This window comes from Triturus cristatus, chromosome 11 (assembly GCF_964204655.1).
Source record: "Triturus cristatus chromosome 11, aTriCri1.1, whole genome shotgun sequence".
NCBI lineage: Eukaryota > Metazoa > Chordata > Amphibia > Caudata > Salamandridae > Triturus > Triturus cristatus.
Window position 1 is genome coordinate 159,352,133 of NC_140594.1, and position 239,316 is coordinate 159,591,448.

The following is a 239,316-nucleotide window of genomic DNA, read 5'->3' on the forward strand; positions in this document are numbered from 1 at the left end:
ATGATCATTTGTACACGACGTTGTACAGAAAACCAGCAGAACGCAACACATTGCTGAGATATTCCAGCCACCACACAAGAGGCCTCCGTGACAACTTGCCGTTTGGGCAATTTCTTCGCATCCGGAGAAATTGCTCGCTTAAAGAGGACTTCTTGAGAGAATCGGAAGACCTAATCAACCGCCTCATGGAGTGAGGATACCCTAAATGGTTGGTCAAGCGGGCGAGGAAGAGAGCCTGGAATTACAACAGAGATGCGCTCCTTACTCCCAAACAACGCCCAATGGATACACAATGGATGATATGTGTGACCCCATATTGCACCAGGAGCAATGAAATCAAGAGGGTCACTGATGGACACTGGAAACATGTATCTGACGACCTTGGGATTCCGGACACGCCGATGCACTCTTTCCAAAAAAGCACAATGTATTACAGATCATGTGGTTCGATCTCTTCTCAACACACCCCCACAGCCCACCATCCAAACACTTTGGAATCTGCCAGAAATATTGGGACACTTTAAATGCTCTAAATGTAAAGCATGCAAACTGACCATTGAAACCAGGAAATGTTGCTACAAACAACATACCATAGATCTAAAAGCCCACGCCAATTGCAACTCAACAGATGTGATCCATGCCATTTTTTGTCCCTGTAATGAGTTGTACATAGGCCAGACGAGACCAAGAGTGAAAACGAGGATATTACAACACTGTAGCAGGATTAGGAGCGGCACAGTGGGCGCACCTCTTGTTGAACATTTCACCATGAAAGCACACAAACCAAAATCAATAAGATGGTTAGTTCTGGAAAAGGTGTCTCTGGGAAGTAGGTGTGGTGACATTAGTTCTATTTTATATGTGCGAGAATGCAAATGGATGCATACTATGGACACAGTGAACAATGGCCTCAACGAACTTGATGGCATGAATGCACAACTTTCAATTCTTAACCCCGAATAATGTGCAGGACAACTGTACTATTGCCCTCTCATCTGTTAAGATACTGTGGCCTACAGTGTAATATGGCCTCCACGCTCTTGATGGTACGAATACCCAACGTTTCATTCCTAACATTGAATGACGTGCATAACCATGGTACCATTGCACGCTCACCTGCAAAAATGCTGTGGCCCATTAGATAGCATGCTATGTCTGTCTTCGAATAGTTTACCATGCTCTGCAGATTTTGATCATTTGTATTGTGACGCTTAGTAAAGTACTCCACCTGTTTAAAGCTTCTACGCATCCGCCACACTATTGTGAAGTAAATGATACATAAGGAGCACACACAACGTGCATCCTACTGTTACTGTATACTATACTGTCTTACTCTTTGTAATATTGAGTAATGTAAGTTGTTGTGTTCTTTCCTACAGTTTTGTTCCAAGAGTCTTTCTCTCCTAATGCTGTCCGGAGCAATATGCTTGTAAGGGTACATCATCCAGGATTTTACATTTGAAATTTTATTAAAAATATGAAATATGATATATACATCCCTGGACTTTTTTGGCCCATTAGATCTCTTTGGATACTTCCCTTACACGTCATTTGACATCCCGGAGTCTACCAGGGACAGGCTGCCGGGAGTTACATTCAGATACATGTAGGCAGTGAGCGGCTGCACTCTACGTGCACGCCAATGCCCGTAATGCTAAATACTGGAGGCTAGAGCCGCAGCCCATTCTCTCCTACGAGTAGGAGACACAAGGTCGTATTTCAAGGTACGTGACATCGCCAAACACAGGCCATGCGCAATCCGCCCCAGTTTCTAATAGCTTTTGAGAAAACCTTAGTTAGGCAAAGATAGGGAGCTCATCATACATGGCATTTTTTTTTTTTTTAAGCTAAATCGATTGCCATCAAGAGGTCATTTTAACTACTTTACAGCAGATGTAAGGTAAATTGGTTTGGTTTTGTATTAACACCCGCTCGTGCTCACGTCACCACAACATTGCCCGGCCTCTGAACCGGGCATGAGTGTGGTAGCCGTTTCATTTATTTATTTTATGTGTTGATTGATTTCCTTAAGGATTGCGTGCACTGTGTAATTTATTATGCAATAACAATATGCACAACTCCAGTAAATAGAGATACATGTGCTGAGTGCAGATTGTCGGTACCCTAATCTGAATAGCAAGTTATTTGACAGAGCTCATTTTCATTCAGCTATCCCTTGGTATGCCATGCCTTCTGAATAGATTTTAAACAGATTTTCTTACATGTTGAGAACCACCCTAATTCCAGAGTTGTCCTCTTTTGGTAGATTCATCTTGTCACTGCGAGGGATCTTTTGACCCATAGTTGAACACTTAGGCTCATATGTGCACGTCTGGCCGTACTTCTCACTCCAGTCAGTAAGTGCTATGCTAGTAGTTAAATAGAAAGTTATTACCCCGGCCTTTTTGAACAGTTCTAAATATGATTCTGTGTTTTCTCTGCATTTAGGAGCTCAACGGGGCCCATTTTCATTAACCGCCCAGCTGAAATTCATGCGCTGGTGGAATGCTTAGGTAATCTCTTCCCTTACTTGTAAAGCATTCGATACCTACCTTTTAAATCACACCCACCCTAACACGGAGAATCCAATTACCTCTAGGTGCTCCCTGTTCACACGGTCCTGATGAAGACCCCATGCTAAGGCTTAATTTACCTTGAACTTTTGAGGGGGTCCAAACGTTGACTACTACTGCACAAGCCCCGACGACTGAAATTCATGATCAGTGTCTATGCAATGCTATGTGGTATAACTGGAACAATTGACCTGTGTTAGGCCGGATTGGTCTCACTATGTGAATCGGATGTATATATGTCACATCACCTTTCCCTTGTCCACCACCCTCACTTATTCACTTTTACCTCAAACACCCCATCCTTTCCTTTCCCAACACTAGTTCACCTAGAAATACTTGAATTGACTTTAGATGAAAGAGAAACTGTGGTGCCAAAACTGAAGTGAATATTTGCTTTGAAAATAAATGAACATTCACAGCACAATATGCTACATTGGTATTGTGAATGCTGCCTTCTATTTCTTTTGTTTTGAAAAAATGTTGCTACTGTGACCAATTGTTCATTATACCGCATGCTTCCTCAGCAAGCACAATCCGTGGAAGGAGAATGGAGGTTGTACAGTGGAGTGGTATAAAAAAAAAAGCATCCATGTCACTGTAGCAGCAGGTCTTTGATCAGTTTCCAAGGGACCTTGGGATGCCTAATGAACACGCTGTGGACAATTAGAGCTCCCACGTGTGGTTGTTGTGCTCCAACCTTCCATAGGGCATGATGCAGTCCGTTCTCCTCCATACCCAATCTCCGGCTTTCAGGTCAAGCGTCTTCTAATCACCTCTCTGGTTTATACCTCGTGGACTGCCAGTTTTCATCTAACACTTGCATTAGCCTGGGTCTATTTGCTCCCAGTTCCCCTGCCTGCAAAACCTGATGTTCTGCCTTTACCCAGTCGCATCACACTCACCTGATGGACCCAGCCTCTCCAATTAAAGACCACTCCATGAATTACTCTTCTCCGAGTACCTCTAAATAGAACATCCTAATGGGATACACTCACTACGAATTGGATGGAAATTACATGCCATGCTCAACCAAAAATCCAAATAAAAAATAAATAAAACAGCCAGCTCCTCTTGGGGCAGCGAGGTGGCCATGCTATATCGTGAGGCATGTAAAACTGACGTGAGATGTCTGTATCTGTAAATTTTGGTCCATTGGTAAAGCATGGTCCTAAACAAAGAAAGGGCTTTCTAGGATCACTCAATATCCAATAAGTGACGTTGAAGAGATAATGAATGTAATCCTTTCAATCTGGCTGAAACATGCGAATCTTAAAAGTCATCTAACTGGGCAGGGTCTCTCTACTCCCACCAGATGCTAGCCTCTTGTTTAGTACATACCGGATTAGGAATTCCTGGATGACACAGACAATTTAGAATTTAATAGCAACAAAAACACACAAATCACACAATTCCATCTTTATGCACACACACACACCTGCTCCTGTGTCTGTTTCATCCGTGGTAAAAAATAACGCTTTTGAAACTGGTTTTAAAACAAGGTCCAGGAGCAAGTGTAGAGCCAATGGATCATCTGCAATTCCAAAAATCTGCCCAATAAGACTGAACACTCATTGTTCCCATCTTCTATCTTCAGCCAGTATTTTTTTGCATATACAGACTGTCTCACTTACAATCCCTTTGTTGTTCTTACACCAAAGAACAAGCTAGTGAATTTCTAAACGTTCCTTCTGATGGAGACTATAGCTGAAGTTCTCACCTTTAGGATAATTTCAGGCACCAGACGGATCTGGATTGTCCACAGGAATTCCTCCTGCGTGCCTGTATGCAACACTGTTCGACTCCCTATTGCAATGCACCACCCCAGAAGTGACAGAACAAAGCTGCATATTAACACCACCACTGTGCTCTAGAGGCTCTTTTGTCCTGCACCTTATGGCACCCTTAACTGTATCATGACGAATCGGAGGTAACCGTGAGCCAAAACTAACTTGGGACCCTTTAAACAGACAGAGGAATCCACTCCACGGAGTGAAGGAGAGCGGATGGTGAGTAATGTGCAGGTTATCCACCAGAAAGAGCATTAACTTGTTCTTCTGGTGGATACTTCTAACCGCAGATTCCACAAAACAGATACCGAAGCAATGCCTCCCAAAAGGCAGAGGGTCTGAGGAGAGGCTTTATATCAAAAAGTACCAGCTGTAGAACATAGTTGGCAAAATTATTCTCTGTGGTCTTGACCTTTGACCAAGTAGATCTTGGTGAATGTATGCACGGGCACCCATGTAGAAGTTCAGGACAAGAATACCCCTTTCAAACGGCATTGAGGTTCCTTTGGCTCTGGTAGAATGAGCTTGTGGGCCCCTCAGAAGGCTCCTTTTTAGACAGAACACAGCAGGTCTTTATGCCCAGGACAATCAACCTCGACAGGGTCCATTCCTGAAACCCTCTTCCTCTTCTTGGAACGAGCAAAGCCCACGAAGAGTTGGTCATAAAGGCTGCATTTCTTTGGGAGCTCAGTATAAAACAGAGGGCTCTCCTTGGATCAAGCCAGTAGAGCCTCTCCTCTTTCGAGGAATGTAGCAGAGAGAAAAAAAAAAAAAAAAAGCAGGAAAGTGGACTGACCCATGGGGGAATGACCATACAAACTTCAACAGAAAACAAGCCTAGAAGTGTAAAGAGGCTGCAGTGGGAGTGACTTCAGCTCACTGACACAATGTATAAACAGGAGAAAGACTTTCAGTGTCAACCGGACGGCACGCAGCTCCAGGAAACTAATGTGGTGCAGTCATTCCACTGGCGACCTTAGATTCCTGATCCCCACCCCTCCCAGGTGACGGTTCCAACCCACAGATGATGCATTTATAGCTGCTGAGCTCTGGATGGAGTAAGGGGAGAATGGTGTGCCACAATACAAGTTGGTGTATACCCATCTGGGCTGTCTCCTTCGATATGCAGCTGTTGTCTATAGACATCCCTGTTGTATGGATTGGGAACAGAGGCTCCAGTGTAAGACCCACAGGTGCCAACGAGCACACAGAAACAGGAGAATGCATGAGGCCAGCAGTCCAACAATCCTCAGAACTGACCTTACAGAGACCGAAGATTGATCCCGAAACATTGGAATCACATCCTTGTCTTTGGCTTGTACAGTAGACGGAAGGCTTTGATTGTCACGGTGTCCAGGATGGTCCTTTTAAACAAAATCCTCTGCGTAGATATCAAATGGAACTTCGGTTTGCTGATGGAAAACCTCAAGGATAAAAAAAGGATGGCAGTCATATGAAGATGGCATGTGACGACTGTGCAAGCCTGCTTAGAGCAGCTATTTATTGAGATACAGAAATACATGTATCCACCAACTAGCAAAGGTGGGCCATGACCATCACCTTTATAAACACCCAAGGGGGAGAGAAGAGGCCAAAGGAAAGAACAGCAAATTAGTAATGCTCCAAACTAAAGCTAGCATCTGTGGGACTGCAGGAGGGGGTACATGAAAGTGCACATCCTACAAGTCCAATGATATCATCCAAACCCCTGGGTCCAGGGTGGGAAGAACCTGGGCAGGATGACAATTTTGAATTTGTAGAAAGGCATTAATGGGGCGAAATCAGTCTGAGACTTGAGACCTTCTCTGGTACCAGGAAGTAGCAGGAGTAACAACTCTTGCTCGATTACAGCACCCTCTCAGAGACCCCGTCTTAACCAATAGGGACGTGACTTCATGTAAAAGGATGGTGTTATGCTCTACTCACACCTGTGTAGGAATAGGTAGAATTTAGGGGGTGGGAGGAATGGCCAAGCATAAACCCTTTCAACAACTAGCATGACCCACTGATCTGAAGTGATAGGTTTCCAGTTGGGTCTGAAATATCCAATTGTGCCCCCTACCAACTGTGTATGGACTTGCAAGGTGAAATCAAAGCGCCTTGAAACGGTTGCAGCAGTAAAGGAGGAGGTGGAAGATTGCTGCTCTTGGTTGTCTTTGCAACCTCATGCATCACTACCCTCTGGAGCTATGAAAAGTCTGGGCTGGCTCTTCACCTGGTTGTTAGGGCTTACGCTGTCCATAGACCAGACTCGCTAGTAACCTCTGGATTGTCTATTGAGGATGAAACTGGTGTGCCAGTAAGAGCCCAGGGCCATAACTCTGATGTATGTGAAGCCTTCTAGCATAGAATCAGCCTTTCCTTTAAAGAGTCTGAAGACATCAAAGTACATGTCCATCAAGAACACCTGCGTATCCCTCGAAAACCCAATAGCTCCCACCCAGGCATGTCAGCTGATCACGACATTGGTGTCAATTGCACAGCTCACAGTCTGCTGTGCCAAGACTGTATCGTAACCCATATTTGGCAGTGTCTTGTCCATCTGTAATTATTTGGTAAAAGGCTGTTCTGAATTAATCGGAAACAGCAGATAGGATCTCACTGGCCAAGTACCTGAGAGTGTGTGGATAACATCCTAGAAGATAGTGACCTCAGGGCCAAACCGCTGGAGGGAAATACTTCTTACTAAAGTGCCAATGCACTTCAACTCCCTATCTGGTGGAGCAGAAGGGAAGACGTTGGAGTGGACTGTGCTTGTGGATGCCTGGACCACCAAGATTTTTGGAGTCAGATGCTGGGAGTGAAAAGCTGGATCACACTGGGCTGGTCTGTGTGATCTAGCCACTGATCACAGCACAACTTTGTCCAAGTAGCGATTAAAGTATCTGTCAGTTCCTCATTGAAAGGAAGCAAGGGCACCGATGTGGCAGAAACACGGTTTAAAATTTTAACCAACAAATTTGCCTTTGTTTCAACCCAGGGTAAGTTGCAAATCAAAAACTTCACCTACCCTTTCAGACAACCACTGCAAGAGACACTTTGTGGATGGACCTGGTGGAGAATACAATCCAGTCTCAAAAGAATTGGCCAGCCAACTAACATTATGTAGGTCCAGACACAATCCATCATCACTGTGGTGAGGCGTAGCAAATTGTTTGCCTCCTCATTGTCACGCTGTATATTCTGAAGCCCCTGAACTATGTTTGAATCGAAGCCAAACAGGGCCTCTGGCCTCCTTTATTACTGGCTCAAGAGAGAGGCTGGGAATCACCCAACATTAGAGGCTATGCTTTGGTGATTTCATATCATGACACAGGTCTACTGCACATCAACATTGCAGTTGGGACCATAAACGGCACAGGTACCATTGGAGTCAGGGCTGCCACCACTGGAGCAGCGTGGACTCAGAGGCCGGGGTGGAACGGTGGGTTGGCACATCAAGGAGACCCAGCGAGTCAGTTGGTGGCCGGGAGGTGCCCACTAGTAAAAGTGCGAATGGGTGGCTCCATGGCAGCCCAAAGAATCTTAAGAAGAAGCTGGCATTGCCTTCAAGATCTGCAGCATGGCTTCCCTGAAGGCCTCCATTTGCTTCAGCGTCAACAGCCTAGGAGTGCCAAGTCCAGGTCCGTAAAGGGCTTGGAGTCAGAAGACGCCTCCGAGCAGGGCTCTTCGAGTACCAACCGAGCAGCTCCAGAGAGCGAGAGGGAAGATTCCCCTTCACCTTAGTGCTCTTTCTTAGGGCGCAATTCAGACTTGAACTTACATGAAGGCTTTGACAAAGATTTGATGCGCGTGACGCCAAGATCTGAAGTGCTCTCTGGATCGCCATTTAAACTCATCACTTATGTTGCATGATATAGAGTTTCGCTTCCCACTCCCTAATCGCCATAGGATGCATATGTCACACAACTGAGTCATGACTGAAAAACAAGCACCACAAACGTAATTTGTGCAGGTATGTGACAGACATCTGGTTCCTGCAGTCACAGTATAGTTTAAAACCAGACATTGTTTGGGGGACATTTTCCCTGGCACACAATCTATGTGGAATTAGGTGCTGCCAGAACCTACGAAGTTGGGAGCAGAGCTCCAAATCCACGTTGACAAACATGAAAAGAAAAGGAACTGACGTAAACGTGCATGGGTAGGGCCTACATCAAGTTCCGTGTTGTCACTTCTTGGGCTGAAGACCATTGCGGAGTGCAACGGCGCCACCTACTGGTGTATGGGAGCACTTGCTGTTGAAAATATTAATCTAGTTAGTGTTTGGGATTATTCTAAAGGTGAGGAATCTGCGATTAGAAGTATGAATCAGAAATGCAATATTTCCATTATATTCACCAAGACATGACTAGGTCTTATAAGTCCCCCAAGAACCAATGAATTTTCTATAACTCATATCCATCATTGGTTGTCTTTGATATTGAATAAATACGGTTATGTGACCAATGGCCATCGAGCACTTTGTATTGGTCCTCCGGTTATTCTTCTACAGTATTGGTCACCTTTTATATATAATTTATCTTAAATAAAGGGCTACAACCTTAAAGGGGAACAGCCATTAGATAATGTCACAGTGGATAAAGTCATGAAACGCTGCAAACCTCGAGCAGACAATGTCAAACAAAAGAACACTCTGGACTGCTTTTTGTTGGTGATGGGTATATAAGCAAGACTGACGCCCAACAAAGAAACACTCGGGAATATTTAGTGTTGGTCATTGTTATATATGCAAGACTGACGTCTAACAAAGGAACACTCTGGAATGCTTATTGTCGATTGTTGTAAATGCAAGACTGGCGTCTTACAAAGGAACACTCTGGAATGCTTATTGTTGTTGATTATTGTATATGCAAGACTGACGTCTAACAAAGGAACACTCTGGAATGCTTATTGCTGTTGATTATTGTATATGCAAGACTGACGTCTAACAAAGGAACACTCTGGAATGCTTATTGCTGTTGATTATTGTATATGCAAGACTGACGTCTAACAAAGGAACACTCTGGAATGCTTATTGTTGGCGATTATTGTATATGCAAGACTGACGTCTTACAAAGGAACACTCTGGAATGCTTACTATTGGCGATTGTTATATATGCAAAACTGGCTGAAAAAAACTATTTTTCCCTCAAAACTGGATGGCGTCTTTAAGCACGTGCTCCTTGTATGCATGTCTTCACTGGGACCCAGCTCCCTATTATATAGCAACGCGATGCTTCAATAAAAGAGCAAATAAACTATTTTCAAGTAACAACCATCATACACGAATCACAATTTCTTGACACTTGCTGCATCGAAATGTTAACCGATTCCAATGAGAAACAGGGCATCGCTACCTACTTCTGTCCGTCTTTTTGTGTGCTGTGCTTCCCCTGCCTTATCCACATCTGCAGGACACTTTTTCCTATTAAAGCGCCTAGAAACGTTAACAACTAGCACACACTACAAATTCTAAATAATACTTTAAACGAAAATGCAGTGTGTCCGGAGAATAAACACTTCATTATTTTTAAGACAACAGCATTACTTGAAATATAAGCCAACAGGAACATTTAACGCCCGGGTGGGGGGGGGGGGGGGGTCGGGGGGGGGGCAATGGAGGGGGGACGGAGTCTGAAGAATCTAAAATGTCTACCTTTCCTATTTGGAGGATACAGAGCACACATTGTGAAGTAGGGGAAATACATAATGGGCTGGTTTTCCAAAAGGAGACTGCTCCACTGAAGAATGTTCTTAATTAAATTCCAAGCAAAGTTCAAAGTCACCTGAGACAAAGTTATTTTTTTTCAACAATCTGAGCAATAAAATGAACTGACACTCGATACTAGAATTATGACTTTATTTTGTGCAGTAAAAAATATTTTCTTAACAGTATTAACAATTTTCAGCACATTCTTGCCATGTTTATCGAGGTTCACATTCTTCAAAACTGATACAGTACCAGTAAACGTAGAAAAATGAATGTTTCACAACACAGACATAAATAAACAGGTCTAGTTTGAAATGGCTGGACTGCATTAGATCTTGTGCCGGATGACTTATCTCGGTAGCAAAGAATGACGGGCAGTTTAATTTCCTACAGTGTTAGTACGCTGCTGGTAAATTTGGTTCCAAAGCGCAACTTTTAATACATAACTGCCTTTCACAGGATTGTATACAAAAAAATCTTTAATTCGACCTCAAAACACTTTACCCCCATTTCCCATTTTATTTTTAAAATCACTCGCCACTAGAAAAGTGCTATAGTTCTACCTTTTTAATGAGAGGAAATGCTCTCTACTTAGGTGCCTCAGGACACACAGTACCTAAAAGCAACAATGGAAAGAAAAAAACTACATTTTCTAAGCGAATTTCAAGAACCTTTTTTGTTTTAAAGATTAGCATGTTTTTTTTTAAATTATGCCAATGTTTTTGAGAGAGGACCTCAAAAAAGAAGATATGTTTCTTGCAAAGTGCAGACAGACACCAAATTTGAATAATAAAATGGTACCATACCAGATCTGACGCACTATTTATTTTGAGGTACCAGTGCGGCAGATACTGAAACAGACCATCTGCGGCAAGAAAAGCTTCAGAGTAAGTGAGGGTGCTTTACCAAGTGTGCTTTGGGAAAGCATCACTTCGTAAAGGAGTCCAACATTAAGAAAATGCTTCATAATTCGGTCCATACTTGGGTGCAAACTTGGTCAGTAATCTTAAAAAACAAAACAAAATAAACAAACAAAAAAACCACATCTGTCGAGTTGCAAGTTAGGGTACTATTGAGGGCTTGTACCCAGCATATTCTACGGAATTCACATTGGCATTGTACTAAAAGTATAACAGGAAACTAACGTTTTTCCACCTTTAAAGCACAATTTTATGTTGCTGGTTGAATGTATTCTCCTTTCTAAAATAGTGCTAATGTTTGGAAAATGCTTTTGATTTGGAAACGGTCTTCCCTAAGAAAAACACACACACACACACACACACACACACACTTTGAACTTTCACCACTCGTTCCTCTTCGGCTTCACTGGAACATTACATAACCAGCATCTAGTAAGTCAGAGAGGTGAAACCAAACAAGAGAGATATCCCCAATAAAGAAAATATAGAAAGCATAGGTGAGCAAAATAGATATCTTTTAAAGTAAGTATTAAAAAACATCCAAGGATGAAAGAAACAATTACACATATTATACTTTCGTTAAATCCTACTTCAGATAAAATAAATACACACAAGAAAACAATAGTAGCACACCACTTTCAGTAGGTGAACAGGTTGACTTCCCACTGGCTTACATCATTCTGAATCATGACACATTACCTGAAAAAACACAGGACACAGATTCTGGTTTGTAGGCCCGATTAGCCGAGGCGGGAGTGGTTTGTACACGTCACCACTTTCACAAAGTAGCACACAAGAACGTGGTCATGTAGGCACTGGTAAAGACATAACTTGGCACTTGCAACAGAAGAATTTCAACACATAGCACAGCACTGCAATGGAAAATGGTCTGATATTTAGTTTAAGCATGGTGCCTTATGGTAAGTAGGTCACCATGGCCTAACTTAGCCTACAATCGCATCCAACATATTTTTTTGGCCAGGCTTTGGCTAGGCGTTCTTGAGATAACCAATATACTTCAACAAACAATGTTTGAACCAACGACTGCCTCAACACAATGATCTGTTGACGGTCAGGGAAGGTCAAGGGATTCAATAATAGTGTTTGCCGCTGCCATTGTGGGAAACAATGCAATAACTTAAACAATTAAGAGAAAACAATGCAAAATTCTTCAATGAATGGAAAAAGTTCCAGATCATATGAAAGTTTCTCCCATCTTGCTCAAAGTACTTGCTGCATTCTCAAACAAATATCGTCCTTGTCGATTTCTCCCAAACTCTCCATCGGGAGTTTTACTTTCCTCATCCACATTAAACAGGAGTCCCAAACCTTTTTTCTGGCTAGGGAGTTCTCGATCTAGCACACCGAATGCCATTATCTTTTACCAAACTCCACATAATCCACATCTCAGTAGGGTTGAGTTTGTGAACTACCATCAGCTCTTTGTACAAGCAAGGGTCGAAGGGATTAAAAGGTCTTTGGATGCCAAATGTTTTGAAACCAGCATGATTTACAGGCGTTACATCCAGTTTCTGCAGGCACATCCCGACAAACACATCATCAATTGGGAAGAGCTCTGTGTTTTCAGCCGCAACTTGCAGACGTTGCAAAGTGCTTCTGGACATGAGGTACCCACCACCCCCGGCGTATGGAGGGTAGTGCTGCCCACTATACATCGAATCGGGCACAAAATATTTGACCTTTTTGTTTCTAATAGGACGGGCTTTGGTGATTAGATCGCCCACAAAAAGATCCTTTTCTGGGTTATTCGTTCCGAGAAACTCAATAATATTGACAATGTTAATAAAAACATCATCATCCCCTTTTAACACAAACTTGGCATTAAAGCAATCTTCTGAAAACCAGCGGAGAAAGTGCATTTCTTTTAATGTTAAATTGAAAAAATTGTCCACAAATTCCCACTGGATGAGATCTCCAAATTCTCGGCTTTCGTAGGCTATCAGTTTGTACAAAGAATGTGCCTGAACTCTGACATCTGTCTGTCCTAATAAAAACACTAGTTTTATGTGCTGGCCATTGATGTTTCGGTACTTTCCCCATGTGTTCCTTATGGTGATGCGACGGTCAATGTTAACCGGTGAGGATTTAATAGCCAATAACAAAAATGTGTCTTCTTCACATTTTTGGGGCTTCCAGAGAACTGAAAAGCTTCTGCAGTGCCTGTAAGTAAGGAAGAGGCGATGTGGCTCTGGGAGGCCCAATGAGGAATTTGCGGCTGTTGTATTTGGAAAACATCTTAGGGGTTTTTTGGGATGAGTTCCCCAAAACGTTACAGTGGGTCTTTGTCTTGCTGGTGACCGTGAGACTAAGGGTGTCACAAATGGCTTCGCTTCTTTTCTTACAAATACAACGCAGGCGAAGAGAGAAATAAACAGAACATACAGCAACCATCCTCTTCTCCAAGTATTCATCTCTGCTGCAGATGGAAGGAGGGGTTTCAGGCCTGGGTGGTGTATAAAAGTTAGATTGTTAGAAGAATTTCCACTTTTCAGCTAATGCACAAACATTTATTTTGGTGCTATTAGTAAGGGTTTCATCAGAAAACAGCAATATTTCAGTCAATTAACTGTCTTTATTCAATTTTTGATTAAAACATAAATGATAACACAATTTCATCTTAATAAAATACATCATAAATGACAATCATCAGTAAACCAATCATTTTTCATAAAATGTAGAATTATATACATAAATGAAATCTACAGTTAGTAATAGCAAATCTTTCGAGTTCCTCAATTTAACAGCACCAACTAAAAACATGACACATGGAAGCAGGTGGGTTGTGATCCTGGTAAGGAAGGGAGCAGGGGTGGAGGTCACTTTTTCAAAAAGGAGATATACCTGCAAGGGACCACCTACAAGAGTTGAGATGTGGCAGGTTTGAGTTTGTGCGTTGAGGGTTCTATGGTCTGAATTCAGATTATCCCCAATACACATCTAACCTTGAGTGAAATCTGTTTGAGCTGATGGCCCCGTTGATTCTCGGGGGCAAATTTATCATCTTACTGGACACCACTCTAGATAGGTCGTCCCAGAGAGACAGCACTCAAACACCTAGGTCTAGCCAGGCTCCTAGAAACATGTTGCAAGTCCTGGGGTTGGTGGATGTATGCAGCCACCTAAAGGGCCCGACGAGAGGGTATACTTTCCACAGCAAAAATATGGTCACTACTCAAGGCTCGGTTACTTTTTTGGCGATTGAGAGTTAGCTGATTTAGAGAAGTCATTCATTTGCCTGGGCACATTTTAGATCCTTCTGCTGTCGCTATCCTCCTCCAATGCCCAGGTAACATACTGGATTGAAGGTGGACAGTAAATCGAGCTCTGTTGGATGTAGGGGTGGCATTTGCCTAAAAAAAAAAAAAAAGCTCAGTCCCTCCTGGAATAATCTGGGATCTTTTTAAATCCTTCATTAAAGGGGTTTTGCAAAGCCAGGTGCATTTTAAAAACAAGTCAAAGCGAGCAGCGCTTGCTAGATTAGAGCAGGAAATGGGGTACTGGAGGCAGTTTTGCAGGCGCAAAATACTGTTCTAGACAGGGAAAGAGGATTGAAGCAGCTGGAAGAGGTGCCGTTATAGTTTAAACTCAAACTGGGTATGAAGTATAGGGAAAGATGGCAGGCTAGGTGTATGAGACAGTTTGAGTATGGGGAGCGAGCCTATGCATTACTGGTGTGGAAGGCGAAGGTCGAGAGATCCAGACATATTATCAAGGAACTGGTTGTTAATTCCCAGGGAGATGTTGAAAACCGGGCTGAGGAAATGCAGGGGCATCTGGTCACTTTATTCTTCACACTGTATACAGAACAGGTATTCCCAAATCTGGACAGGCTCAGGGAATGGTTGAGGGGTAGTGATCTTCTTCCCAGGCTTGCGGCGGGGGTAGAGAGTGCTTGGAGACACAGATCACCCAAGAGGAAATCAGGGAGCATTTGTCACGCATCAAGAATGGGAGGTGGTGGGTCCCAACGCCATTCCCTCCCAGAGCTTTATAAACTCTTAAAGGATGAGATTTTTCCAATGTGGGAGGTATTGTTCAACTTAATATATCATGGGAATGTGCAGATCCCCAACTCGTGGAAGCAAGCCATGATCGTCTAGATTTTAAATCCTGCTAAAGACCCTATGAAAAGCAGATTCTTACTGGCCAATTTCTTAATTGAATACATATTCTATGGGTTTTATGACTAATTTGGCTGGTAGGTTGGCCAGATTAGCCCCCCCCCCTCCCAGTTAATACATCCAGACCAAAAGAGCTTTGTCCCCAAGAGACAGATACACAAGCTTACCCAGCAGTTGTTTGGGTCCCCTGATCTGGCCACTAGGCATGAGATTCCCTTGGCAGTGTTCACAATAGACAGCCAAAGCATTTGATCAAGTATGCTGGGCTTACTTGTGAGAGGTTTTGGCAGTGATGGTTTTTAGTTCTTGTTTTATCACGATCTTTCAGAAGCTACAGGGCAATTCGTAGCCCAAATTTTGTTTAATGGTCACTGACTTGGAGTTGTGATATCCAAAGAGGCATGCAGCACGGCTGCCCTCTATCCCTCCTCCTCTTTGACATCTATATTAAGCTGTTGCTCAGTTATTAAAAGGGACGCTCAGGTAATTCCCTTCTATGCTCTGCATTATAACAATAAGACTGCGCTATATGCCGACGATCTTGTATATATAGCGGACACTGTCCGGACAATTCCTATGGTGGAAAGGTTTGCAGAAGAGTTTGAGGCCTTATTGGGTTATCTAATGAACCACTTCAAGCCACAGGTTATGTGGTGGAATGTGGCAGATTGGACCAGGGAGGTAAGGGCCAAGATTCAGTATTTGGGGATAGCTAATGTCAATCCCTTGGAGGTAGTTCTGTTGCATAACGTAGGAAAGGTGGCAAAGGAGGTTGATGTCCTACTCGCTAGATAGAGGCACTTGCCATTAACAATCTATGGGCGAGTAAACTTGATAAAATGTCGATCTTCCTCAAGCTGAAGTATCTCTAACAGCATCCCGCTTGGGTTTCCAAAACCGGTTACAGATAACATTCAGGGCAAAATAAGCTTTGTATGGGCTTCAGGGGAGGAGGGCAATGCTGGCGTGAAAAAATTGAGGCGTAGGTTGGTGAAGGGGTGCCTTGCCCCTTCACACCAGAGTCTGTATTGTATGGTCTTTCAGTATAAAAACTGTAGGATGCTTCTGGGAGTTCCAGACAGTTCAACTTGGGGGGTGATTTTAGCAGAGATGGCTAGGGAGCCAGGACCTACAGGTTTCTTATATACGTTTGGTGCCCCAATATTTTTTTTTAAAGTACGATGAAAAGTTTTAAAGGCTGTGTGGACTATGGTTTAGAGTTAGGAAGATCCTGACATTGGCTATTACTCGGACTTCTCTCCCATTTGGGACTCCCCAGGTACCCCACAGTGTCTGCAGGATGGGTTGAGCCTTCCCTTGAGGGTTGGAATTGCTACCTGGGTGTCTTCAGTGCAGGGGGTGTTAATCTGGGAAGTATATTGCAGAATGTGAGGCCTAAGAATAAGGAGGTAGTCACCTGGTATTGGAAGTTTCTAGAGGCGAAGAATAGAAAAATTGTGGCACCCCAGCTAGTATGGGAGTGGACTCTTCAGCACATGGAGTTACAGCGTATGTGGCATGAGTCTCTCATGATGATCTACTCGGTGGTTAAGCCAGCCAATCTGAAGCAAAATCATTTTGACACCCTCAACAGACTGTACTGGACCCCACAAAAGGTTGCAAAGTTTGTGGAAGATCAGATTCCAAGATGTAGGCAGTGTGGTCGTCTAAAAACTAATAATGAACATTTGTTCTTCACCTGCTCTGTGATCAGAGGATGTCGCTAAAGTTGTCAAGGAAATATTGGGGGCCAGTGTAAATCCAACTCTTGAGCTTATCCTGTTGTGTGGACATGATGTCGTGCAAACCTTTAAAGTAGTCCACAGAGGGGTCTTTTGTTTTATCTTGTACTCCTAGCCAAAAGGGAGATCTGCAAGCATTGGACGGATCCACTACCCTACTCTGCAACAGACTGGCTAAAAACAGTGCACTGGGCCAGCCGGTAGGATACAGAGGGTCTATCTGGAGGGCTGAATAGGATATAGTCCAAATAGGATATGGGGCAATTTCTTCCGAAGCCAGCAGAACCGAGGTGCCACTATGTGAGAAGGGTCACTTGGCTCAGGTCTGTGCGGTAGGGCCAATGCAAATGCAGCAGGTTGGGGCCAGATGACAAGTATGTGACAGCCTGAGTTTGCAGGTGCCATGATGATATGAGAACAAAAAACAAACAAAAAATGAAAGCGGGTGCGCTGAATAAAGTGTTGCTCTTTTGAAAATAGAATAATATTTTTTCTGCCGATTCATATGAAAACGGCAAAACATTATAAAAAGCATGGCATCCTGTTTCAAATCCAGATCGTAATTACAGGTTTCCAGAGAGCAATCCTTATACCAGCCCTTAGGGACCGCCAACAAGTGATGAATCATGTTAAGTCCAAACCTGGTCAATAAAAAACAAACCGCAATATTTTATTATTACCAAACGTGAAAAAGTGCATGCTGGATTGGCCATTGAAAATGCTCCAATTAAGGCTTCTAACCGGTATTAGAAGATACAAATTTTGTAAGCTCCAGTGGAGAGAACTAAGTGGCAGATGATCCACAATGGATAGTATAGACCAGGGTTCTCCAAGACGGTCCTGGAGGGCCGGATCCATGCCAGATTGTTAAGATAACTACATTTAACTAAATGGGGACCAGCCACCCAAGCAATGGGCAAATTCTCCTGCACCCCCCAGGCCCAAAAGACTTTCTATCCCCCCCCAGGGACAGATAGGTTGTTACCTGCGGTGGTATTTTTTTTCTCAGAGAAATGGGCGATGTTGTGCGCCACACATTGGGCTAGCCGTATCTCTCAATTGACCAGCAAAAGTTTTTCTGCCTCCTACACTTCAAAGGGGGAGGGCAGATAAGAGGTCTTTAACTCCATTCTGCCATAGTCAGAGGGGCAGAAAGTATTGCTACAAGGTGTGAGGTGGACTGCTTCCCCGCCCACACATCATGCCTAGCCTCCACCTCCAATATGGCCCGATCATTCTTTCTGCTGCCCCTAGGGACTAACGCACCCCATCTTTTTGTCAAGGGAAATTTTGATTTTCAATGCTTTGGTTTTTATTTTTTTACATACGGGTAGGAAAGTTGGGTTAAGTCCCAATATCATCCTACTTCTATGCTGAATGGCTGCACCTTTCGGGCTCGGGCCAGCTGCCACCTGGAGAAACCTGCCAAAGTCAGGCATTTCTGAAAACTAATCATCTGGAGCGGTCTAAGATGGTGTGCTCAGTCTGGATCTCATGAAATTTTCTTCCACACAATGCCCTGCAGATCTCAAACTTAAATTGCAAATTTTCCTTGTATTTCTACAATGTAAATGTCCGTAAACCTCAGGGATCCACAAAATTCCTACCACCTAGCGTTCCCCCACTTGTCCCGATAAAAATGCTGCTTGTGTGACTTGGCTTAGTGTCCCCGGCAGGCACAATTCAAAGCAGGGTCAATGAAAGCCGTTCCCCAAGACTGAATTGACCTTGGTTTATAATAATTCCTATTTGTAAAGTGCAAACATATCAACCCCTTAAGGGTTTCAAGGCTGTGGGTGCCGTCGGGGCGATTAAGTGAGCTATTGCCCAGTCACATGATGCAGAGTTGAGCAGGCGTCTGCGATCAAACAGTAAGCCCTGTGTGCCAGAGTAAGCTGCTCTGTCCGCTGTGCCACTGCAGGGCATTGTGGGTAAGAAAACTTTGTGGGATCCATGCGGGGTATACCACCTTGGACTCTCCTGGGAGTCTTGTTTTCTGAAATTCTGGATTTGGCAGGTTTCCCTGGGTGGCCAGTGATCCCCGGCCAGAAAATCACTGCTACCCTATTACCAAATCAGATACTTTTTGTGACAGGAAATGTTGAGGTCTCCACATTGTAGTTTAGCGACTTTTCTGTTGCGGGCACTAAGCCTACTGTTTTACTAGTTCCCTAAATCTTTTGCTTTTCATCCTAGTTGTTGCAGACTCTCGTTTCATGGCCCCAGGACGCTGGGCACTTCCCACTGTACTGCAGCGTGAAAGTGCACATCTCCTTCCTACACATGCCAGGAAGGGGTGCTTTCCCGATTTCATTACAAGACCGGAGGTTACCATTATGCATATCACTTTTAATGCAGACCCAAGCAGCCGGATACATCATAAAGCAAAGGTTCCACAATAGAACATTAGCAAACAGATAAAAAGCATGAGCACATAACAATAAGCCTCTTTTAAATGCGTCTCCAAGCAGATAAGTTCCTCATTTTATTGCTTTAATTGTCCTCAATGATTGTTTAAAAATATCTTACTCTGTCATTGCCTGTTAATTAATAGCCTTGCTGTATATCTATCTTTTTACTGTATTTTTTATTATGCTTAATTATATGTTTTATTCTAATCCTTAACTCGGTCACCCGACCTCCAATTTATGGAGGGCGGCTCCCGACCGTGCAGATTTGTTCACCCATGCCACCCAGTTTATATCTCCCCTTTGAACTCTCCGTTTCACTGTTTTTGATTTAAAGCCCGTCTCGGCTTACATCACACGGAGCGCGTCATTCACCTCGCCCCTCACCGCAATTGATTTATTTACGGACAGCCTTATCTACCCTTACTACCCCCCTACACTACGCGGTAGTTCCCAGGGTCGTCTCTGACGAGATCCTTCTTCCCTCAGCGCTTCCCTGATCGAGCGCCGTTAAAGGAATGGACCTTGGCAAAGCGCGCGCAGCGTCGCCTCATTGCTAAGGCTCCTTTCTCTCTCCCAGCCAGCGCCCTCGCCGTACACTAGCAACAGCTGATCGCGCTCAAGCCTAAAGGCAGTTGCTCCATGCGCAGATCAACTCTTTCTTCGTGTGAAGACGATTTGTTGTACCGCTACTTATATCCAATACCTAATTAACCCTTTTTATTGACCTGACCTTAATTGACAAAAAAAAAAAGACATACATATATTGTGATGGTCTCCAATTTGGACATGACGACAACTTTCATGCCGATGACCATGATAATGCCTCTGAATTTCCGGATGAATATATCCTCGACCTAAATGAGGACGAGCAAGATCTTGATTCCCACCTCTTTGAGGATAACCTACCTTCCTCAAAAGACATTATCATTGACCCCCTGGGAGAGGAGATGTTTTCTCCCTTTAATATCAAACATCCCAGGAGTTCAGAGTGGATTCCCCATGATCACGTTTGCAAATTTATTGCAAAATGGCTAAGGAATCCTTTGGAGAGGGAGACCCTCAATCTTTTAAGAGCAGAATGCTCTAGACCTTCGATCGAGGGTAGGGTTTGCCTCGACCCCGAACTAATAACATATCTTTTCAAACTTGTTAGGGATCCCAGAAAGCGTTGAGAGATTCCTTAAAATCTACCAAGACCGGGTCCTGGATATTCTAGGTCCTTTAGCTAAAATCATCGATGCTGCTGAAGACAGCTATCTTAATGGCTCTCCACTGAACATCCATATGATTCGAGGTTGGAGTCAAAGGGCCCTAGTTTTGCTGGGCAACGCAAATGCAGGTCTTAACTGAGAGAGGAGAAGAGTAGTCTTAACTACGATTAGTCCCAAACTAAGTGACTTAGCTGACAAGGAACCCTCTCTCAACCCTAAGGGTTTGCTTTTTGGTGAGGACCTAATTAAAAGCCTAGGTAAATACGTTTCTACCTTCACGGCATTGGACAAAGCCCATCAGAATATGAAAAGGGTCTTCAATTCCAACAACCTTTTTGGCAGGGCCGGAAGAAGGGGTCAATCTTCCAGCCGCTTCAACCGCAGGCCCTATTCGAGATCTAGAGGTTACGGTGGAAGAGGATACCAACCCTCTAATCAGCCTTAATTCTACCTGCCAAGAGGAAGGGGCTTCCGTTCAAGAAGCTTCAGAGCGAGAGAAGCGTCTACCGACACCAACCCTCAGAGGGAGTACTACAATCCTTTATCCTTCCCCTTCTTCTTCACCAAAAGGTGGGAGGCAGACAAATTCTTTTTTCAGAACTGGAAACTCATCACTCAAGACCCTTGGGTTTTAAATATCGTGTTCGGATTTGCTATAGATTTCACAGAAACTCCAGTTCAAAATTCACTTCAAGGAAATTCCCCTCACTTTAGCTCAAGAGAAAATAATAGAGGAGGAGATCTCCTCAATGCTTCAGAATGGTGCAATTATAGAAGTCCCTATGGATTTGCGGAGGTTTATAAGCACACTCTTCCTTGTAGAAAAAAAGGACAAAGGTTGGAGACCTGTCATAAACCTGAGGGAACTCAACAAATACCTTGTTTACAGACACTTCAAGATGGAAGGCATCCATCTTCTCAGAGACCTTTTGTTGGAAGGGGACTGGTTAGTCAAATTAGATCTGAAGGATGCCTACTTTACCATTCCAATGGCCGAGGAACATCAACCCTTCCTTCAGTTTATTTGGAAGAACCGTCTTTTTCAATTACAAGCTCTTCCCTTCGGCCTCTCCTCAGCACTTTGGTGTTTCACCAAGGTAATGAGAGCAGTCGCCTCATCTTTAAGAGAAAAGGGTATTCGTTTTATCGTATACCTAGACGACATCCTTATCCTGTCTCAAGATCACTCTCAAATTATTCAAGACCTGAAAACTGTAGTAGACCTTTTAGAGAACCTGGGATTTATCATCAACAAGGAGAAAATCGATACTATCCCCCTCAAAGACTATGGAATTCCTGGGTTTCACCGTAGACACCACAAATTGCCTTCTTCCACCAAAGAAGATTTCCAAAATCAAGAAAGAGAAGACATGTCTTAAAGCAACCAAATCTATCCTTAAGAGAACTAGCCAGGCTCCTGGGTCTTCACTCTTCTATTCAAGCTATCTTTCCGGGCCCCCTAAATTATCGAGCCCTTCAAAGGATAAAAGCAAGGGCTCTGAGATCAGGCCTCTGGTACGGAGATAGTGTTTGCTTAAACCAGGAGGCCATTTTGGAGCTGACCTAGTGGCTAGACAATTTGGACGCCTAGAACGGCAGAGCGATCTTTTGTTCGGCGCCAGATTTTGTTTTGCAATCAACTTCGAGCCTTCATGGCTGGGGTGCCCGTCTCCTGGATCAGAACACTGGAGGGGTTTGGTCTCAGGAAGAATCTTCTCACCACATCAATTACCTGGAGTTAACCGCAGGTCTTTATGCTCTGATGAGTTTCAAACACTCTTCAAGGCAGATCAGTTATTCTGAAAATGGACATGTCCGCTGTCACCTACATAAACCGCTTGGGAGGTACCAAATCGGAAGACCTCTCGAACTTATCCAAGAAACTTTGGATGTTCTGCCTGGAACACAAGATCTCATTGAGAGCGGAATATCTTCAGGGGAAATCCAACCTTTGTGCGGATTGGAACTCGAGGTTCCTCTTAGACTACAGCGACTGGAAGCTCAACACGTCTGTATTCGATTCCCTCAACAATTTGGCGTCCTTTCCAAATCGATCTCTTCGCGAGCAGACTAACATTCCAATTGGAGAATTATTACAGCTGGATGCCCGACCCGGGTGCTCTAGCGGTAAACACATTTCTCCAACCTTGGGAAGGGATCAACGCTTATGCCTTCCCTCCATTTGCCATGATCCAGAGAGTCCTGCAGAAAGTGAGACATCAACGCTCTTCCATTGTCCTGATAACTCCCTTATGGCCATCCCAAGCCTGGTTACCAACTGCCCTAGAACTGACCTAAGATCTTCCCTTCCTAATTCCTTCCCTCGCGGACCTTCTCACAGACATAGACGGTCAAGTTCACCCTCTTGTTCAAACAGGGAGTTTGAGCCTTCTTGCCTGGAGAGTGTCAGGAGATACAATGATCTCGCAGGACTTTCGTCGACAGCTTCAACACTTCTCGGTGAATCATGGGCCCTTGGTACACTCTACCGGTACAATAACATTTGGAAAGTCTGGTTTTGTTGGTGCCTGGAAAGGAACCTGGATTCCGTGGAAGCACCTATCGCTGATATAAATAACTTTCTGGTGGAACAATTTGAAAGGGGCCTTAGTTACAGATTATCAATTGTTATAGATCGGCTATTTCCGCAGGCCATGCTCTGATCAACGGTAAGTAAAAATCCCATTATTTGTAGAGTTCTTAAAAGTATTAGATTAAGGAGACCTCCTAAACCAAGTACTAATCTCTCTGGGACATCAAATTAATTCTTGGTCTTTTCTCTAGTTGGCCTGATAACTCTCTCTTGAACAGAAAGAAACTTTCCATTAAACTCGCTACACTACTTTGTTTAATATGGTGCCGTAGGGTCTCTGATGTTAAAGCTCTTGATATCTTATAGATCCTATGACATGTTTGGAGTCAAATTTGAAGTGTATAGAAGAACCAAGACTATGTCTGATTCTATCTTCTACCCACGTTTTGATCTAAACAAAGCGCTTTGTGTTGTAGACTGTATGAAAGAATATGATTTCAGAATGAATGCTCTTCGCCCCTCTGGTGTGAATCAGTTACTTATCTCTTTCGTTAAGCCTCACAAAGGTATTTCCTCTGCCTCTATTGCTAGATGGGTTAAGATTGTTATGAACCTAGTAGGTATCGATCTGAATATTTTTAAACCACATTCTATCAGAGGTGCAATGGCCAGTAAGTCCTTCTGGTACGGAGGAAAGTTGGATTATATTCTTAAAGCAGCTGATTGGTCTAATTCTAGAACTTTTGCTCATTACGATTGCAAACCAATCGCTCATATGTCTGATGTGGCCTTACAAGGCTACCAACATGCATAATGGTAGCCTGCAGGCTTGTAATGAAATTGCGATTCTATTACCATGACTAGAGAATCTGGATTTCATTAAAGACTCGGAGGCTAACCTTATCCCTCCCACCCTCCCCTTTGGTCTTTGTTTACATATTCAATATACATTTCTTTATGTACTCATGTTTTGCTTATTGCTATGTTTATCATAAATGCTTAAGTTTTTTCTCTTACATGTACTTCATCACCAATTTTTACCCTCCTTGGATTATTCATATTTTTTATCTCCTTTTTTCAAATAACCTTTGATAACTTCTTGGTTTTGTACTTCGAACCAGTTCATTCAACGTTCATCTTTTCTTCTTCGTGATGGCTTAAAGAATGATTATTGTCTCTCCTTAAAGTTTATGGGACTTCTCTTTCCATTCTCCACATTTAAAAGAGGCTTATTGTTATGTGCTCATGCCTTTTATCAGCTTGCTAATGTTCTATTGTGGAACCTTTGCTTTACGATGTATGTGGCTGCTTGGGTCTGCATTAAAAGTGATATGCATAATGTTAGCCTCCGAGTCTTTAATTAAATCCAGATTCTCTAGTCATAATAGGAGAGTCGCAATTGGTTTAGGTCTTATATAGACAAGTGCCCTGTAAAAAGGTACTCCACATGCCCGGGGCAGGTACTGCACTGGCTAGTAGAGGAACGCAACACGGATTGTGCCATCTACCAGAAGAGCCTTTCAAACATCTATAATTCTAAGGTTGACTTTTCTCACTCAGCCAACCCACCAGAGCAGCCTCAGGTTACGCCCTGAGGGGTGGAGCTTGTGGTAGGTGGGCAGCTGGGTAGGTACACGTGTGTTCTCTGCCCGGGTAGGGAAGAACCCCCATGTGGGTTTTCCCTACCTAGGGTGTCGGCCCTTTCCAGGGGGCACCACCTGGATCATGCTGTTTCTCCTGCCGTAAAGGCAGTGGGGAGGTGTGCGCACCCCTCCTACCCAAGTTAGGAAATGATGCTTACCTGACATTTGTAAAACATGTCACCAGCCTGCCATTGCAGGCCGATGGGTGTGCACTTGCACCTATGGTTATTGGTGAGCACTTGCACCTATGGTTATTTTAACCCAGTGCACAACCTGCCCTTTTAGGCAACTGTAGGCCATACTTGCACCTAGGTTGGTCTTAAAATATGTGTCAAGCCTGCGCTTGTGGGCCGGTGGCTGCACAATGGCACCGATGGGGGTCTTTAAATGTGTCTGGCCTGCCATTGAAGGCCGGTCTGCGCACTGGCGCCTATGGTGTTTGTAAACATGAATCCAGCCTGCCAATGCAGGACAGTGTGTGCACAATGGCATGTAAGATCAGGCTTGTTGCCAAATCACTAGACCCCCCGGAGGGGACCTCTTACTACCATTACAGTTCCCCTAGGGAATGTCCCGAGGGATGAAGCAAGTAGTAGGTGAAAGGCAGGAATACTTGTGTGTTTTCACTAGCCAAAGGTTAACATGGAAAAATGGTAGAAATTGCTTCAGGCTGCAATAGTGAATTGCAGTAGAGCAGTGTCATAATATTTCCTATCATTAGATTCCCAATGATAAACCCTTTGCTGTGGTAAAGGTGGTTTTGTCATTATTAGCTTAGAAATGCTACTCCTAGCAAGTGAGCATTTCTCTGTTCTAAAACTCTTAGTGTGCCTTTTGCCTCAATCCCACGCGGGAGGCTGTTGGAGTACATCTGGGTATTCCGGAGCAACAGCTATAAAACACTGGACATGCAACTGGAACTACAAACCACTGCCATTTGAGGGCCGGGTGGGATAAACTGGATGAAGCAAGAGTTGGCCCGTGCTGCGGAGCTAGACAACTCTACAGGGGGTTCAACATCATTTGTTCCAGGAGATACTGTGGCAGCGCAGGTTCTAGGCGTACCAGCGGAAATAACTCTGCTTTATTTTTTTAATAAAGCGCTATTTTGGTGCTTGTGTAAGCAGGTAGTGTTTTCATCAGAGACAAGCAGGTCACACATTTTCATTACAGTACTGATACTTTATAGTTCCCACTACTAGGGTATGGGGAGAAAGTGGCCTCTCCACTCAGAGCTTTCAGGACTAGAACAGGAGTGTATAGTATGATGCAAGGAGAGACTGGCCTCTTCCCGGACACCTCTCCTCAGGGTGACCAGTATACATAGTAGTGTGTAAGAGGGACTGGCTTGTTTCCCGACACTTCTCTCATAGATGCTAGGCGACCATAATAGGGTGTGTGGAGGGAATGGCCTTGTTCTATTCCATAAAGGTACCGTATATAGGAGCAGGCAACATCGCAACCTTTCAGCTATATCCTTCCCTATATTACATACATAACGGTTCATAGGGACTGACCTTTTACCTAGATACAACGCTGCATTCAGAACGTGGGTTTTTCCCCTAGTTCGAATCTCATACATTATGCACGAGGCTTCTTGGAAGCACAGCAGTACTAACATCTCCTGTATAATATCTCTGTATAAAGTTCAGGCCCGATGTCATCCTTTAGGCAGACACAGTAACACAGCAAGGTAGGACCCCTGGGGAGACCTAGGAGTATAAATACATCATGTCTTGCTTAGAAAGACGGAGGAGACCGTGACTTCCCGCCTGACACACTGACCAGAGCCGCTGAGGTCTCTGCATGCAGACACTACAGCTCGCAGTCGTCTAACATCCCTCGCGGGGTGTCCAACTCGAGACCAGGACGGGGTCCCATATTCTCATTCTTAGGTAATGGGGTAGACTAGATCCTATAGGGATTCTTGGCATAACACCTACATAGATGCTAGGTAAATTTAGGTACATCTAGTTAGGGAGGAATTATAGGAGTACGCACTTATTATCATGTATTTTATGTACTTGTATATATTCATGATTACTGCAAAATGGCAGAACTGTACCATCCCTTTACTTTCGTAGTACTGCTAATCATATATCTCTGCTACTGTCTAATGGTTGTTGCAGCTCAACTATTCTACACTAGAATAACAACTGTTCAATAAATTCTTATTGGAACGCCCAGACTGTTTATTCTGTGTATCTCAGACAACTGAGTGAGCACGAGTGACTGAGCGAAAAGGAGTATATTGTTTCCATGATCCTGAGGGTTCACGGTTGTCATGTTCCGAGGTTGCCAGAAACTATTCTCTCCCCAAAAAGTGGAGATTCTAGTGGCACTGTGAGCTAGCTGATACAGACAGGCCAACGTATCCGGTGGGGGTGCACAGAATCTGCCACCAAACCCACAGTTTATGTTATCCGAAACGTGCAGATCCTGTATAGGTAATATAGGAACTACACAACAGCCTCTCTGCTGAGACCTCTCTCTGTAATGTTGGCTGTGAGTAGGAGGGTTTGGGGCGGGACTGGACTCTCCTTTCAAACCCCTCCCTCAGATGACAGGAGTATATAGTAGGGTGTGTGAAGGGAGTGGCCTCTCTGCTGTGACCTCTCTTTGTAATGATGGATGCTGGTAGTTCTGTTTGGGGAGGGACTGGTATCTCCTCCGACACCGCTTTCACATGATGGCTGTGCCTCGTAGGGTGTGTGGATGGACTGGCCTTTCCTTTCAGACCTCTCTCTCTCGAATGACAGCTGTGCATAGTAGTGAGTGTAGAGGAACTAGCTTGTCCTTTCCGACCTCTCTCTGATGATGGGTGAACGTAGTAGAGTATGTGGAGGAACTGGTCTATCCGCTGAGAGCTCTCTCTCAGATTAGGGTGCGCATGGTAGGGTGTGTGGAGTCACTGACCTCTCCTTTCAGACCTTTCACTCACATGACTGGTCTGCGTTGTAGGGTGTGTGGAGAGAGACTGGCCTCTCCGCTGAGACCTCTCACTCAGGTTATGGGTGTGTGGATGGACTGGCCTCTCTTTCAGATGGCAAGTGTGTGTAGTAGAGTGCAGAGAAGGACTTGCCTGTCTGCTGAGACCTCTCTCTAGGATGACGGCTGTGTTTAGTAGGGTGTGGAAAGGGACTGTGTAGTAGGTTTGAGGAGGGACTAGGCTCTTCTTTAAGACCTCTCTCTCAGATGACAGGTGTGCGTACTATAATGCGGGGAAAGACTAGCCTCTGCTTTTAGACCTCCATCGCAGATGACAGGTGTGAATATTAGGGTGTGTGGATCAGCCTCAACTCACAACTCTTCCCACGCCAATGAGCATAACTAGTAGACTAAAAAAAAAAAAACATCTCCAGTAAAATTCCTTTCTATCAAGAGTGTATAGCAGAGTGCATTCAAACATCACCTACTCCTTCCTACCATTTGCAATCCCGGGAGTCTTGCAAAAATCAAATAAAATTGGGAAAATAAGGAATAACTATTTCATAATCACAGTACTTATCTGTTACTTCTCAAAAACAAGGACCACAATAAGCATTCCTACCAATAGAGTGTATTGTGAGTTCATCTATACCTTTTTACTATTCACAATCCCAAGAGAGTCCAGCAAGATAGTAAAACTGAGTTAAACACAAAATACATTTATTTTACTCACAGTAATCATCCCTTAGACACCTTCTCTCTAAATCTAGGGGGACAGCATGCCTTTCTGCTGCCCCTTATATAACTTTTTACTTAATTTCCACAACATCTCTAACCTGGTCACAGTAAACAGTTATGGCGGCTATTTTATTTCTAACATTCGGCCAATCAGAGCACTTGCTTGACTCACAGGAGCCTTCAAGCTTCCCCGAAAGCATGAAGGCTCTCAAGAAAACAGGCCTGTTGACAAATCACAGGGCTCCATTTTTAGGTCTCGTGAGCCAAAGGCTCTAAGAGACATTTTATATCTGGGCTTTTCAAAGTGCTGCGGTGGCCTAAAGCTACAGTGCACGTGAACGTGCACGCGCGCAGCGCCATGTGTCTTTCCTCCGTAGCGATCGTAATCACGATCACTTTCACTTTCGCGGGCTCCTCTGTTGCTGGCATTCCCCCCTCCCTTCTCGCCCAGCCCTTCTTGTTTTTTTTTTACAAACTAAGCACTGGCGCTGTACCAAAGGTTCTTCACTTTGTAAATGAATAATACTTTGCTCGTTGAGTGGCACAGGTCAAAAACCACAAGACTCACAACACGCAACGCATTAATGATCCCTCAAAAGAGTCTTTGCTCTCATTCGTATGATAAATATTTTTGTTAAATCACCTAGCAACGTTTAACTCAACGTGCAGTGGGTTTCCTTGCCTGCACGTACGACGCAAGACTACCTTTAAATTGTAGACGTGGCCTGCACATCAGCACTTGCATTATGTTACATCAATTTAACAACCGATTCAACTCTAAATGGTTCACATGCAGCAGCCGGAGTTAACCATTGGAGGGCCGCAAAAAGAGAAACAACTGTATCAGTGCCCCTTTTTGCAACATTATCTGTCAGATGATATACGGACCAAAGTGCCTGTTGCTTCGCCTCTGCTATCATTGAAATACCAGATAGTAGATAACAGGGGCGCACTCAGTAACACATCAGTCATTCGTGGTTAACAGCATTTCTTATCAATAGAACTCTTAGCAGCAACACTCAGCATGAATGTATTACAGTGACGTGTCCCAGCAACATGTACATTGGACTATATGAACGATGATCGAAAGAATGCCTGCCCTACCCAAAAACATTTTCTGGCTTCCGGTTTCCAGCAGACTAAAAGTTCATGTTCCTGTGCTGCTGGTAAACCAAATTATGTTTGGCCACACACTGCAAGACACGTAAAATCTAAACGCTCTGGCATGGTTTCCAAGGGGATGGTTAATTTATCCAGTGGTTAATTGGTAAAAAAAAAAAGCATAAGTGCTGGGGCCCTCGTCAGGAGGCAGCTTGCACCAGCCCATTTCTCCTGTTAGCGCCGCCAGTTAACTAATTTACTCTGTTTGAGGACATACGTTGCCTTGCGTTGCATCTTTTCTTAGTTTGCAACTTGCAATAAAGGCGCTGGCCTCACTTTTCTCTTGTGTATTAGGGATGGTCCCACATCAGACAAAAAGTCATCTTGCCCCTGCACTCTTAGTACACCATTGCACACATGCCCAGTCATAATTTGCTCTGTTGCTTTACTTGTCATGTCAGTGACGCTCTTCCATGTTAAACTGTCATTACCCCAGGTTGCATTTGTCATATTTAGAAAATACCTCTTGTTCTGAGAATCCTACAGGAAAATGAGGCATGACACGGGAATCGTTTTTTGACTCGCCGAATTCTGAATGTTTTGCCTTGTTCCAGGCCTTTTTCAGTGATAAATTTGGACCGGCACGGCCTGCCAGAATTTATCAATGAAATAAACACGAGGAGGGTAATTCCGATACCTGTGAAAACATGTTTGAAGTGCTATCAGAATTCAACCCTTAACTCGCAATGAGGACCTTAGACTGTGCATTCATTCAAGCACTGGCTTTGTCCCTGTGTTTGCTCTTCTCATTTATTTCATAGCCCTGTGCAAACATGAGAGGAGATGTGGACTTTTGACGCGTGGCCTGTTTGAAAATGGTGCTTGCATGACTTGATTTCAAACGAGTAGTGAGTGGGGAGTCTCTGGAAGTAGTTGTGTTTGGGCAGAGCAGGCGTGGGAGGGTGTGTGTGTGTGTGTGTGGGGTGGGCAGGAGGGGATTACACTATTTTCAGTCAATCAGAATGACAATCCTGAAACGGGTAGTCGAAAACACAACACTACAACTCACCTCGCCGTATGCACAAACACATAACTTTTTTTAACCACTCTGCACGTTCTATCATTATTTTCCTAAATTTGCAGAGGATGTTTTTGCCATTCTCAAGTTCTTATTAGGGAATCGCACACAATGATTGGGATGCTGATTGGGATGCATCATTCTTATTAACTGGCCACAGCCTCGATGCTTTATCTGTTCATCAGCCTGCATGTGCATGTACTCTCAGTACAACAGGCTCGTGGTAGGTCTAGTTCAATTATAATCGGCCATTATCATTGATTTGCAATTGATTTGTTGACCCCTAGCAGACCTTTCATTTGAATTACACCTGCATGTGGTTTCTCGCCTAATGAGTGATCATTGTGGATTTTTTTGGGTTTTTTGTTTTGCTATTTGTGTTAAGTAGAGCATAGCTGTCAACAGAACAGATACAAGAGGCCAATAAAATCCAAAGCAACAAAAATACTCTACCCTATTAGGGATCAAAAATACACACCAAGTTGAAATGCGCTGAAATGATTAATGATGATTCAAACAAGAAAAACATATCAAGTGAATCTTCATCCTAGTTGTGTATCTCTAAATGTTGACGTTTATTAATTTATTTATGTGTGAGGAGTTTTGTAGGTCTCTAAATGCCACAGAGACTATCACAGAGTGCTGCAGCAGCAAAAAAGACATATCTCTCACTACTCTTCCTCCGTTTACATGTCTAGGTGCAGAGACCTAAGTCAAGTTAAGAGCACCACTCTGGTTACTATCTCTGGTCACCAGTTCAACCTCTCATGTTCAGGCAGGGCTCTCTCTCTCTACCTCTCTTTCTCTACCTCTCTTGCCCTCTCTATCTCTCTACCTCTCTCTCACTCTACCACTCTACCTCTCTCTCCCTCTACTTCTCTCTCTCTCCCTCTACTTCTCTCTCTCTACCTCTCCCTCTCTCCCTCTCTCTCTTCCTCTACCTCTCTTCCTCTACCTCTCTTCCTCTACCGCTCTTCCTCTACCGCTCTTCCTCTACCGCTCTTCCTCTACCTCTCTTCCTCTACCTCTCTTCCTCTACCTCTCTTCCTCTACCTCTCTTCCTCTACCTCTCTTCCTCTACCTCTCTTCCTCTACCCCTCTCTCTCTCTACCCCTCTCTCTCTCTACCCCTCTCTCTCTACCCCTCTCTCTCTCTACCCCTCTCTCTCTCTACCCCTCTCTCTCTCTACCCCTCTCTCTCTCTACCCCTCTCTCTACCCCTCTCTCTCTCTACCCCTCTCTCTCTCTACCCCTCTCTCTCTCTACCCCTCTCTCTCTCTACCCCTCGCTCTCTCTACCCCTCGCTCTCTCTACCCCTCGCTCTCTCTACCCCTCGCTCTCTCTACCCCTCTCTCTCTCTACCCCTCTCTCTCTCTACCCCTCTCTCTCTCTACCCCTCTCTCTCTCTACCCCTCTCTCTCTCTACCCCTCTCTCTCTCTACCCCTCTCTCTACCTCTCTACCATTCTACCTCTCTACCATTCTACCTCTCTACCATTCTACCTCTCTACCATTCTACCTCTCTACCTCTCTACCATTCTACCTCTCTACCATTCTACCTCTCTACCATTCTACCTCTCTACCATTCTACCTCTCTACCATTCTACCTCTCTACCATTCTACCTCTCTACCATTCTACCTCTCTACCTCTCTATCTATCTATCTCTCTATCTCTACATCTCTCTCTACACACCCCTCTCTCTACCCCTCTCTACACCGCTTTCTATACCCCTCTCTCTATACCCCTCTCTCTACCCACTTCTCTCTACCCACCTCTCTCTACCCACCTCTCTCTCTCTCTCTACACACCCCTCTGTCTCTCTACACACCTCTCTCTCTCTACCTCTAAGTGGCAGCCGGAGGCTGATAACACTGCTTGTCCTTTTATTAAAAAAAACAAGCATTGGCATAGCCAATAGGTCTCGCCTTTGGGGCCTTCTAAGTGTTTAACCATGCAACAGTTAATGTTGTTGCACCAAGGATATTGTGCTGCATAACTAAATACTTATAAGGTCCAACAAGCGAGACCTATTGGCAATGCCAATGCTTGTTGATTTTGCGCTCTCGCAGGAGGCTCACAGTGCTTCATTTGGGAAAAAAAAAACAAGTAGCGGGACCCTTGTCAGGTGGCCAACCCAGCTTGCACTACCCATTGCCACTTCCGTCGCTGCAAATGACGTTATACAACTACTAGCCATAACACTACTGCAATGTGACAAATTAGACTGTTCGAGGCCCCCAAAGCTATAAGAAAGACTTGGGAGGCAGGTATTAGTTGCTTTAATGTCTATTTGCTTAATGAACTACTGTTGTTGTGGTCATCTCTATATTACACCAACAGCGCCACCATGTGGTAGCGGTCATAAGTCCTGGTGTTGTCAATTAAGTGATGTGCCGAGCACCAGAAACCACCGGCTCAAATTAAGCACTGGGTTCAAGGGACTCTCCTGAGCCCAACTGCCAAAATAAACATTTATTTTTTACCTTTAATTTTTCAAAAACTACTGAACGGATTTACACCAAATCACAAAATACACTCTGCTGACCAAGATATAGCTTCATGCCAAATTTGGTATAATTCCGTTCAGCAGTTTGTGCTGTAGCCTTGCCTAAAGAAGTCTATGGAAAATACATGGAGGTTTTACAGTTTGGGACCCTCTTTTTTGCCGCCCCCCCAATTCTCGGTTCACCCCAAAACTTTCCAGGAAGGAGCGGAGTTAGATGAACTTTTTCTTGAAACGTTTTGTGAAGATTCGTCAAACATGGCCAAAGTTATGCTCTTTCTATGGACCAGCAGACCCAACTATAACTACATAGTATGTATTTATGCATGCATACATGTATATATACACACACTCACACACACATGTATATAATAAATTACGCTTTGGGGTGACTAGTGGTATAGGGTGATAAGGGTATGTTATGTCTAGGTTTAGGGGTGTGTAACGGTATAGGGAACGCTATTTTTAGTTTGTGGTGGGTAAGGGTATATGGTGGTAAAAGTATTTCTAGGGATTAGGGGTGGGCAGGAGGGGATTACACTATTTTCAGTCAATCAGAATGACAATCCTGAAACGGGTAGTCGAAAACACAACACTACAACTCACCTCGATGGTAAGAGTATTTCTATGTTTTAAGGGTGGGTGAGGGTATAGGTGGTAAGAGTATTATTAGGGTGTATGGGTGGGTAAAGTTATAGGGTGGCAAGGGTATTTTTAGGGTACGTACGGGTATAGGGTGGTAAAAGTAATTTAATTTTTGTTAAAAGAGGGCACTCCTCCAATAAAGAAAAACAATTAATTTAAAAAGAGGGAGCTTCCCTCCAAAAAGAAAAGGAAAACAAAACCAAAAAATACAACAAAAAACACAATACATATATGCATGTATTAATTCACTGAAAAAAAACAAAGGTTGCAGGGACGGTATAGTTGGGCTCAGATTTCACTCGTACAAAGTCAGTGAAATTCAGCAGTTATAGTTACCTGAACTAACTAGAACTTACACCCCCGCAATGCACTGCATATATCCTCATATATTACATTACTCATAACAGTCAGCGACATCACTGATGAAATCATCAAGTGAGTGTTTTTAAGAGTTTATGGGTGTTAAACATATATACTAACCTACTACAAAAGTTAAATTAGTACAATATTTGCACTACTACTGTGGGATTCTACTTCTAACATATTTTGTGAGTGGCTGTGTGACTGTATATATCCTTGTGTGTAGCTGTATGGGTGTAAAAGTGGGTGTGAGATGCTGTGTGAATGGCTGTGTGTGTGAGTGATATGCTGGGTGAAAGGCTGTATTGGTGAGTGAGTAGGTGTGCCAGTGGCTGTATGGGTAAGCAAGTGGAGGTGTGAGTAGCTCTATGGTTGGGTAACTGGGTGTGTAATGACTGTATGGATGAGTGAGTGGGTGTCTAAATAGTTATATGAGTGAGTGACTGGGTTTGTAAGTCGCTGTATGGGTGAGTGAGTTGCTGTTTGAGTGGATGGGGAGTTCGGGTAAGTGAGTTGCTGTGTCACTGACTGTATTGGAGAGGAAGTGTGTTTGAATGGCTATACGGAGGAGCAAGCAGATGTGTGAGTGCTTGTATGGATGTACAAATGGGTATGCAAGTGAATGTGTGTGTGTGTGTGAGTGCTTGCATGGGTGAGGGAGTGGCTGTGCTGAAGGGCTATATGGGCGAGTCGGTGTGGGAGTGACTGTGGAGGTGAATAAGTGGGTGTGTGAGTAGCTGTACGGCTGAGTGTGGCTGTATAGGTGAGAGACTGGTTGTATTAGTAGCTGTATGGGTGAGTGAATGGTTGTGCGAGTGGCTGTACGAGCGGGTATGTGGGTGGCTCTAACAGAGGAGTAAGTGGGTGTTCTAGTACTGGTATGGGTCTGTAAATGGGTAGGAGTGATTGTGTGGCTGTGTGAGTGGGCATACTAGAGTTTATTTTGGGTGTGTACGTGGTTCTGTAGGTGATGTCATCAGTGATGTCATTTGAGATGTCATCAGTGAGGTCACTAACCAGGTCATGAGTGATAATATGTGAGGTCATAAGTAGTGCATTGTGGGCACACAAGTTATAGTTTAGTTATAGTGTGGCTTTGCACGAGTGAAATCTAATCCTAACTAGAACGTCCCTGTAACTTTTTTTTGGGATGAACAGATCTGTAAGGTTATTCATATTCTATTTCCTAACTATAACGTCCCTGTAACCTTTTGTGTTTTAAGTGAATTTCTATGGGTTTTTTTTTTAACTAGTACTTGCGTTTGCAGAGTGGTGGAGAAAGGGGGAGGGCCTCCGACCTGCTATCAGGAATCCTGCTTTGTCGTACTTACTAGAGGGTTTCTGGACACCCCCCCCCCCCCCCAAGAACTCTCAGCATCAAAGAGGACTTTGTCCCCCGACCAGCAGTGTGCCTAGAGGCTAGTTTGCAGAGTTGTGGAGAAAGGGGGCATGGCCTCTGAAGTCCTCTCAGCAATCCTGCTGTTTGGGACTTACTGGAGGCAACAGGAGGGTTTGCTGGCCCCCCAATGACCCTCAGCATCCAAGAGGACTTCATCCCACCAACTAGTAGTTCATCAGGAGGCACCTTTGCAGAGTGGACGTGAAAAGGGGCAGGGGCACGGACCCCCACCCAGGCAAATTTCAGACCTGGGGACCAGCCTCTTTTCTGGGTTTCAGCAGGTAACCCATTCATTTCTATTGGCTGCAGCCACTCTGACAGTTTGAAATAATTGATACCCAAAAGCCATTTTTAACTGTCGAACTCTTCATGACGGGTGCCTCCTTCGTGCAAGTGGCCTGCATGCCTTAATCTTTCACACCAATAGCTCCTTACAGGAACATACTGGAGCCATCACTGGGTTGACAAATCCAGTTTAGGTTATCCAGCATGACTCGTTTCTGCTTCAGTGCTTTATTCAAATGCTGATCATGAGAAATACATATGTGTGTGAGTCTTTAAATAGACTGTGCTGCACTTATCTCATAGATTACTCAGTTTGGTGCGCTGCCATCATTACGTGTATCATCAAAGTTAGTTGGCTCATACAGATCTATTATTTATTTTTAATTTTTTTACACACATACTTACCTTAACTATACTTACCTTCCTTGCAGGGTAAAGGCATGCATGCTAAAGTCATAAAACCACCTCACCTGTGTTACTTTCAGCATGGTTAAATCTATGTGCTACTTGCAAATCACATTTGGTTGAATTACTTGACTATTGCTTCTGGAGCCATCTCACAGGTTTGTGCATGAAAAGCATGCAACTCCAAGTGTGATTTCTAAAAATACACCCCCACATAACCACAAATCACCTCAAAACTCCAGTTTTGCAAACAAACTTACCATCAATGGCTCACTAAATCCTCTGTACACTTGCATCAAATCTTGTTTTCTGTCCTATCTAAATCAAATCTTGGTTGAACTCCAATATATTCTTGGCAAGGATTTGATCCTGACACTATGTACATCTGTAGATGGTCCTCTCAAATACCTCCTCGAAAAGAGATCACCCCAATTCCTTATACATTGCATCCGGCTTTACAGCCCTCGATTAGCTTCTCACAGCTATCAATGATTATCAACATTTTTTCAAGTCAAGTGCTACAAACTGTTTACTAAACCCTGATCCCATGAGAAGAGCATCCCTTTGAACTTGTAGAAATTCTGCAGGCCTTCAACCTTTAAAAGCCAGGCGCATGTGACCTGGTCCTGACCTCTTTGGTGTAGAGGGGAGGAATTTTATCAGGTACCTCCTTGCCTAAGGAAAATAATGATTCATAAATCTACTTGTCCTGTGGAATAGAATACCCTTGTCCCAACTGATGGCATGCAGTGACGGGACAAACTGTGCAAAGCTTTCTCATCTCAGAGCTCTGATAATATACTCACTGTTTATGGCTCACTTTAATCAGCGTTAAGATTGGATTATAATGTTGCTGAACATACCAGTATTCAAGTTCTCTCAAATACTTGGATATTTACATGTTCTGCATATAAATGGCCAATGTCAAAGGCAGCTGTTTGGTCACAGTAGGGCTCTGAAAATGACCGGGCTTTTGTAATACTGTAGTTTTGAGTATAGAAGGGTTCAAGACGTATTCTTACCCTGTACATTTTCTCCCTTCTTAATCTAGTTTTAGAGGAAGCGTCTTGTAAAATGGTTTGGCAAACTGACTTTTAAGCATTCATTCAATTCCACAAAATGTTACTGTCAATTTTTTTTAAACCGATTACATTTGCAGTCCAGTGTGCAGGTTGCCAATAAAGGATCAACAAGACCACTTACTGTTCGAACTTCTCCAATTGAGCACATTGTGTAATTCTTGGGCACATCATTCAATTCCACTGTGTCCCAGATCCTTTGTTTGACATAATTGCGAGTGTGTGCCAAGCACCAAATCAAGGAGTGCCTTACATTTTACAACTAGAGGAGCTCTCCAAAGCTTGTTAGAGTCAAAATATTACAAGCTTGATTTGCAAAGCCTTCAACCCATGTAAGTGTGGCATAGACAAGCTAAAGTCAGTTTTGTACTCAACCCGATTTACTCACGTTAACATTTTATTTGTGTGTGTGAGCAAATCTACTCAAAAGGGCTGGAATCAGGTGAGAAGTGATAATTCCAATACTGGAATCCCTAGCGAGTTTGTTACCACTCACAAACTTTCCTGTTTAAGGGCATTGACCAACTCCTCTCCAACCTATTCCCAGATGGGAAAATAGTAAATGCTTTGCATTAGTGAACCATATAGACAATTGGGAACATCTTATACATGTGGATGCAAATCTTGCCTTAGCTGCAAACAATTCTTGCCCCCACAATCACATTATAAACTGTACATTGCCAGCCAAAATTTTTATGACGTAAGGGTTTGGGTCCACTTGGCCAACTATAAACTTGTCCAAACCGTCTTTCTAATAACAATTTTTATTTTTCCTTATGCATGAATACTTCTCCTTAATCTGCCTCTGAAATGTTGGTAGAGCTGGAGAGCAAGCTGACATATATAGTATCAGGGGTCCCATGTGAAGTGATAAGCCCATAACCAGTTCTGGGTTATAAAGCGAACAGCACTTTACTGTGACATGTGGAAGCCCACAATTCTACGTTTCCGAAGGAAGTGTGGTACAGACATAAAACCCAGAACTTAATGGGGGGGGGGTAAACAAAAGAGGAGATAAAAACACAGGCATTTTTTGTAGGCAATGTATTCCCAATGTGGGGCTTCTTGGTGCTATTGACAGATGATGGAGGTTTGTTACTAAACTATTGGTACTCATTTATTCAACCTCAGAAAGTTGAAAGGCTGAGTGACCCACAAGGACTGGAAAATGGGACTCTGGAATAACACTCCGATTCCTCCAGTAGATGTATTAGCCCACTGAGCTACCATACTATTTAAATGCAATAGTTTTGACCAATTACAACATCTGTACCAAACTATACTTAACTCCCAAAGAAATCAAGTGTTCACCTGCTGAGTCAGTCTGTGTACTCTTCGTTATGGTGTGCCAGAAAATCAGTCATTTCATTTAACACTTATGCTTGATATTTGTACTTTTCCTCACAATGAAATTATGGACTTCATATTGTTTTAGAATTACTTTTATTACTCTTCCCAGATAAGCAGCAACATTTTTTTCTCCGAGACTGACAGATATCTTTGAAAATAACATTTTTATCACAAAAACGGAATGCTCCAGAACTAACTGAAAAGTTTTCTAATTTTAAATGCACATAGCAATTTGTGGGGATAAAGTTGCCATATGCATTTGCTTCAAAGCACACAATTCTTTCTACTTTACTTCTTAACTGATATGGAACCAGTACGCTTACTTTTTCACACAAGGCTAACAAGTGGTGGATGATTCTTTTTTAATAAATTATGACAAAGTAAAATGTGTGTGTTTTATTTATCACAAAAGAGTAGCGAACTCTACTATTGAAACATTGGGGTCAATTCACAAAGGGAAAGGATGTGGTCTAACGGCTAGGGCGGTCGACCTCGAATCTGGGGAACCGAGTTCCAGTTTCGACAACGAAGCTCAACTGCCTGTGATTCTGGAAAAGTCACTTATTCTCCCTGTGCCTAACAAAAAAAATTAATACGTCCCTCTGTAACGCAACTGGTGCTCATGTAAAGCACTCCGATACCCGATACCTTCAGGTCAAGTTTGCGATATATAAAACTCTGCGTCTCCGTAGTCGTGGCGGAGGCCACGCAGCAGGGTGGCAGCACTTGTGGCGGAGGCGTTGCAATGGGTAACTGCAGTACGGAGGTCCCGCCAAGACTGCGGGTCATCTGCCACAAGTGCGGAGCCCCTTTGTGAATTGGGCCATTAGGGAGGACCAGTTAGGTTTCAATGTGTAGAATAATGGACGAGGGTGTACTTTATTTATATTTTAGGACGTGAATTAATCTCGACAACATAATTAATTAACAAGAACACCTTAATTTAATTTCAAGTATGGAATAGCAGAACTCTATGATAAGGCATTTTAGCCCACTGTAGTGGCGTACACTGGCCATTAAAGGCCTGCTCCAGGGTTGTAGGCCCAAGCAGAAGGTGAGGAGCTATAATAAAAGAGTACAGCTTTTTTTTCCAAATGATTTTTATTAAGATTTAAATTTCATAACAGTACAGAACTTTCTAATAAACAAGCATGTGCAAAAGTCCGCTGACTGGCATCCGCAATAAGTGCAGGCTTAGTTAGCAGATGGGATAAGGTGATTGATTTTTAATGGGATAGAAATGCCCTATGGCGTATAAAGAATTGGATCCGCTTGAAGCGGGCTTTTCGTGACACCTTGTAGGGGTACTCGAGATCCCATTCTTTTTTGTAGAGTTCTCTCTGGAACTCGAGATCCCAGACATTACGAATAGATTTTAGTGAAGTGTGTTTATGAATAAGGATAGCCTTGTAGAGCCAGCTGACCAGTCTATTGCCATTCCCCATGGTATAGATGGCCTGTAATGCTGCATGGAGCTTAGGCTCACTCGTAGTAACAGCCCATGGCTAGAGGTGAGCGGAATATTTCGTTCCGCCTGCGGAATTCTGGTGACTCCACGTTTCTAGATTTCCAGCCAAATTCCGCCAATCGCCATGTGGTGGAATTTTTGTGTGTGTGGCTCCCAAAAAGGGAGTTGGCAAGCGAGATTTGGAGTCTCCTAGACAGATTTCCAGTCGTTAGGACATCCGACTATATATTTCCAACTCTGGCGGTCGCAACCATTCGTGGTCTGAAAGCTACCATTCAAGCAGAAAATCTATGCAAGCGGCATTAAATCAACTCAAGTAGCTGTACCCTCTGGAGCACCACGTGCTGCCATTCATGCTGATTTTTTTAGAGCAGGGTGTTACCGGCGCTAAATCACAGCGCAACTGTCCTATTTCCGCCTGTTGGCAGAACTCCGCTGAATCTCGCTGGGTTTTAATGCAACACTGGGGAGTCAAATTCCACGAGTTCCGCCTACCCCAACCAGAGCCCATTCAGTATTGAGCTCATGATGCAGGGTGCCACATATCAGGGAGCAGCTCGTGCGAAACCCCTTATTGGTCGATAAGTGAGGGGAAAAGCAGGAGCTGTCCCTCTCGGGAAATGACCCCCAGCATTGTTTTGCCAGCCATTTCCATATGGTGTGGTATTAATGCATAAAAAGTCCCAATTAAAAAAAAAGCACTGGCAGAGCCAATAGGTCTCGCCTATGCAGCGCTATTGACTTTTGCAATGTGTTTTAGCCATGCTGTACACCAGTGTGGCTGCTGTTTAGCATGGCTAATGGTCAGTGGCGGCTGGTGACATTTGAAAGTGGTGGCCGTAAAACAATTGCCTCACTTCACTGTGGCGAGCGAGCCTGAATCACCTACGGGGGGGGGGGGGGGGAGAGGATCGGGGGGTTGAAAAGTTTGAAAAAAGTGGGGGCAAATGGTGCATTTTCAAGCAAACCAGAAGGTGTGAAGAACAGCCCTGGAATGCTTTTGACCCAGAACTCAGGATCCACCCCACCTGGCAGTGCCAAAGGAAAAAATGAAAACCTGCCTCTTCAAGGAGGCTTTTCTAGCCCTCTACAGAACTCACAGGATGCCTCTCATCCCATGCAAGGAAAAAGTCCCTGAAAAATGTTTAAGTGCAGCAGAGGAGCTCTGTGAACGGAGTAAAGAACAAGTGACCTGAGCCAGTCATATTTTGCTCATCCTGTGCGTATGTAGGGGTTTGGTTACACATGAAATACACCTAGACTCAATATCCAAAACAGCATTACAAAGTTGCCACCAGCCAAAAGTCAGCGCACAACAATTCAATTAAATACATAATTAAATGAAGCGAGAGAGATCCCGCTTAAGCGCAGCGACTGATGTAAGGATAAGAACACCACTCTGATCATCTGCCCTCAGTACCCCTCTTCCATCTCATGTGCACAGGGATCTCTGCCCTCAGTACCCCTCTTCTATCTCATGTGCACAGGGCTCTCTGCCCTCAGTACCCCTCTTCCATCCCTCCTGTGCACATTGCTCGCTGCCCTCAGTACCTCTCTTCCATCTCTCCCGTGCATACTGCTCGCTGCCCCAGTACCCCTCTTCCATCTCTCCCGTGCACATTGCTCGCTGCCCTCAGTACCCCTCTTCAATCTCTCCCGTGCACATTGCTCGCTGCCCTCAGTACCTCTCTTCCATCTCTCCCGTGCACATTGCTCGCTGCCCTCAGTACCCCTCTTCCATCTCTCCCGTGCACATTGCTCTCTGCCCTCAGTACCCCTCTTCCATCTCTCTCGTGCACAGGGCTGTCTGCCCTCAGTACCCCTCTTCCATCCCTCCTGTGCACAGGTCTCTCTTCCCTCAGTACCCCTCTTCCATCTCTCTCCTGTAAGGGTGACTACATGACTCCCGGTCAACGGGACACCAGTTTTCCAGTCCTGGGATTTAATTTAAAGAAATAGGTATGTTCTGGAAAGGAGAAGACCGTGCTATTGGCTTAATGGAGTCAAACCTAACACCCGATTAAATTAATTACGGATTAAAGGACAGCAGAAGATTTGAAAACGTGACATGGAGTCATATGTACATTCTAACTGGAGGGATGCAAAAACATAGAAGGGTCTTCGTCTCAGCTCACTTTCTATTCGGTATGTGTCAAACGCGTACTATGTTATCAACAAGTGCACAGCGCTTTTTAAATTTATTGCGAGTGTATATTCTGCTAGCTGCGCTGCAAAGTCTCCAGAGAATCGAGCGGATTCAAGTGTATATTTATAACAGCTGCAGGCTGTGTGTACGGGACGGAATAAAGAAGCGATATTTGTGTAATAAATGGCATGAAATCCATAATATGGCTGCACGTGAGCAACGCACAAAGAGTCCTCACTTACAAGGAAAGAGCAGAGACAATGCACGGAACAGCATAAAAAACAGGGACCGGCACAGCTGAAAACAGAAGTTTGAAAATGCTTCCCTGGAAATCGAAAGAGTTCTTATTTTCCACTCCTCACAGACCACTCAACTCACCCAGCAGCAGGACCCACCCAGGAGTTATGTAACAGTGCACAGAAGCCTGCCACTAAACCATGAGGCTACAGGGAAGAAAATGCATAAAGGCACGGATAGGCACATTTATCTTAAGCCCAAACACGTTTAAAGTGCTCAGCTCCTAGGACTGCATGGGATACAGCGCTTTATGAAGTATAATTGACTATGTTATTGTTTCCGTGGACTTGTGGCCATATACAAAAGACCTGATGGTCAAAGCAAGATCTGATAGTGATCACCATTCCCTCGAAATTAGTTTTGTAAAGAGCTTAATAATGGGGCTGGAAGCTAAAGAGTGAGGATATCAACCAGCCCCAGATAATGTTACATTAAAGCAATAATCGTCGGTCTGTTAAATGGGCATATATCCTGGAACAAGAAGACTTAGTGGTAAATATTTATAACTGCCTTACTAATATATTTGATACCTATAATCCCTCTAAAAGTGAACCTGGTCAATTTCTTAAATTACATAAAGAGTTCTTTAAAGAATTATTAGAACTCATGACTAAAAGACCAAAAAAAGGAACGGGTGCTGTGAATTTACAGCCTATAGGTAAACCATGGTTTAACAAAGAATGCCGAACAGCAAAATCAGCTCTGATTGATTCGGTCAAAACCAAAAATTCTCAGGCAGTTAAAGAAAGTAGGAAATTATACAACAATGTCCTGGCCAACGCAAAGTGTTTATGGGACGAGGAATTATGGTCCTGTATGCTGACGGCAGCTAAAATAAAGGACCAAAAGTTATTCTGGGAAACAGTGGCCAAGGGTAACCAGAGGGAGAAAGGCTCAAGAGAGGTTTTCCTTGATGAAGCAACTTGGATAGACCATTTTACGAATTTGTATGCCGCTCAAGGGGCTGATAGTGCAGTGCAGGAAGAGCATGCTTTGTTGCCCGTAGAGGCCGAACTCACACATATAGTTTTTGACCTAGAGGAAACAAAACTAGCTATTAACTCTGTCAAATACGGGAAAGCTCCTGGGCTGGACAAAGTACCAGGTGACCTATTCAAGCATGAATTAGATGTCTGGGTACCATACCTTAATCATTTGTGCAACACTGTTGCTGCAGGGGGAAGCAATTCCGGACACATGGAACGGAGCGGAAATTATTACTATTTTTAAAAAGGGTGATAGAAGCAATCCTGCTAACTATCGCCCTATAAGCCTTTTAGACATTACCCAAAAAATCTATGCTAGGCATATATTAAATCGTATTAATACATGGTTGGAAGAAGAATTAATTTTAACGAAATATCAAGCTGGGTTCAGAGTAAAAACAGGAACCACTGATCAAGTCCTAAGGCTCTGTTGCTTGTATTGGAAATATGTCACCCTCCGCAAAGGCCACTTGTATGTGGCATTTGTAGATTTACGGGCCGCATTTGACCTTATACCGCGAGAACTTTTGTGGGAATCACTGAAATCTCAGGGACTCCCACTAGACCTATTAAAATTGGTTATTGGATTACATATGGATAACTATGCCAAGGTTAGGTGGGGTCCTACTGGGGAACTTACAAAAGCTATTCCAATAAAAAGAGGAGTACGCCAGGGGTGTGTATTGGCACCGACCTTATTCTCCCTGTTTGTTAATGATATTCCATCTTATATGGAGTGCAGTGACAATGATTCACCAAGACTAGGGGGCGAACGAGTTTCGTCCCTTCTGTTCGCAGATGACACCATTCTCATTTCCCAAACACCACGGGGCCTTCAAAATTTATTAAATAGGTTTCAGTCGTATTGTTCCTCGTAGGGCTTAGAAATTAATACTAAAAAAACGAAATATATGGCACTGAGCCCACATAGGAATTTTAAGAAAAATCTAATGTTAAATGGACAGAAGCTTGATTATGTGCAGAATTTTATTTATTTAGGTGTCTCTATAGACTCTTCTTTAGCATGGAGATCACAGCTAGAAAAGAATAAGATAGTCTTCAAACAAAACTGTCTCCCAATTCTCAAGAGACACAAAGAATGCTTGAACAAGGCAGTGACCCCTGCCCTAGAGATTTTCAAGTATACAGTTCAACTAGCGGTATTATATGGGGCAGAACTATGGGGACCCGCATGTAGAAATACATTTGAAAGCCTTGAGAACAAGTTCCTTAGGGGGTTGATAAAAATATCTACTAATACCCCATTGACACCCCTCCTTCTGGATCTAAACTTGAAACGAACAGATCAACATGCAATATTAAGACCATTATTGCTGTGGGTTAGACTGTGGACGACTCCAGAATTACTTGACTACAAGAAAGGCCTGAAAGAAGTTATGGATCTCGATAGTTGTAACAAAGTTTATTGGTTCAAGCATGTTAGAAATTGGTTAGGCATGATCGGATTAGCCCATTTTTGGAATGATCCTGAGGCTATGAACTCGTGCTCTAGGAAAATTGTTAAACTATCCTTTTGGTCATATGTGAGCTACGAGTCAGTGTATATAAGAACCCATGGACCACTAACTGAAAACTTTTTATTGTTTAAGGATGTAGCATCTTTCGAACCCTTTTTAGACGAGATTCATCCGCCATTATCAAAAACGTTGTACCTAAAATTCAGATATGGTACACTTAGAACGAAGGCGCTTGAAAAAAGCTGGGCGAAATCAGGAAGTGATCTTTGTATTTCATGTACTCATGGTACTAAGGAAGATGATCTACATATACTTCTATTTTGCTCCAGCTATGCAATACCAAGGAAAAAGTGGATAGTGCCGCTTTGTCTTAAAATTGGTTCAAGATCCTACAAGGAGGCTGGCAGAATTTTAAAAACTGATACTAGCCAGGTGATAGTTTTTGGAGTTAGTAGATTTCTTCTCGCTGCTAATTTTATTAGAACAAAGTTGGGCCTACATTTAAAAAAAAAAAAAAAAAAAAAAGGGAAAACATATATAAAAATGTACAACTATTGTTCACTAGATATCTCCAAAATGACCACGACAATCAAATATTCAAATCGTATGTTTAATTACCCAACCAGGAGGATGTTGTTGTTGTTTTTATGAACTTTTCACAAAAATGTCCTAGCGGTTAGTGATTTAATACTATTTTAATAGTTTTTAAATTATATTTATTATTAACTGTATTTTTAACTATTGTAAAAGTTTCGCCCGGGCTAAATGTGTTTGATAAAGAATTATGTAATTAGATATTGTGTACTCGGATGCAATGGATATATATGAATAGGTTAGCTTAATTGACCCTCTTACTTTTTTTTTTATTTTGAGCTAGCAAATGTTAAATTGTTAGAATAACAAATGTTTTTTATTGTATCTTTTATGATGCTAATGCGTCGAAATAAAGATTTAAATGAAAAAAAAAAAGACCTTCACTGATGTCTTAACGGCGCTTCTGTGAAACGAGAACTCTCGTAACTTAAAGCGCCTACGGCTGCACAGATTGTTAATTAAACCATCCCAGCCAGTCTGGGCTATTAGCAATTAAAATGTTTAATTAAGCACTGCCTCTTCATTCTGCCGTCTCTTGCCGCCGTCTGCCAGGGCGGCATGCTGAAAAGCACCTCTCCTGCCGAACTCTAAAGGCACAAATCCACAAAAACTTAAACTTCTCTATCTCCAGTAACAGACACCCCCAGCCCCCTTCATCTCCAGTAACAGACACGCCATGCCTCTCTTTACCTCAACCAGCATACACCCCCAGCTCTTCTCTATCTCCAGTAACAGACACCCCGTGCCTATCTTTACCTCGTGCTGCGGACACCCCCAGCCCCCTCTATCTCCAGTAACAGACACGCCCAGCTCTTCTCTATTTCCAGTAACAGACACCCCGTGCCTCTCTCTACCTTGAGCAGCAGACACCCCCAGCCCCCTCTATCTCCAGTAACAGACACCCCGTGCCTCTCTCTACCTCGAGCAGCAGACACCACAACCCCCTCTATGTCCTGTACCAGAGACCCTGTGTCAATCAATCAATCATAACATTTGTAAAGCACGCTACATACCCGTGAGGGTCTCAAGGCGCTGGGGGGGGGGGGGCTGCTACTGATCGAAGAGCCAGGTCTTGAGAAGTCTTCTGAAGGCAAGCGGGTCCTGGGTCTGTCGTAGGTCGGTGGGGAGAGTGTTCCAGGTCTTGGCGGCAAGGTGGGAGAAGGATCTGCCGTCGGCGGTGGTTTTCCAGATGCGTGGGACTGTGGCGAGGGCAAGGTTGACAGAGCGGAGGCTGCGGGTGGGGGTGTAGAAGCAGAGTCGGTCGTTGAGGTATGCTGGTCCGGCGTTGTGTAGGGCTTTGTGTGAGTGGATGAGGAGTTTGAAGGTGATCCTCTTGTTGATGGGGAGCCAGTGCAGGCCTCTCAGGTGGGGTGTGATGTGACTGTGTCGGGGGACGTCAAGGATCAGTCGTGCTGAGGCGTTCTGGATGCGTTGCAGCCGTCTCATGAGCTTGGTTGTTGTTCCTGCGTAGAGGGCATTCCCATAGTCCAGTCTGCTGGTGACGAGGGCCTGGGTGACAGTTTCTTGTGTCGGAGGGGATCCATTTGAAGATCCTGCGGAGCATTCGGAGGGTGTTGAAGCAGGACGCGGACACGGCGTTGACTTGCTTGGCCATGGAGAGGGTGGAGTCGAAGATGACCCCCAGGTTGCGTGCGTGGTCGCTGGGTTCTGGGGCTGTTCCTAGCGATGTTGGCCACCAGGAGTCGTCCCAGGCTGAGCGGGTGCGGCCGAGGAGGAGGACCTCCGTCTTGTCAGAGTTCAGCTTCAGCCTGCTGTGCTTCATCCATTCTGCGACGGCCTTCATTCCTGTGTAGGTTGGCTTTGGCGGTGAGGGGGTCTTCGGTGAGGGATATGATCAGCTGGGTGATGTTGAGGCAGTGTTGTCGTGCGACGTGGGCGAGTGGTGCCATGTAGATATTGAACAGCGTCGAGCTGAGGGAAGATCCCTGAGGAACGCCGCAGATGATCTCGGTGGTCTTGGAGTGGAAGGGTGGGAGGCGGACGCTCTGGGTTCTGCCGGAGAGGAAAGATGTAGTCCATGCCAGGGCCTTCTCTTGGATTGCGGCATCATGGAGGCGTGCTGTTAGGGTGCGGTGGCAGACCGTGTCGAAAGCTGCTGATAGGTCCAGGAGGACGAGGGCGGCTGTTTCTCCTTTGTCTATGAGGATCCGGATGTCGTCGGTGGTGGCGATGAGGGCAGTCTCTGTGCTGTGGTTGCTGCGGAAGCCAGACTGAGGATGTCGTCTTCGCGGTAGCAGGTCAGCTGTCTGTTGACGATCTTCTCAGTAACTTTCGCCGGTCACTCTTTTTCTCCAGTAACAGACACCCCCGGCCCCACTCTTTCACCGGTAATAGACACCCCGTGCTTCTATTAATTTCGAGAAACAGACACACTGTGCCCCTCTCTATCTCCAGTAACGGACACTCCCAGCCCCCTCTATCTCCAGTAACAGACACCTCTTTACCTCCAGTAACAGACACCCATGCCCTTTTCTACCTAGAGCAGCAAACACCCGGTGCCTCCCTTATCTCCAGTAACAGACACCCCACTGTGAGACCGGCCTCACAGCGTATGCCCTCCCGATCATCCAGCCAACCTACAACCACCCCCAAGACACGGCATCTCCGACTCCGGCCGCCCCAGCCACACAGACCCGAGGGCCGGCCAGAGCCCCCGACAGACTCGACACCCTACCACGCATGTCCGACCGAGGGAGCGGGAACCCCCGAGCCAGACCAAGAGGCGCCAGCCCAGTCACACCTCGGGTCGCCTTCCCCCGGGAGGACTCGATCGGCCACCAGGCCCCTGGGGAGCAGGCGCCTCGCCTGCCGAGCGTCTGGGGTCCCTCCCAGACCCACCTGAAAAGACCAAAGAAACGAGCGGCAGGAAATCCCGCCGAACCCGCTCAGTCACCAAAGGCCCCTCTCTGCGAGGACTCCGGACTTCAAAGGGCAGGGGGAGTATAATAAGGGGTGCCGGAGGAACGAATGGCAGAGAAGACCTGGAACCATCGAAGCCTGCTGACGCGTATCCCGAATACCGAACCACCTGGGCCTGCTGAGTGACTCGCGGCCCCGACCCTCGAACCACCTGAGCCCTGCTGACGAGGTCGCGGCTCCCGAACTCCGACTACCTGTGCCTGCTGAGTGACTCGCGGCTCTCCCCTCGAGGACGAATTGGCAAGAGATCGCCCAGAGAAACAACACCCTCCAGCTCGAGGATTGTGAGCTATCCGCAGGGTACTTTGCAGAGACACTACCTTCAAAGACTGTCCCGCTACCCCCATTCCCCTACCACCGATTTGTAGTCTCTTGTGCCGCTGATGTACTACTTACACCTTGGATCATAAAGATCCCTTGAAACCTTCGATAAAAGAACCTATCGTCCTACAAAGAATACGTGTGGTGTCACTCTGTTCGTAGTGTAAGCTCAGGGTGTGCGCGCCTGGTTCGGCCTACTTGGGAGAGGTGGGTCAAAGGGGTGGGCAAGACGTGTATCGAACCCCCCTCCGGCGAACGCCTTTCCAACATTTGGTGGCAGACGACGGGATCCGAGCCGACACCGAAAGAGAGTGTGCAGTGAACGACTGACGCACTACCAAACAGAGATGGAAGGAGAAACCTCCCTGAGTGCCGCAGGTACCGAAATGAGCTCGACGTTCCGAGAGGATCAATTGGACTATTATACGCATAGAGAATTAAAACAATTTTGCAAAGACCTTGGAATCGCTACCACCGGATTAAGCACAAAGGAAGACTTCCAGAAAGTATTGAAGACCAGGGTCGAGACGGGGGCGCCCCCGACCCAAACGGAAGGAGACTCCGCCCATGAACCACAAAGCATCCCGGTGAGAAACAGCGGGCCAGAGGGGAACCTGTCCCCCGAGGAACTAGCAGACCGAGAGAGAGGCCGCTACCACGAACTTGAACTGGCCAAGCTGAAAATCGAGGGAGAAATAAAACTGGCCGAGAAAAAGTTAGCCGTCGAGCAGTTACGGCTACAAGGGGAACTCGAGGAAAAGAGACGCCAAAGAGAGCACGATGAAAAGAAACTCCAGCTGGAACATGAACGGAGCCTGAAAGAGATCGAGTTGAGGGCTAAAAGCGAAGAGTCACGACTTTCTGGGAATCTACCATCCGCTCCCTCCGTGGAGGCCAAGGTCCACATCCCCAAGGATGTGGTAAAGGAGTATTACAAAAATGACGATATCCAGCAGTGGTTTAAGGCCTACGAAGTCGCCATGACCTCTCACCGAGTTCCACAGAAGGATTGGGGGGGCTGGGCTATGGGGCCGGTTCTTAAGCGAAGGAAGAGATACCCTGCTGGATCTGCCCTCCACGGTCATGAACTCCTACAGCCACATGAAAGAAGCCCTCGTGGGCCGGTACGGACTCACCCCCGAGATGTACCGGCAACGGTTCAGAGATTGCAAAAAGATACCGGGCACCACATGGGTAGAATACGTGAACTTTTACAGCCGGGCCTTGGACGGGTGGATCAAGGGCAGCAAGGTCTCCACCTTCGAAGAGCTGTTTGATCTGATCGCCTGGGAACATTTAGCGGCCAATTGCTTTGTAGAACTGCGCCAACATCTCCTGGACAGTAAACTCACCGACCCTCGAAAGCTGGCCGCCGAGGCTGACCGTTGGGTGAACACCCGGGCCACCCGAGGCTCCGTGGGAGACTACGGTCGCCACAGTCAAGGACCCCCCCGCCAGAGGGGCGGAGGAAACCACGGCCGACCAAGAGACTTCCCAGGGGGGCCCCCGCACAGCCCTCCCAGCAGCCCACCAGCGGCAGGTCCAGCCCCGTCCCCAGCCAGCACCGGAGCCCCGGGGCGGCTAGGGCCACGAACCAGGATCACCTGCTTCCGCTGCCAACAGCCCGGACACTACGCAAATGACCCCCAGTGTCCCCAGTATCAACGAACCGCAACGACCAACCCCCCGGCAGATGGCCTCCGTGGCCCTAGGGGAAGAGATAGAGGACTCCGAAGAGTGGGAACCAGCTGCCATGGCCCTGGTCTCCCTTGGTGATCGAGAAATGGTCCCCGGGACACCCTTGCCCGCCAGCACGAAGAAGTACCGACAGCAGGTGACCATCAACGGCCACCGAGTCGAGGGCCTCCGCGATACCGGGGCAAGTGTCACCGCGGTCCACCGCAACCTAATCTCTGAAGACCAGATCCTACCCGGTGCCCTCTGTCCGGTCATATCCTCCGACAATTCCGAGAGCCTCTGCCAGATGGCTCTGGTGCCTTTCGAGTGGGGAGGAGTCTCCGGAGAATTGAAGGTAGCCGTCCGAACATCACAGCCCGTAGACTGCCTCCTGGGCAACGACCTTGAGAGTTCCCCGTGGGGGCAAGTGGAACGAAGAGCCCATCTCGAGATGATGGGCCTACCCGAATGGGTCTGCGCCACCACGCACTCCATGACCGCGCGATTGCCCCTCTCCGAGGGCGGGGAGGCCCTCCCACCGAACACTGTCCCCGAGAACCGGGACACCCTACCAGAAACGGACAACCCTCCTTCGGAAGGAGAAGAAGACATTAACCCGGGAGAAGGGCTGGAACCTTCCGCCCCTGAGGCACTGACTGAGCTCGGAGAACTGCCCGAGATGGCCCAGTGGCGCTGTGAGGGAGGTCCCTCCCGTGAAGAGTTCTGCCAGGAACAGGCCACCTGCCCTTCCCTCGTGGGACTCCGACAACAAGCCGAAGCACAGACCGCCGGTGACCGGACGGGAACCCACTGGGTCTATTGGGACAATGACCTCCTATACAGCGAACAAAAGTCAGCCGAGCTAGGCGCAGCCCGAGTACTGGTAGTACCCCTGCGCTTCCGAAGCCTCCTCCTGGGCCTGGCCCACGATGTACCCTTGGCAGGACACTTAGGCCAAGACAAAACATATCAGCGATTAGTTACCCACTTCTATTGGCCCAAGATGCGAGCAAATGTAGAAGTCCACTGTAAATCCTGCCTCACGTGCCAGGGCAGTGGGAAAAGTGGCGGAAAGCGCAAGGCTCCATTACAACCCCTTCCCGTTATGAGTACCCCGTTTGAGCGGGTCGACATCGACATCGTGGGACCCTTGGATCCGAAGACCGCCCAGGGCCACAGATTCATCCTCGTCCTGATGGACCATGCCACCCGCTACCCCGAGGCCATTCCCCTCCGCACCGTGACGGCTCCCGTGGTGGGCCGGGCTCTCATGGGGATCTTCTCCCGTGTCGGATTCCCTCGCGAGGTTGTGAGTGATCGCGGCACGAACTTCATATCCCGCTACATGAAGTCCCTGTGGCAGCAGTGCGGAGTAACATAAGTTCACGACCCCCTACCACCCCCAGGGCAACGGCCTGGTGGAACGCTTCAACCGAACCCTGAAGGGGATGATCCTGGGCCTCGAGGAGCCCATGCGCCGAAGATGGGACGTCCTCCTCCCTTGCCTCCTGTTCGCGTACCGGGAAGTTCCCCAAAAGTCCCTGGGGTTCAGCCCATTCGAACTACTATACGGACACCCTGTCCGGGGGCCCCTGAGCCTGGTCAAAGAGGGCTGGGAGACAAGCCCCCGGGGGACCCCCCCTGATGTGTTCCGCTACATCCTGGCGCTCCGCAACCAGACCCGGAAGTTCAGAGAACTCGCAGAGGCTAACCTCGAGGCCAGCCAAGAAGAAATGAAGCGCTGGTATGACCAGAACGCAACTCTGGTCGAGTTCCAGCCGGGCCAGCAGGTTTGGGTCATGGCCCCGGTGACACCCTGCGCCCTACAGGACAAATGGACTGGCCCCTTCAAGGTGATCAAGCGGAAGAGTCAGGTCACGTACCTGATCGATGTACAGTCCCCACGGAACCCCCTCCGGGTTCTCCACGTGAACCGTCTCAAGCCCCACTTTGTGAGAACGGAGTTGAGTTTGCTACTGGCCACCGATGATGGGGCGGAAGAAGACACTGAACCCCTGCCCGACCCCCTGTGCACTAAAGAACTGGATGGTTCCGTGGAGGGAGTGAAACTGTCGACCACCCTCACTCCCCAACAGTCCGACGACTGTCACCAGCTGCTCAGACAATTCGCAGACCTCTTCTCCCTCATCCCAAGAGTCACCGACTGGTGTGTCCACGACGTGGACACCGGCGACAGCCCACCTGTGAGACACCGAGCCTACCGGGTGCCTGACCGGGTCCGCACCTGCATCAAGACCGAAGTACAGAAGATGTTAACCCTTGGAGTGATCGAACCCTCCGATAGCCCCTGGGCCAGCCCGGTAGTCCTGGTCCCGAAAGCGGCCGCCCCTGGGGTCGCCCCCGAACTAAGATTCTGTGTGGACTACCGGGGGCTCAATGCGGTCACCCGAGCGGACGCTCATCCTATCCCCCGCGCCGACGAGCTCATCGACCGCCTTGGGGCCGCTCGTTTCCTCAGCACCTTCGACCTAACCTGCGGTTACTGGCAGATTGCGCTCACGGAGGGAGCAAAAGAACGCTCCGCCTTCTCCACACCCGATGGACACTACCGCTTCAGGGTCATGCCGTTCGGGATGAAAAACGCCCCGGCCACCTTCCAGCGGTTGGTAAACAAGGTCCTGGCCAGACTCGAGGAGTTCAGCGCAGCGTACCTTGACGACGTAGCCGTATTCAGCTCTCAATGGCACGAGCATCTCCAGCACCTCCGGCAAGTACTGCTGGCCCTGCGCCAAGCCGGCCTAACAGTGAAGGCCAGCAAATGCCAGCTCGGGCAAGGCTCCGTGGTCTACCTGGGGCATCAGGTGGGCAGGTCGCCCCCCTCCAACCAAAGATCGACGCCATCAAGTCCTGGGAGCCCCCCACCACTCAGACGGAAGTCCGGGCCTTCCTGGGCCTCACAGGATACTACCGGAGGTTCATTAAAAACTATGGTAGCCTCGCAGGGCCTCTCACGGAGTTGACCTCCAAAAAGCTCCCGAAGAAGGTGCAGTGGACCCCCAGTGCCAGCAGGCGTTCGACGCCTTGAAAACCGCCATGTGCACCGCCCCAGTACTCAAGGCCCCCGACTACTCCCAAGAGTTTGTGGTCCAGACCGACGCATCCGAACACGGCATCGGAGCCGTCCTCTCGCAGTTCAACGACAAGGGCATAGATCAACCCATAGCCTTCATCAGCCGAAGGCTGCTGCCTCGAGAACAGCGTTGGAGTACCATAGAACGAGAGACCTTCGCCGTAGTCTGGGCCCTCAAGAAACTACGGCCCTACTTGTTCGGAACCCACTCCCGAGTGCAGACGGACCACCGGCCCTTGCGGTGGCTGATGCAGATGAGGGGAGAGAACCCCAAGCTATTACGATGGTCAATCTCCCTCCAAGGGATGGACTTCACTGTCGAGCATCGCCCCGGGACGGATCATGCCAACGCCGACGGCCTGTCCCGGTTCTTCCGCTTCGGCGAGGAGAGCCCCCCAGTGGATGGGTAGTTCTCCACGCCTTTCAGCTGGGGGGGGGGGGGGGGGGGGGACGACGCGTGTGAGACCGGCCTCACGGCGTATGCCCTCCCGATCATCCAGCCAACCTACAACCACCCCCAAGACACGGCATCTCCGACTCCGTCTGCCCCAGCCACACAGACCCGAGGGCCGGCCAGAGCCCCCGACAGACTCGACACCCTACCACGCATGTCCGACCGAGGGAGCGGGAACCCCCGAGCCAGACCAAGAGGCGCCAGCCCAGTCACACCTCGGGTCGCCTTCCCCCGGGAGGACTCGATCGGCCACCAGGCCCCTGGGGAGCAGGCGCCTCGCGTGCCGAGCGTCTGGGGTCCCTCCCAGACCCACCTGAAAAGACCAAAGAAACGAGCGGCAGGAAATTCCGCCGAACCCGCTCAGTCACCCAAGGCCCCTCTCTGCGAGGACTCCGGACTTCAAAGGGCAGGGGGGAGTATAATAAGGGGTGCCGGAGGAACGAATGGCAGAGAAGACCTGGAACCATCGAAGCCTGCTGACGCTGTCGCGGCTCCCGAATACCGAACCACCTGGGCCTGCTGAGTGACTCGCGGCCCCCAGCCATTGAACCATCTGAGCCCTGCTGACGAGATCGCGGCTCCCGAACTCCAAACCACCTGGACCTGCTGAGTGACTCGCGGCCCCGACCCTCGAACCACCTGAGCCCTGCTGACGAGGTCACGGCTCCCGAACTCCGACTACCTGTGCCTGCTGAGTGACTCGCGGCTCTCCCCTCGAGGACGAATTGGCAAGAGATCGCCCAGAGAAACAACACCCTCCAGCTCGAGGATTGTGAGCTATCCGCAGGGTACTTTGCAGAGACACTACCTTCAAAGACTGTCCCGCTACCCCCATTCCCCTACCACCGATTTGTAGTCTCTTGTGCCGCTGATGTACTACTTACACCTTGGATCATAAAGATCCCTTGAAACCTTCGATAAAAGAACCTATCGTCCTACAAAGAATACGTGTGGTGTCACTGTTCGTAGTGTAAGCTCAGGGTGTGCGCGCCTGGTTCGGCCTACTTGGGAGAGGTGGGTCAAAGGGGTGGGCAAGACGTGTATCGAACCCCCCTCCAGCGAACGCCTTTCCAACATTTCCCACGCTTCTCTCCGTCTCCAGTAACACACACCCCGTGCCTCTCTGTCTCCAGTAACAGAAACCCAGTGCCTCTGTCTCCAGTAACAGACACATACCACCCCTCTCTATCTCCAGTAACAGTCTCGAGTAACAGACACCCCGTGCATAGTTTTTGAGTGCATTATGTTATAGCCTGTAAGGGCAAGGATTGTGAAGGTGTCACGCATGACATAGGGCCCCTGGAGTGCCAGTGAGCCTGGGCAGTGGCCCCTGTCTGCCCACATGTGTGACCAGCAGGCAGCGGTGCTTGGCTCGGTCAAGGAGCCCTCTCGGCCCCTCCGAGTGACAAGTTCAGTGCCGCCAGAAGTGGGACTTGTGCGCCGAGTACCAGTCGCGGCTCGCACTCCAATACTCGCGGGGAGGGGTGTTGGGGGTTTGTGCGTGCGGGGGTGTTGGGGGTTTGTGCGTGCGGGGAAGTTTAAAATAAAGCAGCATTATTAAGCAAACTAAACTTACCGGGTCCGCGCCGCCTCTGCGAGTCCTCCTGGGCCGGGGTCCGACTCCCACGTTGGCACTTGGCAAGTACCGCCTGCGCCTCTGGCTTTAGCAGTAGTGCGCATGTTCTGTTTAGGGCTTAACATTTTTTGTGAGCAGCCCAAACATGCGCACTAGGCTGCTCATTTGAAGAGCGGCATGGAACAACCCTCACTCTTCTAATGAGCAGCGCCTAGTGCGCATGTTCGGGCTGGTCACAAATCTTTTAAGCCCTAAACAGAGCATGCGCACTCTTGGTGTGCGCTCCGCCGACCCACTGTGATACATGTTATGATGGATGTCAATCAGACACTTGCAGCTGAACTCCTGTAGTGCTGCCCCGCCCCCTTCTGAGCCGACTGCCTCCGGCTCTGGCAGCCTGGGATAGATTGCATTATGTGAGTGAGAGAGTCAGAGAGAGTGACGACAACGTTCAGTGGGGCAACGCCCAAGCGCCCTAATTGGCGCACTGCCCCTGCTAATAGAGGCGTGGAGTAGACTGGAGTAGAGTGGGGTTGATTGAAGTGAAGTGGGGTAGATTGGAATTGAGTGAGGTAGAGTGGAGTGTGTTAGATTGGGGTGGGTTAGATTGGAGTGGAGTGGAGTAGAGTAGACTGGGGTAGAGTGAAGTGGAGTAGCTTGCGGTAGACTGGAGTGATGTGGATCGGGATAGAGTGGGTTGGGGTGGAGTGGAGTTGATTGGAGTAGATTTTATAAAATTGAGCTTACTGGAGTAGAGTGGGGCAGATTGGAGTAGTGTAGATTGGAGTGGGGATATTGGGGAAGATTGGTTGAGTGGGGTAGATCGCAGTGGAGTGGATTGGGGTAGACTGGAGTGGGGTAAGTGATGTGGAGTGGAAAGGTCTAGAGTGGCAGAGTGGCTCGTCGTGGAGTGGCATACACTGGAGAGGGGATGAGTGGCCTGTCCTGGGGTGGAGTGGAGAGGAATAACAGAGTGGAGTGCAGTACAGTGTTGTGGTGTAAAGTGCAGTGGCATAGTGTGGAATATGCACGGTGTGGTAGGGCACTGCGATTACAGATAACACACTATCAATTGAAATGACCATTATACTTGCACACCCATACAGTTTTACTGCACACGAACGATAATATCATCAACTAGTGTATTGATCGTATTTAAATATTTGTTTTCACCACACTTAGAATTACAAAAAAAATTGCTTCATTTATACTTTTCTTAATTCGGATATATTTTGAAATATCAACACAGTTCATTTTTGTTATGTCCTAGAAAAAAATAACATCCTACAGCCTCTCCTCTCACATGGATACCCGGCAGGATTGTCACAAATTCTCTCACTTTGAAGTCAGAGAGAGAAAAGTAAACACCAAGCTCCCTCTGAAGACAGAGCCTGACATTTGATCTCGGTCTTTGAATGCATAGCAAATGCGACATGACAAGAACAACATTTAAATTAAAGGCCTGTTTACAGAAAGCAAATACTCGGAAGGATAAAGTAAACAAGGGGATGCTCCACAGGAGGTACGAACTCAAGCTGGACAGCACGCAACTGAGTTTCAAACCACAAAGCCAATAGTAAGCAATGGGCAAAGTGCATTCTCAGGGCAGCTATCAGAACGTCCACAAGGCATTATTTGCAAACCAGACAGCTGTGCTTTCTGATAGGCTTCAACCTAAAAAGGTAGCCTCCAGGGAGGGGGTTTACAACCCCTCACACCTCCGAAGGATGAGTACCCTTCACAGTTCTTGCTGTGTGAGACTGCCAGTTTCTAGCCCTCTGCCCCGTTTCTTCCCACAGCCTCCTTCTCCCATCATCTTTTTCCACTCTTCTGCTAGCAAACACAGGATACTCCCCAAGATGAGTCATCGGCTCTTCAGTTTTCATTCCTGGATCCTTCTCATTATTGACAGATTTTCACTTATGTCTCTGTTACATATCGGATGTTCTTATGCTTTGACCCAACATGTGTTATCAATGCTGACTCATTCATACATCACCCCTTTCCAATGGTACCCCTCCCTAGTGGAACCTTGCTTGGGGGATCACCCAAGGAGGGCGATCCCGAAGCAGGGATCCACCCACAAGACATCAGTGAGGGGGGAGCGGCCCCTTGGGCAAGGGCATTTGCTCCCCCCAATTTGTTTTGGGCACAACAGCATTCTGTGAGGAAAATGTGTATTATTTTCTTTTTGTACAAAGTTTGAAGTTTTCAAGGGATTCTGGGTAACAGAACCTGGTGACAGCCAGACAAGTCAACCCATCTTGGATTACCCTGGGTGTCTAGTTTTCAAAAATGTAAAGGTTTGCTAGGTATCCCCAAGTGCCGGCAGAGCTAGGTTCAATATCTATAGTTAGGTACTTTACAAAAAGGGGTCCGTTTTCACTGTAAAAATGAAGTGTGTTCACGTTGCGTTTTGAGCCGTTTCCGGTCGCGGGCACTAGGTCTACCCACACAAGTGAGGTACTATTTTTATTGGGAGACTTAGGGTAACACAGAATTGGAGAACAACTGTTATTACCTATTTACCTTCGATGCATTTCTGCCTTCCAAATGAAAGACAATGTGTAAAAAAGAAATCACTTTGAAAAATGGCGTATAATTCTCATGCTAGTATGGGTTCTCACAATTTCGGAAATGTGCAAATAGCTACTGTTACTAAACTATATTTTGTTCCAATTTCAGAAATACATAGGTGTCTTTTCACTGTATATATTTTCGGAAACGAATTGCTATATATCCGGTACATATCAAAAAACCATTGCAAGATGCTTCTCAGTTATTGGCTCAGGGTTCGCCGGGTTCTTGGTGAATCTACTATATATGCCCACAACCAGAAAGGTGCAGCAGATGTAACGGTATATTTATTTCAAACATCTGTCATGATAATAAGAAGTTACAGGTGAAAAAGTTAGCACAAATGGCTGGGTTTTTTTTCAACTCATTTTCAATTTTTCCTATTTTCAACTGTTAGTTTCTATGAAGAAACCTTGAAGGATCTACACATGACCCCTTGCTGAAATCAGATTTGTGTCTAATTTTCTAAAAATGTATAGCTTTCCAGGATCCATTATTGCTTTCATACCCATTTCTACCATTAACTGGAAGAAGGTAGAAAGCACACAAAAAAAACCCAGCAAAAATAGGCTAAGTCCCAGTAAAATTCCAAAACTGTATAGAATTTTTTTTTAGTTTTCTGACAAAATTCTGTCAGTCCCTGAAAGCTGGGAAATGGTGATTTCAGCCCCACGACCCTTTGTTGATACCATTTGCAGGGTTAAAAGCAGACGCTTTCATTTGCAGCACTTTTTTCTCATTCCCCCCCCAAAAAAAAATTTCGCTGTATTTTAGCTACTTTCTGGGTCCCCTCTAGGGGAATCCACAAACCCTGGGTACCTTTAGAATCCCCATGATGTTGAAAGAAAAGGATGCAAATTTGGCAAGGATACCTTATGTGGTCAAAAAGTTACAGGGGCCTAAGCGCGAACTACCCCAAATAGCCCAATAAACTGCTTTGCACGTGGGGGAGGGGGAGGAGAAGGCCTAACAGCGAAGGGGTTAATGAGGTCTAGATACTTTTAATATTTTATTGTTCCGAAATTGAACGATTTGCCTGAGTTAGTCAATTAATGACCTCATCTACCTCTTGGTTCACTCTACAGTTTTTAACATCTAAAAAAAAACAACTGTTGTAACATTGTCACAGTTACTTTCCCTTTCATTCAAACTCCCTACAGATTAAATGATTTTCAGTTTACCCTTCAAGGATGCATTATGAGTGTTTATCACCAAGCCTGGTTGATCTCACCTTGGAAAGAAGACTTTTTGGGGACCACCCATCTTACCGTCACAGTGCCTATAGTTTTGAATATCAACTGTTCATTTCCACTGGGGCAATGCAGAATGAGTTCTTAATCACTATTCCTTGTTCATCTCGCCATGAAATATATAATTCTTGGGGGCATCGCATCTTATCTGACACCATAGGTAAAGTTTCCATTTTAATATTGCTCTTTAATTCCCAAGTTATCCTGGATTCTCCAACTGAATTATACCGTGGGTCCCAATCTTCATTACCATTCTTTTAATCTTCAATTAGTTGGTCATTGCTCTATGTCTCTTTCTAATCTGCCTCTGTATCGGATGTCAACCTCAATTGCTGCTGGTGGGAAACCCTATTCTATTATTATTATTATTATTATTATTAGTAGTAAGTAATCTTTTGTAAAGCGCAACGAATGCAGAGGCGTCTTAGCGCCGAGTGTAGTGTGTGCTTCACCTGAGAAGGCCAGGGGGATAATTGCTGTTTACTTGGGCAGAAAAGCCAAGTCTTATGCATCTTCCTAAACAGGAATCCGTTTGATTCTAATCTTGTTGCAACCGGCAGCGTATTCCAAAGTTTGGCAGCCCGATAGGAAAGACTTCTCCTACCCCACCTGACCCTTCGGATTCTAAAGACCTGAACTAGCCCCACATTTGCTGAGCCTAAGTCCCGCCGAGGGACATGCCAGGAAAAGTTTGTGGGTCACACAGCCCTCCGTCATACAGTGCTTTGTGCACCAAACAGAAAGCCTTAAATTGAATTATTTGCTGGACTGGTAGCCAGTGGAGGTCCCTAATGCTGTTGGAAATGGAATGAAATTTGGGGGTGTTTAATTGCACCCGAGCTGCAGCATTCTGCAAAGACTGGAGTTTCGATAGTGGACGTTTATCAATGGCAAGGAAAAGGGAATTGCAATAGTCCAATCTGGAAAGGATTAATGCAACTATCACAGTTTTTCTAAATTCTTGTGGCATGAAAGGGAGGATCTTTAGCAGGATTTTTAGGAGAAAGAAACATGGAGGAGGCAAGAAGATTAATCTGTTCCGAAAAACTGAGCTGGTTTTCGAACAGAACTCCTACATTTCAGGATTTGTTGATCGGATCAGTATGATGGCCAGCCGGACAAACAAGTCGGTTCAGGTATCACGGAGGTTGAGTTACCTTGATAAAAGTGTGACTACAGGGTTCACTCCCTGCGGCCGATTCCCAGGTGGCAATTAGCTACCATCGCTGAAATAATGAAAGCGACACAGTGAAGTTCCAGTGGATTGTAAGTACAATACACATAATAGCTGTACGACTTGGAGTGCATACTAGCTCCTATTTTGGTCCGTACGAAAGCCATTTGACCCTGTTGGGCACAAGAGAATATGGCTGACACATGTAGACCTTTCACAGGATAAGAAGGATCAAATTTAAGTTCTTCACATATCCCTCACCTTTTTAACATTGACCAATACTCTCTTCAATAATGACCAGTTCAAAATGTTTGAGTGTATTTGAGCCACTTTTAGAAGCACTACATTTGAGCACTTTCACTCACTATCACCACCTCACCCTCAAAAACAACCAATCCGCTGTAATCAGGCATCGCAGCACACCCTGGAAGCATTCGGTGAACACAGCGGGAACCCTATGATGAAGCATGTCACCTACCAGGTGGGTGAGTGGGGGTTCTTTTACAAAACCTTTGGGTTTCTTAGGCAGTTCAGACACCGGATACATCCACCCTTAATGAGGTGAGAGATATATGTGTGTGTTAAATTAAAGAAAAGACCTGTTCTCTCTGTTTTTGGGAAACAGGAAGAGGAACGGGCTGGTTCCAGACTTCTCACTCTCATGTTTGTTGTTGATACAGCTTCTGCTGGCCATCAAAGGGGATTCCAGAGTGATGGTCCCTTTCCAAACTCAACCACCTCATTTTTATCAGTGTTTAATTTAAGGAAATTTTGATGCATCCACCCAATGATGTGCAACAGACAGTTGTGGAACTGACCATTCTCTGTGTACGCACCTGAAGATATAGATACGACTATCTGTGTATCGTCAGCGTAGGATACTAGCGAGAAACCATGTGCTTGAATCAGCTTAGCCAGAGGGTTGCATAGATGTTAAACAGAGTAGGTGACAGTGCTGAACCTTGAGGGACTCCACAGGGGAGTGAAAAGACCTCAGATGTGAGATTTCCCCAGCACAGTCTCTGTTCCCCCGTCTTCAGGGAAGAAATGAGCAGGGTTAGAACTGTTCCTTTTATTCTCACCGACTCCAGCCTCTGCGTTAGTACCAGATGATTAACGGTATCAAATGAAATGCTGCTGTGAGGTCAAGCTGCATGAGGACAGCCCTCCCACCACTGTCAAGATGTTCGCGTATTCCCTCAGTGGCGATGACTAGAGCTGATTCAGTTGAGTGATTTGGTCTGAAGCCCTGTTGGGAGGTGTCAAGAAGATTGTTTGACTCTAGGTAGCTCATCAGATCTTGATTCATGGATTTTTCCAAGATTTTAGCAGGGAGGGCTAGAAAAGATATGGGCGGGTAGTTTTTAACCTCAGAGGGCCCAAGAGGGAGTTTTTTTTTTAGTATAGGCCGGATACAGGCATTCTTCCAGGAAGTAGGGAAAATTCCTGACATGTGAATATTGTTTAAGGGGGGGCCAAGTGTGTACTAACCGTGTCTGAGGCCATATGAAGTATTGAGGGAGGACATGGATCAGACGGGGAACCAGACTTGGTGGATAATAGTAGTTCATTTACTCTCTTAGGAGATAGAGAGGAGAAACTTAGCAGCTCAGAGGTAGTTGTACACCAGGAGGCATGGTCCTCAATTAACACATCTTTGGTCATGTCGGATACGTGCCCTGAGAGCTCCTTGAAAACTGCTTGCACTATGAACTGAAAGAAGTTAGCGGCTTTGTTGCAAAAAGTTTGATCAGGCGAAAATTGATTCACCTGTTGGAGTTTGGACAGAGTGGTAATAGTTGTGAAAAGCTCTCTAGTCTTATTTTTTTGCTGCCTCTATTTTCGTAAAAAAGTAACTGATTTTTGCAGCTTTAATTGCCGCTTTGAATTCTACTAGGGCTAATCTGTAATTGTGTTTGCCCGGTTCACCATGTACGTTCTAAGTGTCTGCACTTGGCCTTTATGCTTCTAAGTTCGGCGAAGTACCATAGGCCTGAAAGTGGATTCCTGTTGGGTTTGATCAATTTCTCTGGGGCCAGGAGGTTAATTGGCGACTTGACCCAGCAGCCAAAATTGTCAGCGGACTTATTGTCTCGATCTAATAAAGGTGGATGTCTGTGTAGGGCCTCTTCTAAGTTAGATTTATTGATTTTGTGCTACATTCGGGTCTTAGTGGCAGGCAATATGTCGTGGGAGGACACTGCTGTCTCAGGAAGTAGGAGTTTAAAAAAGATGGCCCTGTGATCAGTCCAAGTTAGCAACAGTACTTTTTCCAGAGTGATTTTAGACTTGTTCATGAAAATTCCATTTAAAGTATGGCAGGCCTTGTATCTGGGCTCTGTAATAAAGGTGTGTAGTCCAAAGCAGGCCATGCTATGCACCAGAAGGGTGCTGTCGGCATTATTCTTACATTCAAGATGAAAATTAAAATCTCCAAGGAGAGTAAAAGTGGGGAAATCTACACATGATTCCAAGAAAGTTTGCAGAGATTGTGTAAATGAAGCCCTAGGCCATGGCAGCCGATAGAGTTGTATTCCTGGGAAGGTAATTGTGTTGCTGAATTTGAAGTTAAACATCAGCGCATCTACTCCTAAATGCTGAGTAGGGTCAAAGGTGGCCTTATGGTTGATACAGTAGATTATCGCGATACCTCCTCCCTGTTTACCTTCACCATCTACGGTTGCTAGCTCGTATCCAGCTGGTATGACTGCAATCCAATTTAGGATCGAATGTTTTATTGGCCCAGGTGTCGGTTAGAAAGACCAGATCCGGACTAGATGTTTGCATAAAATTCTCAAATTCATATTTATGTTTGATCAGGGATATGGTGTTCACTAAAATGCAGGTCAAAGGGCTATTTATGACTTTAGGACAGTTGTTGGCCCAATGTGAGGTTCTTACCGATGGAGCTACTGAGGGGTTAACAGTGGAGAAGAATTGACATAGCGTACAGCTAAGAGGGACGATATCCTTCTCACAATCCCATAGAGGTGTATTTCAACACTTACCTTTGTTAAGTGCTAGTAGCTGTTCCCTAGAATAACAGTGAGGTGGAAAGGACCAGGAGTACTGGCACCTAGCGTTTTCCGGGCACTGACAGGCTTGTCTCTGGCGCGGTCCACTGCACGGTCACGTCAGCATTGGAATTCCTAACACCTGGGAGAGAACAACTAGCACACAGACGTTGCAATGGCGGACCCGCTCTTAGTTACGGGCACCACAGTCGACGAGCAATGCAGTGTTAGAGCTTAAAAGTAAGTAAAAAGCATGTAACAAAGACAATTCCGTCGAAAAATATCCTGTGGTATTATCAGGCAACAACGCTGCGCGGTCGTATCAGCATGGGGAGATATACCTCCTGCATGAGAACAACCAGCACGCGGACCTTGAAATGGCAGACCCGCTCTAGTTCAAGCTAAAAATATCCTCTGGCGTTATCAGGCAACTAGCCTGGCATCTTTCTACTAGTAAATATTGGAGCTACAACACCCGATTGCTTCCGCTGAAGGCAAACGCTACCAGGACCCACTTTGATATTAAAGTTGTTGATCCTACATTGCCAGCATCTCTGATTTCTTATCGTGTCTGCCTAATTTAGGGCGTTTTTCCTTTTTTAGCAAATCCATTTTAGTTCATAGTTGGAATCAGAAGAGTTTATTTCTGAGTTTTACTTTACTTTTTCGTTGACCCTCAAACCTTCAGGGCACTGGATAAAAAATTAAAAAAATGTTCGCTGCTTTCATTTACTTTTTCTTAAATTTATTTTTTTTAGCTTTTTATAATGCCTCCTTGTGTTCAACAAGGTCAGAATAGGTGTGCTTTTCACTAGACGTATTCAACATTACCAATAGTGTTCCTTTCTTATTGCCCAAGTAAGTAAATCTCTTGCTAGTATTCTTCGGGGTACTTACTTTTTGATCACAAGATTCCTTTAGATTTTCCCCCTCAAACTTAAATTTGACTTTTGCTCTTTCTAGAACCAGTGCTAATTTATCAAAAATTGGAATACAAGTGCATTTGCTCACACTCTTTTGTTGTAGAGGCACTTAGAATACTCGTTTTTTCCTGTCAGTTTGCCTACCTTGTTGTCCGCTTTCACAACATACCTGGCTAAAGAATGGTGAATATCATTTTGAACTTCCAATTTGTCATGCTGTTGATTTATGCCCTTTACTGCGGCATTAAGCGAACAGAGAATTGCTTCAATTAACGCAGTCACAGAGGCAGTACCTATGTCAAAGTCTAAAGAGTGTGAATAAGATTATATTTAATTGGAGATAAATTGATTAATGATTCTGGACCGTTCTGTCCTAGAAAACGTGCTTGCACATATTCCCAGAGTAAAAAAAAAATAATAAAGAAGAGAATATCACGGATTGCACTGCATAAGAGAAATTCTATTTGCTAATGGGATTTCGTGGACACTTCAAGATGGACAGAGGGTGTGGATTATAGCACTGGAAAGTAAATTGTGTCTGCACTATCAATAGCAACTAAAGGTTCAACTTTTGTGTCCGTCTTCCTGGTACTATATTAATCCCACCTGAAAGACCCAGAGTACACCCACCAACCATACACTTTGGTTCACTGTAGGAGGTTGAAATGATTGCTCAAACTGGTTAAATATGATCCTACCTTCAACTTCTATTATGTTCCTAAAGAGTAAATCTTGCATTTCGTAACCTTGCGGATAATTGTGCTAGTGTTAAAAAAAAATTAATTACCTACAGTTTGTGCTAATGAGAGCTATTGCTGTTGCATCACTTTATCAATAGCTATGGGGATTTAAATCCCATTGTGCCTGTTAGTCGCGTCACTCCCTTGGCTTCCGCTTCTCTGCACCTCTTCCTTCACTCATTGTGGGAGACTCATTTACAATAAGGGCACAAGAAGCGGCCCCCAAACACACCTCACACATTTAGCCATGGAAACGTAACCCTCAACGTAAAGTGCGCTTGTACCAGTAAATTGTAAAAACGTAACCCTTCCCAATTCCCTTAAAACTGAAAAGTACGACCCATCACCTCCTCACTTCAGGAACCACACTGGCTCACCCTGAAAGCCAGAATCGTACCCAAGATCTGCTAAATCATATTCAGAGTCCTCAACTGCAACCTCTCCCGAGGTACACACAACCTGTGCAGCAACAGCATTGCGAAGATTGAAACTGAGAAATGGCGATGGAAAAAACGCAGAAACCAGGCCTTCTTATGCTATGCATTATGAGCCTAGAATCCCATTCCAACATAAATCTGATAAACACAATCTCTCCTCCACTTCAGGAAAAAATGTAACATCTTCCACTTTTGTGGGGGAAGGGGAGATGAGGGGCGTGGATATCTGGAAGTGAATACATTAACGAGCTACCACTCACAGAGGCATAGAAAGCAAACATCTGCAGGTCTTGTGTAACCTTGCTTCCCAACAAGGATCACACTATCTAAATAACCATACACTCAAGAGATCTTGATTCCTTTAGTGGACAGTGGAAGCCCTATTGTTTCATCAGAATCAACTACTAGTGTTTAGTGCAGGAGCCCAATGCTACAAATGCGTGCACCAAGACTGCCTAGAGTCCCCCTGTCATTGCTGTTTTAGTGATATGAGGCTGAAAAATACTTAAATATTACAGAGCAAAGACTGGAATATTCCTGTAGACAAAGCAAGCTTCTCACCAATAATCTAAGTGAGCGCTGGGTATTTGAACTCACCATACACAACGCTGTTCCTCAGGATGACAATGAAATTCTGGGATAAAATGCCTTGCCACCGTCCCATGACTACATGCTCCTATAACGTTTGTAGTGTTGAACATTTTGACTAAAATAAATTGAAGCATTGCCAGGTAGGAATTGATGGGGTGGGGTAAAAATCCAGAAATACAAACATGCTGCCATCAGAAGAAAGTGAAGAACATGGGCGGCAGCAGACAGTGCGGCAGAATCATGACAACTTAACTTCCCTACGAACAGCATACCCCTGACCAGTTGTTCCGAAATGTATCTGAAAAACTGTGAAGGCATTTTGAAAAAGGGGTGGGTCTATTTGGTAAGTAATGATAAAGGTGAGCAAATGTTATAAATCTCTCCCAGCCCTCTAATAATTATCACAACACTTTGTGAGTCTGGAGGGGAAATGCTCCCTCTGCCCTCACACGGCTCCTGTTTTTAGGTCTCGCCTAGCGACGCAGCGCACGCGCTGCTCGCCTTGGAGAGATCTATTGTTGTCGGTTTCTCTTGGCCGAAGTGGGACAGAAGATGTGCACGCGTACGGACAGGAGATGTGAACGCGTGCACATCGCCAGTCCCTCCCTGTCTCCTGCTCGCTGTGCAAGCGCGGACAGGAGATGTGCACGCGCACTGCTGTCAATTTTGCTCTCGCTGTTTCGGGCATTCTGTGAGGCACAACGCGCGCATGTGGCTTTCAGTCTCGCTTTTCTTTGTTAATGTCGGAAAAAAAAGATTTCTTTACATATATAAGCATTTGCTGTAACAATGGTGCTTTACCCTGTGTGCCCATCCCTCCCCTCCCACTACGCCCCTCCCTGCTCCTTCTCCCTATCATGGTCCGCCATCACAGCAGCTTCAGGAGGGACCGTCCCGGACTCTCTTCCAGCTCAAAGACCGGGTTAAGTTGCAAAATGGTCCTACAAACCGTGGGGAAGGTCTTGAGGTAAGCCGCTTCATCTGCGGGAAGGTTTTTCTTCTGTCTGACTGAACTAGCGAGCTGTTCTGCAATGTTGTGAAGCGCCACAGAAAGGGCTTCAGGGTGCTAAGGGATGGCGTATGTTGGCCGGGGCAGCTGCAGTGGGATGGGACGGTAAACAACTTTTTCAAGGTTTGCTGGGGGGACGTCATTAATGACTGCGGCATTCAGACTAGTGGTCGCCCATTCGTGCACTTTGAAAGTATGCAGGGTGCCATGGCGGACTGTGTGTTTCTTGGGAGGGGCAGTGGTTCACGCCCCCTCCCCAAAAGATAAAACCTTGCGGAGCAGCATAACGCTGAAGAGGGGCGTGCCTGTGCGAGATAACAGCGGGAGCGTACTTCGATGTATCCTAGCTTTTTGAGAACATCCTTGGACACTTTGGGACTCTAATGGTCAAAAAGGTAGTGGATGAACAATCCTCCGTGCTGTTAAAAAAGTAATGACATATTAGAACAGTCGCCACCTTTTTTCCTCCTACCCATAACAAATAGTATTCCTGCCTGGAAGCACCATGGTTGGGTCTTAAAAGTAGACTTTTGAACAAACGCTGCAGAGTGGTTAATGCAGGTATACATCCGCATGTGTACCCAAAACATTACTTCTGTTCCAGCAAAGCACTCCACGGGAGGCCAGGGAACCACCCCTCTCAATATAATTATATTACGTGAATCAGGCATAATGTGTACGTTATCGTTACGGGGGAATTGCTGCAGCCATGCTGGTAATATGGTTGGCGATCCAGGGGGCGCTGTAAAGGAGCTTCTGAGAGGGTGCTGTGTAGAATGGACAGTGGAAATGTACAACACCAGCAGGTACTGGCTGCACACTTCGATGGGGACTGTAGAGGGGAGAGGCTGTTTACCTTCTCAAAACTCTCACGGCTTCCCAGAGGACTCCTCTAGGGGAGTCTTTCCATGGCGTGACAGGCATTCTCACACGGAAACTGCAAGCTATCTTCCTTTTTCACCTCCTTACACAAAACACCCATCTCCTTAGCACTCACACATCTACAAACCGCCCCTACAGCGCTTCACATCTTGCTAACAATACCTGCCACCAAGCCACAGCATAGCCCGCCGGCACCTCCTCTACTATTACACCCACACTGCGAGCTCCACCCTCCGCAAATGCATCACAAGCCATTGCTCACCCACCTCCCTGAACATAACTGGCACGGACAGCTCTTCTCTCACACATTGTGCCAGCCTCCTTCTGCACACTGCGCATACGCAACTTGTGCGCATACTTAAACAACGCATCTTCCTCAAGCCACAACCTCTCTTCGCACCTACCTAGCCCTTCCACTTTTATTCCACACCACTGTCTTTTCCAGCCCCTTTGTACCCTCTAACCTTGCATCCTATAGTGCAGGGGTACTCACAAACTTTCTCTCGGGGGCCAAATTTACAGTGTGGCTTCTGGCTGAGGGCCGCACCGGTGGGGGCGGGGCCAGTGGGGGAGGGGGCGGGGCTAGACCAAAAATAAAAAAATAAAATTATGACCATGAGGTTGAACACAGGCCCCTGAAGCGGACGCCTTTGTCCACTGAGCCACCAGACCAGGCATTCACACATATCTATCTATCTATCACTCTGTCTCCCTCCCTCTCTCTGTCTCCCTCCCTCCCTCCCTCTGTCTCCCTCCCTCTCTCTCACTCTCTCCTTCTCTTTATCACTCTCCCTCTCTCTCCCTCCGTCTTCTTCCTTCCCTCTCTCTATCTCTCTCCCTCTGTCTCCATCGGGAGCTTCGCGGGTGTTTCTGGGGGACTGCTGGCATTGGGGGGGCTGGTCCTTGCACCTTTCACAGGGGAGGCATCCCTCGGGGCAGCTGCTGTAGGACTCGGCCTCTCCACCGCAGGGGGAGTCACCTCTGCAGGGGCAAGTGTGGTGGATGCGATCAACAGCAAAATAGACAAAGACGAAGTGGAGGGGCTCTTGAAGGAGTGTGAAAGGGGGCTGGAGAGAATCAAAGAACACATGATGGCTGCCAACCAGCTGGCGGAGAAAATCGGAGATTTGGCCGAGACTGTAAACCCGGATTTTGGGAACATGTGCTTCGGAGTCAGCCAGGCCGGCCTCCATCTCTCCAAATTAGTTAAAACCCTCCAGGTATTGAACAGTGGCCGCCTTCTAGCCAGAATAGCCGGGAGCACAACCGTAGTGTTCAGTGCTTTCTTCGTGGTGTTTGATCTGCTCAGCCTCATACACAGCGACAAGGAGCTCAGCAGGTGGGCCCCAAGTGACCTCGCAACAGCCATCCGCAAGGCAGAGGGTGAGCTAAGGGCTCTGCTCACAGAGTTGGAGGTACCTGCCCTTGAACGCACTATGCGAGAGCTGAGAAACCCTCAACCAACAAACAACTAGGGCCCTCTGCCCCCCACACTCCCTCCCCGGCACCCCGTTTCAGAACAGACAAGGGGCGAATCACACAAGTACTTACGAGTGAGAGAAGAGGTACTACAGGGCGACTCTTGCCCACCCGACAAGTCGTTGAGCATGCACCGCTGTCAGTGCAAGAGCACCGACAGCTCAGTCCTTCCTGTTTCTGCCGTGTGTGAATATTCACATGTTTGATGTTTTCAGGCCCTGTCACACAGACATGTAACAGTATGTAAAGGGGCACTAGGGGGGCTCTTTCACTTGACTCTGAGACCTGTGCGCTTGGGGTTGGATCTAGAGTCTTCATTTGACAAGCTGATGCCTTCTGGGTGTTGTAGTCTTTACTTCACTTCAGACGACATTCATTCCCAGGCAGAGCCAGGCGCGATGAGAGGGGAGGCGGGGCGGGACACAGAGTGGACAGAGCGCACACAGCCGCCGCACCCAAGTACTTCACGGGTCTTTTAAAGACCATTCACTTGGTAATGAGGCTTTGTTGTATTTCACCTCTTCTTAGTGCCCCTGCATCTCCACTCAATCAGAGTGGAGATGCAGGGGCTCTAAGAAGAGGTGAAGTACAACAAAGCCTCATTAACAAGTGAATGTTATTTAAAAGAATCGCCCGGCCCCATAGCTCGCAACCGGCGATATAGAAAACGCAAAGGCATATGATGTCGGCAAGGTCCGCGGGCCACCAAGGAAGGCTTGCTGGGCCGCTGGCGGCCCGCGGGCCGTACTAGGAGTACCCCTGCTATAGTGCAACACCCACAGAACTACACGGCAACCTCGTTTGCACTCATCAAGGAGTAACCCATGGTGAACATTTCTTTTCTACACTTCATCTTAGTTGCGGCTTTCTATACATATATTGGTCTGTGGTTTAGGAAAATAAATGAGCAAGAGTTACACTGGTGTGAGTGAATGTATGACACAATTCATAAAACTGAGCTCCTTTTGGCGCACAGACGATTTATTAATGGTCCAGAGTAAACTGGGTTTTCGTTTTTCCGTAACGCACAATATATCGCTGCACTTTAAAAAAAAATATTTTGCTGCAGATAAGGGCAAGAAGCCAAATGGGTCAAATTTGTTGAAAGAAAATTCTCTATTAGGGACATCAAACATATGTATTGGGGTGCTGGGTGCTTACCATTGCAAGCACGAATCCGTCTGTCCTGCTCTTTTCTTGAGACCACGAATAAACTGGGATGATAAATGTGTTTTATTTGTCTAATTTGGCCCTATTCCTGCTGATAAGGAAGACACTTGCTCAGAAATTATGCACACAAAATATAGACTATAGCGATAGCAAACTATGCTGCTGTATGAAGAAGCAGTTAACGTAGTAAAGAACCTTCATCACCTGCAGGATGCCAGGGGTCGTTTGCATTTGCAGTTCACAATAGTAATAACTTTTGTTTTTACATTGTAGGGCCATGTTTTGGGATTTTGTGTATATTTGAAAGTCAGCACAAGGACCTTGGAGCATTTGCAATGCAATAGGTCTCGTATTTGAGAGACTTTTTATGGCATTGTAAATGACAATGCCTTTTTTAGGTCGAGGACTACCGGTCTGCCGAAGGCAGAACCGGAAGTCGGAGATTTAATGTTTTCTAGAGTGGCTATTTAGCCCGCCTCTCTTTTAGCTTCTCCTCCATTGGCTGGCTTCCTAAACGGAGGCCAGCCAATGGAGGAGAGAGCCGTCCCTCCAAATAGGCTCCGTCTTTTTCAGATTCGGGGGCGTGTTCCTTGCTGGTCTTTCCACTTTTTAGCCACGCCCTTTTAGAACAGCAGGAACACGCCCCCGAATCCGAAAAAGTTTCGAAGCTTCCATCTGCCATTTTTTTGCTAGATCCATCCGTCCGGCGCCGTGTTGTTGTGCTGGTGGCGACGAGCAGGGAACCGCACCGTGCTTTGCATGCCTTTCCCCCTTGTGCCTCCGGAGCTAATTGTAGCAGAGATTCACGCGTGGACGAGGCAAGCAAAGGTGTGGTGTTTACTCTTCACAGTTCTTTTCGAAACGTGTGTCCCCCTTTTCTTGCATTTCCGAAAATACGTGCATTGCATTTCAAAGTTGTGTTGCTTGCTGAAATTGACCAAAAGTGGCTTTGTTTTAATCCCTTCTCTGTGCCCGAGGTCGATCTGTGTTTAAGAATGCGCGCGCAGCATCTGGCTGGATAGATGGTGGCGAGAAATGTGTTGAGTCATATGTCTGAGCGCGAGTCGTGACTCCTACGTCTGACACTTCACTGCCTGAGACTGGGATTCTGGTATCTGTGATTTGTCCTTATTAAAGAGACATTGTGCGTGTTTGTGTTATTGAGAAATGCCACTTCTGCATTTAATCTGTCTGTCGCAGAATGCATGCTGATAGCACAAATCCAGACCTGTATTAAAGTGTCCAATCTAACATGGGACTTCTGCACTTTACATTTATTTTCCATGTGAAATAAACTGTCAGAGTTGAAATGGAGAGACCACTTAGAGGTATTCTAAGGTGAATCAGATTTGTGGGGAGATGACGGAGACGGCCTTTCAAGTGCAGGCACAGGCCTTTAATTTGCTAATGACAACACATTTACATTCACCCGGAACAAAGGGGCTTCTTAACATACATTAGTTCTGACCACAATTAGAGTTCCTTGGGCCATAGGAAGAGCCACTGGAATTATGCAGCATGGCGGTGCAAATCAGAAGGCAGAGTTGACAAAATTGTAAAGCAAGAAAAGACAAACTCTAGAATGTAATGTGGCATCTTTTTTTAGAGTATTGCTTCATTATTTTGCCACGTATACACACTATTACTTTCTGGGCAAAGATTTGGCCCCATTAGCACCAGTTTCACTACCAAATACAACAATAAACAACTGAAAGATGACGAGTGAACCTTTGTGAAGGACCCTCCATTATTCTGGAACATGTCACCCAACTTAAAGTAACTTTTGATCCGATTGAGCAACACAGTTTTTCCTCTCGTTAAAATCAGGAGCCTATGCATCAGATGATGTGTGCAGTAGAGGCAGAGTGTGTCTAAAGAGACATGATCCTCTGTCCTGGATCCTCTTTTCCTTGCCGAGCACAGACTATGCAGGAATTTATAATCATCATCTCCCAGTATGCTGCTGTTCGAGAACATTTGTTTATCGAAAAGCTTATAAATGTATTAGCATTAAAGAACAAGCATTGGCGTAGCCGTTATGTCTCACATTCAGCAGACCTATTGGCTTTTGCCAATGCTGTTCCTCTTCAGCAAAAAGATGGGAAAAAAACTGAAAATGACACAGTGTGGTAGTGCTGTCCCGTCAAAAGTTTTAGAATCTTGCTGAGAAGTGCCAGTGCTGAGCAGTGTGGTACTGTTGGCCCATCGAATGTGTTAGAATCTTTCCGAGAAATGCCATGCTGAGCAGTGTGTTACTGCTGGCCCATTAAAAGTGTTAGAATCTTGCTAAGAAGTGTCACTGCTGAGCAGCATGATACTACTGTCCCATTATAAGTGCTAGAATCTTGCTGAGTAGTGTCATGTTTAGCAGTGTGGTACGGCTGTCCCATGAAAAGTGTTTGGATTTTGCTGAGAAGTGCCAGCGCCGAGTAGTGTGGCAGTGATGTCACTTTAAAAGTAACAGAATAATTTTGAGATGTGCCATGATTTCATTTGATAAGTGCCAGTGCCATCACACAACAGGAATCCTGTAAAGAAGCGCCACCACTGTAGAGTTCATTTGATACCTGCTGATAAAAATCTGCACAGTCCCTTAAAACTATTAGAAAAAAGCTGAGAATTGCAGCGGCTGTCCAATGAAAAGTATTCAAATGATCCATAGGCGTGCGTACACTGTCCGACAGAAAGTGTTCGATTACAGCTGATACAGGCCAGTCCCTCTCATCTGACACACAGGAGTCCTTTTGAGAACCGCCAGTACTACTTCATTGTGCAGAGAAGTTCCTGTAGCTGTCCCAATTCAAGTACGGAAGCCTTAAAGACCATGCTAACAATATCCTACCATAGTTAACTATTTTATGAGATGAGTCAGTTGTGTCCCGTGAACGTCATGATATATTCACGAGAAGTGACACTACTTTTTCTTTCAAAACCTGTCTCTGAAGCCCTGTTACATCACAGCTCCCTATGTGGGCTACAATCCAGCCACCAACGGACCCCTCAAGAATGAAGGCCAGTATCAGCCAGTCATTACTTATCTCAACCACCGACCATCTCACTTCCTCACAATATCCCTCTCCCTCACTACATCACTGTTTCACTACCTCACTCTTTCTCACTACATAACTCTCTCTACCTCACTACTCCACTCTCTAGCTCACAACTTCTCTCTCTCAAAACATCACTACCTCACTCTCTAGCTCACAACCTCACAACTTCACTCTCTCTCACTCACTACCTCAATCACTCTCTATCTCACTACCTCACTCTTTCTATCTCACTAACTCACTTTCACTACCTCTCTCTCTCACTACATCACAACATCACTCTATGCTTATATATCACTACCTCACAACATCCCTCTCCCTCACTCTCTCACTACCTCACTCTCTCACTACCTCACTCTCTCACTACCTCACTCTCTCACTACCTCACTCTCTATCTACCTCACTCTCTATCTACCTCACTCTCTCTCTCACTACCTCACTCTCTCTATCTCACTACCTCACTCTCTCTATCTCACTACCTCACTCTCTATCTACCTCACTCTCTCTATCTCACTACCTCACTCTCTATCTACCTCACTCTCTATCTACCTCACTCTCTCTCACTACCTCACTCTCTATTTCAATACCTCACTCTCTCTCTCTCTATCTCACTACCTCACTCTCTCTCTGCTAATGCAATAGGTATCACATATGCAAAAAAAAGCTAATGCCAATAGAAATGACATTGCCATTTATTTAGGGATACAAAAATAATAAAAAAATGAGCAATACCAATAGCTCTACCTATAATGTTGCCGAGACCATTGCATTGTAAATGCTTGTTATGTTGTGTTTTGAAAAACCTGCAAGTGGTGCATAGTCTTTGCCTGCCAGTAACTGCACCTCTTTTGCTGCCAGCCTTGCTTCTCGTAAGCAATGGCTAGAAGTACAAAGTGCGTGTTTACGCACCGCTTGCAGGTTTTCAAAACACAAATACAATACATTGCCATTTACAATGCCAATAGCTCAAACTCTGGCAAACGCGAGACCTATTGCATTGCAAATGCTTGTTATATTTAAGAAAGCGGAGACAAAGTCCCCACGCCCAGCATTGGCTGCCGTCCTGTATTGGCCAGCCTTTCTCTGGACTGCGGGTATACAGACTCAAAATACATTTGAAAAAAACTTCTTCCTCCACTCGGATTTGAGAAATTTATAAAATGTGGGTCAATAAACTCAGGTTTGCCGACCACCTGCGGACGAACGATCTAGGGACCTAACTTGATTGAAAGGTCAAATGAATTTCAAGCGCTCCCGAGGCACTTTTCCAAAGCTAATTTCCCACTCACTTCCCAGTTTAATCAACAATGAAAACTCACACCTTCGTTAAAAAAAAAAAAAACACGTGTCTAGAATTTTAGAAGACAGAAGGGAATTGAGATTTCGGACCTTCTCTCTTGCCAGTGTCACAAGAACTTTCGATAACTCATAACACCTTCCCGATAGTTTCAGCGCGCTCAACACCAGAAAGAGAAAGTGCATCACGATCTATACAGACGCCTCCATTCATCCACCAAACCTTCAAGACGAAGGGCATCCAAACATCAAGGAACACGAAGGAACTGCGGCTTGTGCCGGCCTCAAAACTTCATTAAAGAGGTATTTCAACTAAGTGCGCTTTTGGAGGAGGGTGTATAATGAAATGCAGTTTAAGCCAAAACCGTGTACAACCGGCATTGGAATCATACATTTTTTCGGGGGGGGGGGGGGGGGGGGGGGGGGGTCTATCAATCAATCAATTATGAAGATTCCTTTGTACAATCTCCGCTCCGCTTCCATTCAGCTTCTCCCCCTTCAACAGGTGGAAAATGCGTCAACGTTGTGGAACCAAGTGCCTACCCCGAATTTTGAGTAACAATTATTTTGTAAGAAAATTTTTTTACCATTTGCCGACATTAACACGAGGTACGGTTTTACGACGCAGGAGGCTAGCACGCCATTTGAAGTAAATAAAACATGGGGGACAGGAGTAGAGCCAAATAAACATACATTTCCTTCTTTGTTTAATTTAGTCTCAAACGGCGGAAAAATTTATATGGCGTGGAGGGGAAAGGCGGTATTTTTACACTGACCTAGGGGTGTGTGGCTGAAGGTACTGTTTGAAAAGGCAGGGGGCGTACACAAATGATTTGAAGTCACGAAAGGTGTGCTAATGAACGAGAGGGGGTGGGGATGACGGAAGGGATGCACCGATGGGAGAACCGTTATTACCATGCCCGTGAGAGATGCGTTTCGATATTCGGGTACATTTAAACGGGTCAGTCTGGAATAGGAAGTCGGGTTGAATGTCCTAAATTACCATACCATAGAGTTTATTCCACAACACCCCCTCCTCTCAGCCTAGAGCTTACCTTGCCGTGCTCGAGGCTCAGGTGAAAGGGCCTCGCATCAGGGGCAGATTTGTAAAAAAAAAAAAAAAAACTGCGAGACCGCGCTCTGACTCTTCGAAACGTCTAAGGAAGGTGCGGCGGCGTCTCCATGCAGCGCTGCCTCAGGGCGCCTCATCCCAGCTGCTGACCCCTCCAGGATCCAGCAGCACGGGCCCCGGGCAGAGCCAGACAATGAGCGCGCGCGGCGGCGGCCGGGGTCGCCATGGGTACGGCGCGCTCCCAGGCGAGGATGCTGCAAACCTCCAGCAGTCGTGGCGGCGCGCGGGGCATGCGCGGCTGCACCACATGCCCAGCTGACGGAAACGGTCTTTTAGATGGCGTGATAATAGTCGACGTTTCACCGACAAAAAGACGTAGCTGGGGGAGATTCTTAAGTGCGAGTCAATAATATGATACGCATAAACCATGCTGAGCTCCAGGACACAACACTCTCACCCAATTAGTGAAAATGTGCTCCAACGACTTATCATACCAGATAGTGCGAGGACACAACACTCTCACCCAATTAGTGAAAATGTGTTCCAGTGACTTATCATACCAGATAGTGCGAGGACACAACACTCTCACCCAATTAGTGAGAATGTGCCCCAGTGACTTATAGTACCAGCTAGTGCTCCGACAACGTGAGATTCATTGGGTTTGGTTAAACTCTTTACTGCCAGGACTTTCCCACGGGGGGGCTAAGCCCTTTTTAGGTCTCGCCTGACCCAGCGCATGCGCTGGTCTGGAGAGACTTGTTGAGAGGGCTCCAAAAAGTGCTACCAGGCCAGCCTAGAGCTATAGTGCGGGCGCGCGCGCCGCTTTTACCACGATTACTTTCACTTTTGCAGCCGCAGGGCCGCTTTGATGTTTGATCGTGATCACTTTCGTGGCCGCTTGGCCGCTTGGCATAGCCAATAGGTCTCGCTTTTGGGACCTTATAAGTATTTAGTTATGCAACTGTTGCATGGCTACACACTTATAAGGTCCCAAAGGCGAGACCTATTGGCTATGCCAATGCTTGTTATGGATGTTTGGAAGTTAGGAGTAGCTCACGTTTATACCTTCATAACCTTTTCCCCCCACAGAAGGTATCCACACCAAATTTGAGTCCTTCTTTAGGTCTGGCTTGACAGCGCAGCTGTCGTGTAATCAATCTAAAAAAGGGAATTAAGAAGCACTGCCTGGAGGGGGGCTAGCGGCGTAGCTTGGTCAGTAAAATTGGGGGGGGGGCTTCAGATTTTCTTACAATCACGCTGTCATATAATCTTAAAATACTTTATATGACAAGTAGGGTACATAAGAGGGCCCAAGGGACAGTGAAAAGGAATAGGAATGCAGTTTGGAACCTAAGGAGTATAAAGTGCTAGAAAATGCTATATTTTGTAAAATAACCACATTTTTTGAGGACTTTCAATACAGACGGGGAGAGAATGTGTGTGCGTTTTTGTATGTGGTATGTAAAAATTCCTGGCGAAATCCGACAGTTACCTCACGATACCCGACTGATAGCACCTGTTGATAGGAGTGTATGTTTTGATTGGGAGGTTTTGTGCGTTCACAAATAAAGTCCCTGCCCTCCACAAAGCTGTAATAATGTTATTTATCAGGCTGCTTGAGCTTGAACTTTCCGGAGCACGCACAACATTTTGATGCTATAATGCTATGAAAGGATCTTAGATAACTAGATAAGTTAGGGTATTTCTTTTCTGGCAGCAGGACAGATGAGAGGGAGGGAGTCATTAACTTTAGACTTTAGGGTGCAGTTTTGTGTTTGAGAACCCCAGGTTACATTAATCAACACATTTTTAGGTCTGGCTTGACAGTGCGACTGTTGCCTTAACTTTTGTGATCATCAAAAAAGAGCTTTTAGAGTCGTTCTGAAAAAGAAGCGTCGCTCCACCCACACATTGGTTTCTTCTGAGTACAGGATTAGATTAGAGGTGGGTGTCGTGTCCTTCCCAGTCCGTTAGCATGCAAAATTAACACAGAGCTTGTAACCAACATATTTATTCCTTAGCGTACAACATTCAATGGAACTTCTCATTATCTCCTAACCATTAATTACCACACCTTAACACCTCCCCAAATGGTTACGTAATTAACATAACATGTATGTTTGTAAAGCGCACATTCTCCACAACAGGTATTAAGTTGTTGAATAACAGATGTTTATTGCTATCCAACTCAATGGTACTCATTTTATCGACTTCAGAAGGATAAAAGGCTGAGTGGACCCTTTGGGATTTGAACCTGTGACAATGAGGTTGCACGCAGGCCTCTAAAGTGGACAAATTAGTCCTCTAAGCCACCAGACCCAGCTTTTGGCTTTCTACATTCTTTCATTGAGTCTGCCCAGAACCATGGGGTCCTGGCGCTCACAGTCTTATGATACTACCTCTCCCCCCTTGTTAAATAAAAATGTGTGAACAACAACAGCATTATATTTGTTTGATAGGTCATCTAGGTGCTCACACTGTTCTGCAAGATCGTGTGGTATAAGGTAGTTGAGAGGCATCTTGAGTGGAGATCAAGGGTAAAGGAGTTGATGTTTGATCTAGGCTGTCAGGTGGGTCAGCCCCATCTGGGATTACAGATGCTGATGAATGTCGAGATAGATGTCTGAAATGTGACGAATCCCTTGTGATGGATTTTCCATTACATTTCGCCGTTATCATGCGTCCCTTGCAATTCACAACTCTCAGAAGCTCAGCAGCAAATGGAGGATGTAGTTTCCGTTTCCATTTTTGTTTTTGTTTGACAAGAACCCAGTCGCCTTTGTTGAAGATGATCTCCTGAGTTCTCCAATAATAATCAGCATACATCTTCATTTGACGTTTCCGAGCAGTGTTAGTGGCACGAACTTCATCAGTGTTCCAAGTTCATGCAGTTTCCCACTGTGGTAGTTTGGTTCTTACAGCTCTCCCAAACATCAAGGTGGCAGTACTCTCACCAGTGGTGGAGTGAGGAGTCGAACAATAGGCATGGAGGGCTTAACATAAGGCCTGACCCCGCTTGATTCCCTCCATCGAGGTGCGTTGGGTCACTCTCGTTAGGGTGCCCATAATTGTTACACACCGTTAGGGTGTACTTTTTTAAAGCTTGACATTAAGCCTGGTTAGAAACTCCTTAAACTCCTCGTTGTTGAACAGTGGACCATTGTCAGATATAAGGATGTCTGGGATACCCCATGCTGCAAAAATGTTATCCAGCCACTCAATGACCTTGTCATGTGCTGCTGATGACATTTCCTCCACCAGAGGAAAACGGGTATACTCGTCAATGACTTCTATGAGATGATGCCCATTCGCAAAGGGCTCAAAGAAATCAATGGGCTCTCTTTCCAACACACGTGCAGGAAGATCAGCCATGGTTAGTGGATGCTGTGTCACTGTAGGGGAAAGGCAATTACATAAGTGGCACTCCCTTAGTTCCCTCTCAACTCTCTCGTCCAAGTGCGGGAACCACACACGATCCCACACAACTCTATCGGTTTTGACAATGCCACAATGTCCTTCATGAGCGAGTTCAATGACTTGCTGTCTGAGACTCTCGGCTATGACGATTCTAGAGCTTCTTAACACAATGCTTTCTTTAGTGACTGATAGTTCATCCTGCACATTTTTTGAAATTCAACATCGTCACTCAGAGATCGAACACTTTGGGCCCACTTCACAAAAGTAAACTGAGACGAAAGTCTAAGGACTTTTTGTCTCAGTTAAACTTAAAACCATTACGTAAGTTTAACTGAGACAAAAGTCTAACTTTACTACTCGTAAATGCCCTTTGTAAATACCGAAAGTCATAAAGTTAGATTTCGTCTCATTTTACCTTTGTGAATCGGGCACAACGTCTCCATGACTGCGCTGAAATGCTATCTTTAAGGGCGAGCATGTCTTTATCTGCATTTGTAGCAACAACAATCTGTTCCATGGATAAGGCCACTGGCTTGCTGGACCTTACAATGAAGTTAATATACTCTTCAGCTGTTTTCGATTTTGAGCTGTGCAGATGTAATGGTACTTGTGAGAAGTAATTTTCAGGTTTTTGGTTTTTCCTGCCTTATGCACAATTGTGTAGTCATACTCCTGTAAACACACCCCCACCTCTCAGTGTGAGGGGGCATCTTAGCTTTTGAGATTCCTAATATTGGGAGCAGTGCTTGGTGGTCTGTAACACTTGTGAAATATTTTTTGTAAAGAAACACATGAAAGTGTTCGCAGGCCCACACCACAGCCAGACTCTCCTTCTCTGGCTGGAAATAGGCATGTTCTGTGTCAGACAGACTTCTGCTGGCATACTCCACAATGTGTCTCTGACCTGTTGGATGTCCATTATGCTGAGCAAGGATTGCTCCCAGCCGGCTCACATCAACAGTAATCTCAGTATGTAATGTTAGATCAAAGTAAGCCATGTCAGTGGCGTTTTCAATGGCATGCTTTATCCTTTTGAAGCTTTGGTCACAGTCAGAGGACCATTGGAACTGGGAATTTCTCAATGGTGCACTCACTGTTGCAAAGTAATGAATGTACTTTGAACAAGGATGTACGAAGGATCGTAGCATGGTGACATCTTGTGGGGGTTTGGTGGTTGACAGTGGTTGTACTTTATCTGAGTCAGAAGTCATTCCACCATTCAGAGAATATGTGCCCAGAGAACTTTAGTTTGGTTTTGTGAAATTCACACTTTTCAGCAAATAGAGTGAGACCTGCATTTGTAAGTAACTGGCATACTTGTTTGAGAGCCTTATTATGCTCCTTCCGTGTTGTCCCATATACTAGTATGTCATCGTTTTAATTGAAAGCATGCGTAACAGTTTGAATTATTCTGCGTATGACATCTTGAAATATTTCTGCAGCAGATGACATTCCAAAACTCAACCTTTTGTATCCGGCCAAACCAACATGAGTCAAAAACAGTGGTAATGTACCTAGAGTTTTCTTCCAATTCGAGATGATGATATCCCTTGTTTAGGTCCAGACAGGAGAAGACTTTGGATGTCTTTCTCTCTCAATTGCTTTGTTGGCCTGGCACATATCCACGCAAATGCATGCTGTACTTCCACTGTTCTTTTTTGGCACTACCACTATGGGCAATACCCATGGCGTGGCACCAGTAAAGCGATCAATGATGTAGTGCTTCAACAGCGTTTCTAGTTCTTTATCAACTGCTTTTTGCAGGTGAAATGCTATTCTGTGGTGTTGCTGTGCAACAGGCCGAATGTGAAGTTGCATTGATGTGAAGTTGCACCTTCATTGTCTTGAGCTTTCCAAGGCCATGAAATAACGATGGGAACTAACCCACAATTTCAGATTGCGTATGTAGGTTATAAATGATAGATATTAGTCTCATGCCAGAAGCAGTTCCAAAACTAAGTAGATATGCACTGAACTAAGTACCTTGAAGAACGTGAATTGGGGCTTGCAAAGACGTCTTTTTATGTGGTAAGGTCGCCGTGAATGATCGTTGACTCTGCAATGGTTTCAAAGCAGCCCATGTGAAAACTTTCATGTTTGACACGTTGAGTCACGGTTCAGGTGACAAATTGTTAAATTGTTCGACTGGCATAATATTGATTGATGCACCGCTATCAATTACGAAGGTTGTGGGGCAACCATTGAACTTTAGTGTGATCTTGGGGCATTGTTCATATGATTTTTTTTGTTTCTTTGACTCACTTGTTTTTGTCATTCGTTCGTCTTCTTTGCAAGCAGCAAGACCTACATGTGCATTTCGCTCTTTGGCAGATATGACCATTACACATTCACCCTCTTCACTGTCGCTCGATTGTGACGTCAAATAACTTTTGTTAGATGAACTTGATGACGATTGACTTTGTTTAGTTTCCACCTTTCGCAATTAAGGTTGCTTTCTGTCTTTGTAGGCATGGCAAGAATGCTTCTGGAACTTTCTGGCTTGCATTTTCTCGTCTCGCCGTGACACACTTGGTTTCTCTTTTGCTTTGCAAACCGTTGTGAAGTGGTTTTCCTTTCTGCAACCTATGCACATCTGTGCTATGGCTGGGCATTTGATTTAATATGGAAAGGAAAATCCATTTTGGAATCCATTTTGGAGAATCCCAGTTCTCCTTTCTTTGAGAATGTTTACTTATGTATATCTATTTTGTGCTGGTGTTTGCTCTTCATGATTAGTGCCGATTCACTCTTTGCTGTTCCATCTTCCATGTTGACAGCTTTCCAATCTGCTGGTTCCTGAGCTCTTGCAGCCATTAGTAGTTTTTCTAAACTGAGCGTCTCTGTCAATATGCGTCTTCTGAACAAGTCTGAAAGACAGCCATCAATGACTCTGAGGTGCATGGCTTTTTCATCATTAAATTCACTAAAAGTTCAATGTTTGATAAGCGCATCATGTCTCTCAACAAACTCATCCATCATTTCAACAATTTCTTGTGTCGCTTGATTGAAAATGTACCTTTCATAGTCGATGTTTGGCATGGGATTGAACTTGGCTCCTAATGCTTCTTTTATTTGATGGTACAAGATTGTCTCAGTCTGTGAGACTTAATTTATCACTTCTTTTACTCTATCACCAGCAAGATTCTTTTAATATTTAATGATTTTCTTGTCATTTACTTCTCCCAGAGCATCTATTAAGTCATTGAAGGTCTCAGTTCATGTGGCCTACCTGGCGCCATTATTCTGTTTTTTGGTGGAATCGAATGGTGGCGAAAGTTTAAAAAACGCTGCAGCACCGTACTCCATGTTTCTTGTGGCAGCTACTGGAAGCCTTCGCTATCTTGAAAAAGTTATTTTTTTTAGTTGTGCCACTGGCTGCCAAATCCCCCTGCCTTCAGCAGCTTTTCCTGGGACCAACAACCTTGCAAGCACAACCCCAGTGTTCGCTCTTGAGTCACCTCACCCACCTTTGAGGTCGTCTGGCCGGTGAATACATTTTACTGCTTGTACCTGGTTGTTGCTGCCTTTTGGCGTTACATCTAGCTCTTGCTGCCTTTTATGCTGTACCTCGTCATCACTGCCTTTAGCGTCATACCTGGTTGTCACTGCCTTTTGCATTCATACCTGTTGTTGCTTCCTTTAGTGTTCGCTTTGTATGAATGATAGGGTGGTGTTATGGCACTGCACAGTATTTCTTCTTCAGCTTGGCCAGCAAGTCTTGACAGGCTTTTCCAACTGTGCTTTTCTGCTAGGCCTTCAACTTCTTCATGAGGCCTTGTCAAGGCTGGAGTGGGGCTTGAATTCAACTTACGCCAGTTGTAGACTCCTTTTAACCTGCTTGGGATGCACGTGGCACACACAAAAAGTTTGTTGTATCCTTGCAGCCTCTCAGGGAGAGCAGTCTTGCTTCTTCAGGACACATATTCCCTCTTCTTCGCCAGTTGTCTCGTCCTCCCCTGCCCGAGAGAATGCAAAATGAACATGCAATATACGTAGCTCGTAAACAACAGCTTAATTCCTCAGTGTACAACATTCAATGGAACTTCTCGTTATCGCCTAACCGTTAATATTCACACCTTAATACCCACTCTAACAAACTCTGGGGGTTTTCACTATGATAATCTTTGTCAGGTCCTGTTGGGAGCGGTGGGACTCTTTTTTTAAAGCTGTATTTTTCTACATATGCGTAATTTTATAACTATGTATGACGTTTGCCAGATCATGTGCACTTGAATTGGACAGTGTTTGGTAAAGCGAAAAGCCACTGTTAAAGGGTAAAGGCTTCATTGGTTCATTGCGAAAAGTTATGCCAGATTTCATAGGTTCGATCTGTTGATTATGAAACGTTATAACACAGCCAGTAGCACTGACCTACTTTTTGTGAAAAGTATGTTAAAGACAATGGGATTTTAAGGAAGCATTATTATCACACTGTGCTGAAGCTCATAGGCAGATATTCTGTTCTATGAAATTTCACAGATTACCATAGTGCATAAAGGTTTTTGTGTTGATGATCCACCCAAACAAACTGTGGGGATAGAAGATATGCACTACAATAATCCTTGTTATGCTGTTTTAGGAGAAATAGTACTTTGCTTCAACTGTAGTTTTGTATACATTTGTTCTTTTATGACTGCATGCCTGATTGGCCGCCTTTTGTAAAGATTACACTCAACTATAATAAGCTTGATTTGGTTATGGTGACAAGCCAATGATAAAAAGGCTATATGCTTGATTGTTTATTATGAACAGTTCTGATGAAGACAACAAGCCTGACATATTGATTGTGACAAGCATATGTTAAAGCCAATATGAATTTAGGGGGGGCTGTTATTACTCTGAATTAAAGCCTTCAGACCGTTTTATCCTTACATGGAATCTCATAGAGTACCTTAGTAGGCATTGGTTTTGGTATTCGTTATCCCATATAAAAAAACAAGAGTATAGTAGATTTGCAGTGTGAGAATCCATGTGCAAAGCTCTTTTAGTAAAGAAAGTGTTTTGCCAAATATATATTGTATACATTTGTAATTTTATGACTGATGGTTACCTTGTGGGAAAGCTTACATTCAGTACAGTAGGCGTGAGTTGGTTATGGTGACCAGTCAATTAAAACATTGGTAAGCTTTATTGGTGTGCGTGGAAATGTTATGCCCAATGCCATAGATCTTGCCTGTTTATTATGAAAAATGACTGCAATGGCAGCAGACCTTACTTATTCATTATGAAAAGTATATGATAAAGCCAGTAGGCCTCAAACAGTGAATTGTTATCGCATTATGTTGCAGGCCATAGAAGGGTATATTTCTTTACAGGTAATCACACAGTTTACCATTAAAGGCAAGGGGGTTGGTGTTGGGAGTACATTGTCACTGGAATGATTCTTGTTAGACCCCATTGAGAGGGGCTGTATATTGTTTTTTCAACTGTAATTTTGTACATATTTGTAATTTTTAATATGTATGCCTGATGGTTGCCAGTTTATGTACACTTCAGTAGGCCTGTGTTGTTAATAGTGTTAAGACACTGGTGAAGACTCGAGGCCTTATTGGTTTACTGGGAAACGTTATGTCAGATTCCTTAGGTGTGATCTGTTTATAATGACAAGTTATGACAAAGCAAGTAGACCGTACCTACTTATAGTGAAAAGCATTTGCTAAAGCTAATAATCTTTTGACGGTAGATTGTTATTACACTGTGCTAAAGACTTTAGGTGAGTATTTTGTTACATGGAATCTTACAAATTACTGTAGTAGGCAATGGTTTTGGTGTTGGTGACCTACCTGAAGAAACAATGGGGACACATGATTTGCACTATGGTGATACATATTAGGTTCGATTAGTAGGGAATTATATTGATTTAACAATGGTTCTTTGTACAAATTTGTAATTTTATTGCTGCATACCTGATGGTAGCCTTATGGGAAGGCTTAAGAACCAATCAGTATATCGGAGTTGGTTATGGTGTCAAGTCAACGATAAAGGTTATAGATCGGATTGTTCATAATGAAAACTTATGATAAAGGCAGTATGCCTGACATATTGTTAAAGTCAATAGACATTTAAAGGTAGATTGTTATTACTCTGCACTAAAGACTACTGATACATATTTTGTTAAATGGAATCTCACATATTAACATCAGAGGCAAGGGTTTGGTGCGGATTACCCCGTTTAACAAACCGTGCATTTAGAAGATTTGTACTTTCAGAATCCTTGTTAGGCCCTCCTAGTAGAGATAGTTTTTTGCTTTGTCACATGTAATTTTGTACACTATGCTATTTTACAAATGTATGCTTGATGGTTACCTTGTGGAAAAACATATGCTCAGTACAAGAGGCCTGAGTTAGTTATGTGATAAGTCATTTATAGCAGCTACAGGTCTGATTGGTTCCCTATTAAAAATGTAGTTACTATAGGTCTGATCTGTTTATTATGAAAAGTTATGATAAGCGTATTAGACCTGACATATTGACTGTGAAAAATATGTTCAAATTAATAGGCATTCAAAGGAGGATTGTTGTTTCTCTTTATCAAAGCCTACAAATAAGTATTTTCTTACATGAAATATCACAGATTACCTTTGTTGGGAATGCTTTTGGTGTCGGTTACTGTCTGTGACAAATCGTAGAGGGAGACATTTTTAACTGTAATCTTTTCTTAGTGGTCTGCCAGTAGCTTTTAATTAAAAAAATAAATAAATAATACATGCCAGCATATACATAAATATATATCCATTTAGATACATCAACTCTATTCTGCCGTGTTCTGTCTGCGTGTCATTTACACTCTGCTTCCATCCATGACAGTGAACTACATGGGATAATGGTTCAGTCCTCATCAGTCATTGTCTCTCTTGCCCTGTGAATAACTTAATTTTCTGATCACATGTGTACATCCACCAGACAATCAGTACGCTTTAGTGTCATGGTTAGTTGCCCATTCCTTTAGTTTTTAATGTTCTTCCTTTTTAGTTCTCCTTTCATTTCTTTGATTCTCCTCTCTTTATTTTAATGTTTCTCAAGAGGGCATTGCAGCTGTACAGGCAGTGCTAACTGATCTCTTGCTTGCCAATCATTTCATCTGTAGTGCGCCACATCCCACATGACCACTTCCTCTAAATCAGGAGACTAATATAGAATGCTGTTGTCCATAGTGTATAATTGTTTTACTATTCCACGATGGCCAGCATGTTGGTTCTGAATGTGACGGCCATACTTAAACTTTAAAATACCAATAGACTATTTACAATACCTTTGCAAAACGGACACCGACTTCTATCAATAGTTTTGTTTTTGCAAGCATATGCCTGCTGTGTTTAGACATATGCATGTCTTCTTTTTTCTATTTGAAGTTATCTTTCATCTGTTGTTTAGTTTGTGTGTGTTTTATTTTGGTTGTGGCGCACGGTGAATGCAGGAATGAGTAAATGGATTGATGAAAGGATGCATGAGTGCAAAGATGAATAATGATTTATTGAGCGCCTATACCCATCAATGACACAAAAGGCACTTGGGGATTCTAAAGGTGCCCAATGTTTGTAGATTCCCCTGGAGGGAACCAAGAAAATCACAAAAATATAGCTACTTTTTAATGTTTTTGTGGATTAAAATTGCTGTGCAAGAAAGATTTTGTTTTTGTTCTCAAGAATGAGCAAAAGGTTTGCTATTTTATGAACACTATCTTCCCAGTTTTCAGCAAGAGATGATCAGTTTACCTAATGTTTGTGGTTTTAGCCTACTTGCAGTTTGTTGTAGAAACAGGTGAAAAAAAATTTGGTGATCTCAAAAAGCTATATATTTCTGAAAAGTAGACAAAATTCTGAATTCAGCAAGGGGTCATTCATTTGCTTAGATCCCTTAAGGTTTTCCCAAATACATTTTTTTTTTTTTTTTTAATTTATAAATTTTGCACATAAACAAAAAAACATAAACAGCGCCTGTTGATTCTTGGTATCATAATGCAGAACACATAGCATGAAGTTGTTACAATATCAACAATGTCAAGTACATCGCAGCAGTGGACGGCAGAGGAATAAATCACATATCAAATTCAGTAGTCACCCAGTGAACACTATTCATCAGTGGAATGAGCTAATAGGTAAGCAGTGAAAGGTCCCCAGATATCTCGTGGCCTCGAAGCTTGTGGCAGCTCCTCCCAATAACATAGAAGTTGGTCCCGACAATACGCTATATCTCTGAGCCAATGCGCCACTAGTGGCGCCGGCCTACCATCCCAATGAATCGAGACCCTACGTTTAGCCAGCAGTAGCGCCAAGGCCGCTAGTTTACGATTGCTAGGTTTAAGCTTCAACACATTCCCCAGAAGGCAGAGGGTCATAGTACATGCAAGAGGCTCACCCACCATTTCCGCCATCGCCCCTGTAACTTTACCCCAGAAATCAGATACCTTCGGACAGGTCCACGACAAGTGGCAAAAGTCAGCCGTATCTGCACCACATCGTCTACAACAAGGCGAGTCCCTGAGTCCATATTTATGAAGTTGTACTGGTGTATAATACATCTGATGAATGTATTTATAATGGATCAGCCGCAGGTTACCATTGGCTGTAAGCGGTCCTGTAAGCCTACAACATGCTACCCATTCATCGTCAGTAAGCTTCTGCGGCAGGATATCATTCCACCTATTCATGGGACCCAGAGTAACAGCAGCCTCATCAGTCTGCGAGGCACTTTACAGTCAAGTAACTAATTTAGTTCTAAGTTGCGAGGTATAAAGCAACTGCAAAGCCGTTAGAGTAGGAGGCTCCTCAGGGAAGCAAGTGTGCAGTGCCACAAGCGCAGCTCTCAGTCTGCTGTATACAAACGTCGCCATAGCAGGCCTGTCCTCACCCCCGACAAATGCGTTAAGGGCAATAAATTTACCATTAGGATATATATCCCCCATGGTGCGCGCTCCCACCTTCTGCAAAACTTTCAATGAGCCCGCTTCAGTTGTCACCGAGATTTTCCCGTGATGCAGAAGTGGCACCGCCGGAGCATATAGCGGCAGCTTCCGGGCACGCTTCCCGAGTTCCCTCCAAGCATGTGCTGTACATTGTACTGTATCAACTTCATCTTTTTCAAACACTGTAGTGTCGTTGACAATCATCGCTTGCAGTGGTATTGGTTTCACCGCCCCCGCCTCAACAGCTACATGCGGTGTGTACGGTAGTGCGTTTAGCCAATAAAAGGCATACTGCGCTTGGGTGCACAGGTAGTATAGGTGCATATCCGGCACCTTGAATCCTCCCGACTCATAGGGCAGTGTCAGAACGTCCCACTTAACACGCGACTTTTTCCCCCCCCAGACTAGCGTAATCAGTAAGCCACGGAGCGTATTAAAGAAATGCGATCTTAATATGATGGGAATGGTGCCAAACAGGTATAAGAATTTTGGGAGAACCACCATCTTAAGGAGAGCCACCCTGTCAGCAAATGACAACGGTAGGCGTATCCATCTATTGATCTGTTCCTCAAGTCGGATGACCACAGTGCCATAGTTTGCACTAATAATCCTCTGCGGGTCCCTGTGAACCCACACACCTAGGTATTTAACCGGTTCCTCCCTCCATTCCAATGGGAACCCCAGTTCAAATTGCGTTGTGCACTCTGTCAAAGAGACCACTACCGATTTATTCCAGTTTATCCCTAAACCAGAGTACCATTCAAATCGTATGTATTCCCTAATGAGTTGTTCCAAATACAGCACTGGCTCACGCACATACAAAACCATATCGTCTGCATACATGGGCACAGCCAATGGCCTCTGATGAAAGCGTAGCGCTGACGCGCATGGCGTTGCCGCAATATACAGGCCAGCGGCTCCAACACCACCGCAAAAAGTAGTGGCGATAGAGGGCAGCCCTGCCTCGTCCCACGCTGAATCGGGAACGTATCAGAGGTCCTACCATTCACCCGCACTAGTGCCACCGGTTCTGTGTACAACAGCTTGACCCAGTTGGTAAAAATAAAAGGCACCCCCATACGATGTAATACCGCCAGCATGTATCGCCAAGATATGGAATCGAATGCATTTGCGGCGTCCAACAGGACCGCCACTGCAGGCAGAGTAGGCTCCAGAAGGTGTAGGACTGCAAACAGGGTCCGTAAATTATGAGCTGTGGAGCGGGCAGGGACGAAACCGGATTGATCTGGGAGTACCATAACAGGTAATAGCAGTTGCAACCTGGTCGCCAGGACTTTTGCTAATATTTTCACATTCGTATTCATTAGAGACAACGGTCGATATGATTCACATTTATCGGGCTCCTTTCCTGGCTTCAGTAACGTTACAATCAGAGCCTCTCGGAGCGTGGCCGGCAGCTTCTGCTGTTCATACGCATCTTCAAACATCGTATGAAGCCGTGGCACCAGTAAATCAATATATTCCTTATAAAACTCCGCTGGGAGTCCATCGGTGCCCGTAGCTTTACCATTGGGCAATGCATGAATCGCATCTCGTATTTCGCCCGGCGTGAGCGGGTGCAGTAAAAAATTCTGCTGTCTTTTTGATAGCCAGACCAGCGCAATGTCCTCCAGGTACTGCGCTATGTCATCCTCGTCCGCTGTTTGTCTATGTTCATACATAGCTGTATAGTAGCGTACGAAGGCGTCAAGGACACCTGTGCTATCGCAATGTCGATTATCCCCCTCCACCACAGATTGCACAACAGTAGTTTTCGCCCCTGGCACTTTCAGTTTACCTGCTAGGGCCCTACCCGGTCTTCCACCCTCCCCATAATACCTGGCTGTCCAGCGCCGGGACAGATGCTTAACCTCTGAACCCGCCAGATCATTATACTCGGTTACCTTAGTTCTAATTGACGCTAGGGTATGGACATCTGACGTGCTCTCATATTGGCGTTCAAGATCCATCAGCTCACGCTCCAATCGTGTCATAGACCCCCTAAGTGACTTCAGCACCCCTGCCTGCAACCCTATGCATACACCTCGTATCGTTACTTTAAATGCTTCCCATAAAGTTCCCGTACTATCTACTGAGCCATCGTTCTCATCAATGTAATTAATAATGGCATCCCGTACCCCCTCTCGGAACACCTGGTCCTGCAAGGCCGAGGCTTGCAGTCGCCATTGGAATTGTGGCGGCGTATACGTGGGTATGATCATTTGGAACAGCGATGGGGAGTGGTCAGGCAGCGTACCCGGCAGGTGACACACCTTAGTGATGAGCGAGTTTACCTCAGTGGTAGTCAGCCAATAGTCTAGCCGAGACCAAGAGTGATGCGCATAAGAGTGACACGTGCCTTCCCGCACCCCAGGGTGTCTCAATCTCCAGATATCTATAAGAGATAATTCTTGCATACCATCTTTAACAACTTGCGCTGCTTTTTTAATCGTGGGACCCACACTAGAGTGGCGGTCCATGGACAGGTCCAGAACCACATTCAAATCACCCCCACAAATTATGAGAGCCGATTGCAGCCGATAGACCTTGTTCCACACTTCTTCATAAAAAATAGGGTCGTCGATGTTGGGACCATATATGTTAATGAGAGTCATCATCATCCCACATAACTTCCCTTGCACAATAATATATCTGCCATTATCGTCAATATCCACGTGCACCAGCGTAAAGGGTAGACCCTTTTTTATCAAAATCATAACGCCCCTCGCATAAGAGGAGTAGGACGATGCCCATGTCACCTCGGCCCACCTAGTGGCCACTTTAGCCGCTGCCTGCTTGGTCAGGTGAGTCTCCTGTAGGAACGCCACTTGCACATTGTGCCTATCCAAATAGGCCAGCACCTCCCTAGTTTTTTTTGGGTTGTTCAGGCCTCTGACATTCCATGTTAGCCACGTGACGTTGCCACCCTCAGCTGCCATCTATTCCTCTCTCTAGCAGGGTAATAACCGTGTCTACCGTAGGCATACTGTACGTTACATTCTGTTTGCTATCATGTATTCTGCTATGCATAATACCACATGCGAACACCCCCCAACCAACCCCCCCTCCCACTGTAGCATCCCAATTATGCTAAGAATCCCCATTGCAACAAACCCAATGAACAAACCAACCCCCTCTACCCACCGTGAGCAGATAAGCTGCTCACACCCAACTCTCATATCCATAACTGCGTGGGGCGCACCCTTAGTGGAGGACACCAGCCGCCCAAATACCCCCTCGTTGGTATGAGGGGTGGTCAGGGCCAGACCTATTTGCTCCTTGTCACATCTCATTCCAACATATCTAACCAGAACTGTGATGCATCGACGCAAAGAGGGCCCCCGTCCCAGATATGCGACATCTAACAGATATTGCTCCCAGGTCTATCACAGCACCGCACAGTATATCCAAACATAACAGTTATGCAATTATACAGAGAGGAACTCATTTCCAAGATTCAGCATCTACTCAGTGCTGCTAGCAAACTGGTCACCAACAGACGGCCCAGCTAGAGACGCAGCATAGGCAGGAGACAGTTCATCCATGCCGAAGTACAGAATCAATGCCGCAATGCCACACCAATCCCGCACATCGGCAGGGTGACCCTGTAGCACCATGTACCACCAACCTCCCAGCTCAGCCGCAGGCGCACCTCCATGTACACCTACACATTGTCCACCGAGTGAGCCCCACACATCCATGAAAGGCCCAGCCAGAGGCGCTCCCAACAACATGGCACTCCCAGGGCAGCCCTTAATAACAGTAGTAGTTGCACAGTACAGCCTCGGGCCAGCAGCACATTACGAATCCTTAGTGCACCAGCCGGCGTACCTGGACTGGGTGTGTACGCCCATACACGAAGAAACTTTACACATAGTCACCAACGGCACTTAGCCGACAAGCTACAGTCCCCTAGTCCTCGTTATCCGCGTCCTCTCCGTCCGCACCAGATGTTCCGCGCCGTTCGGGCTGCTTAATGTACTGCAGCGCGTCTTTAGGAGCCATGAAAATGCGATGTTTGCTACCGTGTAGGATTTTAAGACGCGCCGGGTAGAGCATGGCATATTGTATTTTCATGGTTTGTAACTTCTTCTTAACCTGCTGAAACTCCCGTCGAGCCTGCTGCACCGCTGCCGTGAAGTCAGGGAATAACGCCACCTCCATTCCCTGGTGCCCATCTCCCTAGCAAGCCGCAGGGCCACATCCCTGTCTCGATAATTCAGGAGTCTTGCGATTATCGGGCGCGGAGGTGCCCCCGGGACAGGCCGTGGCGCCAGGGAGCGATGGGCTCTTTCTACTACCAGGATGCTTGAAAAGTGTTCGGCGCCCAGCATACCCTTGAGCATTTCCTCGACATAGAGTTCCAACTTGCCCGTGTTGGTGGATTCGGACACTGTGATGCGTAAATTATTGCGACGTGACCTCGCTTCTAAATCCTTGCTCTTTGCCCTTATTACCTCCAAGAGCTTTTCCATCTGGGTGCATGACTCTGTAATATTCTCCACTTTGTCTTCTGCATGTGATATGCGTTGCTCTGCTTCTGTTATGCGGACGCCATGTTTATCTAGCTTCGCCGTCATGGTATCCATGCGAAGATTCAAATTGTCTATTTTACTGTCAATTGTATGTAGACTTTGCTGCATGGCCAGCATCATTTTCTCCAACTTGCTACTGCTGCCTGCCTCCAGGTCCATCTCAGAGTCCGAGGCCACCTGCATTTGCGTTTTTTTGAGGCGCTTGGATTCAAACGAAAGTTTAGGCTGCAAGTGTTTGTCTGGTTTACCCATCGTTCCACAGGTCGCCGGGCACTCGAGCGCGCTTCAACTGTTAGGACCCAATCTAGGCGGCGCCAGTGCAGATTCAGGGGAATGGAGACCAGCAGTCCCAGGACAGAGTTACACCAACCAGAAGACCAACAGGGCACCCCAGTAGTCCAACAGTCCACAGGATGCAGTGCCACTAGGCTCAGAAGCCAGGCACCATATAGCAGCACTGTAATGGCGGGACCTATCTCCTCACACCAGAGAGCATGCCCACAGATCATCTCCCTGAATAACTTTCCAGCTGATTCTCCAAGAGGCACCAGCCCCCGACTCCACAGGCCGTCCCACCGCCCTCAGCCCACGCACTACTGATTCCACAGGGCAAGAGCAACATGCAGCATGCATATATCCAGAGCGCTATCAGGGGTCCACAATATAGCACACGAGTGCACTGACTAAGAGGACAGCCAGCGAAATAGTAGGCGTCGCCCCCACCTCAAATGCAGACGATATCCCAGGGATCGGGGGGCCAGAGGCCAACATACAGTTCTTTCCCCCGCGGCTGCTCGCTCCTCCGTGCTTCTTCCCTGCAGGATTCCTCAGTGTGCGCTACACGCACCAGCGGTTAATCCGCGCTGCGAACGTAGGTGCCGGAGCGGCTTGTTACACTCTCCCGCCTTCGCCCGGCCCACGCTCTCAACCGGCAGATATCGCCAGCCGCGCCCCCACCACAGAGCCGAAGCCGACTGGCAATCGGGGACAGCGAGGCTCCGCCGCAGTCGTCCACGCGCACTCCACCGAGCCGCAGTGCATTCACGCCGCAGCGCACATCGGGGACTCCGACCGGCTCCGCAGCAGCTGCCGGCCCGCTTACCAGCACATGGCGACGATCTCCGCCTGGGCACTCCGTCCCCGGTCCCACCGTGGCTCCCAGCAGACAGGGCCTCCGCGCCCACAGCCGAGTCCCGGATCAGAGCGGCAGCCCAATCAAAGGTGCGCGGCAGCTTCAGCACCCAGGTAGGCACAGCACCACAGCTCGCAGTCACGAATTACACCAAGGCGCCCGCCATTTTGTCATCCGGCCTGGATCGACGTTCTCAGCCAAAATTGCAGGACTGCGCGGCCAATAAATACCGCAATCTGTGCAGCGCACTCAGCGGATATCGATGCTCCGTCCCTCAGGCAAAGATGTGAAGGAGGTGTGTAGGATTATTAACGGATTGTCGCCGAGACCAGCAGAGCTGCACTAAGGTGCGGCCATCTTGCTTCGGGCTCGCTAGCGCCCCCCCATTTTCCCAAATAAATTAACGTTGAAATGAAAGTAAAAAAAACAGCCACGTATGATGTTTTCATATGTAATTTCTTGTCACTATGACTGATTTACAAATGCAATATACCGCTAAGTCCAACATACCCATCTGGGGTTCCACAAATGTCCTATCACCCAGCACTCCCACATGTCGCCCAATAAAAATGATAACACACTTGTGAGAGTAGGCATAGTGCCAGAGACAGGAAAGGGCCCAAAATGCAACATGGACAGATCATATTTTTGTAATCAAAATGGACCCCCTTTTGCAATGTGGGTAGTTGCATACTATGGGATCCAGCTCAGCAGGCACCCAGTAAAAATCTACCAAACACGGACAATTGTGAAAACTAGACTCCAAGGGGAGTCTAGCGTTAGTGACTTGCACAAATCTCACAAGGGGTTTTACTTTGCAACCCTTGCAAACTTCAACATTTGGAAAAATACACACTTTTTTCTCACATTTGAGTGAGGGAAAGTTCTGATATCTGAGGGGCCTTCACAAATATCCTACCTCCCAGGGTCCCTACATGTCTCCCAATAAAAGTGATATGCCACTTGTGTTGGGGGGCTTAGCACCCACAGGAGGAAATGGCCAAGAAGCAACATGGATGGATCACATTTTTATACTCAAACCCAACCCTTTTTTTGCAGTGTGGGTACCTTTACATTTTGGGCCCCAGCTCAGCACTCACTCAGGGAACCCCACCAAACCCAGAACATTCAGAAAACTAAAGACCCCAAGGGTTTCAGGGTGCTGTGATTTCTGCGGATAACAGAAGGTTTTCTTATCCAAAAGCCCTTGCAAACTTCAAACACTGGCTGAAAACCCACATTTTCCTCACATTTCTGAGGGAAAGTTCCGGAATCTGCAGGGATCCACAAGTTTCCTACCACCTAGTGTTCCCACATGTGTCCAATACAAAATGGTACCGAACTTCTGTATATGGACTGAGCACCCGCAATAGTAAAGGGCACCCACAGCAACATGGACATTTCAAAAATTTTCACTCAAAAACAACCCTTTTTTTGCTATATGTGGTGGATTTTGCACCCTAGCTCAGCCGGCACCCAGTTAATCGTAACAAACCCAGACATTACTGAAAACTCGACACTCAATGGGATGGAGTCCAAGCTGGTGTAACTTGCTTGGATTTTTTTTTACCCATAAGCCATTGCAAACCACACACTATGGCTAAAAACACAAATTTCCCCCACATTTCTGTCAGGGAAAGTTCTGGAACCTGTAGTTTTACACACATTTCCTATCACTCAGCATTCGCAGACATCTCCCAATAAAAACACTGCCCAGTTAAGTGGGTTGGGACTAGCGCCCACAGTAGCAAAAGGCCCCAAAATGCAATGCGGAGACATCAGCAATGGAGGTAGTGGCTCTAATTGGGCCCAGGCTCGGTCTCCACCTAGAGAAATGTACCAAATCCAGACATTTCTGAAATTTAGACACCCACTGGAATTGAGGATGGTGGGACTTGCATGATCCCACAATGTTTTCTTACCCACAATGCCCTGCAAAACCAAACTTTGCCTAAAATCATGCATATTCCTTATATTTCTGTTATGTAAACTTAAGGAATCTGCAAGGATCCATAAAAGAGCCAACATTTCCTTTTACTTGCCATGGGGTGGAGATGCCTTAGTCCTCAGGGGAGCAGAAATACTGTGAAGCTTTAGGGGTGGGCCTAATGTCTGGCTGGGCCGGACACCACCCCTTTATTTTATAAAACATGTTCCTGGCGTCCAGTGAGTTTAATGCCACCAAAGCAAATTGGAGGCAAGCCTTCTCTCCCCCCCCCCCCATAGAGGGCAGATAGACTGACTTGCCCCTCTTGGGGTGGGGTATGCTCAATACCTGGTTGGGACATCTGCACCCCTTTGCTTTGCCCAAATGTAAAATCATTTGTGTCTAGTGGGCTTTCTACCCCCCCCCCCCACCCCCCACAGTCACAGGGGACACATTAGGGCAACCTGTCCAACTCGGACAAACCTCCTATCTGAGAAAAGCTTTATTATCCCTTCTGGTGTGGGGATAAGGCACAGTGATAGGTAGACTGCCCCATCATTTTGTTTGTTTTTGCACCACAGTGAAATCTCTAGTGTCTAGTGGGCTTTCTGGCCCCCGGGCGCAAATTAGTGGCAAACCTCCTATCTGTCCCCAGGGTTGCAGAAAGATTGGTTTGCCCCATATGGGGTGGGAATATGGTGCAATGCCAGGGTGGGGCATCGGCAGACCTTGTTTATAACAAATGTAAAATCCTTGGTGTGTAGTGGGCTGTCTACTCTCAGGGGGGTAGATTATGGAAACTCCCAAATCGGGACAAGACTATCTGCCCCCCCCCCCCCCCCAGGGGAGAATAAAGACTGTAATTCCCCATATTGGGGCTAGTGCATGGCACTGAGCAAAGTGAGCTGCCCTCAGAATTATGTTTTTTCTCCGGTGTCTAGTAATTGGTGTTTCTGCCCTCCTGGGGGGAGGGAAGATTGGAGACAAACCCCCCCCAAACTGGCACCCGGGAAAGAAAGAGTGTTGTGCCCTTTATGGGGTGGGGACATGGTCCTGCAGATGGTGGCCCTCCCCTCTTTTTTAGGTCTCGCCTGACCCAGCGCATGCGCTGGTCTGGCGAGACTTATTGAGAGGGCTCCAAAAAGTGCTACCAGGCCAGCCTAGAGCTACAGTGCATGTGCGCGGGCGCTGCGCTTTACCGCAATTACTTTCACTTTCGAGGCCGCACGGCTGCTTTGATGTTTGATCGCGATCGCGATCACTTTAGCCAATAGGTCTCGCTTTTGGGACCTTATAAGTATTTAGTTATGCAACTGTTGCATGGCTAAACACTTATAAGGTCCCAAAGGCGAGACCTATTGGCTATGCCAATGCTTGTTTTACTTATCTCTGGGGCCTTGTGGGTTTTCTGCCCGCGGGGGGCTGGTAGGGGGTTAATGGTAAAACAAAACCAGACTGTTCTGCTCTTTTGTGGGGAAGGACCCCATGGTGCCTGCCACACTATGCATGCATGGGAAGGGGAGACCCATGGGTACCCCCACTTGACTGATTTGGAGGGTCCTGGGTAAAGGGGGCCTTCTATGGTCCCCCAAAGTCCAATTCCCACAGCCATTACGTCTCGGCCAAACCGATTCGGAACGTCTGTCAGAATTGGTCATCGTACTCGCTCGTTAGTTAACCATCTCCATTGGGCTGTATGATTTGGCTCCGGACGACTTGTGCTGCCTAAATCCTGTTCGGAACTGATTCGGACAGCCCGGACGGCTCCCTTGCATCGTACTTGGTTGTCAGGAAAGGTGACGGATTTGGTCAGAAACAAGGCTTCCGAATCGAATTAGTCCGAATCAAATGCCGTTCGGAGCCTTTCCTGACATCATCGTAATCGGCCTCTAAGTGTTTTAAGGTTTCGGTCTCATGTGCACTGGATGGGACCATGCTCGTAGACCGCAGACTCAGATCCTGATTTATTATTTCACATAAAAATGCCTGATTCCTCAAGGGCCTAAAGAGTACAGCAATGTTTACATGTATATGTTGTTATGTTGCACATGGACACTACCCACTGCGTAAACAGATTGTGTTAAGTGCCCTTTTTTCGTTTTTTGTCCTTTTGGTGTGAAAATCAGCTTGTTACAGTCATTAATATACAGGGAGGAGAGGGTGGTTCTACAGTAAGAGAGTTACATTATTAGCGTGAATGCACTTTCCCTTTATCAGCAGCTATAATGACTTTTTAAAATTTCTAAGCATGTACCAAATTCCTGAGGGTCTAGAGGATAATTTTATTACAAGACTGGAAGCGAATATTCTGCTTTCTCAACCTACTACTTTTGATATAGCAGCCACAAATCACAAAAGAATTAAACTTCACAGGAAACCCTGGGTCACAAACTGCAAGTGAAGAAGTGAAGCCACCAGTCATGAGATTCAGCTATTTATAGCAGGAAATAACAGGAAATAACAGTCTCATTTCAGACTCCTCAGCCACAAGGCAAGTACTCCACGTCACTACTTTCTGTGTTCTGTTGCTAGGAATGTGTTTGAGATGTGTTTATTATTGCAAATCTGATAGTGTGTTGGGCTTGATTGGGCTGTTTCACACAGTTTTGCTTCTCATTTGCTTTGTTTCTATACACTTAGGTCGATTTTTGGACATTGTTTTCTCTTTCCTGCTATTTGGGCACCCACCACTGGCATGCTATATTCATGCAGTGATATTTTGTTTAAAAACATGACATGGACACTGCAATGACCAGCATGCATTATTATTGTAGAGCAGTTTTGACACTGGAGCAATTGACTAATTATAGGTCCTGTGACAGTCCAAATGCATTTAGTGCTTGCATCTGGACGCTTGTTCATGTCTTTCTGAGGAAGCATGGACGAAGAAATGTGTAGGGAAAATGGTTCAATGTTTTGCACATTTAGAAAATGCAGATTACAGTTTACTTGAGGGTGGCTCTTCTGATTTCTAAACCTTGGAAATATATATTTCTGTGAACACTGTTTCAGGTGGTTTTCATATTAGTTTGAGACTATGATATGACTAGTTATGGGCTTGGTATCTTTCATGTGATTATTAATTTGAAGAAGAAGAACTCGTAAAATAAATAACCCATATTCTTCCCTTGTTATTTCTGTTTTAAAGTTCATGGCTTAAGATCATGGCTCCCGGCCTGTGCAATTACTGAAAACCTTGCCCTCACCTGCTGGTAGTAGCAGACTGCACACATCCCATTCTGAAGATGAGCTCTCTTTGTGAATCTGTCGCTTTAGCCAAGAAATGTAGACTTCAACCAAAAGAGGTAAATGTAAAATCTAAACATGTGCATTCTTATATAGTCCAGAAGCCTTCCATACAGCGGATTTCCCACTGTCTGTATTGTGATTAGCTGTTCTCAACCAGGCAATATACTGACACTAAGTCAATCCTTTGACCCTCATGTCTGAAGGATGCATGCTAAAGAAATTACCTTGTTATGTTTTAGCAAGTTCTCAAAAGGGTGATAAAGATAATTAGGATACCACTGATTCCGACCATTATAACTGGGGTGATCCAGTACTTTTGATACTGTGATTGGCAGTTCTTAATTGTATCTGGAGATAGAATGCAAGACAAGGAAATAATCTAAAGTTGTCCTGGTGAATGTATACATGTTTGAATATGATAATTATAATACCACTGATTCAGACAATCCAATACTTTCTGCTTTGGACCTGGCCCATCAAAAAGAGACAAGATGTTATTTTCCCCTATCTCTAAAGAGGAGAGTATCCCAGATCAGTTGTTCTATATTCCAATGTTAATCCTATGTTTACCCATCTGTTATTCAGCACCATGAGTTCACAGTTGCCCCTGTATTAGTAGTTCCTAGAATGGTTTCACCACAAATGGAAATGTCACTTGTGGCTTAAAGATTAAAGTGTAAGACTGTCAGTCTAAAGGTTAATTATTCAATCTCTGCCGTCTCCATGACTGTGTTTGTTCCATTACAAAGAGTTTCAAAGTTCAATGAAACAAGTAAGAGGTTACTTGTTACTGTGATCTAAGGAATGGTAGTGAGAGTGCCTGGGTCTCCTTCTCCTGCCAAGACAAGTTTTTAGATGTGGTGGATCCAGCTAGTAAGATTTTAGAACTCGCATAACAAGCCAAAGAGTTTTGGGATTCCATAGACCTAACTGGGCCAACAAGCTTTGTACTTTGTTGATAATGTCAATATCAGTATTGTACTGGAAAGACACTAAGGGCCTAATGACGAGTCTGGCGGTCCGAGGACCACCAGACTCGCGGTGGCGGTCTTGCGACTGCCACATTACGACCCAGTGGTCTGCCGGCCTGGGGCCGCTGACTCCGCTGCAGAACCATCGTTCACTTGCGGTTGCGTGGCAGTCAAGCGGCATCTATATGGCAGTCCCGCCAAGAATCTTACGACTTTAATCTCCGCCACTGATTTTATGGAGGTCTTTCCTCCATGAAAACAGTGGCGGAGATGAAAGAAAGGAGGCCCTGCAGGGCCACGTTGTGCCTCACGCCTTGTGGATGCACACATGGGGGCACAACATGTGCTCCCTGTGTGAAAGCACAGAAGTTCCGGCATGGCATGGACTCCATGCCGTGCTGGAACTTCCTTTGACGGTCCCATTGCGGTGCCTATTACATCGGCACTGCCGTGGGAACGGTAATGGAATTGGCCGCTAATGACAAAAAAAAGTCAGAATTTGGCAGGTGTTTCTCATGCGGGTTTTGAGGTGCGGCGGTAGAACGGTCCCTCTACCGCACTGTCAAACTCGTAATCGGCCCAAAGTGTTGTTGCTTTAGAATGATTACAAATTGTGTGAACCTGAAAGCTCAGACTGGTTCAACAGCTCAGGGTTTCCTTTTTCAGTGACCACTGTACAAGCTTTTCCTCACTATTCAGAGTACAGTACTCTCTGAAGAGAGAGGGTGTTTAGGAAACATATATTTGAGGAGCCATTAAGCCTAGCCACTTTTTAACCAACTATTTTCACTTAAGTAACTTGTTACAGCAGTACCTATGTGGTGGCCAGTTTCAACAATACCAATAACCCTCCTTCTTTCCATAATGGAACAATATGCAATAGAGACTAAGGGGAGTGCTTTTTAGGTCTCGCTGGCGTTGCAGCGCGAAGCGCTGCCGCCAACGAGAACTATTGTTACTGTGATGCCTCTCAAGGGAGACAGACCGGGGCACGCGCAGCGATCGGGGTCTGTGGACGCGCTTCTGAGAAGCGCAGACGCACACGCCCCCAAGCGCGCGCGCTCCGCCGACCGCCGGGCTTGTTTAGTTTGGGTATGTTTTTCACCATACACATTATTTTTATTTTATCATTCATTTCGCTTTCCATTTGGTCACTTTTTTTTATATTATTCCACTTTTTAGGTTCTCGTTATGTTGCGTGACTGCATTGTTTGAGATTGTTAACTTAACTTCGATTGTTAACTTAACTTCATTTGATGCACGATTTCAATATACATTGATCGGTGGTTGACCGACTTCACTTTTCCTATCTTGTTACTTTGCCGTCGGGCGTTGCTGATCCCATCATGGTTTTTCCTCTTTGAGTCCGAGTTTCATGTTCTTGGTTCCACTGGGGGTGCAAAGTACTTTTGCTGGTGCGTAATGACGTCCGTTTGCATTCTCTACCCGTGTAGTCGGAAGAGGACATCACCGCGAGGAGGTTTTACGTGAAGCAGTGAGTTATTTTTCTTTTTTCGACACACTTCACTGTGGCACTACAGCGTTTATTATCTCGTGTTGACTTCTATTATAGGCGCTTTCCATTTCGCATTTAGTTTAAGGAGATAACAGTGATACCTCTCGACTTTCGGTTATCGGTAAGCAGGTCTGTTTGATTTTCTTAGCCTTTGGCACCTTCACGGGTTGGCACATTTTTAATCTTATTGCCATGTGATTACTTTGGCAGCATTCGTGTTGAAACTGCTGGGTTACAACTTTCAGGCACCGTTTTTTTGATATTTTCATTTACAGGTACGTTTGTTTTATTGAGTACCTACAGTCTTTAACCACACTGGGCATTCTCCTTTTGTGTTTTTGTGTTTTGGTGCAAGTTGATTTTACTTCACGGGTGTACTCACGCTGTGTTTCACTACACACTCTATTGAGCATGGTTTTGCAAAGGCAGTGCTTTTATCTATTCTTTTTCCGTTATCTCATTGAGTTACATTTGTCCGACTATTTGAGCCTATGTGTCAGTCTTTACTTTATTTGTGACAGGCATCAGATATCGATTGTAAAAATCATATATTTACATGTTACAGATTCCCCTGATGAAGGCCTCACTTTAAGCCCGAAATGCATTGGGATTTATGAAGTTCATTATCGCATGCTGCATACAAGCCATTTCTGTTGTGCACCTTTGGATTTCACACATGAGGATTTTGAATTAAAACAGATCCTAAAGTATTCCTGTTTCTGGAGAATTTTTGAGGAAGTTTTGGACTCATTGATACACCGTTTTATTTACTGTTGCGACATTGTAGCAAATTGAATATTGTTCCAATAATTTTGTGATTACTTTTGGTACACTATTATTGTGATACCACTGTAGTGCACTGGGTTAACCTGGATTCACCTCCAGGTATCTTGTTCTCATTATTTGAATTAGGTGGCCTGCAGAGCTCCTTGTCCGGTGCACACACAATTTTTATACAATTTTTTCAAGCTTGTTGATTATTAATAAGTGTTTGAATTAGTATCTTAAGTGCATCCTTGCTGCGTTCTGCGTTCTTTCATTGTTACTTTAAAAAAGTTGGCATTTTCAAGCCCTAACCATTTGCTGCCTGCAGGCTGTTCCAAGGTCGCATCACTAGGTGTAGCTGGCAGTTGGTCTTTGTGTATTGCTTCCAGATAGTGAGACAAAGGGAGACTAGGTGTTAGGAGGATTGGCCACTTAAAGTTAATGAAGGGGTGGGAGCGGTCACCTACCACACTTGCACATCACAAAGACTGCCTGAGCACTCTCAGAAATGGTTTGTCACTAGTCTTTTGTTTCCACAGACAAGCTGGGGCTAGGGCAAGGAGGGAAGAGAGGCAAGAGAGGCCTGACACCTCAGTGGGGGGGACCTCTGGAATCTTCTCCTAATTCAAAGTGGGCACCAGTTATAAATATTGGATTCTCAGACCCAACTCTTCAGTACACATCTGGACCTGCGGAAGACTCAGCCGCACTGCTTTGCTCCTTTGCCGGCAGAAGGACTTTTACTGTGCTGCCTTGCTGTGCTGCCCTCCTGCCTGAGTGAGAAGGCCTGGACTGCATCTTGAATACAGGACCACAAGAGTGAATCCAAGGGCTAGTTGGCTGGCCTCCTGATCAGAGCGTCAAGGACAGAACAGGTCCCAGCAGAACCGGCACAGCGTGATGCATCACCTCGCAAAACTCTGCCTCAGGACCTCTGACCGACGCATCCCCAGCACAGGATTTAACATTGCTGCCCTCAGAAACATCTGTGCTTGATGCATCTTGAAGACAGGACTTCACATTACAAGTCCCTCGTCAACAGCATCCTTGATGATGACACCAGAATCCGCATCGCAAGCCTCACAACTTCCTAGGAACTGCGCTGCACAATGCATCTTTGAAATGGCGACTCAGAATCACTCTGCAACCAGGATTTAAAGTACTTTTTTCAGTGGGCCTAACTGGCTCCCTGTAGCCGGCCCGCGCTACATGGTGTTCGCCTGAACTGGTGATTTTTTGCCAGTCTAGCAATACCAGATAACCACAGATGGCCCTTTTTAGGTCGAGCCTAGCGGCAGCACGCATGCACTGCTCGCTGTGTGAGACTGCTGTAGTAGAGTATGGGAGAGAAGCCACACCCACTCTCCTTCCATATTTTTCATTGGCTTGTGTCATTGTCTTTCATAATTGCTGCCTTCGGATTCGTTAATAGGCTTGTTAGTCCCTCCTTAGAACGACCTTGTCTTAATTTGTACCCTCCCATGGCGCCTGGTCCTTTTACTTCAGTTGTTACACGGGACCTGTTATTTAGTGTGTAAGCACTATTTACTTTGAGTTTCTCTTACTGCAGGCCGGAAATGCGCTGCTTCAGCTGAAACTGCTTGTGTTTTTTTAAGCAGCAAGGCCGCCCCCGTAACACGGGCGCCTGCTTTCAATCACTTTAACCCAGAAATATCTTATGTCTGTTTCGCCACCCAAGTAAAATGGATTTAGAAACGATTAGCGAATTATGTCATGTGAATTCCAGGTAGCACATCTGTGTTACATGTCATCTGTACTAAAGCCACCTGACGAGTTGTTTTCAAAAGCCTGTTTTATTAACAACACCTGTGGTACACAAAATAAGCGGGAAAAACTTTTCCGCTTGGTAAGGGGGCAAGAGAAACTCGAGGGGGAGTACACCCTCCCGTGTTACAACACTATTTCACAACAAGTACTCCCCTGGTTGTCTAACCGCTGTCAAGTGGTTAGGTTTCATGGAACAATCCCTGAGTTAACAATAGGTGGTACACCCTATGTGAAGCTATGAATATAACACCACTACAGGGTGGGAAAGGAGGCACATCCTTTTGTTTTATATTCCCTAACACATCCTAGTGGTGTCATGCTTCATCATCGGGACACCCTGATGCCTAGAAGTCAGGGTGGGTTCAACCATCTTTCAGGGAGCACTTAATGAGATGTTTTTGGCCAGGGGGATAAAGACAGTGGAAGCATGACACCACTAGGGTGTGTGAGGGAATATAAAACAAAAGGACGTGCCTCCTTTCCCACCCTTTAGTGGTGTTATATTCATAGTTTCACATAGGGTGTACCACCTATTGATAGCTCAGGGATTGTTCCAGGAAACGTAACCACTTGACAGCGGTTAGACATTCAGGGGAGTACTTGTTGTGAAATAATATTATTAACACCACCACCACCACCAATACCACTAATACCATCACCACCAATACCACCACCACCAATATCGCCAATACCACCACCACTACTGCCAATACCACCGTCAATACCACCGCCAATACCACCACCAACACCACCACTACCAATACCACAACCAACACCACCACAACCACTACCACCACCACCAATACCAATACCACCACTACCAATAGCACCACCACCACCACCATCAATCCCACTACCACCAATACCACTACCACCACCAATACCAACCCCACCAATACCAACACCACCAATACCAATGCCAATACCAATGCCACCACCACTACCGATACCACCACTGATACCAACACCACCAATATCACCACTACCAATGCCACCAATACCACCACCACCAATATTACCACAACTTCCACCACCACCACCAATAGCACCACCAATACCACTACCACCAATACCACCACCAGTACCACCACCAATGCTACCACCAATACCACCACCACCAGCTCCACCAATACCACCACCACCACCAATACCACCAACACCACCACCACCTATACCAAAACCACCACCACCAATACCACCATCACCAATACCACCACCACCACCAATACGACCACCACCAATCCAATACCACCACTAATACCAATACCGCTGCCAATACCATCACTACCAATATCATCACCACAAATAACGCCATCAATACCATGAATACCACCACTAATACCACCACCAATACCGCCACCACCAATACTACCACCAATCCAATACCAACAGTCCAATACCACCACCACCAATACCAACACCACTGCCAATACTACCACCACTAATACCACTACCACCGACACCACAAATACCAATACCACCACCACCAATCCCACCAATACCTCCAATACCCCCACAAATACCCCCACCACCAATACCACCACCACCATTACCACCATCAATACCACCTCCAATAATACCACCACCAACGCCATCAATACCATGAATACCACCACCACTAATACCACCACCACCAATACCACTAACACCACCAATACCACTACCACCACCAATACCGCCACCAATCCAATACCTCCAATACCACCACCACCAATGCCAATACCCCCGCCGCCAATACCCCCGCCACCAATACCCCCGCCACCACCATTACCACCACCACCATCAATACCACCACCACCAAAATTACCACCAACACCAATACTACTACCACCACCAATACCACCACCACCAATAACATTACCACCACCAATACCACCACCACCAATACCACCACCTCCACCAACAATCCATTACCACCACCACCAATACCACCACCAATACTGCCACCACCACTAATACCACGACCACCACCAATTCCACTACCACCAATACCAACACCAATACCACCACCAATACCCCCAGCACCACCAATATCACCATCCCCATCAATAGCATCACCAATACCACCACTATTACCACCACCAGTACCACCACCACCACCAATATCACTTCCACCACCACTACCACCACCCCAATACCACCAATAATACCACCACCACCAATACCACCACCACCAATACCACCACCACCAATACGATCACCAATACCAATACCACCACCACCAATACCACCACCAATACCAGTACCATCACCAATACCACCATCAATATGGATATCACCACCACCACTGCCAACACCACCACTGCCAACACCACCACTGCCACCACCACCAATACCACCACCAATACCACCACCTCAGTGCCTCTCGCTCACTAGTAATAGCAGGGGTACTGTACGAGGTTGGAGCTGCTGCTGAGACCATCCCTCCCTCCATGCCCACCATAAAGCACACCCTGCCCTGCACCAGGAGGTGAAGCCAGGGGCTTACTACAGCTGGAGTGTTTTTTATTAGGCCAAAGCTAGCAATGATGTTATGCAATGCCATACTGCACACTCAAATCACGGAGAGGGTAGTATATAGCCCCCCTCCCGCTCTTCCTCCTGAGCCGCGACAGTGTAATCACAGAATGAAAGGTGTTGCAGCGCTTTCTTACTATTTATAGCTCGGATCATATGTAACTCTCACTTCACACTTTGTGTCTGTGTAATTTACAACACTTACACATCTTCTTCACTGCACTATTTATCACTACTTTGAAGACGTTGCAGGCCGGGCTCTTCCTCTGATATTTACAATCTAACAAGCAGTCGAGAAAGCCCTTTATTTCAATGTAATAGGTCTCGCATTTGCGAGAGTTTAGGCTATTAGTATTGTAAATGACAATGCCTTTTGTTTATGTTTTAAAACCCAAAACATAAATAAAAGGCATTGTGATTTACAATATCAATAGCTCAAACTCGCGTGAATGCGAGACCTATTGCATTGCAAATGCTTGTTCTCAAGGTCAGCATCTCATTTTCTTCCCCTCTGTTAACTGGTTGGAAAATATGTGTTTCTTAAAATTTAGAAAGCAAGTCAGAGACTCCATGGGTTCTTCAAACTTTACAGGTTTTTCTAAATAGCGTTGTTCTCTCCTTTGTGTTGAAGAATCAGAATATACAACAGGTTCTTTCTAGGAAAGTCATAGAAGAGTGTTCACTCCATCCTAAGAGCTGTTGTGACAAAGCGTAACCAAGAAAATGGAAAAGAAAAAAAGTCTGTTTAAAATGGAGGTCATTGTTCATCCCAGGGATGTTTTATTTTTTTAAGGAGAATGATCAGTAAAGTTAGATTGTAAGGACTTTTACCATTCGGTTTCAATGTGTCAGAAACCCAGGAGGTTCCTTTAATTTTACTTGTACACCAGCATTTACCAATGTATGTCTCACCCTTTTGAGTCTGTCACCTGCTCCATGTTTCACCAAGTTTCTCTGTAGAATCCAAACAGAAAATGTTACAACTTACAGAGTCCAAGATCCCTCTTTCCAAAATTAGATAAGGATGATGTCATACTCTCACACATCACTCAGGAAATTGGCTAGAATAGTAGAGCTATTTGTTTAAGCCATATTTCCATAATACCTTTATTGGCATGCACACTAATGTCTCAAGCAGCCTTTACGTAAGGGTCGTTCTATAGTGACAGAGTACCCTTAGATAATGAAACTCGAGCAACGATGACATGGTGGCAAGACCATTTACTTGCTTGGAACGGCCATACCATGTTCTCCAGGTCCCCATATCTAGTTGCAGTCACATGCCAGTCTATAGACAAGACGTTCTTGAAGTGTTCAGTACTTAGTTGGGGGACATTAGCTGTAAAGAAATTGTCAATGCATATAAACTGTTAGGATCTTTTGCAAACTTCTTTACCATTCAATTTCACTGTTGACCAAACTTTTGAGCATAGACTAGGCCTGTCTTAGTCTTAGATCACTGCACCCATATTTCAGCCATTAACTGGTTTTTATTAATAACAAGAGGACTTCCACACTAAATATACCCTTAGTACCTCTTAGCTATTTTGAAAACCACTTAATACCAATTTACATATAGAGCACCTCAACCCACAATTCCCATCAGCATCTTATTTAAAAAGACCTCCGGCAAAGAGCCCCCTCGAGGGGCCTGTTTGCGTTGCAGCACCAGCCCAATGAGGAGCTGCCCGAAGATGAAGCATGAAACCCATCTGAGTGTGTGGGGGCTCTTGCTTCTGAGCAATCGGATCCCTTGGATCAGCTTGCTCAGTTCCCAATCGACCAACTTTTTCTCCTTCCCCTTATCCTAATAGGTACTGCATACTCCTTGCGTTTACGTAAATTTTGTGGGAGCGTGTATGCTGCATGTAAAATACAGGCAGTATTGTGCCTGTATTTAAAGTACTTTTATATGTATATGTATATGTATATATATATATATCATTTGCACTTATTGCGTATTTTGCACAGCTTATTTCGTTGTTGCATATGCAGGAGTTCAGTTCCTTTATATAAAACATTTAAAACTTGTTTTAAACTGCCACTGCCCGTTGGTTTTTACCTTGAATTTAGATCACACCCTATACTTGTGCTTTCTTTGATTTTAAGGATTATTTTACCAACTATTTATTAATGTTCGTGACTTTTATGTATTTTACTAAAAGTGAACTACGAATTATCATGTACAGTATTTCTAATGTATTTTTTCTATGTCTATTACGCCACTTATGCGTTAGCCAATCATGGTTGTCACATGGTTTGCATTTGCACTTTAAATTGTCCCTGCTTAGCCTCGGCGTCATGTGATCAAGGCCTTTTGTGGGCTGAAACGCGTCATGCAGGCAACGCTGAAAATAAAATAAACTAAATCTCTCACTTGCATCCTGGGTCAGTCTTCGTCTGTTCCTGTTTTCCTTCGGATATCTGGTGCACAGGAGCTCCTTTGACGAAATACTCTATTATAATATATATATATATATATATATATATATATATATATATATATATATATATATATATATATATATATATATATATTCACTGAAAAAACCATAGGTTTCACACATGTTATAGTTAGCTGGAAATTTTACTGATAAAAAACCAATGAAATTCCCCCGTTATAGTTACTGTAGGCAACTATAACTCACGTGACCGTAATCCTCTGCTGATGCTAATACTGTATTTAGACACTTATTTGCCCATGTCTTCTTCCATTAAATTTTAGCTATACATATATTACAAATTTTTTTTTTTCATATAGACACATATGTCATCAGCAGAGGATTACGGTCGCGTGAGTTATAGTTGCCTACAGTAACTATAACGGGGGAATTTCATTGGTTTTTTATCAGTAAAATTTCCAGCTAACTATAACATGTGTGAAACCTATGGTTTTTTCAGTGAATTAGCAAGGTTTTTTAAATGCTAAGTTACTTTACGCCATTCGTGGCGTGCGCACCCACTTAACGCAGTTCGTTCCGTGCGCGCACGGTGCGACAGTGAGCACGCGGTGCGCTTCGCGCACCGCGCGCCCACTTTACGCAGTTAGTGCCGTACACGCAAGGTGGGCACGTTACGCACCGTGCGCACATGGAGGACATATTATGCGCTTCCTTGTGATAGGTAATCTGTTAAATTTAATTTGTAAGTGATGACAATAATATGCCATGCACAGAGAGTGTTTTTTTTTTTTGTTTTTTTTATATTTTTTAGCGTAAGCGCACGGTACGCGTACGGTAAGCGTAATCGGCGAAATTTTAAAAAAATAAAAATTTACCGTTTTTGGCCTTGGGGGATCTTTGAGGACTCAACTAACATGGCTATATGCATGGGCGCTGTCTAAACAGCCCCTTTATATGTTTTTTGCCTTTGTTTACAGCCCCTCCCTCACAGTGCGAGAGAGAAAATGGCGGCCGCCGCTTCCTGGTTTCGACCGATTCGAATGTTTACTTAGATGTAACAGCCAATCAGAATCGCGCTCGCGCACGTCACCGTACGCGTACGGTAAGCGTACCGTAAGCGCACCGTAAGCTGGCTCAGATATATATATTGATTTAAAGGCTATTTTCTCAGAATCTACTGAACAGATTTACACCAAACCAACAAAAGGCACTTCCTTGACCTGAGGACTACCTCTCTGCCAAATTTCAAGTAATTCTGTTCAGCCGTTCGGGCTGTAGCTGTGTCTAAAGGTCCTATGGAAAAATGCATGGGAAAAACGTGTTTTGGGACCCCCCTTTTATCTCAGCCCCCGCTTGACGAATCCCCCCGAGACTTTCAGGGTAGGAGCGGAGCGTAGCGCCCCACCTATTTTGAAAAATTTGCGAGGATTGGTCAACCAGCGCCAAAGTTATTCAAAATAGAATGTTGAGGATTTCCTATGGAAACGTGGCCCTAACTATAACTACCTACTGGCGACCGCCAGTAGGTAATATATATGTATATATATATATATATATATATATATATATATATATATATATATATATATATATATATGTATTCCAAAGGCTCTTGCAACAGAAAAAGCACTCACAGCAGGTAGGTAATTCACTTTATTAATGCACATCAGAGGGTGATACAGCATCCGTTCTTTTTATCTGCAAGCCAACGCGTTTCAATGCTGTCCGCATCTTCTTCCTGGGCTAAAGCGAAAAAAGCGGCATGGTGATACGATCACTTCCAGACTGCCTCCATCTTTAGTAGTTTTTGGATGCAGGGCATCTGCCGAAATGAAAGGATTAAAACGGAACTCACTGTGAGTAATTAAGATAAATACAATCACTACAAGTCCCAGAAATCACTACGATGTAGTCACATGCTACTAAGCTGACACACCTGCATCCAAAAACTACTAAAGATGGAGGCAGTCTGGAAGTGATCGTATCGCCATGCCGCTTTTTTCGCTTTAGCCCAGGAAGAAGATGCGGACAGCATTGAAACGCGTTGGCTTGCAGATAAAAAGAACGGATGCTGTATCACCCTCTGATGTGCATTAATAAAGGGAATTACCTACCTGCTGTGAGTACTTTTTCTGATGAAAGAGCCTTTGGAATACATAATTTGAACACAACAGCTTCGTTGTGAGAAGAAGCACCACCTAAGAAAAGAGGAAGGAGCCGTCGGAGATAGGGGCCGCCTAAACAAAGCATTTCTGTTTGGAAGTCAGCACAGCAGTTTGCCTTAATGACGGAGGGGACACTTCATACCGGAGCACACTGGAGTGCTTGAAATGTCTCAGTGAACTTGTAATTACCGCTGGGACTCTGCCGAAATGAAAGGATTAAAGCGGAACTCACAGTGAGTAATTAAGATAAATACAATCACTACAAGTCCCAGAAATCACTACGATGTAGTCACATGCTACTAAGCTGACACACCTGCATCCAAAAACTACTAAAGATGGAGGCAGTCTGGAAGTGATCGTATCGCCATGCCGCTTTTTTCGCTTTAGCCCAGGAAGAAGATGCGGACAGCATTGAAACGCGTTGGCTTGCAGATAAAAAGAACGGATGCTGTATCACCCTCTGATGTGCATTAATAAAGTGAATTACCTACCTGCTGTGAGTGCTTTTTCTGTTGAAAGAGCCTATGGAATACATAATTTGAACACAACAGCTTCGTTGTGAGAAGAAGCACCACCTGAGAAAAGAGGAAGGAGCCATCGGAGATAGGGGCCGCCTAAACAAAGCATTTCTGTTTGGATGTCGGCACAGCAGTTTGCCTTAATGACGGAGGGGACACTTCATACCGGAGCACACTGGAGTTCTTGAAATGTCACAGTGGACTTGTAATTACCGCTGGGACTCTGCCAAAATGAAAGTATTAAAGCGGAACTCACAGTGAGTAATTAAGATAAATACAATCACTACAAGTCCCAGAAATCACTACGATGTAGTCACATGCTACTAAGCTGACACACCTGCATCCAAAAACTACTAAAGATGGAGGCAGTCTGGAAGTGATCGTATCGCCATGCCGCTTTTTTCGCTTTAGCCCAGGAAGAAGATGCGGACAGCATTGAAACGCGTTGGCTTGCAGATAAAAAGAACGGATGCTGTATCACCCTCTGATGGGCATTAATAAAGGGAATTACCTACCTGCTGTGAGTGCTTTTTCTGTTGCAAGAGCCTTTGGAATACATATATAAATATATATAATTTACGTATTTAGTTTTGTTCCATTTCATTCTTATGCTCAACACAAGTATGTCTGTAGGAGGGATGTTTTGGGTGAACACATGAGGGAATTGTTTTAATTCATACATTCATAACAAATTCAAATTTGAGGTCCACCTTCCAGAGCATGCCTGTCCTTCGTGCCTTTGTGCCTTGTGCCCCTCAGTATAGTACCTGCCCCACAGTATAGAGCCTCTCTCATGTGGCAGCAATCCCACCTTACCCCATGAGATCAATAGCGGCACACAATATCAATTGCCATACTAGGGGGCCGGGGTATACTTAACACACCTCATGGTAATAAGAGTGTAACAGTTACCTTTGTCTAACGACGGCATCACTCTGCAGATCACGAGTATGCTATTGCAGGGACTCCATTTCCCAGTTAGCACCGCACCAGAGTTAGCGGACATGTTTAACTCCAGTTCGTGGCACGCTCTCAGTACGACGAGTGGTACATTACGGTCTCTCACACAGGGATCGTGCTATACTGGGCATGAATAGTAGCAGCGCTTACCTCCACACTACACACCGGGTAGTAGGCCAGACACTTTATTATGACTAGGGCTCCCGGTTTTATGGTATTTATTTTTTCAACATTTCTGTCTGTATCTACCCATATTTATTTTTTGCCCATTTTATATGTATTTATCAATATTTATTTTGTGTTTTGCGTATAAATGAAGTTGAAAAACTGTACATTTCCATATTTTCTTAACTGATAGAGACACACTCATAATGTGATGTTTGTTGTGTTTTAACTATTTAAGCTGTCAAATATCACATACCAATACATCCACTGGTAAATACTAGCATTATACCATAAATATATGTTGACATATGCCATCATTTAAAAAAATGTTATCCTGTTTTTTAATTTTCCATGCTGTCCTTATTCTCAGCTGCTTGCCGATAATTCATCAAAGATAGCACGGAGAGTCACTAAAAAAGAGCAGACTTTTCAGTATTTATCCACTTTAAAAAATAAATGCAGACAGAAAAAACATTGTTTTCTGTCTGTATTTATCAGTAAAGATCCGTAAAAACAGAAAACAGGGAGCCTTAATTAAGACCAAGTGCTGATGCCTGAATTTGTTTGTATGTTTATTTGTTATTATGCATTGTTTTGTACAGATAATTGTAAAGTGCACTGTTGCAAGGTGGAATATTAGGTAGTATGGCTGGAAGGCCTTACCATGCAATATTCTCACAATACACAGAGATGGACCTTGGATTCAACAATAATAATCCTTAACTCAGTCCTGGTATTGTGGCAAAGAGCAGTCAGGCATTACTGGAGGAACATGTGTAAAGCATTTTACAATACCATTATGGTGCATAAGTAATTGAGCCGACTCGACGGAAATCCTGACACCAATTTATAAAAATAGAGTTTATTTTTAGATAAATATAGACACCAAAATAAACATTCTATATTACATACAACCGGAGTTGTGGATTTCTGAAGTGTTCAAAAATAAATGCAATAAATCTGTTAAACTGGTCCCATTGAAATGAATGCGACTCGGTCACTTGCAGGGAGAGTTCACACAAACACTCTTGTGAATAGGGTCATGCGGGCCCCTAGAACAAGTTCCCACAGTCGTTACTTTATTACCTTGCCTAGGGAGTCGGGGTGCAGAGGTGACTTGGCTGTCCTTGGTATTGAACGGGATCCGTGGGACCTGTCAAACTTGCAGCACTTGACAAAACCACACTTGGAAATGGAATTCCACTGTACCCACGGAAACCTTTGGGGTCCTACGACCCGGATTCAATAGCTGGATTTCTTCTACCTTGCTTGGCGGCTCTGGATGGGGAGAAAGCTGCTAGGTGTCAATCACCGAGGCAGTACGTGCCAAAGATGCTTTGCCACACACTTGACTACTCCAACTTTAAGATGCAGGAACACAGTAGTGGGGTTGTTGCTGGCATCGGTCACTTTTTGCTGTGAGATGCTCTCAGGATGGAGATGTAGTTCAAGGGGTTAAACACCCGACTGGTGATCACCAAGCCTTGGCTGCGGCAAATGTAGTCCTCGGTTACTTCGGCAGCTGGAGGTCTACAGGAGTGGAGTAGCGGCTTGAAACTTGAGGAAAGCTTAGATTGCACTCTGGGCTTGCAGGACACCACTTCTTTTCGGACTCGCTCTCGACAGCCCCAGCGGGTTGCAATTCTTGTCACACAGCACGTCTATTTACCTGCAGCTTGCAGGGGACTAGACCCATCAATCCTTAGGAGTCTGCTTCATTTTCTGGCTTCCACTGGAGTTCCTCTTGCAGGGGGCAATCAGCTTTTGCCACGGACACATGTCGAACACACGGTTCCAGTATATGGTCTCTTCAGGGCACTTAAGTGTCCTATATTCACGCTATGTCCAAAGTTCTGTTATCAGTGACGTCATCTTTTTTGAGCCTCTTCTCGGATTCAAAGTCAGAGCGAAGTTCTGGTGTCAGGAGAGCCACTTAAATCATATTTTAAGGGACGTTAAGGGAGTGAGGGACAGTGGCCAATGAGCTACTGGTCCCTGTGGCTAAGCTGCCTCTGGGGTGACAACATCCTGTAGGTGTACGTCATCTTTCTACCCAGAGTCCTCTTATTTAAGGTCTTCAGACCTCCTTGTCCACTATAAAGGTGTGGCTAGTCTTTTGGAGGTGTTCGCCTCATGAATAACTCATTTTCCTGCTTGTCGGGCTGGACAGGGCGGGAAGGGTTTGTCCTCGAGTGGAGGACAAGGAATTAAACATCAAGGGCGGTGAAAGCCTTTGAGACTCACCGTCTTAATGACTGTAAACACTAGCCTTCCTGGGAGGGCTGTGTGACCTCCGTCCTGCTCAGGTCCTTTTTCTCTGTCCTGGGAAAGTGCTATCACATCCCACCAGGAGGGCAGACTTTTGTCTTGGCAGCAAGCAGCTTGGGAAAGCCCGCCAAGGCACTGGTTCATTGCATCCTAGAGGGCACCCACTCAGGGTGGCACCCCTGTAAATGCTTGCCCCACCCCGCAACATGAGAATCGTGTTGGGGTTAAAAAGCACGGTGTTTGACACCAAACACAACACAATTTGGTCATGCCATAATGGAGCTGGCTATCTTGAGTTTTCTCTGTAACCAGCCCATGCTACTCTATGGACTGCCAATCACTTACTGAAAACCTTGCTTTACAGGGTTACTGTAGGGATATATATTTATAAAGATATATATCCACACCTTTAATGTACGGTACTCTACGTCCTGGGCTTAGGAGGACAACCTTAAGAGTAACTTACTTACATTAAGGCAGTGGTGTGTGCAGAGTCACTCTCGAGCAGACAGGCTGCTCGTGCAGGGCTGCATTGGCAGATCTGCAGACATATTTTTACTTGAGTCACACAGGGTGGCAGAAAATAGTGGTGCAGTCCTGGTGACCCCTTTACCACCCTAGCCCTGGGTGCGACTGGTACCACAAACTAGGTACTTATAAGGGGGGAAAAGTACCTTGCCAATTGGGTGTACCAATTCACATCACTTTTTAGGGGAATGAAGACGGGCCCTGGGGCCTCGGAAGTGGGTCCCAGTGCACTATCAAAGTCAAAAGCCAACATCTAGCAGTCTAAAATGGGACACAAAGTGAGGAGCATCTGCAAAAAAGCCCAGTTTCTAACATGCACCCTCTATCAATTGAAAATGTACGTAATACTGAGGATCATTATGTGTTTTATGTATATTTACAAATGACTTCCGCCCGTGGCTCTGGTATTCACTATTCACTGACAAAAGTCCTTTTTAGGTTGAGCCTGGGCAGCGCATGTGCTACTCTGCGAAGCATGCTGTATTAGAGTATGGACTTGAAGCCCCGCCTACTATCATATTTGTCATTGGCTTGGGTCCTTGTCTTTCGTAAATGCTGGCTTCTGATTCGTCAATAGGCTGAAAGAAGTCGAGGAGGTAAGATGGCGGTCGCATGAGACCGTAGCTGCTGCTGCACAGACCAGTAGAGTCAAAATCACCAAATGCTGCACTGAAAAATATGGAATGAGGAACCCAGCGAATTGCAACGTGGAATCACAGCACCCCCCCAAGGATCTGCGGGAGCTATTTACACTTAATAGGAACTGTCATTGGGCTGGTGGTTCTCTGACACTTCAGCAGAATAAAATCAGAGGTTTCTACGAACCACGGCGGATCATACCTGGCTGCAGCAGTCTCCGTGAAGGCTGTGGCTGAGGCTGGGACGGCTGAGATGGGACCCAAGGCGGCGGCGGGAGAAACTAAGTCGAGGATGGCCCATCTGGCTCTGGGAGGGCAATCTGAGGCTGGTGAATCGAGTGCGGAAACCGAGACTGCGGCTGCAGAGGGATCGCCAGCGCAGACTCCATGACACATGTGAAGAGGAGCAGTAGCCGATCCAAACCCAGAGAAGAAAGGAAGAGGCAGGGCCGCACGCAAGGGTTGCCCGACCGGCCCCACTGTGGTTGAACTACTGAGAGGCCCGACCGGAAAAGCAGTTCCGGGTCTCGAGGAGCTGGGGCAGAGCAGGACATGTCCCGGGATTGCCGGTATGGCAGAGGGCCAACTACGAGAGGAACCGAGAGATGCAGAGAATTCACTTCCAGCTGAGACTGAAGGTAGGCCAGAGGATGCCTCCCCTCACCCTGGGGCTGATACCGGGGGATGATATGCTGAATGTCGGAACGGCTCTCAATACAGAAAACCCCAGCGAGGCAGTTATGGGTGGGGGTGAACAGCTCACCTGCAGGACGCCTCAAACTTACTTTATCATGAGCAGCTATTAATCGCTATGTGTACTAGTCATTCTCAAGGGGCTTCTAGGGCTAATAAGGTCAATGATGGCAATATAGACAGAGAACCAGATAAGGAACCCAGGGATTTTTCTTTTTCTCTGTATCTGATGGTGGCAAATGGTCGGAGGACTCGTCAGCTAATACTACAGATCTGAGTAATAGCGATCTGGATGAGGATGATGGAGGTAAGGCTAAAACTGTTTTGAGGAAAATAAAAAGGAGACAGGGTGGCAAGGATCTAACGTGGGATTATACCTCTATAAATCAACTCACTACCCTACGTCTAATGGCCAATCTGCTTCCGATCCATCTGGGCCTACCCCCCCCCCCCCCCCCCCCCCAACGTTAGAAGCTATTTTTCAGGCCAAATCCATGCACCGCGAGGAGACACGTCAAGATGGACGTAAGGCCCAGGCAGCGAAAGTTGCAAGGAGTGGTACGGAACTGACCAAGACTTGTAGCGTATTTGGGGAACGGCTGACCGATCTTGAGTCTAGGATAGTCTCTACAGAATCAGACCTTGTAACAAAGCAATCCTTAGCAAATTCACATGACACACAGCTAGTTGACATCAAATGGAAGCTGGAGGAGTTTGAAAACCGCCAGCGAAGAAACAACCTGCGGGTGCTTGGGGTCCCCGAAGGGGTCGAGGGGGCTGATGTCCGCTCATTTGTGGTTGACCTACTACAAGATACGCTCCCCGAACTTACGGATTGGAACTGGGCTTTAGAGGTGCAACGACCACATCGTGTTCCCTTTTGTACAGAAGCAGCCAGCAAGGGCAGGGGCACTTCCACGTGCCATTTTGGTGTATTTTGGCAATTTTTTGCTGCGCCAAGCTGTTTTTGAAAAAGCTAGGCCAAAAGCAAAGAGTACCAGGAATGAGATTTCTTACTTTGTCTGTCCTGATTTTTGCCACTCCACCGCTGAAAGGTGGTGAGGGCTGCGGCAGCTCATTAAGCCATTTCAGGACAGGAATGCTCAAGCCTTTTTGAATAACCCAGCACGACTAAAGGTGATCTGGGAGGGGCAAACTAGATTTTTTCTGTCAGAAATCAAAGCTAAAGAGTACCTAGATGGCTTGTCGGGCTAGATCCAATCTAGTAATCAATTTAGTAAAGAGAATCTGATCATGGGTGAGAAGGGGGAAAGAAGGAAGGAAAAAACAAAAGCAAAGGCAAGAAAAACAAAACAAATACCTATATATATATTTGTTTGTTTAAGGAACTTGTGAGCGGTGGGAAAACGTTGTGAAGGGGGTAGTAGGTTTACTTATCCTTCTGCCCTCAAATAAATTGCCCTTAGAACATCCCTCAGCTTATGAATCCTCTATCAGGTCGCAATTAGGAAGCTCAGAACTTTTGCTCGATATTACACAGCGAGGAAAAAAAGCAAAGAAACTTCGACCCCTGAATCGCTCCAAAATTCTTCAGCTAGTCCAACAAACTCCTTCCCTCTCAGGAATAACCTTGTTGGACCTAGTGTCTGTGAGGTTTTAATTGGGCGATCAAGGTAGAGAAGTTTCCAGAGTTTCTTTCATCTCTCCTTGTATTGCGGACCTAGTACTTAAGGCTGATGAAGACCTAGCAAAAGTAGGTCTACAGGCACTGTGCCCCAGTAAAAAGAGCCCTCAATCATTAGTACCTCAGTCAGGTTCATTTCCACCCGCCATTTTAAATATGCATAGCGGGTTATCTGCAACTCAATGGGAACGATCCATACCACACATCCCGTCCCTATGGCCCGAAGCTACTCAGCAAAGTAGCCATCCACCCTCCGATTTGAGAGTGATTTTAATAAATGATAGACCATTCTCACAGTCCAGACAGTTAGCATGGCCTCAAGGTAATATGTTCTCTCCCATGCGGCACCTGCCGGAGGAAGGTGACTGGAATATTAGGCCCTCCTTACTCTAGAACAAGGAGTCCTCTCTAAAACTAAGAATCCTAAGTTGGAATATCCATGGGTTCGAACGTTTGAGGAACAGCGGTGAACTGAAAGAAAGTTTGAAACCCTTCCATCTGGTATTTCTTCAGGAGTCTTGGTTAAGAGAGGACCAGTCAGTCGAAGGATTCATGGCCTTGAATAGTAAAGGTCATTCCTGGGGTACGGGGAGAGCATCTGCAGGTGTACTAACATTAATATCGACTAAGGTGATTAAGAGATCATTAGAGATCATAAATGTTTCAAGTGGTTTGCAGCTATCTGTTGTGGAATTGGTCGTGGGTAAAAATGTCCTTAGTTACTTTCTGCTTATAAATGTCTATATCCATAAAGAAGACCATCGGCAAATGAATCGTTGGCTGGAATTATTTGAATCCCCTTTCCAGCATTTGGTGGCAAAATACTCAGCAGCAGTGATAATAATGGCGGGGGATGTAAATGCTCGTCTATTCCCTGCACAGCTAGACCAGCACTTGGAGGAAGTGCTGGATTCCTACAATATTCCCTTAGCACAGTTTCCTCCAGGTACCATAAAAAAAGAGGCCAAAGTGTTGAGTCAAAGGCTGGCAAGCCACGGTCTAATTTACTTAAATGGACGTTTTAAAAAGGATTCACCAGCAACAGCAACATTCCGGCAGGGCCACTCTTTGGGCCCTATTGATTATATATTCACGTCCTTTTGGCCTTTTGGCCTTTTTAAGAGTTTTGAGGTGGCAAAATATGAGGGCAGTGACCACTGGGCAACTATAGCAGTTCTTGTTTTGTGTGAGCCAGTATCCCCTGAGAGGGTTTTGCCTTTAGAGATGTCCTCCACGCGTAGGCTCACAAATCGTTTAGACACTATGCATCTTCAACAATTAGCATCCCTTCAGTTAGAGGAGATGATTCCTATCCACCCTATTCATGTTGATGATGTAATTGTGTGGTATAATAATCTTGTACAGCGAGTTTTGGGCTGCATTTTAGTGAAAATAGGTGAAAAGAGCGGACTGACAAAATCCCGCCTGAAGGGCTTCCCGGGCTGGTTCGATCAGGATTGCCAAAAGTTTAAACGACTGATAAGACAGAAAGCAAAGAGTGCTAGGCGCCATTTCATTCCCTTAGCTACCCAAGAGCTGGTCAAACTTAAACGCCAATATAAATCCCTTGTGCAGAAGAAAAAGGAAGCTTTTTATTATAGTAAGTGGGAGGAGATGCAGGAGAGTATATCATTAAATGATCAGCAAAAATTCTGGACAAAGGTCAAAGAATGTAGTGGTCAAAGCAGGGGTACTCTGGCCTGTATGATTCCGGAAGCCCAGGGGGCTCCTTACCTGACGGAGTTATATAAGGGACCTTTAGTTTCAGATGGCCCTCAGCATATCTATGGGCAAACTCTCCCAGCCAATTGGTTTTCAGTAAAGGAAGTTAAGGCAGTTATTGAGAGACTAAGACTCTCTTGTGCCGCCGGCCCAGACAATGTTGCAGCGGTAATAATTAAAACAAATAGTGTCTGGTGGGCTACAATTTACTCTACCTTGTTTAACTGGGTCGCAGGGTCTGGCCTTTATCCCTTTACCTGGAAGGGGTGCATGGTAAAACCGATTTTAAAAAAAGGGAGCTGTACAGACCCAAATGCACTATAGGCTTATAAGCCTCTTGGATATTTCATTTAACGATATTCTCCAAGATTATCCTAGCCAAACTTGAAGAATGGGCCACTAGAACAAGGGGGCTTTCGGGAGGGTCATTCCACCGTAGACCATTGTTTTGCATTGTGGGCTATTACTCGAAAGGCTCTGGAGGAAAATCATAGATTGTGCAGTTGTTTTGTAGATTTCCTGACAGCCTTCGATTCTGTTGACAGGGATATTTTGTGGGGAAAACTTGCTGCTTGGAACCTACCACCATACCTACTTGGGGCTCTTCAATCCTTGCACTCCGGCAATTGGGCTCAGGTAGAGCTAGACGAGTCGGGACGGTTGTCCCAAAGAATCTCTATCGATAACAGCCTACGCCAGGGGTGCGTTTTAGCACCCTTACTTTTTAGCCTATTTTTGGCCTAACTCCCAACAGTTATTTCCCAATCAAAGTCTTTCTCGCCTAAAATTGGGGACCAGCATATCGCTTGTCTGCTCTATGCAGATGATTTGGTATTACTGGACTATACTCCTATTGGTCTGCAGAGGAAACTTAATGCCCTGGCATCTTATAGTAAGCAGAACCAGCTCTGCATTAATCTGGAAAAGACTAAAATTATGATTTTCTGGAAAAAAGTGTTGAGTTTTTCCTGGTATTTAGATTCACAGGTGGGGCGCGCATTGGGATGCCATTAAACAGAAAGCCCTATTGCAGGCAAACTGTCTATCGGGATTTAATGGTAGATTCGGGGGGCTATCCATATCCCATTACTAAAGGCCTATGAAGGGAAGATCCCACCGTTAGGCCTGTATGGGGGAGAGGTCTTTTCTCTTGATCCAACCTATGAATGGGACAGACTGGAAGGGGTAGTGCTTAAAAGACTTCTATCACTCCCCCAAGGAACCATGGTCCAGGCTATAAGGAGAGAGTGCCGTCTGGTTTCCTGGAACAAGGCGGCCGCTACTCTGGCTCTAAGATACTTTAACACTCTGTTGGAGGATGATGAGGTGGTCAAAGTTTCGAAACTGTGTTGGGAAGAGATCCAAAGTAGTGAAAGGACGTGGACAAAGGCTGTTAGAACCAGAATAACTGCAATTAAGAACCTCCATTTAAATAGTGGCACAGTCACATCCTGGCTCACCTTTCCAGGCAAACGAGTACTGAGAGAATCTGCTGCTATGGCATCATAACAAATTGATTTATTATATTATTATTTTTTTTTTATTTTTTTTTTTTAAACCGTTTATTACAAGACTCAAAAATATACAAATATGGGCCTACAACCTTCCAGCCGGCCGCTAGCAGTGAAAGGAGCATACGATATACATTTATAAAACACATGGTGCTGTGGCCGAGCATGCACAGGAGGTAACGTCGTTGCGAGCCACACTGTCCTGACCCCACTATACGGTTCCATTTTAAACTTAAAGAACAACAACTACAAACAAACCCACAAGGCAATCCTCAATTGGAAATAGCAGCGCGTGCTCCCCTGGAGGGGGGATCCTAGCCATCCATAGGAATCTCACGAGGGGGGAGAGATCAGAACTAGGGCTGGGTACACCCAATGCCCAGGTACCGGGGGGATGAGTTGGCTAAGGGGACGGGGCCGGCGACGGATCGGGCAATAACGGTGGAGCACAGATTCCCCCGCGGTAGGCATTCCAGGGGCCCCACACTTTCACCCATGTCGCAGGCTTACCTCTCGCCACATACACCACCTTTTCCCGAAACATGCACCAATCCATATGTTCCTTCCAGGCCGAGACAGTCGGGGGCCTCTGGGATCCCCACAGCTGGGCAATATCACGCTTGGCAACCATATACCCCAGAGTCGCCCACCACGTCTGCGGCACCGAGTAATCGGTAGGCTCCCACATTCAACAGGCATCTCCTCGCTTCGGGCAACAGCGCCACATGCGTGACCACTCGCAGCACCTCATGCACACCACGCCAGAACCCCGCCACCTCCGGGCACTCCCACAAGATATGCAGAAAAGTCCCCAGCGCACCACACCCGCGCTTACACAAACCGTCCTCAGCGTAGCCCATACGCAGGAGCTTTGGCCCCGTCATGTAGACCCTGTGGAGTATCTTGAGCTGGACGAAACGAAGGCGAGCCGGTATGGCCACCTCTTTCGGGGAGGCCACCGCGGAGATCCAGTCCTCGTCGTCCAGCTCCAGCCCATCGGCTACCCAAGCCTCACGAAGGGCAATCAACAAGTCTGAGCGGTCGTTGATCAGTTTTTTGTAGATCAGTGAGATCGTGCTGTCAGGGACGTGTCCGTCCAGCACTCTATCCTCCAGGGGGGAACACTCCGGGATGGAGGCAACGTCCGGAAAGACGGATCCCAGCGCATGTCGGACCTGCAAATACCGAAAGTATTCGCTGCCCTGCAACTGAAATTCCGTCTGCAGCATTTCAAACGTTTTAAATCCTCCCCTCGTCCAGAGATCCCCCACTTTGCTAATGCCTATTAAGTCCCACTGCTCAAAGCCCTTCGAGGTCCACAAGGAGCCCAACCGCTCAGACGCATATAGTGGTGACGCCCGGGTCAGACGGTCCTTCCACCCCATAGCTGCATTGGCCGCGTGCCACACTCGCACCATGACACGCGTGGGCCCCGTTAGGCGAGCGTCGGGCGCGCTAGAATAGAGCGCTCGATAATGGTCACCACCTGGAAGTAGCATCCTATCCATTTCAAACGCCGGGTTTAAGGCTGGCCCATATAGTCCCTGATTAATCGCAGCTAGCTGGGAGGCCCAATAATACCGTTTAATATCCGGGAGGGCTATCCCCCCATCATACCATGGGAGCGTCAGCTTAGCCAGGGCAATACGTGGCCTCCCGTCCCAGAACAGACGGCGCTGCAAACTCTCCACTTCGCGGAAGTAGCGCGCCGGGACGAGGTCCATAGTGTTCTGCAACGCGTACAGAAAACGCGGCAGCGACATCATTTTAAACAATGCCGCCCGGCCGAGCGGCGAAAGCGGCAAACGCCGCCAGCGCGCGACATCCTCTTTCAGACGCTGGAGGGGGGGAAGCAAGTTCCGATCATACCGAGCCTCCGGGTCCAGAGTGATGAAGACACCCAGGTACCTAAATCCCTGCGGGGCGACCTGGATCGGACAGCCCCGCGGGAGGATAGGAGCCTCCCCGGAGAGAACATACACACACGATTTAGCCCAGTTGATGACCAGACCGGAGTTACGACCGAATGAATGCAAAACATCAACCAGTACTATGAGTGATTTACGTGGGGAAGCTAGGTACAAGAGGATATCATCAGCGTATAGGGATACGCGGTCCTCATACTCAGGGGTCCAGCGGAGACCACGGATGGAAGGCTCCCACCGCAGCCACTCTGCCAGGGGCTCCAAGGCAAGTGCAAAGAGGAGCGGCGATAAGGGGCAGCCCTGCCGCGTGCCCCGGCCCAGCTCGAACGGAGCTGACACTCTTCCGTTCACCACCACCTGCGCCAATGGGCCCGAATACAGCAATTTGACCCAACTGATGAACCCTGGGCCGAATCCAAACTTCGCAAGCATCGCCCAGATATATGGCCACTCAAGCGTGTCAAACGCCATGGTGGCGTCTAAGGACGCCAAAATGGCCGGCTCCCGTATGAACGGGGCACGTGCGAGCACACCGTGCAAACGCCGCAGATTAAGGGCTGTGTTGCGATGGGGAATAAAGACCGATTGGTCCTGATGAACCAAATCGCCCACCACACCGACCAGCCGATTGGCCAGTACCTTGGCGAGAATCTTGGGCTCCGCGTTCAGTAGCGAAATGGGCCGATAGGATGTAACCCGGTCCCGAGGTCTCCCTTCCTTGTGGATGACCACGATTGTAGCCAGACGCTGGTCCAGTGGGAGGGAGCCCACCGAGTGTGCCGCCAGGAACATAGCCCGGAGGTGGGGTGCCAGCGTATCCGGTCGCAACTTGTACAACTCGATAGGGAGACCATTCGGACCCATGGCCTTGCCGGAAGCGACCGAGCGTATGGCGAGGGCGATCTCGTCGGAGGTGGGAGCGGCGTCCAACGACACCCTGTCATCCCCGGAAAGGGACGGCAGCGCGATATCACTGAGCAGGGCACGGGAATCCTCTTCCGAGCAGGGAGACACCGGGGAATACACCCCACGGAAATAATCCGCGAAGCAGGAGACAATTTCTTCTGGCTCAGTTACACACACACCATCCGTTTTCTCAATCAGCGGGACCACACGATTCGCTCTCTCTTTTTTGTCCAACCACGCTATAAGTTTACCAGCCTTATCACCCACATCATACAGTCGCCCCTGTTGCTCTCTACTGAGGCCCCTGGCCGCCTCCGTGACGAGGGCCCTATAGGCCGCTTGCTTGAGTTGGAGGACATGCAATGCGGCATCCGTCACCCCACCTTCTAAATTACCCTCCAACTCGGCTATTTCAGCCTCCATCCGGGTCACCTCCTCCCGCTCGCGCCTCCGGGCGTGGGAGATAAGGGATAGGGCCTCCCCTCGGAGTACTGTCTTGAAGGCCTCCCATAGCGGTACAGCCGAAGGCACAGACCCCACATTCTCATCAAAATATCGCTGAAGGGATTTAATCAATTCAGCGCGAATGATGGGGTCGCGCAGGTACCAAGGATTGATTGGGACCACCCTACCCTCACCCCTCGGAAAGACATCAAAGTGCAGTAGGAGCGGGGAGTGGTCCGAAATACCCCGTGGCAAATGGCGCACCTCTCCCACCCTCCCAACATAAGCCGCCGGGACAAGGACATAGTCTAGTCGTGAGAGACTACCATGGGCTCCCGAGTGGAAAGTGTACTGCAGCTGCGTGGGGTGTTTTAAACGCCAGCAGTCCACTAATCCAAATGTATCCAAGAGGCCGGGTAGCCACGCCTGTGCCCGGGGGAGGTCCCTAGGGGGGTGACGATCCACAGTCCCAGATACCACCGCATTAAAATCCCCCCCCACAACTAAAAGCCCCCCCGGAAGGCCAAGGAGAAGGCGCCCAAGGTCCGCAAAGGTGGTCGACTGCAGCCCCGGTGGGATGTATACTGACACAAAGACAATCACTTTGCCCTCCAATCTTCCCACCAAGACCGTGTAACGTCCCCTGTCATCGTGGAGCACCTCATCAAGCTCCAACGGGAGCGAGTTCTTCACCATGATGCCCACACCCCTTGAGCCGGACGTGAAGCCCGAGTGAGCCACTAGGCGATAGCCACGCCGATTCATGGCGCAGAAGGAGTTGCCAATAAGGTGTGTCTCCTGCAGAAAGACCACATCAGGCGAGATACGCTTCAAAAACTGCAGGACCACACCCCGTTTGATCCTGTCCCCCAGTCCATTCACATTCCAAGACAACAAAGTTAGTTCTCTACCCCCCATCATGTACAGAAGCCATCATTCGTCCCCCGGAGAGCACTTTAGAACTAACACAAAAATACGTTTGCCTTGTGATAAAAACGAACAACACCCCATCCCCACCCACCCACCCCAACAGAACTCCCCCCTCCCTGCACCCCTGCATGAGCCCAGACAGCCCCCCCAACGTGCAGTGTGCCTGTTGCCCCATATATAGTTAGACTAACTAAACCCCCTAGAGGAGGAGGGAGAACCCCCAATAGACCCAACACAACCTCCATAGGAGGGGAACTTACAAAAACTGACGCAGAATCAAAAGTGGCAACATTTTCGTCCAGAGTGAGGCCCAATATTAGATCCTCAGTCCCGATCCAGCGTGCCGTCTCCCCCTGCCGCCCCCCCCCCCCGCCCCCCCGATCACGATCCCCGGGCAGAGTATCCAGCCAGTCCCCGGCCGCTTCAGGACGATCAAAGAAGTGAGTGCGACCATCCACCTCCACACGCAGCTTGGCCGGGAAAAGCATGGCGTATTTGAGGTTTAGGTCCCGAAGACGGCGTTTGACGCCAAGAAAGCTCAGTCTTTGCTTCTGGACCGCTGGGGTGAAATCAGGATAAAAATTAACCTCCATATTGTCGAGCTTGACCGGTCCATGCAGTCTGGAGGCTTGCAGGATAGCGTCTCTGTCCCGAAAATTGAAAATCCGGGCGATGAGAGGTCTCGGAGGGGCTCCGACCTTCGGCCTTCCCCCGGGAACCCTGTGGGCCCTTTCCACAGCGAATAATTTGCTTAGCCCCCGTGGCTGGAGATGGGTAGCAATCAGGTCCTCCACAAAGAGATCCGCCGCCGCCTCCTCGCGTCCCTCGGGCACCCCAATAATGCGGACGTTGTTCCTCCGTGCCCGACTCTCGGAGTCCTCCAGGCGTCGATCCATCAGCGCACTCGCCTGACTAAGCCGGCGCACCTCTGCTTGCAAGGCCGCCACATCTGTCGTTAGGCCCGATGTGGTGTGGGCCAAAGAATCTACTCGGTCGTTGGTTTTGGAAAGATCGGCCCTCACCAGGCCAACATCCACAAGGACCGAGTCAATCTTCTGCGCCAGTATATCAAACCGCTGGCCCACCGAGGCCTTCATCTCGGCAATGGCGCCCATGACATCTCGCAGAGTTAGATCTGCGGGCAGGTCTGGGGCATCAGGAGGGCTCTCAGGGGACTTGCGCGGTCCATCGGGAGATCCCTTCTGGAGGGTATAGCGGTCCATACTGTTGGCCTGATGGACGGCGCCACGCCGGGTCGATTTGGTCTTTGCCCGGTCTCCATCTTGTTTCGTGGCCATGGCCACCAGTCTCCCAGTCGCACCAGCCACGTCGTGTAGGGCAGGAAAGCAGGGCCACGAGCTCCGGGGGGGCCCCCTCAGAGCAGTGGGGTGGATCACAGCCGGCAGGCAGGTAGAATCTCCCAGCAAGGCCACACCACACCAACACCAAGGGCTCCGCGACCCAACCTCGCAGAAACGACAAGGTGGTGCGAAAGCGCAGGGTACGCGAGTCGCCAGGCCCTGCCTGCCGCTGTTGTTCACTTTGTCACTGGATCACCCCACAGCGCAAATCCGGGGTCTGGCGAGGGGAAGGCCGCAAACCTCAATCGGTGCTCACTCCGGTGTCCGAGGTCCGATTTGGAAGCGGAAAACGGGTGCCACCTCAGCTCGGGTTCACCAACATAGTCCCCTCATCCAGGACAGGATAATTTCAGGATAATCGTAGGAGGTTGCGGAGGTCCTCGGGAGCCTCGCACCTACGCGGCCATCTTGGTTGCGCGCTAGGCTCCTCCTCGATTTATTATATTTAAAGAAGAAATCATCGATTAGTTTCTCGTTTGCTTCATTTGGCCAGGATAGTGTCTTCCCTTATCTATCACGGTTACCAGACCCAGGTTTAAGAAAATACATTTTAAGGGTTCGGGTGGGATGTAATCCAACCTATTCATCCCACCCACATAGGACTGGGGTGCAGAATAATAGTGGTCTTTATCTCTGCCCTTTGAAAGTCAAATCTATTCTTACGCATATTCTTATGGATTGCGTTTTTTATCTCGCAAATCGGATCAAGTTTTTAAGACCTTTGTTTTTTTTAAATACGACGCTCTTCATAGGTACAGAGCGGTGGAGTTATTGTCTGAGATGAGATATTTAGATGTGGCAGTTGGGATTACTTGGTTTTTACGATCTGTTAAACAGAATTTTAAAAATGAAATGTGCTGGGGTGGGGTGGGGTAGCGAGGAGGGGGGCTCATTTAAAGGTTTTAATTGTTAAGTGTGCTTTTAGAATGTTTTATGGACAATCGTCTAAATAAACTTGTTTTTGAACCCACCCATTGATGGAAGTTATTACTAGGACATCTAGTAGAATCAGGAATATTTACAGCTTGTTACTTGGAAAAGTACCAGATGATTTAGAATGAACTGAAACAACTTGGGCAACGAAATTAGGAAACCCTGATGTAGATATTTATATGAGCCTATCCCTAACCGCCAAAATACTTTTATCTACAAGCATAAACGCTCAACTGTATAAAACTATATTTAATTTATATTTTACACCTTCTAAGTTATTTATGTGGGGAAAAAGGTCTGATGCTAAGTGTCCTAGATGTGGGATTGGACCAGCCACATTGATTCATATGATGTATGATTGTAATAAATTGTTTGTATTGAAAGAAGGGCTGCTTGGCTTTTGGGAAGAATCATTTGGCTTTAGATTGCAACTGACCCCTACGCTGCTGATTATGGGGTATGATAGCTCTCTGGGCCTTAATACCACACAAGAATACTGCCTTTTTTTGGGTTCTGCGATATTCAGGATAATGTTAGCCGCAAGATGGAAAGATGCAGACCCACCAACAATCCATATGTGCCTTGCCAGGCTTCTGGCAGCTTATAATCAAGAGATGGCTATTTATGCCTGTAGGGTTAGGCAGGCCAAAGTCCGGGGAAAGAAGATATGGGCACATATCTCTGAATGGAGCAGAGCAACCAGGGAGGTGTAAGCGAGAATCAATTTGGGTTTTTAGAAGCTTGTTGTATCCCAAGGTTGTTTTTAAACTTGATTATTATCTGGCCAGTGGGCTTACACAGTAAATTGGGGTTGGGTATAATGATTTGTTATGTTTTTTTTTAGATTCTGGTTGTCCCTAATGTATAGTGCCGGATTAACTGTACTACGCTTGGCCGAGCTGATTGCATACCAATGTACTCTATTAACTGCCCGCTAAGATGATATTAGTTGGATTTTAGGTTAATAATTGCTCCAGCTTTCTTTTAACGTTGTCTGTATTAATAATTTTATGATCTATCTTACTAATAGCTATCCTTTTGTACTGCATTAATTGTTTTATGATCAGACTGCTGATTGCTATTTATATTGTAACTGTGAATGGTATTTTTTGGATATGTTTGAATAAAAAAAATAAAAAATAAAAAAATGATTCGTCAATATGCTTGTTAGACCCTACTTAGTACCGCCTTGTCTTCATTTGTAACTTCCCATGAGTACTGGGTCTTCTACTTATGTTGTTACACGCTATGTCTTATTTAGTCTGTAAGAACTATTTTCTTTAATGGTTTTCTCCTATTGCAGGCACGACATGCTTTCCTGCAACATGCAGCGCGCCATGCGCATTTTCACTTTTTCCAAGCAGCCCGGGACAATGGCAGCTGCTTCTTTGAAATGGAATAGGTCTCGCATTTACAAGAGTTTGAGCTATTGGCATTGTAAATGACAATGCCTTTTATTTATATGTTAATTATCAAAACAGATAAATAAAAGTAATTATCTTTTACAATGTCAATAACTTAAACTCTCGTAAATGCGAGACCTATAGCATTGCAAATGCTTGTTTTGTTTGTTGTTGACCATGCCGATGTAAATAGTCACATCAGCCTCTTTATCCTATTGTGAACAAGGCTACGGCTGAAACGCGTACAGGCTACACCTGCCAAATATATATATATATATTCCACACGAACACACGTGCACCCTTCAGCTGCGTGAAACAGGCCACACCAACGTACTTTCTAAATTCTTTATTCCAGGCAAAACAGCATGACGCGTTTCAAGGTGAAGCACCTCTTAATCATATGCATAAATAAATATGTAAAGGATAACAAACATGTATATGGTTTTCAAAAAGATTTTCGAATTGAAAAGGCAAAACAATAAAGAAAGTACTCATTACCTTTACAGGAAAGGAATCATTGAAAACAACAACAAAAAACGGACTGCCTCTTTAAAAGTAAGCAAATGGACATTTGTCCTTCCTCAATGTCTCAGTTACGTTTTTAAAAAGCTAACAAACCCACCTTTGAACTATGCATATGATCTGACCTGAAGAAATATCATCATATCAGCCCCATCCTGACGGATCTCAATTGGCTCCCCTTGCAGACCCACACCATCTTCAAAACTAACTGTATAATTATTTTTAAATAAATCAACTTTATTAAAATGTATATAGATATAAACAAAATTCCAGCATTGATACACAATTGACATTGAGGCAACCTGAATCAACATTCTTTACTCTGTAGCAGCTGCCAATCACCTACTAGAAACTAGCTGCATCGTTTACCAAGCCATCACAATCGGCACTACTGTTTATCTTACGGACAAGCTCACCATCTCTGGTGGTTCTCGGCACTCCGGCAGCCAGGACACCAGACTAAAAAGTGTAAAAAAGGAAAAATGCAAGACAACAGGCCTTTCCATCTATGCTCCCAAGATCTGGAGCAGCATCCCATATACACCAGGACAGCTCCAACACTCCTCCAATTTAGGAAAGAGTTGAAGACTCACCTCTTTCAAGAGCACTAAAACCCAGTACATTAATCATATGCAACTCAATTTCCTCTCCTATTATTTGCTGACTTTAAGATTGTCTTTGACCATGTGCAGCGCTGAGCAGCGCTACCTTTTGGCTAGGTTCACGGTTTGGAATTACCATATTCATACCTGCATACAAACCGTCTGGGAGGTGCCCTTTTTTAAATCCCTAGTAGGGGTGACAAAGTCATTTTGGGAGTTTGTCCCAATCAAAAAATAAATTTTAGTTAGGGCAGAATATCTTCCTGGCATCACCTGCTGGTAGGTTGGCACTCCATGTTCTTTCATGGTAGGAGACTTCATCCAGTAGCTTTCCAAACACTGACTCAATGCTGGGGCCTGATACCAAAAATCACTGTCTTATCTTTCAACTCTCAATTGCCTCACTTTAACAGTATGCATTTGCTATAGACATGTTGTTTCTTGGTCACATGTAATCTTTTCCTCCTTTTGTAATGTTTATAGGTACCTGGCTTAGATAATTAGACAGAAGGCCTTGGTGGTTTTAATTTCCCCACTCTGGATAGCTTAGGCTTAGTTGCGATCTCGCCTCAAAATGGCCATAGACATTTTACCCTCACCAGCCCTAACATCCCTACAGCTGGATTCACAATCTGATCCTATCTACTATTCTACAGCTGATGGCTTTGAAACTTTCTGATGTTCTTGGTCACTGATGGGCCTTTTACCTTACACTTGTAGTCTCATAAAATCTTATTGGGCCTCGGGTATCATCAAGAATAATTTTAAAAAAATGTATTGTCATTTATTTTATTTGTTTTTACATAGGACAATACATAACCAACGAGTAGTGGTGATCCGAGTGTACACGTATCATAACGCGCCACATGAGGGTCATGATATTACAAGAAAAGCTGGCGAACCTGGAGCTGGTTGATGGGTGGAAAGGATCAGTATTTCATTTTTAGCAAATATTGCTTCAGCCCTGAATTTCCTTACCTCATTGGCATCTCATGGCAAGTCTTTCAGGGCTACAATTCAGCTACTCTGCTGCCCCTGGGTTTTTTAAGGACAACCAATAGGGGAACATCTTTAAAACTATAAACTGCTGATGGATATTAGACATTTTATTCTCTAAACTCTGTTATTCCTTAATATGGGCTATTAACCTTATTCTGCAATTGTTCTAGATATGGCCTGACTATGGCCCCTAGGATTTCAAAACTAACCTTATTAATCTGCTGGATTCCATTTTGAAAGAGTCTCAAATGATAGGGCCCCAGATGCTTCACCAAGACATTATTCTCTTTCAAAGGTGTTCTTTTCTGTTACTAAATGCATGAAGAATGCCTTCACTACTCAAGTATCTTTATTGTCCTTTTCATGCAAAGGTGTGTGTGGTATGGCCTTAAATAACTGGAATTAAAGACTAATGTTTTAAGAAAGCCCTCTCCTCATTTATTAATGTTTCTAAAAAGCTCAGGCTCCAGTATCTTCTCCTGCTTGGGCTAAGGATATGTCTTTGACTAAAAAGATACAAAAACCTTAGGGGCTCATTTCACTAGAGGAGACATGGTCTTCAGAGGCTTTTTGGCTAAAACACGATTAGAGGACATTCTTAGATCTATCTACTGAGTGGTCCAACATTTTATTGCAAAATGGTGGCGCATGCTTTTTTGGTAGTAGTTAATGGGCTTTAAACAAGCTTATGGGCCTCCTGTATTGCAATAAAATGGAGATGTTCCAAGCCTAAATACTGAAAGAGAGTCTTGATCAATTTAAAGACACAGAGGTGAATTTTATTCTTCCACTATCTATATCTCGTCCATTGTTTTGTTTCCCTCCCATTAAATGTTGTGTACTACAAATTTTCTTGATTCATTCTTTTTGAGCAGTACAAAATTATGGGACAAATCATTGTAATCTGCCACTACGATCCACACTAAATCGGGTCCCCAAACCCACTAAGACCATGCTGAGGGGCATGAGACTCACCTAACTAGCAAAATGGGGGTATCTGTAATCACAGAACCGGATCCATAACAACACAGCACTGCGGTGTCCGTAATATCAAAGGGTGACACATTAATGTCTTTCAGCTGTTCCTCATTGGCTTTTGCCCCCATTTTCAAGGCTTTGAACTTTTCTTTTATTTATATATTCTTTTTTGTCCATTCTGTCCAGTCGATTCTAATTTGTAGTTAAGGTCAGATTTTTATTTCGATCCAAAATATTACAAGTTGCCATCATGTAGAGGTAACACAGCTCTCAAGTTTCCTATTTCCGTGCGTGAGCCCATGTTTATTGTTAGCTTTCTGAGCCCCATAATGCAAGAATAAAACTGGACTGCGAAAGATACTCACACATGGACCTGGTAAACTTCAGTGCTCTGGAAGTTCTAAATTTATAACTGAACAAACAAGCTAAAAAGTGTTATGATGAGTAAATTATTATAATTTACCAACAACAATATTATAAATAATATGATAAAAGTATAAAAAATATAGATAAAAGCATCCCAGACGTTAAACACAGTTAATTGCAATATATGTTTCTCATTGAGTTTAGATAATTTATGATATGTACCCCAAAAAACTCGATAACTGTAGCACAGTCCACATTGGTTCAGCCTTTGAAACTAAATATCACAGTTTGAGTGATTGACTGAATATCGACTTCAACGAATATTGGTTTCAGCAGTAATGGTCATTATAGTATTAGATGGGGGCACATGCAAATTAAGTGTGGTAAATGCTATGATTTGTAACCACAGTTTGTAGCCACTACCTTCATTAATCTTTGCTCTCCATGCACTTATAAATTCACAAATCGGTATCATACAACAAATTAAAAGATACAATTTCCTTCCTGGTGCAGATGGAAAGTTTACTCAAGATATCTTTGTATTTTACATTCTTTTTCTTACTCAAAGTGCTTGCTCTGATGAAAAAGATACTCTGCCCAAAGTTATCCTCAACTTCTTCTGAAAGAGTGAGGTAAAACTCTTCAGATATCAAGATTATCAATTCTATCTATGCTGGAAGAAAATTAAGTAATCCACAGATCAAAGTGCTTCCCATAATGTAATGTAATTTCAAGCCGCAGTAAACGTTTTAAAGCTACTCCCTTCTGCATGTGTAATCTGTGCTTTAAAATAAATAAACTGCTTTTGTGCTAAACCTGAAATATTCGTCAACACAAAGTTCTGTGTGACTTGGGCTTGCAAAACAGCATTGCTTAAACCAAAACTTGTGCACCAAGCATTACAGGATTCTACAGCCTTTAGGCGTGTTTAACCTTTCCATGTAAACGTTCAGCTTTCCAAGACTTTCCAAGTTGGATGGTAGATGGAACAGACATGATATTGTTAATGTCATTTCAGCAAAGAATACGGTTGATTTCCTTGATAGCCACATGGTAGCAAGTGCCAGATTGAAAGGAAAAACTCTAGGCCGATGGACTCACACGTGGAACTGGGAAACTTAATGAGTGCTGTAATATATACCATTCCAGTGCCGGTCGTAGGAGTGGACTTTGTGCATCGATTCCTGGGCTAACAGCGTCCTGGGACTGCTAGGACCACAACCCCCTGCCTGCTCCACCTGTGTCCTCTTCCCGCTTGGACCCGCCTTCCGCCCCTGAGCACGGATAACTTCTCCCGGCCCCCGCTTCGCGGGAGCCGGTTGTAGGAGTGGACTTTGTGCATCGATTCCTGGGCTAACAGCGTCCTGGGACTGCTAGGACCACAACCCCCTGCCTGCTCCACCTGTGTCCTCTTCCCGCTTGGACCCGCCTTCCGCCCCTGAGCACGGATAACTTCTCCCGGCCCCCGCTTCGCGGGAGCCGGTCGTAGGAGTGGACTTTGTGCATCGATTCCTGGGCTAACAGCGTCGTGGGACTGCGAGGACCACAACCCCCTGCCTGCTCCACCTGTGTCCTCTTCCCGCTTGGACCCGCCTTCCGCCCCTGAGCACGGATAACTTCTCCCGGCCCCCGCTTCGTGGGCGCCGGTCGTAGGAGTGGACTTTGTGCATCGATTCCTGGGCTAACAGCGTCGTGGGACTGCGAGGACCACAACCCCCTGCCTGCTCCACCTGTGTCCTCTTCCCGCTTGGACCCGCCTTCCGCCCCTGAGCACGGATAACTTCTCCTGGCCCCCGCTTCGCGGGTGCCGGTAGTAGGAGTGGACTTTGTGCATCGATTCCTGGACTAACAGCGTCGTGGGACTGCGAGGACCACAACCCCCTGCCTGCTCCACCTGTGTCCTCTTCCCGCTTGGACCCGCCTTCCGCCCCTGAGCACGGATAACTTCTCCCGGCCCCCGCTTCGCGGGTGCCGGTCGTAGGAGTGGACTTTGTGCATCGATGCCTGGGCTAACAGCGTCGTGGGACTGCGAGGACCACAACCCCCTGCCTGCTCCACCTGTGTCCTCTTCCCGCTTGGACCCGCCTTCCACCCCTGAGCACGGATAACTTCTCCCGGCCCCCGCTTCGCGGGCGCCGGTCGTAGGAGTGGACTTTGTGCATCGATTCCTGGGCTAACAGCGTCGTGGGACTGCGAGGACCACAACCCCCTGCCTGCTCCACCTGTGTCCTCTTCCCGCTTGGACCCGCCTTCCGCCCCTGAGCACGGATAACTTCTCCCGGCCCCCGCTTCGCGGGAGCCGGTCGTAGGAGTGGACTTTGTGCATCGATTCCTGGGCTAACAGCGTCATGGGACTGCGAGGACCACAACCCCCTGCCTGCTCCACCTGTGTCCTCTTCCCGCTTGGACCAGCCTTCCGCCCCTGAGCATGGATAACTTCTCCCGGCCCCCGCTTTGCGGTAGCCGGTCGTAGGAGTGGACTTTGTGCATCGATTCCTGGGCTAACAGCGTCGTGGGACTGCGAGGACCACAACCCCCTGCCTGCTCCACCTGTGTCCTCTTCCCGCTTGGACCCGCCTTCCGCCCCTGAGCACGGATAACTTCTCCCGGCCCCCGCTTCGCGGGAGCCGGTGGTAGGAGTGGACTTTGTGCATCGATTCCTGGGCTAACAGCGTCGTGGGACTGCGAGGACCACAACCCCCTGCCTGCTCCACCTGTGTCCTCTTCCCGCTTGGACCCGCCTTCCGCCCCTGAGCACGGATAACTTCTCCTGGCCCCGCTTCGCGGGAGCCGGTCGTAGGAGTGGACTTTGTGCATCGATTCCTGGGCTAACAGCGTCGTGGGACTGCGAGGACCACAACCCCCTGCCTGCTCCACCTGTGTCCTCTTCCCGCTTGGACCCGCCTTCCGCCCCTGAGCACGGATAACTTCTCCCGGCCCCCGCTTCGCGGGTGCCGGTCGTAGGAGTGGACTTTGTGCATCGATTCCTGGGCTAACAGCGTCGTGAGACAGCGAGGACCACAACCCCCTGCCTGCTCCACCTGTGTCCTCTTCCCGCTTGGACCCGCCTTCCGCCCCTGAGCACGGATAACTTCTCCCGGCCCCCGCTTCGCGGGAGCCGGTCGTAGGAGTGGACTTTGTGCATCGATTCCTGGGCTAACAGCGTCGTGGGACTGCGAGGACCACAACCCCCTGCCTGCTCTACCTGTGTCGTCTTCCCGCTTGGACCCGCCTTCCGCCCCTGAGCACGGATAACTTCTCCCGGCCCCCGCTTCGTGGGCGCCGGTCGTAGGAGTGGACTTTGTGCATCGATTCCTGGGCTAACAGCGTCGTGGGACTGCGAGGACCACAACCCCCTGCCTGCTCCACCTGTGTCCTCTTCCCGCTTGGACCCGCCTTCCGCCCCTGAGCACGGATAACTTCTCCCGGCCCCTGCTTCGCGGGCGCCGGTCGTAGGAGTGGACTTTGTGCATCGATTCCTGGGCTAACAGCGTCGTGGGACTGCGAGGACCACAACCCCCTGCCTGCTCCACCTGTGTCCTCTTCCCGCTTGGACCCGCCTTCCGCCCATGAGCACGGATAACTTCTCCCGGCCCCCGCTTCGCGGGAGCCGGTCGTAGGAGTGGACTTTGTGCATCGATTCCTGGGCTAACAGCGTCATGGGACTGCGAGGACCACAACCCCCTGCCTGCTCCACCTGTGTCCTCTTCCCGCTTGGACCAGCCTTCCGCCCCTGAGCACGGATAACTTCTCCCGGCCCCCGCTTCGCGGTAGCCGGTCGTAGGAGTGGACTTTGTGCATCGATTCCTGGGCTAACAGCGTCGTGGGACTGCGAGGACCACAACCCCCTGCCTGCTCCACCTGTGTCCTCTTCCCGCTTGGACCCGCCTTCCGCCCCTGAGCACGGATAACTTCTCCCGGCCCCCGCTTCGCGGGAGCCGGTCGTAGGAGTGGACTTTGTGCATCGATTCCTGGGCTAACAGCGTCGTGGGACTGCGAGGACCACAACCCCCTGCCTGCTCCACCTGTGTCCTCTTCCCGCTTGGACCCGCCTTCCGCCCATGAGCACGGATAACTTCTCCCGGCCCCCGCTTCGCGGGAGCCGGTCGTAGGAGTGGACTTTGTGCATCGATTCCTGGGCTAACAGCGTCATGGGACTGCGAGGACCACAACCCCCTGCCTGCTCCACCTGTGTCCTCTTCCCGCTTGGACCCGCCTTCCGCCCCTGAGCACGGATAACTTCTCCCGGCCCCCGCTTCGCGGTAGCCGGTCGTAGGAGTGGACTTTGTGCATCGATTCCTGGGCTAACAGCGTCGTGGGACTGCGAGGACCACAACCCCCTGCCTGCTCCACCTGTGTCCTCTTCCCGCTTGGACCCGCCTTCCGCCCCTGAGCACGGATAACTTATCCCGGCCCCCGCTTCGCGGGAGCCGGTCGTAGGAGTGGACTTTGTGCATCGATTCCTGGGCTAACAGCGTCGTGGGACTGCGAGGACCACAACCCCCTGCCTGCTCCACCTGTGTCCTCTTCCCGCTTGGACCCGCCTTCCGCCCCTGAGCACGGATAACTTCTCCCAGCCACCGCTTCGCGGGCGCCGGTCGTAGGAGTGGAGTTTGTGCATCAATTCCTGGGCTAACAGCGTCGTGGGACTGCGAGGTCCACAACCCCCTGCCTGCTCCACCTGTGTCCTCTTCCCCCTTGGACCCGCCTTCCCCCCTGAGCACGGATAACTTCTCCCGGCCCCCGCTTCGCGGGAGCCGGTCGTAGGAGTGGACTTTGTGCATCGATTCCTGGGCTAACAGCGTCGTGGGACTGCGAGGACCACAACCCCCTGCCTGCTCCACCTGTGTCCTCTTCCCGCTTGGACCCGCCTTCCGCCCCTGAGCACGGATAACTTCTCCCAGCCACCGCTTCGCAGGCGCCGGTCGTAGGAGTGGAGTTTGTGCATCAATTCCTGGGCTAACAGCGTCGTGGGACTGCGAGGTCCACAACCCCCTGCCTGCTCCACCTGTGTCCTCTTCCCCCTTGGACCCGCCTTCCCCCCTGAGCACGGATAACTTCTCCCGGCCCCCGCTTCGCGGGAGCCGGTCGTAGGAGTGGACTTTGTGCATCGATTCCTGGGCTAACAACGTCGTGGGACTGCGAGGACCACAACCCCCTGCCTGCTCCTCTTCCCGCTTGGACCCGCCTTCTGCCCTCCGGATATCACTGGCCTATCTCACCGCTTCGCGGGGCGCGTGCCGGGCAAAGCCCGGGCCAAGGGCGGGCCCATTTTTGCCCGTTCGTGCCCGAGAGAGACCGGACCGGGCCCACTCTCTTACTTCCACACATTCAGTGAGTACTTTTAATCTTTGTTTAATTTGCTCGTGAACAATGGTGAACAAAAGGGCATGAAATCCACTACCACAGACCATGTTGCGGGAACGCTTGATAAATTTTTTGTAAGGGCTTCTTCAATACTCGAACATGAAATAGCAATTACCGAGCGACGGCTGTCCATGGAGCCGGTCTCTTCTAAACGTTCTTCATTGGGCTCAATTGCGCATAGTCGCTCTCCTGTTGTCCTTGCTTCTACTCCTTCTACCATGAGCACACATAGTGGCCATCCTCCTCTAGCAACTCCAACTATTGCTCCCGCTAAAGGTTCTATTGGCTCGGCACTAAGTGTACCACTCTCTGAGCAGGTTCTTTCCACCTTGCCTGTAACCCCAGTTCGGGAAGCGGGCACCATCTCTTAAAGGAAACGAACTGGGATTTCGCCAAGTGGCAGGAGGAAAAAACTACAGAAACCGAACTCTGACCTTTTGGATTCTTCTTTGCCTGTAGTTATAGCTCCCTCCCAGTCAACCTGTACAGAGCGATCTCCTCTAGATATAGTTCCACAATCATTTGATATAGATTTGCTACTTGGGAAAATGTCTAAAGTGCTAACATCAGCCATACAACCGCTTGAGCATAGATTAATAGCAATTGAGAATAGGTTGGCTGCACTGGAGATTGCTACGGACAAAAATGCTAAACTCCTACAGGACTTGAAACCTTGTTTACATTTATGCCAAAATCAAGATAAAACTTCGAATCCTCCTATTACCGTACAAAAACCATCTGATACACAACAGATTCAACAATGGGGAGTACCATGCAATCCACATCTAAGTTTACGGCGGGGGATACCTTTGCCTAATGTCACAAACGTGTCTGATAGTTTATTACCAACGAACAATCATTGTCTAGAGCGTCCTGATGAGGCCCGTTCTCCCACGGACCTTCTACGTATTGATCTCCCTCCAGAAAGTGCCCCTTATGTGGTCGTTTTGACTGGTGTCCCTAAACTGACTACTGAGAGGCATGAATCATTTCAGGAACTTAAAATCAAAGTAATGTACTGGTTGAACATTAACAGACCATTGCCTAGGAATGTATGTTCACCTATTCTGTTTCTTAGGAGAGTTGGTTGGGTGGGTCACAAACCAAAGGATGTGGGTGGTGACTGTGTCATTATCAACTTTAAAAATCCAGAGGTAGTTGATCACGTATGTAGTCCTATCTTCGATAATGTACCCTCCAACATTAAAACATTTAACTTAGGTCATTTTTATTCTCCACCCAATAAACCCTCTCTTCCTTGTTTAAGGCCACTTGTACCGCCCCGTAACCATTTTGATCGAGGGCAATTTGTTGATGGCATGCGGGGTAGGATGACCGATAATTAAGTTTTAGGTTTTCCAGTTAATAATAGGTATAGCTCCTTGGATGAGGTGGAATGACTAAGGACGCAAAGTAATCATGATTTACCTTCCATCTTTCCTGTTGATGAGAATGGTGACAAAGGTGGTTATGGAGTCCCAATGGCGATTTCACCTATGGGTATAGAACCATTGGACGCTGGGGTTATTTCATCTACTGGCCTAAGCATTTGGAGGGATGACTCCACCCAATCTCCAGATGGGGAGGATATATCCAATAATCTATCAGTAATTATTGATACTTTACCCACCCAGACTAACTCCGCAAACGATTTGTTCTATCCTGATAGAACGCTTAAAATTCTTAGTTGGAACATCGCGGGCCTGGCCACCAATATTGACAACCCGGAGTGGTGTTCTTTTATAGACCTCTTTGGGATCTGTTTATTACAGGAAACGTGGTCAGTGGAACCCACACATAGATTGGGGTACACTACTTTTATGCAACCCGCCCTAAAAGGTCCAAAAGGCAGACCCTCGGGGGGTCTGTGTGTTTGGGTGGGCACTCATCTTGGCTTCAAGATTAAAAGGGTTGAAACCAATAGCAGAGATTTAATATGTATTATTTGTCCCACAGGAAGACCCCTAAGCTTGCACTTATTAATGTTTATTTGCGTCCTACTTGTCGGGGTGGTACATCATCTACTCTTTGAGTCTTTGTCATCTCTTTTGGAATCTCTTCCAGATGATGTCGTCTTGATGATTGGTGGTGATTTCAATTGCCATTACGAGCCCCTGAGTGGAGAAACCCCAATTTCATACGAGGAAGATGAGGTTAGATCTATTTCACCCACCAGCATGTATACAGTTAAACGCTGGACCCCCCTGGTCCTTCAACTCACCTCTCTCACCTATTTATTCTCCTTGAGAGCGTGTAATGGCCGTTTCAACGGGGACATGCCTGGGCAGTCAACCTATAAGGGAATGGGACACGAATCTGTGATTGATTATTTTTTGGTCAGCCTAGATTTGTGGCCCAAAGTGTTGGACTTTAAAATAACCAGGCGCACGGAGAGTGACCACGATCCCTTGACAGTAGATCTGAATTTTCAACTGTTGAACGCAGGGCCAGACAAAGATACTCTTCCAGCAGGGAACACAAGAGTCATCCAAGGGGGGAAGCGGATACGCTGGCTTACTGTAAAACAGTCTGACTCAGCCATTGCCAGTATGTACCAAAATATTCTTCCTCTCCTTAATAGGGTGTTCAAAATGGAAGTTAATAACCCTGTGGCTGGTAGAACTACGGATTTGGCTAAAACTCACAAGGATCTTGTTGAAATACTTTGTGTTTTTTTTTATAAAGTAGGTACAGTAAACCCAAAGAAACAGGGGAATACAAACCCGTGGTTTACAAAGGGCTGTAGGGCAGTCAAACAGGATCTACTGCAGGCCATTAAGGCAGGCAATCGCCAACATATTCTGGAAGTAAGGCGGGCCTATAGGAAGATAATCCTTAGTGCCAAAACTGAGTTGGAAGAGGGAAGATGGGTTGCTATTAGAACAGCCTTGATGGTAAAAGATTCAAGGTCCTTTTGGAACCTTGTTCACACTGGGAAATCGGAGGGTAAAACGACGATTGACCCCAATGTTTCCGAAGACGCATGGGCATCGTATTTTAAAAAACTCTATTCTAATAACTCAACTAGGAGAGATGTTCCCCCTGCAATTTTAATGACCCTGGATCCATCCTGGGATGTTCCTCCCTGGACGATAATGGAAGTGGATTTGGCACTGGATAATCTTCAACCGAATAAGGCCCCTGGGCTAGATAGGATCCCTGGGGACCTTTATAGAGATGAAAGGACAGTTTGGGCACCCTACTTCCTAATCCTCTTCAATGCTATTCTGCAAGGCTTACCGGTTCCATCTACCTGGATGGGTGCGGAAATTATCCCTATTTTTAAAAAGGGATCCCCCCTCGACCCGGGTAATTACAGGCCTATAAGCCTTATAGATGTGAGCCAGAAAATGTATTCGAGACTTCTCCTGCAACGGTTGCAGAATTGGATCAAGGAGAATAACATCTTAACCCTACTTCAAGCGGGATTTAGGTGCAAAATATCAACTATGGACCAACTGTTTAGGCTCCTGATCCTCTACTGGAAACACGTTATATTGGAGGGGGGTAGTCTATATTTGACCTTCGTGGATTTGAAATCTGCATTTGACATGGTGGACCGCAATCAGCTCTGGAATTTATTGCTAGCCATGGGGGTTCCACCTTATCTATGCTACCAATTGAAGATTCTCCACGAAGGGACATATGCTAGAGTTCGCTATGGAAAACATGGTCACCTGACCGGCCCTTTTCCAGTAGAGAAGGGTGTGCGTCAGGGCTGTGTCCTTGCCCCAACTCTGTTTTCACTTTTCCTTAATGGGCTCATTGATGACCTTTTGGAAACCACAGACATTGATGCCCCAAAATTGGCCTCTCGAAGATATCCTGCACTTATGTTTGCAGACGACACCTTGCTGTAGTCAAAATCGCCGATGGGCATGCAGCGGGTGTTGAATCAGTTTACCAACTTCTGCAACAAAAGGAACCTGGTGGTCAACATAGATAGAACTAAATATATGGCCTTTAACGTAAAATCTTCCAATTATCCACATCCCATGATGGAAGGTGTCCCTTTGGATCGGGTTTCTACTTTTGAGTACTTAGGTCTGACCTTGAATGATAAAATGGGATGGTCTCCTCAAAAGCTTAAAGCAAACTTAAAACTCACCCAGGCTATAGGGGGCATCCTTAAAGTTCATAAAAATTGTAGCTTAAAAATCATAAGTGCCCCCCTTAAAATTTACAGTGTGCAATCCAGGTCCTCGACACTCTATGGGGCTGAATTATGGGGCCAGACTCCTACAAATGATATGGTCAGTACCGAAAATAATTTTATTAGGAAACTTTTAACCCTTCCAAATAATACGCCGCTCATGCCATTGAGGTTGGATCTAAATATTCGCCCCATTTCAGAGGTTGCTGCCTCAAGGCCACTGATGTATTGGAGGAGGATTTGGAGTACAACCGAGTTGGCATGCTATAGAGACGAACTGAAAGTAATCCTGGGTACACTTGGAGCCGATGAAATCCCCTGGCTCCAGTATGTTAGGCAGTCATTTAATCAGGTTGGTCTTGCACACCTCTGGGATAATCCAGAGGATTCAACCTCGTGCATTTCCAAGAAATCTCTTGCCACAATACTCAAAGATTACTATTTAATGAAAGCTTATAGCTCGACTAAACCATCAAGTCTGACTGATGCTTTCCTTGATGTTAAGCCATATTACGCCTTTGTATCTGAACTTGATGTTATCCAGCCAACTTTAGCAAAGAAGCTATATGTACAGTTCAGATACGGTACCCTTCCCTTATACTCTTTCACTGATCGATGGGCGGGTGGATTAGATCATGTATGCCGTGGTTGTTCAATTGAACAGGAAACCACGATTCATGTTGTGCTTTTTTGTCCGGCTTATGCCGGTATTCGGAAAAAATGGATTATACAATTATGCTTAAATCTGGGTGTTAGGAGCTATCTTGATTTTTATAGGATTCTGAGAAGCGATACAAACCCACTTATTGTGGTCTCAGTTACCAGGTTTTTGTTTTCTTTGTGGTTAATTTGCAGGAAACTAACTAGCAAAACTATCCACTGACATTCTGGTATCAAGCATGGCTAGAATACTGCTAAACCACATTGTTAATTGATTATTATTCACTAGTATTTGTATTTTTAAATTGATTGGAATATGTACTTTATTATGGAAATTGTAATATTAAGACTGTACTTTTATGATTTTAAACAATCGCAATAAAGTTTTTGATGATGATGATATACCATTCCATAACTTTATTTCGGTCTCATGGACCATAAAAGTACATAATCATAACATTTCTCCTCAGGGAGTATACACAAGTTAACCATAAATAATACATAACCATAAAATCAATTCCTATAGAAGAAAATATGCTAAAAAGTGTCCCAATAAAAAAACTATACAGTTTGACACATTTGGCCACAATAAATGCATTTTGGAATCTTCCAGAGGGTAAGCCTAGGCAAATCATATCTCGACCCTCCCAAATCAAACTGCCTGGGAATCACTGGGACAGGAACATGTGTAGTACAGTGCAGTCAGAGGTTTAAAAACGCATTTCATCAAAATATATTATCATTAAAACTTTAAAAAAGGAAGGAATAGATACAAAGATAAGAAAGAATACAAACAATGCAAGTTTCTAGGGCCGTCATGGCTGGTTTAAAAAAATCCAACGTACACGCCACATTGAAATTAAAAAACGAGATACGGCAAAGACAATGGGGGCATGAGTGTCGTACTTTAGGACTCTAAATGCCTCTGCACAGTGTACGAAGCCTAGCTTCCTGCAGAGTTGAATAAGCAGCTCTGTCTTGGTAAATAATAGCCAGGGTAGAAAAAAAAAATATATACATATGAGTGAAGTTCAAAGGCTGAGTTATGTTCTTAGTTCAAATGACCTTTGTTGAAGCAAAGTGCATGCAAGTGTGTCCATTTGACTTCCCTGGAATTTGAACATTATTTTGGCACTGTGGTCACTGAGTTCTGTCATTCCCATCTAACGCGTCTAAAAGACGTCAATCTTTGGTCATCCTTCTCTTATGACAGTGAATGATGTTTGTTTCCATCTGTTCTCCACCGGTCCCTCTATGCAGCCCAGTACAGTGGCAATAAGGAGATACCCCGTGGGATTACCATTGCCCTGTCACTAGATGCTGGTGCTGCACACTGTGGGTGGCAGGCCCTGCATTCACTGCCCTGTCTTCATGCCTGAGGCTGAGCCAGCCGCGCCTCCTTGTTGTGGTCACCAAGCAACAATGTGTAGAAAGGGTTTCTTAGCCTTGCCAAACTCGCTTGCTGCCCTGCACATCATTTTGGGATCTGACCAGATGATGCAATCCCCGGCTGTCCTCCTAAGCTGACCAGTTTTCAGCCAAGCTCTCTTACTCCGGCCAAGCCATCTGCAGCTCTAACTCACCTTATTTGTGGTCACCACCTGTTTTGCACAACCTCCTAATATCCACCCGCACTGGGGCAAACCCTACGACTACACGACTGGAACATTCATAAAGCCATGGTGTGTCCTTAATTATCCACCTTCATCTTATATGTGCATCGCGTCATGATGGTGACTGTAGAGGGCCCCCAACAACTGACAACCCAGGCTCTCATCCGTGCTGTTTCATTGTGCCATCTCTTCGCTGGAGCACACAGTCAAAGAGACGTTTTAAGACATGGGCATAGTGAGCAATTCTCCTGGAGCCCCATCTTCCAGGGGCCCCCCGGTAAAGTAAATTTGAAAGTCACAATTCCCATATTAATGTTGCACATAAAAAATTGCTTCTTTTTCTAATGCTGAGCTTGCTTAATAGAAACTTTGAGACAGATTTAAGGATTTGGGCCAAGGTAAAGACACACAAAGTGATGCAAAGCAGCGCAGACACTTGCAAGGTTATTTACTTTCCAGCTCCACAAATATTTTGCGCTGGAATGGTGCCTTTTTACCAGTGCTAACAGCGCTTGCCACTGCTTTGCACTAATTCGTGTCGAGGGGGTTTTACTTGAGCAAATTACCACAAGAATCCTGGTATTTGATGCAAAGCCCAATTTACTAAAATAACCAAATTGGGCTTTGCGTAAAAAATAGCCTCCTTGAAGCGGGCACTTCCATGAAGAAATATTTTAATTTCTCCAAACATTTCACACATTGTATGCCTGCTGCCGCTACACTAACCCTGTGTCTGAGGCACAAACCGACTACCTTACACAATGCACAAACTTTGCACCATGGTGCAGAGGTGTGTGCGTGTGCTTGTTAGCATAGAATTTATAATAGAAGCATACTCTCCCAGTACAAAATCCTATATCTTTACTATATTTAAACATTCCTCTCATGCTTAAATATAGTCAAGGCATAGTATTTTGTACTGGGAGAGTATGCTTCTATTACAAATTCTATGTTAATAGCACACACACACCTCTGCACCATGGTGCAAAGGATGTGCATTGTGCAAGGTAGCCGGTTAGTGCCTCAGACACAAGGTTAGTGTCCAGCTGCAGGCCCTTTTTGTTAATAAACGTGGCTCTGCTATGCTTTCTCCCATGTACGCAATTCAGCACAACAACAAATTTCTTAGTTACGCTAAAAAAATCATAAATCTATCTTTTTGTGTGCATGTCTGACCTGCCCAACCTTAACCCTCACACTCTCAATTAGATGGTGGCAATTAAAATTAAAAATAATATTTAAGTGTCATTTCTCTCTCCTTACTTCACCTCGCCTTTTCTACCTTAATCCATCCTATTAACATCTCTGTCCCTCATTCTCTGTGTACCTTCATCCCCTCTCTGTTTCAGCTCTCTCTGCCTCACCTTTGTAAATCACACATATTTCTCAATAGTCCCCTTATACCTCACTCAGCTTGAACTCCATTAACCTCTCGCTCAAGACCCTGCCCCTCTCCAGCACTCTCTGTGCCTACATCTATATCTGCCACTCTTGATCGCCTCTCCCTCCCCCTCCGCTCTCCGTCTGCCTCATCCTTCTCTGTTACTTCACTGTTTTTTTCCATCTGACCTCCCTGTATCTCTCTTATATCGACTTCACCTCTCACATAACTTAACGTTTATCTCTATCACGTCTCTATCTCCCTGTCTCTACCTTTTCTTTATCTCTCTCTCTATCCTTTCTTTCCCCACCACTCTCCCTCTACTCTCTTTCTCATTTCTCTCTCTGCCTCACTACACCCTGTTTCTACCCCACTGCTCCCTCTTTTGCTTACTACTTCACCTCTCAATTTACTTTCTCATTAGTTCATCATTTCACCTCCTTTTTCTCTGGTTCTACTTTGGTTCCCTTTCCTTCACTTCTCTAAATATCTAACTCCTTTCTAGCTACCTCTATTTCTATACATCCTCCCCTTTTCTCCATCATCAACTCCTCTCTCTCTTTGCCTCTGTCACTCAAACACACATCTCTTTCTGTACCAACTTCTCTATTTCAACTTACCAGCTGCATCTCAACTATCTCTCTCTACATATTTCTTTATAGATCTCTGTACCTCACTATTTCTTCCTCTTACAGCTCTTTATCTGTGTAAAAACCTCACTTCTCTTTCCCTATTTCATGTCACTCAACTTCCTCTTTTCGCTCTACACCTCTACCCTTCACCCCTCTCTCCCCCTTTCTCTCTTTCCCACTGCTCTCTTTACTTGACTGTTTTTACTATACATCTTCTCATTTTCTCTCTTTACCTTGCATCACTTTGTTTTTTTCCACAAGTTGTTTTGTCTACTACTACCTCTCAATGACTTCATCTCATTCTAATTCATCTCTTTTTCTACATAACCCGTCTCTCCACCTCAACCCTAGGAGTACTTTAATCCTCTGCTTCCATTCTCTACTTTATCTTCTCCCCATGCCTATTTCTGTCTACTGCCCTATAAGAGCTTGTCTATTTCTCTACCTCACTTTCTGTATCTATATCTTCCTTTTTCTACCTCTCTTTATCTTTCCTTCAGGCTAATTCACCTTTCCCAATTTACTTTACTTATCTTCCTAACTCACATTTCTTTCTACATCATTTCTACCTCTACCCCCTTTTCCCTCTACTTTGCAACTCCTGCTATACAGTCCTCTTTAGGCCTCTGTTCATCTCCTGTATACTGCCCACCCCATTTCTCCTACTCAACAGGATCACATGTAACGATTTAGTCATAGAAGGGCACACATACAGAAAGGAAAAAAGTGACATGGTAGGGGAAAATAAATCAGTGAGAATCCTCAATCCTCCTTGCATAAGAACACCAGTAGAAAAGGGGGCTATATTTGTTATTACAACTATTAAGCTACTAAATCTACAGATTCAAGCACTTTGTGTGTGTGTCTTATTTTAAAATGATGCACTAGTTCACATGGAGAAGTCTGACGGTCTACAAGTTAAACTGGAGACAGCTGACATTGCAGATCTCATGACAGTGGTCCCTTTCCTGTTGTAGAAAAGACAAATATCTAGAGTTCTATATGACATTGACAATTGACGGGCGCATACAGCCGGGTATGTTTTCAATTAGAATCAATATGGTTAAACAGCAGTTTTTGTATGTGTTTAGGTGGGGCCTTATCGGGCTATAAAGATGAATGTCATTCCACACCTGATGTACATCTTTCAAGCTTTTCCCATTATGACCTATGATAGATAGGCTCTCAGCCAACTTTATCGAAATTAAGGCCGTATGACTATTTACTGCTTGAAAAATAACGGTTGTAATTTGTGCTAAGTATTTTTGCAACCAGTAAAGAATTTTAAGAAGTGACCAATGTGCTAATAGATCGGTTCATAAATTACAAATCATAGTCTGTCGGAATCCGATGTACCTAATGCATATTTATGAGGTAGGTCACCAATTCCGACTTACTACAAGTGGAGGCCATCGCAGGGATGGTGGCCTGCTGGGGGTCACCAGAACACCATGTCAATGATTGCTTGGTAATAAAACAAAAAATGTTTTCAAATGCAGCCTGTTTGCTTAAAGATAAATGGGACTGTTTTAAAAAGAAGTTTCTTTTTGTTGTTGTTAGCTACTGCCTCCGCTAAAACAATCTTTTTTTACATTCAAATTTCTGAATGGGCTGCCAACTCCTTTGAGGTGTCAGTAAAATATCAATGATTCGTGACTGGATTTTGGGTGCAAAACATTGATACGTTAGATACCAACTCTTTACTTGGAAGAGAGGCTTACAACATGCCCCTTCCAGATACCAAATCGCTTATCCATTCAAAATTCCATATAAGGACTCCGAAAACTGTTGCAAATGCTGAATAGGACCGTTTGCTACGGTAACATGCTTAGTAACCCTGGTCCACAGTGACAAGTTTATATTTGCCTGGCTTTGCCTGCTTACCTACACGGTTGCTGAAAACAGGAATCTATCTCACCTTCCACCCTTGAGGGCTATGGGGCTCTTTGACTGACTCCGTGATTGGCTCCACACTTGGCAGACTTGGTATTAGAATAGATGAACTATTTGCTGCTGCCTAGAACTCTGTATTGTGTATCTTCTTTAACCATTAAAACAAGGACTACAGATCCCAAATGCAAAGAAAAAAACCTGGACTGGAGCAGCTAGTCACAGATGGACCTGGGGAAACTTGCCTGTACTGTTCAATTAGGTAATTACACAATACATTTCTGAGGGAACAACTTTTCCAGTCTTATTTTTTTTCGTATAAAATTATTTTTTTCAGGTGCGAAAGTCAAATAGGCACTACTGAACTAAACCAGGACTATAGATCACAGAATGCATTGGTATTGTCAGTGACAGGCCTGTAAACGATGTGTCCATGGGATAACCCTAGCAAAGCTATAGGGCTACAAAGAGATTATTTGACAGATGAAAGTAGTTCACCAAGGGGTCTATAAGGATGGCGGATGGATGGCAGCGGCCATCCGACCACGATCGAAACCCGGAAAACCGTCGGTCACAATAGCATGGTGGTGATGAATGCGGTAGTGAGAAATTCCGCCTGCCACTTTTCCGCCTGTAGCAGTCGCACGCTTGCCTGGTGGGCGGAGCTGGACCGCTAAAATGGGGCCGGTGCAGGGCCAGGCTCCGCCGTCATGATTATGATGCCGGCGGTAGCCAGCCTTTCCGCTGAGGTGGAACCGCCATGGAATGGCATGCGGAGAATGTCTCCGGGGGCCCATTGCGGACCCCCAATGTGTTGCGGGGTGGGTGCACTGGGGAGGTACCCATGGAACCCGGTACATATCCCTGTACCAGGTGTCAGGCACTGTGCAGTGCCTGCCACACAGTGCAGGGATATGCAGGACATGCTCCTTTCGAAATCGCAGGGGTGCTGCTGGCAGCAGCAACTGCCGCAATGTCTAAAGGCCGCGATTGTACCGCAGCAGTCGGATTTTGACTGCGGAGCATACTAATTAGACCGGCGGTTATGCCGCGGTCCTGGCGGGTGGTCTAAACCCGCTACCATGGCGGTCGGAGTGATTTTCCGACCACCATCCTAATAGACCCCTTAGTCCCGTTTTGTTTTTGCATTCTGATGCTTATGTTTGTTTTTATTTCTTTCATAAGTGAGTTCGTAAAGACGATAAGTAAATAAACCAAGACAGCTGTGACTAAGATGTGCTTTGCATTCTAAACCAAGTACTACAAACACAGGAATGCAATTAGAAAAAGAACAAACTGTTAGGTGCTTACACTTTTTTTGTTTAACTGATCCATGTAATCAGGAGCACCGTTGGCTATTACCACCTGGCACATTGTAGTCCTTTCTACAGTTACTTGTCTCTATTTCTTTTTATGGAGTGCTCCACCCATCTGGTATTAGTACGGCTCCCTTCCTCTCATCGCCCTCAACTCATCGAGTGTAATCAAGATTACAGGTAAGTAATCGAACCACCCCTTTCTTTACAGCGAGCATGCCAGGACTTGTAGTTTTAGTTTGCCTTTTGTTAGTTTGTACATGCAAACCCCAGGATGCAAAGCGCTTTTAGTTAAAGGCGGCAGGGGCCAGTTGGCACCTCCTGAAATGCAATCATTTGAGATCTTTGAAAACTATGCGGCGTCCGGCACTGGAATGCATGTCTACAGGACACCACCTTTCAATGAATGACTTTTATTTCAATAAATCATTACATTCTGGGAACTGTTGTGTGGACTATTTTTTAGCCTTCTATTCGACTTACCCATTTAATAACAATGATTTTAAAAGAGAAAACCCAAGACTAGCGACATGGCGTCTTGCCGACATGGTACGACCTAACAGCTAAAAAAGCTAGCTCAAAAACATGTTTGTTGCATCAGCAGCCCGGATTGGTGTTGCCTATTTCTAATTTCAAAAAGAAATAAAATGAAGAGAGTTATCCTTCAAATCTTAGACATTCGTCGTTCCACTTACCGGGAGAGCTCTAATGCGCGGCTTCTTGTCTTCAATGACACCCGAGGCTTCGGTCAGTGCAGCCGGCGCGCGCCTTTGAGGCCCGGGACCGCGAGGCCTTCGAATGAATGACAAATGCCCGGGCATGAATGGGGCGCTGAGAGCTGCACAGATGCGAGAGGTGCAGCGGCATTGTGGGAAACCTGCGGCCCGGCGGCAGGAGCTGATGTGAATTTTAATAAGAGGGGGGATGACCCCGCCGGGGCCTCCCCTATTGTTGGCTCTGAAAAACGCCAGACAAGAGAAAACCCAGCAGTGAATAGCAAGTGTCTTAGCAGCTGTGAGCGAAGGACGGGTTACGGACGCTTGGAAGTGCTTGCTTTCCAAGAAAAAAAATATATCTTTTGGAATAACCCATGTTGAGGTGGGAGAATCTTTCAGGACTAGGAGGATAAAAATATACGGTGAGATTGCCACGTGCCAGTGACATTTGAGCTACTCCTCTTCGATAATGCTTTAAATAGAGTTGCAAAAATAGGGGTGAAAAGACACAGAAATGTGTTAATTATGTGCGGCTGCGGCGAAAGCGTGAATGAGTCGGCGCCGGCAGGCGGCCGTGTGATGGTGGGGGTGGCACGCACCCTCGTCATTCCAATTGGTGCCAGTCACTCCCGTTACCTGCTCCATCAGGATTACACGGGCACTTGTAGAGGATGACCAAGTGATCGATCTGTAGTGAAGCCCCACAGAGGTGAACTAATTGTAATTATATAGCGCTTACTACACCCGACTTCAACTTGAAGCGCTTTACGCTGGGCGGCAACCTAGCCATTTTCCTCCTGCTTGTGTGACTCAAACCCTTCCAAAAACAGACCAATGGGGAAGATTGCCCAGACTGCCCAGAATCTAGATTTACAGACAGCTGTGCGGGTGTGCAAGTGTGCGGGCGCTGCGCATATTGCCCCCGTTGACTTTTATAATGTTCAGTAAATCAACGTATGCCTCACGAATACCGGCGCAAAACCCCACTAAATAACCCTTCTCGTTTTTAAAGACCTTCTTCCTGAAAGGAAGAAGAAACAGACAAGACCATCATAGTTACTACTGATATGTCACAATATTGTAGGTGTCGATCGTGTGTGTTGTAGATATGTGAAATGCATAATTTGGAAAGGAAACCACCCAAATTCAACAAAAAAAATCTTACAATCGCGCCTTCTCAGGGTTGGCTCCAAGAATCTGGAGTGCCCTCCCGACGGAAACCAGAGCCGACCCCTCCACTGCTCCATTCAAGAGACAAGTCAAAGGGCTACTTTTGGAGGAACTTCAGCAGCAATAGCGTCAGTGTCATAATCACTTCCCTCCAGTGCTTGACAATCATTTTTCTTTGTGTATTGAAATGTATGCCTGACAATCATTTTCTCTTTATGGTTTGAAATATGTGCTCGATTCGAAATGTACTATGTCATTCTTGGGGCGTAGTGCGCTGCTTAAACTGCACAGCCTCGTCTAGTAGGGCCTTCACCTGGTTCCTCATATGAAACTTTTTTTGTACTTTTACTGTTTCCTCACGGCAACGCCAATTGTCCTCTTTGTACAGCGCTCTGATACCTGTCCTGGGTCTTGTTCGCGCTTTATAAAACTTTTCAAATAAATAAATAATAAGTGTTGTTTCAAACTGAGCTCTCTGGTGGCTCTAGAAGTGCCAGCACCTTACTGATGAAGCCACAGAAATTCCATAAACAGAAAACTTACAATCGAGCTTTATCGGATATCGCGACGAGAATCTGCAACTCCCTGCCCTGTGAAATCAGACTGAATCCCTTGAAGCATCTTTCAAAAGGAAGTTAAAGTGCTAGTGATAAACACATTTCTGCCCTGACCCCCACTTCCCTGGCACTCTAGGAGACGCTCTCCTCACCCTTGTTTACTATTTGACTGTTATGATTGTATTTTGATCTGTTGGTTTATTGTTACTACTTGCTGTACCTTTCGTGATCGCTAAATTGTAAAGCTCTCTGACACCCCCAGGGGTCTTGTTTGCGCTATATAAAACTTATTAAATAAATTAGTGTCTAGGCACCCGTTATTTCATATTCCATCTTTCAGTTCGTACACCAGATCCATTCCCACACTTCCACACTTGTTCTTTTGCACTAGTAGAGCGTTGGCCCAGGCAAAGCCCCTCTCCTTCGCCCCAGGTAGACGAGCTGTAGCAGACTTGTCCACATTCACCCACAACATATGCAGCATTGTAGATTTCTCAGCATATTCTGTGAGGTCCCATACGTCAGCCAGTAGACCCAGCACACAATAAAAAACATCATCTGTATGGCGTGATATGCTGTGTGAGCTTTTTGCACTACATTTTCCCTTATCTGCAAATTCTGACGTGGTCTACCTGGCCAGGATCGCCACAACAGTGCAGACTTTGAGAGGGACACTAAAGTAAACACAAATGTGATGGAAGGAATGCTTGCCTTAATCTCAGCCCCTGTTAATCACTAGGGGCTTGTAGGAGAGTAGGGTCTGCTATCCTATGGTCACCCCAAATTTTTGCTTTTTGCTTCACTGGTTTTTGACATATTGAGGCTGTGGGCCTGCTAATCAGACCCCCAGCCTGCTGTTCTCTCTACTAAATTGACACTATGCACTTCAGGTGCATACCCAATTGGAATTGGATCACCCTGTGAGCCCCTGTACCAGTGTACACTAGGTACCCAGGGCATTGGTGTATCTAAGGCCTACCAGGGGCTGAAGCATGTATTGTGCCACCCCTGGCCTGGCCTAACAATTTGACACAACTGGCTGATCACTCAGCTGGGGTAAGCTGGTGTAACCACCTCTTACTTAGGTGTAGTATACATATACCTAACCTTAAATGGGACACATGTTAACCTATAAGTCACTCCTATGGCAGGCCTTAACAATCCTGAAGGCAGAGTGCTTGGTTCCATGTGAGATGGTGCTCTGGCATGAGCTGAGCCTGTCTGCAGTGGTCGGAACAACTTCCTTCTACCGTTTCCAGATATCGCCATACCATATACTCTTAAGTGCATTATGAACCTCGCGGTTAAATGCTATCTTTGGTTTGGCTTTATCAAAACATGTCGAGTAAGGTGTCATACGAATTGGAATACTAACCCCTCGCCAATTCTGGCGATGGGGTTAGCATTGCACCCTTCTAGAGGGACACGACATGTACAGAACCTGAAACCCGGGTAAAATCAGACAGAGCCTCAGCTCCACAAAATGGACGCTGCCACCACAAACACAAGTCTGCCCTCCTGCTGCTGGGAGTCCTTCCAGCTTGGGAGACGTGGACAAAGGGTTTCCTGCCAGGGGAGGTGCGTGCACCACCCCAGACAGGATTTTGTGTATTGGTCAGGTAGGGCTTGAATAGAATCAGACATGCCTGAGGCTCACAAGGAGCCTCGGTGCATATGCCAGTTCAAACCGGTCCTGGGGCACACCAGCCCCGGACCTGGGGCGAGCTGGACAAAGGATTGGGGGTGTAACCACCCCCCTTCCTGGTCCCACCCTTAGGGAGGGACCTAGCAGGTAGTCCAGCCCCTAGAATCCGCTTAAAGGTAGGAGCTGTGTCCTAAGACTTCAGACATCCTGGAATCAACTTGAAACTAAGAAGAAGACGGGAACATCGACGCTCTGCTGCACAGAGGACAGAAGGAAATCTCCCCTATGGTCAGGGAGTGACCATCTTGCTAACGCAAGCACCAACCAGCGAATCGACGTCTGCTTTGCCACCGCCTCCTGCTGGAGCCCGAGCCCAGAGACCGACAAGAACTGGACCTCCAGACCTCTCACAGCCCGATCCACAGTCCCTGCAAAGAAGGAACCCGTGGAGGCACCGAGACACGTGGAGCCAGCCATCTTGGAAGACACTCGACAAGCTGCAAGCGCGACAACAGAGGCTCCCTCCAAGTTGTGCTTTGGGTCCTGAGAAGCCCAACATTCGAGCAGCATCTGCACCAAAGGTGAGCCCTCCAGCATCTCCACGATCTGCGTGGGGCCCCTCTGCACTTTGCATCTCGACGCGCCTGCCCGGTCCCTAGCCCGTTGGCTAGTGGCCATTTTGGCGACCAACTTTGAAAACTACGACACTGGTCTGGTTGCTCCAGACTGGCCCCTGCTTCCCTCCAAAGGAGCAGCCCCTCCGACCTTGCTGGTCAGAGTAAACCGCTTTCTTCAATTCCTGCGACTCCTGCTTTTGCCAAGGCTTGTTTGCTTCCTTCGAGTCGCCGACACCGCCGACAGCGAGAGCCTGCGTGGGACAGCTCGTAAACCGACTCCTGTATGTCGTCGACCTTCATGGACCAAGTGGCTGCGGAGACAAGCTACACCTCTTCACCTTTTTGCACCCGACATCGCCTGGTACCTACCTGGTGCCACACCGGTCACTGGCTAGTGACTGTGAACACTGTCCCCTCTGCTTACAGGTCTTCTACAACTCCGATCCATCCTTGGATCCACCGCATCTCTTCTGGACCGGCCGCCTGCAGCATCTTTGTCATCAGGCTCCATTGAACTGATAGACGAAACCCGACGCACTTCGAGACCTATGCACCCGCTTCCTGTGGGTGAGGTAAAGCTGGCACTCCGGTGCACAGGTGTAGAGTAACATCTCTAATGTCTAGATCTGAAGTCTTGATTTCGTAGTTCAACCAGAAGACCCTTTTAGCAGTAACTTTTGAACTTTTACGCACCCATTGAAAACCTATGGGAGCCCGCGTGTAACTTTCCTCACTGCACACGCGACCCGTGGACCTCCTGGTCACTAACTGAAGTTAGCTCCTTGTAGGCCCAGCGATTCTAAAGGCCCTAGGCCTTGTTCCTTTCCTAGACGTGGTACTTATACCACCATTTTAGTATATGGTTTGAGTGGCCACCAGGGCCCATCCATATAAAGTGCAACTTCTGTATATTGTGATACTTTCTTGTTTAACGATTTGTGCTCCTGTGCTCATAAAGAGTCTAGGGGATACTTTGAGTAATAAATACATATATATTTTGAATATATATCTGTGTGGTGTCCTTTCATTGGTATAAAGGGGGGTTACATATGGTAAAATAGCTTGCTTAACACGCTTTAACGAGTTTAGCCTCAAAGACTGCTTAGCCTACGCTACCACTAGGGCAGCTAGTCCAAAAAGGTTGACTTACAACCACACCATAAGGGTTGCTTGGCATGGTACAAGGTGGTCTCTTTAACTAGTGAACATCATATACCAGGCCAACTTCTCACATTGGTGAGCAGCGGTTGGATTTGAGCTTGCTGTGTTTTACCTCTGTAATCTCTTTGTTACCAATTGAAAGATCATACAGGTACCTTTAGGTACATATAAAACAAGATTAGTTATATACTTAAGTTCTACAGAACTTAGTTGTTGTAGAGCAAAGGGAGTAGCACACCCTGACTACAACTACTAGATAGGTTTAGTAGGAAAACCCAAGTGTAGGTAGTTGCAACACATCCACCCACACTTAAGAGCAATGGCTGGGGCAGAGGGGTCCAATGTACCCATCTCTGTCGAGAGTGACCCCCAGAGGGCACCAACCATCTTTGCTACCCTAAACCAGAATGAGCTCAGGCAGTTGGCAAATATCAGGGGCCTTAAACAGCCCAGAAACCCTACATCTGCTGAACTCAGAGAACTCTTACAAGCTGCTGAAGTTTAGAGAGCTCTCAAGAAAGCCTCCCAGTTAGACCCCTCAGGGACTGGAACAGGAGGCCCTCCTTCTGAAGATGCTACTGAAGTACCCCTTTCTAACAGTCGCCCCTTAGTTTAGAATCTGACTACAGATGATGAGGATCAGCATAGAGACAGAGATGACAAAGGGGGTGAGTCTGATATTAGTAGTAGTTCTGATGTGAGAAATAGCCCAGTTCCAGGTGCTATACCTGGCTCAGCTAACTTAAGGCTACTTGGGACTGACAATGGGTTCACCCCATTGAATCTCCCTAGTGGACTTAACCAGGGGTTTGGGAGACAGAGGAATCACTCAGGTGACTCTAATGCCTCTCATGCCTCTAGAGGCTCTCAAGGTCACTCCAGAAGAAGGATGACCAGCCCTCAGAGGAGGGAGCATGAGGCCAGAATGAAGGAAGCCCAGCTGAAGATCCGGAGACAGGAGCTAGAAGTAGCCCTGATGGAAGAGAAACTGAGCAAGGCTAGGCAACCTAGAGAGGGTGGGTCTATACCCACTGGTGGCAGCATTGTCCCTAGGGACAAAAATAGGGTCTTTGATAATAGGAACCTGTCCAAGGTTGGGCCCCCCTACAAAAGTGGGGATGATATCCACAAGTGGATGATTGCTCTTGAGAGGGCCTGCAAAGTGCAGCAGGTTCCTGAAGACCAGTGGGCAGCAATATCATGGCTCTCCTTTGAAGGTAGAGGCAGAGATAGACTCCTCACTGTTAGAGAGGAGGATGTCAGAAACTACAGAGCCCTGAAGAGTGTCCTGGTTGATGGGTTAGGCTTAACCACTGAACAGTAAAGGTTAATGTTCAGAGATACCCAGAAGACACAGACTCAGGACTGGTCTGAATATATTGAATGTGCCACTAAGGCTTTGGAGGGTTGGTTGCTGGGAAGTAAGGTATCTGATTATACAGGATTGTACAATTTGATGATGAGAGAACAGATTTTAAATAACTGTCAAAACCAGCAACTGCATCAACACTTGGTTGACTTAGATCTGACCTCTCCCCAAGAATTGGGAAAGAAGGCAGACAAATGGGTCAGAACCAGGGTTAAGCAAAAGAACCAGAACCAGGGCCAAGGGGGTGAGCAGAAGAAAACAGACCAAAAGGGTGATCAGAAATCCAAAGACCAGAAGTCTTCAACAGGGCCCCAAACTAGTACTAACGAGGGTGGGTCCCAACAACCTAAAGGGAAGAAGAAAGAAGGTCCAAAGAAACCCTGGTGCAAATCTTGCAAGAATACAACTCACTGGACTAGTGATTGTAAGAAGGGTGGAGCCCCCAACACTGTTGCCCCTAAGGCACCTGCTCCCAGTACTACTGTTAGTAGTGTTGGTCCCCAGACAAAGGGTGTAGTGGGAATCACTATGGGAACTGAAGGAGATTCTGACTTAGACAGAACCCTTACACAGGCAGTAGTGATCTGTGATGGGGACATGGATCTGTCCCTGACTGTGAGCCCCAGTAACCTGGGCAAGTACAGACAGACTCCTTTAATAAATGCAAAAGTGGCTCAAGCCTACAGGGACACATGTGCCAGTGTCACTATGGTGACACCAGGCTTTGTGGATCCTGGACAGTACATACCAGGTGAGAATTACCTGGTGACCAATGCCAGCAATGCCACTACTTCTCATAGTGTGGCTATTGTTAACTTCTCATGGGGAGGGGTAACTGGCCTCAAAAGGGTTGTGGTTAGTGCAGACCTCCCAGTAGAATGTTTGTTGGGCAATGACCTAGAGAGTTCTCTATGGTCAGAAGTGGAGTACAGGACACATGCAGAGATGTTAGGTATATCACCACATGTCCTTGCTGTGACCAGGTCACAGGCCAAAAAGTGCCTTACTGAACCTCAGGTCTTGGATCCTGGAACAATGGACCACGCACCTACCAAGAAGAAGAACAGGAGGGGTAAGGCTGTGCCTTCCCCCCTGCCTCCAAGTGATCAGTCTTCCCAGGAGGATGATCTAGAGAACCCTGAAGGAACTGTCCCTGAAGACCTTGAACCTGATCAGGTTGAGTTTCTGGGGACAGGGGGACCTTCCAGGGCTGACTTGGGGCAGGCTCAGTTATCCTGCCCATCTCTTGAACCCCTCAGACAGCTGGCTGCTGCCGAGGCTGCTGGGAATGCTCAAGGTACCCATAAAGTGTATTGGGATGATGGGCTCCTTTATTCAGAGGCTAGAGACCCAAAACCTGGTGCAACCAGGAGGTTGGTTATACCTCTGCAATTTAGGGGCTTCCTTCTTACCTTGGCCCATGATATTCCTCTAGCAGGACACTTAGGCCAGAACAAGACTTGGGTCAGGCTTGTCCCTCACTTTCACTGGCCTCACATGAATGAAGATACCAAGGAGTTTTGTCGCTCCTGTGTGACCTGCCAAGCCAGTGGCAAATCAGGTGGCACAACAAAGGCACCCCTAATACCACTACCTGTGGTGGGGGTTCCCTTTGAAAGAGTGGGAATAGATATAGTGGGTCCCATGGATCCCCCCACTGCATCTGGGCACAGATTTATACTGGTGGTAGTGGATCATGCCACCAGGTATCCAGAGGCAATTCCCCTTAGGACCACTACAGCTCCTGTTGTGGCCAGGGCCCTACTGGGAGTATTCTCCAGAGTGGGGTTTCCTAAGGAGGTGGTTTCTGACAGAGGTACCAACTTCATGTCAGGATACTTGACAGCTATGTGGAAGGAATGTGGTGTCAACTACAAGTTCACCACTCCTTATCACCCACAATGCAATGGGCTTGTTGAGAGATTCAACAAGACCCTAAAGGGTATGATCAAAGGATTACCTGAAAAGCTCAGGCGAAGATGGGACATCCTTCTACCCTGCCTTCTGTTTGCTTACAGAGAGGTCCCACAAAAAGGAGTTGGCTACATCCCCTTTGAATTGTTGTTTGGGCACCCTGTAAGAGGCCCCCTATGTCTGGTGAGGGAAGGATGGGAGTTACCTCTCAAAAAGCCTAAACAAGACATAGTGGACTATGTACTTGGTCTCCGCTCCAGGATGGCTGAGTACATGGAGAAGGCATCCAAAAACCTTGAGGCAAGCCAGGCCTTACAGAAAGCTTGGCATGACCAAAAGGCTGTCTTGGTTGAGTTTCCGCCAGGACAGAAGGTATGGGTGTTGGAGCCAGTGGCCCCAGCAGCACTCCAAGACAAATGGTCTGGACCCCATACAATCCTGGAAAAGAAGGGAGAGGTTACCTACTTGGTGGACCTAGGCACTCCCAGGAGTCCCCACAGGGTACTCCATGTTAACAGGTTAAAAGCATATGTTGACAGGGCAGACATGGGCTTGCTCATGGCTTCAGATGAGGGACAGGAGGAAGAGAGTGACCCTCTCCCAGACCTGTTGTCTCAGAACCCTGAAGATGGTTCAGTTGAAGGAGTGACCCTTGGAGGCAACCTCACTGAGCATCAGCAGATTGAATGTAGACAAGTTCTACAATCATTTCAGCATATGTTTTCACTGATACCTAGTCAAACTGACTGGCGTACCCATGTGATGGACACTGGGGACAGTCTTCCTGTAAAGAACAAACTTTACAGACAACCTGACCATGTCAGGGACTGTATAAAGGCTGAGGTACACAAAATGCTGGAACTGGGTGTCATTGAGCCCTCAGAGAGTCCCTGGGCTAGCCCAGTGGTTCTGGTCCCCAAACCTTACACCAAAGATGGCAAGAGAGAGATGAGGTTCTGTGTGGATTACAGAGGACTCAATGCTGTCACTAGGACAGATGCACATCCTATTCCAAGGGCAGATGAGCTCATAGATAAACTGGATTCTGCTAAGTTTTTGAGCACATTTGATTTGACAGCTGGCTATTGGCAAATCAGGTTAGCTGAGGAGTCTAAGGCCAAAACAGCATTCTCAACCCCAGGAGGACACTACCAATTTTTGGTGATGCAATTGGTCTGAAGAATGCACCTGCCACCTTCCAAAGTTTGGTGAATCAAGTCCTTACTGGGTTGGATGACTTTTGTGCAGCATATCTTGATGACATTGCTGTCTTTAGCTCCACCTGGGAGGATCACCTGATCCACCTGAAGAAGGTACTTGAGGCTCTGCAAAAGGCAGGCCTCACTATCAAGGCTACTAAGTGCCAGATAGGGCAGAGTAAGGTTGTGTACTTGGGCCACCTTGTAGGTGGAGGCCAAGTTCAACCACTGGAGAGTAAGATACAATCCATCAAGGACTGGTCTCCTCCAACCACCCAGACTCAAGTTCGAGCTTTCTTGGGCTTGACTGGGTATTACAGGAAGTTTGTTAAGAACTATGGGTCCATTGTGACTCCTCTTAATGATCTGACATCCAAGAAGATGCCCAAAAAGGTTCAGTGGACAGTAAGCTGTCAAAAGGCATTTGATGACCTGAAGAAGGCCATGTGCTCTGCACCTATCCTGAAAAGTCCTGACTACTTCAAAGAGTTTATTGTCCAAACAGATGCCTCTGAGTTGGGTGTGGGAGCTGTGCTGTCACAACTTAATGTAGACGGTCAAGACCAACCCATTGCTTTTATTAGCAGAAGGTTGACCCCCAGAGAGAAGAATTGGTCAGCTATTGAGAGGGAGGCCTTTGCTGTGGTGTGGGCCCTGAAGAAGCTGAGGCCATACTTGTTTGGCACTCACTTCAAGATTCAGACCGACCATAAGCCCCTCTTGTGGCTAAATCAGATGAAGGGTGAAAACCCCAAACTGCTTAGGTGGTCCATTTCCCTACAGGGGATGGACTTTACAGTGGAGCACCGGCCAGGTACAGACCATGGGAATGCAGATGGTCTCTCCAGGTACTTCCACTTAGGACATGAAGACGAGACTGGTCAAGGCTAGTTTAATGTCCCTGCGTTTGGGGGGGGGGGGGTTGTGTAGGAGAGTAGGGTCTGCTATCCTATGGTCACCCCAAATCTTTGCTTTTTGCTTCACTGGTTTTTGACATATTGAGGCTGTGGGCCTGCTAATCAGACCCCCAGCCTGCTGTTCTCTCTACTAAATTGACACTATGCACTTCAGGTGCATACCCAATTGGAATTGGATCACCCTGTGAGCCCCTGTACCAGTGTACACTAGGTACCCAGGGCATTGGTGTATCTAAGGCCTACCAGGGGCTGAAGCATGTATTGTGCCACCCCTGGCCTGGCCTAGCAATTTGACACAACTGGCTGATCACTCAGCTGGGGTAAGCTGGTGTAACCACCTCTTACTTAGGTGTAGTATACCTATACCTAACCTTAAATGGTACACATGTTAACCTATAAGTCACTCCTATGGCAGGCCTTAACAATCCTGAAGGCAGAGTGCTTGGTTCCATGTGAGATGGTGCTCTGGCATGAGCTGAGCCTGTCTGCAGTGGTCGGAACAACTTCCTTCTACCGTTTCCAGATATCGCCATACCATATACTCTTGAGTGCATTATGAACCTCGCGGTTAAATGCTATCTTTGGTTTGGCTTTATCAAAACATGTCGAGTAAGGTGTCATACGAATTGGAATACTAACCCCTCGCCAATTCTGGCGACGGGGTTAGCATTTCACCCTTCTAGAGGGACACGACATGTACAGAACCTGAAACCCGGGTAAAATCAGACATAGCCTCAGCTCCACAAAATGGACGCTGCCACCACAGACACAAGTCTGCCCTCCTGCTGCTGGGAGTCCTTCCAGCTTGGGAGACGTGGACAAAGGGTTTCCTGCCAGGGGAGGTGCGTGCACCACCCCAGACAGGATTTTGTGTATTGGTCAGGTAGGGCTTGAATAGAATCAGACATGCCTGAGGCTCACAAGGAGCCTCGGTGCATATGCCAGTTCAAACCGGTCCTGGGGCACACCAGCCCCGGACCTGGGGCGAGCTGGACAAAGGATTGGGGGTGTAACCACCCCCCTTCCTGGTCCCACCCTTAGGGAGGGACCTAGCATGTAGTCCGGCCCCTAGAATCCGCTTAAAGGTAGGAGCTGTGTCCTAAGACTTCAGACATCCTGGAATCAACTTGAAACTAAGAAGAAGACGGGAACTTCGACGCTCTGCTGCACAGAGGACAGAAGGAAATCTCCCCTATGGTCAGGGAGTGACCATCTTGCTAACGCAAGCACCAACCAGCGAATCGACGTCTGCTTTGCCGCCACCTCCTGCCGGAGCCCGAGCCCAGAGACCGACAAGAACTGGACCTCCAGACCTCTTACAGCCCGATCCACAGTCCCTGCAAAGAAGGAACCCGTGGAGGCAATGAGACACGTGGAGCCAGCCATCTTGGAAGACACTCGACAAGCTGCAAGCGCGACAACAGAGGCTCCCTCCAAGTTGTGCTTTGGGTCCTGAGAAGCCCAACATCCGAGCAGCATCTGCACCAAAGGTGAGCCCTCCAGCATCTCCACGATCTGCGTGGGGCCCCTCTGCACTTTGCATCTCGACGCGCCTGCCCGGTCCCTGGCCCGTTGGCTAGTGGCCATTTTGGCAACCAACTCTGAAAACTACGATGCTGGTCTGGTTGCTCCAGACTGGCCCCTGCTTCCCTCCAAAGGAGCAGCCCCTCTGACCTTGCTGGTCAGAGTAAACCGCTTTCTTCAATTTCTGCGACTCCTGCTTTTGCCAAGGCTTGTTTGCTTCCTTCGAGTCGCCGACACCGCCGACAGCGAGAGCCTGCGTGGGACAGCTCGTGAACCAACTCCTGGACGTTGTCGACCTTCAGGGACCACGTGGCTGCAGAGACAAGCTACACCTCTTCACCTGTTTGCACCCGACATCGCCTGGTACCTACCTGGTGCCACGCCGGTCACTGGCTAGTGACTGTGAACACTGTCCCCTCTGCTTACAGGTCTTCTACAACTCCGATCCATCCTTGGAACCACCGCATCTCTTCTGGACCGGCCGCCTGCAGCATCTTTGTCATCAGGCTCCATTGAACAGATAGACGAAACCCGACGCACTTCGAGACCTATGCACCCGCTTCCTGTGGGTGAGGTAAAGCTGGCACTCCGGTGCACAGGTGTACAGTGACATCTCTAATGTCTAGATCTGAAGTCTTGATTTCGTAGTTCAACCAGAAGACCCTTTTAGCAGTAACTTTTGAACTTTTACGCACCCATTGAAAACCTATGGGAGCCCGCGTGTAACTTTCCTCACTGCACACGCGACCCGTGGACCTCCTGGTCACTAACTGAAGTTAGCTCCTTGTAGGCCCAGCGATTCTAAAGGCCCTAGGCCTTGTTCCTTTCCTAGACGTGGTACTTATACCACTATTTTAGTATATGGTTTGAGTGGCCACCAGGGCCCATCCATATAAAGTGCAACTTCTGTATATTGTGATACTTTCTTGTTTAACGATTTGTGCTCCTGTGCTCATAAAGAGTCTAGGGGATACTTTGAGTAATAAATACATATATATTTTGAATATATATCTGTGTGGTGTCCTTTCATTGGTATAAAGGGGGGTTACATATGGTAAAACAGCTTGCTTAACACGCTTTAACGAGTTTAGCCTCAAAGACTGCTTAGCCTACGCTACCACTAGGGCAGCTAGTCCGAAAAGGTTGACTCACAACCACACCATAAGGGTTGCTTGGCATGGTACAAGGTGGTCACTTTAACTAGTGAACATCATATACCAGGCCAACTTCTCACAGGGCTGCATCCCAGTCCATCATTATTTTTCACACAATGCTACCACAGTTTGGACCTGATCATATGCAAATCAGTCTTGACCCTGCTCCAATGGGAACCGTCCAGCCTGCACTGCCTGGCCAAGTCCTCCCTGAACCTGAACACAAGCAACCCAGACCAGTTTCATCCTAGTTATGGCTCATCAGCCACCTTAGTTTGGATCCCGCCTTATGCAAATCAGTCTTGACATTGCTTCATTGGAGCAGTCCAGCTCGAACTGCTTGGCCAGGTCCTCCCTGAACCAGAACACAAGCACCTCAGGACTGGTATCTCCTAGTTAGGGGATCATCAGCTAGGTTTAGCTGGGTTCCAGTGGCACAGTGTGCACAGGACCCACATCTAGGCATACCTGCCCCAGTTAGGGCAACACACTAAAGTGTACAAAAAAATGATGGGTGGAATGTTTGAATGAATCTCAGCCACAGATAATTCCTCGGGCTGCATCCCAGTCCATGGTTGTTATGCACACCATGCCATCTCAGTTTGGATCTAGCCATATGCACATCATTCTTGAAAAATGATGGAATGACATGCGGGCCAAGCGAATGCCAGTGGCTGAGATTAATTCAAGCATTCCATTCATCACCTAGCTTTTTTTAAATTTTATTTAAATCTTTATTTGGACATCATACAAAGGTGAGATAGATAAAGCATACATTATACAATACAGATATTGGTGCTGGAAACCAGGGTTCGAGCCTCGAGGTCGTGTCCACGTCCTGTGATTCTGGGCAAATCACTTAATCTCCCCGTGCCTGAATATGGAATGTAAATACGGTGCTCATGTACAGCGCTCCAATACCTTCGGGTCGAGTTCGCGCTATATAAAAGATGCAAAAAAATAAAAAATAAATCCCCCCCCCCCCGCTCACCCCTTCCCCCCTCCCTCGGGTCCAAAGGAGGTGCAACTATACATTACTTTGGTGCACACTTAACCTTATATTACAAGTATATGATTTTCAGAGCAGCTCAACTAGTCTTAAGCCAATAGATCCATATGCTCGTTAATCCATCTGGTTACTGGCGCCCAGATTTCAAGCCCTCTCTTTTTGGTTCTATATCCCCTTTGTTTATATACCGCGATCTCCCACCGGTATATTGCTAGCAGTTTCCCCAACCAGCCATGTATTGAGGGAGGATCTTGATCGAGCCAGGCACTAGCCAAACATAGCCTAAACACCGCCATAGCTGTGATTAACATAATCCGGTTTGGTTCGACCATTTCCTGATTGCTTATTTCTTTCTTTCCAAGTTTTATATAGCGCGAACATGACCCAAGTGGGTATCAGAGCGCTTTACATAGGTTTGAAGAAGACATAGGGGTGCAGCTCAAGGAGACAAATTACGGTAAAAGTAGGACAGTGTGCAGCAAGAGTAAAAATGACATAGTGGTGGAAAATGGGAGAAGGCTAGGGTATAAAGAAAAATCAGGGCAATATACATCTAGAAAAAAATGACATTATAGCAGGCGACAGTGGGTCGCAACAAATGACATGCAATAGTTAAGATAGCTAAACAGTCTTGAGGTAAAAAGGAGCAAAGCTTTAAGATCATCGCATTGTTCATTAGTAGAGCTTTCACTTCCCTTTTGAAGGCAAATGTGGATGGAATCAGTCTTGTTTCCACTGGAAGGGAGTTCCAGATTCTAGGGGCAATGCCCGAGAATGTACGATTGTAGGTTTTAAGCTTATTGAATTTCTTTGGCTTGAGCAGCAAGGTGCAGGTGCTTCTTGTAGACCGGGAGCCCCCAGAAAGTTCCAGCTTCTTTGTCAGGTAGAGTGGGGTATTAAAGTGAAGAGCTCTATGGGTCATACAAGCAATCTTTAATTGGATCGTTGCCTCAAAAGGAATCCAGTTGAGTGATTTCAGATCCGGCGAGATGTGGTTGGTCTTCTTGGAACCCGTGATGAGTTTCGGCAGTCCGCATAGAGTAGCACTGCCGTATTCTAGAGTGGAGATGACCAATGCTTGCACTGCCAATTTGAAATCCTCTTGGGGAAAGTAGGGTTTGAGTTTTCTTAGGATGCACAGCTTGAAGTTCGCTCCTTTGGTAGAAGCTCTGATGTGCTCTTGCATGTTTAGGTTCTTATCAAGCAGAATTCCAAGTGATTTCGTGGAGTCAATGAGGTGTGGTGTGCAATTGAGTGCGGTGAGATAGGAGAGATATTTCACAACACTGGGGGTTTGCCTAGCTGGTGCAATGAGGAGGAATTCCATCTTGAGGGCGTTTAGTTTGAGATGGTTGGAGGTAAGCCAGTTTAGGGTTTTGAGCAGGGTTCCATTGAGAGCATTGATGTCTTTGGGGGAGGATATTTTCATGTACAGTTGGGTGTCATCAGCGTACATGTGATATTGGATGTTGGAGGCTTTAAGAATTACCGTCAGTGGTTCCAAGAAAAGGTTAAAGAGCGTGGGGGAAAGTGAGGACCCTTGTCGAACACTCAGCGTGCAGGGACTGGTGTTGGATTGAGTCTGATTGGATTTGACTCTTTGTGTTCTATTACTGAGGAAAGAGGCAAACCATTTAAGAACCGTGCCAGAGAGCCCCATCCTGCATTCTGGGAGGTGGAGAAGATTGTCATGTTTGACCGTGTCGAATGCAGATGAGAGATCAAGAAGAATTAGTAGGCAGGCTTCATTCTGGTCCAGTAAAGTGAGAGCGTTGTCCACTATGTGAGTTATGGCTGTTTCGGTACCGTGGCCAGTGCGGAAGCACAATTGGAATTGGTCGAGGAGCTGGAGTTGCTCAATGTGTTTGCGCAGTTGATCATGAACACACTTCTCAAGTAGTTTAGCCAGAGTAGGAATGTTTGTGATTGGTCTGTAATTATTCAGGGTCAACCGAGGGATTTTTAAGAATGGGGAGCACTAGGCCCGCCTTCAGGCTGTCTGGGATCTCACCTTGACGAAGAGAGGCGTTGATGATCATGGACCAGAGCGGTGCTAAAGAACCTATCATTTCTTTATAGAAGTTCAGGGGGAGGGGGTCATTGAAGTGATTTGAGGGTTTAATGGTCGAGAGAGTGTTGAGAATGGTAATGTCACTGAGGGGTGTGAATTGACTCCAAGAGGCATTGTTTATGGGAGAGAAACCAAGCAGACTGGGAGGGGGCGTGGAGAAGGAGGAGGCAGGAGGGGGTGAGAGTAAGAGTGCAGCAGACCTTAGATCTGATTCGATCTTGTTTGCCTTTTTGAGGAAAAAGTCAGCAACCGCTTCGAAGTTAGGCTGCGGATGCGCGATGTGCCTAGATTTGGTGGGCGAGTTGTGGGATTGTGTTTTAATCAGCTCAAATAGTCGTTTCGGTCGATTTCTTGCTTTGTCGAGTTGGGCTTTGAAGAAGGAAAGTTTTGTGGTTCTAATGAGTTTGTTATATCTACTTCTTTTGAGTCTTAGAGATTTTAGAAGATCCGTGGAGGGTGTGTATCTCCAAGTGCGTTCAGCTAGTCTTAGGCTGCGTCTGTCCGCATTAAGGGTGTCATTGAACCAAGGTTTGGAGTCCTTGATGGGTATTCTTTTTAGTTGGTGGGGGGTCGTAGCATTCAGGGTCGAGAGCATGGCGTTTTTATAGTGCTCAGTGAGGTCGTGAACGTCGTTTATGTTTGCAGGCGGGGGAAGGGAGTCATTGCAGCGAGCTATGAGCTCATTAGCGCTTGTGTTGTGAAGCGATCTTTTCCAATGTTTTAGTTTTAGTGGTTGTGATCTATTGGGGGTTCAGCTTTCGAGGATAAGGAAGTTGATATAGTGATGATCCGACCAGTCACAGGGAAGAATAGATTCGAGATGAATGGTGTTGGGGTTGGAAATGATTAGATCTAGTGTCAAGCCTAAGATGTGTGTGGGGCTGTCGCAGAATTGAGACAGAGAGAGGTCTGTTAGGAAGTTCTTGAGCGTGTTAACCGCCTGATCATGCGGGTCATTCCAGTGGAGATTGAAGTCACAAAGGAAGATCTGTGGGCAATGTCGGCCCAGGTTGGAGGAGATGGTTTCCATAGTTTGTTCAATTAGAGGGAGGTTAACGCCTGGGGGGTGGTAGAAGATGTGAAGGCTGCATAAGGGTCTGTGTGTGCTAGTGATGTCTATGCCTAAGTATTCACAGGAAGAGAGATTAGCTGAGGAGGACTGTTTTGCTGAGAGAGAGTTGCGGAAGATGCAAGCTATGCCACCTCTCGTTTTCTTAATGCGGTCTAGTCTGATAATATTGTGGGTGGGAGGGACTAGTATCGCCAGGATAGGACCAGAGGAGTCGTTGAGCCAAGTTTCTGTGAGGATAGGAGGTCCAGTTCTTGGGCAAGAATGAGATCTGCAAGGTCTGCGGCATGTTTCACCGCTGACCTGCAGTTAAGTAACATGCAGTTCAGGTGTGATTTATGCAGGCTGTCAGTGAATGGTGGCTGTGTGGAGGGGATCTGCAAGAGAATATTAATGTTAAGGGCATTGGTGTTGAGTCTGGGTGCTCTGTGAGGGTTGGGTGTGATACTATGGATCGCTTCCATGTAGCCTTGCTTAGGACAGGTCGAGCTAGGGGCAGTTAGTGGGGCTGTTTGTGCTGATCTAGAAGGGACTGAGATGGAAGAGTGCGGAGAGGTATACGATCCGAGGAGGGAGAGAATGTCTGGTTCTGAAAATGGATTCTTGTACCTAGAGGGTCTAGATGGGGCGTTAGGGTAGGGAGTGGTATTCCAGTTCTGGCCTGGGGGTTTGAGCTAGATCAAATGCGAGATCTCATGCGAGGTCGTGTTGGAGGGGAGATTAGATGCCAGCTCTTCAGTTGACTTAATGAGTTTTTGAATGACAATTTTGAGAGATAGAAGTTCCTGGTTTATATCCTTAAGTTTGGCAGCATGCTCTGAATGTGGATTATATATCATGTGGGGGGGAGGAGGAGGGTTGGGCAGTGCGAAGGGCGGGGGAGAGCCGGGCATGGGGGAAAGGGGTGAGATCAGCGAGATGGGAGTTTCCTCTGTGGAGAGCGGGAGAGCAAGGAGAGTGGTCAACGGGAGGGAGGTAAAGGGAAGGGGGGTTAGGGGATTTCTCTCTGTGTTGTGAAAGAGTGCCAGGAGTGTGGGCAATGGGAGGGAGGTTAGGGAAAACGGGGTTGGGGGAAGGGGGTTAGGGGAGGGGAGGTAAGAGGGGTTAGGGGATGGGAGTTTAGATGAGTTTCTGTTGGAGAGAGGGCGAGCCGGCTGTCGATTGAGAGAGTTAGGTAGGAGGGAGCTGGCGGGAGAGGGGGAGGTGTCGGAGCAGGGTGCTCCTGAGTTAGTGGCCGGTGTCTGGTTAGGTCGGTGGTAGTTGGGTGGGTTTGGGGCTCCTAGGATAGGGGGCGCTAAGGTCCTGTGTGTGTTGGTAGAGGTATAATGGGCAATCCTCCGGTTGAGACCCGTTGAAGAGGGAACAGGATCGTCTTGAGACGGGGTAAGGGGAAGGGGAAGCCCCCTTCTAGGTTGAATAGGGGAGATATTAGTGACCAGCGATCTTTTAAGAAGGTCAAATCTGTCATCAAAGATATTTAGGTTGTGATCGGTGGCCTGAATTAGAATTGTTGTAGATGGATATTGTAGCATTTGCTCTAAATGAAGTCGTAGCGAAGAGTCGAAGACCAGGAGGGAACTTTTTAGTCAAGGAGATTCTGAGTGAGGAGTGGAACATCGATCTCCACTGAGCTCTTCTTTTAGTGTCCAAGATCAGGTCGCTAGTGATAGTACCTTTTTTTGGACAGAGGTAGGGGTCAGAGATGAGGGTTTCAGGGTTAGCTTTGAGGAGTCTGTGTTTCAAAGATTTCGCCGCATTTTTGGAGAGGGTGGTCAGATAGTTAATTGTGTAGCAATTAGTTCCATATTTTTCTAGTCTGGAGTCCAATTTGTACTATGGTCACACCCTGATGGTGTGTCCTGAAAATGCACCGTTGATCAGGTGCGGTCAGTGAGGATACTTTAGACGGTCCGGTAGCATGTGCTCATACCTTCGTATTCACACGTGCTCATATCTTTGTGCGATCCTCATGTTGTTGGCATTCTACGGGAGCTCAGGGAAGGGAGCAATTTACTATTATGGCCTGGGGTTGCAACTTTGGGCTGAGAGCGATGATTAAAGCAGTTGACCTGGGGGGAAGTCCTGTTAGCAGATTTCAAACACCTATATGAGCAGGCCTCCTTCAGGTTTAGAGTGAGAACATGTAGTGGGGTCAAGCAATCGGCTCTGCAATTATAGTGAGGAGCAGTGGGTGGGCTTTAAGCATCCCTTGTGACCAGGGAGCAGCCTATTGGAGAGTCCAGTGATCTGCTGAGTCGTGGTCAGACTCTAGGACCAGGTATAGTGTTCCTGATAGAGTGGGATGAGGGTCAATAAGTCAGCCCCGAAATGGTACCGATGAGCAGGTAGCGACCATTAAACATCCATTGTGACCAGGAGTAACTTATTGGAGAGGTCAGCACAATGCAGAAACGAGGCCATGCGCTAGGTCATGTGAAGAGATCTGGAGTGCATGGTGCTGGGGTCATGAGAGTCTGCCCAGCTATAGCACTACTGAGCAGGGAGCGGCCATTTTAGAGGGAATCATGAATAGTGGTGGTGGTGTCCTGCAATAGGTCCAGTTGTTCCAGATGGGAACAAGGGGTGGCAATTTTAGATCTTTCAATATTGCGTAGAGATTGGGAATATGTAGTCTTTCATAAAGTCTTACAGGCGTGTTACTAATGGCACTTACCCCAACATCCTTGTGTAGAGGAGGTTCCACACAACAGCCATCAAGATAAGGGCAGACAGCTCCTTTCATCGGAACAGCGTGCTCTGTGGTCAAACACTAACAGGAGCGACCGCGGGCAACAGATACTCCAGCCGATGCCCTTGTGCCGAACTGCTACTCTCAGTAGCAGCCGGCATCACTCCAGGGGGCCGGAGGTCACCTGGGTAGTAAGATCCACCCCAAATCGCAGCATATTTCTAAGGTAATTACCCATCTCAGTTACCAAAGGAGCAAGTTTAGGACAAGTGGCAAACATATGCACGCTGTCAGACGCTAGTGTTCTGCAGCGAGAGCAATGTATACCTGAAGTCCCCCCCCCATCTTAAAATCCGTGCTGGTGTAATATATAAGTTGAGCCAAGTTTTAAAACACTGTACTTGAAGATTAGCCAAAATAAATGCTCTCTGGCTTAGCAAAAGTGAATCCTCACATTCTCCGATTCCTGCTTGCAACAGCTCTTGCCAACGGTTTGTATGTTTAACCCTTTCGATGCGCATGACGGAGCGGTTCCGTCATGCGCATCGGTTGCGCTGTGCGGATGACGGAACCGCTCCGTCATGGCCCCGCCCGCGCACGAACCCTTCAGCACAGCGCGGTAATCCGCGGCGCGCTGAAGGGGTTAATTAAATCATCTCCCATTTCTTTGTTAGGTAATTTACATATTGTAGATAAAGTTGGGTAAGCCGCCAGCACCATGTCCTGTAAGGGGATTTTACTACAGCTAGCTACCTTCTTAGTCAGGAAATCCCTTAATTGTAAATATTTGAAAAAATGATTATTCCCTATCCCAAATTTTTTCCTAATTGTGTCAAACAAAAATATATCCTTGCCTTCCATTAAATCTCCGATATGCCTCACATCTCTATCAGCCCAAATTTTCATATATCCATCGTGGAATATAGTTGGAAGTAAATCATTATTGTCTAAAGGGGAATACCTGTGGATTCTTCCAATGTTCAGCTTTTTTCGGACTGCAGTCCAGACCTTGAATGCTGCCAGTAATATCTTGAATTTAACTCTCTTAAAGTAGGCAACATCTATATGTTGCATGAAACAGCTCTGATCCTCTGCCCCAAATATTAACTCCCTCTCCATGACCAAGCAAGTCAACGCTGTCTCCGCGTCCTGTTTCAACTCCCTCCGATGCTCAGCAGGATCTTCAAATGGATCCCTCCCGACACGAGAAAAACCGTCACTCAGGCCCTCATTACCGGCAGACTCGACTACGGGAACGCTCTCTACTCAGGAACAACAACCAAGCTCCTGAGACGACTACAATGAATCCAGAACGCCTCGGCACGACTGATCCTCGACGTCCCCCGACTCAGCCATATCACACCCCACCTGAGAAGCCTACACTGGCTCCCCGTCAACAAGAGAATCACCTTCAAACTCCTCACCCACGCACACAAAGCACTACACAGCACCGGACCAACATACCTCAACAACCGGCTCAGCTTCCACCCCCCCCCCCCCGCAACCTCCGCTCTGCCACCCTCGCCCTCGCCTCAGTCCCTCGCACCCGGAAAACCACAGCCGGCGGCAGATCCTTCTTCTACCTCGCCGCCAAGACCTGGAGCGCTCTCCCTACCAGCCTACGACAGACCCAGGACCTGCTGGCCTTCAGAAGACTTCTCAAGACCTGGCTCTTCGATCAGTAGCAGCCCCTCCCCCCCCCAGTGCCTTGGGACCCTCACCGGTATGTAGCGCGCTTTACAAATGCAGTGATTGATTGGTTGATTGATTGATATATGGAAACATTATCTACTACTCTTATTGCACCCCTATCTCTTCCCAGTAAATCAGCCATCTGTTGTAATGCTGCGGCCCAATAGTATATTTGGAGATTCAGAACTGACCAGCCACCACGATCTCTAGACAAAGTCATATATTTTAAGGCTCTTCGAAGGTGTTGCCCAGCCCACAGGACTCTGGTGATCAATTGGTTCATCTCTAAAAACCATGATTTATTTATTTCCAGTGGAATAGCTCTAAAAAAATATAAGACTTTTGGTAGGAATAACATTTTAATAGTGTTTCACCTGCCTAACAATGTGAGATGAAGATTGTTCATCCTATTAAAATCTGCCTTAGATTTCTGTATTAAGGGCTCCAGATTAATATTAACAATTTCATCTATATTAGCGTTGATTTTGACCCCTAAATATTTAGCATTCTTCACTACTCAAGCATTATCCAGATCTGTTTTGCCATTCTTAACTATTAACGTTTTACTTTCATTAAGATGATACCCTGAGATCTTACCAAATTGGCTTGCTTCCCTTTCCATCTCAATAAGGGCCGCTCACGGGTTATGTGTAGCTATTGCCAAGTAATTCGCATAGGCTAAATCTTGGTGTCCCCTTCAATAGTATGTATAGCCTGAATCTTTTGGTTCTCCTCTATTTTCCATTTAACCCCTTCGCTGCGGCGGAAATTCCGCCGCAGCGCTGGGGGGTGCGGGGGGGCAGCGCGGTGGCCCGGTGCTCATGACGGAGCCACGCCGTCATGAGCCACGGTTGGGCTGTGCTCATGACGGAGTGGTTCCGTCATGACTCCGCCCACTGCGCTAATCGCCCGCACAGGCGGGGAATTAGCGCCGCGTGGGCGGCACGGCCGCCAACGGCCGCAGCATGACGGAACCACTCCGTCATGAGCACACGGCAACCGTGGCTCATGACGGCGTGGTTCCGTCATGAGCACGGAAGGAGTTAAGGGATCGATATAAATCGCAAACAATAGCAGAGAACAGGGGCACCCTTGTCGCGTGCCTCGACTAATTTTAATAACATCGGAAGTAGAGCCCATCATGGCTATTCTGGCAGTAGGTTCCCGATACATACAGCTAATGGCCCCAATAATTCCTTTCCCCAGGCCCTTTCTCTCCATAAGTGCCCACAAAAAGGACCAGGAGGCCCTATCAAAGGCTTTTTCAGAATCTAACAGTATTAAAGCCACAGGGTCTCCGGTAACCTTGGTGGAATCGAATAGGGCAATTGTTCGCCAAATATGTTCTATCGTTCTCCTGCCCGGGACAAAGCCATGTTGACAGGGAGAGACTCATTTCTTGATGACTGAAGCCAGTCTATTGGCCAGAATTTTAGCATAAATCTTTGTATCGCTGTTGACCAGCGTAATTGGTTGGTATGACCCCAATTCATTTAAAGGTTTGCCTTTTTTTGGAAATACTACCATATTAGCTGATTTCCACGATTCAGGGGCCCTCTTGCCCGATTGTGCTCTGCCGAATATCTCTAACATAATATCTATGACCTGTGCCTTAAACTTTTTATAGAATTCCCCTGGTATCAAATCCATTCCGACTGCTTTGCCGAGCGGCAAAGAATCAATCGCCTTTATTATCTCCTCAATTTTAACTGGTGCTTCTAAATTTTCTCTCTCCTCAGGGGAAAGCTTATCAAGAATTTGCCAACTTAGGTATTCCTCGATCTCGCGATCCCTTATCTGGGTGTCCTCTGTATATAAACTCTGATAACATTTTTGGAGTGCAGAGAGAATATCTTCTGGCTCAGTAACCAGGCCAACACTACGATCTCTGATTTCGATGATCTGGGTTTGTACCAGTTTTTGTCTAGTGCGGACTGCAAGCATATGTCCAATCCTTTCATTACTCTCGTACACCCTACTTCACCAGGCCATATACCTGCCAGCCGATTTCTTAATCGATATCTCTGTCATTGCTGACCTGGTGAGTATGATCTTTGATTGGGCTATCTCCGGATCTCCCCCGTCAGAAGGAACATCTATCAAATCAGCTTCAGCCCTTCCCAGGTCATCATACAATGTTTGTAACAAATTCTTCTCTTTCCTTTGCGACTCCCACCCAAACTTAGATGTTTCTCCTCTGACAGCAGCTGTTAGAGTATCCCAGACTACACATATGCTTGTACTTCCTAAATTTTCTTTAATAAACCTGGGGATCCACCTCTCCATGTGCTGTACATAGCCTTCCTCACTAAGTAAAGCCTTATAAAATATCCATCGTGACGGTAGGGATTTCATCTGAATGTTTGTTTCTAGCACCAAAGGGTTATGGTCAGACATGACTCTGGGATATTTACATATTTTACATCCATGTAACAGCTCCTGTGACACAAAAAAATAGTCCAGCCTAGCATGTATTTGATGTGGTGCAGAAAAATACGTAAATCCTGGATCATTAGCCTCTTGTTTTGCCCAGACATCCGATGGCCCATGCAAGAGTCTTAGTTGTAACAGCGCTTTATAAACTTTAGGTTCGCGACCTTGATACATTGCCCCTGGTTGATTGGAAATCTGACAACCCGTATTAATATTAAAATCCCCACAAACTATAAGTGGAAGGGGCCAGCCAACTAGTTCTACATTCAGCCACTCGTACAATGCTGGATCATCAAATACCGATCCATAGACCGAACATAGTGTAAACACACTATTATCTAGACAGCACTGTGTAATTACCCACCTTCCCATTTTATCAGCAGAAGATCGTGGGAATCTAGCTAAGCCTTTCCTTGCCATTACTGCCACCCCTCTTGTCCTTGTATCCTGCGTAGTGCTGGAAATCAATTGGTAGCCTGCCAACTCCAAAGCCCCACTCCTGTAAGCTTCAATATGCGTTTCCTGAAGGCAGAGAATGTCTGCCTTCAGGTATTGGATGTCCAGACTGACTCTCCGTCTCTTTTGTGATTATTCAGTCCACAAATGTTAATTGAAGCTATTTTAAGCTTCCTCATTAGTGATTAAATAATGTTTATACACCGTGTGGCAAAACAACATGAGAGGTAACCAACCCGAAATTCGTGTCCCCAAAGAAATAGAAACCCTCCCTTTCCTCCTTTGAAACCCCCCTCCCCCCACCTCTTCACAAAGGCAATAAAGGTCCATGGACCCTTGTGATGCCCCCTGTGTCTCGCTGTGCCCTTAGTCACTCCCTGCCACATTAGAGACAAAAAGTTCAATACGAAAAAAGTACAAGAGAAAAAGCCCCTGGAAGAGGAAAGAAAAAGGCTTAACCACAAAAAACATAATTAATCCTTATAAGAAATCTTCTATTTCCTAGAGAGTTCCTGGAGATACTCCTGGGCCTGTATCTCTGACATGAATACCCTAGTTGTACCTTTGTAGATAACCTTAAGTCTGGTGGGATTCATTAAAAAACCTCACAGCCTAGTTTCTAGAAAGGGGTAATTAGCTGCCGGAGTCTCCATCTCCTTTCCACCATGGTGTGACAAATGTCAGGTCATACAAAGAAGGAGTACCCCTCAGGTGTTCATCTTGCGTCCAGTCTGGCTTTCTCAAATATGGACTGGAGCAAAAGAAAATGTCCCAAAAATATAAGGATGGCTTTGGGTTTCTCGTCTTGCCCTGCTTTCTGTTTCAACATCAGAGGGAATCGGTGCACCCTTTGCACCTCCGATTCCCAGTTTCAGTGAGCCAGTTCAGGGAAGGCGCCCTTCAATAATCTCAGGACAAAGCCACGGATGTCCTGTGTTATCAGCCCCGGCCTCATGTTGAACAATGCGCTCCTCTAATGCTGTAGTGCGTTCTGAGATTTCTGAGCACGCCTTATTAACTTTACGTATAGCTCCCTGAAGTTACTTTGTAGCCAGATGGGCCCTTTTACGTTCATGGCGTGCTTCTGGCTGCATTTGTTTTAATGTTGAATAAATTAGCTCCATCAATGGAGGTGACTCCACGTTACTTTTTGACTCCATGGGTGGTTTAGGGAAATCTGGTTGAGTTCCATTCTCGTCATCAGTTTCTATCTCAAAATGAGTGGTAGAGTAATCACACTTTAATTGACTTGTCTGGCTGTCATCAGAGTCTAAGCCCTTTTCTTTGCCTCTAGTACGTCTCCTTTTGGTGCGAACAGGTATGCGCCTTTGAGTATCGAGTCTCATGGGAGGGCTGCCACTGTCCTCTCCTGTGAACTCAGCATCTGTCCCTTCGTTCTCACTGTTGTTGGTGAGTTCAGACTAGTCTGTCAGAGAAAAAAAATGTATCCCCCTCTGGAGTCCCTATATTCTTGCCATCCGTCTGGGAGGAAACCCTGTTACTTAAGTTTAAATCCTGAAAGTTGCGGGTTTCATACGCTGTTTGCTTAGGGGTGTCTCCTTGTATTCTATTTCTTTCATCCCTTCTCATCTATGCTTCAGTGCCTGTTTTCGTGATCTCAATATTCATATCGGACAGGTTTAGATCTTTCACGTCCGAATTAACAAATGCTTCAGTCACTATCTCTGGGGGGAGCTTTCCTGTATTGGAAGATTTGCCCATTGTAACTTCTTCCACCATCTCTAGATCCCTGGAATTATTGGCAGTTTTTATAATGGATTGGTTGGTTTTGCCTTTGTTTGTTGGTTTTCCCCCCAAGGTGCCTGCAGACCCACGCCCGGCAAACATCCCAGGCACCGTTTGTTGTTTTGGCCTGGTTGCCGTATCAACGAGACTTTGTTCCCCCGTAGGCGTCCTGTCGTTCGGCCCATCCTCACCCAAGCCGGCAGAGAGAGTAGCGTTCTGATTCTTCCCATCTGCAGTCACACGCCGAGTCGATGGCATTCCCTTGTTTCCACCAACTGCTCCGGGTACCTTAAGCCCAGGTTTCACCTTCGGGGGCATAACGTTATACCTTGGAGTTGCCAAATTGCCCTATATAGATGCCAGAACCTGCAGAGTCTTCCAGGTCCCCCGAAATACCTCCAACTTTATTCTGGTAACAGCGAGGAAGATTTCCTTCGCCGCTCGGACCACTAGAACTCCAGCCCCTTGTTCCGGCCTCATCCGACAGTATATCCTCTCTCCAGGAGTTTTTCGACGGTAAGTTCTGTACTTCTAGCACGTTTTCCGTTTTTTTTTTCATATCAGTGTCCCAGTGGCAGGGAGAGCGGCTCCCACAGCGCTCACACAGCCGCCATCTTGCTCTCCATCCCCAAAAAATCCCATCACCTAGCTTTTGATGCCCTAAGTGTGACCCACAAGTCCAAGAGGTTGATGTGGTGATGGGTCTCTGCCGGAAACCAGAGACCTCTGATCTCCCACATGATCTCCTATTCAAGCAGTGATGCATCTGTCACTACAGTCAGCTCTGGGTAAGGCAGGGAGAATGGTCTGCTGTCAGTCCAATTGTGATTGAGCCACTACGGCCGGTCTTTTGCAGTCTCCTTCAAAATCTGGATGGAATCCAACAGCTTCCCTTAGTGCTGGGCCCACTGAAACTTTAAGTTAACTCAAAGCCTGCAAATGCCATCTGGCATAGCCGAAGAGCAGGATGCCAAGAAGCCCAGAAGCCTCATTGCTGCTCTCACTGAGATTCACAACTGCGACTGAAATAGTAGGATCAGGAACACCAGAAACTGCATCATATCCAGGATGGGTCCAATGAACGGCAGCCTCTATAAAGGAGTAGGGTGTGACTTTGGCATAGTGATAGTGGACCTCAATGAGGTCGGGAGGTTTGTCGTTATCTGGAGGTGGTTTACAACTGACTGTGGTGAGATTACATTCAAAACACACAAGATGATGGACGGAATGTTGCACATTGGCAAAACATTCATCCCCAGTCACAGATCTGGGTTTAATCCATCGTTATTTTGCTCACCACGCCACCCCAGTTCAGACATGGCCATATGCAAATCAATCTTGACCCTGTGCCTCATGGGAAAAGTCCAGCCCGAACTGCCAAGCCATGTCTTTCCTGGACCAGAATCAAGCATGCTAGAACCAGTTTCGGGGTTTCACCCCTCTTCAGCCAGGATAGCTTGACTCCAGTGGCGTAGTGAGCACGGGACCCACGTCTGAGCATACCCTTCACACATAGGGCGAACAGCAAAACACACAAGATGATGGACGGAATGTTGCACATTGGCAAAACATTCACCTCCAGTCACAGATCTGGCTTTAATCCATCGTTATTTTGCTCACCCCGCCACCCCAGTTCAGACATGGCAAATATGCAAATCAGTCTTGACCCTGTGCCTCATGGGAACAGTCCAGCCCGAACTGCCAAGCCATGTCTTCCCTGGACCGGAATCAAGCATCCTAGGACCGGTTTCGGGGTTTCACCCCTCTTCAGCCAGGATAGCTTGACTCCAGTGGCGTAGTGAGCACGGGACCCACGTCTGGGCATACCCTTCCCACATAGGGCGAACAGCAAAACACACAAGATGATGGACGGAATGTTGCACATTGGCAAAACATTCACCCCCAGTCACAGATCTGGGTTTAATCCATCATTATTTTGCTCACCACGCCACCCCAGTTCAGACATGGCCATATGCAAATCAGACTTGACCCTGTGCCTCATGGGAACAGTCCAGCCTGAACTGCCAAGCCTAATTTTGCTCACCACACCACCCCAGTTCAGACATAGCCATATGCAACTCAGTCTTGACCCTGTGCCTCATGGGAACAGTCCAGCCCGAACTGCCAAGCCATGACTTCCTTGGACCGGAATCAAGCACCCTAGGACCGGTTTCGGAGTTTCACCCTTCTTCAGCCAGGATAGCTTGACTTCAGTGGCGTAGTGAGCACGGGACCCACGTCTGGGCATACCCTTCCCACATAGGGCGAACAGCAAAACACACAAGATGATGGACGGAATGTTGCACATTGGCAAAACATTCACCCCCAGTCACAGATCTGGGTTTAATCCATCGTTATTTTGCTCACCACGCCACCCCAGTTCAGACATGGCCATATGCAAATCAGTCTTGACCCTGTGCCTCATGGGAACAGTCCAGCCCGAACTGCCAAGCCTTATTTTGCTCATCATGCCACCCCAGTTCAGACATGGCCATATGAAAATCAGTTGGTCACAGGGTCAAGACTGATATGCATATGGCTGGGTCCAAACTGGAATGGCATGGTGAGCAAAAAAACGATGGATTTCGGCCCAGATCTCTGTACTGGGGTGAATGTATGACATTGTTCTGCATTCTGTCCATCAATAGTTCTTTTTGCATTTGTCATCCCGAGTGGGACGGGTATGCTCAGACGTGAGTCCCGTGCTCTCCATGCCACTGGAATCAAGCTATCCTGGCTGAAGAGGGGTGAAACCCTGAAACCGGTCCTAGGATGCTTGTTTCCAGTCCAGGGAGGACCTGGCCTGGCAGTTCGGGCTGGACTGTTCCCATTGGGCACAGGGTCAAGACTGATTTGCATATGGCTGGGTCCAAACTGGAATGGCATGGTGAGCAAAAAAACGATGGATTTAGGCCCAGATCTCTGTACTGGGGTGAATGTATGACATTGTTCTGCATTCTGTCCATCAATAGTTCTTTTTGCATTTGTCACCGTGAGATTACATTCAACAGTCAGTTGTCGAGGTAAGGGAAAAACAGGAATCCTCGATCTCCCAAGGTATGTTATAACCAACAACCGTGGGGCACTGGTGATGTTGTAGGGAAAGCACGGTAAATTGAAAATGCTTCTGACCCACCTTGAACAGTGTCACCATCAAGGAAGGTGTCTATGTCAAGGGGACTTGCATGGATGTCGGTGCCCAATTCAAAGTCTGTTCTGGTATCGAAGTGCAACCCAAGATGGGTTCAGGAGACAGACAGCGTTGAGGGCAGACCCACTGGCATTAACCAGACTGAGAGCCTCTGCAGATCCTTGGGGTCAAAGGTGCAGCAGAGAGAGCTAGAAGAGTGTCAAAGATTCACAACATTACCTGTCTAAAGGCCTTACTCTGTTGTAACATCGCTGAAAACCCCGGAAGCTTGGGGTGAATTGGGGTCAGCTGTAGAATTGGATCCTTGGTGGGGGACCTGGAGTGATACCAAGCGGCACCCTGACTTCCACACGACTTCTCAGATTGAGAGTGGCGAGACTAGGACAAATCCCGATTGGCTTTCTTTTCCTTCCACTTATGAGGACATGTCGCAGGAACATCCTTGAGAGGGGCAATAAGTCCATGCCCTCAACTTTGAATGGGATCGGGACTTCCATGACTTCTTTCGATGTTCAGAGAAGTACTTCACTTTGCATTTGGATTCATAAGGGCACACTCCTTACAGCACTTGGCGTCGTCCCTTAAGCATAAACACCAAAGGCACAATTCCAGGTGATCTATCACAGACATTTGTTTGCGACAGTCCTACAATGCTTAAACCTTGTGGTTTTATGAGGGGGCATAGTTCTCTTGCATACTAGAAAAAAGCAGAATTCTCCAAAAAAACTCATCAACTCACAGGGGCAAAAGTTGCTAGAGAACTCTGGATCTGTGTACAAAGGAGAGGAGAGAAAGGCACTTATGTTGATGCACAGGGGTGGAGCTAATATGCAGCTTCTGGGGTGGATCAAAGAAATCGCAGAGTTGCTCGGTGCCTCCTACTGGTACATAGGAACAATGCTGTATAAATCTTCCAGATCCAATCTGGCGTCTGGGAATATTCGAAAGGTAATGAATCTGTGGTTAGAAGTATCCATCGGAAACAAAGTTTTCTGTTTTATGCTAGGATAATGTGAAACGTCTTTAAGATATAACTAGTGCATCTTGGAATCCATAAAAACAAACATTTTACATGTGCAGGCAAACAGTAGTGCTGAAAATAATTTTCAGTTACACGCTCTGTATGTTCAAAGTCATGCCACACAATTTTTATGTTATCACACAACTTCTTACATTACTGCCGCGATATCTCAAGGCCCATTTGACTTGACTATATGACTTCCATCTTATCCTTGTTCTCTAGTGTCAAGTCTCTATTGGCTTAACTCACACAGAAAATGAGGTGTAAGAGGATTAAGTCCCGCTTCGACCTCCTCAACAACTATGAAAGCACAACATAGAAGAGGGACTGTGTACATGAAATGCTGTAAACCAAACGAGTGGGGGAATCACATAGAAATGTTAAAGCTGCCCCCACACACAGTAAACTGTCATGCTTCATCATAGGGCTGCTAACACACCTCCCCGCAGACCAACGCTGTAGGTGGATCAATAGGGAGGGGGAAGACAATACAACAAATAAATGACAATAATGTGGGATCACAAGTGAAAATAGGTGCAGAGACAGTGATAAAAGCTGGCCACAGGAAGTCCCTCGAACAATTTTAATACTGGGTACCCTGTCCAGAGTAAAAGTGGTCACACCGGGACCAGTGGATGGTGGTATGGAAAACTTATAATGAGTTACCAACCCCTCCACTCTGCAAAACCGTCGACATGTTTCAGCCGGCAGAATCTAATACCCCGGCTTTCATCAGGACTCACTATGAAATGATCCCAAAGGTACTAACCCTACCTCCTTTAATCCAGGGGTGAAGGGAAGAAACCCTTGCTGAGTAACTACTCAGAGAAGTATGGTAGAGAGCAGGGCCGCAGCTCACCTTGATGAAAGTGTCACTATAGGGAGCTGCCCTCGCTCCCCCGCCAGTTCAAGTTTAGATTTTAAATGAACTCGGTTCCTCTTGGAGAGCAAGGCACTCTACCATACGTTCTCTGAGTAGTACCTCAGCAAGGGTTTCTTCCTTTCACCCAAGCCACGACAGTCAGTTTCATTTTACCTGGCCCGTGCAGCCCGGGTGCAGAGTTGTCCTGGCTATCCCTGGTGCTGAATGGGAGCTGCAGGAGAGCTGCTTTTACCGCTGAAATGGTACTTTGGGGGAAAAAGATGCATAAACACAACAACGGGGTAGCTGCTGATGCCAGATGAACATCGGATGGAGTTGCCTTTAGGTGCAACGTTGAATGCAGGGGTCAGTTTCCGGACTGGCAACCAACAAGGCTTGGCAGCAGTAAGTGGAGCAGAAAGTTACTTCAACGTCCGCTTGTCCCGGGGAATGCGGTAGCTGCATCTAACTGTGTGAAAGGCAGGACCACATTTCCCACAATGCATTAGACTCTCTCGATTTGGGCAATCCTTCGGAGGGCCCGAAGACCAGCGATTCTTCGGATTCGCAGCGTTGTTTTACCTGCAGTTTGCAGGGGACTAGTGCCACTAGTCCAGGGGATTCTGAGGTTGCTTCAGGCTCTTACAGAGGTCCCTCTGTCTGGGGGAAGCGACCTTTAGCCTAGGACGAGTCACGTTGGAGCAGTTCCTGGAGTGGTGTCATAGGTGCAGAGTTCCCTCTTTTGCTTTGTATAAAGTCCTGTTGTTGACTTCTCAGGTCCCTTCTTTGTCCTTTTTTGTTGCAAGATGGATCAGAACTGAGGCTCTTGTGTCAGAAGTATCCCTTAAAACCTAGATTTAGGGGTACTAGCCCCAGTGGCTAATCCACCCCTGAAGTGACCATATCCGGGGGTGTTGGCCACATTTTCTACCTAGAACCCAACATTTGTACCACTTTTAAAAATGGCAGAAGTCTTCTGCTGTACAGGACAGGTAGCCCGGACGAGAGGTGTGGCTAGCCTTCTGGGGGTGTATGCCTCCTAACTACCTAATTTTCAGTAGGAGGCTACTTCCCAGGGAACAGAGGTGGAGCGCAATAGAAAGGGAAGCTTTTGCTGTGGTCTTGGCACTGACGAAGCTAAGGCCATACCTGTATGGCACTCACTTCTGGGTTCAGACAGACCACAGGCCCCTCAGATGGTAAATGCAGATGAGAGTTGAGAATCCCAAACTGTTGCAGTGGTCCATCTCCCTAAAGGGAATGGACTTTACACGTGGTACACCGTCCTGGAACAGACCACGCCAATGCTGATGGTCTCTCCAGGTTCATCCGCCTTAGGTTGGGTACCTCACCCCACTTTCAGCTGGGTGGTGGGGGACACTTGTTAGACCTGGCATCCTAGGCGTGGTTTCCCCTGAATACTTTGCTTTCTGACCTCCTGTTTTGCTGACTTCATCTTTGCTGGCTTTAAGATTCTGGGCACTTTACCACTGTTGACTAGTGCTAAAGTGCATGCGCTCTTTCCCTAAAGCATGGTAACATTGGCTTATCCACAATTGGCATATTTCATTTACTTACAAGTCTCTAGTAAAGTGCACTACGTGTGTCCAGGGCCTGTAAATTAAATGTGAATAGTGGGCCTGCAGCACTGAGTGTGCCACCCATTTCAGTAGCCCTTTAAAACATGTCTCAGGCCTTCCATTGCAGGGCCTGTGTGTGCAGTATAAACCTCCAGCTGCATACCCCCCTGTAGTGAGTCTGGAGCCAGGGCAGGAAAGGAAGGGACCTTGTGTTCTTCAAAGGCCTGTTTGAAGTCTCTGCCACTTAAAAGGCACAACTGAGTATAAGTACAGGACCTTTGACACCACCAATTCAGTACACTCTGGACCTGAGAACACTCTGCCAGGAAGAATGACTTCTGTGCTGCTGATAGGACTGACACTCTGCTGGATTTGCTGGACTCCTGCTCTGCCATGCCTGGCCTGCTGTCTGCTGCCCCTTGCCTGGTGGTGAGAAGGACTTACATCCCCATAACCAAGTGACTCCAAGGGCTTGCTGGCTTGTTTCCTGTTCTGAAGTCTGAGGGATATCAAAGACTTTCTCCAACTCTGCTTCTGCTGCTGGACTCTGCCAACTGAGAGTTCTGCCCTGCCAAGAAGTGTCATTCCAGTCCTGGGCCTTGAAGGGAGGTTCTGCAAATTTCTTCAAAAACCCATGCATCGCCTGCGTTGCGCCGGTAGGAACCGACGCATTTGCCTTCGACACAGTGCCTCTTCGAGGACATCCCTGGGTGGCTCTACGACGATGTGAGACCCGACTGCAAGGCTTCGACGACGAATTGGACCTTCATTGTAAAGGGTTCGACAACAACGTGGGACCCGATTGGGATGCTCGACGCATCGCCTCCCACACACACGGGTTTGACGATGCAGGACCCGTTTGCGAGGCCCGACAGGTTGACTTGGAACCGATGCAGCTGCACTTCGACAATGACCCATCCTCCGGAATGGTACTGTTTTCAGTAGGGCATACGTGGCTTATGTATTCGACCTGCACTCCATCGTGGTTGGCTTCATTTTTCAGATTTGACCCAGTCCAGTGCAACCAGATAGCACTGTATTTCAAGATATTCTTTAAAAATGCATAATCCCGGTTCTGATTATTGGATTTTTGTCATTTTGGTCTTGTTTTGTTAATTGAATTAAGCTCTATGTTTCCAATCTGGTGTGGATTATTTTTGTGTGATGTTTTCACTGTTTTACTGTAAAAAGTGTTGCACAAATACTTTACACATTGCCTCTTCAGTTAAGTCAGACTGCTCTGTGCCAATCTACCAGAAGGTGAGCACAGGTTAATTTAGGATTTGTATCTGACTTACCCTAACTAGAGTGGCAGTCCCTACTTGGACAGGGTGCACACCTCTGCCAACTAGAGACGCCATTTCTAACAATATCCATTGAGCATATTTTTACACAGTGTCAGAAAGTCAAGTAATTTATTAATTTTCTTTAAGGAAGGTTGCATCTCATTTTTAATTCTTGGATTGATATCATTTTATTTTTTGGGGACAGTCACTGATTTAATGTGGTTATTTTGCATTTAATCCATGTTTCCTAAAAAGTGGCAGTAGTTGTTCCAATAAGGGAGAGTCTGGTAATTTATAGTTGTCAATAGCTAGCCGGGGCATGAGCCTTCTGAATGCAAGTATAACAAAAACAATACAGATGGAACATAAAAAATTGATGTCTATGTCTGTTTGTAAAGAGAAAAATATTAAACAGCTTATGTTTAATTAGCTGCTTTTCAATTTTCAATTCAGCTACTCAAGGTGGCTGTCGTAGGCTTTTTATCCTGGCTGGCAGGACCGTGAGTCCCAAACTTCTCTATCCTGCCCAAGTAATGAAGAAGGGCCCTGCATGGGTACAACGAGTTCATATATCCTGGTCCTATTTCAAGGAAAGTTTATGACAGAATACCAGAAGGACAGTATCTTGGGAGATGTGAAATTTGGAGAAAATGTTTAGGATGAGCCAAGAGTCAAGACGAAGGACAACTCTCTCAGTTTAAAACACATATGGATCGGTGACAACTAAAGAACATACTTACCCCAACTGCAGGGCTGACATAACAGCAACCAAAAAGGTGGCCTTTTCGAAAATCCAGAGCAGGAGAGCAGAATCCAGCATGAAACCCTGACAACCACGCAGATCAGAGACGGTCCCAGGAATCTTCGGTTGCTGTAAACAGAAACTGTGACGCAGTCTTTCTGCCAAAGGGAATATCTCCGCCCTGACACCAGAAGTTCCAAATGACCATCCACTGAGCCCCAGGCAGGAAGGAGCCAGCCCCTTGAGGCCCCTAATCATTGGAAAATATAAAATGCCGCAGCTCATAGCCAATTGTCCTGGAGCGCCTGTCTCTCCAATGCCGCACCCCAGTGGCAGGCTCCCACAAATCAGAACAACCAGAGCAGGAGGGGATTGGGAAACAACCTACTGCAGGCAAGCTGGAACCTGCATGATTTCAGGCATTATTGGCACCTGGAATTTGTATTCCTGGTCTTTCAGGCCAGGCTGAAGTCAGACAAGAGGAACTGCACCAACAGGTTGAATGAAGGTAAGCCCAGGTGTGAGAAGTTGGCCTGATATATGATGTCACTAGTTCTAGTGTACACCTTGTATCAGTCCAAACAACCCTTATGGTGATTGTTGTAAAGTCAACCTTATAGACCAGCTATCCTAGTGGTAGCATGGACAAGAGCAGTCTTAGGCTAAACTCTGAATGGCATGTGAAGCCAGCTGTTATACCATATGTAATCCCTTGAATACCAAATGAAAGGACACCACAACAGATATATATAAAAATAGAATGTATTTATTCTAGTCAAACCCTCAGCACTCTTTATGAGATTCGAGGTAAGTACAACACAGTCTTATTTAAGCATACATTAAGTCACACAGGAAAGTAATACAGTTAGGCCCTAGGGGCCACGCAAACCATATACTAAGTAAGTGGTATAAGAACCACTGTCACGAACACAGGATAGACCTAGGCCTAGGGAATCGCTGGGGCTACACTATACTAACAAAGGATTTGGAAGTGGGAGGCCCACGGTATTCAGGTGCAGAGTGGAAACACTCACGCGTAATGCGTAAAAGTCGATAGAAATGGAAGTTATTAGAAATTAACAGTTTTAGGACACTTCTGGTATAGCTAGGAAGTCGAGACTCGGAAACTAGACCCTTGGATAGTCAATACCCTTGTGAGCACCGAAGTACTCAAGTTACCTAGCCCACGGGCTGCGGGTGCATAGGTGTGAACTTGCGTCGGGTTTCGTCGTTGACTCCTATGGATGCCTGAAGGAAAGTTGCTGACAGGCAGTCAGTGAAGAGTGTCCGGTGGATCCCAAGGATGGAATCAAGAAGGAAGGATACCTGCAAGCAGAAGGGACAGAGTCTAGGTCACCAGCCAGGAACCAGGAAGGAACCAGGCGATGTCGTGAAGATGCAGGTGAAGAGGTGAAGCTTGTCGCAGCAGTCACGGGTACCAGGAGGCGTCGAGGACGACCAGGACCAGGAGGTGAGCTGTCCCACAAAGGCTCTTGATGTCGGCGGCGTCGAAGTCGAGTCAGGACCCAACAAGTTTTGGCAAGCGGAACCCACGCAGGATGCAGGACTTGCTTCTGGTGCAGACCAGGAAGGTCTGGGGTGCTTCTCTTTCACAGAGGAGCGGGTGCCAGTCTGGAGGAGCCGGACCAGCAAGATGAAAACAAAGGTTCGTCGTCGCAGAAGTCACTAGCCAATGGGCCAGCAACCGGACAACACGTCGAGCAACTCAGGTGCAGAAGGGCCCCAGGCAGAACACGTGAAGTGTGGGGAGCTGGTCTTCTTTGCAGATGGTGCTCGGGATGGGGGCTTCTCAATTCCCCAAGCACAGCCTCGAGGGAGCCTCGGAAGTCGCGCTAGTCAGGTACTAGCCACTTTTCCCAAGTTGCCGGTCCCACGTCCCTCGTCGCCTCCACGGGTCTCAGCTTCGCTGTAGATGTGGATCTGGGTCAGAGGTGTCTGGAAGTCTCGGCACTGGTCAGTCTCTGCAGTCGGCCCTCGTAGGATCAGTCGCAAAGCAAGCAGCGGTCGCTGGATGGTGCCTGGTTGCCCAGGGTGGTCACTCCTTGGCCACAAGGGAGATTCTTCAGTCTTCTTCCTGAGGTCGAATGTCGAAGGTCCAGAGTTTCTGTTCAAGTTGCAGATTCAGGATAATCTAATTTAGCAGGGCTCAGCTACCTACTGATATACTGGGCTAGTGGGCTGGGCTACCTGCAAGGTCCCTCCTATGGGTGGGACCAGGAAGGGGAGTGGTTACACCCCCTTTCCTTTGTCCAGTTTCGCGCCAGAGCTGGGGCTGGAGAGCCCCAGCGCCGGTTTGAACTGGACTATGCATGGGACACCTTGTGTGCCCCAGGCAGTGTCTAGTTTCTTTCATCCCTCCCTGCCCCAATACACTAACTCCTGTCTGGGGTGGTGCTCGCACCTCCCAAGGCAGGAAACCTATTGTCCAAGCCTCCCTCGCTGGAAGGACTCCCAGCAGCAGGAGGTCAGACTTGTGTCTGTGGCAGCAGCATCCATTTTGTGATGCTGGGGCTCTGGTTAACTTTAACCGGGTAAGTAGGTTTCAACATGTCTTCTCCCTCTAGAAGGGAGGAATAATATCCTCATTGCCAGGAACGGTATGGGGGTATAATTCCAAAGTGTTAGACACCTTACACGACATGTTTCGATAAAGCCAAACCATAGTTACCATAACCGTTTAAGATTATAAGGTACTTTAAGAGTGTATGGTAGGCTATATCATAGAACAGCTATAAGGACATGGTTCCGAAAGCTGCAGACAGGCTCAGCTCATGCTAGAGCACCATCTCACATGTTACCAAGCACTCTGCCTCCAGGCTTGTTAAGGCCTGCCATAGGAGTGGCTGATAGGTACACATGTGTCTTTATATAAGGTAGGTATAGGAATACTACACCTAAGCAAGGAGTGATTACATGACCTTGCCCCAGCTGAGTGATCAGCCAGTTGTGTCATAATGGAAGGCCAGGCCAGGGGTGGCACAATACATGCTGCAGCCCCTGGTAGGCCTAGGGTACACCTATGCCCTGGGTACCTAAGGTACACTGTACAGGGGCCAATAAGGTGATCCTAACCAATTGGGTTATGCACCTAAAGTACATAGCATACATTTAGAGAGAGAACAGCTGAGCTGTGGGTCTGATTGGCAGGCCCACAGCCACATCTAAGTCGAAAACCAGTGAAGCAAAAGCAAAAAGTGGTGGTGAACATAGAAAGCAGACCCTACTCTCCTACACCAGGGACCTACAATTGTGATTATTGTCAGGAAGCAATGGACCCTGAGACATTTCTGGTGACAGGTTCTTCTCCCCATTGACAGAAAGACTGCCCCAGATCCACCTAGAACGAGGTTCTGATGAAGGGTCTTGGACCGGGATAACATGACACTTTTCTAATTCAAAAGGAAACGAAGCTGGGCATGTGACCGCAAAGACTCATGGTGTTGCACTCAGCCTTTTAAAAAGAAGGGGCAGAAATTAGCCAGTCATCCTCGTAAGAGGACACCAAAACCACCTCCAGCTGAAGCAAAGCCTCTGTGGACCCCAAACCTTGATGAGGAAACGGGGGCTACTGACAGGCCAAAAAGCAGCACTGGTAAATGGTAGTGGCATGACCCCCATTGCATATCTCAGAAAGCACTGACTCTACAGAGTATAGCAGAGTCTCACAAGGGAGCGGGGGCACCTAGCAGCAGAAGAATCCGCAGGCATCTGGGTGGAGGACCAAAGAATGTGAAATGTAGCATCAGATGGGAACTTAGCCAATAATTGTCCAGGGATGCCGTAGCATCAGTACCCCTTGCAGGTATTCAACGAGGTACCGGACGTCATTCAGCAGCAGATGGACAGCTTGAATGGAAACTGGTAGCCGGGAAGGAACATTTCAGTGCCCTTCCCACCCTCATTTCAGGCAAAATTGCTTCATCAGAAGCCAGGGACAACTTAGACATTTTGCCAGGCAGATGTGACCCTGTGGGCCTGTGAAAACTCCTCCTTGTAGCCCTCCAGCTGGTAACGGCCGGCTAGGAAATGCATGATTAAACCTTGTCCGCGTCCTTCCACTCTTTCAGCAAGATGCCACATAATACACTGTGGAATAGGGTGGAATCTCATATTGGTTGTACAAGGCAGAAACTTGAGCCTGGATAGGCTTCTGCAACGTCAAACTATTTTGTATGTGGGCCAGAGCCCCCATCACACATGAGCAGAGGCTACTGCTGAACACTAAGGACCTATTCCAATGGCCTACTTTTAGGAGGAGGCTTAGAGGCCTCGTAAGGCAGTATCTGCTGCATAGACCATCCCTGAAGGTGCGAAAGGGAGGGAACCTGCTCACCCCTGAACTGAGTACTGAAGCCCAGGGACATCAACTGCAGCTTCAATAACATGAAATATGTTGGTATTGGTCAGAGTCACACACAGCATTAATTAGGTGGGCTGCAGACAGTAGAGCCACCTTAAAAGAAGGAGAAGCCATTAAAATAGCATTACCCCAGTTCAGTCTTGAAAGCACCATAGACTGAACACTGCTATGGAACCCGAAATAGGAAGAAAGGCGTCATTAGACCAACATTTTCTGAGACCAGCGAGGTGTTGTGAGAGCATATATGCATAAGACCGGTTTTGTTAAGTTTATTTACGCGAAATAGGCCGCTAGTAATTTCCACTGAATTCAAGTTATCTACCTCCAGGGAAAACCCATTGTCTCCAGTAGGGGTCCTCGTGGCGCATGAGAGAAGGGAGAAGCCGCGGAAGAACCAAGCATTGGCAATGCCAATATGTCTCGCCTATGTGAGAGCTATTGACTTTGACAAATTCTTTCATTCATTTTGTAGAACAACGTGACTGCTGTGCAGTTATAAAAAAAAATGCTATAAAAGGTTTTAAAAAAATGCTATGACATGGGAAAGTAAAACAAAAGTCTATGACACAGCCAGTGATGACTGCGTCTTAGAGCTTTTTAGGTGGGTCAGAGCAACACAGACATCGGAAGGGTGGTGGTGCGAGGGAAGAGGCAACTCAGACAACAAGATAGTGGAAGGCGTGTGGGAACAGGCAACATGGACAAAGAGTGGTTGGGAGGTAAAAAAGCAACACTGACGAGGGGGTGGGAGGGTAGTGGCAACAAAAACAATTGGCGGTGTGATAGGAAAGAAGCAACACGGACAGCTACAGGAAGGAAGAAGTGAAGCCAGAGCATGCTACCCAATTAGGAGGCACAAAATAGGATTGACAATGAAGTCAATAAATGATACAGAAAAACAACAAGAGAGGAAAAAGACACTCTTAATCCCCTCAGTAAACTAAACAAAAAACAACAAAAGAGTGCCTAACGAATTTGAAGGAAAGGAAAGGGGGAAGGAGTCACTCTTGTGAGTAAAAAGAACCCTCACTCACCAACCTGGTTGGTGACATGCTTCATCATTGGGTTCCCACCAGAGAGGCCGAATGCCTCCCTGGTGTGCTACTACGCCTGGTTACAGCGGAGCTGGATGTTTTCGGGTGAGTCAGTGGTGGTTTAAAAAGGGCTTGGTTTAAACCCAAAATGACTTTATTCGTGGTTAACCAAGCGCTAGTAAAAAATTTTAATTGGACTAACGGACTAGACTCAGTAATTTAGTCCAGGGTGCAAATAGGATAAAATCATGGTCAACATGTTTCTGCCTTTAAGTTTGCCCATTTAGCAAGGCTTTCATCAGGATCAACTGGTGAAAAAATCAAAAAACACCTCGGCGGTATGCACACTCTAAGGTGCACCCTAACCTGGGGTGTGAGTGAACGAGCGCGAAATGACTTACAAATTGTAGTCTGGCTTGCTGCTTTTAAGGAAGCCTTAGTATCTGCAAGTGAATAGAAAAAACAGATACACTATTTTGTAGACATAAAAAACCTTTGTAATATATCATGAATACAAGAGTGACTCGATAATCATTGTAGCAACAAATACTGCAGATTCTGTTAGTATTGCTTATATACATTTATTATTGTCTGTAGTTTGAAGACTATTAGGTCTCATCCAAAGCCAACATTGTGCCTCAGTTTTTTAAGGAAAATTCCTGTGGTGCAAGGTGCCTATCTCTTGCACACATTGTGAAACAACTGAGTATTGTCAATAAAGTTTCACACATACACACACGCAAACACGTTTAAAAACCAAATGGTTTGACTGAACTTAAACTGTGAGCGAAAAGGCATAGTGAATGTAAAGGCCATCACTTACTGTGTAAGGGGAGGGGAATAACCCTATGGGTCCAGGAGGGGAGCGCGTACTTATAGTCACACTCTGTTTAAAAACAAAAGCAGAGGTGCAGTGCAAGAAAAATAATAAATAAATAAAGGCTGTCGTATAAGCTGAAGATCAAACGTTAGGTAAAGGATTGCGCTAGTTTTACTTACTACTCCAAATTACAGCGCCCACCCGAAACCTGTGGCTGCCCAATAGCAGGACCCCGACGATAATGGCATGTTCGTACGGAGGCTTTTTAAACGGGAGTCAATATTGAAACCCCCGGCTTCTTCCGTATATTCGCGAGATTACGTAACTACGTCCTCGCGTGTTTGTATACCAAAAAAACTAGACCGCATCACAGAGTTACAACCGCGGCGTTTTAGAAGAGACGTCCGGTTCATAACGTGTGTGTGTGTGGCGGTCTAGTGAGAAGGGGAAAGGGACAAAAAGAACTAAGTTTTTTACACATTGACAAAAAAACTTTATTCAGGTGTTTTTAACAAAAAGGTGTAATAAATTGTACCACATCATTTGATGTATATTCAGTAGTACAAATTTGTCATTTTTCTGTTTCAAAATTAGGCTAAAAACATAGTGTGGTATAGGGCACATCAATATCAATGCACACAAAATGTGAATGAAAAAAATGTCTCATAATTAGATTCCGAAGTCAGTCGATTGAAATAACAGGTTTTTTGGGAACAGGGTTGCTACTCTTATTTAAGCATACAGCTGAAAGCCAGCGGTCAGTGGATAGATATCCTACAGTGATATCGATGATTAAGCAAGGCAACAGCATATGTGTGTTCCTGGAGAAGGCTTAGAAAAACTAAAAGAGCGTATTTCTTCTAAAGTTAATAATTATGTATTTACAATAACAGTATAGCAATGCTGAAATATTTCATAGGTACAAAGAATAACTAGTGTGCCAAAATCGTGCCCCACGGGATGTTATCATTGAGGCCGATAGTATGGGTGGACAGGCGATACACCCATCTTTGTTCCATTTTACATGGAACTATCCTGACAGAATACTTACGAAACCACATTGCCCCCAAGGGCCTATTAGTCACAAATGCACCTCGTATCTTTTTAGAAGATGCCGTCTTTAGAAAAGAATGGGCCCAGATCGCGTGGCACTGTACCCGTGACTGGTTCGTGCTTATTATAAAAACTGCACTAAGATTATCAGAAGCCATGTTGATTGAAATTCAGCTTACTGAAAACCATTTCAAGACTACACTAACAGGGTATAAAAAAAGACTTGAAGAATTGAACAGGGGGATCAATGATTACAAAGACAACTTAACTCAATCGAAAGTCCAAAAATTTCAGAAAGGTCTTAAGAAATTTACGTTCAACAAGTCATATCCCTATGCTGACCCTGATTTTGTTGCACCCCAAAAGAACCCTACGTCACCAAATACATCAGATGACGAGGGATCCTCCTCTAGTAATTCGAGTGGGGGTAGCTATAGATCAAGACAGAGAGGTCGAGGTAGAGGTAGACATTATCATCCCCAACCAATATGGCCTAATTTCCCTATGACAGGGGGCAACGGGTTTCCAAATCCTTTCCAAAACCCTCACCTCCCAATGATGGGATGGAATCCACCATTTATGCACGCCCCACCCTATGCACAAGACACCTTTCGCCAGCCTTTTTTAGAGAGGGGCCGGAGAGGGCGGGGCAAAAGGAGAGGCACAGGACAAGTTCATTGGGAGCAGGAAGATGCTGTAGGCAACCACACACGCAGCAAACAACAAGCAGGACCGAGCAACGAGAGAGCTTAGTCACTAATCTCTCTTCAATGACTCTGTCCACGACTGAACTTGCAGTTCTTGAAAGGGGTTTAGGGTTCGTACCCACAGTACGTCTGGATAAATTTCGGTTGCACTGCGAACTTTCGGAATTTTTTAGGAAACTGAAACACAAGGCCTATTTCGAGAAGTTGGAACCTTCTGAACCATCAAATTCAAAAGTAGATACTGGTTTACGACTATAATAGAATTTCCAACCTCCTCCATATTCGGTTCCACCCGAAATTTTAACCTTTGAGCAAGCAGTATTCAATGACGAGAAACATTTGTTGAGCCCAATACTTTCAAAAATCTAAATACTGCAGAATACCAATCACTGCAGTCCTTACAATCAAATGACGCAATCGTCATTAAACCTGCAGATAAAGGTGGTGGCCTGGTGATTCAGAATGTAGATGACTACGACAAAGAATGTAGGCGCCTTCTCAATGATTCCAGGAACTATACTCGCCTTTTTGCCGATCCATCACCCCAACTTAAAGGTGAGATCTGTACCCTGGTTGGCAATGCTGAGGCTAGGGGCTACATCACTAAACATGAAGCCGATTTTTTGACAACTGGCCCAGGGACTGTTCCCTATTTTTACACATTCCCTAAGACGCACAAAAATAGACTTCCACCTCCAGGACGCCCAATTGTGTCCGGGATTGGTTCCCTGTTGAAACCACTATCACAATTTTGTGACTTTTTTCTTAAACCATTAGTACAACAGACCTCAACCTATCTTAAGGATACCAAAAGTCTGCTAACTATGCTGCAAGATCTTGAAATTGTGGATGATCTGACCATTTTGGTCTCCCTAGACATCGAGAGTCTCTATACAAGCATTCCACAAGATGACACAAGTGTTGAAGGAGGCCCTTGATAAAAGCGATTGGGACTACCAGACCCCTCGTGAATTCATTATTGCATGTGCCACTCTTGCATTAAAAAAGAACTTTTTTCAATATCAAAAAGATCTCTATTTACAAACCACCGGTACTTCGATGGGCAGTACCTTTGCCCCTAGTGTGGCAGGTCTTTATGTCCATCACTTTGAAAGCCATATTTTGACTGCCACCAATCCTTTTCTTGCCAGAATTTCATTCTGGAAAAGATACATTGATGATATTTTGATAATCTGGCGAGGTGCTGTCACCCCTTTTTGAGTTCATTGAGTGGATTAATACTCTAGACCCTTACCTCAAGTCCACTCATACCATAGAAAAAATGGAGATTGTTTTTCTAGACCTGGTGATCACAAAATCAGAAGGTCGACTATCTACTAGAACACATTGCAAACCGACAGCAAAGAATAACCTTCTTGAATTTTCAAGTTTCCATCCCAGATCACCAAGAGAGAATCTGCCGTATGGGCAGTATCTCAGAATTAGACGGAACTGTAGTAATATCAAAGATTTCCGTACCCAGGCTAGCAACCTCACTGAAAAATGACAAAAAAGAGTGTATCCAGAATGGATTCTCAACAAAGGCAGAAAACGGGCAAGAAATCAGCCAAGAGAGGCTTTACTTGAAGTCCATGAGAGAACCTCAGAACATATTCCATTGACTTGTGTTACAACATACAATGTAGCGTCTAATGCCATTACAAAATCAATCAACAGGCACTGGAAAATTCTGGAGAGTAATAATAGGAAATAGACCAAACCCTTTTTTTCATACAAGAAAGCTAGGAGCATCAGAGATGCACTTGTTCATACCCGACCCAAGAACACTGCAAAGGACATCACATCCACAGTATTAAATGCTTGGGGTTTACCAAAGATACAGGGTCATTTCCCCTGCGGCAGTTGTAGTGTTTGCCACCTCACTACACATACCAAACTTTTGAATCCGGAACCGGGTTCAATTTGGACTCAACGTTCACATACAAACTGTAATTCATCAAATGTGGTTTACCTAATTACTTGCCCCTGCAATCTCAGATATGTGGGTATGACAACGCGGAAAATTAAGCAACGCATATGTGAACATCGCAGTAATATCTGTTGTAATCGTAGCGCTACCCGCATGACGGATCATTATTTACAATCTAATCACACAACTAATGACTTACAGTGGACAATAATTGAACAGATCAGCACAGGGGTGAATCAATCACAAAGCCTTTTCGAAAAGGAACATAGATGGGTGTATCGCCTGTCCACCCATACTATCGGCCTCAATGATAACATCCCGTGGGGCACGATTTTGGCATACTAGTTATTCTTTGTACCTATGAAATATTTCAGCATTGCTATACTGTTGTTGTAAATACATAATAATTAACTTTAGAACTAATACGCTCTTTTAGTTTTTCTAAGCCTTCTCCAGGAACACACATATGCTGTTGCCTTGCTTAATCATCGATATCACTGTAGGATATCTATCCACTGACCGCTGGCTTTCAGCTGTATGCTTAAATAAGAGTAGCAACCCTGTTCCCAAAAAACCTGTTATTTCAATCGACTGGCTTCGGAATCTAATTATGAGACATTTTTTTCATTCACATTTTGTGTGCATTGATATTGATATGCCCTATACCACACTATGTTTTTAGCCTAATTTTGAAACAGAAAAACGACAAATTTGTACTACTGAATATACATCAAATGATGTGGTACAATTTATTACACCTTTTTGTTAAAAACACCTGAATAAAGTTTTTTTGTCAATGTGTAAAAAACGTAGTTCTTTTGTCCCTTTCCCCTTCTCACTAGACCGCCACACACACACGTTATGAACCGGACGTCTCTTCTAAAACGCCACGGTTGTAACTCTGTGATGCGGTCTAGTTTTTTTGGTATACAAACACGCGAGGACGTAGTTACGTAATCTCGCGAGTATACGGAAGAAGCCGGGGGTTTCAATATTGACTCCCGTTTAAAAAGCCTCCGTACGAACATGCCATTATCGTCGGGGTCCTGCTATTGGGCAGCCACAGGTGTCGGGTGGGCGCTGTAATTTGGAGTAGTAAGTAAAACTAGCGCAACCCTTTACCTAACGTTTGATCTTCAGCTTATACGACAGCCTTTATTTATTTATTCTTTTTCTTGCACTGCTCCTCTGCTTTTGTTTTTAAACAGAGTTTGACTATAAGTACGCGCTCTCCTCCTGGACCCATGGGGTGATTCCCCTCCCCTTACACAGTAAGTGATGGGCTTTACATTCACTATGCCTTTTCGCTCACAGTTTAAGTTCAGTCAAACCATTTGGTTTTTAAACGTGTTTGCGTGTGTGTATGTGTGAAACTTTATTGACAATACTCAGTTGTTTCACAATGTGTGCAAGAGATAGGCACCTTGCACCACAGGAATTTTCCTTAAAAAACTGAGGCACAATGTTGGCTTTGGATGAAACCTAATAGTCTTCAAACTACAGACAATAATAAATGTATATAAGCAATACTAACAGAATCTGCAGTATTTGTTGCTACAATGATTATCTAGTCACTCTTGTATTCATGATATATTACAAAGGTTTTTTATGTCTACAAAATAGTGTATCTGTTTTTTCTATTCACTTGCAGATACTAAGGCTTCCTTAAAAGCAGCAAGCCAGACTACAATTTGTAAGTCATTTTGCGCTCGTTCACTCACACCCCAGGTTAGGGTGCACCTTAGAGTGTGCATACCGCCGAGGTGTTTTTTGATTTTTTCACCAGTTGGTCCTGATGAAAGCCTTGCTAAATGGGCAAACTTAAAGGCAGAAACATGTTGACCATGATTTTATCCTATTTGCACCCTGGACTAAATTACTGAGTCTAGTCCTTTAGTCCAATTAAAAATGTTCACTAGCGCTTGGTTAACCACGAATAAAGTCATTTTGGGTTTAAACCAAGCCCTTTTTAAACCACCACTAACTCACCCGAAAACATCCAGCTCCGCTGTAACCAGGCGTAGTAGCACACCAGGGAGGCATTCGGCCTCTCTGGTGGGAACCCAATGATGAAGCATGTCACCAACCAGGTTGGTGAGTGAGGGTTCTTTTTACTCACAAGAGTGACTCCTTCCCCCTTTCCTTTCCTTCAAATTCGTTAGGCACTCTTTTGTTGTTTTTTGGTCAATAAATGATAAGCAACAGGCGGGTTCCAAGCCAATTGTTGTATACGATATGTTGTGTAAGCAATGGAAAATAGTACTTAAATCACAGTACCAGCAGCGGAAGGTCCCTAATCAAGATGAATCAATCTGTACTTAGTCCATGCCTCAGAGGAAAGAAGAGGAAGTGAAGCAGGTATGCTCTGCCCAATTAGGAGGCAGAAAATAAGAGAAGTGGTAAGCAACAGGTGGGATCTAGGGGCCAGATGTACAAAGCATTTTCCAGTGTGCGCTGCTCAATTAGGAGGCAGAGAATAAGAGGAATGGTAAGCAACTGGTGGGATCTAGGGGCCAGATGTGCAAAGCATTTTTGCATTCACAAACGGCCCAATTCGCAGGATTGGACCGTTTTGGATCCGAAAAATGCATTTTCGAGTATGCAAAATGTGATTCGGTAACTTGTTACCGAATCTCAATTTGCATTTGCGATTCGGTATTTGGAAGGGGCGTGTTTTGGGTGTCCCTTCTGAATGCCAAATTGGTATGGTTGCACTAGGGTTTTGCGACCAAATTCAGGTTGCAAATAACGAATGCTTTACCACCAATTAAAAAATGGTGGCAATCCATTTGTAAATGGGATGGGGTCCCCTTGGCACCCCTTGGTACCCCATCCCTTTTGAGAATGTTGAAAAAAATATTTTGTTAGAGCAGGCATTGGTGCAGTTTTAATAAGGGCTGCATTTAAAATAAAAAACATTGCTTCATTAAAAAGCAATCACAGACATGGAGGTCTGCTGACCTCAGCAGGCCACCATCTCTGTGATGGCTGCGATTCCTAGTGGGTCGAAAATTGCGACCTGCCTCATTTATATTCATGAGGTAGATTGATTTGCGGCCTACTACGAATCACTGTTTGGAAATAAAAGTTTTTTTACATTAGGAATACCGATTTTCTAATTGCGATTTGTTTATAATCACAATTAGAAAGTCGGTACTTCAAGGGATCAATGTTTACAGGACCAGTGCGGATACTATACATGGGAATGTGGTTAGAACTATTTACTCACTCCGTTCTCAGATCTCTTTTTGGAATACCTTACCATTAACAGTGGTGGGTCGTTTGGCCGTGTCCAAAATGGTCATGTTATCTAGAATCCTATATCACTTTGTGAACCTTCCGGTGATTCTCCCTGCATGGATATTTAAAACACTGGATACCCTGTTAGTGTCCTTGCTATGGAGAACGGGTAGACATAGACTGGCATTGGCCAAAATGCAGTTGCCGAGTGCCGCAGACGGCATGGGGGCTCCCGACTTTAAGGCCTACTGTATAGTGGGGCAATTACAGTGGCTAGCATATTGGTTGGCGGGCCGTAAATTATTTGAGATAGGATATACCGCGGACCATCTCCATCGTGGTATCCTCCAGGCGCAATTATGCCCCGGGGTAGACAAACTGAGAGATCCCCTCTTTCTCTTGCATGTAGCCTTACATTACTGGAAGCAAGAGCAACAATATGCAAAACTATACAAAAATACCTTTCCGTATGCCCCTAATATCCCGCATTGTGGCCTGCCCACTAGGCGCGGGATTTTATCTAATGCTCGATTGCAGAGTTGGACCCAGAATGGCACGGAGATGGTTGGATATTTATTCTTAGATGGCAGCTTGATGTCTCATGAGGACTCTGTACATACCAATGCAGTCCCGGCAACCCTCTTCCTCACACATGCAGCACTTTTGCACTACATCCGAAAATACTGGTTGGTGGATCAGAAAGAACCTTCCAACTGTTGAAATTGATTCATGGCCGCCACCTCGTACGATGGCTCTACCAGGGGCTCCGGGTACATATGGGCACTCCACTACTGACTCGCCGACAAAAATGGGAAATGTCCCCGGTAAGGGAATTGGATGATAAAGAATGGGCCTTGATGTTGGAGCACCCTCGTCGGGTCTCCCGACATTTCCACCCAAAAACAATACAATTATTCATACTGCATAGGGCCTACCTCACCCCGCGGGGTATCCAGAAGATGTTTCCTACTGCCTCTTCCGGCTGTCCCAGATGTCCAAACCATGACGCTGATTTTATTCACATGTTGTGGTCCTGTCCTGCATAAGGGGGGTTTGGTCAGTGGTCACGCAGAGCCTTTCACTTTTGACGGAACACTCCCCTTGGAATACTATAGATGCATGCCTTCTGGGCCTATTTCCTCTCCCCAAGAAGGCGAAGCTACTGCGCCGCATTGTGGGCTTAGCCTTGATGCTTGCCAAAAAATTGATTACTCAGCGCTGGAAAACGCGCACGGCGCCGCGCGAGGGTAAATGGAGGGACAAAGTTATTAGATGGACTGTAGCGGAGACGGGGGCACTTCATCGCGAATAATATAGAGGACTGCAAAAACGACCCATCTCCCTGGACTGGGCGCACTTGGTAGAACAGTTCAGAGCAAACACGGAGGAGTTGTTGGGAGGCTCCGGGGGCACGCTGGAGGTTCACTCAGATGATCACTGATTATGAATGCTACGACCTGCGTGGTTTTTGTGGTGGCCGCGGGTTTCCCCCCCTCCTCCCCCTCCCTCTCCTTCCCTCTCTCCCCCCCTCCGCCTCCCTTGTCCCCCCCCCCCCCCCTTCCTCTCCTGTCCTTCCCACCTATATCGGACATGACTACCCCGTAGTATTATATACCTAAGTTGGGGTCTTTACAGCAGCAGAGTTTCTTAAGTTCCTTGTTAATAGAGTTGGTAATTGGGGGGAGAGGGGAGGATAGTTCGATATTGATACTATTAGGCACTATAATGCAATATAATAATATGTTTGGAACATTAAGAACGACATGTATACTCCCTCATCCGAATGCAAGAAACACCAAAACTGTAATTCGTTCTTTGGAATATGTATCAATGATCTGCAACACTTAATAATATATATGTTAAAAAAAGAAAATCGTTACTTCTAATGTAAGTACATCTGGCCCAATGCCCCTAGTATGCAATATATCTCGCAAGCGAGAGCGCATGTAGCACGTGAGCTTTTGCAGGCGAGACCCTAAAAGAAGCAACTTAGTTACAAAAGGATTCCTATTTAAAAACTGAGGAAGTTTAGGTGGACCTGGTTGCTGTCCTCTATTTCTACAAAACACAAATACACTTTCTGTGTTCTGTGGCGACCACGTGGCAGCAAGTGGCCTTAAATGATATGCTTGTAATAAATAAAGATTTTTACTTTTTTTTGTTTTTTGAATTACACAGCAGTAACCTCCGTGCACCACCAAAGACCTCGCACACGACATCACAGATGTTATCGGAGACGACACCGCTGATGCAATTGTCACTGCCATTGTCAGTGGTCAAAAGAGAGAAAACACCCACACCCCTTTGTAACAAATCCTTAGGACATCTGGCTTATGTTCACAATGACACAGACCTGTATTCATAAATTGCTTCATAACTGCTAAGCGCCATCTCCAGACCCAATAATAAAATGCTCATATCAAACAATAAGAATTTTCACAGGAAGCATGTGCACAAGGATCCTTGTGCATATGCTTCCTGTGAAAGACACCCTCACCTTTCTAGATCCATGCTGTGTCCTATACCTCTCGCCCCGTTCACATTACCCCTTTACACTCTGGCTTTCCAAAATGGATGGCTTCCTCTCTCGTGCCTTGGATGCGGAGCATCTTTTAGAAACGTAGTTTACAACAGGGCTTGATAGAGATCTTGAACTGAGGCAGAAGCTCCCGTTGCAGCTGCAAAGGTGCTCAGTGCCCGGTTAGCTGACACTCATCTGTAGCTCAGTGTATAAGCCTTGTCGATTAACCCCAGCAGTCCCATGCAGCTCCAGGCGTTAAGGGAGACCCTTTATCCTGTCCGGCTCTTTCAACTTGGATCCGTTTTTGATTCTCCTCCATGGCAGAAATGTCAGGTTTACAATCTTTTTTATTTTCTAAAACTTCTTTTTATAAAAAAAATCGTTAGCATCAAAATACAGCATCACCATAGGCAACGTTCGTTAATACATCTTTGTCTCCTTATTATACATTCTGTAACCTATAAATGTTTGTAACATGCGATCAGATTTCTAGTCCAACGCACACTCCACCCACCACCCCCTCCCACCCTTACCAATCATGTATCTCAGTTTCCCCTATATATTCCCCATTGTTGCCACACTTTTTCCCACTTCTTGGGACATCCCATGCTTTCACACACTGTCTTTTCGGTTGCACAGCACCAATCAATATCCATCTTCCATCGTGCCACTGTTGGCGGTTGGATGGCTCCCCATTGCAGCCACTAGCAGCATATTTTTGGGTATTTAGGCCACGTCTGTTCCCCCGTTATACATAAGACAAGCCATTGGGCTTCAAGAGGGACCTCCTGCCCCACTACCTCCGACATTATTCGCGTCACCGCCCGCCAATACTGCTGTATGATCGGACATTCCCATATAATATGAAAGAAGGTACCCCTCTGATTACATCCCCTCTGACAATTCTACGTGGGTATGCGCCCCAGCTTGAACATGAGCACACTGGAGGAATAAGACATGTGTAGGATTCTTAGTTGGACCAGCCTGAACCTTGCCCTGACCGCCACCTCTCTAGCGCTTTGTATTACCTCCACCCAGTCATCGTCCTCCAGCAAGGAGGAGGTCTGGGGCATTATTGATAATCTTCTTATAGGTGCATGACAATGCTTTCTCCGGTATTGGATCTAATAGTAATCTGTCTTCAAGCGGGCTATATTCAGGTATCTGCTCCCCCTCCTTGAGGTGCCTGCCTAGTGCGTGTTTCAGCTGTAAGTACCTGTAGTGTTCTATATCCGCTAATTGATACTAGTCTTTAATTCGAGGAACGTGCTCATGTTCTGTCTCCGCCACACATCTCCCAGGCGCATTATATCTATCAGTTTCCATTTGCTGAAACCCTGTAGGCTGCCTACGTCTTGGAGCATATCGCTGTCCCGTAGGGGGGGTCTGTTCTGTCAGCCTATTAGCCCAGTCCAAAAACAAGTAGCCTTTGTCCACACATTAACTACTATCTGAGTATGAGATGGCATGAGTCCTTTCTTCCTCCGACTATATAATGCACTTCGATAAACTCCAGTCCCCATTGCCCAGTGGTCCACTCTGTATGCCGGGTCGTTCCTATCTGTGAACACCCAGTCATTGATGACCATTAGGTGTGAAGCCCAGAAGTACTTTTGTAAGTCCGGGACAGCCAGATCACCCTCGTAAACTCTTTTTTGTAATTTGGGTAATGCAATCCTCGCGCCCCCACCGCCCCACCGCAGTGTTCTTAATTCACTATCCACGTCTTTAAAGAATTTATCAGGAATTGGGAAAGGGGTGTTTTGCAGAAAGTATAATATGCGTGGTAACGACATCATCTTGTAGAGCACAGCTCTCCCCATAAGAGATATCACTAGTTTTCTCCAGTGGGCGACATCACTCCTTAAGCACTCCAGTTGTGGTTGTAAGTTCCCTGTCAGAAATTCCGCGTCTGTTTTGCCTAGTTGTATACCCAAGTATTTAAAACTATCCTTAACCTGCAACTTATTGCCGGCACCAAGTATTGGAGGCAGGCTGCTTGATAGCATATACAGGAGTGACTTATCACAGTTAATCTGGTATCCGAAGTACCCCTCGAAGAGTTTAAAAATCTGCAAAAGCCGGTTGATTGTGAACCTTGGTCTTGTTGCGTAGAGAAGGACATCATCAGCGTACAGCGATATCCTCTCCTCCCACTGCTCCCCCCGTATATGCCGGTGATCACCGGGTCCCCTCTCACCCATGCCGCCAGCGGCTCTAGCGCCAATGCAAACAAAATCATTGAAGGAGGGCATCCCTGCCGTGTTCCCTTATGTAGAGTTAAGGCGCGAGAGACTGTGGCGTTCACTCGGACCCTAGCCAGGGGATATGTGTATAGCAACTTAACCCATGACTGGAATTGCGGCCAAATCCAGATCGCTTTAGGACCTCAAATAGGTAATGTCAGGTTTACAATCTTGGTGAATTCTTCTAAAGTGTTAAGGCTTGTCTGTTTTTGAGGACATCTTAAGGGTTCTTGAAACACCTATATATTTATTCACGATGTTACTGAAGGCAACAATAGGCAAATTGGCTAAAAGTCCCCCTTGCTCTGAGTGGGGAGAGGACCGGCATCACCCCCCTACTGGAGGAGGTGGCGCAATTGGGGCAGTCCAATGGTTCAGGTGCTTCTTCGTACCTCAGATTTCCTAAGTGCACCACTCCTTGGCGTGCCTCCTCTGTCCTTTCTAATGCGGCATGTTCCGTGTGGTGACAGTGTTTAATGTGTGTTTGTACATATGTGGGCGTATTTGCAGTGTATATGGGGGAGGGAGGGAGCTATGGTGAACTGCACAGTTCTTTTACACTTTTGTAGCGTGCTCTGTTGAGGACCTTGCCATTCACAACCTTTACTTACAACAACAGACTAAACCAATTAAAACTTAAGGGCTTCTTGCAATCAGGACATGATACCCTGTTTGTATGGAACATTTCAATACCACTGTGACCTGTAACAAAGTCAAATGTATTATGTGTTAAACAATCACTCTTCAGTATGTCACCATCTAACCTTTAATAAACATATTTTGTAATGTATGTGAAAAACAAACAAACAAAAAAACCCAATAAGAATTGTATTTACTTCTCCACGATGAACGGTTGATTGAACCCCAAAGGGGCTTGAACAGTGACTTTTGGGTGGCACTCAAGATTCTAGCTGTAGATTCAGTGACCGATGAGCTCTGCTAGATTACAACACCTGCAACTCCCTAGGAAGGCACCCTCACAACCAGCCAAGCACATGCATTTAGTTCACGCCTTGCCTCTTGGTGTTTTCGGCATCCCTATCCGTGGACTATCATCGCTGACTCGGCTCCGAAGTTTTCTCAGTGTGAGGCATCACGATGGAAACGGGGATAACAGCCTCCAATGCGTCATCTCATTTACCCCGACGCAAAATGTTTGCGGTAGACCAAAATGCACTTCCTGAAGATGTATTTAGAACAGAATGAGTCACGTACTGATGATATGAGCAGATAAAAAGCAAAATAAAACCAAGAACAGCGAGAAGCGATAAGTAGAGATGGGAAACTGTCTATCTTTGTACCATCTACACAAGAAAGCGAAATATGGCTTTACAAACGTTTCCTAAAAGTAACGTAAGATTAAAAACAAAGCATATAAGTGGTTTATGGAGGTAATATAGTAATAAAAAAAAAGGGAAGTTAAAAATTAAATGCGAACCCAGCTAAAGGAATAATGGAAACTCAGAAGCATCACACATTTTTAGAAAACCCTACACTCACGAAGAACTAAATCTTGACGTCCCTCAACTAACATTGAAATTAAACATGGAGGAAGGAAGCAGTGCTTCGGTCCAGGTGTGAAGACCCCGATATACACAGGTGCTGTTCTGATTCCCCTTTGACTCGATTTGCAGAAGTGGAACAACAAGCCCCCCCGGATCTTACTCCCGGCATTGCCTGCGAGAACGTGTGAAATCTGTGACCTTGCTACTCCTGAAAGATCAGTGATGTACAGCTTATGCGCTGGAGATCTGTGCCTAATCATTTTTTTATTAGTAGTTTATGGGCTGTTAAAACCGTAACTATTACACATACCTTTCAGATCTCAGATTTAAATCTTGGCAGGACCAACTGACAAATATATCTCTTTGAAACTGATTAAGTAAGTATCATAGGACTAGGCAAAGGAAACCCGTTAGTTGTTTATTATTATTTGAGCCTATACATTTTAGGAGACAATACATTTCTTCAGGCAATACATTTATATGACTTGCAGAAATAGTACATAAAATCAAAATATGGAGTGTGGTAAACAGACACCTACTGGCAAGGGATGTTGGTTGTTGATGGTCAGACACAATGAACAGTATGGATTAAAATGCCTTTCATGGTCATGTACCTATACTGGCATTTTGTGGAGTGTCTGCCAATGGAGAGTGGACTATGGCCCTACCCTCCAGAGGTGACCAAGTGTCGTGTAGTTCCTACTAATCCGTAGGATCTGCACATTTTTTGGGCAACATAAACTAGGCACTTGGTGGCAAGACTGGTTCCGGGTAATCCCGCAGGATATGTTGGCCTATAGACCAGCTAGCTCATAATGCCACCATAAGCCCCCCTAACCTACCAGGGGGCGAATGGTTTCTGGCAACCTCTGAACATGATAACCCTGACCCCTCAGGAATTGTGGAAACAGTACAGAATATTTCGCTCAGTCACTCATGCTCACTTATTCTCAGAAAAATATATAGAGAATACGCAGTGGGATGTTTTCAATAATATTTATTGAACCAACGTTACTCTTCCATAAAATACGTGTGCTGCAATGATTAGTAGGCAGCAGCAGATCAATGTGAATACAAGCACCAGAAGCGTAAATAGTAAATATAGTTCCATCATGGTGCTGAAACAATTGTATATATGCAGGCATATAACACAACACAGTAATCAAGCGTACTCCTACAATGCGAACCCTACTCTAAGTGTACTTAGTGTGTGTGTAGGTGTAGAGCCAAGAATGTCCCCAAGGGACGATCCAACCCCCTTGCCTGATGGGATAGAGTGAAGGACCCGTCTTGGTGATGAACTGGACACCCCTCACGAGATGTCAGACCGCTGCATGGTGATTTTTCAGCATCCAAGAACCTCAGTGTCAGCGGAAGTACCTCCTATGCTAATCTATCGGGATGATCATCTTTTATAAAAGAAACAGCCTTGCGATGTGCGTATAGATTAGCAATGTTGTGGCTATGTAGACAGCCCTGTCGCCCTTTTGATGAAGATAGTGATAACCACCTTGTACATGATGTTCAGGGCATTGTGATAATGTAGTGCAGAGCTTGATGTGTAAACAAGTTTAGTTTCAGGAAAACTAATCCAACATTGTCGTGCACGCAAAAATGTGCAAAAGGTCACAGCTGAAAATGTTATTTGTGAGGACAGTGTAAGAAATAAACTGTTTTGCTACATGGGCCTAACTTGGGAATATAACACAAGTTTTTTAGAAGGGGAGCGACATGAAGTCACAAACTGTGGTAATAAGCTCTAAATAACAGCCATTTACAAACCCAATAGGTTTCACACTGCACAAGTCTAGCCCAAAAGCCAGGGCATTGGCAAAGGCATATCTGTCTTATGTAATGGAGAGAGGATTGGCTGTGCATATACAGTAAGAATAAGTTACTTACCTGTAATCTTTGTTCTCTTCCAGGGGAAACCTCATCAAAGTCATAAGTACTGAATATTCCCACCTACGTGCGGGGACCCCGGAGCACATGTTAACTATAGAATATATATATATCTTCAGCTTGCCTGTTTACCGATAAAAAACAGGCTCCAGCATGCTCAGGTTACCTTTTCAAAGGATTTTATTGTGGCTACTGGTGATGTGTTTCTCAAAACCAATTAAGTTGCCATATTGCTTTCTTTTTATACCAACAGCGAGGTTTTAGAAAAACATTAAAGTGACCGTGCCTAGTATATTTTTTAAAGTGACACAGTACCATACTACCTACCCGACATAAACTTTTAAGTTGCATGATTGCTATCCCAGTATAAACCAACCCTTTTAAAATGTTAAATTAGGTGACAATGCCCAATCATAAAGTGCACAATGTAAGAAAGTGCCATATTGTCTATTTTTTCTCTTTTCCATTTCATAGACCCGTATGTACAAATTTGGACATAAAACCGAATCAAATTTTTTATTTATTTAAAGGGGTTAAAAGACTCCTTTAAAGAACATTATTAACCCTAAGTACAAAATTATGTAATAAATTAATGTTTTTCCTGTCATCGATGAATTTCATTAAATTATTTTCTTGTTTGTTAAGAGACAGCAAACAAAGAGTTGTGGGCAAGGGCACTACCAATCAGTCATTGTCCCTAATGTCCATTATGTGGTGCTGATCCAACAAAAAATCTTTATAAACATCAATGTGTAAATTTCCACTTGCACAATCTTGCTAAATGCACCCCTGTGTATGTTAATTAGACGGTGTCTTCTCAACTTAAAAGTACTACCTTCATATTAGTGACTAGAAAACACTCAATAATAAAAAACTATAGTGCATAAACTGGCTGGCTGAATTAATTCTATTACCTACACAATAAATGGCATAATTCATAGGTAGACATGAAGATCTTCTTCTGTATTTAGGCCATTGGGCATCTTAGAATTTAACCTTGATACATCTGGATCCAAGTTGTCTCAGACATTTCTCCCTGTTTCCACCCCTCAATCTCTTTGGCACCTGATCTAATACAAAGTATTTGAGATCCTCAAATCTGTTTGCATGTATTGCTTCGAAGTGCCTAACCACTGGATACATTTGATCTTTATTTTTTATGGCTGTAACATGCTGTAAAATGTGTTGATTAACTCGCAAAATAGTACTGAGAATATATAGCTTCATACAGCTACACCTCAAAGCGTAAATGGAAAAGTCACTCCTACAGTTGAGTGGTTCATATATATATACACTACCGGTCCCAGAATACATTGGGTGATGATTAACATGCTGATTGTGGAAATAAAAGAGGGATTTGTACTGACAGTGCTTTTTTGTCGTCATCTTCAGCTATGGTCCAAGAAGAAGGGCGTCTCTGCCCGAAACGCGTTGGCCAAAATAATGAGGATGTGGCTGCTTCACCTATCTGTAATAAGGAGCGATCCCGAGTGCGCCCTCCACCTGAAGGGGTAACGTTTGAAAACAAATTAGTGACCAGCCCTTGGTCACGGAGGTGCACCACCGCCTGTGCCTCGTTGGTCCGTGTGCTGTTTGAATTGGTCAGCTACACGGAAAAGGTATTTCCTGTGTGGCCGCTGCTACATTGGAGTTCCACCCCCGGAGCCACGCGGGTCTGCTTGCTGTTTGGATTGTACAGTTTGAGTGGAGCGGGAGATGCCAAATATATATTGTACAGTGAGGTGGACAGCACCTTTTATCCCATTTTGATTGTTTGGGAAGTGACTTTGACGACGCCCACATGGGTTAGACATTTTGCACTACCGGTCCCAGAATACATTGGGTGATGATTAACATGCTGATTGTGGAAATAAAAGAGGGATTTGTACTGACAGTGCTTTTTTGTCGTCATCTTCAGCTATGGTCCAAGAAGAAGGGCGTCTCTGCCCGAAACGCGTTGGCCAAAATAATGAGGATGTGGCTGCTACACCTATCTGTAATAAGGAGCGATCCCGAGTGCGCCCTCCACCTGAAGGGGTAACTTTTGAAAACATAGATATATATATATATATATATATCCAACAAAAGAAGTGCAGAGCCTTCTGGCTCTGCACTTCTTTTGTTGGATTAATGTCACAGGATCTCCATTCCTGTTCGCAGCAGCCGCCCTGCAAGGTTGGGGGCCCCCTTTCATGGAATATATATATATATATATATATATATATATATATATATATATATATATATATATATATATACACAGCTACCAAGTTACACCAAATGAGCCAAGGCACTCGCAGGCGGGTGCTATCACGCGGCGGTGTCCTGCGTGTCGATATCAGCGCTTCCCAACAAGGTCCTTATTATGCAACAAAGTTCAGCACTCACGGGGAGGTTCCGTATCAGTTTGTCTTTAATCAGCAGATAGACCAAACAGCAAACAGACGCGTTTCGGAAATTCCTTCTTCAGTGTCTAATTACAGGCGCCGCGCGCGGACATTTTTAAAAGTCAAATTCATTGACATAATTTCCGCCGTAACAAAACAAATAACGGGCATGCATGCCTCAGTAAAACACTGTTTATACGGCGGCCATCTTATAACGGTGTAAACAACATGTGAGCTGCTTACATTTTAACACAATATTGTATTCATCGATATTCAAACAGCGTATTTCCCTCAATGATATACAGCTCATCATAACAGCAGATATGAAACCAATACATCTGTATAGCAATCTATCCACATCACCTTCTATAGGTATATACATGTCAATTAACACGTGTTCCTTGAATTGCATGACAGCCCTACTAATTGTAGTATATAGATCCCAGCAGATTCTGCCGTATATCGGCAGTTGGTAGTCCAGAATCTCGCCAACTATTGGCACCATTCACGTTTACTCTGTTCTCATAAATATTTAATATGAGGGGATTAATTGCTGTTTATCTGCACACAGGCAGAGGATACTCTCACATTACGCCGTGTATCGGCATTCAATTACCCTCGTCACAACATGTATTTGACTTAATGCTTCAATGATGTGCTGCTATAAATGCATGTTATGAGGCAATTTATCGCTGTCAGAATAAAAGGTCAAAATTCTCGCAAAACTCAAAAAATGACAGACATATAAAAGTGGGTAAAAAGTGGCAAATAGCTCAGTGATGCAGGGAGAACGAATTAGATGAATCCTGATTTATCTTCCAAGATGCACAGCTAATTCTTCTCCACTATTAAGACCATGCGGCGCTTTAGTATGTAAATCTATGATATAACGAGATTCTAGTCGCCGTAATCTTAGCACTCTGTCTCCACCCCTAGGGTTTATAGGTACATGGTCCAGCCCAAAATATTGTAGCAACTCCCTGTTGCTCTGATGCTTCAGGGCAAAATGTCGAGCCACTGGGTAGTTGCCATCTTTGTTCATTATGGCGCGCTGATGTTCAAGGATGCGCATTTTGACATTGTTGATGGTACTTCCGATATATCTCAGCCCACAAGGGCATAGCAAACAGTAAACAACATGAGTGGTAGAGCATGTTATGAATTTCTCTATCTTTTTGGGTCTTTTCACTCCCTCAATGTTGTAACTCAAAATTCTTTTGCTGTTTGTACAGGCCCTACATTTTCCGCATGGAAAAAAGCCTTTCATATCTTTGAGTGTGCCACTTGTCAGTGTGTTAGATGACAAATGACTCTGGACCAATTTATCTTTAAGTGACCTTGATTTGCGAAAAGTTATCAGTGGCACCGCTGGAATATCCTTACCTATCACAGAATCAGTCTGGAGAATAGGCCAATTTCTTTGCAACATTCTCCTGAGGACATTAGCATCATCCGAGAAAGTAGTAATCATACGGAATTTGCTAGCCTTATTGTCTTTTGTCTTATTATCAACTGTACTGGTATCTTTTTTAGTTAAAAGCTCTTTTCTGGGGATTCTTTCCACTTTCTGGAGTGCAGATAACAGCACTTCCTGATTGTATCCCCTTGCTTGAAATCTTGTGATGCAGTTTGCAGCAGCAGTTCTAAAATCAGCCTCTCTAGAACAATTACGCTTGAGACGGAGAAGCTCTCCGTAAGGTATACTGTTAATGAGTTTGGGAGGATGGTTACTGCCGGCATGCAAGATGGAATTGCCGGCAGTTGATTTCCGATATAATTCGGTCTCAAGACTTCCATCTTTCACATATACCTTGAGATCTAAATAGTTGACTGATGTAGAGCTGATTTCATATGTGAACCCAAGATTGAGATCATTACTGTTAAGTTCACATATGAAATCCTCCGCCTGTTCGACCGACCCTCTCCAGACTAGGAGAAGGTCGTCAATATAGCGGTGCCAGGCGACTACATATGCCGCCCATTTTTTTCTTTCGTTGCTAAGGGCCACCTGCTCCTCCCACCAGCCTACGAAAAGATTCGCATAGCTGGGGGCGAAGCAGGTGCCCATAGCTGTCCCCGAGATCTGTCTGTATAGTTGACCCTGAAACAGAAAGATGTTGTTAAATAAACAGAATTGAATAAATTCAATCAGCATGTTATTGTGTTCTGTAAATTTCAGGGATCTCTTATTCAGGAAATATTTCATTGCCTCTAAACCCTGACGGTGATCGATGCAGGTATACAGACTAGTAATGTCTAGGGCAATTAATAAAAAAGTAGGTTCCCATTGGATATCAATCAATTGAGTGATGAAGTCTTTCGTGTCTTTAACATAAGATGCAAGTTGTATAACCAGTTGAAAAAGAAAACCATCTATATAAATGGACATATTTTCTGTGAGACCTCCTTTGGAGGAAACTATCGGCCTCCCAGGTGGATCCACTTTATCCTTATGGATTTTTGGAAGTTGATAAAACGTTGGTGTCACTGGGTCACTATTGCGCAGAAAGAGAAACTCATTGGTGTCCAACTGTCAAGAATTCCTGTCATACGAGGGGAGGAAAACGGTAACCGGCGAAAATGGACTACATCTCCCAGGATGCTTAGCGGTTGAGAGGTTATGTAAACAGGAGAGCTGTTACATAACTCAAGGGAAACACGCCCTTATGTAAACAGGAGAGCTGTTACATAACTCAAGGAAAACACGCCCTTATGTAAACAGGAGAGCTGTTACATAACTCAAGGGAAACACGCCCTTATGTAAACAGGAGAGCTGTTACATAACTCAAGGAAACACGCCCTTATGTAAACAGGAGAGCTGTTACATAACTCAAGGAAAACACTCCCTATAAAGGGAGGAACCGGGAGGTACAACGCTGTCGGATATTGTGTTCACACCGACGTACCTGCTTCGTGAAGAGCAGTGTTCCGGAGTGGTGCTCCAGTAAGGCAAGAACGGAGGTAGGTCGAGTCGTTACTCCCTGGGCCGTGTCTTGCCCCATCGTCACCTGTGAAGGACCCGGAAGCTCTACCGGTCAACCATTGAGCTTCGCTTTTTGACTCGGCTGAGTCCAAGCGCAGTGGCGCTTTTGCTGGTTGGAGTCGTAACTCCCAGCCCGACCAGAGACACAGGGACTGCCAGCTGTAACGCACACCAGGAGGTGTTTGCCGCGTTACAGACTCGGAAGTCCACAGGATCGATCGAGCGGCTGCTCTCGGTTCAGTCTTCTTGCTTGTGATTGGGGTATCGGTGACGCATCACCAGGAGGTGACTCCGCGTCCCGGTGCAGTCTGAGGAAGAGGTTGAGCGGCTGCTCCCTTCAGGTAGAGACCCCGGCTGGGTGTTTCCCTGACTCCTCGATTCTCCCCAACACTCTTCGTGCCCCTCACAGCCTACCGATTGGCATTGTCGGCCATTTCATTTCTGCCCTCTGTTGGCATACGCCGGGACCGGTGTATATGCAGAGGACGGTTAGGACCATCCGTGCTGTGGGCTGGTAACGTACTTAGCCTGGAGGATTCCAGTGACTATAACTTTTGTTTATTCTTTGTATTATATTTGCCTTCATTAAAACAACTAACCCTTCACTAGTGGTTGCGTCCTCATTGTCGTGTCTGTTAAACGATCCTGAGACGTTCAGGGCGTTACACCAACATCCCTCTATCACGCCATTTAGAAATGAGGTTATGGTACAGGGTAATGCTTTCCTGATATAGTTCCTTGCTCGTTGTTTCATAATATCTGTTGTCATTTAGCTGACGGTAGGTTTCGCGGTAATACTGTTCTCTAGTAAGTAGTACTACGTTTCCTCCTTTGTCTGAAGGTTTGCAAATTATTTGATCATCCGATGCTAGATCTCTGATGATCATTTCTTGTTCATCAGTCAGATTTTTTTGGTTAGGCTTGTGTGGTCTAGCCTTGGTTCTAAATTTCAGGAGGTCCTGGAGTACAGCGTCCGAAAAACAATCAATCGCATCGTATGGCATTTGTGGATTGAAGAATGATGGAGGCTTGAAGGTGGTAACTGGTGTTTCCTGTTCGATGCCCACCCGGCATGCTCTCAGTACTAGATCATCGCTCTGGCTGTTCCTCCACTCTTCTTCTACACGTAACTCTTCAAGCATCTCAAGCATGCTCAGATCCTGAACCGTTAAGATATCAGTCTCTTTTTGGTGACATTTTTGTTTGAGTCTCCTTGTTTCAGTTATCGATGGTTTGAGTTTAAAAAATGTATGCAGTTTAATTTTGCGTATAAATTTGAACAGATCTATTCTCGTCTGTGTATATTCCATACGATCATTGGGACAGAATGACAGTCCAAGTTTGAGGGCAGATTCTTCCGCTTCTGTCAATACTCGTGATGTTAGGTGAATGATGGTGAGGTCATCCACATCTTCTACCATCTTTTGCCCCTGTTGCTGCGTTTTGCTCGAGATGCAGCCCTGCCCCTTCCTCTGCCTCGTCCGCCACCAGCCACCTCGCCTTGTCCGTCTTCGTTTTCGGGTGGCTTGCTCTTCCCACCTCTGAGCCAAGTTTGACGGATGAGGTTGAACTCCAAATGAAAAGGAGTTTTCGTTTGATCAATATGAGGGGCAGTCGTTTCCTCTCCTGATAACTCACTCTCCGTGATTTCTGATTCGGAGGTTTCGATTCTGTTGGTGGGAACAGGAGATTTCTTTTTGTAGAATTCTTTACGGGGTTCATCGAATTTTTTTGCGAAAGTCAGAATTCTTCACTGAGCATAATCTCGTTCATCACGCTCAAATTTATCCTGCTTTCTTTGCCGTATCGTCAGTTCATATTTGTGCAACCGTTTCCTCATTTCTTCTTTTTTAATTCTTCTTGTTTGGTTTTATCGGCATCACTGGCTATTTCTTTTTCCAAACTTGCTATCTCCGCCAATGCTTTCTCTCTGTCGCTCCATGCAAATTTGACCAGAAGGGCCAGCATACCTTTGCAGGATGCTGCTGTATATTCAGCCCATTCTTCAAGAAGAAGTGGATCCGGGTTCTCGTAGGCGGGCACAGTATAGATACGTAGGCCCCTTGGCACCCTATCCACATCCATATAATTTTGGAGAGAGGTGGCTTCCCACCACTTTCTCATCTCCCTTTCATAGAGCCTTTCGAGTTTGGTGAATAATATACGTAGAGTTTTGCGGGTATTTGGCTCATTTAGAACATCCTCAGAGCCCACCGTTGTTTTTGTCGTAGTTTTTTTGAAAATATCACGCGCTGCCTCGCGGCGGTCTGTTTCATCAAACATTGTTTGCGATCTGCTGATGGGAAGGCCGTCCGCTCTTCCCACGATACGTCCTCCCACACGCCTTACACCAGAATCGTCATGCAGTTATAGGAGGATTGAAAAAGTAAAGTAGCACGTCTTACCCGGTCCCGCTGAGATCACTGGGAAAGCAGGTCCGTGCTTGATATCAATCCTCACTCGTGCAAGCATATGCAGCTGCTGTGTCCTGGAGTGGTGCCCTGGATATAGATACAGCTACCAAGTTACACCAAATGAGCCAAGGCACTCGCAGGCGGGTGCTATCACGCGGCGGTGTCCCGCGTTGTCGATATCAGCGCTGATATATATATATATATATATATCAACCAAGGTTTGCCCTGTAAACAAGTACGCACTCCCAACACAGTTAAGTTGAACACCAACTATTTATTTCGATGAAGCAAGCATTTTAGTCCGGGTATTTTCCTTGTTTGCTGCCTGACGCGTTTCCAAGATACTCATCTTCTTTTTCAAAGGCGCATGAACTCACATCATTTCTCTCGCCACAGTCCCACTTTGTGCTCTGATGATTAATTACACCTATCGGTGAGCTCTTGCAAGGCTTCCTGCTTTACTACATGATTGTGACTCCGATATGCTCTTGTAATGCATTGTGGTGGTTGTGATTTCTGATTCTTTACCCTCAAATGGGTTTCTGTGATTATCATAATTTTTTTTCAAGGAAATAGCCCCCCATTGGGCTGTCAGACTGAAAGCCCTGCTTCCATCACTTTAGGTACCTGCTTGGCCTTTAACGATTTGGCATAATTCCAACCTTCAGGTCCCATCTTTTCCGGGCGGTGCGTCAACTCTACGGCTGGACCTGCCATGAAAACATCAACCAAGGTTTGCCCTGCAAACAAGTCCGCACTCCCAACACAGGTAAGTTGAACACAAACTATTTTTTTCGATGAAGCAAGCATTTTAGTCCGGGTATTTTCCTTGTTGTCCGTTTGGACCAGGAGCGCGTTGATTTGAATGGAAGGCTAAATGGACTTGAGGGCTAGATGGATAGCCTGCATGTTGATTTGGTATAGTTGTTCCTTGGCTGACCACAGGCCCTGTGTCTGTAGGGCACTTATGTGAGCCCCCCAGGCCTGGAGAGGCACATCTGTTATGAGCGCTTGAATCAGAGTGTCCTGGTGAAATGGGACACCGATTAGCAAATTTCGTCAGTGAGACCACCACTGAAACAAACGTTTTGCAGCTTGTGACAAGGTGAGCTTGCTGTCCCATTGGTCTCTGAATTGATTCCATTGATCTCCAGATTCTGTTGGAGTGGTCTCCTGTGGAGTCTGCATTGGCCACAAGGAATATGCATGAGGCCATTGACAACAGGAGCAATGCCATCTATCTGGCTGATGGATGCGGTGTGTGAAAGAGGTTCATACACTTCCGAGCAATTGAGGATAGTCTCTCCTCCGAAGGACACGCTTTTGCGATTTTTGTGTCCAGGGTTGCCCCTAGGTAGTGCAGTCTTTGAGTTAGAATCTGGATGGATTTTTCAGCATTGACCTAGAGACCTAAAGATTGGAGGGCCTCAGTACAAATACGGTAATGTTCATTGCTTGATTTGGAGAGGAGATGTTTACTAGCCAGTCATGGCTAAACATTTGGAAACTCATCAAGGGTACAGATGTCAGCAAATGGGATACTGTGGCATTGCCAACGTACCCAGAAATCACAGAGGTGGTGATAGAACACTGAAATTGAAACGCCTGGAATCCCGGTTGATCATAAGATTCAGGACTAAACAAACGTGTGGACTGAATGGGATTGAAGAACTGTATATACATCTTTAAGTTGGACTATGTCATATGGATAATTAACTTTTGATATATAGACATCCACAGAAATATATGAATCTTGATGAGAATTAACTAGAGTATTACTTCTATTGCAAAAGAACATAAGGTTGATACAATGGTGTAAACATGTGAGAAGAGATAGTGATAAGATCAAAAATCGTTGAGGCTTTCACAGCATGCATAATTAGGCACTGTGCCCGATTGTGTGACAAGTGGAGCACAAACTGCTGTTATAATAAATACTCAGAAATTGAAAGATACTGTAATAATGTAGGGACAGAACGGCACAGAAGACAAGGGGTACTAAGTCCAAACGTGGAGCAGGACAGGGTCACTAGACCAAAAACGCAAGATTAGACCACAATGTCCAATAAGGAGGCATAATGGTACAGACCATGGCGAATACACATATAATCTACTGACTCACATGCAAATAACTTAGGCAGCATAGCCATGTAAATTATGGGGCACTTAGCCCACTAATATCAACATGAGAAAACAAATCCTAAATGAGTACTCCAGAATGAAAAAGAATTATGTGCACTTGATAATAAATGTCTTAAAGATATGTATCAATTTAGAAACTACATCTCCCATAATGCCTCAAAGTTGGTTAAATGGTTAAATGTGTATAAAAGTGAAAATTAAGAAAGTACTCACAGAATTGTGATCAAGACCTTGGTGGTCGAAATGCTTTGGTGATGGTGTGGTAAAATACATATGTGTGGGCACCTCAAAATCTTGGCTACCCACATTACACAATAATTACCACCATTAAACTAGCTCTAGCATATGCCAGGGTGGGCGCTGTTGTGATTTCCTTGGCCACAATATGTGATGCATTATCACTAGAATGTATGTCAGGAATGTAGCACTTGTGGGGGCCATGAATGCCATCAATATGTCCAGAATTACAAAATTGTACAATGAAGGTCCACAACATGGCAAAAATTACCACCCTACTCCCAGACCCACCACTGTGACATAGATAGCCACACTATTCTAGGGATTGTCACCAGAGGACCAGGTTAATTTTTGTTTATTTATTTATAGTATTTTATAAAGCGTAAACATTACCACCATGGTATCATAGCACTGTACAAAGCTGAATGAGGGTTGCAGTACATTGAGGAACAGTATCTTATAATACGATGTACATATAAGTCAAATAGCAAGGTACAAAAATAATACGATTAAGTATACAATAGGGTGAATGACAGTTTCAAAAGAGTTCTCTTATAACATGTTTTTCTAGTAATAAGGCTTTGACTTCCTTCTTGAAAAGCCGGAAAGAGGTAATTGTTCTCGTTGAGAGCGGTTGGAAGTTCCATATTTTTGGGGCAGAATCGGCGAAAGTGCGTCCATGTGTTTTTCTTTTTTTTTTTTATCTGGTTGGTTCAAGTATGATGTATTTGTCACATCTAGAATCCCTTCCACTTGCTGATAGCTTGATCCTATTCGTCATTTATTTTGGACCAGAATTGTGAAGAGCTTTGTGTGTTAAGCATGCAACCTTCATTTGGATCCTAACATTAACTGGGAGACCGTTGAGGGCTCTCAGTGATGGAGAAATACTATCAGAACGATGTGTGCATGTTTAAAGTCTTGCTGCTGCATTTATTGTTGCTTTCATTGAGGCTAGGCTGGCTTTAGGTAGAACTAGGAGTGTGGCATTCCTATAGTCCAGTCTTGACAGCACAACAAGCATCCTAGCGGCATGAAAGGTTTTATTTTTCTTAGGAGGTGCAGATGTAAGTTAGCGCTTCTGGTTGCAGCTCGTATGTGAGTTCGCATGTTTAGATTTGAGTCTAGTGTGATCCCTAGTGATTTTGAGGAGCTACAGATGTTTGGGAGCAGTTTAGTGAATTGAGGCTAAGGGGCCATGGGTGAGGTTGTTGGGACCTAGGGGGGTGGAGAGAAAACAATTAATTTGCGTCCCAGCAGATTTAGCTTTAGATGGTTGTGTGCCAGCCAGACCTGTGTTTCCCTCAGGGTGTCATTCAATCTCTGAATCTCCTCTTGAGAGGAATGTTTGAGGTAGAACTAAGTATCATCAGCATACACTTGATATGAGATTTTTGATTGTTTAAAGACTTCAGTGAGTGGATCCATGTAAAGATTGAAGAGAGTTAATGAAATTATACATCCTTGCGGAATGCCCTTGTCCATGACTGTTACCTTAGATAGGGCGTTGCCTATTTTGACTCTTTGTTGTTGGTACTACAAGAAGGAGGTGAACTAGTTAAGGACAGTCCCATTCTGAATTCAAGAGTTTCTCTGAGGCATTTGTGGCTGACTGTGTTGAACGCCGCTGATAAATACAGAAGTGTTCTAGCACATTGCCGCATATCCCCCCTACGACGAGGGCATGGGGGTGACCAATCTTCATCTCTACTACCTGGCCACACGGCTTATCGTGATCCACGATTGGTTCGCGGGCGGCTTGTCCGACCCGGTGTATCGGGTTTAACTCAGGTCAATGGATTTTGCGCAGCTTCAAGCCTACCTGTACGGGTGCCCCGTTTCACAGGCTCTTCCCCCCCGTCACCAGAACGGTGCTTATGGCCTGGCAAGCCGCATTACGCCACGTAAAGTGGGACCGGAAACTCACCAGACAAACACCTCTGTGGAATGGGGCTTGGCTGGAGGAGGTCTCGTCTTTCCAAGACTTTCGCAGATGGGACCACATCGGGATCTCGCTATTGGGAGACGTCTGGGTCTGGGACCATGTCAGATCGTTTGCAGACCTACAACACCGTTAGTCCCTCCCCTCCTCCCAATTTTACAAATATTTACAACTGAGGCATGCCCTCCAAGTTCACATCCCATCCCCCACATCCTTCCCAGAATTCAGCCCCCTGGAGGCCCAAGTGATGATGGGGAACCTGGGCAGAGGGGGGGGTGTCGCGGATTTATCGCTCCCTAGTGAATTACGGCCCGCATCCCTAGACCTGCTTCGTGTCCGCTGGGAGGGGTGGCTGGGTCCCTTGGAGGACGCAGATTGGAGGGACGCCCTTATGGCCCCCAAGACCTTGACGACCTCCTCCAAGCTGCGTCTAGTCCAACTCTATTATCTCCACACGGCATACCTCACCCCAGCGGGCTTGTACAGTGCCCGCATGCGACCCTCCCCATCCTGTATGCGCTGCAGTCAAGCTCCAGCTGATTTTTACCACATGGTGTGGCAATGTCCCGCCCTCGCGTCTTTCTGGGCAGGGGTGGAACTCGAGCTGCGCCTGCTCCTGGGGGTGTTTCATGGATCCCGGGCTGATAAGCGCTTCCTGGGAACGGCAGTGGCGGTGGTGAAACGTGACATAGCGGCGCTTTGGTTCCAAGCAAAGCCCCCTACTATGCGGAGGTGGAGACGGGGAGTGGACTGGTGTGGAACCCAGGAGGAGCCCCTCTTCGAGGCCCGGGGATGCCCCAAACTTTTTGGCAAAATATGGGGCAAATGGTTTAACTTACTGCTTGTCTGAGGGGTTCGTGAATGTCCTGTACATGATTATCTACAAGCAGGTGTTGTACTCATTCCACGAATGCCTTATGAGTCTCTGTCATCCTCTCTTGATTATACTGGGTTTAAATAATGTGTCTGATTTGCTCCCAATATATTTTTGTTCTCTTAAAAATCCAATAAACTTGATTATCCCCAAAAAAATCCAGACGTATTAGTAGACAGGATTAGTTTTGGTCAAGTAATGTTTGTATATCATCCATGATGTTTAGAATAGCAGACACAGTATTGTGTTCAGGCCTGAAACCTAATTGGTGCTTGTCTAATAGGTTAAAAGTATTGATGTGTTCACATAGTTGATCATTGTAGTTTTTCTACCAATTTAGCCAGGTAAGGCAGATTGGAGACAGGTCGAAAGTGGTTTAATTCTTTCTGGTCAGAGGCCGTTTTTTAAAGTGGTGTAGATACTTGGCACATCTTCAGGTATTTCAGGAGGGATCCTTGTTGGAGAGATTTATTTACAATTTCCGTCCAAAGGGGGATGACACACTGGTGGATCTCTTTCAGTAGGTCGGGGGGAATGGGATCGTTTAAGTGTATGGTGGGTTTCATAGGGTAAATGTTTTTCAGGATTTTCTCCTCAAACAGAGATCTGAAACTTTTACAGAGGCTCTGTTCTTTCTCGGGATGTTTGGGGTGTGATATATTCAGTACTCTTGCTGTGTGATGTGGGCGTAGGGTTGATGGATTCTCTTGGTTGGGCACTAGCTTGGCTAGAAATAGATTTGCTTAAGGTTGCGATGTTATCTTTAAAGAAAGTTGAGAAGGCGTTGCAGATGCCCATCGCATTGTTTGCAATTGTGGGTTCTCTCAGCTTTCCTGATTTTTGTTTTATTATGTCAAATAGTTTTCTATGTCTGTTCTTCGTTCTGTCTAGTTATGACCTGATCACTGTTGTTTTGGTTTTCACAATAGCCTTTTTGTATGAGATTCTCTGCATTCTCAACTGTTCGAGATTGGTAATGTTTGGATCCTGACTCCAAAGTTGTTCCAGATGTCTTAGTTGTCTTCTTTCATTGTTTATGTTTTGGTTGAACCACGGTATTGAAGGGTTTTCCTTTTGCCTACTTAGCCCAAATGGAGCAGCCTTCAGAATTGTGTCAGTCAAACTGCTGTTGTAGACATGCGTCAGTCCTTGAACCCAAGACTGGTCAGTCCAAGGAGCTAAGGAGGTTTCGCATCGATCCATCAGTTTTGTTCTGTTTTCGCTGCTGTAATCCCTCACCCACATATCTGCTAGCAAGAGTGATTTTAAGGTTAGGGAGTTTCTGTGAATTATAGCGAGACCTTCCCCCTCCTTCAATGTGTGGTCCAGGCTTAAGATGGCAAAATCCTGGGGAATGAGAAGGTCCAGTATAGGAGCTGGGTTGATACCCAATATACAAAGAGGAACCCTGTAAAGCGAATACGTTAGGGGAAAACCAGGGAAGAACAACAAAATATACAACATTAAACCCCTTACTGAATATTCACATACTATATTACTTCATAGACAATGTCCCACAGAGGAGAAATGAAAATTTTCTTTAAAGTTTTTATTTTTATTATCAAATAGTAAAAAATATATTCTCTCTTTTCTTTAAATTTTCGATATAAATATATTATACATCACATATAATGAATTCAACATATACAATATTCTTAGAAATTCATCTCAGACAGAGGAGCCCCAATCTAATAGGGAGCTAACCACATGACTTCGGTACATGTCTCCACATAGAACATCAACAGACAAAAAGGAGAAAAAACATATACTCAAAAATCACAATATTACAAAGACTAACAGAGATAGACTGAACTCCTGAGGCGGAAGCCGGGAGCAACGAGCGAACCCTTTGAAAAATTGATTTTACTGTGTATTATCCGTGTACTATTTTGTGTGCTTGCGCACTTTTAAAGAAACTTACTTTGGCAATATTCTCGCTATTACCCCTTCCCCGCACAGCTGATCTGAACGCTGTCGCGGGCCGCCATTTCTTGCCACGTCATTCCGGGGAAGCCTGGTGAGGCCACGCCCCCTTCATCACGGGCCACGCCCCCCCCGCTTTAAAACGCGCCAAATTGCAGGCGCCAGCAGATAGACTGAACTCCTGAGGCGGAAGCCGGGAGCAACGAGCGAACCCTTTGAAAAATTGATTTTACTGTGTATTATCCGTGTACTATTTTGTGTGCTTGCGCACTTTTAAAGAAACTTACTTTGGCAATATTCTCGCTATTACCCCTTCCCCGCACAGCTGATCTGAACGCTGTCGCGGGCCGCCATTTCTTGCCACGTCATTCCGGGGAAGCCTGGTGAGGCCACGCCCCCTTCATCATGGGCCACGCCCCCCCCGCTTTAAAACGCGCCAAATTGCAGGCGCCAGCAGATAGACTGAACTCCTGAGGCGGAAGCCGGGAGCAACGAGCGAACCCTTTGAAAAATTGATTTTACTGTGTATTATCCGTGTACTATTTTGTGTGCTTGCGCACTTTTAAAGAAACTTACTTTGGCAATATCCTCGCTATTACCCCTTCCCCGCACAGCTGATCTGAACGCTGTCGCGGGCCGCCATTTCTTGCCACGTCATTCCGGGGAAGCCTGGTGAGGCCACGCCCCCTTCATCACGGGCCACGCCCCTTCCTGTTTCCACCTACATAAACCATGTGCCTTCCACGGCCGCAGCGGGCGCGCCGGCAGCGCGCCGAAGGCGCGCCAAAGGCAAGCCCGTCTGCGCCCGTCCGCGCCAGGACGGGCCTGAGGGCATGCCAGGCCGCCCAGCCTATTACATATTCCCCCCAAGCACTCAGAGACCTTCAGCACACCGTCACTCTACCATCCCCTACGACTTTGCATCGCATTACGTCAGCAGGCCTCTCGCGCCCTAACCAACTCCTCCCCAAGGGCCGCATACCCTTAGCATTGCCACCAGCGAACACTACATCCCTCAGGGTATCCTATCTTAATACCCGCTCACTGGTGAAGCACTCTGAGGATATTTTTATCCTGCTAACCAGCTCGAACCCTGACATGCTTTTACTGACAGAAACATGGCTTACCTCAGAGTCCATGCCGGATATTCTGGCAGCCCTCCCCCCCGATTACTACATCCTTCGCGCCGACCGCCCTGGCGACCGGCCTGGGGGTGGAGTAGCGGCCATTATCTCCAAGCGTCTGATATCCTTATCCTCTTACTCCCTTCCGTTACCTGAGGTGGAGAACCTAATTATCAGCGTGCAAACGGACGTTGGTCCCCTCACTTTCCTTCTACTTTATCGGCCCCCACACCCCATGCCATCTTTTCCCACCATTCTTAGTGAACAACTGTCTTCCCTTCTTATATCGCACTCCCACCTCGCCATTTTTGGCGATCTGAATTACTGGTTTGGCGACAGTCACGCCGGCCCTCATGCTACTGAGCTTTTTGAGACGCTTAAAAGTCTGAACCTTGTCCAACATGTCTCCGAACCCACTCACATCAAGGGACATGTTTTGGACCAGATCTGGACCTGCAACCTGGAGTTGTCCCCACCAGTCATACGTCCGTGTGCCTGGTCTGACCATCACTTGGTAGACACCATCATCACGGCTGCTGTTCAGGCCCCTGCTCCCTTGATGGCCGGCGGCCTTGCCCGCAAATGGAGTTCATATGACTCCCAGGGATTTCTTACTGCCCTGGCTGACTCCTGCCCGGCGATCTCTGACCCTATTGATACGGATAGGCTAGAACATAACGTGGCCACCTGGCTTGAGTCAGCCAGCGATCTGTTTGCCCCCTTGGTCAAATTCCCCTGTACCAGACACAGGAACTCTCACAGATGGTTTTCCGACGACCTCAAAGCCCGGAAACTCAAAACTCGCCAGTTGGAACGCATCTGGAGACACGATTATTCTGACCTAGCCAAACAATCTTACCTGACTGCTCGTAAAGAATTTAAGACAGCTATCCGTTCAGCAAAAACCGAACACATCGCCAGTAGGATCTCTCTGGCAGCTAACAAATCTAAGGAGGTGTTCAGAGTTTTGAACGAGTTAACCACAGACGACAGGACCCTACCAGCCCAGACCCCTACTCAGGAGGCCTGTGACACCCTGAACTCGTTCTTTTTAGAAAAAATTTCCACAATTAAAAAATCCATTCCTTCACTCTCCCAACTGTCACTATATATCCCTTAACAACCCATTGTCCTTCACTTCTTTCCCGGCTCTAGACTCTTCTTCTCTGGCGGAACTAGCCACTCGTGTAAAATCCGGCTCCCCAAATGACTGCTGCCCACCGTCCGTTTTGCGGAGCATATGTCTCAATTTACCTGACAGTATCCTACATCTCCTTAATAGCTCCCTCAGTAGCGGCATCTGCCCCACTTCCTTCAAGGAAGCCATCCTGGTACCCTTACTAAAAAAACCTGGCGCCGACATGTTGGAGCCATCGAACTACCGCCCCATCTCCCTTCTCCCTTATTTCTCTAAACTTATGGAGGCTCACATCACTCGCTGCCTGTCCAGGTTTATAGAACCCTCTGGCTACCTTGTACCAACTCAGGCCGGCTTCAGACCCGCCCATTCTACTGAAGCCGTTATCCTGGCAGTCCTTGACACACTCAGAGGCAACGCGGACGCGGGAAAACCCCAAGCCCTCGTCCTACTGGATCTGTCGGCCGCGTTCGACACGGTGGATCATGACATCCTTCTCCACCGTGTCGGGCAGGCGGGCATCCAGGGCGTTGCTTTTGAGTGGGTCAGGTCCTTTCTTACGGGGAGAACACAGGCGGTCCGCCTTGGCCCCTACACTGCTAAAAAAACTCTCACATCCTGTGGTGTTCCCCAAGGCTCTTCCCTTTCCCCGCTCCTCTTTAATCTTTACCTCCGACCACTTATTCAATCACTTCTGAAATGGGACATCGTCACTTATAACTACGCTGACGACCTCCAGATCATCTTCCCCCTCAACTCACCAAATGCCATCAAAACTTTTCATGGAGCCATGACTCATATCCAACTCTGGATGAACCAGAACCAATTGAAGCTGAACCCCGGTAAAACTGAGCTCCTACTTCCTGGACTCAGTTCCACCTACTGGGGTCCACAGTACTGGCCTCCAGAGTTCGGCTCCCCCCCCGTCCCTGCAAAAACAGTAAAAAGTCTAGGTGTCATCATTGACACCGAGCTTTCTCTCAGGGCTCAGGTGGGAGCGGTGGTTTCCTCCTGTATGTTTCAACTTCGGAGGATCCGCAAAATCCGCCACTTTCTTCCCCCGGCAGCACTCACCCAAACTGTTATCTCGCTGGTACTTTCCCGTCTGGATTTTTCCAACGCCATCTATCACGGTCTACCACAATACCTGACTCAACGCCTCCAAATCGCCCAGAACCAGGCTGCCCGCTTGATCCATGGAACACCCAGATGGCAATCAGCTAAACCTTTGCTTGTGAATTTGCACTGGCTCCCGGTCGAGCGAAGGGCTGCCTTCAAGGTGGCTTGTCTTACCTTCAAGGCACTTCACTGCCCTTCCCCTGCTTTCCTGAAATCTACCATCCACCCTTACTGTCCTACACGCCATCTTCGATCCGCCCACCTTGACTTGTTGATCATTCCCAGGGGCAAAACTAAGAGATTCGGCGGACGCCGGTTCTCCCAGTTGGCCCCTGGACTCTGGAACACCCTCCCTCTTTCTATCAAATCCTGCTCTTCTTTCCTCAACTTTAGGAAAATGCTAAAAACTTATCTTTTCCCTACCCCCACGTAGATTCTGTTACCTCTACCTCCTCCTCACTCTGTTCTGTCTACCAGCGCCAGGAAGCTTCGGTGTCAGTGCGCTTTACAAGCAACACTTAACATAACATAACATAACAGTTACAATACAATACAACTCTGGACACAATTACCAAAATTTCCCTGATGTACCTGCGTACGAGGTAGATGGAGGTCTTGTAACTTCAGAGGGAGCCCTTCCCCACTCTTCCCCTTTGAACACTACGGAGGAGGGTCTTCTGCTGTACCACTGATTATTATGTATCTATAGGATCCGTCCATGGACGTACACTTATATATATGCCCTACGCTACCATTTTTAAATATTTATTATTCGAGATTCATGACCTTTCAACTTCAATAACTGCCTTTTGGATAGCAATTGAGAGCAGATTTCATAATCTGCAATGTGCAACACGTTTTAAATTAGAGGACTAAATCGCGGGACCAGTTACCTCGGGCATCTTCTTGGCTTGATTTGAATAAGTAGGCTTGGCTCTCTTCATTGTTATTTATCTTGAAATAGATCTTATAGCGGAGACAATTAAAAGTCTCTAAGCCCCTGACTATTTCCACAGAATCTATGCCGAGCAGCGGTGAGGCTGTTCCTAGAGTTGGAAGACGTCTGAACAGCCCTGAGACCACGTGTTATTATCTGGAAATTGAATACTCTACTTTTTTGAAAAAAAGTTGGTTGTGTATATGATACGGAGCCTTCAAATGTATCAGTATACTATTATATAATATGTTAGACAGACTGTTTTCCTGATTTTCAAGCAACGTATTAAATGAGCGCCCTGATGCAGGATGGTATATGGTATTTCCGAAACGCGCATCGGTGCAATTATGTTGGTTGTGTACTATATATTTGAATTATGTTGTTTTGGGAATTGTGTCCAGAGTTGCATTGTATTGTAACTTTGTTAGTCTTTGTGATATTGTGATTTTTGAGTATATGTTTTTTTCTCCTTTTTTGTCTGTTGATGTTCTATGTGGAGGCATGTACTGAAATCATGTGGTTTGCTCCCTATTAGATTGGTGCTCCTCTGTCTGAGATGAATTTCTAAGAATATTGTATATGTTTAATTCATTATATGTGATGTAGAATATATTTATATCGAAAATTTAAAGAACTGAGAGACTATAATTTTTACTATTTGATAATAAAAATAAAAACTTTAAAGAAAATGTTAATTTCTCCTCTGTGGGACATTGTCTATGAAGTAATATAGGATGTGAATGTTCAGTAAGGGGTTTAGTGTTGTATGTTTTGTTAGGAGCTGGGTTAAGACAGGTTTCATTAGGAAGAGAATGTCTAGATCATGCGCTAAGATCACATCTGCAATATCAGTTGCATATTTTGCAGCTGATCTGCAATTCTGCAGCTTGCATTTCAGGTTTGTTTGACTTGTAAAGGGTTGTATCTCTGGTTTTTGTAGTTGGATAATTTGACTATCGGGATGTTGGATGTTGTTTCAAAGGGGGTTTTCTGTGTGCCCTGATAGTATGTTAGCAGAGTGTTGTACTCTTGTTCTTAGAGGTAATTGACCATTCTTCTATGCCGGTGAAGCTTGTTGTCTCGGGGAGTTGCTCCTGAAGATAAGTTTTCCGCTAGTCGGGGAAACAATTCACTTGAGGGTTTCTGTGAAAATCTTCTCTAGGATGAGTAGAAGTGTGATGACTTTCTTCTTGACCCATTCTATGTCTTTCCTAAGTAGTTGTAATTTGTAGTTGATTTGGTTTACGGGGAGTTTGTGTGTTAGGCACTGACAAATTACATTATCGTTCTGTGGGAATGTTTGCAAACTTTCGTGACCTAACTGCATTCGTACTTTAGTGGTGTTTTTCTCTGTGTCAGGCTTGCCAGTCTTATGTTTGTTTTTTTCATTTAGGGCTGCCCTGTGAGGTCAGATCTGAATCCAGGGGCGTAACACAGGCCCCCGCAGACCCCAAGCTCTAGGGGGCCCCCTCAGCACAACACTCTGGCTGCAGAGCTCCTGATTGAGCCCAGAGGGGGCCCCTCCAAGTGCCTTGCAGGGTGGCCCCCTCGAGTTTCGTTACGCCAGTGTCTGAATCTGCTGTATCATAGGTTTCAAGGTGGGGGGATGGTGGTTTGGGGGACTGGCCTGTGATTGGCTGTGTGTAGGGAAGGTCCCTTCACAGGATTTGGGAGAGCCCTGCCTTCCTCTTAGCGGTGCAGAGTTGTTAAAAGTGTGGGGGGAGGGGGGTTTGGCAGCTAGATTGGGTGTATCGGTCTGAGGTCGTTGTTCTGTGTGTAATTTGGCAGGAACTTGGTTGTAAAGACTCAACCGGGCTATGCTAATGGTTTTGTTGTGCGAAACCCCTATAGTGGGGTAAGAATGTAGCACAGAGACTGTTGGTCAATTCAAGCTCAACTTGTTGTCCCAGGGATGCTACCCGTTGAGGGTATCATTGTTGTATTTTTTGACTGCTCAATGTGGTTGAGTAGTATCAAACAAGACAAATAAAAAGAAGCATACAGTGTATCATAAATATTGCTCAATTTAGAGCATTAGGACAAGTTCCAAAAGAAAAAGGAAAATGCAATATCGAAATGTGTCCATAATAAATGTTAAATTAAATTCTTCTAGAATCTTGCACTAATGTTCAGATCCACCTTTATTGAAGTTTTTTGACCAAACACAATTGCACATCATTGCAGCCAACGTGTTTCATCCCTTAGGACCTCATCAGGGTTGGATGAATTGGGGTACAGGCCCATTGCCTGTGATTTGGGACCTTGACACAGAAGGAGATAAAATAGACGGTACTATACCACCAAATACCCATTTCTGAACTTTTTCGGATGCTGGTTCTTTGATGACATCATACACTACGAGTGATAAGGGATTTATGATTTATCCAACCCTGATGAAGTCCTAAGGTACAAAACGTGTTGGCTGGGCTTAAGTGTAATTGTGCTCCTTTTCATTTGTCTTGTTTGGTATTGCTTTGCCTGTGAATTCTAAGCAGTGGGATCACGAAAACTTGAGCATAGGCAGGACATACAATAATAGGACGATACACTGGTGCAACATCGAATGCCCCATACTGCTATTGTATAGTTACTTTTGGTTGAATAGTCTGTCATGGCTAGGCACAATCGTGTAATCCTGCCCAAAACATGCCAGGGATTACATTACCATTATACTACCAGGACTGCTAATATGCCATGAATGGGCACAACTGCACCTAGCATTCGCACAATCTTTCAATTCTGATTAAATTCTGTCAGGAGCATTGTAGGAAGCTGGCTTTCTATATAGTGTTGTAAAATAAAGTGCACTGTGCAGAGAGTCTAGTGGGTTCCCAATTGGTTTACAGAGGCTAAAGTAGAGAATACTAACGCTCTCTTTTGTAGTCATGTGGGCGAGCAGTTAGGCTTATCGGAGGGTAGTGCTAAGCATTTGTTGTACTCACAGTCGCAATAAATGAGACACACACTCAAAGAATAAATCTGAGACCAAATTAGAAAAATAACACTTCTTTTAAAACCAAAAACTATGTTCAAAGGTAAGGACTTTCTTTAATCATAAATCGTACAAAAAAATCAGGCTTTAAAAGATGTGTGTTTTTACGCACAATGCAATTGTATGAAATGAAAAGGCAATTATGCATAAAGGTAGGTACAGTCAGTTTCAGGGGTTCGCCTTTGGAATTCAGAGTGGTAACGGACCAAGGTTCAAAGTTCTAACAGCAGTTCTTCAGGACCTGCCTGGATTCTGTCAGGAACAGGGTGCTGATGAGGCTGATAGCTGGCGCTACGGTGAAGAGGGGCCAACTGAAAACAGGCTTCACAGGTGGACTTGTGGGTAAGTCTGAGGGCTCCCAAACGGGGGCATAGGTTGCAAGGGGTCTTGGAGCAGGGGGGCACAGCCGGTTCATCGGGACCCGGGCCGGGCGGCTTGGGAGCAGACTGGTAAGGGTAGCTGGACCTGGTGCTCAAAGATGCACCTGGCGGTTAGGGACAAACAGCTGGCAGGGGAGAAACCAAAGCAGCTGGGCCACTCAAAGTGGGTCTTAGAGATGCTGACGTTCCTCAATGGCTGCTTGGCTCTGGTGCAGTGAGAATCCAGACTGGACACTCACTGTTGGTGTTTGGTGCAGGACGTACGGTACACTGGGGGTTGGTGTTCCATGGCTCCCGTTGGTCCTGCTGTCTTCACACTTGGTGGGAAGACAGATCTGACCTTCCAGAGCACAAGTACCTTCTCCTGGTCGTCTGCAGCGTTGGTCGGGTTGGGGAGCTGCAAGACAATAGCCTTTACTCTGCATGTCGGTGCCTGCGGACTGCAGGGGAGTAGCTCCTCTACTCCAAGGGAGACTGGCGGTGGTTTTTGAAGTGCTGGTAGGCTACCCAAGGTTGTGGTAGTTCTCCAGCTCGAAGGATGAGTCACTCTGTCACGATTGTCAAGAGAGGGCTGAGGACAGCAAGGTTTAGGTGCCAAATTCCAAACTTCTGCTACAGTTCTCACCAGGCAGTGACTCTTCCTCGTCCTGCTTCTGTTGATCTGTCAAATTTGAGTTCTTGGGTTTAGGGGTGCCACCTAAATACTCAATTTAGGGGTGTTACGGGGAGTGACCGGTAGTAACCAATGGACTACCTACCTTTAGGGGTGTCTACACCCTCTATATGACCACTTCCTGTGGGAAGTGGGCACAGCCCTGACTCTAGCATCCTAATTCTGTCCAAAACCAATATGGAGGAATCAGATTAGTGGGGTCCACATTAGCTGCCCAGCCATAGGGGTGGTGCTGGCTTAATGTGGGCATACCCCCTAATCTTACTAATTTCCTGCCTGTCTTGCCACCAAAAGTGGGTGCAGGACAGGGGTTGGTGAACTTCACTATCTTGAGAGGCCTGGGATCGCATAGCAAAGGTGGCAGGACCTTTGAAGCTTACCGCCCTGGAATACCCATCCTGCTTGGAGGAGGAGTGAACACCTCCGCCCAGAGCAGGCTTTGTTCCCAGCCTTCAAGAGTGTCGGCTCTCACCTCAGGAGGTCAGAAACCTGTCTAGGGTGGCTGGCTGGACGAGACCAGTCAGTGAACACACTAGTAGTCGGTAGGTTTTCGGGGGGCCCCTCTATGGGGCATCTGGGTGCATTGCTTAATAAATCCATGGCATCAGTGAGGATTTAGCAAATAAGAGGTTTGGCACCAAACATCTTGGGGTACAGTGAAACTATCTGAACTGGGGAACTCATATTGATAAGTGTCCAGCCTGTGTACTTGTTATGGCTTCACTGTGCACTTGTAAAATCTAGAGGTTTTGCTTAGATCTCACAGGGGCACATCTACTCGTGCAGATGTGCTCACTCATGGGGTTTAGTTCACCCTACCTTGGGGCTGTGAGGCCTGCTGTAGAGGTGTCTTACCTATACCACATGCAGTAGTTTGCTGGCACGGAATACAGAGGTGTGTGCCATGTTGACTCTTCAGTTTTCTCTGCACCAAGACACGCAGACTGCGATGGCAGTTTGCATGATCTTGGTGAGGGGTCCTCTTTAGGTCCAATGCCCTAGGTACCAGGGGTACCATTTACAAGGGACTTACATGGGGCCTAAAGGAGGTGCCAATTGAAGAACAAAAGGTACAGTTTCGGGAAAGAGCACTGGTGCTGGGGACCGGGTTAGCTGGAACCCAGCACACTTTCAATCAAAGTTGCACCGGATATATACCAGGCAAAAAGCTCAGCCAAAATCTGCAATCCATGTCCACAAGTCTCCATGAATGTCTACCTTTGTACCCACAGAAACATTTTAATAGGGTGTGAATGAGTAACACACCATGAAAGCAGCAGTGGCCGTGCAGGTAAGAGCGGTGGGGCTAGGTTGGAGAGGATTCGACAGATGACCACAGGGAAAGTTAAATAATTATTTTTCCCTCGTCATTGTCGAAATTCCCCCCTGCCCGTCCGTCCTGACCGCCCCACCGCTCTTACCTGCACGGTCCGCGGCCGCATGCATGCCCTCATGTTTCCGAAAATTCCCACTATTGTGCCACAGCCAGCATTTTACTAGGGTTGAACATCATGCTATGGATGACCACAAGTTGCTAAGAATTCCCACCATTATGACAGGACCAACACTGTACCACTGGCGGGCAATGGGAATCCTCCATAGATGCCCTTATGTTGCCAAGAATTAGCAGCATTATGCCAGGGCCTGTACTTTACCAGGGTGGGCAGTAGGCACAACACTCGAACAGCGCACACACACACGCACACACACGCACGCACAGACATACACGCACGCACACACACTTGCTGACAAACACAGAATTAATTCTTTTTAAAAACCTACATTTTGCTTTGCTGTTAGCTTGATTCTTTCTTCTGCACCAGAGTGCCTCTTTGCTACTCCTACATGGCTGGCTCCTGCTGCTAATCTGTGCTTGAGGCAGAAGAGAGAGGCAGAGGATAGTATCTTGGGTGGCTCCTTTTCGGCATAGGTCTTGTAGTGGGAGTGCCTATAATGGTGATGGGGGCATGGAGAAAGCAGGAGTGCCGGAAGGGGCAGGGATTGGATACGTTTGAGTCCCTGGGAAGAAATTTACCCAGCAGGACCACTTAAGGCTAAAGCGGTGGCTATTATCAGTGGAACATTTGGGGAGGGTGCAATCAGCTGAGGAGCAGGTGATATCTGTTACAATGTTTTCAGCGTGAACTAATTTTATGAGTGCTAAAGAAAATAAAATGAACTGTTCTCGAATAGCTTTATTAAGTGCAACTTACAACTGAACCTCCACATCATCCTTTTCCAACTTCATGAGACATAAGTTGCATTTACCGTTGTCCTTTGTTTTTCAAATAGATTTCATAAGAATTAACAGAATCTCCAATGGAAACCTCATGCTGAGCGACCCTGTGAAAAGATGTAACCAAGTCATTAAAGAGATAATTATTGCGAGGAGCCCTGTGTAATCTAGCATTTTGTTTGTTGGACTTCAGTTAGACCAAGGCCAGTCTTCAATGACGAATCAGCCGTTTTTTTTAGCAGAATTTCTAATTCTGGTCAAAGAAAGGTCTGGTGGCCATATATCGTACTTGTGGCACTTACTTCCTAACCCAAATCAACACCATGTACGATATAATCAGATAATCAATTGAGGCGCTTGTCTGTTCATCTAAGCTGGGATATCACGGTCCATTCTTCCATTTGCTATTATAGCACCCTAGGTCTGCAGCTCACTTAGAAGAGTGCCACGCTTCTCTGGTTTAGTGGTCCTTAAAAACTTGGACTCATGGATATTCCAGCTCTCTTCATGATCCTTGTTCCCGAAGCTTGTAAAGACATGTTAGATACTTTGGCGTTAAAGTCTCCTGCGACAATAACCCAGGTGGTCTTCTCTGTAAATGTTACCATGTTTATATACTCAAAAAGATTAATGCAGTTGTATTATTTTGTTGCCCTGGGTGGGGGGTGCTGTAAATGTTAGATGAGAGAATCCCCCATACTTCATTAATCATTGAAAAGTCGATCCTTAAGCATTGAAAAATATTAATATTGTGGAAAATGTGTTGAATATTCTAGTCATATTCAGTTGAAAGAAAAATAACAATGTCTTCTTTGTTAGGCATGCCCACAAACAGAGTAAGAGGTAAGGGGATTAAATAAATAATATGAATCCACTTGGAAATCGCTTACTGCCCAAGTTTTCTGGAGACAAATGATATTCCTTTTTGGAGACCTCAAAATTTTTATTTTTTTGCTTATCAAACCCAGCCTAATCCATGTAAGGTGAGATAATTTTCAGCAAAACAGACTGCTGTGACTGGTATGGGAAGTATTTGTATTCAGTGCTCTTGATAGCCAAGACCATGAGATATCTGTATTTAACCACTTGCACTCTATGGTTTGTTGGTGAGTTTTTAGGAATCTGCCAACTGCACTGACTTTCACAACCACTGAACACGCTAAATTCTGTACAGGAAGCAATCGTTCATGGCGATTACTAAATTCTCTTCTCTCAGCACAGTACCTTTTGAAGTATTTTATCTATTGAAGATATGTCCTATTCATTTTTTCTAAAGAAATCCTCCTTACCCAAGATAATTCCTGGGACTAAACCTGACCAAAACTCAGCTCTTTTATGTAGTAAATATTTTTTGCCTGGGAATAGCACTAGGGCTGGGCGGAATTTGCGGAATGCCTCTTCGCGGAATTTTGAAAGAAATTGTGGAAAACGAGCGCACAACCTTAGGGACCATGTGCTCGGGACTGGGGTCCCTCATGCTTGGGCAGGCTCCCCGATCTCCCCGGCCTGGCTGCGTTGAGAAGCAGGGACCGGCCCCGGGCCTCCTGATTTTCGGTCAGGGCCTGGGAGCACACGTCCTGCGGCCTGCCAAGTGTCCATCTGCCCGGGACAAGAGTCCCTGGTGGAGAGCCCCGGAGCCCTGCAAGGGCAGGAGGGAGCCCTACCGCTATGGCTCGGTGTGGGCAGCTGGGAGTCCTTTCGGTCCCGGCCATCTGGTCGCACCTTTCCCTCGGCCATCTGGTCGCACGCAATGCTTTCCAATGGTGCGACCAGATGGCCGGGCTGCCCTGGAAGTCCCGATGGGGGCTCATTCGCCTCCCCGATCCCAGGCAGGGCTCCAGGAGGTCGGGTGCGTCCGGGCCTAGGGTCCCCCTCCGTCACTCGGTGCGCACGGTTTACCAGAAAGGGGGGTAGCCTTCCTCCGGATTACTAGGGGTAGGGTATGCCGGGACACCCCTCCTGGGGATGGCGGTTCTCAGGCGGGGACCAGATGGGCTAAACCCAGACGACACTTTCCCGGGGCTTTCGGTGCTCCCTCCTCCAGCCCGCGGTGAGGCAAAGGGCCCAGGACGGGCTCCATGGGTCCCCCGGGCGTCCGGGCCCCAGGAGCTCCGCCGGGCCTCCCATGCCTGAGGCCCAGCGTGGGGTCTACGAGCCCCCCGAGCCCTGCAGTCCCAAAGCCCTGCAGCCCTGGAGCCCTCCAGCCCGGAGCCCTGCAGCCCTGGAGCACCGGAGCCCTGCAGCCACGGAGCCCTGCAGGCCCGTGCCCTGCAGCCCCCGAGCCCTGCGTGGGCAGGCGGGAACCCTAGCGCGAAGGCTCGGGGTTGGACAGATGGGAGTCCTTTCAGTCCCGGCCATCTGGTTGCACCTCTCCCCTCGGCCATCTGGTCGCACGCAATGCTTTCCAATGGGGCAACCAGATGGCCGGGCCAGCCTGGAAGTCCTGATGAGGGCTCATTTGACTCCCGGATCCTAGTCAGGGCTCCAGGAGGTCGGGCGCATCCGCGCCTTGGATCCTCTCTGTCACCGGAACACCCCTCCGGGGCTGGCGGTTCTTTGCTGGGGACCAGATGGGCTATGCCCGGGCAAAATCCCCCCAGGCGTCCGGGGCTTGCCTCCTCCGGCCCGCGGCATGGCAAAGTGCCCAGGGGCGGGCTCCACGGGTCCCGGGCAGTCCTCCCCCCGGGGCGCCCGGGCCCGAGAGCTCCGTCGGTCCTCCCCGTGCCTGAGGCCCAGCCGGTGTCCCCGAGCCCCCCCGGGAAGCAGAGCCCCCCGAGCCCTTGGTTCAGGCAGGAGCCCTACCGCTATGGCTCGGCTCTGGGCGGGCAGACGGGAGTCCTTTGAGTTGCCGGCCATCTGGTTGCTCCTTTCCCCTCGGCCATCTGGTCGCGCGCAATGCTTTCCAATAAGGGGGGCCAGATGGCTGGGCCGGCCTGGAAGTCCCGATGAGGGTCCATTCGCCTCCCGTATCCCAACCAGGGCTCCAGGAGGCCGGGCGCGTTCGCCCCTAGGGTCCCCTCCGTCACTCGGAGCGCGCGGGTTTCAAGAAAGGAGGGTAGCCTTCCTCCGGATTACTAGGGACAGGGTACTCTGGGACCCCTCTCGGTCCTCAGCCAGCAGCTGGACGGGCCCGGATGCCGCCCCAGCCCGGGACAAGGGTTTCGGAGGGCCCGTGGAAGCTTCCCCTGCGGTCCTGGGTGCCCTGGCTGGGTCTAGGGGCCCAGCCGGGCCCCGGGTCGGGGGCTCCAGCCCGAGCCCCACTCCCAAAGGCCCGGGACGGGGTTCCATTGTGGCCGGGGAGCCTCCCCTCGCTCGTCTGGGTTCAGGAGCTCTGGCCGGGGGGGCCCCTGGGAGTGCGGCCTCCCCACCCCGGGCTCCATCATGGGTCCTGCCGTGTGGCAGGGTGCCCGGGACGGGCTCCGGAGGGCCCAGGAGGCTTCCCCTGCGCCTCTGGGCCTGGGAGCCCGGGCTGTGTACAGGGGCCCGGTCGGGCCCCGGGTCGGGGTCTCCGGCCCCAGGCCCCGTCCCTGCCAAAGGCCCGGGACGGGGTTCCGTTGTGGCCGAGGAGCCTCCCCTCGCTCGTCTGGGTTCAGGAGGTCCGGCCAGGCCCCTGGGGGCCCCGGAGAGGGCGGCCTCCCCGCCCCGGGCTCCGTCCTGGGTCCTGCTGCGTGGCAGGGTGCTCGGGACGGGGTCCGGAGGGCCTGGGGAGGCTTCCCCTGCGCTTGCGGTCCTGGGAGCCCCGGCTGGGTCCAGGGGCCCGGCCGGGCCCCGGGTCGGGGGCTGCGGCCCTGGGCCCCATCCCCCGGCCTGCCGCTCTGCCAAGGGCCCGGGACTGGGGTCTGTCGGTCCCATGCAGGCCTCCCCTGCTTGTCAAGGTTTTCTGTGCAACCTCCATGGCTGGGGCCCAGCTGGGGCCCTGGGCCTCCGGTCCCCCATGCCCCGGCGCCCGCTCACTCATTCGTTGGGGCACAGAGCGACCAGATGGCTTCCCTTTTGAGCCCGGCCATCTGGTCGCGCCTTTCCCCTCGGCCATCTGGTCGCGCCTGTCCCCTCGGCCATCTGGTCACGCAAGTCCCTTCGGCCATCTGGTCGCGCATGTCCCTTCGGCCATCTGTTCGCGCGCAATGCTTTCCAATGGGGTGACCAGATGGCCGGGCTTGCCTGGATGTCTCGATGAGGGTCAATTTGCCTCCCGGATCCCAGCTAGGGCTCGAGGAGGTCGTGTACATTCGCACCTTGGGTCCCCTCTGTCACCTCGTGCGCACGGATTACAAGAAAGGGGGGTAATTCTCCTCCGGATTACTAGGGAGAGCATCAGTCAGACCTCCATGAGGTCCGGCGATTCTGAAACAGGGATCCCAGCGAGGGCTCCAGGAGGTCGGGTACATTTGCGCCATGGGTCCCCTCTGTCACCTCGTGCGCACAAATTACAAGAAAGGGAGGCAATGTTCCTCCGGATTACTAGGGAGAGGGTCAGTCAGACCTCCATGCAGACCCGGGGCCCGTCCGCCGGGGCCCCCAGGGGCCCGAGTACGCTCCTGCCTCTCAGCCCCTTCCCGATGGTCCTTTCTCTCCGAGTTTTCTGGGTCAGAGCCCCGTGAGGTCCGTGGATCCTGAGACAGGGGAAGGCAGCACCTGGGCCCGCCCGAAGCGGGGCCCCCAGGGGCCCGGGTACGCACACCTGCCTCTCAGCCCCCTTCCCGATGGTCCTTTCTCTCCGAGTTTGCTGGGTCAGACCTCCTTGAGGTCCGGCGATCCCGGGACGGGGGAAGGCAGACCCGGGGCCTGCCCGCTGGGGCCCCCAGGGGCCCGGGTACGCTCCTGCCTCTCAGCCCCTTCCCGATGGTCCTTTTTTCGCCGGGTTTGCTGGGTCAGACCTCCGTGAGGTCCGGCGATCGCGAGATGGGGAAGGCAGCGCCAGGGCCCACCCGCCGGGGCCCCCAGTGGCCCAGGTATGCACCTGCCTCTCAGCCCCTTCCTGGTGGTCCTTTTTCTCCGAGTTTGCTGGGTCAGACCTCCGGGAGGTCCGGCGATCCCGAGACGGGGAAGGCAGCGCCCGGGCCCGCCTGCCGGGGCCCCCGGGTGCACGCCTGCCACCCGGCCCCCATCGATGGGCCCTCCCTCATACCTGCTCGCCCCGGGAGCAGGCAGGGTTGTGAAGCCGCCATCCCCCCCGCGCAGGGCGTCCTTCAGAGGGGATGCCCCGGCCGTACTCTGATCGATTGGGCACTCTCGGTCCGTTTAGGGATGGACTGCTTGGCCAGCCTTGGCTGTTGTTTCAAGCAATTAGCTTCCTCCCCGCATGGACCGTCCGACTCGAGGGCCTGCCGTCTGGCGGGAGGCCCTTCACCCTACCCAGCAGAGCGAAGGCCGAGCGGCCCCGGCAGCTCGTGCCCCCCAGTGGGCTGACCCCGAGCGGAAGGGGTCGGGTAGCGCCAGGCCCTTGGACGCTGTTGCCCAGCAGGTCTGTAGGCCCTGTGCGCCACGCCGTCACCCCTCTCCACCCAGCACATTTCCGCAGCAGCTCGGAACGACCGTTCCGAGGGGTGCCGCCTCCGCCAGGCCCCGGCACCCCTGCGTCTCACTCAGGCTGCGTCTCGGCCCGCCTCTACCCCCTGGGGGAGACGGCTGGGCCTGCCGGTGCCACCTCTCTCCACCCCTCCGGCAACCCCTCCCGCCCATGCGGGTGGGCTCCTTTCCCCCCCAGCAGGCTCCCGAGAGGAAAGGGGTGGCGGGAAGGGGGTCCGGTCGGGGAGATGGGCACGCGGCCCCCCGAACCCTGTCAGCAGGTGCGGCTACCTGGTTGATCCTGCCAGTAGCATATGCTTGTCTCAAAGATTAAGCCATGCACGTGTAAGTACACACGGCCGGTACAGTGAAACTGCGAATGGCTCATTAAATCAGTTATGGTTCCTTTGATCGCTCCATCTGTTACTTGGATAACTGTGGTAATTCTAGAGCCAATACATGCCGACGAGCGCTGACCTCCCGGGATGCGTGCATTTATCAGACCAAGACCAATCCGGGCTCGCCCGGCCGCTTTGGTGACTCTAGATAACCTCAGGCCGATCGCACGTCCCTGTGACGGCGACGATACATTCGGATGTCTGCCCTATCAACTTTCGATGGTACTTTCTGTGCCTACCATGGTGACCACGGGTAACGGGGAATCAGGGTTCAATTCCGGAGAGGGAG

At 46.5% G+C, this 239,316-nt stretch overlaps 2 protein-coding genes and 1 non-coding gene across 5 annotated transcripts in view; 2 read left to right on the forward strand and 1 right to left on the reverse strand.

The window, feature by feature from the left end:
* Nucleotides 1-10,191: 10,191 nt before the first annotated feature.
* B3GNT4 (UDP-GlcNAc:betaGal beta-1,3-N-acetylglucosaminyltransferase 4) lies at nucleotides 10,192-151,384 on the reverse strand. 3 transcript variants are annotated; one of them, XM_085632778.1, is made up of 2 exons: nucleotides 151,227-151,384; nucleotides 10,192-13,436 (listed from the first exon to the last, which is right to left on the reverse strand). In XM_085632778.1, exon 2 carries the CDS (start codon nucleotides 13,402-13,404, stop codon nucleotides 12,313-12,315), a length of 1,092 nt encoding a protein of 363 aa, XP_085488904.1. In that variant the 5' UTR covers nucleotides 13,405-13,436; nucleotides 151,227-151,384; the 3' UTR covers nucleotides 10,192-12,312. The 3 variants fall into 3 exon arrangements, with proteins under 3 accessions (XP_085488904.1, XP_085488902.1, XP_085488905.1); XM_085632776.1 differs by lacking the exon at nucleotides 151,227-151,384 and adding an exon at nucleotides 76,197-76,518; XM_085632779.1 differs by lacking the exon at nucleotides 151,227-151,384 and adding an exon at nucleotides 75,235-75,335.
* Nucleotides 68,989-69,624, forward strand: LOC146783809 (apolipoprotein L3-like; the record flags this gene model as incomplete). Its single annotated transcript, XM_085632850.1, has 1 exon — nucleotides 68,989-69,624. A coding segment is annotated over one exon (636 nt), but the record flags the coding sequence as incomplete, so codon positions are not given.
* Nucleotides 151,385-238,917: 87,533 nt separating the features above from the next.
* Nucleotides 238,918-239,316, forward strand: part of LOC146783810 (18S ribosomal RNA) — a 1,819-nt gene continuing 1,420 nt past the window's right edge. The window contains exon 1 of the ribosomal RNA XR_014971375.1: nucleotides 238,918-239,316. This exon is cut by the window's right edge and continues 1,420 nt beyond it. This is a non-coding gene — a ribosomal RNA (18S ribosomal RNA).

What these genes read in the sequence shown, in the direction of transcription:
- B3GNT4 (XM_085632778.1), bottom strand. Translation starts at nt 13,404, where the DNA reads ATGAATACTTGGAGAAGAGGATGGTTGCTGTATGTTCTGTTTATTTCT.